The sequence below is a fragment of the Hypomesus nipponensis genome, chromosome 28, assembly GCF_054491055.1.
Source record: "Hypomesus nipponensis isolate SF chromosome 28, ASM5449105v1, whole genome shotgun sequence".
NCBI classification, from domain to species: domain Eukaryota; kingdom Metazoa; phylum Chordata; class Actinopteri; order Osmeriformes; family Osmeridae; genus Hypomesus; species Hypomesus nipponensis.
The window spans coordinates 13,096,157-13,360,000 of NC_140388.1; the positions used below are offsets into that span (position 1 = coordinate 13,096,157).

Sequence of the window (263,844 nt, forward strand, 5' to 3'; positions counted from 1 at the left end):
AGTTTAACATTGAGTTTTGGCCCGAGAATGATCACTGCAATTAGCAGAAGTGCTAACCTGTATAGCTTTTAGTAAATACCAGGACTTCTCAAAAGTGTTACGACACAGGTGACATTCCTAGAATACCCCTGCTGATGCCATCTTTTCTTACTGCAATCCAATAGTTAAGAATGCTGGAACGATCAATAACTGATTTCTGCACATGCACGAAATTCCACATTCCTGGTTGTCTCAAATTCAGACACTTGCAGTGGTTACATGATGGAGTTTGTTTGACCTTCCGATGCTTGGTTCTTCTATGTGAAGCAGCCCTCAGTCAGACCACACAGAAGCACGGCTGATCCCTTCAAGATGTGCTTTTCATACGTCCAAACCAGGTTTGGGAATTGTTCACTTTGTTTCAAACACTCTTGTCACATACCAGTAGCTCTGAATGTAGATATTCATGAGTGCTGGACTACAACCAGAGCTGTACTAAATTAATCAGAGCTGTACACAAGCAGAACTGTACTGTACTGGAGGTGGAGATAATCAGAGTGGGGCAGATTGTTTTAAGAGCACCACAGCAGGTGACAGTTTTACTGTCTGTCATTAACACTAAAAAGTGTGTACTTACAACTATGAGGAGACCAGTTGTAAAATATTGACGACATTCGCATTGTTGGTATTGTATCTTTCAAATCCATCTCCATTCTATGTTGCCATGGCAAACCATACAAGTTTATTCTATGTTGCCATGGCAAACCATACAAGTTCATTCATGATTAGTCTTAACTACTTACTAACCGAAAGTGAGGTCATGCCGGGAAATATCAAACTGAGGCTGGAACGGCAAAGCCAAGGTGGTTTATTATTTGGAATTTTTAGCTTCTTTTCATTTTTTTTAACGAAAATAAATGGTACCTCTAGGCTAATTGTAGCTAGCTCTCAAGTCTTCTCACGGTGTGTTTCATGTGTTGCCTAGCAACTCATTACTTTTGATAGAAAGCGGACAACATTCTGCTAAAATTGCTTTAATTTCAACACAAAGTAACGACACAAGTGATTCAAAGAGTCTAGTCTTCATCCTCACTTTCGATGACAAATCTTTTCAGCATCATCTGGATAGTAAAACTCAGCAGCTGACACGTCGATATCGCTTATTTTGAAGATGACGTAGAGGGCAATAAGAATACTTATCAGACCGCGGTCAATAGCCTACGTGGCTGGCATGACTACCCATTAGCCAATCAGAAATCTTGTACCGTCGTTGCCATATAATAATTATTTGTTATCGGTGGCCTGGATGGAAATGGTTATCAGTCTTCGCACACACCTCACACCTGAGGTACCTGAGGAGGAATACCCTGCAGGAACAGCCTCCCCTTTGACCTTTGACTCTCTCTCAGGTGTGAACCTAACCCTTTAGACAGCAACGCTACACCCAAACACAGTCACAGTCCACACTCACCAGCACACCATTTTGTAAGTTTTCTTTTGAGATATCTTTGATATTTTTCATGATGTATTGGTTTGTAAGTGAAGTGTGACAGGAAAGGCAGGGGAAGAGTGAGGGGAAGACATGCAGCAAAGCGCCCAGGCTGGATTCAAACCCAGGCCGCTGTGGTAAGGCTTCAGGTGCCGACAGGGTATGCACACCCATTCTGTGAGCTACTGTACCAGGGCAAAGCACGCCCTCTTTTGAATGCAGACGCTAAGAACGTAACCTTGAGCCTGCGAACGAGCCAGCAAGACAGACACGATAACTGGAGCAGCTGCACTGTATTTCATTAACCCCACCCAGTCTGTCTGTCGCCCACACCTTGAAAATATTCACCCCTGACTTCCCCTCATGCAATGGAATTAGCGCTGCATTTCGCTATTGGAAGCAGAAGTGGGACATTTTCCCTGTGTGTGATTCCAGTTGAGTCCCAACAGCAGACTGTAAGCCGGCTGATCACAGGAATGCCTGCGTCGAGGTCTGCTCCTCGCAGGCCCACACACGTCTGCCCAGGGGAGCGAGGTGTGCCCCACATACTGGCCAGGACCAATCTTTCTGCGAGACCGTGGCTAGAGTTACCACTATCAGAGTGCGGGTCGGCAGCAAGCTCTCTTTCTTGCTTCCTGAATTCTGAGATCTCACTTTTGATATGAGGGGATTTGACTGTTCCGTGCATACCATGATGAAAAGGCAGGAAACATCTGGCACACACATCTCGGTGTAAATTAGACAGGCAGACAGGTTTTTCCTTGGAAAATGCACCTGCTCTGGTTCAGACGGAATTCCTACTCCAGACTAATATGCTAGAGTTGAGCCCGGCGTTAAAGAGGGACGTTTAATACTGTTCTTTCTTTGTGAGGACACAAAGAGAGCTGCTCTACCGTCAGAGACACGATCACGCGGGGTGCTTTGGGAGAAAGGGCAGTGCTACTGAGCCCTACGCTGGTGACGGTGCCTGTGGGTGTGTGTGAAGCTTGTTTGCTCTCTGCTTGCTCACCTAAGGTCCATCCATCCATCCAGGGTTCAGGCTTGCTGAACAGCATCCATCCCAAACTGTGCTGCTCAACTCAACTACTTTAAAAACGTTTGTCATTCCCCAGCAGTCCAAACGACCTGTTTGAATCCAGCGTGTTTGACTTCATATCCGCCCATCAAAGCTTTGTTAGTCTTCTGTGTTTAAAGGTGACAGAATGTCCTACATACCTGACTGATATCTGAACGTCTGCATGAAGATCAAAGCTGTGGAAGCTTTTCTCTTTAAGGATTTGGACCATTGACTCTGAGACATTTGGAAGCTGGATATTTCCTTTCCCTGTGAACTAGGTGTGGCTGCCTTCAACTTAAATATCCTGGTTTCCAAGATCAGTGTTTTTTTTATTTTTGTTTAATTTCTGGCCCTTTGAAATGTAATTGAATGAAAGTTTAACACATGTAGGTTCTACCATGGGGCTTGTGCTTTAAAAGAACATGTCAAAATATGAAACTGGCAAAGCACACAAGCAGACACTAAAAGTAAGAAATGGGGAGGAAGGGTCTTATGACAAAACAAAGCTAATAACCTCCCCTCCCAAAGCCTCAGCCCATATTTATGACATTTAACTTGAATTGGGATTGCACGCGAAGAAGGTCTGTGAGTATGTTATTGTACGAGCCGATGGTTAGACCCAGACATTCCCCGTTCAGCAGCGCAGTGTGAATCAAAACCACATTGGTTCTTTTGCGATTCACACATACTGTCCATATACACATGAATCCATACACACTTAACTGGCTGCAAATGTTCAGCCTGATATGGCTGCTTCTGCTAAACCCTTACCTCACAGGGTTCATTCAGACTGGCTGGTAGCGTTCGAAAATAGGTTAAGGATCTCACGGAATGGAACCTCCCTTTGGCATTCTCCTACCGGGCTGGGAAGCGTGTCTCTTTCATATTGGTACAAAAGCCATTATTGACTAACGCCCGATTGAGAGGATGACAGTTGGTATGAGCACGCATGTGCGTGTGAATATTCTCTGAGTCTTACTGAACACAATGGTGTCTTTAGGGCACATCTGTCCATGAGACACAATAATATGTGCATCTGAGACACTTCTGACAAGGGTAGGAATGAGTAATTGAAGTAAACGAATCCAAGAAAATATAAAATAAACCGTTTAGTTCACAAACTGAAACCTCATGAAAGGGCTGGCTGCCACACGAAATGGAAACACGGATTTTGAACAGCGTGCACCGTCAGCGGGCAGGGAATGGAAACAAAACAAAGTAGAATCATTATTTTGTGAAAAGAGGTACATGCACCACCACACTACCTGTCCCCAGCCACACAAAAAGTTGTATACAATTGTTCCAGTATTTCGTTTCCTACTGCAGGATGTGGCCATTTGGGTGGAGAGGTAAACACTGGTCTCCTGTTTATGTTTAAGCCTTTTCAGATTTTTTTTCATCTACATTAGTCAAAAAGCCTGAAAGTAAATCAAAGTTTGCATGAGACAATTATTGTATTGTTTTAACTGCAGCTAGTGTCTCTATTTCTTTTAATGTTCATTTGTTACTTAAGCTTTTAAATAATTGATGCACTAAACATTTAAGAAACTCAATCCAGAGTTTCAAGTAATCTGTTATTTACAATGCAAACTAGTATTCAGCTGCCCAGGTGAGAAGGTGTTCAATTAGATTATTTCAAAGTTCAGAAATAGTTTGGTGTGTCTGTAAAGTTGCATGTTGCACTTTTCACTGGAATTGATTAACATGCCACACTACATTAACATGAACTTTGACAAAAAATGTAACCTTTGATAACCTTTGTTGTCTGTTGTTAAGAAACTGATTATTAAACAGGCTAATGAAGCACATATCTCCAACATAAGGAGAGCAGCAGGCAAAACTCCACTTAAATGTGAAAAATGCCATAAATGTTTAAACAAAGGACATTTAAATACTACCACAAAATCTTTCCGACGGAGATGCACGTCATACAGAAATAAACTCAGATTGTTTTGATTTAATTGTTGGTTAGAATAGCCTGCGACCAAGGACACAGAAGGTTCTAACAGTCTGATCTGTTGCCACAGATGGCGGCAGGATTAGCCAAATGAATTGGTATAGAGGGGAAGACATTCAAAATGTCACATTGCTATTATATACTGTGTAATTAAAGATTATTGTTGACTTTGACCAAGGACTCCTTTCTGAGTACAAAGAGCAAACATGGCATCAATACAGCCAACACCATTACCCAATTACAAATGAAAAATATGGAGTTAGTCAAATATGTCTTACAGTGATGCTTTGACAAACCACATTTTACAAAGCAACAGTATACAATACCTATAGCAGCTATGACTGTTTATATGGACGTACAGTTGACATTTATTGTGGTGACCAGATGATGAATGCCTCACTAGAATCATGCACAGACCTGCTTTCATCTGTCTGGACTTTAATATTTGATCATCTACATAAATGACATTGATGAAATCCAGTCAGCTATAATCACAGCACAGCCATTCCTGAGGTGATTCACCACTCTGGAGCATTAGTCTCTTTTAACTCTTCATCATCTACAACTCACATTAAATGTATTGTTGGGTGTGATGAATGTATAATTTGCTTACTTTAGCCACAATTAACACATTAACACTTAGGGTTCCAAACTAAATGAGGTTGTGATTTATTTTAACCAGTTCTAAAAGTGAAGTTTTGAAAGTATACGGACTGGAATACAAAGGCAACATGAGGTTTGACTGAGTGTAGGCAGAATGAAAGAAGATCACAAGGGTAAATAAAAGTGATTAAACTGATCTGAAAAGAAATAAATCAAGGTCTTGTTAGTAGTTTTTTTATTTTTATTTTTTTACTTTGGACCTCTGCTAGTTTGCATGCTATTAACAGCGGGCCATTGCTGAGGTAACATTCTATCCTGCTATAAATATTAATAATTGAGAACACTGAAGGGTCCTGACTCCGCATGCAGTTTTAATAAAATCCAAACCACGGTCATGATGGGAATGCATCAGGTAAACCTTCCACACTGACTTCAGACCTCAAAACTTCAATCTACAAAATACAGACTGGCTATAAAACAGGGTGGATCATTCACAGTCATATAGCCAGAGTGCTTTTGAAGATTAACATCCAATAACACAGTTTTTAAGTCACGTTATTTGGTTTAGATATTAAAGTAAGGTTTGTCCCTGCAGGCTGTCCTTTAAGAGCTCTCATGGATGAAAGGCATGCCCTCTCAAAAGACCTGAGCACAATACAGTCTGACGCTGAAGTGGTTGTACCTACTCCAGAATCAGGATCATAATACGGAGAAAGTTTAGAGTTCAAACACAGCCTGAAAGCAGTGGACATGCTGGTCTCTTCAAAACATGAAAACATGAATCCAATCATCATCCAACAATATATGATGTTTTCCCTTGCTTGTCAAAAGTTCTCTATCTTTGAAAAGCCATCACAGATGTCACATCATGTGAAAACAGATTAATGCTACAATACTTATTAATGAACAAGTTCTGTATCAGACAGTAATTATAAAGGTGAAAAACTAGCAGGATTATTTTCAGTTTTCAGCATTCATATGAATCAAGATAGAAAAATGAATCTTGCTAAAACATCTCTTCATGTGAAGGAAAACACCAGGATGAACCACCTTCTCAACCATGACTTAAGATGATGGTGATGCTCCAGAGACCGATGAAACATCACATATATGCTGCAAACCTCGAGTCATCTTTTTAAAAAATAAATCCTTCCCAATCTTGTGGCTTTGAAGGATCAGGTTTTCCTTCGAAGGATCATTCACTACAAACAAGTCTCTTGTGGCTCTTCCTTCTCAAAGCATCTCCAGTTCCTGGTTCTGAGCTGGACTGACTTCAGGAATGGAACCTCTGTGGTTTGACAGACATCCAGATCCTCTCAGTCTTCCTAACGCAAAGCCAAATTGAAGTACAACTGTTTCCTTTACTAATGTACCGAGGGGTTTGGGTTTTTATATGTTTTATTTTCAGGGGAGCAGAGCCCCAAACTCAGAATGTGTATTCATCCATGGTGTATTAAGGAGTTATTAATGTAAACACAATCACAAACTGCCATTTTGATTTATTTGCACAAGCTGGGGACTTCTGATGTACTTTCACGCTACCTGCGGTACAATGTTGTAAAATGACACTGTGTAAACGTTTAAATTGAGTTTTTTTCTTATTTTCCGTATAGGAGTGGAAACAGACCTAGTCATTTCAACCTGCTTGCTATTGTTTACTGTACTTGCCAGAAACAAATACACTGTAAACCCTGCATCTTACACAGATTGTTTTGCTAAACTAGATGTTTGGGGCAACCATGTCTGTGCAGAGGAATGAAAGCCAAGAACTCAGTTACAGGTTCCTGTCCTGAAAGGGGCCATTTAATGAGTTCAATCACCTCAAATTATTAGCTACTGTAACTATAAAACACATTTTTAATTGCAATGTCATCCAACAGTGGTCGTATTGTCCAATGCTAACACGGAGTCCAGATATATGGATCTCCCTGGAAGGGGACTAATGAGGTGGAAGTTTGAGAGCAGGAAGGATGGATGCCTGAGAAGGAGCAGTTGGCTCGGGTTTGGAGGGTGAGAATTATGACTGATAAAGGATCTCTGACGTCACACAGAGGGAAGAAACCCCGGCCACACATGCTGTGGTCAGTACACTGTGCTGTGAAGACATTTGGAGAGGATAAGGGTAATGTCTGACTTTGTTGAGACTAAAGCTGATTGGCTGCTTCTGGGATGTTTGGAACAACACTGATGCCAATCGGATGGATGTCTGTTTACCTCACATCACATGCAACTGCATAATAAGTCAAAAGGAATTCTTCTGTTTTATTTTTCTCTGTGAAGGACTGGAAACAAAGCAAAACTGCACTGATTCATTTAAAGTCCCTGAAATAGTTTTCAGGGGAAAATGTATAAGGAATCAGTACTTTGTCCAATGTTGGCTGCAGTCGTCCTTTCTTGCAGTGTTATAGATTTGACAAAGACTGTGTGTCCTGATGTGAGGCTGTGCTGTCCTCCCCTCAGTGGGCTGTGCTGTCGTCCCCTCAGTGGGCTGTGCTGTCCTCCCTCAGTGGGCTGTGCTGTCCTCCCTCAGTGGGCTGTGCTGTCCTCCCTCAGTGAGCTGTGCTGTCCTCCCCTCAGTGGGCTGTGCTGTCCTCCCTCAGTGGGCTGTGCTGTCCTCCCTCAGTGGGCTGTGCTGTCCTCCCTCAGTGGGCTGTGCTGTCCTCCCTCAGTGGGCTGTGCTGTCGTCCCCTCAGTGGGCTGTGCTGTCCTCCCTCAGTGGGCTGTGCTGTCCTCCCTCAGTGGGCTGTGCTGTCCTCCCCTCAGTGGGCTGTGCTGTCCTCCCTCAGTGGGCTGTGCTGTCCTCCCTCAGTGGGCTGTGCTGTCCTCCCTCAGTGGGCTGTGCTGTCCTCCCCTCAGTGGGCTGTGCTGTCCTCCCTCAGTGGGCTGTGCTGTCCTCCCCTCAGTGGGCTGTGCTGTCCTCCCTCAGTGGGCTGTGCTGTCCTCCCTCAGTGGGCTGTGCTGTCCTCCCTCAGTGGGCTGTGCTGTCCTCCCTCAGTGGGCTGTGCTGTCCTCCCCTCAGTGGGCTGTGCTGTCCTCCCTCAGTGGGCTGTGCTGTCCTCCCTCAGTGGGCTGTGCTGTCCTCCCTCAGTGGGCTGTGCTGTCCTCCCCTCAGTGGGCTGTGCTGTCCTCCCTCAGTGGGCTGTGCTGTCCTCCCTCAGTGGGCTGTGCTGTCCTCCCTCAGTGGGCTGTGCTGTCCTCCCCTCAGTGGGCTGTGCTGTCCTCCCCTCAGTGGGCTGTGCTGTCCTCCCTCAGTGGGCTGTGCTGTCCTCCCTTAGTGGGCTGTGCTGTCCTCCCTCAGTGGGCTGTGCTGTCCTCCCCTCAGTGGGCTGTGCTGTCCTCCCTCAGTGGGCTGTGCTGTCCTCCCCTCAGTGAGCTGTGCTGTCCTCCCCTCAGTGGAAGTTCTTGCAGTCTTTTTTTGAAAGGTTCTTGTAGTCCCTGTAGTTTGGCACTGCAACACAACATTGCACCTATAGTTACCAAAATGTGACTTTTGGCTGTAGACCAAGGTAAACAACATTTTAAACACACTATATAGTACTCCTAAAAACGCTAGAGTCAAGAAATATGTTTAATACAGCTTTCCAGTAAAAGTCTAGAGCACTTAACTCATCTAGATAGTAATGCGATATATGTAGCAACTATGTTTTAAATTCCTTTCTCCTTCGTTTATTTTCAGAGAGGGGCAAAGTTTGCAATCTACCCCTCAATGTTATTTTACAAGGATATGTAACAAAAGAGAACGATTGGCATTAGGGAAGATGGAATTTCAAACAATACCTTTATCACTTTTCAAATTACTTGTTTATTTTAGGTCCTCAGAGATTCACCACTTTCAGACGTGAAATTGTATTTCCTCACATGGAGAGAAGTGATACGCCCATTGGGGTTCTAAGAAAAGGAACCTATTGAAGATCTCATCAAATTCTGTGAGGGAGGCCAACCTGACTTAAAGTACAATAATATATATATATGTTTATATTTGGTTTTATATTTGGTTTTATATATATATATATATATATATATATATATATATATACACACATATACATATGTATATGTATATATATATATGTATAGGCCTAATGGTTTGCACATCTAAGTAACAGATTATTTTTTAGTTGAAAATACATCCAAGTACCAGGCAGAAAGCATGGGTTCAATCAACTGGTATTGTCATCTTCATCAATAGCACATGCACAGTGCACATGCACAGTGCAATAACATATTAACTGTTAAGTCAACAGTTGAGTCAAGTATTTGATGTTGTTACTGTATCGTGTGTTTCTTTTAAAGAAATGCCAAGGCTGTAAAGTGGACATTCACTCACAAACTCGTAAAACAGTCTACTAGAAAGTACAATAATGTCTCCTGTTGAAAGACACACAATGCAATGTTGGGCCAAGAATGTAAAACAGGTCAGGTCAGTGGCCAGCCAGCTTGCTGTTCCCCTTAAGGGTTAGCCTAACCCTTCCCAGGCTTTAAGCAGGGCTGCTCACAGGCTGAATCCAGCTCGCAGGTTGTACCTCATAGCTTTGCAGCCCTTTAATTAAAAAGAATCTGAGGAATTTTTCCACTGGGGTTTCCATTGCCAGATGTGAAATAGAAGGCAGTGATTCTGAATTGCCTTTGTTTTTTATAGGTCTTGGAATTCCCATTGATCTGACTTTTGGACACAGCAATTTCGACTGTGATTTGTAGTTATCTGCTTTAAAGGTTAGTCAGGTACGACATATGAAAGGACACAGGAGTTGCAACATCTTATAAGTCTATAGAGCAGACGTAGTTATATTATGTATTAGTCACAGGTTAATGATTACAATTGGAGGGGTTGAGGTCCAGTCATATGATACTTCTACTTTGTGCAAAGCCTTTTTCAATGAATTATGTGACGCACTTTCAAGTGTCCCCGCAACACTTTCACAACTCAGTTTTACGCAACACAAGATGAGCTTGGCTCATATGGATTCTGTAAAAGACCACATGCAAAAGAGAAACAGTCATTCCAAAAACCTCCTTAATTTTCTAAAAATACCCCAAAACGTTTTTTTTTTCAAAATAGTAGAATTAGGCTAAATATTTCAAATAACGTGTTTTGTACTTTGTTATAATAGGTTATTGAGTGTAGATTAATCGTTAATCAAGATTAATAGATCAATAAAAGATTTATCTCTATTTTGATACTTATCTATAAGTAAGTACGTTTTTGAAAGTGTGCAGCATTTGCGCGAGTCACTAAATGATGCCATCGAATAGAAGAAGAAATACCAGTGTGCTGGACTACAATACTGTTTATCGCATTCATCTAGTATCATGTGGCTGTTTGTTTTATTCCAATGTCAAGGAAAAGGTATTTAGTTCAGCTCCCAGTGACTAAGACGTATTTACTGTGGTGGACAGAGCAGTGAGTCATGGTTTGTGTTGGCAGAGAGGGTAGTGTTCACACAGCAACCTCGCCTTTCAGAGCTGTTTACCCTCGGACTCTCAGGGGTCCATGAGGAATTTAAGCTGTTTGTTGGCCCTCCCTTTTCAGCACAGACAGATCACCTAAATATATTTGAGAGGACAAGATTAGGGGGGGGAAAAGCATTTGGTAAACTAAATGAGTTACATGTCTTGAAAATGTATCAAGTAATAAATGTTTGTAAAAGGCAGATATTTCCAAAGAATATGTACTTCCAATAATACAGTATATTACAGCACAAGGGGTTGGATGAACACTCTAATTTTACATTTCCACAAAATGGTATCAATAAATAACATCACATTATATGCAAATAATTGTAAGTGCAGTTACATAAGCACCTTTTAACCCTATCACTAGATCCATTGAGATTTTCTAATCATACAAACTGATCATGTGAAAATGTGGTCTTGTATCACGAGTGGTTAAAGGTTGAGATACCAGCAAAAAAGAAGCCTTATTCTCATATATATGCCAGCAATACTATGAACTTGCACATGCATTTTTTGCAAAAACATTTTTGCCCACAACAAATTGAGATCGCAGAACATTATTAAGGGAACATGTGCTGCTTGAGAGTAGCAAAAGACAACATGAGATACGTTTTTGACCCAAGCAATGCTTTTCAAACTGGCATGTAGGCAGGCTGATGTATGTGGGCCACAGAGACAGTGCAGTGTGCCTCTGCTTCCCCAGCTTCTCTCTACAGACAAGTAACATCCACCACTCCCATGCCAGACCCCTCTGAAGACATTGTGATGAGGATACGAGTCTCTGTGTTGAACACAGACCCTACCAGGTTACTGAGCCAGGAACACCAGCAAGCTTTTAAACCATTTTTGTTCCCCAACTGACAACATTAACAAAAGGTATTTCTCATCGTATGCGATCGCTAGTGTCGTGAAACATACGCAGGAAATGTCCAAGTGAGATAAATAATAATAATACCGTAAAAAGATAAACCTGGAATAACAAACATGGTTAAATCAATCCAGAAAGTTTACTTTCCATAAAAATGTTCTTACCACTTCATTTTTCTTTCAATGCCAAAATAAGTTAATAAAAGCATTGAACGCTTTATTCTTGTTTGTGTCAAGATCTTAGATCCAAATTTCAGATATGACACTATCTTAGATCCATATTTCAGATATGAATGCACTACAATTGACAAGTAATGTTTAAGGGGAGACAAGCAGGTTATGCATTTCAAATGAATTCATCACACATTGTTGTTGCTTAGAAACCAGGGAGACTAGTGGAGAGTTATGCAAGGGCAGACTCAAAACAGAGTTTAAGAAATTGAAAAACAATTCAACGTATCTACAGCGTGTTATAATGAGATACTGCTGTGTTTTAGCCCAAATGGGCCTCAACACAATGGAGGAGTGTTACATATTACAGGTTTAAACAAACATTTGCCTCTAATACTGTACTGTTAGTAGGTAAGCGGTTCTCCATCAACTATGTACAAAATAATTATCCTTTATTGTACTAAAATACATAAATATAACTCTAATTTACACATACTAGGTGGATTCCTCCACAGTATTCTATAGTGTCCCTACATTGAACTTTGTCAAATTACTAAGAGCACTGAAAAACTCTTGGTGAGATATATAGAGAGTTCTTTGTCCAAGACTGCTTTGTGTCTAAGTGCACAAAGTGAAAATGTCCTGTATATCCTGTGCGTATTTACATTGTAGAGAGAATGCGTGATTTTACTTAGAAATCTGTCATTATAATTAGTAATCAGGTGCAAATCTTCAGAACTTCCTTGACAACTCTTTGATTAAACAGCTTTGTGGTGAAGCGGCAAGCGTGTGCTCACGTACGTCGTTTAAACACCGGAATACTTTGAAGCTACTGTGAGCACCAGCTGTGATAAACAGTGAAGTGTTCAGGTTTGGTTATTTTGGTTTTGTATTCTTGCACTTCTGAGTTCAGCAGGGTTAAAGTGCAGCGTGCACACTATCTTTATTAAACGGGGGTTTTTTCTGAAAAATTGGATCAATCATTTATGGCATTTTAGGGAACAGAAAATCCTTGGATGGTTCAGCATTATGTACAACGTTATCCTCAAACTGCTTATTCTCCGCAGAGATCTGTGAACCAGTCTGTGAACCAGATCTGTATTGTGAGGCTTTAGCTTGTGACTGAGCAAACACAATTCTCGTTCACTTCATAATCCCTCCTTTTTCTGCCACATAATCGATAACAAGGAAAAGAGTTCCAGCAGCGGCCAAGTGTGCCTGAACTCTGTCTCCCGTGTGTTTCCCAGCTAAGATGGTGTGCTTTGAGTAGTGAGGATATCCTGTTCTCCTTACTTTGCTCATTCCATCACCCACTTCATCTGTCTCGTGTCCACAGCTCTTATGATCTGGTCTCTATGTTCCTTGTTTTATTTCTGTAGTTTATGTTGTTAATGATTCTCAGTAGTAGGTTTGTTCTGTTGCATTCTGCTTCCAGACGAGTATTTCTGATCTGTTTGGCTGTTCCCAGACTTTTTTTCACAACGGACAACATTGGTTGGCCATTGGCTAACATAGTGTTACGAGGTCTAGCGAGTTCTTTTCCACTGTTGAGCTCACCGGTACTGTTCTCTCGTTAATGATAAACCAAACAGTTTTTTTGGCTTGCCCAGCAATGTCACTGATTAATTTAGTGTTTCATTTTGGGCCTAGTGATGGTCAGGTTGATTTGCATCGACACTGCTGTCTCTCTCATATTTTTGAACTCCAAAGACAAAAGTGAAAGCTACAATGAAGACGTGATTATGACCTAACAACACAAACACCTGGAACAGATGATTAGCCCTAAAATGAAGGGATTATGTCTAAAAAGTGCTGTTCATCGGATGATCTGGATGATTAAACCCTTTAGCATATTAGGCTCATAGCGATTTTTACACGATTAATCTGAAGTGCTGGGAAACAGAACTATAATGCAAACAAGTGACTGTGTCCAGGCCCCGTAGTGTCACTGCAACAGACCGTGTGAAGCCAGGACTGCAGGATTGAGTCATGCTGAGGTTACAAACCTGCTGAAGGCTGTTCAAAAGATCCTTATTTAAACTGCATGTCATGCGTGCTCTAGTACTGTGGCTCAAGCAGATCACGGGGTTCTCAATCAAGGAACATTAGTTGTAACTTTGAGTGCAATTCTTTGTCTGTCTGACAAACTGCCTTTAGAGAACGCCTAGCAACTAACTGAACCAATAAATTGTACGAACCAAACCTTTAAACACCTCATACACAGGTCAAATACTCATTATACATTTATCTCTGAACCAGAATATTGCGAGGTTGTGACTTTTAGGAAGGTAACACACACCTTTGACTTTTAACAGAGATTAAATGCAATCCAAAGTGGTGCTGTGTGACTGATACAACTTTCCTGAGTTTATGAAAGTCAACAAAAATACAAAATAAAACAAAGATCTTCAGAAAAAAATAAACAAAAAAATAAAACATTAAAACTATGGTATCTTTTAAATACAAGGACTCCTTTTGACAGCCTCTAAATAGTCTTTGGTGACATTCCTACACGTGCTTCGCTAGAGCGAAGGTGAGGAGCAAATGGTGGTCTACGCTGCAGAGAAATTTGATCTGATGGAGTCTTCTCGTAGCTGACGGTGCTTGCCGATGTCACACTCCTCCCTGCGCGCCCGGCGCTCAATGGTTATCCTGTAGTTCTTCCTGCACATCAACAAAAGGGTGCGGGGGAGATGTTCAGGTGGTTCCATACAATATACATTTTAGGGGGCATTTTTCATGCTTTTATTGGACAGATTTTTCGTGAAGTGTGACAGAGAGAGAGGGATACGAACCCCGGTCACGATTGCTCACCTGAAGAAGTAGTATGCCAGGAGCAGGGCGGTTCCGAGCAGGGCTCCCACAATGATCCCAGCCACGGCCGACACCCCCAGTCCGCCTGCTTGGGGAGAACAGCAGGCCATCACACACTGTCATGGATGTTACTGCTACTGGAGCGTGTGACTGCATGTCAGGAGATGGCAGGTTCAAATCCCCCTCGTTTGTCACTTTGAATAGGAGCTAAATAATTATGTTATTATTATTATTGATGTTGCATCATATTGAGAAATCGGTAGGTTTGCATTCCAGAGAAAAGATCATTTGAAATAATTTACATGATTGGTCTGGAAGGTCTGTGTGGGGGGTTTGGTGACGTCCCTTCAGGGTGAAATGTTCGCTGTTGAATGCAGGCATCATCTGGAAGCTCCCGTTTATGCCAAGGAAGTTACACACCACCTGAAAACCAGGATTTTCCAAATACTCTGATATACTGTAGGTCTTTTAATTTCTCAACATCTTTATTTTCCCTATCCTTATTAAGGATGCGTGTTAAGCTGCATTTGCAGAATAACCCCAGATAAAACAGGTTCCATGATTATGGTCTCATTGTGTTACTTCCTGAGCACCTTCTAGCTTCCCACAGAGACGCCGTCCAGCCTGTGCTCACCTCGTACGTGCCTGTCTCCCTGTTGGTCATGGTCATCACTGAGAAGTCTCCATCACGGTCCCCGTTGGCATCAATGGACACCTGGCCTGCGATTCCTGCAGGACACACATACCGGAAAGGACCAAATCAATAAGGAGTAGGCTACCTAACCATCACACGGGGACGAGACAAACCTACCTAACCATCACCCTCATATGGGGATGAGACAAAGAAAACTAAAGAGTGAGAGAGACAGAGATGAGAGACGGAGAGTTGGCGACAGAAGGAGAAAGGGAGACAGAGACAGAGAGACAGTGAGAGACAGATACAGACACAGAGACAGAAAGAGAGAGACACAGAGACCGTAAGAGAGAGAGACAGAGAGAAAAAAAAGCAGGAATTCCAGCCACTATAACAGGAAATCTCATTCCCCTCCCGCCGTTATTGTTGGCAAGCTCTCCAAGAATTGTAATTTCATCCTCGCGCCTGAGTTTCCAAATTCTTCGCATTTTTAAAATATTATTTCTTTTAACAAGAAAATATGACCCTGTTCTTCACGACTCCTGCTGAACAAAACATTGTTATTTCACGTTGAGTGCTGGCAGTGTGCAGATCTGGCCTTTTAACTGGCTTCAGCAGTGAGCATCCGCTTTGGAACTAGATTCTAGTGACTGAAACCTTTTGGTTGTCTTCAAATTCACTGCACAGGTTAATGCCGTTTGCTAATTCACTGCACAGGTTAATGCAGTTTGCTAATTCACTGCACAGGTTAATGCCGTTTGCTAATTCACTGCACAGGTTAATGCAGTTTGCTAATTCACTGCACAGGTTAATGCAGTTTGCTCATTCTCTTTTGTCAGGACAAGATGTAGTAAGTTGACCAGAAGACAGCAATCTGACTTGTTTTACGGTCCGAAAAAGAGTGTTTCTGGACGAGGAGGGGGTGGAAAGGGGGCGACAGGAGAGGAGGTCGTACCTTCGAACTTCCGGTTCCACATGCGGGTGGTGATCTCCGCCCCTTCCTTCTTACTGGAGCCGTTCCTCATGGCCTCGTGCAGCGCCAGGGCGTACAGCAGCAGGGCGTCATGGAAACCCTCCACAAACATGTTGATCTAGAGGAGCCGGAGGACGAGAGAGGAGAGATGAGAGGAAAGATGAGAGGAGAGATGAGAGGAGAGATGAGAGGAGAGATGAGAGGAGAGATGAGAGGAGAGATGAGAGGAGAGATGAGAGGACAGATGAGAGGAGAGATGAGAGAAGAGATGAGAGGAGAGACATTAGAGGAGAGATGAGAGGACAGATGAGAGGAGAGATGAGAGGAAAGATGAGAGGAGAGATGAGAGATGAGAGGAGAGATGAGAGAAGAGATGAGAGGAGAGATGAGAGGAAAGATGAGAGGAGAGATGAGAGGAAAGATGAGAGGAGAGATGAGAGGAGAGATGAAAGGAGAGATGAGAGGAGAGATGAGAGGAGAGATGAGAGAAGAGATGAGAGGAGAGATGAGAGGAAAGATGAGAGGAGAGATGAGAGGAGAGATGAGAGGAGAGATGAAAGGAGAGATGAGAGGAGTGTCATCCCTTCTGCTTCAACTGCTTCTACCCAACCTGACCACTCAGCTCGCACATCAGTGAATACTAGACTGTTTCAACACTGTAGAATAGGAAACACACAAGACATTGTTGTATAGATTTTGAACTATTCCTTGAAGCCACACATTTGTATAAAGGCACAATGACTAGGCTGCTGCTGGTGGTAATCCCACATGGGCTATGAATACCAAAAGGTTAAGACTAATATGGTACATGCAAATGTTATGGTTGGGATGGCTGTTCCAGTCCTCCTGAGCATACAGCCCCTGAGCACAGCCCAATCTAAACATGACAGAATCCCCACGCAACGCAGCACTGCTGCTCACGGGGAACTCAATAACGAAGGAGGTGATGTCTGTATATTTACATTCACCTTCAACAGCCTATTAACAAGCAGGAACCAGGAAAGGCCGATAGCTGTGTCACTGTATTTTTTATTTTATTTTTTTAAATATATATTTTCTTATTTAGAACCTGAGCTGAAGCCCGTTCTTGGGGATTAAAAAAATATTTTTGAAAACATGAGCGTGCGGATAGCACAAACCCTGCTGTGGTTTCATATCTTACTTCGTTTACTTGCTCAACCCTATCAACACAATCTGTGGACATACCTTTGCTCTCTCCAAACAAATGGTTCAAATGGTTTAAATAAAGGTAAGGGGGGATTGCAGGTTTCTAAAAATAACCTTATATAGAATAAAGATGATTATAGAACAGCGCAAATGCTGACCTGAACAAACCACTGCAGTCAGTTTGTGTGTGTGCTTTCCGATACCATTTACAAGATCTACTTTGTAATGTTTACTATGGTGTTGGTTTGTTGCTTGTCTCCTAGGCTTGTCTCCTAGGCTTGTCTCCTAGGCTTGTCCCCTAGGCTTGTCTCCTAGGTTTGTCTCTTAAGCTTGTCTCCTAGGCTTGTCTCCTAGGCTTGTCTCCTAGGCTTGTCTCCTAGGTTTGTCTCTTAAGCTTGTCTCCTAGGTTTGTCTCCTAGGCTTGTCTCCTAGGCTTGTCCCCTAGGCTTGTCTCCTAGGCTTGTCTCCTAGGTTTGTCTCCCAGGCTTGTCTCCTAGGTTTGTCTCCTAGGCTTGTCTCCTAGGCTTGTCTCCTAGGCTTGTCTCCTAGGTTTGTCTCCTAGGCTTGTCTCCTAGGTTTGTCTCCTAGGCTTGTCTCCTAGGTTTGTCTCCTAGGCTTGTCTCCTAGGCTTGTCTCCTAGGTTTGTCTCCTAGGCTTGTCTCCTAGGTTTGTCTCCTAGGCTTGTCTCCTAGGTTTGTCTCCTAGGCTTGTCTCCTAGGTTTGTCTCCTAGGTTTGTCTCCTAGGCTTGTCTCCTAGGCTTGTCTCCTAGGTTTGTCTCCTAGGCTTGTCTCCTAGGTTTGTCTCCTAGGCTTGTCTCCTAGGTTTGTCTCCTAGGTTTGTCTCCTAGGCTTGTCTCCTAGGCTTGTCTCCTAGGTTTGTCTCCTAGGCTTGTCTCCTAGGCTTGTCTCCTAGGTTTGTCTCCTAGGCTTGTCTCCTAGGTTTGTCTCCTAGGTTTGTCTCCTAGGCTTGTCTCCTAGGTTTGTCTCCTAGGTTTGTCTCCTAGGTTTGTCTCCTAGGCTTGTCTCCTAGGCTTGTCTCCTAGGCTTGTCTCCTAGGTTTGTCTCCTAGGCTTGTCTCCTAGGCTTGTCTCCTAGGCTTGTCTCCTAGGTTTGTCTCCTAGGCTTGTCTCCTAGGCTTGTCTCCAATCACACGAACATTCTGCATCTGTCTGTCAGAGTGTTGCTGAGAGATCTAATATGTAGTTTGGATCAAGAATGCATTCTGCTGATAGTCAAAAATATATTATATTTGTATAATATACAAGGTAGCGATTCTACTGCAACTTCACACAACACAATAGACCCTTTTACATGATTAACTGCTTCTTGCCACTTTGGTGCAATATGTTCCCACACAATGTGTGCCTGTGGGTCTAGCGACCACACAGTGATTCAACCGAAGCCTTTATTTACGACTCAATAGAAGAAAAGACGTATTCAGACACACTAATTACACCCTTTATACCCCTACACAGGCACACACAAACACACACAAATCGCGTTTCGTGACAAATAGCACAAAGGTTGCCAGTAGTAAGACGAATCGTCTTTATGGTAGTCATGTCAGACAGGAAAGATTGCTGTCTGTAGGATTGCTTTTTCTTCCACTGCTAGTCCAAGAGCACACACGCTCATCACAGAAGGACGGGGATTGATGTTAACTTTAAGCTTAGTTTGACATTAAACTGTAAATTGTTTTACTGATATTGCATTACAACCATGGACACCAACTGAATGGTGTGTTGAACCGCTACTCATACTGGACAGGAACGATACACAGACTCCTACTGAACAGGAACGTTACACACAGACTCATACTGTACAAGAACGATACACAGACTCATACTGGACAGGAACGATACACACAGACTCATACTCGACAAGAACAATACACAGACTCATACTGTACAGGAACGATAAACAGATTTATACTAGACAGGAACGATCAACAGACTCATACTGGACAGGAACGATACACAATAATGACTCGTGTCAACTACATTGGGATTCTCAGTAAGAGTCTGCTGTGACAGGTGACTTGAGTGTGACAGAGGGGAGGTGAAGTGTGGTGTTACTTAGAACCCAGCGTTGTGAAGTCAGTGGGATAAAGAGGGGAGTCTTAAAAAGAGGTTTCACATTTACATCATGATTCATCTTATTCACCAACTAGTCATCTATATTATATATATACAGTATGGATGGTACATTTGTACACACAGCATTAAATCGCACTGCATAAATCACAGCAGTTTGCAACAGTTATAATCTCTTTTCATTGTCAATACTCTGGAACTGGCAACCAGAATTTCAATGGCACTTTTACACAAGAGCCTTACATAAAAGTATGAATAAATAAAGCACTCGATGAAGAGCCCCTTCAGTGCGTAATTATTCATACTTAACTTAAAATATAGATCTATATGTGTTTGTGTTGTGGGCGACTGTTTCCCGATAGGAGATGCTGACAGAAGCTCACATAAGAGTCAACTCACGATGGCACCGCATAGAAGTCATTATTAATGTTTAAGAACAATGTCGTAGTTACACTTTGAGGTTGCATTAACTACCATGTAACTACATAGCAAGCCTATGGTAACAGCACTGTGGTACATAGGAACTGCTATGTACTTACACGTCATGATGGTTTACCAGTAACGTTGTTACGCAAGTTAAACTTGGTATGGGGGAGGTTGGGCTTTCAGGAGTGGTTGGATGTTAACATTGATCTTGTTTTGGTTTCACAACCTTCAACTGCTCCTTTACAACATCCCCTCACCCCCCACACCGCTCATTCTCTGGTACCAGATGGTCTCTGGATGTGTACTGATAGTGTCCAGTGTGGGGAGGGGGATAGAGGGGGTTAACTCTGCCCGACAGAGCATCACGGTCCTGGACAGCAGTCATCCAGTCTGGCCCCTGACACCCACTATCTGAGAGGACAGACACAGAGCTCTCTGTCCCAACGCTGGTGAATGATGATGAGAATGATGTGTGATTATACAGAGTCTTTTTTAGGCTGCATTTTGTCATCTCTCTCTCTCTCTCTCTCTCTCTCTCTCTCTCTCTCTCTCTTTCTCTCTTTTCCACTCTTTTCCACAAACACATGTTTGCACACACACTCACAAACGCACACACACTCTAAACTAAGCAGCTTCCCATCCCACTCACACAGTGTGAAGCAACTGGTGCAATACCCCCAGCAGACACACACAGCAGCCGTCCGGGCTTGGCCGGTGGAGACTGTGACCAGGGAGCTGCAGAGATCTGTTCTGCTACTGGTGCTCTATCCTGGGTGCCATCTCTGTCAAGTCTGTGTATTTCTGTCTTTCACAGACCTTCTTTCGCAAATAAATAAGAGAATAAGAATACGAAACAGTGAAATTAATCAGCTCCTATCTGGAAAGCGTTTATTTTAAGCTGGTCGAGTGTGCTCCATCACTTGTTGAAGTCTCTGGCTTGGAGGAGCTTGGTGTTGCACTCACACCACTGTGCTCCCAGACTCAGTCCTCCAGCTCAAAGCTCTGAGATAAAAGCCTGGTTGAATAATCAGGCTGTCAAGAACGACTACGTTTGTGATAATAAGTCTAATTACTTGAGATGAATTTGTCCTCTGAGCGATTGTGTGTCCCTGGATGACGCAGGAGGACCCTGGCCTTCTCAGCCCAGCGCCGCTGCAGCACAAACTCTGCCTCCAATGAACAAGACAGGACTTTGCAGTGTCTCATTAACACAATCACTGTCCTGTATGAGTAATGAGGGTAAAACCACAACTGTTGTAACTTGACGATCTAGACAATCTAGAGATGAATCTTGACAGTTGGTATGACATATCGAATTACACTTGTCATGTCAAACGATCATGTATGTTACTTTCTGCTACTACACAGCTTACAGGTTGTATTTCAGTCGTTAAAATGTTCTTTCGTAATCTTTCCATGAGTGTTTACAGACGTCTTGAGGAGGAATTGCTCAAAGTGAAATGAATCCTTGTTTTTCTGGGAAAGTGTCCATTTACGGAACCGCTTCACAGTTGGAGTTTTGAGTCCTGACTGAAATCAAGTGATTTCAATCTTGTTCCACTTTTATCATGTAAATCGTGTTCCGATGCTAACAAACGTGCTGTAATCCAACACACCCACCTACTGGTTGGGGTTGAATATAAATATTTGGGATATGGAAAGACAGTAAGATGTGCCTCCTGGAGAGAGGTCAAGCCTCCCGCAGAGGACCTGCCCGATCAGGTGGCTGTTGGATGCATATGGTTTCTTGCGTGGGCCGAACGGGAGTTAATGGGAGGCAGAATCCAAGAGGCTTTATGGCTCTGCGCTCCACAGTCTCTCACAGCTTAGAAGAGGCCTGACTTGGCTGAATGACACTTCATTCTTTTTTTAAGATTTATTTTGGGGGCATTTTTCATGTTTTATTGAACAGTTTTAAGTCACGTGTGACAAGATAGGCAGAGAGAGAGACGCAGAGAGAGAGAAAGAGATAGAGATAGAGAGAGAGGCATGCCGCAAAGGGCCTAGGCCGGATTTGAACCCCAACCATATTTTATGTAACTTTCGAGTATTCAGTAGAAAGGAATTCTATTTGACACTGACATATTTGCTGTTTTCTGTATTCCCATGTCATAAATCCAGTAAAAGACTTGATCAATTAATATTCCCTCAAGCACATGACACAAACAGGTACCCATGCCCATGTTGACAATGATGCCTCCTATTATGTTTGTGGCTGCTGTTTGGGACGTCCCATTTCCATACTTGAACAGCAGACTGGGAACTAGCCGTCTCAGAATGTTGGCACGGTCCGTGTGTGGCGGGAAAACCAGGTTCCACTTTCCCATGAGAACATTCCAGTCTGTCTGTCAAAGACCCTGAAATGTTCCACCTTCTTTAACGAACAACATACCTGCTTACCTCTACATACTCAGACGCTGAGTGGGAATCAACTAGACAAGCTGGAACTACTCAATCTTTCTCAATGAAACAATGTTGATTTCTTTTTTTTAAATGCTGTGTATTCTACAGGGCTTAAGGCTGGTTGTGTGTTTGTGAAAAAGTATTAAATGAAAGCGCTAACTCATGTGATTGATCATTTTAACTTGTGTCCTGAACAAAGTGAATTCCTTGGTTTCAGGAGTGGAGCTGCTGTTAATGGAGCACGGTCCACATGCTGCTGCTCACCTCAGGAGGAGTTACCCATTAACATCTCAGATGAGATTCTCCTGGTTTCTGGTTTCTGTTGGTGGTTACATGAGCACACAGATTGTCATTTCTGACAACACTTTTCTAATCTGTGGTTCCTAAACTGTGGTTCCTAAACTGTGGTTCCTAAGAAGTGGTTTTAAACTCTGTTTACTGGTTCTAAGCTCTAGTTCTAAGAATCGCTTCCCTCCTGGTGAAGCCCTGCCTCTTTCTGGTCTCTGAGCTTGTTTTTAGTCGGGCTCTGAGCCGGTCACCCTCGGTCAGCCAGACCCCCCGCGGGGCCTTATTAACCCGGCCTGGTCGACTTGTCAACAAGCAATTGTTGGCCCATCACATCTCCTGCTGCTTTCCTTTACTCAAGCTCTGACGGCCGTTCACCAGCAGCTGAGGTGGGGTGTGGACAGAACAAGCAGCCCTGTGTCACCTGGAGCCACAGGTGTCCTGAACGCTGTTAGGCTGCACAGATTGCTTCTTACAGCACATCGTGCAGGAGAGGATGCTGGAGGGGGATTTCAGGGCCAAATGAGGCGACGCCTGAAACAAATCAGTTAGCCTGGTGAATCAGCCACCAGGGAAGCTCTGACAGGTTTCCAGTCAGCATCTTGACAGGGTAAGACACAGGGAAATGGCTCCCACTTTGTGGCCTGGGACTGAGGTGAGATGCGAGTCCAGTCTGTGTGTGTCTGTGTGTGTACATGCCAGTGTGTGTGCAGTGACATCCTATACGGAGGTCAACTCGTCAGGATGAGAGACTTCTGAGATGAGCTTTTCTGGATTCCACTCAACAGGATTTGGCAGCAGCCATGTTTTCCATCTGTTACTAGGAAGAGTCTCCCTTCAACGTTATCAGTGGAGGCTGAGGTCACGTCCAAGAGGGTTATGGAACTGTTTACCCCGGCCCAGAAGGCTAGGTTCACTGGCTCACTGCAGGATTCCCAGAGTTACAGTGCAGTGACTGCATGTGAGTACACTGCATGTGAGTACAGTGCAGTGACTGCATGTGAGTAAATTGCAGTGACTGCATGTGAGTACAGTGCTGTGACTGCATGTGAGTACAGTGCAGTGACTGCATGTGAGTACAGTGCTGTGACTGCATGTGAGTACAGTGCAGTGACTGCATGTGAGTACAGTGCTGTGACTGCATGTGAGTACAGTGCTGTGACTGCATGTGAGTACAGTGCAGTGACTGCACGTGAGTACAGTGCAGTGACTGCATGTGAGTACAGTGCTGTGACTGCATGTGAGTACACTGCATGTGAGTACAGTGCTGTGACTGCATGTGAGTACAGTGCTGTGACTGCATGTGAGTACACTGCATGTGAGTACAGTGCTGTGACTGCATGTGAGTACAGTGCTAACACTTATAGACAAAAAAACTGTAATCCCCTAAAAGATATTCACTTGATACAGCTAACATCCACAGATCCAGCATTGTGGGAAGTTAAAGAGAAGAAAGTGGGAAGAAACTGTAACAGCCAGGATGACCTCCAGCTGCTACAATGCAGGAGACGACTGCAGATCAAGAGGCCAAGGATGCAGTTTCCCCAACTTACTGTACGTACATCGTCACAGTCCTTGCAGTCGTGGAAGCCGGCTTTCTGGATGGACCTCTTGACTTCCACGGAGAAGTTCTCAAACTCTGGCTTGACGCTGCGCAGCAGGGTGACGGTGTTCAGAGCTCCGTACGCCTGCAGAGCCTCCTTATCATTCTTGTCTCCGCGCTTCCAGGACCCGTTGCCTGGGAAACATGATGCAATACAATAAAAAATAATGTTGTTTTGTTTTATGAAACTTTTGTATGCGTCATATTGACCAAATATTAAAAACATCACTAGGGCTAAAAGGCTAGTTCCTGAATCTCTGTTGAGGTAATCCCTGGAAACAGAAAGCTGTCAACCTGACATCTGTGCCCACACTCCTGTGTCATACTGGAGGTTGACACAAAACATCAGGGAGCGAAACTCTCCCAAATTCATTCATATAAAAACAAAAACACTAAATATGGTTGAATCTTCGCTTCAACCATTTGAGTAAAACCAGACATACTTTTGAAAAGTCTCTTACCATACGATGTAGAGTTGAAGAGCTCAATGTTGAAGAAGATGTAACTCCCGTTGGTTAGCCTCCGTCGATGGGCAGCCAGCATAATGTCTCTGACCTGGTCTGCTCCAGCACACAGGATCACAACTGCAAAACAGCACAGAAACCAGTCACACAACACCCAGAAACCAGTCACACAACACCCAGAAACCAGTCACACAACAGTTTTCTGATGTCCACTACGCAGTAACGGAATGCAGAAGATTCAGTGGGTAAATAAAATGGACCTTGTAGTGAATCAGAAGTCATTACACTGGGCACTGGGGGTTCAGAGAACACAGTACATTTCCATGATGAGTGACAGGATTGAAAGTAGCAGAACAGCGCTAACATGCTAATATCAGACTAGCGCCTCTGTGGTGTATTTCACCTGGTTCCTAGTGAGACTTAACTGACGTTAACCCCAACACTGTCGGCACCAAACATGACAACTGACTACGTTTGTGTCATATTATTGATCCTGAGGCTTCAGTATCAGACCTCTGTATTAATCTTGACTTTTTCAACCAGTTTTTCTCGTCCAATCCAAGTCTGAGCCAGTTCATATAAAAACAGACATGTACATTACATTATACATTTAGCAGACGCTCTTATCCAGAACAACTTACAGTAAGTACAGGGACAATACTCCCCGAGGCCGGTAGAGTGAAGTGCCTTGCCCAAGGACACAACGTCATTTGCGCGGCCGGGAATCGAACCGGCAACCTTGTGATTAATAGCCCGACTACCTAACTGCTCAGCCATCTGACCCCCACAGACTAAACAGAAGGGGTCAAATTCAGTCCCACCCCTGCTTGTCCAACTGTTTATGCTGACGAGAGACTGTATAGAGAACAGTGAGACACACATCATTAAGGAATAGAGATGAAAGGACAGTGTGCCTTTCCTGTTTTAGACGTGCCCTCTCAATGAAATTCCTCCCTCCTCCCTGAACAGGATCCAAAGTACTGGCCAGTTACCCCTAAAAGGTTGTCCAGAGTCGATGTAATACAATGACTACTATGCTACTGGCAACAGTCACTAGTCCAGCCAGGAGATGCCTTTCCCTTAATAGGGGTGCCAGCCATCACTGTACAGTAGGACCATTTCACAGCACTGGGAACAGAGTCCCAAGCAAGGACATCCTACTCCCAAATATCAGCAGCTAAACCGTCCTGAACTGGAGCGGTAAAGCGCTTTTCCCAGGGTGCACCTTAGGGAGGGGGGGGGGTTAAAAAAAATATTTAAAAAAAAAACAAGCCAACAAACAACTTCTGGGGCATTTGGAAATAAACCAGTGTGTCTCGTTAATAGGGCAGATTCAGAGTCTTGCTGGAACATTCCCCACATCTCACACAGGTCACTCCAGAATGCCTCCTGAAATATCCCCCCCCAGTCAGCAGGACACTTCACCTCAGTCCTGCCAGCTGTATAGCAGCCTTTACTCCCAGTGAGCCCCACACACTGCCAGCTGTATAGCAGCCTTTACTCCCAGTGAGCCCCACACACTGCCAGCTGTATAGCAGCCTTTACTCCCAGTGAGCCCCACACACTGCCAGCTGTATAGCAGCCTTTACTCCCAGTGAGCCCCACACACTGCCAGCTGTATAGCAGCCTTTACTCCCAGTGAGCCCCACACACTGCCAGCTGTATAGCAGCCTTTACTCCCAGTGAGCCCCACACACTGCCAGCTGTATAGCAGCCTTTACTCCCAGTGAGCCCCACACACTGCCAGCTGTATAGCAGCCTTTACTCCCAGTGAGCCCCACACACTGCCAGCTGTATAGCAGCCTTTACTCCCAGTGAGCCCCACACACTGCCAGCTGTATAGCAGCCTTTACTCCCAGTGAGCCCCACACACTGCCAGCTGTATAGCAGCCTTTACTCCCAGTGAGCCCCACACACTGCCAGCTGTATAGCAGCCTTTACTCCCAGTGAGCCCCACACACTGCCAGCTGTATAGCAGCCTTTACTCCCAGTGAGCCCGACATACACTGCCAGCTGTATAGCAGCCTTTACTCCCAGTGAGCCCCACACACTGCCAGCTGTATAGCAGCCTTTACTCCCAGTGAGCCCGACATACACTGCCAGCTGTATAGCAGCCTTTACTCCCAGTGAGCCCGACATACACTGCCAGCTGTATAGCAGCCTTTACTCCCAGTGAGCCCGACATACACTGCCAGCTGTATAGCAGCCTTTACTCCCAGTGAGCCCCACACACTGCCAGCTGTATAGCAGCCTTTACTCCCAGTGAGCCCCACACACTGCCAGCTGTATAGCAGCCTTTACTCCCAGTGAGCCCGACATACACTGCCAGCTGTATAGCAGCCTTTACTCCCAGTGAGCCCCACACACTGCCAGCTGTATAGCAGCCTTTACTCCCAGTGAGCCCCACACACTGCCAGCTGTATAGCAGCCTTTACTCCCAGTGAGCCCCACACACTGCCAGCTGTATAGCAGCCTTTACTCCCAGTGAGCCCGACATACACTGCCAGCTGTATAGCAGCCTTTACTCCCAGTGAGCCCCACACACTGCCAGCTGTATAGCAGCCTTTACTCCCAGTGAGCCCGACATACACTGCCAGCTGTATAGCAGCCTTTACTCCCAGTGAGCCCCACACACTGCCAGCTGTATAGCAGCCTTTACTCCCAGTGAGCCCGACATACACTGCCAGCTGTATAGCAGCCTTTACTCCCAGTGAGCCCCACACACTGCCAGCTGTATAGCAGCCTTTACTCCCAGTGAGCCCCACACACTGCCAGCTGTATAGCAGCCTTTACTCCCAGTGAGCCCCACACACTGCCAGCTGTATAGCAGCCTTTACTCCCAGTGAGCCCCACACACTGCCAGCTGTATAGCAGCCTTTACTCCCAGTGAGCCCCACACACTGCCAGCTGTATAGCAGCCTTTACTCCCAGTGAGCCCCACACACTGCCAGCTGTATAGCAGCCTTTACTCCCAGTGAGCCCCACACACTGCCAGCTGTATAGCAGCCTTTACTCCCAGTGAGCCCCACACACTGCCAGCTGTATAGCAGCCTTTACTCCCAGTGAGCCCCACACACTGCCAGCTGTATAGCAGCCTTTACTCCCAGTGAGCCCCACACACTGCCAGCTGTATAGCAGCCTTTACTCCCAGTGAGCCCCACACACTGCCAGCTGTATAGCAGCCTTTACTCCCAGTGAGCCCCACACACTGCCAGCTGTATAGCAGCCTTTACTCCCAGTGAGCCCCACACACTGCCAGCTGTATAGCAGCCTTTACTCCCAGTGAGCCCCACACACTGCCAGCTGTATAGCAGCCTTTACTCCCAGTGAGCCCCACACACTGCCAGCTGTATAGCAGCCTTTACTCCCAGTGAGCCCCACACACTGCCAGCTGTATAGCAGCCTTTACTCCCAGTGAGCCCCACACACTGCCAGCTGTATAGCAGCCTTTACTCCCAGTGAGCCCGACATACACTGCCAGCTGTATAGCAGCCTTTACTCCCAGTGAGCCCCACAGACTGCCAGCTGTATAGCAGCCTTTACTCCCAGTGAGCCCCACACACTGCCAGCTGTATAGCAGCCTTTACTCCCAGTGAGCCCCACACACTGCCAGCTGTATAGCAGCCTTTACTCCCAGTGAGCCCCACACACACTGCCAGCCCTGTGCCTCCTCAGCCCTTCCACGGGACACTTCTAGCAGCCAGCAATATTTCAAAAATCATGGATTTTCCCTCTTGCCAGAGCGCCGACACCAGTTACAAATGAGCTGAGGAATGAAGCGAGGGGGCAGCACTCGTGTCTGTGGCGCACAGAGCGTGTGTGTGCCCTGGGCCTGCTGTGGCGCGGTGCTGGGGGTCAATATGCTAAATAGGAGGGCTGTTTGTGCCAACCTGTACTGCTGACGCTCATGAAATGAGGATTTCTGGACTTTCTCTGGCTGTGCACGGTGGGAAGGGAGAGGAGGGGGGGTTGCAGTACAGCGGGGGCTGTTGCAGGGAAAGATTCCCCATTCTTTACATCCATGTTTGCGAGAAGAACCAGCACCCCCATGGACAACCTCTATGATGTATATGCATAATAAACATTCATTGAAAACTCGCGTTTGTAATATGAAAGCAATTGGATCGAAAACTTTGTTCATTGATGCACTTCAAAGTAGTGTGTGCACATGGTTGGAGAAGCCTGTTCCGGTGAGAGGGTGCATGTGCACGCCGTGGTGCCCAGCTGGGACTTGGCACGTCTCCCTCACAGAGAAGTCAAATCAGGTCATTGTGTTTCCCTTCCAATAAAAGAGGCATTTCAGCATTTTTTGGTTTATTTTGCATAGTGGTCATTTCAAATGTATATTTTTGCATAGTGATGAATTCGCTTTTGTATAATTGATGTATGGGATGCAGGCTGATGTTTGTGATACCTCGGAAGTTAGGCTCACTAAGAAATTTCACCGTCAATTCCAGATCAGATTTTCCTGTCCCAGACCAGTTTGAAAGGCGTCAGCCAAGAGCAAAATCTGTGCTCCTTCCTGTCACCAACACTCGTTTAGTTTGAGTGGTTTTAGAGACGAGTCCTGAGCCCACGTGCGAGCTGGCCCACACAGCTGCATAGAGGCCGCTTGTTGCGTTGGTCGTTGTGACCACAGAGCTCTGGGGACCGTAGTAGCTCTGCAGGGAGCAGACCCTGCTCTGTGCACGCCTGGGAAGCGGCAACAAGGCTACCATGACTAAACGCCTCAACGATTCTGCTCGTTTCAAAGTTGTGTTGTGTGCAGTGGACATTCCTGTCAACTTATATGATCAAATCTGAATCATCAGGGAGATTTGCTTCAAGGCCTAAGGCAGATCCATCAATGACATGGGAGGGATTTTCATGCACGGGCCCCTAAGATCATCTCCTGATTAAGCTTAGGGTGGTTTGCAGCATTCAAGTGTTGAGTGGGTTCAGTGCCTGTGAGACTGTACACGCTGCTGTTTGTATTTTAATTCCAAGACTGCTGTCTGTGCTGGGTGATTCGCCACGGGCGTGCAACATGTTTGAAATGGAAAGATAACACAATGCTCTGATAATAACAGACGGGGAATCAGAAAGACGTCAGTGTTTGCTGGAAAAAGTCCCAATGACGTCTCTTGCAGAAGAGCCTTCCCAAAGGTGACCCCAGGCTACAAGAAACCTCCTTTTCAGCCGGGCGATAACGCGACCCTTTCATGCTGGAACAGCACCGTGAACATGTCATAGATTCCCTTTCTAAAGAGTATACCTGTAAAACGTTGAGCTGATTTTCCAAAACAAGAACGAGAAGGATCACCTTTTCCCTGAAATGTGATCAGATTTTGGTGTCTTTATGCTTGAGTTTCTCACATATGGTCTTGGTTCCGCTTTTGAAATACCACAACATGCCTCAATACAACAGCTAGCTATCCACTCTAACGTATAACCTGACATGATGATAATTATGAATATCCTACGGTTGAGTACTCAGGCATTTGTGGGTTTTGTGAGTGACAGAATGATTGATGATATTCAACAATACTTGAACTGCCTTGATAACCACAGGGCTAAGAAGGCTGGATTCAACGACATATGAGGGATCTTCTGTGTTTTCATGACTAAAAAAACATTGGTGATTTATTGGTTAAATAACCAAGTGTAAAATGTAAAGATAATTTTAAAAAGCTATAGTTAATCTTAAGTAAAAGACTATGACACTGGCCAACAGAGAGATATTTAGCACCCCAGTAACTGCAAAACCATCAGATTGAGTTGTGGGAAGCGATGCAGTGTAATGGCTAATTAAGAGGCAGGATTATCGCTTGTCCTTGAATGACACGTGTCAGCAGAAAAGACCCATCAGATAAGCGCTGATGTCAGCAAATACTTTCCCCTCTCCGCCTTTAAGTTGCTCAAGTTCCTCATAGTAGAAAACCCTGTAATAACCGCTCACCATAGCCCTGAAAACCCCACAAACCTCACATTGAAGTGCCTCACATGCTTGGAATACTAATTCCAATGCCATTTCGTGGCACTGCACCATTTAGCATGAATAATTTATGCTAGTTTATTCAACAAGTTTGTATGATATAAGGCAAACAGAAACGAGTATAACCTCAGTATTGTACACAACAACATGGTCATCAGTCTCGATGGCCCACTGCAAAATGACTTAGTTTTCTGCTCTTTTTTAGCGTGGGTGAGGTGTATTTTCCCTGCCTGAGTTAAAAAAATAAAATAAAAATAAAAGCACATCAAAGGTTATTAAGATGCTTGTGAGTCCAGGCTGCAAATGAATGAAAACTGTGAACTGAAAATACACCTTTTGATATTTTTATCTTCTCAATAGAGTGTACAAGAGTAGTACAAAGTATTAATTTTGTGAAGTAATAGTGTCGGTCAAAACACAATGATGTTTGACAGTGTCAAATAAAGGGCTGTAGATTGTATATTGATTATATGAGAGTAACAAGGGATGATGATGTTTATATGCAGTTTTATAATGACTAGACAGACGTACAGTCCTTTATACAAACGTATTTATCCCATCAAACTAATTACTTGCTGAAGTGTTTGTTGGATCTTAATAAGATGTCGCTTATTTCCCAGAAGGTATATAATGTTTCTCAGTGGTAAGTAGAGAAGGAAGTCAACCAGGAACTAAACATGCCCACTTCAAATATAAAATGTCCAGTTAATCCTATCTGTAACTACATCCCCGAGGGTGGTGTTGTGCCCTGAGGATGGTGTTGAGGTGGTGTGTGTGTTATGTAACCACGTCTCTGAAAAGAGGGGCTGTAGACTAAAAGAGGGGGGTTGCCCTGGGCATCCTTCCTCTGGTGTCCCAAGGGAAAATCGACTTTCTATGTTGTATATTTCTGTGTGAATGGAATGCTGTGAATTTGTCTCCCTACAGGTTCAGGAGATAAAGGATAGTTTGAACAGCCGGCAGATCTGTTGACACCTTGGCAGCGCCAACAGCAACAGTGGCAAAGATGAGAGTGACCCCCCGCCCCCCGCCCCGCAAAGAGCAAGCGCATTCTTTAGCAAGATGACTGTGCCAGGGGCAGGGTCTGGTCACAGTTGGAAAAGGGATCGGCGTGTGAAAGACAGGGGTGCTTGTTGTTGTTTGTGTGGGGGTGCTTGTTGTTGTTTGTGTGGGGGTGCTTGTTGTTGTTTGTGTGGGTCGGTTTGTGTCCCTGGGAGACATGAAGTGCCGCTGAAAGACTTGAAATCAGCCCTGAAGCCCTGACAAGGAGAGGAGGGAGGAATGGATGACCCACGTAGGAGATGAGGGAAGGACGTTCACCAGCCCAGAGCCCACACTGGGGAGTGTCTGCTGAGGGAGCCTGGTCTAGGACAAGGGAGACACATCTCCCCAATATCAGAGTACTGGGAAAACATCCCTACATTTCAAACCACTTCACCTGGGTTACACATGCGTTTTGAGACGATTGTTTGCAGGTTCTACAAAACAGCCTTGGAGAAGTGCGTACTGTAGATTTAGAACAGTTTGTAACATTGATAAATGTGCTGTTGAATGCTACGCATATTATCAGTGAAGGCAGCTTCGACTATAATTGACCAATTATCACTTGTCAAGATAAGTAGTTATCCATAAGTAACTATGGCAACTGGCTAGTTGCACCTGTTTCTGCACCACATGCATATTTGTTTGTCTCTGTTACTTAAATATACAGATTTTCAGGGTGTATGCACCTGTTGTTTGTGCAGTTATGATCCACAACTGCTTTAAAACGACTAGACAGGAGCTGGGCTGGTGTCGTAATTCGTGTTTTGTCTGTCAGAGCAAAAAAAGAAAAAATGATCCGCAGACTAACTTCAGCTGGGTAGACACAGGGTGGGTTAACTGACCTCAAATTCCATAAAGATTCCTCACATGCCAAAAAGTTTTGGGCTGGATTATGACATACCTGTTATTATTTGGGCGAAAATATTTCCGCTTGAATTACGCGCGTGCAACAAGTGGATAAAGCAACCTTATCTACAATGCAAGGATAAAACTTATACACTTGGTTCTAACAAAATACATTTTTAAATGTGATTTTCTGAATGTCATTGCTCACCTTCGCTCTCGTAGATTAATTTGATGATCTCGTCTGTGTATAAGCGCTCTTCTTTAGAGAAAAGGAAGGTATTTATGTTGTACCCCTCCATCATCAGGATACTGTGCACCCCTTCCATGGTGAAGTAACAATTTCGCTCCATTTGATCTTCCTCATATATTAGAAGGGCGTCTTTCCAGTTGAAGTGGTGGAACATTGCGGAGAACGTTTCTGCCATTTTCAGGTACGAAGGGGAAACTCGGGTCAAGTGTGAGTATTCTTTGGTCTTATTGCTGAAGCCGGTGGCTAGCGCGCCTGCTGTAATCACGGGAATGTTCCAATGAGATGCCATCCTTATCACCGGCGCGGCGGCATACTCGCACACCGGACCGAGAATCAAATCCGGTTTTTTCTCGCACGACCGATCCACGAGCGTAAATATAGCCTCATTGCCACAATCAGAGTTTTCATAGTGAATATTAAAATTAAGTCCAGAATACTGCCCTCCGGCGACTTTCAGTCTCTGCCTTGCATATTCAATTGCTGGAGTTACTCTTGGAATAGAGAAAATGTGGGAATTATTTTTGGGCAACATTACCAATACTTCTATGTCCTCAGTTATGATTTTTGTCCAAACAGGTAGAAAGACAAGCCAAAGGAACAAACAGTATGACATGAAACATTGCATGATGCAATTTGAAAAGTTTCTGTTACAGGAGTATGAACAGTAATGCAATATTGGATATGCAATTCGTTTTCTCTTTCCAAATTAACTGCTCCCTGGAGTTCACAGGTAAATGGAAAAATGTAAAAGGTTCCGTTGTAAAAATCTAAATGTTATGTCTGTTTCTTTCTGTATGAATGAAAATTGCAAAGTATATGCTGAGTTCTCCTGCATGTAGAGTCCACAGCAGCCTTCTCCACTTGTTCAAAATCCCCCTCTATTTTCCCCACTAATTCTCCTGTTTCCCCGGTAATTCCTCTTGTTTAAATATGGTAAGTACCCAGCCAGCTACCACACACGCTGGCTCCAGGGTGGAATTTTGAAGCATCTTTTCATTATTATTCCTGCGTCATCTGACTGCAGCCCACCTCCTTCTTAAAGCGACATGTCTGTTTTAAAGACAAAGTCAGGATTTGTGCTTCGCCCACTGCACTGCAATAAGGCTTTTCAGTTAGACAACGGCAGTCCATCTATAGGCTGCCTCATATAAAACGCGAGTGGGTTTTTGCAATACTTCATAGATTTTCTTTTACAAACTAATCACAGTCTAGCATTCACAATAAAGAACAATCACTGTCTTTCATACTTAAGAAGTTTCAGACATATCGAGTTGGACTAGGCTACCTGAAATGAGCAAAGTTGATGTCAGCCCAATACCACAGAAAACTGTGTGCATTGATTGCATACTTTTTCCTGATAAATAGCATATTTAAGGTTATGCCATTTAAAGTGGTGTATTTACTGAGTTCCGAAATGAACTGAATTAATAAATCCAGTGCCGCACAAGGCTATACTGCGTTCAGAACAGACTTAGCGGAGCGCCATCTGGCGGAGGTGAACGGTGCAGACACAAATACACCGTATGGTTACGTAGAGTCACACACAATAGACTGTCTACAAGTTGTCTTTAGATATTTTAAAACATACGTTGTTATTGCTGGGTCGCATCTGCATGAAAGATCAATTGTACCTCCAAACGGAGGTACTTAAACTGCATTGAACTGGCAGCAGACACCCAGAGTATGCTATTTGAAGTTATTTGACCCGGAACAAATAATAATTCGCACTTAATAACCCGAAATCAATTAAGCCTGAGTGACGCATTTGGAATATGTGTCAGATTGGTCGAGAGAAATTGTTGAAGGAACTCAGATCTGATTAGTCGTGCTGGAAGAACGGGAAACTTACAGAAAGTTATTTATAACGGCAACGCCTGCTTAAACAAGCCTCACTTAAATGTCTCCAGTTGAATAACAACTTATCATCCACGTCACTTTGAAATTGGCCACTTGCTTTTCTGCCACTTCTATTCATTGATAAACAGGCTAACATTCTCTAGCAGTCTCAGATTGCACCTGGAACCATTACATTATTAAAAACCATGAATAAGGGCCGTTGATGTACTGCTCTGCACTTAGCACTCCAAAATTACAAAAACTGGTGCAATTTGAAGATATTTCTCAATCCGGGTCATTCAGCTTAATTTACCCTCTTGTTTTTACGTGTGGCGTAGTTAAGTGTGTGACTCTCGGGGACTGTGTTTAAACGCCAACGTCAGATCACTTTCACAGCAACAAATCCACCCAAAGGTGACATGCCTGGGTCTAGTTCAGGACTAGTCTCCTGGCTGCTGGCCTGCTGAGACAGTATGTGCTGTATAATTCAGTTTGTTAATTTAATATTGGCTCTGGGTTTATGACAGCCGCTCCTGTAATTGAGGCCATCTGTCAGGAGCGCCAGGGGTGTGTGTTTTGTATTAATGCTTTGTGTACTCGCTTAATGTCCTCACGGCTTCTAGCTCCTGGCACAGGCTTCCACACAGCCGTCACAGGGACCCAGTGGAGTTGGTCCCTGACGAGACCAGGTCTAAAGACCAGGCCTAAAGACCATGCCTAAAGACCATGCCTAAAGACCAGGCCTAAAGACCATGCCTAAAGACCAGGCCTAAAGACCATGCCTAAAGACCATGCCTAAAGACCAGGCCTAAAGACCAGGCCTAAAGACCATGCCTAAAGACCATGCCTAAAGACCATGCCTAAAGACCATGCCTAAAGACCAGGCCTAAAAACCAGGTCTCAAGACCAGGCCTAAAGACCATGCCTAAAGACCATGCCTAAAGACCATGCCTAAAGATCAGGTCTAAAGACCAGGCCTAAAGACAAGGCCAGGCCTAAAAACCAGGTCTCAAGACCAGGCCTAAAGACCAGGCCTAAAGACCAGGCCTAAAGACCAGGCCTAAAGACCAGGTCTAAAGACCAGGTCTAAAGACAAGGCCTAAAGACAAGGTCTAAAGACCAGGCCTAAAGACCAGGCCTAAAGACCAGGCCTAAAGACCAGGCCTAAAGACAAAGCCTAAAGACAAGGTCCAAAGACAAGGCCTAAAGATAAGGTCTAAAGACAAGGCCTAAAAACAAGGCCTAAAGACAAGGCTTAATGATTTTAATCAGCAGCACTTACAAGGAAGAGGATGGTGGCTCTCTATCTAGGATCCAGCTCATACAGGCACTTACCTATAGAACCCCATCCTACATACCCTGCTTCCTGGCTGTGTGACCTATAGAGGGATCTGGGCCAATCTTACACAGTCCAGAAAGACTGCTTACATACAGATTACCCAATCATCCCCCTGATAGACTTGGTGGAATTGATCTGACACAATGTTGACCTCACGGGTGACTACAAACAGTTCATACAGTATCACATCCTAATCATATTTGGAAACCTTGTTATACCATGCACGCAAAAGAGAGAAAGGCCAGGAAACTTACAAACAGCAGTCAAGATATAACTCCTCTCTCCATTCTCGCAAATCTGGATAACGAAATCAGTGGGTGTCATTTGTAAGAAGTTATGTAAACGTTCTGTCACTTAGGCCATTTCCACTGAGCAACCTCCCTGTGCCTCAGTGGGACCAAGCATGATGTGAGGTGGGTGCTACAATAACTACTACTGTCCTTTCAGACCAACGCAAACATGTTAGCAAACCTTTTTGTAGGGTTTATGTTTCAATCCTTTAAGACGTAGCAAAATCTAATTAGGGTTAGTCAAGTTCTCACTGGCAGGAATTTTACAAGAGGCTAATACCTTACACATCAGTTTAAAATCCAATACAAAACATATCAAACTAAAAAGTAATACTTTCTTAAAATATATATTGGTTGGGGTGCATGTCCATGCTATAGTCTGTATAGCATGACTCACGCAGCACCTACATGGTGATTACAGTATGTGATTTACATTAAGCGACCATGAATTGCGTTGAATGCAGGCTTCAACATGAGCTGTTCCAGACTCAAGTGTGAGATCACAGCTGAAAGATTATCAGGATTTCCATGGACAGGGTGTGTGCTGAAAGACTATGACTGAGCAGCACTCTCAATGATTAATGAGGAGAACAGAAAGCCAATTACAAAGTGTCCATTACCCTTAAAAAACTGCAGATAAATGACAAGGCTGGTCACAGCCTATCACAGGCCCATTACCTAATTAGTGTGGCCCAGATGCATTGTGGGAATGCGCTCGGACTAACAAGGACTACGTCTTGTTGCCAAGTTGATTTGATAGAGCTCATTACTGGCTGTTGGAGGGTGAGATGGAGAGAACGTGAGTCACTGTCTGATGGATGTGGACAGTGGAGGGAGGGAGGGAGGGAGACACTGCAGGATGTCCAGTTTCATTTCCCTTCAAATGACAACGTATGAGGGAATCATCTCTCTGGGAATGAAACACCCATGTCAAACAGTGGAAGCATTGTATTAGTAAATCCTCAGATTAGGTCAAATTCAGTGGAGAGGTATAATGTGCATAATTCATCAATGATTGTATTAATAAGAATTATGATTAATGTGTAGCCTGAGTATCATCAACGATTAGACTTAAATATGTTTTTTCAGATAATAAAACAAAGTGAAAAGGCATTTATATTCCTCTACTGCCACCTGTTGGTAATCGGTTATAATAACATCCAGCAGCAGGTCGATTTTTTCACAAAACTCTTGTGCAAATAACAGTAATCTGTGTGACATTCTGGTATAGTTATTTCTGTAGTGTAATAATGTCACAGGTACCTCAAATTAGCAATAATCCATGTGGTACAAAATGATAGCACAAGACTAAAGAATAAAGAAATGTAAAATACAAATACACATAAATAACCAGACCTTTTCATTATCTATTCACATTCTCATACTCACAAGGTAACATGCAGCACATAAACAGCAAGACAGGATCTACAGTTGAAAGGCAGGGTAGACAGTGAGACAGTGCTGTATGACATGACAAGTGCAGAGGTCAGTCCGAATGGATTCCTCCAAGAAATGAAATAACCATGACAAAATGTATTAAATTACACAATATGCTTCTCAACAAAGAATAGACCTGAATGTATTATGGAAGAGATGACCCCTCTCAACTAATTAGTTTGTCATCATTAGCAGAGGAAGTGGTCAGCGTGTGACAGTAGTGTGAGAATTGATTCTGCACGGGGTCCCTGGAGGTTAACCATGGATGCTGCTGTGGGTTAAACTGCACTGATGTTGTGTCCGAAGTCAATATTCCCTCAACTGAAACACGCTGGGTGGGCTTCTGTCCACATAGTGGCCACTCTGTTATACGCCGCTAACGAGCTTATTTAAGGTTTATCATTGTGTTGTATCAGGGGGATCAACCCAAAGGAATGCATGTTTGTTGTAAAAAAAAAAAAAAAAAACGATGAGAAAATGAACAGGAAGCTTGTTCATTACTTGATTTATTTGACCATGTATTTTCACAACAGTTTACCTGATTTGGGTTTAGTGGCTATTTTGGTAGATTATGAACAGGCAAATAAAAACTTAGTCCACCGTTTTGTTTTGAAAATTAGGGAATGAAGAGATATGGACATCCAGATAATGCCCTTCACATTCCAAGATCTAATTAGACTTCAGGGCTTTGATGGTCATGTCAAGATTATTCTGGAAAACAAACGTGAGCAGACACAGATACCGTAGCTGTTGTGCGTCATCTTACACAGAGCAACATGCACACACAACCACCAAAGCTGTACAAAGTCACCTTGTGATAGATCCATGGTATATTTTGGACACACACACACACACACACACACACACACACACGCAAAACACACACACACTATGAAAACACCGTGGAAACACTGTGAAAACACCATGACTGTGTCACTCAAAAGCGATAAGTCTGTTGGACAATCTATTTGACATGTTACCATTTCTATGTGGGTGATCAATATTGCTGCTCCTGATTGGCTGACCCATCTGCTGCTCCTGATTGGCTGACGGTCCCATCTGCTGCTCCTGATTGGCTGACAGTCCCATCTGCTGCTCCCGATTGGTTGACGGTCCCATCTGCTGCTCCTGATGCCTCTATGTTCACATTCAATAAATCCATTCACCTAAACGAACGGCTAATATGCACGAGTATCAAATAAAGATAATGAGAACTGGACCTATTGTCATATTTGTAGAATCCCATCGATCACTTAAAGTAAAAAAAAAGAAATCTAATTAAACACGATGGAATCCAGATTTTCACTGGATCATAACAGATGTCTTGTGCTTTGCCTTGTGCTTTGCCTTGACATGTTGTATGATTCATTTTTTAACTTTCTAATTGCCTTTCAACAACATGATCCTTCTGTCTGTGTAAGCAAAGTTGAGTTATAATGCGTACAAATCACAGCCGGATATAAAGACCTACAGTTGACTCAATGCTCGAGGCCTTGGCCTGTTTACAGAAGTGGAGCTGCTGTGTGTCACGATTACCAACACGTTCCACGATGTGCCGTTATACAAATAACTTGTCCTGAATTTGAAAGATATGAACATAGCCATGTCTGGAAACAAAAGCACCCCACGTCCTATTCATACATTCATACATACTCATTATTGATGAAAAAGTGCGATGGTTGCAGTTTACTATTAATGAATACTGTCATTAATAGTTATAGAATGTTCCAGTGTGGTTTGCGGGTTGTGCTCAACACAAAATGGACATTTCCAAATGGGGTTGTTGTGTTTGTGAAACTTCAGTATTTTCTTCATCCCTCAAAGGAGAAAAGAAAAAACTTTTTCAGCAGTTTCTAATTGCTGGTGTGAGGAACAATTCTTTTTTGTAAAAGTTACCTATCATTTATTTTAATTGAGCTGAAACGCAGTTGTTACTCTTCAAAGAGCCTCACAATCCCAAATCTGATGAAGTGGTCCAAACTGACCAGTAAGTCGCGCTGTTTCACTATAAACCCCACGGCTGTAGATCCCTCAACAGACGACGTGTAAGCCATTAGCGAACTCCCAAAGCGGAGGACCACACATGCGAGATACATCTGGAAGGTTCTGGGATGAATCTGGGCGACAACGATTGTGTAAATAAAAAGCTTGTCACTTGTCAGTTATGTGTGTGTTCATAAAATCTAAATGCAAATGTTTGTTTCACACATTTGTGCAGATACAAACAAATAGGCCTACCACCACTCATTGGACACAAATGAAAAGAGTATGTATACAAAATGATTTACTTAAAAACTATTTCTCTGGATTTGCTATACAGGCTTCCTAATTGTAGTCGTACCTCAAAGATTCCTCATGAACAGAAATTACTAAGGTCCAGTTCAGCATCATATATATCTGTTATGATCTCTACGGCTGTATAAACCCATAACCCTGTATGTATGTATGTATGTATGTATGTATGTATGTATGTATGTATGTATGTATGTATGTATGTATGTATGTATGTATGTATGTATGTATGTATGTATGTATGTATGTATGTATGTATGTATGTATGTATGTATGTATGTATGTATATGTAGAGCAGCCCGGTCAAGGCTTCAACCCGCTGTGTTTCTAACCAGGGTCTCTGGAGGGAGAGCCATCCAGCCTGTGGCTCTCATGATCAACACCTGATACTGCTTATAAAAACTACCAAGTACAACATTGTGCAGTTCATCAGAAATCAGAAGTTCATACAGCGCTTCCAGAAGAAGCACACAGCTGCACGTACACATGTGGAGACATCAATCAGACATAAGTTAAAACCTTTATAATAAAAAAAGCACAATTTTTCCTTCAGTGGTAGTCCTACTAGCACTTTGTTGAACGTGATTATGAATTGAGACTAGTAATACAGGTCGACTTTAGGGCGTAGCTTCAAAATAGCAGCGAGAATGTCATGGGTCAGGTCATGATCCAGTATCAGGGAGATTACAGCTTCTGTCTCTGGGCCACGTGAGCTGGCTACAGACATCATATTTACGACAGACCGCTCGACGAGCTTCACTGGATACTAATAACTTAATGGAATTGCTTGCCCTAACACATGACACAAAGGTGAATACTCCTTAAATTGTGTGTGTTTGGGGGGGAGTAACCATGGCTCAAAACATGGCATTGCATGGTATTTATAGCTGTTGTTTTTCTCAATTATAAATTAGTCACAGAATAGGTTTGAGCTGTGTGCAAAATCCTGTAATGGTCACCAGACTGACAGCTTATGGTTATTCAGGTTTCACAACTAAATCACAATGCTCATTAAGACTGTTCTCACTGGCATAATCTGGCCTTGTGATTCATTTCAAAACTCAAGCCCTTTAGTTACAAAACTGTAATATTCCCATGATTTATGGACCGTACATTGAAAGATATCTTGTTCTAGCCATTGGCTGTTTTATCACACTTTGTAGAGTTATTTCCCTGATCGGTGCAAAGGCCCTGCCAGAGTTAAGATTACATGGTTTAGTACAGAGCTGGGTAGAGGCAGAGAAAAGATTTTAACTGGAAGTTCATTTTCTAACTTCTAATTACACACACCGTCCGCAGTGATTGTGCTGTATCTCACATTGGATAAAAGGGTCTGCTAAATGTAAAACATGTCAACGCTTTGTGACGTAATTCTGCCTCCAGCTCTCTTTAGTGTCCCCCAGTCAAAACAGCAACTAACAACACAAAACGTTTTCAAAAAAACAACCCGAGCTCCAGAACAACCAAGATATCTTTCCCCTCTTGAGCAGAGGCTGCTTACCAAACCCCTTTTTTGATGATTATCAATTTGTTCCCAAATCATATAAGGATTGTAGCTTTAATTGTGGAGTCATTATGGTAAATACGGGTAATTGCAGGGTTTATATACATTATACACCCCACAGATGTCTAGATATATATCTACAACTCATCATGTCATCCCATCCACTAAGGGGGTCATTTTATAAGTTAAAAGGCTATTTTGTTGGAGTCTCTGGTGGTTTTTTAAAGTAAATTGAAAGGATTTGGAAACTAAATGTACTGTACATTTAAAAAATGACATCTTTCTGAAAGCTGAATTTATAAATGCACAGTACAGTTTGCTCCTTCAACACTAGGAGAAGTTTTCAATTCATTAATTTACATTGATTATGGTCTAATATTGCAAAAGAGACAAAGATAAGTACCCAAGTGTAAATGTATAAAAAGAACAACACAATTCATAGCTTGGTTCATTTTCATGTTGTCCCTGAAGGGCCTGAGTTTAAGAACCATTATTACAATGTCACACAATTTATCTTTTAAAAGGTGAGGACATAAGTTTACCAAGGGATCTGTATACACTGCACTTTATGAGTTCATCACAAGCTAGCCTTGGATTCACTTCATGTTTGACCCTTTGGTTTATACTTAAATGGTTGGTTATTTACAAGAAATTTCTGCTCTTAATTTTTCTTTTGTTGCCATACGGCAAGTTTCTGCCTTAAGAAATACACCTACAACATCAGTATGATAACAAAAATGTTGTGTCTTTGTGCATCGCTTCGGCACAAAGAAAGCATCTCTCTTTTGTGTCCAGCATGCACCTTACTAACAAGATGTCTCAGGTTTCTCTGTCAGATGAGGTCACAATGGGACTAATGAATATAAATGTACCAGTGCCCATGAAGAATTAAATAGAGTAACTGAAACAGGCATCATCATCTCAGCTACATTTACAACACATTCTTCTTTTTATATGACACAGTCAGAATTATTAAATGCCATAGCGTTAAACCTCAAGATCATAGTGCCAGGCCTCTTACTGCATGCAGATGTACACATGATTAACTTAGACTGTTTTAATCTGGCTAGCTAATTTCAAGGACTACCAGTTTTGTCTGTAAAGTGATCATGAAAGTAAGGGCGGCAACGCTTAAAATACAATTTCCTTCTGAGCTGGAACTTGAATTAATGAAGCTATCCGATATTAACAAGAGATCTGAACAGAAAGCGCTTTTTACATCCATTTACTTATAATTGACTATATTATACAATTGTCGTTACAGTTTTTTGTAACTTAATATTAACACATAGGATATGTTTCCTAGGCTCGATTTACGGCCGAAGACCCGAAGGCGCAATTTGTTAATTTAACATAACAAGTGCCTAGCTATTCAATAATCTTCATAATCATTAACATTAAGCTTATGTTTAAACCTATTGTCAATTAACCTAGACTAGCGTGTATCAACTAGCTTTCTATGCAGCAGTCACAGGAGCAATTTTAGCATCACCTGGAGGGATTTAGCTTGGCTATAAAACAATTCGGTAAACATTAACTGCAATAAATGTAATTATACAATTTGATAAATAGACCCATAATGTTTTAGAAATTGTGGCAACGGAAACCTTGGATGTCGGATTCCTTCGTTCTCTCTGAATGTTAAACTTTATTTTCTTGGCTGTCAGTCGACCCTGCCCTCCATATTTACCATTCCATTGACGTGTTGTTAGCAAATGGTAGCACAAGGGCTGATCTCTCGCCTAAAGAGGTCATTCTGTCTACAGTTGCCACTTGTTGCCAAAAGCTTCGGGGCTTGAAGACTCGCAGCGAATACATTTTCAACGGGTTATTTCTTTTAAATCGAGACGCACACCTCGATGTTGAATCAGGAATTCTCCCTGACATAAAGAGGACATAGTTTTGAACTGTTTTGATATTTAGATTCATCTGACAGGAAAAGCATGGTTGATAACAGTATAGCTACTAAATCTGCTTTGGTAAGTATATTATGTTTTGTGGTCGTGTCGATTGCCATTATGATTCTATATGCTTGCATAATGTTTTTGGTCACTTTGGCTCATTTTGTAAAATTACCGCAACGCTATTTACCTACCTTTCACATGTTCTAACGTTTTAAGTGTAAGATAATATTGTGCTTTAGCGCACGGAATAAATTGGAAAACGTGGCGCTCTATTACACCACCTTTGCGATATTGTTACGGTAATTCACGTTCAGTTAGAGTTCTTCTATCCTGAGCACTTTTGACCTGACTTCTAAGGGATAAAAGCTACGTTTTTGCTCACAATCTGACGGACTAAATGTTGGTGCTGACAATAACCACGTCAGTCTTGACCATGTGTTTCGCTCTTACATTAGCAACAAGTTTGTAAAAGTTTGTAAAATGTGGTTTTAACAGTTTTATGCTTTTCTTGCACCCCACTCCATCTCTACTTTATAGCAAGCTGCGTTCTCCGCGAGCAACATTCCGCTCCTCGTCTCCTCTGCCTCAACACACAGTCCCTTCTCCGGATCCCAGGCCCATCAGACCAGCGGCGGCATGAAGCTCGAGGCGGTCATGGAAAACCTCCAGCGACAACAGGCGGCACGGCTGGCGCTGGAAGAGAAGCTTCGACAAGCAGAGAAGGAGAAAGATATCCGTTCCATGGTCGAGTCGCAGATACACCAACAAGCCCTCGCCTTCCGCCACTACCAGGCAGCAGTTCGTGGCGCGTTCGTCGCGAACTCTTCTTCGGGGATGAGCACCACCGAGCGGCAGCTCGCTCTCCCGCACCTGGACTCCCGCAGGCATTCTGAACGGGCTGAAGACTCAGACATGGACGATGAAGAAGGCACCAGAGGCATCGACGATAACCACCGGGACATCGAGGGAGATGACATGGAAAACGAGGGGGTCCTAGATGATGAGGACGAGGATGAGGACATGGAGGGCGCTTTGAGCCACTATCAGCCCCGCCACCCAATGCATCCCGGCGCGGGACACTCTCCGAAGAGCACCGCTGCGCATCTGCTGCCCCGACCCCCGCCGTCCTGCCCGGTGCCCCGGCAGTCCGGGTCACCTGGTGGGTTGGCATCGCAAGCACAATCTCAGCACCACGAGTGGACGTACGAGGAGCAATTCAAACAAGTAAGGTGGCATTTGTTTGTATCTGATAGATGTATCTGTTGTACTAGCCCTACTAAAACGACTTATTTCGCGATAACAACCTATACGCCGCTTTTTAGATGTGAAATTAAAACCCCCAATATTTTATTTTTAAAGCAAAGTATTAGAAACACACTGAATAGTGAGTATCTTACAGTTGAATTGATCACTGTGCTATAATTTACACATTAGACTGCAGGATGGGAGATCACATACATTGCCCACATGTTTTAGTCTTTTAGGAAAGTTCTTAGTTTTCACATTGCACTACTAATCCATGGATAACACCAAGTTTGTAGCTTCCGTATATATCTTTTACCGGTTTAATTAAGGCTTTCTAACATTAAATATCTATAGTAACAATTTAAGATTTCTGTAACTTAAAACAAAAACAGACGAGGCCATAAATAATGAACATGTTGTATTCAAATGGAGGTTCTCAGTTAAAGTGTATTAGAGTCCATCCAGGTCTGATGCGTTGCCTCTACAGATGAGGCTGTGTTCTTGGAGCAGGATAGTTCAGACGTGTCTGCACTGAGTTGTGTCATGGTTGTGTCATTGGTATTAACCAATATGGTTGAAAACAGGATTTGAGACTTTAATCTTACACCTTCAGATTGTTTCAACCAAGTTTGTCAATCAGTTACATAAAACAGTTGAAGAGACAGATAATCAAGAACAATATTTTTGTGAAATATATTAGATTGTGTATTGTAATCAAGAAGTTGTGTATTGTGTAGACCGTAATATTAAATGCTAGCATTACCTTCAATAGCCTATCCATATCACTACTGCCATCAAAATATTCATACACACAATTTTATGCAGTATTGGATTATTGTAATAGACTAGAGACAGATTCCAAAGTGAAGGCAGATCTATACCTCCTGAGTGTTTGTGTGTATACATGGGTGGAGATGTCATCCTTTATTTATGACAGATCGTTTAGAGACATCCCCAGATGTGATGCGTACATTAGGGATTGCATTAGTGCATGCATTTAAGTAGCCCAATGCATGTAAATGCATTTGAGGCAGGCAGAACAGAAATAATCTTCATAGAGGGATAAGCAGGGGATCAGGTTGTGGAAAACCAAAGTTGAAACAAGTTTGGTATATTTGCATGCGTGTTTCTTTTTTGACGGATTTATGGACATCGTATCGCACAGTAAAATTATGATTTTACTGTTGATGTACACTACAATCTATATGTTTTGTGTTATTTCACACGGAGAGAACTCCCATGTTTTATTATATATGTTACAAGATGTTTTATAACAGTCACACTGAAAGGCCTTTCATTTGGAGACAAACATTCTCCTCAATTTACCTTCTGTGTAAAATCTCGTTTTTAGCTCTGTGCACAGTTGCAAAAATTCCTCTGAATGGTTCCTGACTGAGGGGTCGTTTGTGTGTAGTTAGAGTGTAGTGGTCAAAGGACAGTAAAAGGATGCTTATGGCTGCTGGGCAGACAGTCTGGAGCCGGCAGAGCCGGCCATGTTCAGAGCCGCACAACAGAAGCACATTTAAAGGCAGTAAGTGCATCGTTGGGAGGGTCAGGATAATCTGGGGTGACGAGGATGAGGATGAGGTCTTGATGTGAACAAACAATAATATATATACAGCCAAACATAAACAGTTTGTTCAACAAGTCCCTCTGGTGTGTGTGTTATCCTGCTGCAGGCAGGCAGACCTGAGGCAGGCAGACCTGAGGCAGGCAGACCTGAGGCAGGCAGACCTGAGGCAGGCAGACCTGAGGCAGTGCAGACCTGAGGCAGGCAGACCTGAGGCAGGCAGACCTGAGGCAGGCAGACCTGAGGCAGGCAGACCTGAGGCAGGCAGACCTGAGGCAGGCAGACCTGAGGCAGTGCAGACCTGAGGCAGGCAGACCTGAGGCAGGCAGACCTGAGGCAGTGCAGACCTGAGGCAGGCAGACCTGAGGCAGGCAGACCTGAGGCAGGCAGACCTGAGGCAGTGCAGACCTGAGGCAGGCAGACCTGAGGCAGTGCAGACCTGAGGCAGGCAGACCTGAGGCAGTGCAGACCTGAGGCAGGCAGACCTGAGGCAGGCAGACCTGAGGCAGGCAGACCTGAGGCAGGCAGACCTGAGGCAGGCAGACCTGAGGCAGTGCAGACCTGAGGCAGGCAGACCTGAGGCAGGCAGACCTGAGGCAGGCAGACCTGAGGCAGTGCAGACCTGAGGCAGGCAGACCTGAGGCAGACAGACCTGAGGCAGTGCAGACCTGAGGCAGGCAGACCTGAGGCAGGCAGACCTGAGGCAGTGCTGACCTGAGGCAGTGCTGACCTGAGGCAGTGCAGACATGAGGCAGTACAGACCTGAGGCAGTGCAGACCTGAGGCAGTACAGACCTGAGGCAGTGCAGACCTGAGGCAGTACAGACCTGAGGCAGTGCTGACATGACGGGGAGAGTGGAGAAAAAAAAAATGCAAAGTTGCGTGGAGTTTTGGCCGCAGCTCAGGAATGGCAGGATACAAGATCTGGTGGAGTTCCAGTCTGGCTCGCTGGGATCTCCCTCTCTGGCAGGGAGTCTGTGAGTGTGTAAGTGTGTGTGTGTGTGTGTAAGTGTGTGTGTGTGTGTGAGTTTGTCGGCTCGCAGCCAAACAATTACGAAACGGAAACATAATCGCGTGCTCTTACCGCCCAGCCGTTTTCTCTCTCCCAAAAAAATAAAACACAGTCACACACACGCTGTCACCCACACACACATGCAGTCACACACACGCTGTTACCCACACACACACACACACACACACACACTGACAGATACACAACAGCTGGAGAATGAGTCAGGTCACAAAGCACTTCTTTTATGCTATGTATCTGGTATTGGTTCAGACTTGCTGATGTTCTCTTTGAAGGCCACTGCATGTTGTTGACCCAGTGTTGATAAAGGACAGCTGTACAATATACACTGAATTTTCTAACCAAATAACCACATTTCAATAAGGGGGAATATGGAGAAAGACACAATAAGGGAATTATGAGCATCATTGAGGACATTCAACACAAAATGAACATTAGTGGTTAACATGATTAGCTGTACAGTAACTATGCTCTGGAGTTTTAACTGGCAAAAGCCCAGTTAAGCACCCTGCTGTCTGCCTAAACCTTGTTTTTCCAACTACTGTATAAAAAGCAAAACTCACAGGGTGTCTTTTTACTGCGGCCTTTCCTTTACTGGGCAACTGGAAAGAGTGGGGGAGGGGAGGAGAGAGGAAGAGACAGAGAGAGGAGTGGGGGTTACAGCTACTGGTGTATGTTTTCACTCTCAAAGACTCGGGTCCTGTTGCTCCACTCCTCTTTTCCAAAACACGAGTATCTGTCACAGAAAAAGAGAGCAGGAGGGAATATCCTGGAGATAGTGTCTGCTGTAGAAACATCCCACCACCAGAGATACAGGCAGTGGTAGGGGTCGGACTCGAAGTTAACACAAGTGACCTAATTTAATCTGGAGGGGCCCGAGAGACCAAGGAAAACACAACAGTGAAAAGGAGGAAATGAGGCAATTGTGAAATCACAGAAAGGAAGACAGACGCTACAGATTACCTACAGGAAGGCCAAACAGAGTAGTAGTAGTCAGAGCTCAAATAAACACAGCATGGTAGCCAAGCCTACATTCACAGACCTCACACACCCTCACACACCCTCACACCCACCCTCACACACCCTCACCCACCCTCACACACCCTCACCCACCCTCACACACCCTCACCCACCCTCACACCCACCCTCACACACCCTCACACACCCTCACACACCCTCACACACACCCTCACACACCCTCACGCACCCTCACACACCCTCACACACCCTCACTCACCCTCACACACCCACCCTCACACACCCACCCTCACACACCCTCACTCACCCTCACACACCCACCCTCACACACCCTCACACACACACCCTCACTCACCCACCCTCACCCTCACTCACCCTCACACACCCTCACACACACCCTCACACACCCTCACACCCACCCTCACTCACACACACACCCACCCACCCTCACTCACACACACATCTTATCAGGTTCTAGTTCCTTACATTAAGGAGACTCCCAACAGAAACTTTTATTAATAGCAGCTGAGAAGAGATTCGTTTTAGACACACAGAAACATCAGTTACAAATTGTTTGGGACTGAAGAGAACTGCTGTTTCCACCTATCCAACCATCTCTGTCTCAAATAACACTCACCCTTTCTACACACCCACACACACCCCCCCCCGATGTGCACATAAAACCGGGGGAAGCTTTGAAAGAGACACATGCTAACGCTGGAACTCCTATGTCAACAACAGGAATACCTTTTCTCTTTTCCTCCCCCTCTCCCTCTCTCCCTCTCTCCCTCTCTCCCTCTCTCCCTCCCTCCCTCCCTCCCTCCCTCCCTCCCTCCCTCCCTCCCTCCCTCCCTCCCTCCCTCCCTCCCTCCCTCCCTCTCTCTCTCTCTCTCTCTCTCTCTCTCTCTCTCTCCCTCCCTCCCTCTCTCCCTCTCTCCCTCTCTCCCTCTCTCCCTCTCTCCCTCCCACCTCCCTCCCACCTCCCTCCCTCCCCCGGTGACGCAGGCAGTGCTGGACACAGAGAGGCTGGAAATCCAATAAGGCCTCAGCATGCCCTGTCCCCTGTGAAGTTCAAACATATGCATGCGAGTGAAATTCTCCATCTGGCAAAGAGCTTGATTTCTCCATGCACCAACCCCCCCCCCCACCCACCCACCCCTTACCTCTGTTACTCCCCCCCCCCACCTCTGTAACTCCCTTTCCTACTTCCTTGTGGGGTCTCTGTCACCGCCGCCCCCTGGAGACAGGATTCCCACCATGTCAGTATCTGACAGCTGCGCTTCTCATATAAAGGGGCTCCGTCGCTGGGGGAGTCGGAGGGAAGAGCTTCAGGATGGAGAAGTAGAAGGGTGTGTGTGTGAGGGGGGTGGAAGTGTGTGTGTGAGGGGGGGGGGAGTGTGTGTGTGGACTAACATTAAAGGTGCCCATACTCATCCTTCACCTCAGCGGCAGTGCTAGTGAAGACATGCAGGGAATTCTCTCTCCGCTCACAACACACGTTAGCAAAAAATAAAGCACAAACTAAACCCACTGTGAGTCTGAAGTGTGGTTGTGTTGTCTGCAAATGGCCTCTCTCCCTCTCTCCCTCTCTCTCTCCCTCTCTCTCTCTCTCTCTCTCTCTCTCTCTCTCTTTTCATTAAAACAGAAGAGCAGGCCCAACTTGTTTAAACACCCCCCCCCCCCTGCTCAATGTGGGTGTTACAATTTAATCACACAAGCCTGGAATTTCTGCAGCTGCTTGCAAAAGCCCCGCATTGTTTACGAGATCCGAGCGCTCTGCAAACAGAGGCTCAAAATGACACTTCTCCTGCTGCCCTCCCAGTGCTGGTTCACCAGCGGCTGCAGCAGAGAGGCAAGACCACTAAGACCAGAGCCAGTAGAGACACTCACCCTCTGTATGTATGCACCCGCGGTGGAGCTGTTATGGTGAATCGTGTGTTTTGGGGGGGGGGGGGGGGGGTGGCGGAGTGAAATGTTTCAGGTCGTTACCCTGGGGCTCCTAGTGGGCCCTCAGGGGCGGGGAGCAGGTTGCTAGCTAGATTAGTGTAGCTAGCTAGATTAGCGTAGCTAGCTCGGCAGCTAGATAGATTAGCGTAGCTAGCTAGATTAGCGTAGCTATCTAGATTAGCGTAGCTATCTAGATTAGCGTAGCTATCTAGATTAGCGTAGCTAGCGCTGGTTGGTGTGACCTGGGTCTGTCCTCTCCCCTGCGTAGATGCAGCAGTCAGGGTCGGTAGGTCTGAAGGGTAAATCCGACGTCACGGGAGGGTTCCACAAATGCAGTTATGTGACAGAGATAGAAATACACTACTGAGAACTCGTCTGCGTTGCTAGGCATGCAGGCCTTGTTCCAGAGAGATCAGTCACAATACTGAGCCTGTCTCACCTGGGAGAACGTCCTGTGTGACGATCACCTTCTGTTCACAGACAAACAGCCTGTGTTAGAATCCAGGCCCTTTAATACATGTGTTCCCCCAATCAGGGGGGTCAACTTCTTCTCCAGGGCGTAAAGTCATTTATACGATTACAGGTAAGAACAATATTTAAATGTATCGACCCCCCCAACTTGTTGTTTTGACCTCTTTTGGGGCAGGCCCAAGTCTTAATTAGGGGGGTCAACCCCCCCCCTGTAATTCGAACCCTGCCCCTCCCCCTCCCCAATGTAGTCTAAACTGTTCAGGCGGCACATGGGACATTTCCATGTGCCGCCTGGGTGCTCTAACGATATTGAGTAATGATTGACAGGAATTGCAGTGTCTGTGAGGGTCTCTCGTGTATTGGAGTGTTAAAGTGACACAAATAAAATCACTATTCCTCCAAGCCACATCCAGTACTGCACAAACCTGTCAGCATCAAAACACACAACCCAGCGGCTCACACATCCACTAAAGGTTTATTTGGTCGACCCCCAAACTCAAGTTTCAGTCACACTTTGCATTCTCCAGCCTAAGAGTAAAAACAGGATCTGTCTTCACCCTGTAGTGTGTGAACACCCTTCAGAGCTGTGAGGCAGCAGAGCTGTGAGGCAGCAGAGCTGTGGGGCAGCAGAGCTGTGAGGCAGCAGAGCTGTGGGGCAGCAGAGCTGTGAGGCAGCAGAGCTGTGAGGCAGCAGAGCTGTGAGGCAGCAGAGCTGTGAGGCAGCAGAGCTGTGGGGCAGCAGAGCTGTGAGGCAGCAGAGCTGTGAGGCAGCAGAGCTGTGAGGCAGCAGGACTGTGAGGCAGCAGAGCTGTGGGGCAGCAGAGCTGTGGGGCAGCAGAGCTGTGAGGCAGCAGAGCTGTGAGGCAGCAGGCACATGTCAGGCTGGTAGCAGATGGCTCCACGTGTCAACATTCATTAGGGGGGAGGAGCAGCCGGGCGCTACGCTGGCGCTGAGGCGCCGTGGGCCGTCACCACGCCGTCTTAGAGCACATCGGCTCAGCGCTAGATGTTCCTGTTCTAGGATTAACCCAGGTTGCATAGTCTGTCAATAAACCAGGTAATCTCCCCCACCCTGCCATGCTGATAGTGTTTTGCAATCAACCCTCCCCTCCCCCAATCCCTGTCTGTGATTGGTGGGCTCTGTGTGGGTAGCTGTCTACAGGGGCAGCTAGGATAGCTATGCTTGTTGCTCCCCAGCAACCGAGGTGGTGGGTGGTGTATGGGCGGGGGTATTTCAGGCCCGGCAGGCGTCCTGGTTAATGAATATCTCATTTGGAGGATGGAAAGGTGCAGGGGGGGCTGGGGTCAGTGTTCACTGGAAACCTGAGCGGTCTTGAAACTTGACCTGAGAGGGGTAGGGAGGGCTATGGTAACAGGGTGAACTGGTGAAGGGCTGACACACTATGGTGACAGGGTGAACTGGTGAAGGGCTGACACACTATGGTGACAGGGTGAACTGGTGAAGGGCTGACAGACTCATGAATGAATGCAATGGGTGTGTGTGTGTGGCCGTTCGTGCGTGTGTGGAGACAGTCTTCAGTGATCTGACAGTGTCTCAATAGCAGCTTACAGACATTCAAATCAAGCGTGATCAGAAGAACATGAACTACAGACATTCTTCTGTATGTGTGTGTACCTCATGTACTTGTGTGTTTGTGTCTATTGTACCAGTCATACACCATTATCCCCTCCCCCTTCCCCCTCTCTTAACCCACTTGATGTGAGATTGAGGGTATTCTGAGCCGGCTGTATCTGATCTGGGATGAAGTGTGGCGGAGAGAGCGCAGCAGAGGGACAGAGCTACAAGCTGGAGGGAGAGACAGAGAGAGAGATAGAGAGGAGATGTGAGGATGGAGGGCAGAAGATATTCAGGAAGTTGAGAGATACTATATACAGGACTAGAGAGGTGGGGACAGATACAGACAGAGAGACAGTGAGACAGAGAGAGACAGTGAGACAGACAGAGAGACAGACAGAGAGACGGTGAGACAGACATAGAGACAGTGAGACAGACAGAGCAAATCTTTTGGCGTTGTGATGCAAATTCCTTGTAGCTCATCGGATGCAGAGCACTCACACCCCTTGCCTGTTATAATCTTTCTTTATGTGAAGCCAACTAGCATGATCACCTTTTGCATGTCATTTGCATGAAATAGCCCATGTTCTCTTTACTTTGACTTTGCATGTTCAGCTCCCTATAGGGGGGCACTGTGGTGTGTGATGCACATGTATGGTTTGACTTTCTAGTCCCACCTGTGACAGTAGTGTCATGTTGAAGGATGATGTTGTGTTTGTTATTCTCATCTCCCTCCCCACCCTGTGCATCACACTGAGACACCTTCCCCCCACAGAATAATCAACTTTTAACTTTTCTTTTGTCCAGTTAAGTCAGCTGTCGTAACTGAAACAAATGTCTATAATATTTGCTTGAACTGTGGGCTGCCATGTTGAGGGTTTCCTGTGTTGCCCCAGAAGAGATTGTCACCTGTGTCCTCTGACATGTGTTCAGTCAGGAAGAGGCAGCGCCACAGACAGGAAGCTGGGAGTCTCAAGTGCCGGCATCGCTGGTGGCTCTTCATCTCTGATCCAGGAGGTCAGTAATCCCGCCCCTTATCTAGCTTGACCTTTAACCCCTCCCCTCCCACCCAATCGTCTCCTGCTGCCTGACGCCCCGCCCCCTTTAGATGGGGTGACCGGGGGGACTAATCATAGCTAACTGGCGGGTCATGTTTCCATGGAGAGGCTTGTGTGTTGGCTAGTGGGGCCTGAGAAAGGCTGTCCGCTCCTGGCTGATGGGCTGGAGAGAGCCTGAAAGGAGAGCTATCCCAATCCTGTCCAATCTAATCATTAAGTGCCAATCCATGATAGAGTTCAGTGTAAGTGTGTTTCCATGAGGATGGCACAAATTGAAAAGCGTTAATTTAGGTTGTTTGTGTTCTTTACCGAATGTTGACACTGTAAAATAAATATAGTGGCATTGTAATAGAGTTAGCAAATGCTTCTTAATTATTTTGCTATCCTTCTTTTTGCGTGGAAGATTGATAATTTTTGTCCACTAACTCAGTCAAAATAGTTCAGACTCTTATTTGGTCCATCTAAGGATACAACCTGTTAATGTATTAATATGTATTTGGGTTTTAAATGCAAAGCATAGTATTATATATATACATATACATATGTTATATGCTGTTCACATATATACTGTCATTATTAACAGAACGGCTGTTTCTTTTTGCTGTAAAACCTGCCTTACAGTACATTACAAACTGCGTTTAACATAGAAGCCTCCTTCTGGATTCACAATAATTCATTCCTTTCTCATTCCTCATGTGACATGAAACATACACATTTGAAATGATCATTGACATCAGTGTGCATGATAAATATGACACTAAACATCGAAATGGTATCAAAATGATCCCCGGTCTCCACACAACAGTGTGAAACCAGACGGCTTCTTCTAATGGTCAGCAGACTAATCAGAGTCCCACTTTCTATCAGTCCCAGAATTCCATCACCCTGTGAAGGGACATTCCTCACCTTTCCACCAAAAACCTCACCTGGAGAGAAGAACAAAACCAACCCCCTACCCCTCCACCTCTCTAACCCCTATCCCACCCCTCTAACCCCTACCCCTCCACCCCTACCCCCCTTACCCCTACCCCTACACCCATACCCCTCCACCCCTACCCCTCTAACCCCTACCCCTCCACCCCTCTAACCCCTACCCCTCCACCCCTACACCTCTAACCCCTACCCCTCCACCCCTACACCTCTAACCCCTACCCCTCCACCCCTCTAACCCCTACCCCTCCACCCCTACCCCTCTAACCCCTACCCCTCCACCCCTCTAACCCCTACCCCTCTAACCCCTACCCCTCCACCCCTCTAACCCCTACCCCTCCACCCCTCTAACCCCTACCCCTCCACCCCTACCCCTCTAACCCCTACCCCTCCACCCCTCTAACCCCTACCCCTCCACCCCTACCCCTTAGCTGCCTTACATGTGAGGATCTGCTTGTGGATGAGCATCCTGGTAATGAATAGGTAAAACAGTGGTGTGTTGGTTTCCAGAGCGAGGTCTTTGACTTAGCACTTCCTGTGTACCCTCTGTCCTCCCACGACAGTCAGGATGACTTATACAGTCAGATGGGAAATACGAGGTATTCCAAATGAAAACACCATAAGTTCACTTTTTTTCTTTTTTTTTGCAGCTGGTGTTGTCATTGTTTGGTTGTATGGCTCGATGGCAAGTTTTAATTTTATTTTATGGTAGGCATACACACAAACAGGCAACATAGATTATTATACCTTGTCATGATTCAATGCTCTAACGTGTTGGATTTGTTTTCGCTCATAGTTGAACGTGATTATTTTGCGACCCCCTTCAGGCACACACACACACACACACACACGAGTGATCAAACTAAGACAGTCCGAGGCATCATGCTTTGCTACATCTATCTTGTTATCACGTCAGCGTGATCCACAAGAGTGTTTGAGAAGGGCCTTGTTCCCCCTCAGACTGGTCTGACGACTTCTATCAACTCTTGAAAAAAAGTCTGATCAGTAGATCAGCACATACAGGAATCATGAGGTTGGAGACAAAAAAATGACTCATATGCTGACTGACAGTGATGGAATTGCTTGGTAATTTATCTATACTGTTCTCAAGATGGGGAGATTGAGAGAGATTAGGAGTGCATCACGGTGGCCTCGCTCCACAAGACACACACTCCCAGCACACGTTTTCACTGCCATATTTGTTATGCTGTACTGGATAGTATTGAAGTTTAGTGTGACAGGAAAGGCAGGGAGAGAGAGAGAGGAAGACATGCAGCAAAGTGCCCAGGCCAGATTCAAACCCTGCTGTGACAAAGCCTCAGTCTACACTTCTGCAGTGAGCCACCAGGGCGGCCCTATACTTCTGATAGTAAGAGCGATCAGGCATTGTATAGGCCTATAGCATTTCCTCTCTAGATTAGAAAACAAGTTGGACATTTCTTCTTCTGTGGTAGGTTTAAGTTCCTGCATTGCCATCAATTATAGAAGGGATAGATCACAATTGTGCACTCCACAGGATTATCCACTTCAAATATCTCACTTTCTGTGACAAGTACAGTAGATGGATGTCACACAACTCTGATAGAAATGTCGGAATAAGAAGCTAAGACATTTCCTGTGTCATTATATTCCAACTATCACAACAATGGTGGTCACTGACCTTCATAGAGCAATGATTTCAAATAATACTTTGGTTCATGTGGGCTGAAGGAAAAAATAGCACCACAATATGTCTGTTGGTACACACAAACATAGTAGCCAATAATTGGAAAAGTTCAATTGTTTTATTGTATTTGTCAACCCTGTTCACCTTTAGAGATAGAATCAATCATATTCCATGGAGAGGTCACTAATGCATCAATCTGAAACGTAGCAAAAGGACTAAAACCTTTTTCAGATCTTCAGAAAGGATTCTAAAAGAACATCCCAGGAAGGTCAGCCTTCCTCACCAAACAGCAGGGCTTTGTGTTGCTTTAGCACAATACCAACACAATACCAACACAATACCAACACAATACCAACTTCCCCCGGTGTTGCTCAAGGCATTTCCTGCCTCCTTTTTGGGTTTTTTATTCCATTGGATAGCGATCCATCCCTGTGAACACCACAGCCTTCCTGCACATGATATGATGCATCAGTATGTCCTTTTGTTTATGACAAGATCCCACTGGAATTCCAAACCTTATTTGCAGACGGAAATTGTCTGCCTTCAGTGGGCCCAGCTCCTTTGTCTGGACATGCTGCGAACACCTACATACAAGTACTGTCTGTTTGAAGAGAGAGAGGGGGGAGACAGGGAGGACCCTGGTTGATTAAGATCATTAAAACTCATATCCGTGTTCATTTCAACTGTAATAAATAGAAATCCTCTCAAAGCTCAGCGCTCTTCCCTTGTCCGTCGGTGTAGCGATGAGTAAATGTACTTAGAAGTGTAGTGGAAATCAACACAAATGAGATCTAACTCCTAATGCGCTATATGGATCCCGTGGTGGTAAAAAGGAAACTGTAGGATTTCCTTTCTTTCTTTTTCACTGTGAGAATGCTTGGAAAACACACTGCACAAATAAAGGGAGGTTTTCTACTGTGAGAAGGTTTAATGTATGAGCAACTCAGGGGGCACCTTCGGGAAATAACTATCCTGATTTGAACCACATCAGAGAGGGAATCTGGAACAAAATGTTACTTGTTCATGTTTTTTTCCCAGATGCAACACAACCACACTTGATTTACTCTTCTCTGTCTGTCCCCTTTACATCTTAAGGCTGAACTAGATCTGGACAATCATCATTTATTGTGCCTCTTAGATGAAGCCAATCTCCCATCAGTGGATGGAATTATCCCCTTATCCCCTTGAATAAGAAGTAATGATGTTAAATACAACTTTGACAAGGTAATGGATATGTTTTCTTTACCAATTTCATCCATGGCCCATCAACGGCTCTGACAAATGTCTCAATATAGAATGTTGTGCTGAGGGGAAGGGGGATTTAGACTCACTCACATGGTGGGATGAAAAATCAATATTGACCTCTTTGGAAAGAAGCCAGAAGAGGCCTATATCATTTGTGAGGGAGTCAGCAACATGGCCTCAAACAGGAGCTGGAGGTGAGACTGAGCCTTGTTCCCACCAGCTAAATGATAAAGGGATGTTTCCGTATCAGAATTCACGTGTTAACTAACTGGACATGATTTAGAAAGACAGCCATAGCAAAAACCAAGCTTAGGGAACAAAGTCTGAAACGATCTTTGTTGACCTCAAGGAAAGACTTGTGTTGATGCACAGATCTATGCAAGATTATAAAACATTTCTTAAGCGTATGAAATAGGAGGATAATGGTCTCCATCATTGTGAAGTTCAGACCGACACACATCCTCTCTCCATAGAGCCGTTCTGACAAACTCAGTAACCAGGGAAGAGGAACCTTGGTCTGAGAGACAAACAATAATTCAATACAAAGCTACACTTCTGCTCTGCAGATGACAGAGGCTTCCAGAAGGACAACCTTCTCTGCATCCAAGCATATGAGAGAAGCTTCCAGAAAGACATCCTTCTCTGCATCAATCAGAACGATAGTGGCCTGACAGAAACCCCTCCTGAATCCCTGTGAGATCCCTGTGAGATCACAGTGTGCTGCGGCCGGCCAATCAGCACTGAGGATCTGAAACGGGGTTAGGTCACTTTCTGAAAACTGCAAATCTGTGTGTCCCTCCCCCCACACACACTGTGTATTACGAAAATCATATATAACAGCCACATTCTTAGTTGTTAAAAAACTTTGTCCCACCCACATTTGAAAACAAACCTACGCTTGCTGGAACTCTATGAATAACATGTAAGAATGTAAATAAGGGCTAAAAATTGTAGAAATGTAACTGGCTGGTTCAAACGGCAGGAGCTCAGTCCAGAGAACACCTGGCCAGCCGTGAGGGATGATGAATGGAACCACATACAGAGATCCTCAAAGGAACCCTGCTCTCCCCCTCCGACAGGGGCGAAGATTCACCTTTCACAAATAACTCAGAGCACACAGCCAAAACAACGCAAGCAAGGCTGGAGAACACGTTTGTGAACGTACTTGTGTGGCTCGGCTGAAACCTAAACTTGAACCCCATCGAACATCAGATGAAAGGCTTGCTAAAGATTGCAGATCATCCCTCAGTTTCCTGTTTGAATTTCATAGAATCTGTAGGGAAGATAAGAGACACGCCCACATTAAGGTGAGCAAAGCTGGTGAACACCTCAAAACTAAGGTGTATCAGCTTCTGCAAAGTACTGAACTCAAAGCAAGGAAGCTAGATCTTTTTTCTAAAGATTTTGCTGATATATTGAAAGGTTTTCAATTCAAGAATCCTGAAACATTTATAATTATACAAAATGAATTAATTGTACAGGAAGTACTCTACAGGCTAAAATGTACATGGTCTTTGGATAAAGATGTTTGTTTCTGACTGTAAGTTTTTAAAAGTTGTAAGCAACTCTTGCAGCCTCCAAAAATGTGGTGGCCATTCCTCATTCTAACAATACGTTTTACAACACATTTTCTGTTAAGTCTCCCCCCTATATATATATATATATACACACACACACACAATCTCTTTAAACGGCACACTGCAGCTTTAAGAATGTGGTCGTATGTAATGTGATCCTGTTTGATCCACGCCCACTTCTGTGAAATCTAACATAGGTTTGCTGACACTTTGTTTCTGTTTGGCATGAGCACAAGCCAGCCACCTTTGACCTACTTACGGCCCCTGCCCAATAGCGTGGTGCCGACACATCCTGGCTTCCGTACTTGGTCAGAGATCACTGGGGGATCAAGGCGTTAAAACAGCAGATTAGATTAGTGATCATATGAGGTCTCCGGATTACTATGCAGGGATGGTGGCTTGCATTTCCACCCCCCCACAATCCCGTAGTGTCCTGAACATGAGTGTGGATGACTCCATTAAGTACCCCTATGTTAGGAAATTAGAGGCAAGTAAGGATAAGAGCTGAGGCGTCTTGTGGTGTGGTTTGATACTAGACCTAGCTGTTGTCCATATGCTGATGGCAGCTTATCAGCTTGCCCGCAGCGTTGGGGTGCTGTGCTAATCCTAGTCCACACTGACACTGCTGTTGCTCTGGTGGATGGCCTCACCTTGAGACAGCGATACGACAGTTTTCCTGTTCAATAATTCAATGGTTTGAGCCGTTGATGAGCAAATATCTTTCCTTTTATTTGAGGCACTAAGAATTTCAGTTTGATTTGTCATGGTATTGTAGTGGACATTACTGTATCAATCACCTTCTTTAATCACGTTCCTAAACGCAAAGCTTGATGTAACTTGATGCAAAGATATTTTTTGGTTGCATTTTTCATGCTTTATTGGACAGTTTTTAAGTGAAGTGTGCCAGGAAAGGAAGACGTGCAGCAAAGGGCCCAGGCCAGATTCAGACCCAGGTCACTACTGTTTCTTCATAAAAGTATGAGGTATTTTACGTTTTCTAGGTCTAGGGTCAACACTGCTAAGTGGGTGTTCTCTTAGTGCATCCAGACGGTTTCATCCGAAGCCAAACAACAGGGTTGAAAGCAGGTTGAAACAAGCAAGCCCTGACAGATCCACGCTTAAAGATGTTGAAAATGCAGCTGATCTATGACTTCATACAGGAGCGCTGAAGTGCAGCCAGGAACGCAGCAGTCTTGTGTGCATACATGCAATGTTGTTGTTGGATACGTGTCTGACATGTTTGCAAAGGGAGGAAATCTGGAAGCAGCTGTGTTAGTGAGAGTGACTGGAGCAGCCATAGTGCTTTTCTCCTGTCTGAAGACACTTAAAGGAGACTTCTCTTCAGAAGATATGGTACCCACAACAATCTGTGGTTTCTGGAAATCACAATCCCCACTCAGTTCAACTCTTTTTAAACACTCAGGGGGTGTATTTTAATGTACAAAGTGAGTGTCAACTTGAGTTGTGATTCTTATTTAGTGCATGCTAAAAGTACTGTAACCACTTGAGTAACAGTTACTCAAAACCACCGTTGAGATCTTCTAGCATGCACAGTATCACATTGAAATGGACAGTGTGGAAAAGCTGTGGGTTTGCATGTTTGGTTTGAGCATATTCTGTTACTTGTGGTAAGCACTTAGATTATGCCTCCTATTGAGTCACCAACAGATAAAACAGAGAAACACATTTCATAACATTAGAGTTGAAAGATGTTTGGTTCTACTTTTGATAAGAACTGATAACTAAACGTACAGATATGCTGTATGTATGGGTTCCATATCATTTTGGAAGTAGAGCCATACTTGTGGTTATTTCTTCTCCATCTGCTACACAATGCTGGCTTGCCCTGTCTGCTGGGAGCCTGTCTGGAAATCCCATCCTTCTGTGATGATGTGGCAGTGAGTCATAAATGACCCTCCCCCTTCTGACCAGTTACTCCCCCCTCCCCCTCTCTGGTCCTCCACCAGTTACATACCATACATTGGGGCCCTTTAGAATAAAATAAAAAAATGTGTATATATATACACCTCTACAATATGTCTCGTATAGGGGTTGGATTTTTTATGTGTTTTCATGTATGATGTGCTCACACTCCCCCCTACATTAATGTGATTTAGTTTTGGGTTTAATTGTTGCGTCTGCGACACAGAGAATGTGTCTCCAAACAAATGGCCCAGGTCAGTGATTTCCTGCCATTTAGGCCCTGTTCCATATGTCACTTGATTTATGGCCTGATTCACATCCATCTATTATATAAATTAGGTTATGGTAATCTAATTCAAATCTATGTCGGCAGAGTAACCAAGCTGTAGAAGTGCTGGTGCTGGATTGGTAGATGGAGGGACTGAAATAAGACATATGCTCAAACAGTTTTGGTTCTGGTTATTTCATGGTGTTACTGTTAAGACACGTTCAAACTATATTTGATTAAAATTAAACTTGAGTTTCTCTCCTAGCAACGTTAAAAGTGTTTGATATAGGATTATAACTTGTATTAGAAAACCATGATAACACATAAGCAAATGTTTTCATTTTTACCAGAGATTTTTGTTGTTGTCAATGTGCAGTTTACAGCACACATAACTAAATCTTAAACACACTTTCAGTCACTGTACTGTCATCCACCTTATATATCTATGTATACCCTATATGTAACTGTTTCACCATTATGTAATGTATTTAAATTGACACACAATTCATAAAAACCCAAACCAGCAGCATGAACACAAACTGGCTGACTGTTAACAGGGTCTAACCTCCATGGAGCACTGGGGTGTGTGTGTGCTGATATTGGGGTGTGTGTGTGCTGATATTGGGGTGTGTGTGTGCTGATATTGGGGTGTGTGTGTGCTGATATTTGTTGGCTACTCTATAAAAACAAAGGTATCATGGGAATGGCCGCCATTTGGAGTCTGCCTGTCAGGCCCCATGAAAGGCGAGTGCGCTGAGGGTCGGCTTGTTGACTCTGTGAAGCTCCAGGCCCAGCTGGGGAGGTTAATGAGGCCCCTCTCCTGTCTCCTGCGCTGACTCAGTCCACATCCTCCTGTCGGGGGTGGAGAGAGATCCCTCCCTTTCACTCTTCTGGTTTGTTTGTGGGCTGAGACACTGTCTTCTGTGGGTCTCGTCCTCCTGTGCTTGCTGCTGGGTGGGTCTGGCCAGGTCTTGTGGTGGGCTGGGCAGTGAGAGTTTGGAACGGTAGATAGGAGTCCACTGTGGGCCGTGTCTTAGGAAGTATGCAATGTCTCTCAGGGGGGGTCCTGGAGCGTAGGAAGCATCTGTTGCAGGTTGTAAGCTCTACCTTGAGTTGTCTCCTGGTCATTTGCATTATCTATTTGCTTAAGATGTTTTATAGCCAAATACACTAATTTTATGGCGTCTTAGGGACAAGCCGTTTAAATACACAATGAAGAACAGGATATACAATTATGTCAACGCATGACCGAACACTAAGAGCACATTTACAATGTGAAGGCATTTTTATTCAGTGTCTCATGTGTTTAACCATTGTTAAATCTTGTTGAGATAAGCCATTGTACCTCGTGTCGAGACTGAACCAAACAAAACCAGTCCATGTCAAACAATTGGGTGGATTCTAAAAGAACATGTATTATACGTTGTTGTGGGGATTTTCCATGACGAGTAGCTACACATTGTCAAACATTCCCCCCCACCCCAGCCCAGATACGGCCAGAGCTATGTCGAGTATGCTAATGTCTCGTCTCTTTGGAGCTGGTTTACACACACTGCTGCCACATGCTTTCACCTCTGAAACAGCCCGCTCAGAATGAACTCTAAAACTGTTTTACAACCACAAGAGGCTTCCGAAAAAGTTTAAGATTTGTCCATTGCTCAGCCTAAATGTATTGATAAGTGAATGTATTTCACAACTTGTCAAATGTCAAAGAATAATACTTGTAAGTAACTATGATTTTTGTAAGCTTATAGCATGTACTTTGTCAATGCAGTTAGAACTCCATTTAGATTAGAATTGTGTGTTGAACTTCTGCAAACAAAACTGTGAGAGCAGGAGTCAAATCTTTGCTTTTTGGATCACGTTTTCCCCTCTGTCCTGCCTCTATCTGTCTTCGTGCTGTGTACATTCATGTAACCAGTAATCCTCAGTGTTTCTGGACATACGAGTGGAGGATAATTCTGTCTGTGTGTGTGTGTGCACATACTGTAAGTGTGATAATTTCCCAGGACTCTACTAGGTCAAATCCCATCCAATATGTGCTTTTTTCCCACAATTTGTCACCTCGGAGGGTTTCCAGGGGTATGAGGTCGATCCACAGTCTCACTGGGGTAAAAGATTAGAAGTCTGGGGAAGCTGTGATGGCAAGATGGACCCCCCCCCACCCCCCCACATCCCCTAAACGTACATTCCTAACCCTGTCTGTGTGTCTGCCACGGGCTGAGTCACGCCACACTCTCTTTGACCCTCCGCGTAGCGCTCTTTCACTTGGAGCCTGCTGACCGACCTGCCAGAGCTTGTCTTGGCCGGGGTCCAGCTGGCTTTAACAAAGATCCACAACCTAGGCCAGACAAGACAGATTACTCACTTTTCATCAAGAAGAACACTGTTCCCTGTTTGAGAGTGTGTGTGCGTACAGTGTGTGTGAGTGTGTGTGTGTGTGTGTGTGTGTGAGTGTGTGTGTGTGTGGGGGAAGGCACACATGTGCGTAGATCCCCATGTGCACGTTCAGTGAGTGTGTGTGTGTGTGAGAGAAGAGCATGTTTTCACCCACGTGTGCGAGCCAAACGCACAGCTGATACTGTGCTCCCGTTGGCACAGGGCCTGTTGTTCTCACTGGGGCAGAGAGAGGAGGAGGTGACGTCTGGTTCTGGAGGAACATGTACACACACGCTGCCTCTCCTCCGGTGGAGGACATCCCTGTATTACGCTCCACGTGGGGACATTTTTGGAGGGAATTCCACATATCTTTTCCTCTATTCTTCCTGGTTACTAGAAGTTCTGTATAAACTGAAAAAGTTCTTTCAGTCTGTCTGCCTCTCCTCTCTGTTGAGATGAAGGAGGGTGGCGCCACCCTGGTGGTTCACTGGGTAGGGAGTGCTCCATACGGTCTCCTCTGACTTCCTGCTTCTGAATTCCTCCTCTGACTTCCTGCCTCTGCCTCTAACTTCCTGCCTCGGACTTCCTGCCTCAGGTTTACTGCCTCAGACTTCCTGCCTCAGACTTCCTGCCTCAGACTTCCTGCCTCTAACTTCCTGCCTCTAACTTCCTGCCTCTAACTTCCTGCCTCTAACTTCCTGCCTCTAACTTCCTGCCTCTAACTTCCTGCCTCTGCTTGGCTGGACCAGTTGGGGCAAGGGGAGGGTCCTGCTGCCAGATTGGAGGGTAACCCAGGGAGGGTCAGAGGGGTTAAATTGAACAAATCTCCCATTGACTTTCTGTCTTTACACCTTCCAGTAATATCATGATTGGGGAGACGGTGTGTCAAGGGTCAGGGAACGCTGTCGTGGTAACAGAGTACATCAGAAGGGGGGGGGATGGGTTTTTAGCAAATAAACTCTGAATCCCACAATTCTTTGCAGATAATCGAAATAACCACAAGACATGGAAACACTACAGAATTCGTAAGCGTTTTAATCTGACAAATCTAAAGTGTTCAGCTCCTAATTGGCAGTTGTTTAATTAGAAGTAAATGTGGCCACTATGTTTGTATTTCCCAAAAGTGTTGGTGAGAAGGAAGAGTGACCTAAGCACTTTTATTTATTTATTATGAAAGTAAACATTTACTGGACCTTCACACATGGTTTATTAAGAGGCCTTAATAGGGCTAGGGACCACAGACACAAGGAGACAGGTTTATGGGACTGTGGAGGGTTAAAATTCCTTCTTTCGACTTCCTTTTTGTAACGTAAAACTTTCTGGAGGGAGGCAAGGAGGGAATTCCATTTTTTCGAAATTGGAACAGAACTGAATGTATGTTATTCTATACAAGAAGGACATGTCCTTGTCTGTATGTTTTTGATCACAGAACCATAAGCTTTCTTATGGAGAAACTGTGAGGTTGTACTTATGTGATGCCTAAACATTTTATACCTGTTGGTGTACATGTCCTTTTTCATGATTTTTCATGTTGCTTGCTTTCCCCTCACCTACCCAAACACTGTGTACCCATATGCATGTATATTGTACCCCAGTGTGTAGTGATAAATGAAACCTCACTCATCCTCCACAGGCAATTTGCCGATTGCTCTTGGCCTCCATAGTCATAGAATTTATTTAAGCCACTAATTGCATTTACATTTTCAAACAAAGGGATTTCCTTTGGTCTGCTGGGCCTCTCCACCCCCCGTCCTGCCTGAGGGACCATTCCCTAAGCTGTAAATGCAGGCATTCTCCACGACCGGAATACGGCTTTAAACCTCTCCACTCATTTATTTAGCAGAGGCTCACTCTTTCGAAGATAGAGATTTTTATTCGAGTGAGCTCTGTTTAATGCACAGTATTGCGATTGACGGTTACTGCCTAAAAAATAACACAAAGAGAGGAACTCAAGGACATTTTCAGAGAGTTTAAATATTTATACAATCCCAGAGAATTTGATATAAGTGTCAATTTTGTCGCCAGCAGTCACTCTCCTGTGTTTGACAGAGCTAGCAGTAGAGTCCACACAAAACCTCACAAACATTTCAAATCGTTCGTGTGCGGACTTCTGTAACCAAACACGCTGGCTGTCGTCTTTGTCAGAGACAAGACTGTTCGAAAGACAAGACTGTTCGAAAGACAAGACTGTTCGAAAGACAAGACTGTTCGAAAGACAAGACTGTTCGAAAGACAAGACTGTTCGAAAGACAAGACTGTTCGAAAGACAAGACTGTTCGAAAGACAAGACTGTTCGAAAGACAAGACTGTTCGAAAGACAAGACTGTTCGAAAGACAAGACTGTTCGAAAGACAAGACTGTTCGAAAGACAAGACTGTTCGAAAGACAAGACTGTTCGAAAGACAAGACTGTTCGAAAGACAAGACTGTTCGAAAGACAAGACTGTTCGAAAGACAAGACTGTTCTAAACCATCTGTTTACTGCCTGCTCATCCCCCTGGGCTCTTAGACACCCCCTCAACATTTTATAAAGACGCGTCCCTCTCAGGTCTGGCCTCATTTGTGGAGCATCAAAGAGCAGGCCCCTCATTATCTGGCCTCCATCTTGGGAGGGGAGGTGGATGTTTGCTTCAGTTGTGAAGGGGCTGCTTCCATCCAAATGCCTTAATGTGCTTTAATGTGACGTAGGGGAGACGTGTTCAGACACGTTTTGTCAACTTTGGGAGCCGTTGCAAAAAGGTGTGAGGATGAGGGAAAGAGTTCCACATTTGTGGAGTCCTGTTCACAAACTTTAACAGGGTTGTTAAATAGAACTGAAACATTTTCATGTGGGTCCTACTGCTTGCAATTACTTTTTCAAAAGTATGGTTTTACATACTTAAAATATTTTCTACCTAAACAATATAAATGTGTATCTTCATTTTAATAATGCTTTAACTTGATATCTGGAAAATCAGGCTCAGTTGTACTTGAGGTGTTTCTGTCCTATTAGCCTGTGACTTCCACATTTCCACTAATTCATTAACCAGCACAAACATTTAACTTTAACCATTATGAGAGTGATCAAATCCACCGTCCATTTTACAAAACCCCTGTTAGGAACCCAAACCATCCACTACATGACGCTTTGATAGAGCCAAAATGGAGGGCAGCATCTGTATTAAAAGCCCGGGTGATTGGAAGCCTGCTTGTTGACTTGTCTGTTATCATTGTCTCAAGTCACCATTGAGGGGCAGCCAGGCATGCGGGGCAAGTCAGTGCACCTCATACCCCAGACGGGGGATATGAGCGCGCTCAGAAGGGTGTGTTTGCTTGTCTCAATTGGTAGGTGTGGTTACTGGTGGTGATGTTGACAGTGGGGGTTGTGGTGGAGGCACTGGTCTGAGAAGGCCCCAGACTCCAGGACACACCACCCATATTTTATGGCTCTGCTGTCCTGTAGCTTTGAGGAACTCTATTAGGCCAGTGAAGGCCATGCCAGACGTGACTGGTAAAGCACTTCTCTTTCTCCTTCCACCCTTCAGACTTAAGTCCTTATCTGAGACTTAGAATGTTCCCCTGCTTCTGCATGTTCCCAGAAAGAAATATCTGGGGAGATTCCATCACAAAGGGTTAAAGATGATTCTTGTCAATTAAGTCAATAAACGTCTACGCATGTGGAAGTGATTGACAGGCTGGATAACTGTTCAATGTTTTCTGCTCAAGCTTTAAGACCACTCCGACCACTCACAATTCAATGCCTACACAGTCATGTCTGCTGGCAAAAGACTATTTCAACCTGTTTAGTAAAAAAAAAAGAAGATTTGAAGATATGTTTGTATCTACTGAATTAAGATAAAGTATTTACTGTTGAGAGAATCAGTTTTTAATTTGTCCTCCTGTATCTTGCTTTAAAAGATTTAACAACGTTCATAAAATACAAACATTTGTTATTTGTCTTACTGGACAAAATGAGGACGGTATGAAAGTCCATTTGTTTTACTCAACCTTTGGAGCAAGTTCTGGATCATGTTAAACATTCTATAAACACTAATCGACATAATCTGTGTCCAAAGATATATTACTGGACTAGGACATAGTCAGTGATACCATTGTATGATTAGCAGAAAGATTAGTTGAGGAAACAGTTTGGTGTTATTGCTTTGCCCTGGTTAATTAATAAGCTTCATGTGTAGGATTTATTTAGAATGTAAGTGATTTGTATTGGTGGTTGTTATATATTTTTTGTTGTTGCTACAAAGTAAGATAGAACATAGACAAGATGCAAGAACTAACTTCCCCAACTGAAACAATCTGGAAAAGGGGGGGGGGGGTGTTGTTGTGGAAGGGGGGGTAATCTACCTTCTGCAGATGTCCACAGTAGCATTCCCAGCACTCCACACCCACTGGAAGTGAATACGTCCCAGTCCCAGACAGGGAGCAGTGAGTATGGCCCAGTCCCAGACAGGGAGCAGAGTAAGGGGACTGGCATTCTGGCTTTTACAGAGGCCTTTTGACTGGGTTCCAGGGCCTGCAGAAGATATCATCTGGGCTCTAATAAGGGATTTGTTTGTTCTGGGTATTCCTGTATAAACAGAAGTGGTAAACAGTTTCAGAGCAATGTGCGCAATGTGCTGAACGTTCGTCCACCAACCCTGGACTCTGCACAAGCTGCCTCTAGTTAGTGTCGCTCTAACCCTGTCTCATTATATACTATTTTAATTGGGTGTTATAATTATTATGTAACCGCACCATGTGTTTGGAAAATATTTCTTGCTCAAGAGTGTTTAAGAGGCAAACACGAGTGCCTGTATATACCCCCTCATATATACAGCTGGTAATATATTGTTTGTAGACTTGAAGTGTCGGTAATGTGTGTTGTTTGATCAGACTGTGGAGTGTTTTCATTATGTTGTGGCCATTGTATATGGTATATAGAAGATATATTGTCAAAATATACCTTTTGTGTACAGTACATTAGCAAAACACTTGCATACCAGGAGAAAGAGCAGAATTTATAATCTGAATCTGGTGGTTGTGCTTTGTATCTGCCCTCAGAATATCATAGCAATTTCATTTCCTCGCTATGATAATTTGTACCTCAAATACACAATGATGTGCAATAAAAATACAACTGTCACAACTTACTTGTAATCACAATGCAACCAAACACATAATTTACAATAATACATGTATATTTATTGCACTATACTTTCTCAAATGTGTTTTGGTGTATTGAATTGTAAAGTTATTTTTGCTCACTTTTTGGAATTGTCTTGTTGGGGAATCTGGTGTGGCAGACCGTGTTCACCAGATGTATAGGAGCTGCTGTAGGAGCTGCTGCAGTATGTAGATGCCTGAGTGTTTATCATGGGGAACTGAAGTGTGGTGTTAAGGTCTGGCTGTGTCTTGGCCATGTGTTGACTCAGTGATGTTCCCCCAGTGTGAAGGCCTGGGAAACAGCCAACTGGACCAAGCACTTCTACCGCTGTTTACACACTCTGACACACACGCACTCCCACACTCTGACACACACGCGCTCACACACACACACACATCAAAGTCTTGCCAAGTCTGAGAGGTTTTTCACCCCAACTTTCTCTACCTCTCTCTCCCTCTCCCTCCATCTGTCTCTCCCTCGCTCTCTCTCTCTCTCTATTCTTCTCTCTGTCTCTGTCTCTCTTCGTCTCTCTCTGTCTTTCTCTGTCTCTACCTCTCTCTGCCTATCCTTCTCTACCTCTCTGTCTCTCACTCTCTCCATCTCTCCCTCCATCTGTCTCTCCCTCGCTCTGTCTCTCTCTCTATTCCTCTCTCTCTGTCTCTCCTTCTATTCCTCTCTCTGTCTCTCTTCGTCTCTCTCTGTCTCTGTATCTACCTCTCTCTGCCTATCCTTCTCTACCTCTCTGTCTCTCTCTTCACTTAAATTTTTCTCTCTCTCTCCCTCCCTCTCTTCCCTTTCCTTGTGATTACCTTGACTTTCACAACGTTATGTAATATGTGATGTTATGTAACAGGCCATGACAAACATTGCTTCCCTGGTAGTTTGATTCTGTGCCAAGAAAGGATTTCTGTCTTATCACATATGTAAAATAGAACAGGTGAAAGAACATCATGTTCTATTATTGCTATTTTAAAAGGGGAGGGGATGTTTCTTAGTCTTCTGTATAGGTGAGCACATGCTACACACCTACTCAATTAACTTATACAACAACACTAGTACATGGCTGACATTAAAAAACACACTTGAACCAAACGGTCATTGGTCTGGGAGGCTGAATGACTGTGTTGCATCAACAAACACGTTCACACCCCACCCACTCCCCCTTGCATGAGCTTACTCCATCTGCCATCATGTGGTTGAAAGATTTCTTCAGTGATCAGTTTGGTCTTAACCTGACTTGTAAACACTTAATGGAATTAACAGAATTTTACACAAAGCCAGAGGAAATGGGAGAGGGGGACCGATCACAGCCACAAATCAGACTCCATTCCAAACAGTTTGCATTAACCAACTAATAAACAAACGGTGCCTTACATTTGCCATTCAGGAACACTTGGTTGCTATGCGAGGTGATTAAATTCAGGCCCTGTTTACTACGGTCCAGATGGCCGACCCTTTGACCTATCTAACCAAACCCTGGCCATGGCTACGCTTTAACCAATCCAGACCACTGGCCTGGCACTGTCTCAATCCCCTCAGTGTCTCTATCATTAAAACTCAAGTTAATGTTTGAATCTGAGTCAGGGTGACATTGAGTCGGCTATGACAGTATGTGCAGACAGATTTCAGTATGAAGTCAGTCAAGGGTGCATTCTGGGTGCAGTAGTCCACAGACATCTATTAGAGCACAGAAATGAATGCCTTTATCACTTTACATTAAACCACCTCTCGGATGGAATGGTTAACCATTACACCAGTAATAGCTGTGAGCCGGAGAGGGGGACTGTGCTCGTACAAAGCTATGCAGGCACTTGAGCACTTCTATATCATGGAAAACTTTGGGTCATTAAAAGGAAGAAGAAAAAAAAAGAAAAAAGGTTAGGCCCTTTGTGAGTTATAGGCGCCCAATGACAGCCCCCTGTATATTTAACATTCCAGCCAATTGACAGAATACAAGAGGAGGATTTGGACTGGATAAAGGATCCCGGGCAGGGACAGACTCTCGTCTGCAGTTGAGGTTGTTTTTTTTGTTCCATTTGGTGTCCATGGGTTAGAAGGGGACCCTCATGAACAAATATGTACAGCATTAGCAGACCTTTGATGTTGCTCTATCAGACAGAGTCAATGAGGTTATGCTACAATGAGTAACTACCAGGGTCTCTCGCTTCTGAGTTACATTTTAATCATCAACAATCAAGAGGTATAGAGGCCTCTGTTGAAGGGTTCTCGATGGTTGGTGATCCTTAAGCACACTGGAGACGGCTGATAGTTGCCTGTGATGGGAGTTGGAGGACACAGCGGATCAGTGTAACTATTAGTCTTCTAATTCTTCATTCTTTAAAAAGTGAACGATACACTAAATATGACGTCACGTTGAAAAGGACTGTATTTCAATAAGTAAATGAAGTAGTACCATGCCTTTCTCATACACCAGGCTAAACATCAGTAAGCAAATAGGTAATAGCTATTTTATTGGATTGTGAAGAAGTAGTAGGCATCTCACTGTTGTATCAGTGAGATTTCACAATGTACATTTAAGGTTCCAGAAAAGTCACATAATGTGATCTTTGACTTGCTTTGATAGCCAAACACCGTCTCCCAAGCATTAAGGAATGTGTTGTAGAGGGTGTAGGCGGAGGGCTTGCCAGAGGCCTGTGGCATACTGGAACTGTGTTCATCCTCAGGTGACAACGACACACCACACGCAGGAGTTCAACATTTGTGACCTTTTGTGAAACTATTCAGAGGAGCACCCTTGGAGCAGGATCAGTGAGTTTTCAGTGACAAAATCACTTTTATAATGAGTCATCACCTGACCTTTTGGAGAGGACAAGCAAGCTCTTAATGGGGTTATTTAATTTTTTTCATAATAGGGATTTACATCAATTAAAGATAAAGGTATTTGTTCACCTGGGGGTTTCTTCCTAAGTGCTCGATATTCAGCAAGCTGTCTTACATTATCTTTACTGCCAAGTCTTTTCATCAGTGCTTCATGTACGGTTTCCATAAGACCTGGATGGTTTGTTAAAATTACAGATGGTTTCTTGTAAATGATTTCCTGTTTTGTAAATGATAAGGTAATCTTACCCTTAATTTTAATGTGAAACTCTGGCCCAGTCTTTGTCCTTGTAAGGGTGTATAATGGTGTGAGTAGTTGGCTCATGCATTGCACACTTAACCTCAGGAAATTACACAAATGGTTGAGCAGCTTGTTTGCCACTATTTGCTTGAGTTTAAATTAGAGGGCTTTATCGTAACCTTTGAAAATCTTACCCAACCTGTCTGCTACACAAAGACTGCTTGTCGGATTTGTTGATCCAATGCACTAAATAATGGAGTTTTACATAGCAGCAGCAAGACAACCGCAAAGACAAGTTGATGAAGGCATGTGGGCTTTAGTGGACATTATATTCTCAGAGTTTGGTGTGAGTTTAAAGGTGCCAAGTGAACATTCATGAAGTCTTAAACTGCTGTTGTCAGTCACACTCACAGAAAAGGTTGAAAGGTTTAATGAATGGTTCCAGTGTGGCTTCTTTAATCTGCCAGCCTTGCACTCACCAAACCCACTTCTTTATTTTCCAACTGTTGTTCTTGATAAACAACTATAAAAGATGCTGCCAGTTTGCTGAGGGCCGTCGATGGTGGTGAACTGTGTCATCTCACTTGCTGTAAAGGGACACCAAGGAGAAGTGACAGCTGACACAAGAATAGTAAAGATAAAATGCCAACCCCTGAACTTTTGTCCTAATAGTCAATTCCCTTAAACACATCTTACCCTGTTAGAGCCCATAAATAGTGTCCATGTTGTTGTTTTTATTGTACTTTAAATTCATGAATCTTACTCAAGTACATTGAGGGTCAAATTATGTACAGTGCCTTCCACATAGCACATAACTAATAGAGCATCCTGTAAAATAGTCAAGATTAAACAAACATTTGTTTGTGTTGTTCTGTGATTCTTATTTCGACGTTTTTTTTCTCCTTTCTCCCTCCTGCCCTGCCTCCCTCCTGCCCTGCCTCCCTCCTGCCCTGCCTCTCTCCTGCCCTGCCTCCCTCCTGCCCTGCCTCCCTCCTGCCCTGCCTCCCTCCTGCTGGGTCGTTTCTCCTGCCAGGTAAGCCAACACACTTCTGCCCTTACAGCCCCCAATCTACTGTATCTCAGAATTAAAGGCACTAGATCTTCTTCTGAATACCATTTAAACACAGTAAACTCTTTCCAGACTACAGGCAGGTCAGACAACGACGGTGATCCTCAGTGCGTGGATCAGTCAGTTGTATTGTTCCCTCTAACCAGCCTGCCGTTTACAACCGCCTTGGCATCACACAGGGCACTGGGAATGTACGTTAAGGTTATATAAACTAGCATGTAGCTACATAGAAATACCTGTAGCAAAAACAGTGTACTTACATTTTACATTAAGGTTGCATTAACTACCATAAAACTACTATTTACAGTAACAAGCCTATAGTAACAGTATTATAGGTACATAGGAACTGCTATGTAGTTACAAGTCCTGATGGTTTACCAGTAAAGTTGTTACTCAAGTTAAACTTGGTATGGGGGAGGTTGGGCTTTCAGGAGTGGGTGGATGTTAACATTGATCTTGTTTTGGTTTCACAACCTTCAACTGCTCTTTTACAACATCCCCTCACCCACCGCCCCCATACAGTGAAGAAATAAATTAGTATTAAAGAATGAGAATTAATTTATGATATTGTTTAAAGTTCTTTGCATCAGTTCAGCTCTTTTGGCATTTATTTAATTACCATAAATGAAATGGCATTTGGTCAACTTTGTGGCTTAACCATTTAAATGACCCTTGCCCCAGAGTTAGCCCGCTGTCACATGCTTCTCGTTTGACTTTAAAGGCAGACATTTGAAAAGGACATTAATTAGATCCTGTGTGGGGCGGAGGCCAGCCTCGTTCCAACATCCAGTGGAGAAGAATTCTTGAATGAGTGTTGAACGGATGAAATAATAAAACGCTTGTCAAAGTCAGAGCCCCATTCTGAGATGAAGTATTCGATTCTAGGAAGTAGGTAGTGGTGGGGGAGGAGGTGTTGAGTCAAGTCTATTATTGCCTAAATTGTTGCTCAAACGGTTAGAAACCAGAGGTTGGTGGGATGTTGTGAGGACCCATCTGTTTTGGGATCGTTGCGTGTCAAAAGTTGCCAAAACATTTTGTGTTTCATGTTGTAGGGTTGAACTTGAAGCTGTAGTCTAATGAGCTTTGATAGGTTGATAGGATTTGACTAATTTTTTTGTGGTACATTAACCAGAAACATGAGATTTTGTATAAACGTTTGTAGTAAAGTAAATAAAAACACAGTATCTGTACCGGTTAAAAAAAAAAGTAACACTTCTTTACTTTAACGTGAGCAAAAAAGTGTAATCAGTACTTCAACTTTAACCAGAGTCTCTTTAAACATGAGTATCTGTACTTCTACTTGAGTGAAGGATGTGTGTACTTTTTCCATCTCTGCTTGGAGGGTACTGTGAAATTAGTGACATTTTCATCCCGCCACATTATTCCTCTATGGTCCTGATATGGAACATAAACACTGCCCCGCCTTGTGGGCATAGCGGTGAGGCGCTCAAGAAGGTACAGCCCACTACAGAGACATCAGAAAGACACAGAAGGGACCAGGCCAGGACAACGCTAGCTTAGACTGCCTCATCTGCTTGCCCTCATCTCTGCTCCATCCTCAATACATCCATCTTGACAAGGACTCCATCCTAATAGTTCCCTTGCGAGAAGGATGTGTTGGGGTGGATTTCTGTGCGGGTCCAATCCCTGAGAGAGGGTGGAATCCCCTGACTAGAGGCGAAGCTACTGTGAGTTTAGCCTGACCTCTGTGTGTCAGCGGAAAACCTAGCAGTTTCCACGTAAACTGCGTCCCAAACGGCCGTGCGTGGCTTTGTTGTGATGACCAACGTGTTCAGAGAGAGATCCTGCTGAGTCTGCAGTCACTCTGTCCCCTGGGGGTGCCCTGCAGGGCAGCAGGACACAGGCACTTTTAGTCTTTATTGCCATAATCTTTACTTATTTAATGCGGTTAGGGTTACGGTTATATATTTATATATTAAGGTTGAGAGACCAGGAGGGGGTGAGGAAGGGGTGGGAGGAAGACCGTGAGGAGGGTGGGGGAGGGGTGTTGGGGGAGGAAGACCGTGAGGAGGGTGGGGGAGGGGTGTTGGGGGAGGAAGACCGGGAGGAGGGTGGGGGAAGGAGTGGAAGGACGTTGTGCCCACTAATGAACACAACACACCTGTTTTGGTGCTCCAAGCAGGCCTCAGTATTAACTCTATTTTTAATGACAGTGCAGGGCATTCCTGTTTTCATGTGGGGATAATTAGGAGTGCAGCCTTGGGGCTCCAAGGATAAATTTCACGCAATTACAGCAGGACAGGACCCGGCCGGACACAAGAAAGGAAAATCTTAATGACTGGGATGGTAGTGGGAACCTGGAGACTGGACCATAGTTATACTGAACCCTGCCTTCACACAACCAGAGCACCTTTGCCTCTGTTCCACACACACAAAAAACACACACACACGTATATAAGGCTGTCCCCGACAAAGATTTTCTTTGGTCGACCAAGACTCGACTAAGCATTTCTGAAAATTGATTAATGGAAATTTGACACGTTTTTTTTCTTCTATAAATGTCACAATGTTTTTCATCAAACCATTTTGTGTGATGTTTTCCCTCACTGTTTTAAGAAATAATATGAAAGAAATACATACGTAAGAAGGGAGATTGACAACTAGACAAACATAAATGTACAAACATTCTCCCGATCTGACTCAATGTAGCTACTGGACATTCCAGATTCAGCTGCTATAAAATAAGCTATTCCTAATAATAAGCCTCATGTCACCAGTCCTGTTGTTACCGAATGCCGATATAATACAAAATGCCTGATTGTAATAGATAATTAATAACCAATGTACTACAAATTAAAAATAAAGTTTGTTTAACATGCAAACCAGCGCGCTATTCACTGCCTGAAAAAGTGCAGCATGCAAACTTACGTAGAAGCCGAGTGGGGAACGGTGCAACAGAGAAAGATTGTGTTGTCTTGGCCGGAGAAGATAATGTCATTGGATTTGGGTGTGATTCTTATAATAGGCATATTCATTTTTCAACCCAGCGCGTGTTAGCATGAGCGAAGTCAGCCAACTTATGGTTTTCAGGTGGTAGGCTAAATCATTATTCAACGTCAAACTACGAAAAATTGTTGTTGGCAGAGTTTGCATTAAAGGTTTTTTTTGAGTCACCCGGTACTTTGTAAATGTAAATGTACTGTAAATGAAATGCTGCCATACCACAGATTTCACCATTTTGCCTAATAACACCGAAAAAGTAGGCTATGGCAGAGTTTGTAGATCGGCAGCCAATTGTGCTCGTGCTGTGTGCAAAAAACAAACAAAACAAAGCACAGATTAATGAAAAAAACACTAATTTTAAATATATATTTTTTAAGTTGCTTTGTTTGTCTTAAATAATATAATCTACAATTTCTGTAGAACATTTCTTTAATTCAGCAATGGTGACACAAGCGGCAATCAGATCTCACACTGCCATACGACAGCTCGACTAAAAAATATTAGTCGACCAAGAGCATATCGACCGGGGACAGCTCTAGTGGACTGAGTGGGGACAGCCCTAGTGGACTGAGTGGGGACAGCCCTAGTGGACTGAGTGGGGACAGCCGTAGTGGACTGAGTGGGGACAGCCGTAGTGGACTGAGTGGGGACAGCCCTAGTGGACTGAGTGGGGACAGCCGTAGTGGACTGAGTGGGGACAGCCCTAGTGGACTGAGTGGGGACAGCCCTAGTGGACTGAGTGGGGACAGCCCTAGTGGACTGAGTGGGGACAGCCCTAGTGGACTGAGTGGGGACAGCCGTAGTGGACTGAGTGGGGACAGCCCTAGTGGACTGAGTGGGGACAGCCCTAGTGGACTGAGTGGGGACAGCCCTAGTGGACTGAGTGGGGACAGCCGTAGTGGACTGAGTGGGGACAGCCCTAGTGGACTGAGTGGGGACAGCCCTAGTGGACTGAGTGGGGACAGCCCTAGTGGACTGAGTGGGGACAGCCGTAGTGGACTGAGTGGGGACAGCCCTAGTGGACTGAGTGGGGACAGCCCTAGTGGACTGAGTGGGGACAGCTCTAGTGGACTGAGTGGGGACAGCCGTAGTGGACTGAGTGGGGACAGCCCTAGTGGACTGAGTGGGGACAGCTCTAGTGGACTGAGTGGGGACAGCCCTAGTGGACTGAGTGGGGACAGCTCTAGTGGACTGAGTGGGGACAGCCCTAGTGGACTGAGTGGGGACAGCCCTAGTGGACTGAGTGGGGACAGCCCTAGTGGACTGAGTGGGGACAGCCCTAGTGGACTGAGTGGGGACAGCCCTAGTGGACTGAGTGGGGACAGCCCTAGTGGACTGAGTGGGGACAGCCCTAGTAGACTGAGTGGGGACAGCCCTAGTGGACTGAGTGGGGACAGCCCTAGTGGACTGAGTGGGGACAGCCGTAGTGGACTGAGTGGGGACAGCCCTAGTGGACTGAGTGGGGACAGCCCTAGTGGACTGAGTGGGGACAGCCCTAGTGGACTGAGTGGGGACAGCCCTAGTGGACTGAGTGGGGACAGCCGTAGTGGACTGAGTGGGGACAGCCGTAGTGGACTGAGTGGGGACAGCCGTAGTGGACTGAGTGGGGACAGCCCTAGTGGACTGAGTGGGGACAGCCGTAGTGGACTGAGTGGGGACAGCCCTAGTGGACTGAGTGGGGACAGCCCTAGTGGACTGAGTGGGGACAGCCGTAGTGGACTGAGTGGGGACAGCCCTACACGTAAATCACACGCAGACTTTTGGTTAAAATGTGGTTTCTGTGTTTTGGAATATCCACCATTGCAAAGCCCTTTTTTCATTTTTGTTCAAATGAGAAACAGAAACATATGAATTGTAGTTTACTAGAGAAGGTTAGATAAATATCTTGTGAGGTGTTTTTGTGTGTGTCGGATTGTATGGTGACTTAATTTCAACTAAGCCAAATTATTCCGTAAGAGTTTGTAAAAACAAGTTTTGGATGGTGAATGATGATTGTGAAATTCTTTGCATTTCATTCCAGTCTAGTCATCAGTCTGGTGAGGCCATATTTACTCTGAGGTTTTATGTCTACTGACTTTAGTTTGTACTTTTACTGCAATTTGTGTCCTATTTACAGGTACTTGATCATTTAAGGAAATATTACATCTGTAAAAAAACTTAATACAAAAGATCAACCATTAAAAAAATAAGGATAAATGTTGAAGTTAACTGTGGTTTCCATTTGATGCATTGACTTTGAATTCAGAATTTCAAGACGCAGATGGAATTATAGAGCTGCCATCAAAATGCTCAACAATCCGTCTGACTTGTTCAACATCTATTGTGTATTGAAATGGGAACATCATTGCATGTGCAGTATTGCACAAGATTTAGAAGGTGGGTCTCAAGCATTCACTTTTATAGCATGCCAACTGTCATTATGTAAAAACCGTTGTTCCAGGGAATGTCATTCAGCTTCAATACAATACAAACGTGTCATCACGTTTAAAACATTTCTTTCTACGGTGATTATTGTGAAACACTTGCGTAGAACAATCTGGGTATAATGTTCATACGCCGCCCAGAAGAATACCCACGGGACTGGGCCCTTGAAGGTCAACTGAATGATTTGTTGTGTTTGAGATTCAAACAACACTCGTTACAACACTAGCTGTTGGGTCCCACGGTCCAGCTGTTGCATAAGGACAAACCGTATGTCAACATTTCATTTCAGAAGTTAGCATTTATTGGTTGAAGGTTATCGTAAAAAGTTTAAATTGTGAAAACCATGTTATGTAACCCTAAGATTTAGACTCTAATGTATTCTACTGTGGGAACGGTGAATGCTAAACAGGACAGAAGTGTGCTAGCTCTTTAAATGTCCCATCACATGGTTTCTACTGTGGCTCTCCAGAAAACTGCTGCACAGATTGAATACAAATTTTGAGTAAGAAAACATGTTAGGGAATATCTGAATGCTGGATTGACTTGACGTTGATAAACATATCCTGTCAACAAGTCTCACTTTCGATGGCCCTAAAGGGTACATTCAAATGTAACAACCCAGAATTCAAAAATGTGAGATTTACCTACGATTTCCTTAAACAAACATTTTTCTTGTCATCACGTTGTTTATACAACCACACGTATGTCAAAATGACATCATCAAAAAAAAAGTCCTAAAAGTCAGCTTTATGTCTTAAGATGTATTGTAAGGAAAAAAAGTCTTCACTCAGTTTCCATTTCTTTCCGCTGCTCTCGGATCAGTATTTGAACCATTTCATTACTAATCTGTGTTGGAGACCTGTAGCTTAAGCAAGCCTTAGTGAGTACACACTAGTCATCAACACACACCCAACACAAGAGTCACGTTAATCATTGGAGTTTGTGAGGCATGTGGATCTGGCTCTTTTGAAATGTGTGTCCTGTCTGACAGTTGGCTGTTGAATCGTATTAAGGCTCAGTCCTATTGTCCTACACATCCCACACAGATTAAATGTCTAGGCCTCGCTTATCTATCAAGATTAGATATCTTGATCAAAGATAATAACAAAGACAGGGGAATTACATGTTGTAAAGCAGGTTTCACAACCTCCTGTACCACCATGAGAGCTGTCTGTGATGGGAACCCCCCCACACACCCAACAACACAAGAACTCCCAGACGTCAGTTGCAGGAACTGAATCCTCACGTTCAAGTTTTTAATGGCATTAAGGTGCATCAGACAGGTTGGTTCTAGTGATGAAAGGAGTTGGGGGGAGGGGGGGGGGAGCAGGGGAGAACGACAATGAGGCGTTCTGGTGGTTGAAATGATTTATTGGACGTTGTATCTGTCTCATAGCCGAAGGGTATATGGAGAGCTTTGAAGTGGCACAGATAAAGGGGACCAGTCTCTACACTGAGACATTGGAAAGCTTGTAATAATAGGCCCGGTCATTGTATTACAGTACCGGGGGAGAGAGGGGGAGAGGAGGAGAGAGGGGAAGAAAGGCATATAACAACGTACGTTTTACAGAACCTGCCATCTCCATACACACACACATTTACTAAAGCTCTCTGTTTGACATTAAGAGTTAAACTGGATCCATACCAAGTACACATGCTTATGTGCCTTGATTTGATCCAACACTGGACTGGACTACTACAGCAGCAGTACAGAATAATGGAGATGGATTTCTTAATGCCACTGATATTGGTTAAGACTAGAAGTACCAAATTGTGCCACCAAACGTGTAAACATCAAGTTTGTTACTGCTGTTTCCATTTGATATGACATTTGTTTTACGATTCCTAGTTAACAAACAACCAGTCAGCAGCCTCTACCCTCCCAATCCCAGTCCAGTATCCCAGTGGCTCCCTAGATCATCACTGATAAGGCTTAGAGGAAGATATCCTCTTCACCCACCATAAACTTGGTCTGGACAGAATGAGGCTCGCCAGTTCAAAAGGTCTCCACCCATCTGGAGCCGTTTGTGTTAAAACAGGAGAGGAGGCCTGGATTTCTTACAGCAGGACTTGTGTCTGCTGAGCTTCTGAACACCATGAACCCTCAGCCTTCAATACTGGGTTGGAACAGAACATGTTTTATGTTACTTTACGATCTGAATGGGAGAGATTCTTCTGTAGTCAGTGTGTGTAAGTTGTGTGCGGTTATTTCATTGTTTTGATGGCAGGGACACTTTGTAGTATAATAACTGCAGTTTTTGCCGAACTACAACAGAACTAGTTACCTTGAGATCAGCTTTACAAAGCTGTTAAAATCCACCTTTACCTCATCATAGCCCTTGTTGGACACAGCAGGAAAATAAGGATACAAGCGATATCAATGAATAATTGATAGAAAACAGACATAGAAAATGGCCCCTCTTCACAATCTATAATTCATAGGGCTCTCCTTCAGCAGTGCTTGCAGCTCTGCCGGGTTGTAACCTCTGCCATAATTAAAAAGGGGGGAAAGGGAGCAGGGCGTATTTCTCGAGAAAATCCTTAAATTACTTTATGAGGGCATGTCATTAAAGACACGCTCTTTCATGGAATGAACCAGGTCAAAGTGGAACCCTAACCCGGAGGGAGAATTTGATTCACAACAATCTTCAATGTATCTAAAAATACGAGTAATTTTGTTTATCAGGACCAGATGTGTGGAGAGCGAGAGGAGGGGAGGGAGGAGATCAATTGAAAATGAGCCTCTTTCATTTGGGCCTTTGGTTAGTGTACACACTCATACTGACCCTGACATTTGAGGCTTACTAAATGACAAGTATAAATAAGCTAATGAGAGAATGGTTTCAGGGAGAAGGGGATTTGTTTATGTCTTACATAGTAGCTGTCCCTCTCCATAGGTCCTCACATAGCATAGCATAGTGTAGCCTAGCCTAACCTAGCGTGGATTAGCGTACCATGCAAGTGGGTTGTTAATAACTGACGAATCTGTATGTCTGTAAGGCAACACATTAAAAAAAAATTACTCAGACAAGTTATCATGTAAACGTAAATGCTCGTCAACATGATGTTTCACTGCATGTAAGAACAGAGCTGTCGAGATGTCCTGTCTTTCAAAGATAGACACCCCTTTCATTTATTTTCATAAAAACGTTGAAAAGAATGATGTACTGTATATATTGAACAAAACACCCGTTTTGTCTAGAACGTTTTCTTGACCAACTGACAGCTCCATGGATAAGAGACAAGAACGACAAACATAGAACCCATGCTTGTATCAAAGATATCAGTGAGTGAAAAAGAACATTATGCCAAACATTACACACGTGTGTTCACAACCAACCATGACCTAGTTCAAGAGAGAGATTAGAAAGCTAGTTTAACCAGTCTGATACAGACTGAACCAAGGACTACCTTTCTGAAGTGGTTGAGTCAACACTTTGTAATTGCAAGTACGTCTGCAACATCAAATGTTGTCTGCCTGTCATTATTTTCTGGTGATCTGATGTTCCTGTTGAGTGTTTAGGTTTTTTGTTATTTCACACCTCGGGCCTCGACAAACCTTCGAACCGTTCCTTATAAAAAATAAACTGCTTGCTACTAACAGTAACATGATGGAAACGATTGTTTGACATCTTCAACAGTGTCAAAAAATTAGGCATTTCTTATCAAAGACGGGATATGTCTTCCCTTGGGGTCCTTCTATTGCCCATGTGAACTGTAAACCTCTGTCCATTTATTTAGGTAAAATGTGTTATGCTTTATTAGACAGTTGGTAAGTGAAGTGTGACAGAAAAGACAGGGAGAGCGAGACACGCAGCAAAGGGTCCGGGCCAGATTCAAACCCAGGCTGCTGTGGTAAGTCTGCTCCGCCTACAGCGTACGTACAGTTCTCCAGTGAGATAACACCTCTCCTGCAGGAGCAAACCAACAGGCCTCAGGCATCTTGTTCATATCAAGGTGGGATTTACAAGATGGAGGATGGGGGGCTGACAGTCGTCTTGTAGGGATCAGGCTGGTCTCTCTCCTGGAATAATTTATGTTGGGGAATAAAAGGAGATCATCTGTATTCCTCTCAGAGGGAATCAGGATACTTTGGCCACTAAATCCCCCTGCACTTAATCTTCTGTCTATCTCTGTCATTTACTTGACTAGGATCAGTAGTTTAATGAGATACTGCAGCCTGAGACAGGAAGTGGTAAAGGTCTGAGACATGGCTGCGCTTGCCTGCATGATTTACTGGACCTCTGTTGGAGCCATGTAGGATTGGACAGTATGATATAGGACCCTTTATGATGAGGGTGTTTGTTTCTCAGTTTATTATCTCTGATTATGAGCATCATCTGAATGGAACAACTAGATACTCAATTTGACACTGGAGCAAAGTTGATGTAATTTCCTGTTAAGTCATACTCATGTTCAAGACTCAATATTAACTTTATTATCTTACAAAGTGGAACATTTGGTTTGGGCTTAAGCCATACAAGACAAACATTCCACATGTATGTTACATAGAAGAATATTAGGAAACTAAGATTTGACACTTGCTGTCTGACTGGGTAGCCCTGCCTCTCTGAAGCCAGCCAGCATGAGGTGAACTGGCAGCCCCTTAATCCAGGCCGTAGACTCCAGAGGCTGGCAGATCCCATTAGGATCCGGCCCACCAGGACCAGTCAGCTCCCAGCGTGTTACATCAGCACACCAGGGCTCCCGTACGCTCACTGGAACTGTCTGTGTGTGTTAGCGTGTACTTGTGTCAAGTGTGTGTGTGTCAGTGTGCGTTAGTCTGTGTGTACGCTCGTGTGTGTGTGTATCAGTGTGTGAGCGGAGGCTGAGCGTACTTGGGGAATGTGAGCTGGAGGAGTGCTGATAGCGCTGGCACGGTGCCAGCTGGAGGACAGCCAGCATGACCAGGCAGCAGCACCGCTCTCTCATTAACTCTCTGTCCCCTTGCGCCTGGCACTGAGTAGTCTGTCACTCGCCCAGCCCTCTCACACACACACACACACACACAAGCTCTCATTCACTCAAACACCCACCCAGACACGCGCTCACACAGACCTACACATGCGCAAGAGAGCTTACATACAATGACACACACAAAAACACACACACACACACACTAGTAGTGGATTCCTAGGAGCTGAAGGGAGACACTTGGCTCGCTGTACAGTATTTTGAAAGTATTCACACACACTCTTATGTCTTGTGCCGATGTGATATGTGCGTGTCAACTGGATGTCATGCCAGCTTGGCAGGTCACACATCCACGTGTGAATTCAGCATGTATACACAGATGGATGTAAATGTATTTATTTATGGAGCCATGCCTGTAAAGTTTAAGCAGAAACCAAAGCTAAACCAGTTATAACATTCTAAGAATGTTCCAAACAGTGAACTTTTCCAGACAATTTGAAAAGTCGGCCAAGTATGTGACAAGATTCGTAAGAATGTGACCAGTTCCTCCTTGATGAAAAACATGCTGTGTTTTTTCACTATGCTCGATCCGTTGGTAGAGCCTTTAAAGTGCTGTTTCATGCTATCGGCTGGATAGGCAGGGCTGTAACCTAACCTTCAGTGTAGCAGGCAGCCGAGGAGTCTGGGGGAAAAGAAGTCACATTTACAGCTGAAAGGTTCGTATGCCCAGCCAGACTAGTGTGACAGCAAGACGACAGATTTTCACGAGAAATGTCGACAGCACATTCCCTCTGGGTGAAAACTGTGGAAGATGTGAGACGAGGCTAAGCGAGATGCCGTGAGGTTCAGCTGAACCCTGAGTCCTCACAGCGATGCCTTTAGATGACTTCTGACACCGTTTAACCCTTGTGCTGCCTTCGGGTCACATGACCAAAAGGTTCATAACGAACCATCGTTGTGTTTACCCAATTTTACCCAATACAAAAGCAAATAAAAATAATTTTATTTTCACCTTCGCAATGTGGGGGGTCTGAGACAGCCCAACGATTAAAAGAAAATGCTTCATTTTGTTTTTGTATGCGGTAAAGTTGTTGCAAACAACGGTGGGTCACAATGACTGATGGGTCACAATGACCCGAGGAGAACACAAGGGTTAAAGGGGTGGGGCACTGTTAAAACTGCCGTCGCTCATGATTTTTCTTGTACAGTTATTCTGTGTGTAGCAACCTTCTCTCTATCATGGCTGGGATCATCTATTTACAAAACACAACTTTCACGCATCATTTATACAACTAAAAGACAAGCTAGCATCAAGAGCTAACGGACACCAATACAAACCATAAACAATCAAAACAAATAAAGGGACACCGAGTTGAAGAAGTCTGTTTTGACTTAAATGTCAAGAAGGCCATAAAGTTAATATTTAGACATGTAGTCTTTAGAAATAGTAAATAGGGTTGGGTGTTATGTTGGGGTATAGATGTTAAAAGGAAAGCGTTAAAATAAAGGTGGACATTACTGGACTGCAACCCACAGTGGATTAAATCTGTTAATGGCTCATTCTAATTATTGTGAACAGCTCCCTCTGCTGTAAACCATGAATGTGCTTGTTTTGAAAGCAGCTCGCATGTGCGGCGGCGCGTCTTACTCGGCATCATGAAGATGCTGTTGCTCTCAAGGTGTACAGTACATTTAGCTAAGTGCAGCAAAGTGTTAAATTCTGATATTTTTGATGAAGTTTTGATACGAATGGATCCATCCACACGTGTGTGTGTGTGTGTGTGTGTGTGTGTGTGTGTGGTAGAGAACTGATTGTTACAAGACGGGCCCAAGCACACACTCTGACCAGAGTCGTGTTCAGCAGCCTAGCCTAGCACAAACACAACCACAACACAACAGGCTGGTGAAGGAATCAGATACCGGTTACAAATTATTTTTGCAATAGGCTACATCATGTAAAGTATTATGTTTATTTATAAAACAGAACTCACTACAATGCTTCTAAATGTAAAAATACAAAATACAGAAACATGGAATAATTCTTTTTTTGTTGATTCGAGTGGGTCACAAAAAAAAAAGAATTCTATATTATTTTTGGACACATTGACACGGTTTGCGATCCATGAGAAGAAGTACACATGGTGTTTGTAATGTGTATATTATTACCCTTTACTGAGCGTGTGTACCAGACTCACTGGTGCCCAACCTTTGCTCTCCACCTAAAGCAATCAATGTCACATCCTCAGTCCTGCACTTAACCTTGTTCTGCATGTCCTTTCTTTATGACCATTTCAATAATATTTTCACCGGTGAATGCCTGTAGGGAGTTCTCCCGCCCACCCCCCGGCCCCCTGGCATCCCCCTCAGAGCGCTGACCTGCATTGGTTCTCTAATATTGGTGACAGCTAATACACTCCTAAATGATCAGTTATTATCTCCGGACCTCGTTCAGGGTTTCCTGCTGATTCCTAAAGGTCACTCTTCTGTCTTCCTGCATCGATCCGGCTCGTCTGCTAACGTGGCCCTGGCCCTGCTGAGGCTGTGTGTGTGTGTGTGTGTGTGTGAGTGTTACGTGGCACTGGCCCTTATTGAAAGTGAACGTTCAGAGGAACACATGGCCATCAAGCAGAAGTGGCTGCACTGAAAGCATGGTGGGAAAGCAAGTGAATAGAACAGGATGAGGAGAATAATGGATCTGCCAATAAGGAGTATAAAACTCCTAAAATACACCCCAAGGAATTCTTGTGGCAAATATATGAATATCTCTATGCATTGTGTCAATTGGCGTTGAATGCATTTGCCTTTTTATTTCTACGGTTTTCATATAGTACATTTACTGTAGCCGTGGATGGCAGTGAAGCAAACCTTACTTTGCATTTTTGGATTGTTTTTGTATTCATTTGAGTTTGAATCTAAAATGAACATTCAATAATAGAAAACTGAAATAAAAAACTGGGTAAACAACAGAGTGTTTCCAGGAACAAGTTTGAGAGCCCTGGTCTGTTCTGAGTGTGTTCAAAGTCTCGTCAGAGCTGCAAGACAGCTCTTTGTGTATGATGGATGAATGAATTTTACTCAAATGTTTCCATCATTCTTTTGCATTTCTTTTTGTAGAAAATATGTATTACGTTCCATGTAATATGTTGCACTGTGATGCTACGTTTCTGCTTACAAAGCCCCAAGGACACTCAGAACATTCTCCCGGAGCAAAATTGTCATTGCTGCTTATTTGCTGCAGAAATAAATGTTTGATTTTCTCAAGAGATATTGTATAACCTTTCAGTTAATTTGCTAAGTTTCTTAAGACTTGGGGTTGTGTATATCAAAAGTAAGCAGACACTCTGTGACTGGAATGAGTTATGTTATGTTATTATATTGTTATCAATATGTAATTAATATGTTATGATATTAATAATTATTTGTCTTTTTCCAGTTGTATGAGCTGGATGATGACGACAAGAGGAAAGAGTTTTTGGATGACCTCTTCAGTTTCATGCAGAAGAGAGGTGAGTTGTGGTTATTTTGGTCAAAAGTGACAGAACTGAACACTTTATTAGCATAGATCTGTTTAAGAGATGTAAAAAAATACATATATATTAGGGTTGTCCCCGACTAAGATTTTCTTTGGTCGACCAAGACTCGACGAGCACTTCTGAAAATCGACTAATGGAAATTTGACCAAGTTTTTTTTCTTCTATAAATGTCACAATGTTTTTCATCAAACCATTTTGTATGATGTTTTCCCTCACTGTTTTAAGAAATAATATGAAAGAAATACATACGTAAGAAGGGAGATTGACAACTAGACAAACATAAATGTACAAACATTTTCCCGATCTGACTCAATGTAGCTGCTGGACATTCCAGATTCAGCCATAAAATAAGCTATTCCTAATAATAAGCCTCATGTCACCAGTCCTGTTGTTACCAAATGCCGATATAATACAAGATGCCTGATTGGTTATTAATTATTATCTATTACAATGTACTACAAATAAAAAATATTGTTTGTTTAACATGCAAATCAGTGCGCTATTCATGCCTGAAAAACTGCAGCATACAAACTTACACAGGAGCCGAGTGGGGAACGGTGCAACAGAAAGATTGTGTTGTCTTGGCCGGAGAAGATAATGTCATTTAATTTGGATGTGATTCTTATAATAAGCATATTCATTTTTCAACCCAGCACGTGTTAGCATGAGCGAAGTAGGCCAACTTATGGTTTTCAGGTGGTAGGCTACATCATTATTCAACATCGAACTATGAAAAATAAACCGTTGTTGGCAGAGTTTGCATTAAAGGTTTTTTTTTGAGTCACCCGGTATTTTGTAAATGTAAATGTACTGTAAATGAAATGCTGCCATACCACAGATTTCTTTGCCATTTTGCCTAATAACACCGACAAAGTAGGCTATGGCAGAGTTTGTAGTTCGGCAGCCAATTGTGCTCGTGCTGTGTGCAAAAAACAAACAAAACAAAGCACAGATTAACGAAAGGGAAAACAATAACACCTTTTCTTTTAAATTTATATTTTTTAATTGCTTTATTTGTCTTAAATAATATAATACGGCAGCTCGACTAAAGAAATCTTAATCAAGAGCACATCGACCAGAAAGTATGATATAAAACATCAGATTACATGTTTCTAAAACTAAAATGTTAAATGTTTTAATTATTAGACTATATTAAATACCCCTTATATAAACATTTGATTATATCTTGGTTAATCACGTACATTTCTGTTTATAAACATTTGATCTTTCTTGTCCCACATCATTACCTATCTGTCTTTGTGTTCCTCACACTTTCAGCCTTGTGAAAACACAGATGTTGCAAACGTTTGATTCCTCTAACAATAGGAGAATGTGGCTCCTTGTTTCTAAAGGGCTTGTTGTAGTCCTGGTTGCGTTTCCTGAGCGGAGGGGAGGAGTGGGTTTCTCTACACGAGGAGGGAGCAGGGTTTTTATATCAGTGGCACAACGCCCTCATCATCACAACAGTGGGGTCTGTGTGATTTATAATTACCCCCCAGCTGATGTTAAAACAGGACAGACAGGAAGTCCGTGCCACTGCAGGGAGGGCAGCATCCTGGTATTCACTCGCTCCGCCAGCGTAAGGAATTCCCCAGATTTATTGGGCTGGTGGCCAAATCGCCCCTGAGTTTTCCCACAATCAGGAATCTGCTGGTGCCAGAGACGGCACGTTATTGGTGGAGGGAGGGGGTGGGCAGGAGAAGGAGGGGAGGAGGGCATTTTGGCATTGAAGGTCTTGCATAATATGAGGAAGTTGGCTACCCCATGAGAGAGTAAAGGTACAATGATTGGACACAATGACAGCACTATTTTGAGCAGAGGACTTGCGTGTTTGTGTTAGTGTGTGGTTGGTTCTCTTCATGTAGTGCAGACTGGAAGCAGATTACTGTGCCTCTGGCCTTGCCACCTTGTTTTTGTTATCCACTGGTACATTATTACAAATACATACTTAGATTATAATAGATAATAATTTTTTTAAAATTTTTTGTTACATGTTTTGTGTAGATAACGTCCCATTCCTGCCTTTTTTTTTAACCAACATTACAAAGTATTAGATATTTTCAGTATAATATGTTAGTACAATCTTGCAGATCAAAAAGCAAGAAGCTTGATTTTCATGTGATGTTTAGAAACCACCACTACCAGCATAGTTTTCACATCCCATGAAGGAGTTGTAAATAAAAAACACCTCAGTAAACGTGGTTGTGAGTTAGGTAACAATGGTTTTCCTGTTCTCCCAAAGAACAAAAAGAGGCCATGTCCAAAAGCTGTATAAAATGTTTATTTTTACTATAGAAAACCAAAGGGCACCTGAACAATGTAACAGCTGGATTCCCGATCAATGCCCTCGGAGACGGTAAATCAATTTCAACTTTCTGACAGACGCTGTAAAATGTGTTAACGATAATGTGCGTTACTTTAGACATATTTGGTAGTCACACTGGTTGTTGCTCGTCTCTGGTAGAAGTTCCTCAGGGTGGAGATGATTAAGTCACTGGCCTCTCAAACAAAACAACTGCAAATACCTTCCATCACAGGATTTGGGGGAGGGAGAAATGTTGTTCTAAATCCATTAATGGATGCCTTGGAGAATTTAAGGTGTGACCAGCAGTTACCTTAAGGCTAAGATCACTCATTGTCAGTTAGATGAACCATACTATCCCCATACTATTTGTGAATTATCTTAAACTATATGTTTGGCAGATGCAGGTCTACCTGTTTTTGTGTTGATGATCTAGTTGGTGGAGTTGGTCACTGGGATTTAGATGTGATATGGATTGTTGTTGGGAGATGTTCAATTAGTAATTGATTTTGGAGTTCAGGAGACGTTGTCAGTGCATAGCAGATCACCAACACCCGTATCTGCACTCTGTCGTTTTCGACAAACTTAATCACAGCAGACTAGCGAATTGTCCCAGTTAACGTCTCTTGAAAACGTCACCTGACATCTTGCAGTCCCATCCCCAGTTAAGAGACGGTTAAAAATTATTCATTCTACAACGGAATGTTGACGGGGTAAAAGTCTCAAGTTCCAGTTTACATTTAGTGGGTTTTTAATATCAGTTTAGAACCTGTGTCGCCCCTGATTGGTGAGCATGTGTCTCTGGAATGTCTGGCAAGTCCGTCACATCTTGTGAAATTATTGATGACAGGAATGCAGACCTGCTTTATCACGCAGATGTTGTTGCATTCCTATTGGCCAAGTTAACTTAGACCGCCATCCGGCAACTAAGGGCTGTCTTTTGTGTCATAACACCCATTTGTCAAATTTGGTCTTATCAAGACAAAATACTGCTTTTTCATTAAAAATATCTACCTTTGACTTACTCTGCTAGAAATATATACTGTGTATTTGTAATACTGAGATTTAATTTAGTCTCCCTCATGTCTTGATACTGAATAACACTGAGGCAGTAATGGTTGTATTTGTGTTTAACACAATAAATTGCATCGGTTCTAAAACATCAGTACTTCTTTCAAACATCCATATTTGTTTTTGGTTGCCTTGTGCTCATTTTTATTTTATTATGTTGTTGATGGCTAGTAGAAAGAGCTTTGGTGTCGACATGGGAATGTAAGGGTCTGGGTTTGAATCTGCCTTAGGCCCTTTCTTGCACGTCTTCTCCCTCTCTCTCTCACTGCTTTCCTGTCTCCAACTGTCTTATCAATGATAAAAGCTGTTCAAGGCCAGAACATCTTGAAGATACATGTGGGCTGTTTAGTGGCAAAAGACTTGCCTGACATTATTTGAATTCCATCAGACAATACTTGTACCAGCGTGAAGCCCTAGCCCCTGGCCCTTCACTATATTTGTGCCTTTCAAGGATAGTGGCCCATGAAAAACACTACAAACACACTTAACACAAATCAATGGCTTCTTGAATTTCCTTCGGGATTCATAAAGTGAAGTGAATTAAATGTATTTTGTTGGTTCAGCATCGCTTTTCTATTGGGGCATTAATATGCGTTAATATGCCATACAGCACAATTTTAATTTATAAATGAAAACATAGGATATATTCTATTGGTCTTCAAAATATATTTGTTGATTTAAACATCCCCAATGTTGTCTCAATGCTACAGTAGCTACCTAAAAATCTGAGAGAGACAGAGGATGTTTTAGGTGTAAACTAAATCCTCTCCTGTGTTTGATTGATAGTGTGGATCCATTCTCAGTTCAGAGCTGAACACAAATCCTATCAGCCACCCACTCCCATCCACATGAATTAAACCTTTTGTGCCCAAAGATGGCAGCTGCAGATCCCCAATTTGAACCATCTCCTTCACATGAGGCTCCATGAACAGGAACATTCAGAGTATGAACATGCGTGGACCGTACCAAGAGGTCATCTGTAGGGGGGGGGGGGCGATGATTCCCCTGATTCATATTACAGCTGACCCCAGGGGTACGGTAAGGGACAGTGACAGGTGATGGGATCTGGTCTGATCGTGTCCCTGATGTTGCGTCGTCCGCCCTGGAGGGAAACTAAAGTCTGTCGGAAAATGTGGCGTTAGCTTGTCCGTTAGCATGTTGGCTCCTGGTGTTTGGTACTCTCACATTCTGAACAGAGAGTTGTGTGTCAGATTCAGCCATCCTGTCTCCATCTCAACAGTCCGTTTCACTCAGCTTGACCACGGCAACAAGGTGAAATGGTTAGCAACCAGGGTTGAAATAGTATTAAACTGTAGGTTGACACATGACAGGAAGGGTTTACACACACTGGGCAGTGGGTCTAATTACTACCACCCACTCACATAACAGGTTTGTGTCCATTAACTGGGAACCTGTGTGAGTCTGAACTGTGCAAAACAGTCAGCCTCTATGCTTTCTCCATACGCCAAACCATGGGCGGATGGATACAGATTAAGCAAAGGTTGTGAAGTGTCCAGCTGCAGTTATGCCGGTGGTCTAAATTTGACTGACCGTTGGGTCATGTTTAGTGTGGTCTAAATTCAGCCGTAAGCTGACAGATGAAAGGTCATTGATCAACGATACTGGCCACCATTTTATTTATAACTCTTAACCCAGTGTGGGTTACAGTGGAATCTGAATCTGCAACCCCAAAAAAAACATCTAGAGGTGAAATTAAAAGATATACTATGTGTGTGTTGCGTAGGGGGAATATTTGGATATAGTATATTTAGACTTTCCTGATGGGTTGCTGTCACAGGTTGTCCTAAATCTGATGTGAAGAGCAGTGTGGATAATTTAAGTTTGCATTGACCTTAAATGCTGAGATACTGTCTGTTTAAGACTCTTTGACTTTTGGAAGGATATTTTCAACTGCTGTTTGGTCTCAGTTAGTGAGCTATTTCCTGTCATAGATAGTCATACCAGAAAACACAGAAATGAACCAAATGAGGAATGGATTAGAAATATTCTGGTCAATTATCTACACAGTAGGCTATTTCACAGTGCTTTAGTCCCTTTCACTTGGGTGACAAGATACAAATTCCCCCCCTACCAAACAGTAGTTTGTGTAGTTATTGCTTCCTTGCAGCTGATGTCTAATAATCTCTTCTTAAACAGGATGAAAATAACCCTCTTTCCCACCAGTCAAGCTGTTGAGTTACAGCCTCTAACTTACTGGCTGTAGCGGGAGGCAGCCTCTAACTTATTGGCCGTAGACAGACAGCAAGAATGAAGATAAAGGGTCAATGAAACATCTACTATAGCCAAAACCATGCATCTCTCTCTCCCCCTCTCTCCCCCTCTCTCCCCCTCTCTCCCCCTCTCTCAAACACACACACACACTCACACAGTCTGTTTCCCCTTTGTTGATTCCCCCTGAGGGACGCAGTACTAAGTTCCCAAGGACAGACATTGACGCCTCCTTCCATCACAAAATAAGCTTCCCTAAGCCTGTGTTATTGTTTGACAGAATAGCCTCGGGTGGGAATATTTATTGCTAAATTGTTATAAACAATCAGACCATGTTGGTCAGGATGCTGAAAGTTGATACTGTTGAAAAGATTCAATTTCTTAGTTTTTAGTTTGAATTAATCATTGCACATGGACATTAAGAATTTGTTTGAGAAAATGATAAGTGTTAAATTTCTGGGGTGAGAACAGATGTTTGAAGAAACTTAAGTCACTTTAACTTAATAAAAAATATCTTAATGGACAAATATTTTTTCAATCATATTTGACTTCTATTAATGTTTCACAATATGTTTTTCATTTATCACCTAGAGCCTGATGTATGTAAATGAAACGCCGACACTAAAGAGGGGGGGGGGGGGTGCATGGGCTATTTACGTGAGAACTTTGGAGTATCAGGATAGAGTTCCAGAGTTCTGAACGTCTTCTTAGCACACCGGGAACCACATGAGAACAGACTGTAAAGTGAGGTGACATCCACACATTATCATGTAAGCAGCTGCATGTCTCGTTATGGATTCAGTCCATTGTATGTGGTCATTGATTCACTGCAGCACAGGTCATTTCCAGACATGCAGGGAAGCCTATAATAAACTAAATCATATTCATTTGTGATGTCCAAATGGCCTGTTAGAAAATAACTACCATTTGACAGCAGTATTTAACCTATAATCAGAGAGATTTTTTGACCTACCCAGCAGTCTGAAATATTACATTAGCCTTCACACACCATTAGGTGCTAGTTTAAATAACTGAATCTTGAAAGTCCCTGTTCTATTGACTCTACATTGTATTTCTGACTGCAGAAAAAAAATCTAACAATTGTTGAGCTGTTGTATATATTTATATTTATTATAAAAATTGAAATAAAGTTTTTAGATCTCTTGTGTTACTCTGCAGTATATCTGAACATATATTTTATATTTGGTTTTCACCACAGTAATCATATCATTAAATCTTGATTTAATTACTTATAATAACTCAAATTCCAAATGAACAAGAAGCTGTCAACCATCAAAGCAGACTGTAACACATGGCATTTCATATTCAGCCACAAGAGTCAATACTAGGCCTCAAAACATCTTTAGACTTTTTTGGAAAACATTTCCTGTCTCCTAGTGTGATCAAAATAGGACCAAAATATTTTTAGATAAATATATATAAAAATAAATTCCTGTGATTGGTTCTTGATGCCTGGCTGCTGCTGGGTCTGGGTCTCGGCCCATGAGGGTATGGGTTTGGATCCCAGGGTCGTGACCTGTGGGTTGTGCCCTGGTCTTACCATCGTTAATCATGATCTGCCTAGCGACAGCCACAGATCACAGGCTCCTCTGAGAACAGAAGAGGTGGGATCCCCTTTAATAAATACATTAAAAAGTCTAGTTGATCATCTTGCCAGTCAAAGCTCAAAATCCAAGCTAATATTGGTGTACCAGCAATATAACCGTGTGCGTTAATATACGTATTTTAATGGTGCTTTATTGAGGGTTTGTCAAAGCAGAAAGGATTTCTGGCAAGAAGAATTCAGCTGATGTTTATCACCCCTGTCTTGTAAGAGAACAACTACAACATGCCTCTTCATAAATGAACCCCACCGTTCAACCTTAGTTAAGTACAGATCATATTATAAATCTCTCGTAATACACTGAAACTAGATAGGGTTGTCTCTGACAAATATGTGTATTCATCCTTTAGCCAGAGAAACAGCCGTGTTTCTGAACCTCCGGAGCAGCTGGAGAGTGATGGACGTGCTTTGATCGCCTTCTCCTACACAATGAGTGTCAGCCTCTTTTGTGTACTGATAAATATCCTGTTTGATTTATTGTTTCCTTAAGACTCTGGGTATTAATTGATTATTGCCTCAGAACTACCATCAGCACTTTCTTACAAATAAGTCAACTTTTGTCTCCTGATGTAATTACCTGGAATAGAAAGGAGCTGCTTTCCTAAAAGAATGACAACGTATTCGATTTTTGCAACACTAAACATCCAGAGAAGACTGGCATTCCTAATGTTTCCTTTCCTCCTTTAAATAATCTTGTTGGAGGCAAGACCAAGGTGTATTGTTAACAAAAGATAGTGGGCAGTGTCGGTTTGCTCTTATAGTACTTGAATGACGGAGATTTATTATAGTTACACCACTTATAATATGCACACTGATGGTCTTTTAGATTTGAGTTTCATAAAGACATGCTTTGTTTATTTTCCCTTGTTGTTTATTAGCCTTGGGGAATAAGGGACATCTAAATCATAAGTATAATATGTATTTTAGTGTGAAAAAAGTAAACAAAAGCATGTAACTTCAACACACTGTTGAATGCTCTGTATTTCAACTTCTGATATCAGTCAAATCAGGACAGATGTTTTTGTCTGAACCAATGTTTCGGTTTCAAAGCTAGTTCCCTTTAATGTTTGATCCTAGCTGTCGTCACAAGGTACACATGTGCCTGAAGGACAGTGTAAATCCTTTATTAAAAAATCTTTAGCACAATAGTGGTAATTCAAACTGTAAGTTCGCTACTGGCCCTTTTAGGTACATATTAGTAGCATTAGTAGGTAAACATTTGTTTTTCCCCCCAAGTCGCTGCTTTAAATCATTCATTTCATGGGTTAAAAGAGCAAGCCAAAGAGGAGGAGTAATTCCCATCCCATTATCGGATGTAGGTGTGAAGTGAACACATCAGCGATGAAGCCAAGCACGAAGATGATTACTCGGCTACCGGGCCCGATTCCCCTCACAGCTTCAATTAAGCCCCCCATTTTTTCAGCAAGTGAGCGATTAAGCAGAAGCCTGGTGTTAGACTCAGTACAGGGTGTCTCTCCTGCAGTCCACCATTGCTCATTGTCATAATGATCCATGGCCTGATCAGATTGTTTCTGCTGACAAAAGGCGGTCCTCGTCGGCCTTCTCTTTTATTCTGTATATCTCTTTCACAGAATCAGGGACACATATACATCACCCCCAGTATCGAAAGAGCATAAATCAAGTTTTAAGAGGCTTGTCTTGGTTCAGATTCTGCCAGACAAAGGCTTTCAGCCCAAGTCTGTTATTTATTGCTCCAGTGTTCGTTTGGTTAGCTTTTGTACATTCCCAGAAATAATTGTTTTATAGATCAATCCCCGTATTCTGCATTATAACCCGGTGCTGTGACAATGAGACAGGAGCTTTCTTTGTCTTTTGTTTTTCATTCTGTAGGTCTCTGTCACATTCTTATAAGTGCATCTGACCTGACTGATCTGAAGGCTACAAAGCGCTAAGCAACTCCAGACTGACTGTTTGAGGAGAGAGGGTATCAATGATCTCAATCTTCATTTGACTGCTTTCTAAATATGTCCATTAACCTTTCTGAGATCACCCCACTCCTAAGACCACAATGTGCCATGATATATAGACAGTTTAGTTGGAAGTTGTAGATAGTAATGTGTTTCTTCTGGGTGGCGCTGCTTGAGATTTTTTTTTTTTTTACGTCATTGTCCTCAAGCAGAGAGAAGATCAATCTTTTGTTTTAATAGTGTCTCTCCGTTTACATGCTACTGCAGCAAAATGAAGCCATAATTACCTGACTTAATTGATGAGTTTTGACCAGGTCGGAGGTTACTTCAGACCCACCCAACCCCTCCCATTGCTGTTGTTTGCAACATATTTCTGCAGCTATTGATTGCTATTATGGTAAATCCGATGTGCACGATGGAACTCTATCAGCAAAATGCAGGTTAATTATGTCAGGGTCAGCCTCTCCAGAATCACTACAAAGGGTTGGCTTTCACACTTTATGGCTTTAAATTAAATTGCAAGTACAAATTATTATCTAGGTCCCTTCATTCTGCTAATTAAGGACCAGGCTGGAAAGAATACAACTTAAATGAGATCACCTCTTCATTTGCCAGAGTTCTAAAAGTTTTTTAAATGCGTCTTTTACTTTTCTTGGTCTTGATGGTGTCCTCAAAAATAAATGTTAAAAAAACATATCACATGTTTGTGAAGGTTATATAAGAGCTACAATCTTTTACCCGTCAAGACGTTAGAGACCATAGACAGAAATGTGGATTTCATTTGTCAGAGCGGACCAATAAAACAAAAAGAACACGGAGTTGCGAGAGTTTTTCTAGAGTAATACTCCCTCTTAACGAACTGTCAGGCCTCTGACATGCTTCAGATAAACCAGCCCCATAAGAACCCTGAGAAGCCCTGTCAATGAGGTCTAAAGTTAATGGCATTGATTGTGGATATTGTGTTTCTCTATCTGCAGGGACTCCAGTGAATCGGATTCCTATCATGGCCAAGCAGGTGTTGGATCTCTACACACTTTACAAGCTTGTCACCGAAAAAGGAGGCTTAGTGGAGGTCATCAATAAGAAAATATGGCGCGAGATCACCAAAGGCCTCAACCTCCCTACCTCTATCACCAGTGCAGCTTTCACTCTCCGAACACAGTGAGTATAAAACATTGAACAACGGAAGTGGCGTTTTTGTTGTTTTTGCCTGTGAAGCACTTTCTGGTTACTGTACGCCAGAGCCCTTGTTATGGCAGACTATACAGTATATTTACGTCTATCAGATCAGCATAGCTGGACTTGCCTAGACTTTTAATAGACTAAATAACCTTTCATTTTCTTCCAAAATAGATGCATGTGAATCTTATAGTACTGATCACACCAGTATGTGGCAGGATAATTATAGGCGTGTGGTAGTTAAAGGATTTAACCTGAACCACAATGGTAAGCGCAACTTGTTTGTGCATGATATAAAAGACTGTTATTGAAAGCAATGAAATCATTCTGGCCCTACTTAACAGTGGGTGCTTGTGACAGTTCTCCTTTATTAAGCAGATGTTGTCGCCTGGTCAGCACTTCCACCCAGCATCAAAACATCCAGTCCCAAACACATTATAAAAATATGCTGAGTAGTTTGAAATCACACATCCGTTTAAATATTGAATGGGGTTGCTTAAATCTTTGCACATGACTACAGCCAAGACAACAGGCCACAGGCAAACCGTGTTGCCCCTCTCACCCCCCAGGTATATGAAGTACCTCTACCCATACGAATGTGAAAAGAGGGGACTGAGTTCCCCTGGGGAGCTCCAGGCCGCCATCGACAGCAACCGGCGGGAAGGCCGCCGGCAGAGCTACGGATCGGCCATCTTTAACTACTCCCCCGTGGGCACCCCAACCCTCCTGTCCTCCCCCAAGATGCAGATGTCCCACCTGAGCATGGCCAACGGCAGCCACCTCTCCCAGTCCCCAGTCATCAAGAAAGGTGAGGGGGTCAGTTCTGGTGATCCATCGGCCTGCTACGGCTGAATGGGTAGAACAGGGGACCTACCTGGATATTTACCAGAATTGACCAACAACCAGGCTGACACGTCACTGTGTGACCATGGTGTGATGAGAAGGCTCATCTAAGGATATTATAAGCACACAGCTCCAGCGTAGTCCCTCATGCTTTTTGCTAGGCACGGTCAGATCCTCATCACAGTGAGACGAAATGTTCATTTAACACCAGGAGGGTTTATATAGGTACATCTCATGAGACTGGACTTATATAAACACTCAACGAGTAAAATATCCACTCCTGGTGTTAAATTAACACTTTGAAATGGCTGACTAGTGCAGCTCAATTGTTAACATGTTTTAACAAAGTTTTTACTAGATATTAACCCCCAAAACTCCACATCTTTTCAGTCAAGTTTCCAAGCAATCAAGTTCTCAAGGTTGACCGAGACGCTGCACAGACATATTTGATCATGAAAAGCTTTTGGTTATTCAAATGTCCAAACCACCAGGCCTCTGCAATCTGTGCAGCTTTGACTCTTATTTATATGTTTGTCCGCTCACAAACCAGCAGTAGGAAAAGTCTTCTCCTGTCTGAAAGTATATAGCAACAGCCCCTGTGCCATGCCTTACATGTTTATGTAAGCTGTGGGTGGTATGCTCTTCACTCCAAAGAGGAAACGTCTGGCAGGACTTCCTTGTCCCAGCACTGCCAACGTCCACCTCAGATCAGAGAGTGGAATGTGGAGCAAAGCAGAATAGTTTTTTTTAATAATGGACCCACAAGGAATAAGGGGAGGGGAAAATACGAAACAGCAGACTGTTTTTTCATGTGGAACGCAACACGATGTAAAATCATGAGATGAATCAGTATTTTACAGCTCCTGCTTCACACAGTTGAGTTCTGATTAGGGTCAATTTCCTGGACGATACTCAAATATTAAACAGACACAGGAATTCTCTGTCAAAGACTAGCTGTAGAAAAAACTACTTGAACTTTATAGATTTTACTGAGTAAAACCATCAACCAATCAGTCAAACCAGGAGGGAACCAAACAGGGTCCCTTAAAAACATTACGTGCGCATTACTAATAGGCCACGTTGCACAACGACGATACGAAATCTGACCTCTGTCCTCTCCGCTCCGTCCTGCAGAGGAGCCCATGATGGGAGGCTGCCTGGCCAGCCGGCTGCCCCTGTCCCTGGGAGGGCACCACGCCGCGGCCCAGGCTGTAGCGGCCCAGGCGGCCGTCCAGGCTGCGGCCCTGGAGCAGCTCAGGGAGAAGCTGGAGAGCGGAGAGCCACCAGAGAAGAAGATGATGAGGATGGCGGAGGAGCAGCAGAGGCTGATGCAGAACGCGCTGCAGCAGAACCTGCTAGCGATGGCCACTCAGCTGCCCATGAACATCAAGCTCAACAACAGAGGTGAGGAAGGGGTTGTTGGGGTGGGTTTAAGCACACAACACGTTGGATCCTTTTCAAGAGGGTGAAGCCAGAAGCATTGTGGGAGAGTGGAAGTAATTCACCAAGATCTGAAGCCATTGGACCATATAAAGTGAAATGCAAATCATGCTATCATTGCTATTATGAGAGAGGCGGTCACATGTTCATTTTGTTGGTTGAGATCTTGGGTTAGCAATTTTTGGTGCCCTTTTTTTTGCTTTATTTATTGATAGGCAAACTGTAGAGACAGGAATGCAGGGAGAGATAGGGGAGCCAAATTCAAACCCAAGCCCCTGTGTTAATGGGATGCACTCTTACCCAGTTATGCTAGAAGTTAACATGGTTGCTACAGCAGATATTTTTAATGAGAAGGGATGTTCAATGGTCAGCTAAAGTACTTAAGCCCTTCCTGGTTGTCTTAGTTGGTTGTTGATTGGCCAATCAATGACACTGATTTTCTGAAGTTCTCACACACAGACACTCAGTCTGTACTGTTTAATCTCAACCTTTACCAAAATAAAACTTTCAAATAATGGAACTTTATTTTCTAGCTTTATGCAACAAAGAGTAAATACAAAGCTATACATATACAGTACCAGTCAAAAGTTTGGACACATTTTCCCATTCAATTTGGATCTATCCTCATTGTGATGGCTCTAGAAAGGTTGGTGTTGGACAAGCAATAAGTCATTACTTAATGATTGAGGCTCAAAGTAAGAAGGAGAGGCCTATTTGCTCATGTGTGATAACTTTTCTTTTCGCATGACCGCCTCTCTCGTAATAGCAATAATAGTGGGCTTTGCACCTCACTTTTGATGGCTCGATGAGTACCAATCTTAATTCCACTCACCATGGACACTACAATTTAAAGATTACATTTAAAACACTATAATTTGCAAGTGACCAGAAAGTGTCTGCAGACACTTCTGTCCATGTGATGTTTGAGAACACGTAGATTTAAAGAAATGTTTATCTGGATTTATCTACCATTTACCAAGCCTTTGTCGATGAATACTGATATCATAACTTAAAACATAAATAATTGTGGGTATTTCTGGATGTGTTGTGCATGTGTGAGAGAGAAAATGTGTTTTCATGTATTTTCTCCACATTTTATATCATATTGATAGCATCAAAGTTTTTGAGCACTCGTCTAATGTGTCACAATACTGCTTTGACCTACGACCAACATATCAAATAGCTGCAGCATCTTTTGACATTTCTTGCTCCCTCAGAACTCTTTAATAAACTGCTTCTTATCCTGTCACTCTTTGAGATATCGCCAATACTGCTTCGGAGCCCTAGTTCTTGCTTCTTGTGTTCCTTTTTTAAATGCTCATATTGAGTTTTTCTTTCTCGCTCTTTGCCTCCTCTCCTGACAGATGATAGACAAGAGACCGCATTGAACCTGTCTACCAACGGCATTAGCAGCATCAACATGTCAATAGAAATAAATGGAGTTGTCTACACAGGTAAATAGAGCGCCCGTTTGCTGATGTAATTGCAGGCAGGAAATTCAATAAGTTATAGCAGCACCCTGTGCCTAGTCCTCCACGCAATTTGATGTCTTTGCTATAAAATCCATTGTAATGAAGTGGCAGTCCAATAGTGTTAAAAAAGTTAAATATCTTAAAATGGGGCCTGTGGATTTGAGGTCGATGGGGCTTATTGTCTTACGTGCCTGGGATAGAAGGCCTCCCAGTTTAGCCCCAAGAACCACCGCTTGTGCCTTCGAGCGGAGGAGCGGTAATTACCTAAAGATAGGCAATACATGTCATGCCATAAGCCTGGTGGAAACTTCCATTGGACCTGAAGTGGCTATCATATTTAGTCGAGAGTTTTTTCTCTAAAGCCGGTGTTCAGTGAGGTGAAGCTTGATCCAGTTGATCTAGCCCCCCACTTAACTTCTACTTTAATTAGGCTGACTGTAATCTTGGGGAGGGCCCTGTAGACTTGGAATGTGAAGGAGAGGAAACCGATTGAAAGACTTTGGGTTGATTTTGGACAGAATCTTTAGTCGACTGTTATTTTACCTATCTATAGGTTCAGTTTAGTCCCTATCATGTACTGACATAAGCCTCCGATGTGCATGAGTTTTTATAAAAATAATACCAGTTTTTTTTATTTCAACGCAATTTTGATTTGTTTTTGACTATCCAGGTGTCCTGTTTGCTCGGAGACCAACCATTCCAGGAATGCCAGGCAGTCACCAAGGCAACCACACCAGCTCTCAGGAAAAGACCAGTCCAGGATTGCCCTCACAGATCCAGCCACCCTGCTCCTCTGCATCCTCAACCTCCTCCTCATCCTCGATCCATGGACTTGGAAACTCCTCTCCCTGAGTTCCCTGCCTCCTCCCCTGCCCGCCCAGCCCCCCTCCCCATCCTTCCCCAAGACAACAAGCAGTCTGAGATATTTTGAGAGACTTTTTTGTTTTCGAAGCTGGCTTTTTACCCTGTCCCTCCCTTCCTTTTCACAAGCTCCCTTATTCCAAATCGAAAGAATTTATAGGAAAACAACAGTTTTATTTATAGGGAAGAAGAAAAGAAAAAAAAATCTGTAGAAAGAAATAAACGTTCTCGTTCGTACTCTGCGCCTCATCCGAGCTCTGAATAATGATGTATTTAGAGGACCTTTCACCTTTGTGTGTGTATGCGAATGAAATCGCTGTTATTCGGTTTCCTGAGACCAGCTGCTCGATTTGGAGCAGTTTCATTGAACGTGGAGTGACTCGTCGATGCGGTGACACCTCGGCCACCAAAAACAGCGGGACTTTGGCACCGAGGCAAGAGGACGCTGACTCTCTGCTGCAATGCCTACAGACAACCAGGCAGCTTGCCCTTTGACCTCAAGCTAAACAGAAACTGGTTGATCTACTGGGTATGTTACCCCTTGGCTTTGGGAGTATGTCTTGCCATTCGATATCACAGACCTCTGATTAATACCTGTGTTATTTTCCAAATCAGTAAATGTTGCTGCTTTGAGCTTATACCAAAGACGAAGCTTATATGTTGAGCTTAAGAGAAGCGCATAGCATAAAAAGAGAGCGATAATACAAAATGATCAAACTAGAGTAATATCATTAATATTTCATACAAAGCATATCCCACAGAATCAAGGAATTGTAGTTTTTTCTAATATAGAGAAGATATCACCATGATGATGTTATCTATTGAAGATGTGGGTTTAAACACAATATCGAAGTTGATATGGATATAATGTTTGAAACTGTGGAACAAGACACTGAGGGCCTCATTTACTAACATTGCGACCGCAGCTTAATCTGTGCCTCGCCCAACCGCTAATACCGCACGGTGTATTTACGCATTTTGCGTGGTATTTATCAAATCAGACCCTCGTCAGGCAATCAGCGCCTTAGTCTGCCCTTTAGTGTTAATTAGCGTGCCGTTAAAAGACGGGAGAAATCGTCTGCATGTTACATGCCACCATGGGTGATTCAAGGAAAAGAAGGTTCAGCGAACAGGAGATAGAAATATTGGTTCACTAAGTTACAGATAACATTAACATGTTACAAGGAAGAAACACACCTCTCCTCCCATCTCTTTGCGGCACACACCCACTTTCCCTTATACCCTCCCAGCAGCGGTAATCTGTGTTTTTACTCAAGTGCGCTGCCTTTGTAAATACGGTTTTATGTCTTTACCCGCTATTTTACACCTGAAATGGGCGCAATCCTGTTAGTAAATGAGGCCCTGAGGCAGAAGTGGCACTGATATTTAAGATAAGTGAGTGGCTGTTTAATTTAAATGCCTTTCTCATTTATTGGTTGTACTAAATAGCAAGACTACAAAATGCTCAACTAGTGGTTATTGTCAAAGCTTTTTGCAAAACCTATACTCAAAAGGAGTAGATATGCTGTATAGATTGCATGGCTCTTTTTAACAAACGTTTTTCAAACACATTTCCATCAGCATCCAAAACCCATACCAGGATCAATCAACCAGTTAAGTTTAGGGAAGTTTTTTTTTACGATCAGCTATAAGCACAAATCCGGACTGGTATCAACTGGTATGAGGTGGGAGAAGTCTTTTGCAAAACAATGCCAATCTGACGGTGGTAGGAATGATGAGCAGTTTACCACGTGTTGAGTTGAGATGGCCCATGCAGCCAGAGACCAGTGTTGGAGTGATTATCAAACCACCAATCACACAGTGGCTTCATATCATTACTATACAGCTCTTTTCTCTCTCTTTTTGTAATGCACTCGTGTCTAACGATAGAAAGTTAAACCCTCTCTTTCTCTCATTCTTTTTTCTCTTGCTCTCAAATTCTCTGGGTTGTTTCATAAAGATTTAAGATACATTCTCTATTATGAAGGGAAACGGGAAACAGTTTTTAAATATATATCTTTTTATTAAGTCTTTAAAAACATAATTTCAAATTGTATTTATTTTGTTTTGATGTTTGACCTCGGGCTTCAAACTTGCATTCATCTACACCACTTTATTTGAATCCATTTAAGGAGTTGTTTTCTATCACAGACAGATACCTCAAAAATCTAACTGTATATATACATAATAGAATATAAATACAAAATATACCTCATATATTTCATTTATATTATTTTATTGTAAAGCCACTTGAAAATCAATGTGTTTCAACAATTCACTGGATTTTTTCATATTTTGTATAGTTATACCAAAGAAGGGAATATTTTATGAACACACATCTACCTCATTCGTTATAGACTGTGCCAACACACGACCACATACTTAATTGCCAGTTTCTAAGTGTAGCCTTCACAGTCAATACACATGTATTTGCTTGAACACAAAAACCAAACAAATGTATTGAAGCAAAGTAGGTGGACCATTTAAGGAGTGAAGCAACACTGCTTTTTTGTTTTTGTTTTGATTTATTCACAATATACACCGATGCAGGCATTCTACTGTTGCTATGACACATGTAACTAAATGTAACAAAAGTTTGGTCCAACTTTTAAATCAAACAAATCGCAATAGAGGACGAGCACCAAACTGGAAATAATTGAAAATGTCAGGTGTCAGTGCTGGTATTGAAGGTGGTTGTATTCGTTAATTCCAGTGTTTACTTGAAATGTGTTCTTCATAAATCAGGTCATTATGTGGGCTTTTTCTGAGAGTCATGTTGTGGTAATTTTTTGTTGTATATGTGACTTTCTATGAAGCTTGGTGCTAGAAAGCACTCCCCCCACTCCCCCACAAAAATACAGTCTGGCTACATGTGTCAGTCACCTTTTTCAAAGAGTATCTTTTAATATCATAAAGGGTCTTTTACCTACACTTGGCCTAATATTAGACAAACCAAAAACGTTCAATTCAGGTCATTCAGGTCTTGCTCCAGGCCTACATCTCAAACCTTGCATGTTAATCATGCGTAAATGTTCCTAAACAACTCCACCAATGGATGAGCTCCTCCTCCACCCCAGGATTTGTTTTTAGCATCATATTAAGACTGCAAAAATGTATACATGTTACTCATGAATGTAAAATCTTTTAATCCATCCTTATCATAGCAAAACTACGCAACATCACAATATCCAACTATCCATAATTGTTTGTGAAGATGCATTTTACTGAAGGACAGACTCATAGCACAACTATGTATGTGCAAAGTACATAGTACATAGGGCACAAATGATGCGCACATCTCTTTACTTTTTATTTTTACTCTTACAATAAAGTTTTATTTTGCTTGTGATAGACATATCAGAGTTATTTGTTTTGAAGACAGCACTGGCACAGTTTCTCATGACTGTGTTTTCTTCATCCCTTCCTACACAATTAAGGCAAATACAATTGAAAATGTTGCTAATTGTTGGACAGTGAAACAGTTTGCTGACTGTGAAACAAGAACATGCAATCACTATCATTCTTACAACCAAAGATCCTTAGAAACAGGAACCAAGCTCACTTTGTAAAATAATATAACCAAATACAGAAGAGAGATGAATCAGCATAGGCTTTAGTAAAAAATAAAAAATAAAAAATAAAGAACTTTCACTTATGGACTTACTTAAATAACATGTGGTTTACTTACTGTATTTTATGCTATGCTGGTAGAATTTAGATACTATAATAGTTTATTCGCTGTGTATAAAGCTTTATATATAATATTTCTTTTATTTACCTTTTGGATGAATCCAGTGCGTAGTGGGACTGCTGGATTGTGGTGCTCAGGGGTTAAAAACATACAAAAAAACTGGTGAAAGAGATGTTTTGTTTTGCCATTTTGATTTGTAGCATATTTAGAAATAAAATACTGCTTTTAACTTCATTGTGATTGCTTTTTCTTTTTTCTATTTGTTCTTTGTTTAGGTCAAGGAGTTTCACCTTTAAAAATAGATTTACTGTAGATAATTTGGAGATGCAACATACTTATTCAAGTGTAAATAAAGTAGGATCAATGAGGATTGTTTTGCAACTACCTTTATAATATAAAAATTATGTTATTGTAAGATGGCTGATATAATAAAAAACAGAGGGCTTCCTGAGGAAAAAAAAGATTATTCATGCAACACTTTCAGATATTGGAAAAACTACAGGAACATGAGCTTTTCATTTGCCCAATAAGGCACCCTGAAGTAATCAAATCCATACCAAGTTCACCTTGTGCAAGTAAAATGTAAAAAGCTGTTTAAGCCACAGAATGCATAGCAAGTCCAAAAGATAACTAATGTCACATGATACTTTTAGTAGCATTACAGTACAATTCCCATGTTGGCATATACTAAGATTGCATAAAAAGAGTGGATGGTCATATTTTCCAGATGCAGACGTCAGAATTTAACAACAAATAGCCAATTAGTGTTCTCAGTGTGCTGGGGCAAGAGGCAGAACTTGTCTACTATGCAGGACAAAGGTCAAAGTACAATTTGGCAAATGTAGGCAATTAAACTAATGATGTCTCAATGTGTGCAGAATTAAGCGGCTAAAATGGAGTAAAGATTGGTTAATTAAGGCTGAGAACCCTGATGTAATTAGTGCCAGCAAAGATTAGTGGCCGTTGATGGGCTTGCAGGGATTTGCAGGTAATTGAGTTATTATCAGGGCTCGTTCGGTGTTACTTTATACTTCTGAATAAACAAAAACAAATTAGGGGTGGTTGTCCAATAATGGGCTATCTTGTCAGAGATTGACAGAAATCCATGCTCCTATAACACAGTGTTAATTTTATGCACCACTGACAATGGTGTTGCTGATCAATAGCGCTACTATAAAGTAAGGCGAACCATCAATCTGGGTTGAAGGGGGTAGACAAGATCTGCAGAGGGAGACAGAACATGTCACTGCTTTCCTAAATTGTTTGGGTCTGACTACATTACATGCGTAATGCCTGCTGGAGCTGAGGAGGAAGATGACTGAGCTGGTTCCTGCTGATGCTGCTCTCCTGCTGGAGGAGGGTGCTGCTGACTGACCCGCTGCAGGAGGTCAGCAGCAACTACTGGTGTGGGACTGGTAACAGCTACTGGTGTGGGACTGGTAACAGCTACTGGTGTGGGACTGGTAACAGCTACTGGTGTGGGACTGGTAACAGCTACTGGTGTGGGACTGGTAACAGCTACTGGTGTGGGACTGGTAACAGCTACTGATGTGGGACTGGTAACAGCTACTGGTGTGGGACTGGTAACAGCTACTGGTGTGAGACTGGTAACAGCTACTGGTGTGGGACTGGTAACAGCTACTGGTGTGGGACTGGTAACAGCTACTGGTGTGGGACTGGTAACAGCTACTGATGTGGTACTTATATTCTAATCTTAAAAAATAAAACCTGCTATTCCAGGGTCTAGTAGCTCTCAGGTATTTTCTTATGCTTACAAGCTTCTTATTTCTGTGTGATGACCCATCAATAAGACACACAGAGATGCTGTCTCCCCCATGTGCTATTTTAGTGGCCATTGATTTCTAAGGTGACCTCTCACCTCTGTAGTGGAATTCCACACACCAAACTCACCTCCTAGCTGTCAGGGCAGATTTGCACCACTGATCTGAGACTGGCTCCTGTTCTGTCAATATCAATTAGCAACTTCAGCACATACCTGCACAACTGAAGGACTGGAATATTAATTAATTTACTTAATTTTTCTTCCCTTGTCAATTTCTACCCCCATGAGCAATTATTTCCAAAAAGTCTTTGATCTCTGTCTTATATCAACTCAACTTTGATAAAAATAGATGTGAACGTAACCAAAAGAAAATATGTTGTGACGGTCTGTGATGTGTCCATGTGCAAACATTTATAATAGTGTGTGTGGTTTCAAAGTCAACAGATAAAAGGATATGTTAAGCGCTATTGTTTAGCACATGCAGGCTTTGATTTGGCAACCTGAATTGTATTTTCTCCCTTAGCCAGTTCAAGGACGTATTGGGACTTAAGAGCATAGGAACCTAATGAAAAATACATGTTTTCTTATTGAATATCTATACAGATGAAAAAAGGAATGTCATTGATTCAATGCAGTTTGAAGGCCAAATCACAGGCAACTGCAGACTCAATAACGAATATTGTCATCTAATAAAATGGCCATTGTGGCTGTTTGAAAATATGTTTGATCCCCTATAACTAAGTTTTGTGTTTTGTGATTGATTGTGTTGCTTGGGTGTTCAGCTTTGACAGCCAGGTGTGCTGAATGCACAATGTATTCATGTTTCCATAGGGTTTTAAGATAAAGATTTGTACTGAGTGCACAAAGTTATGTTACATTGACGAGAGAGGTGGGGCTTTATATAGCGCTTTGAGGTTGGGTATTCCAAGGCCAAAAGCATGTTATCCATTAATAGGGATAAAAAAGGCTTTTGAAAGCCCTCTGTTCTCATGACACCTTCTGACTCGTCCATAAGCTACAGCAGCAAACACACCTTCAGAGACATGAAACATGTCTAAAGACCAGCGGATGCATTTTTGCCTGCTGCATGGAAGAAGTTGCATTGGTAAGATTTTCTCTAAATGTCACTGGCACTGACAGAACATGTCACAATGTAAGAGCATCTGTTTGTCAAACAGCATTCAACTGCAGTCTATTGTTCTGTTGGTCACAATCAAATACCTTGGCCCAAGTAGGTATTATTGAGGAATTCACACAGGTTACCGGTACTATTCAGCTGAATCATTTGTTCAGTCACTGAACACCCACAACATTCCATTGACTGAAAATTCTTTGGCACATTAGATAACCTGGCGCTTTCCTGGTTAAGGGATCAAGTTTCTTTTCTCTCATGTCAAGTCTAACCCCTGGGCGTGGTGTCGAGTGCAGAACTGGGAGGATACTTATTGGGCTAGCCCAAATGTACAGGGCTGGGGGTTAGGAGCGGCTTCAAAGGTAACCTGACAAGCTCATTCTTCATGCTACAACACTAGTTAGATAAGTCCATGCTGCCCCCACCTTTAATGATGAGGTAGGTCTGGCGTCTGAGGTCACACACACAACCCCCCCCACCTCCACACACACACACAGATTTGTAATGCAATACTAGTATGAGACATCACCAACTATCACCCACTCCCCAGAGTGATCATATGCACCATGAAGTATGTTTCAATGAACCAATATGCTGAATAAGTCTCTTTCTTGGGCTTCACCTTGTAAATATAACTTCATAAAGTCAGTGTGAACTTCAGACACTGGAAGTCAGACAGTGAGTCAGGCAATGAGTAAATGCTTCTTTTAATACCAGCACAAATAACCCGTGATGAAAGGACTGATGAAGGCATTTTCTGAGTAATACTGAGATAAATCAGGACAAATTCTCAAAAGGTGGAGGTGGAGTGGGCTACCTTCCAGTTCTTAACGAGGGTTTAGGAGTGGGACCTAATATATAGTGATGGGATTATGTTTCGCCAACGGATATCTAGGTCATGGTCCAAGGCCTGTCGTCTAAAATAAGTGCTTTCATACTCTACTGGTGGGTGATGCATTATTAGTTTGACACCAGGGGTAGCTGGTTGACAAAAGATGCTTTAAGCGTTAAGGCATCAATTCAATGTGTGGATATACTCTTTAGTTTCCCTATTGTCGTCATTTCTGTGCCAAGCACCTGGTTGAGCTTAAGGTTTTGGTTGTGTGTACAATAATCTCCAACTGTAGAACAATGATTTACATACAACCATCAAGTGTAAAACAGCAGAATTTGTTTTGAAACCTGTGCCGCATGTGCTGATGGTTGTGGTAAAGATGTCAGCAATATTGTTCTAGTTTCCGTGGCACCAAACACTGGTGTCAAGATGGCATCTTAAGGTTGCTATGGTTACCCTTAGCAACTCGCATGTGATCAATATTTACAAATAAATTATTGGCAGTGTTAAGATCTACCATGCTCTGTGTCAACAGGGTTGATTTTATTTGGCAACTTTGAATCAATTTGATCCTTAGCTAATAAGATGATCAGAATTTGGAAGAAAATAAATATTTGTTAAAAAAACAGTGGGGTAAAAAATATTCTTTACAAAATATTGTTTTAGGTTTGTAAGTATTGTTGGTGTTTCTCTGTTTGTTTGTTTTTCAAACATTTTGTTTTGTAAAAAAATATAAATAATCATATCCAGAATTGGGTGATCCATTACACTGTAATCCAAGATCATGCACAATATCAAAGCTACTTAGGAATTTTGTAATACATTACAAAAAAGTTACAGAAGTTATACAACTCAATTATTTCAAGACATTATTCGGTTATGCTCCGAACACTCAGTCACGAACAGTCACAGGTACTGCCTGCTACTGACCAGGCATGCAGAGTGTGATTCAGAGTCTAGCTTCGGGTCGAGAGGATATGAAGCATTTAATATGCAAATATGCTTAAAACCACACACAGATCCACAAAGTGGCATCTCCAGATGAATGTGTGACCACCAACATGCTGACAGTCCCACTCACAGCAGCTGCACACCTCCCACAGCTCCCACTCACTGCCTGTTTCACCTCACAAACGGAGGAGGGGGGGGGTGAGGGTTACAAGAAGGACAGCGAGCATGTTCAGGGTCGCTGCTGACAAAAAGATATGAAGATCTTGCTCTACTACCCCCACCCACACACACACACAACCCCCTCCTTTTATGTTACCAGCTACTGAATTGGTTGAAACTAAAACAATACTAGTCGGCAATCTGATAATGTCCCAAGACATTTTGGTTTGCGAGACGGATACAGAAACGAAAGTGCAGAAAAAAGTCCCCTCTGCTGTCAGGATCAGCTCTCAGCCACTGCCCCCATAATACTCTTAACGACACAACTTCCAGACAGACCCTGACTTAATCACAACAAATACAATCGCATTTCACACAAGTGTTTGCCCAAGCCCTCAGGCCAGGTGTGTACACTCCAAACATTCTCACAGATTTATCACAAACTATTAGAGCATTTAGAGCTTCACACAAACATGCTTAACTTTATCATGGAAATATGAATAAAGGTATGTCTTGCTGTACCAAAACGTCCAATAGGAAACAGGTGGTGACCTTGAGAAAGCAACAAAATCCTCCTGGTAGAGGGGCGCTCCCACGAGGGAGACAAGCTAGCTGGTGGAAAGCTAACTCCTGAAGAATGCATCCACTCACTAAGCCAGATAGGAGATACATTTGAGCATCTACCCAGATACTGCCATGAGCTAATTCAAGCATTACAGAGCTAAAGAGCTGCCATTTTCTGCTAAAGAGATGCTAGATGGTCTGGAACTATGACTGCCTCCACTGCCACTCATATGCAGTTTTTATGTAATTGAATGTACTCCTCTTCCTGTTTCTGTGAAAGTTGATTAGTTACACTTCTATCTGATAAGATTGTCGTTGTCTGAGGAAGTTGTCATTTTCTTCAAGCTATTACCTGAATGAATACATATTATCTTACTGCTTCAGTCTTTGTGCTTTCATTTATATTTGAGTAATGGGGCACACCAGAGATTTCTGTTAGCCTACTTTATTAAATTCAAAATACAAAATAATTACCTTATGAAACGTACGCGTTATGACATTGTTTTCACAAACAGAACTAATGTTGCATAATATAGATGCTAACATCTTGATCTACCATGTAACATAACCTTCCAACAGGCCCCTTGATTAAACACTGCTGTACCTAACAACCCCAGGTTACTGGAATCAGGAGGCCAACAAATGTCTGTTTTATGATGCCGTTTCCTGGGGTTGGCATGGCAGCAACAACATCCATGGCCTTCGATTGGCTTCTTGCTAAGGACAAGTATAGCAACGCTCACAGACTGATCTGAAAAGGCAGGTCCCAGAGGAGGCCTCGCTTAGCAGCCTAACAAGGCTTCTGCTGCCCCACACAGCAGCTCACATCACCTGCTTTAGGAGGAAACTAGCTGGGGTTGATTTCAGCAATAATTGGGGGTCTTGCCTCTGTCTGGCCTCCTGTCAATAAAGGCCTTGCTGAGGTTAATAAAGCCAGTGCTCTCAGGTGGCTTGGTGGTGTGTGTGTGTATACTGTACTGTACTGTATGCAAGAATGTGTGTGTGTGTGTGTGTGTGTGTGTGTGTGTGTGTGTGTGTGTGTGTGTGTGTGTGTGTGTGTTGTGTGTGTGTGTGTGTGTGTGTGTGTTTGTGTGTGTGCGTGGGAGAGTCAGAGAGAGAGAGGAAAGGGCAGCTAATGAAAAGCCAGGGGCGGTTGCCCTGGTCACCGATGCTGAAGCACAGGCACACAACAAATCTTCATCAATCACTCGTATGTGCCCAGCACTCTGACGGTTATAAACAGGATCATTTACAGTAAACAGCACAGAGAGGCCAGTTCATTCCAAACAGACAGAAGCTGGAAGAGTAGCATCCTTCCATCACAGATACAGAACACACTGTCTCCTTAATGTGTAGTCGCTTTAGAGGAAAATCACACGATTTAGTGTTGTAGTGTTATTAGATGTTCAATCATCACTTGCCGTTGACACATTAGGGCGCATAAAAAATCATCTAATTATCAAAATCGGGTCAAGATGTTAACTATTTTACCTAGTTCACTCTACTGACGTTGCATCTGGAGAATTTAATCTTTAAACTGTTACCCTGAGAGACATCTCACTATCAAAATAAACTTGGCGTAACATCAGAACAGAGAGTTATCATGATTGTTGAAATGACAGAACCAGATGGAATCACAGGCAGGAACAAGGCTGCCAACATTTAGTTCAAAATTATTCTGCCAAAAAAAGGTTTGTATGTTTTTTTTCCTTTTAGATATGGTAATGGATGCTATGACAACACAGAGTAGGGTTGGATGTAGTCGGTTTATCTGGAAAATTTAAACAGCCTTTCTGGGTCAGTGCTACAGCTTCACTTTTAAATTCCATAGTAACTGCCGAGAGCAGATGTTGATTACCTTGAGACTGAAAGCTGACAGTTGAATGTGGGACTATAGAGACTGTTTGGGAAATGACCTCCATTCTACCAGTCTAGACCAGCCGTGTTTACAGGACTGCTGAAGTTCTCCCTATACCCCTCCCTACCCATGTATACCAACACTTATGCTTTGTGAAAAGACCCAGACTGGATGCCGATTGAAAGAACCAGCCTGGTTGGAGTGAGAGAGAGTATGAGATGATGGGAACATTTGAAAGTATTTAATCATTTGAACATGTGGATATTTATGGACTTGGGTTATAACAAACCTCCATTCTACTCCATGTCAGTTTTAAATGTCAAAACTTTAAAAGATGCAAATACTGTATACAGCGCAGTGAAAGAAAATTGACCCTTGGTTTTTGTGTTTGTTTCAATCAATTTCGTAATTTGTTTCAATCAATTATGCAATCTTCATATGTCTCGTGTTGCTGTACAAAGAGCCTGTGAGATAAAGTAATCCTACCTACAACTGGACAGACAGCAGCTTTTCATAGCCTCCATTAAGCCAGCAACACGATGGAGCAAGAAGCCTAGGAAAATGTGTTGTTAAGATAATGTGTGCCTTTTGAGGAGCGCTATTGAAGAGATGCACAATACTGACTGAATTATAATCAAATAATTAAGTTGTTTAAATAAAAGTATTTTCTATTATTCTATGAAATGCAGTGCATAGTCGCATTTTAAATATATGGACTAAATATGAGTATACTGTCAGTACTGACAAATAATAAATAAATAGTAATGTTTTAAACATAGGCCTACCTTTCCATTCTATTTTGTTGAGTTTAGTCATCCAGCAGATGGTGTTGGGTTGAGTTTCTTGTAATGACGTCAACATGTCTGTTGATTCGGAATTAGTGCTCGAGCTAGCTTTTTTCAAGCGTTTTTTGGCGACGGTAAAAGCTGTAATTCACTAACATGTACATCAAATTCCTGTAATATAAAGTCCTAAACTGTTGTGAGTTGTTGTAGTCTAGAGCAGAAACGTCACAGAATTAGGCCAACAAGCTAGAGCTAGCTAGCTACTCCTCTCACTTTTGCTAATTTGTTTGGGTGTAAAGACCGGTGGCTTGTTGTACTTTTCGATTGCGGCAACGTTTCGCAGAGTCCGTCGTCAGGGCTATTTTTGGGGGCGAACGCGAAGAGCATTTCAACTTTAACACACCGTCACCTGATAGTTTGGAAGTTGGTTTATGAAAACATTCGCATGCGCATGAATGTTGCCGCCTTTTCTATCGTCATCGCCAGGTGAGACTAGGAGGATGCTGATTGGGTTACCAGTTCGCCAGATCCAGCAATAGGCTAGCTAGCTAGCAACAAATACATTGGCTTATAAATAATGTCTACGGAGGTGGTCAATTTATTTTTAGAACAATCACATATTTGTGACGCTACTCATAACAGGTTAAAAAATTTCCGCCACGAATGTATACACTTTTTTATTTTTACCATGGCAAAAAAAACGTTTTTTCCTCTGGCTACGCCCCTGCCTACAGCCACAAATATAATCACATTCTGTGGGAAACACTGGACAGACATTCTTGGCATTTTAGTAAGAGGATGATGATGATGGATGCTATTAGGTTGCACATGGCAGCCTACCTGGATCTATGACTGCCCTGTAAAATACTTCCCTCTTGTGGTGATATGAAAGTAGGCCTACTTGGATTTTGATTTGTAAAATAATACTTGACTAATAAATATGCCTACTGTAATAACAACCTCTTAACAATTGGGTTGATTGTTAGTAAATGGAATGGAATTAACATTGCTGTTTGGTTTTAAATGTCCTTGACTAATTTTAAATGCATGTCATCTGACTTCTTTCATGAACCTGTCTTTAATTTCCTGTAAGCCTATATAGGCCTACACCTTTGGAGTAATTTATTTTTGAGAGAGAACTGCCACTTTGCTAGCGTTTTAAGCGAATGACAATTATATAGGATAGACTAGGTCTCTATGTTTTTTCCCCAACTTTTAACGTAAACTAAAGATCTTCTAAAACACTAACAATCAAAATATAGATAATACTGCAAGCATGGTATGTACATGATTGTACATAGTTTTTGCATGATTACAGAACATTCCTTGAAATTGAAGTGAAGTTGGTTTAAATACGAGGTCAACCGGAAATATATCTGGTGGTGGGAATCCCCAGGTCCACTTGTTTTGATAAGACTGGTTTATGGTGTCTCATGTTGGTCAGCCAAATGGATAAGGAGTTAAGGGAAGAAGTATAACCTATAGCCATAAATGTATGTATTTTTATTGGAAATATTGTCAAATTACCACAATACAAAATTAGGAAGATAAATCAGTAGGAAAACCACATGCTTGTCTTGTCCATGTTTTCAGCGGATTGAATCCGGATAAGCCGCCAATGCTGCCCGTGTAACTGAAACGAATTAACAAATAACCAGCATAATATAGGGGAAAATGGCGGATTTTGAAGAGCTCCGGGTAGGCTAAAAAACAAAGACAGGGAGATAGCAATATGGCTTCTATGCCTTTGTCGCCGTGCATTTATTAACTATAGTGATGATTAATGGTTGAAGCACTACAGTCACATACATGTGTTGTATTTGGACTAGCGTAAATACCTTGCATGTCGTGTCCCCACTGTAAGTATTAACTAGACCATCAGCTAACGTGAGATAGCTAGCCATTGCAAACAACTTGATAGCTAACTAGCTAGGCTAGCTAGTTTTTACATTAGTTATAGCAATAATGACAGTTGCAATTAAACAATTAGGCTATATTTTGCGAAATGAATTTGCTCGATAGTTAACCTGCACCAGCAGTAAATATAATAACCGCAACAAGTTTATAACCATGTAGCTGGTTAGTACCCCAGTCCAACACTACTACAGTACAGTTACACAGCTGCAAGGCTAGCTGCGATTGTTCAGCTGCAAGGCTAGCTACGATTGTTGTTGTTTGTTCATGCGATTAGGACTACCTGACGTTATCTAGTTAGGAAACTGCTTTAGGTACCTTTCAGTAAGTGAAGTTAGTTGTGGGGTATTCTAAGTTGATAGCTCTCTACAGTACCTAGGAAACTTAGTTGTGGGGTATTTGAAGTTAGCTATCTACAGTACCTAGGAAACTTCCTATAGGTAGCACTTGAGATATTTGTCTTAGTCCTTGGCTCATGGAACTCGTTAGTAGTAGCTAGCTAACTGTACAGTTTATCCCAGCCACATCCTGGAAGTGGATGATCCACTGTACCATACTTTCAATTGCTTCCGAAGCATTTATTTGTGTATTTTTTTCCCCTTCTGAAGTCCAGTTTCAGCCCTCACTGCTCACCATTCTTTCTTTCCTGCTATGGCATTTCATGTATTATCTAATTGGTTTTGGATTGTGTTTATTTTTTACCATTTTAGATGCGTAGCGGTCACATTTGTTAAGGATATGTATGAAAAGGAAATACACATATGAACAATGCAGCATGGACCGTAGAGTGAAGGGTCAGTTGGGGTTTTCTTCTCTTGTGGGATTGTGTTTGATTGGGAGGGTGATGATCACACGGGAAATATAAAAGCCAATTTGAATAATTAGTGTATCCGTTTCTTAGGTTTTAACGCCAATGTTACATTGTAAAGATAAAACGTTAGTTTTTATTTCATGTTAAATGGCTTGAGAGTTTCTAGGCTCTCCCAGGGTTTATAATATTTCCAACTTTAGTTATTGGCACGTTACTCTTAGTAACATGTTGCCTAGATCTAGTTTTAATATTACCTGATCTAAATTTACTAACTTGAAACCTGGCTCGATGCTGGCTTTATCGTGTGTTTAAGTGGTACAGTTGCAATACAGTAGGTTTGTGAACATTAACAATAGGCTACCAACTTTTAAGCCCTACATATGTTTACTGTACAGTACATAGTGGCTTCATGTCTTGTGTACTTTGTCTCTCCTTGTTTTCCAGAGCATGATATCAAGTTTCCGAGTGTCAGAACTACAAGTGTTATTAGGCTTTGCTGGACGAAACAGAAGTGGTCGCAAGCATGAACTCCTTCTGAGGACTTTGCATCTGCTGAAAAACGGCTGCAGTCGAGCCGTGCAGGTCAAAATCAAAGATCTTTATCGACAACGCTTCCCCAAAACAATAGACGCGAGTCTGCCGGATTTGGCCAGTATCAAAACCTCGTTCTTTTCTACGGAAGGGAGTGTTTGTGTTGTGAACTCTGACCTATCACTCAGTCTGAGCCATTGGAGTGACTCTGAGTTGTCGAGCAGAGATTGGGTTGTGGCGTCTGGGACCGAGCCCAGGATGACTCTGCAGCAGCAGCAGCAGCAGGCCCCCCTCATCCCTCCCGTCCACCCTGACGTGTTGATGAAGTCTCTGCCCTTCTACGATGTGCTGGACGTCCTCATCAAGCCGTCTAGCCTCGGTTAGAACCTGACTTTAGAAGTGTCGTTCTTTTAGAAGTGTCTCCTTCTAAAATCATCCTGATAAAGGGCATGTTTGTTTTTTAGGAGCCAGCACTGTTCAAAGATACCACCAAGAGAAGACCTTCATCTTCGCCCTGACCCCCCAGCAAGTCAGGGAAGTTTGCATTTCAAGGTACTTACTGTGTTCTCAACACACTACACTGTCCCATTCTGCCGTAGTCTGGGTTTGAAGTCTCATGGTTCAGTGTGTTTGAAGGGACTTCCTGCCGGGTGGACGGAGGGACTACATGGTTCAAATTCAACTGAGGTGAGAATGTTCACTGAATGGATTCAAACTTGTGAACATTTTACAACTATATCTTTTTCTAAATCATTTTTGAATGATGTTTTTCTGTCCATGTAGGTTTTGCCTGTCAGAGACAAGTTGTTTGCAGGAGGATAACTACCCCAACAGTCTCTGCATCAAAGTCAACGGGAAGCTGTTTCCCTTGCCTGTATGTACACTCGGTATTCTCTTTATTCAGCTGACATGATTAACTAGTGTCTGGTTTTGATGGTTTAACAGGCGCTTGCCGTAGTCTCAAGATTTCACAGTCACACCTATACAATCTTCACAAACTGACAATATCCCACTTCCATGCTCAATAGACTGTTCAGAAACATGGACCGAGGCTGGCGACATAACTTTAAACAACACCTGGTCAGTTGGTTTGACCAGGGTTCGTGACTTATCAGGTTGGGTCCTGATAAGCTTTCTGTTTGGTCAATGGCTGCTGTCCTGTCACGCGTCGTGTTCCTCCACCAGGACAAAAAAGGGTGGGACTGGATGGGACTGTTGTCAACTTCAGGGCTATGTCATTTTCTTTCCCCTCTCCAGGGTTATGCACCCCCACCAAAAAATGGAGTTGAACAGAAGAGACCTGGAAGACCTCTTAACATCACCTCATTGGTCAGATTGTCCTCGGCGGTACCCAATCAGATAACAGTCACATGGGCTCCTGAAATTGGAAAGGTATGTTTGTTAGCAGCCAAGCATCCACAAAGTATCACTTTTAGGAGTGTCATTATAAACAAGTATATTTTGGCTGAATCACGTGAAGTGCTTTATTTATAAATAGACAGAGAGAGAGCTGGAAGATATTTCAGAAAAATCACATTTAATTTGCGGAGCCCCTTTTACAAGCAATGCCACAGAAGGCTTCCCAGAAGCCCGCAGTTCAGCAGCTCCCCCAAACCCTCAGCGGAGGTGTGACATCATGTCTGTTCTCCCAGACCTACTCCATGTCGGTGTACCTGGTCCGTCAGCTCACCTCCCCCCTGCTGCTGCAGAGACTACGCATGAAGGGCATCAGGAACCCCGACCACTCCAGAGCCCTCAGTAAGAAGTGACCTCACCCAGAACCAGCCCCACGGCCCGCTGCAGCACCACACACACACACGTCTACGCTCTAGCGTAGCTCTGAGAGCTTGGCCTCTGGGGAAACTCTCAAAACAGAAATTGTCTCACAAACGTGAATAGGATCCACCATAAGCCACTAGAGGGCAGTGTTCTCCCTGCTCCTCTGCCTGAGTGGCCATAACTGTAGGTCTTCCTGGGTTCTTAACACTTCACTCTGATCTGTAGCCTTTTCTGCGTCTGTATTGCAGTAAAGGAGAAGCTGACTGCTGACCCTGACAGTGAGATTGCTACAACCAGCCTGAGAGTGTCTCTCATGTGTCCTGTAAGTCAGACCTGTGTGAATAACAACTTCAGGATTACACCATGAGATTATTGATGCATCTCTCTCTGTGTCTCTGGGTGTCTCTCTCCCTCCTCCCAGCTGGGTAAGATGCGTCTGACGGTGCCGTGCAGGGCTGTCACCTGCTCCCACCTGCAGTGTTTCGACGCGGCCCTCTACCTGCAGATGAATGAGAAGAAGCCCACCTGGATCTGCCCCGTGTGCGACCAGAAGGCAGCCTACGAGAGCCTCATCATCGACGGGTGAGATCCTCACCACAGCGGCCTGGACTCAAGGCCCGTGTAGTTCAGTCTAGTTTGGAAAACACCCCGAAAAGTCCCTCCAGGATTTACCGATTGCCAGATTTGTCTGAGACGTGTTAATATAAAGTTGTGTGTTGGGTTTCCTAATGCTCGCCAGGTTGTTCATGGAGATCCTGAACGACTGCTCTGACGTGGACGAGATCAAGTTCCAGGAGGATGGAACCTGGTGTCCCATGAGGCCGAAGAAGGAGGCGGTGAAGCTGTCCTCCCAGTGCCTCCCCAAGATGGAGAGTGAGTACTGACAAGTGCCACCTGTGGATGGAGGAAGTCTGACTGTGTGTTATCCTGTGAAGTCTGAATGTGTGTTATCCTGTGAGGTCTGAATGTGTGTTATCCTGTGAGGTCTGAATGTGTGTTATCCTGTGAAGTCTGAATGTGTGTTATCCTGTGAGGTCTGAATGTGTGTTATCCTGTGAGGTCTGAATGTGTGTTATCCTGTGAGGTCTGAATGTGTGTTATCCTGTGAGGTCTGAATGTGTGTTATCCTGTGAGGTCTGAATGTGTGTTATCCTGTGAGGTCTGAATGTGTGTTATCCTGTGAGGTCTGAATGTGTGTTATCCTGTGAAGGGGGTTGTAGCAGCTTCAGTGCCTCTCATGTCTGTGTGTGTGCAGCTTCTCTGTGTGTGTATGTGGCTCTAAGTCAGTGCCCCCCCTCCCCCAGCCGCCCCGGTTCGTCAGTGTGCCGTGGTCCCCCACAGCGAGCCCCCCTCCTCCAGGAAGGCCGACGTGATCGACCTGACGCTGGACAGCTCGTCGGAGGAGGACGAGGATGACGACGAGGACCCGCCGCTGAAGAAGCGCTGTGTGTACCTGTCCAAGAACGAGGAGGTGCACGGCAAGGGGTAGGAAACACTTTCTCACACACACAGGAAACACTCTCTCACACACACAGGAAACACTCTCTCACACACACAGAAAACACTCTCACACACACAGGAAACACTCTCATACACACAGGAAACACTCATACACACAGGAAACACTCATACACACAGGAAACACTCATACACACAGGAAACACTCTCTCATACACACACAGGAAACACTCTCACATACACACAGGAAACACTCTCACACACACAGGAAACACTCTCACACACACAGAAAACACTCTCTCACACACACAGGAAACACTCTCTCATACACACAGGAAACACTCTCATACACACAGGAAACACTCATACACACAGGAAACACTCATACACACAGGAAACACTCTCACATACACACAGGAAACACTCTCACATACACACAGGAAACACTCTCACATACACACAGGAAACACTCTCACACACACAGGAAACACTCTCACACACACAGAAAACACTCTCTCACACACACAGGAAACACTCTCTCATACACACAGGAAACACTCTCACACATACACAGGAAACACTCTCACACACACAGGAAACACTCTCACATACACAGGAAACACTCTCACACACACACAGGAAACACTCTCACATACACACACACAGGAACACCACTGACTCGGCCTGTTAAAACACCATCTTTACTTTAGAAGCTTTGTGTGTGTGTGTGTGTGTCTGTGTGTGTGTCTGTGTCTGTGTGTGTCTTCCCACCTGGCAGAGTGTTGACGTACCAGCCAGCGTCAGTGCGCATGCCCACCGTGCAGACTCTGGACGCACCCTACCTGGCCTCCTCGCTGGCGGACTACGCTGTCCCCTTCCACCACTCCTCCCTCTCCACCATCCCCACAGACATGCAGAGTATGCTGCCACATGGGCTCTAATATATTCTGTAGAATACTTGTATAACCTTTACCATGGCGATGTAATCAAGTGTCTTAACAAACGTTTTGTATTTTTAGATCTCGATTTGTTTTCCTTAATCCAAGGAGACACACAGGTAACTGTTTTTCCTTGATTGTTTCTTCAGCAACAGCTATTGGTTTTAGTCCTAGTTATTATTATGAAACAGAAAATGACCATTCAGAATGGTATACCTAGAAATCACAGGTAAAAAACGTTCCCATGTTGCCAAATCCGTACAATAACCCCCTTTTTGTTGTTCTTTCAGCATTACCGAGCCCCCATGTTCCTGGACAACTTGTCCAGCAGCCTGCAGAGTGCAGCCTCAGCCAGCACCAGCCTGGTGTCGTCCTCCAGCCTCCACTACGACGGCCTCCACTCCGCCCCGGCCCACGAGACGGCCGTCATCACCAGCGGGGGCCTGGGGGGCGGAGGGGGCCCCAGCAGCATATCAGACATCATCTCTCTCGACTGACCTCCTCCCCCACCTCCTCCTCCAGCCTCCTGCGCTGCCCACGCTCCCTTCTGAGACGCAGCTCCTGTAGGCCTCAGGCCAGGTCACGCTGCCCCAACAAACACCAACAAACACCAGCAGCTGTTGGGTTGTGTTGGTTTGGTGTGATGTGCCTGTTGGTGTTTGTTGGGGCAGCGTGAAAATGACAGTTATGTTTTCAAACATTCTAAACCCAGCAGCTAACAGCAGAATGTTTGGTGATTGTTGGACGTTGGACAGGAAGCTGGATGCGGGTGAACAGGAAGAAGGCAGCCTTGGTGCTAGGCTTGGACACTGCATCCTCACTCCTGACTTAGTGCCCAGACGAGACGCAGCACACCCAAACAGGGCTCGGCTTGTGTTTTTACTGGAACCATCTCCATTCTTTTGTCAGTTCCACATTGCTCTTGTATTGGGTCATTTATCAAAGAAAACCCACAGGAATGAGTACAAGCTACAATTACAACAACAAAAAAACACCATTGTGATTTCTGAATTGGCAGAGCAGCATTTTTGTAACGTGAGGAATGGAGAAAAACATCAAATGAAATCTTATACTGTAATTTTTTTAACTTAGTTAAGTGGCATTGTTTTAGCAGATATAAAGAGCACCCAACTTGTTTTTAATGTGAATCTTCATCTGTATAAGGGATCATTCTTGAAGCCATTACCATTGTAAGCAAACCAACACAAAATATGGTGCTTATTTTTTATTGGATGTGATTCAACAGATGTCAAGGATTTAATTTACCCTATCCTATATTTACTGTAAACCTTTCCCCATGTTTTAATTTTGTTTTTATACGTCGCGCAGTTCTATTGTCATTATTTTTGTTTTTATTTAGTTTTGACAGTTAAGTGCTATAATGACCAATTTCTCTGGAGGAGGTCAAACAAGACCATTATAGTTTGTCCAGGAAGTTGTCGAGTGCAGGAATGCCCTCTTTGAGGCCTTTGCGTTTGCGGGTCTCTGCCACCACCTGGCATGGCCGACTGTTCTCTTCAAAGGGGTCTCCAGGCAGGATCTGCCAGTGGTTGAACACGCACTGAGGGAAGGCCTGTCCACCCGTGTTGGACCGTAGGTCAGCTGTGAAGCCTGTTGGGGCGGGGGAAGAAAAACTATTATTTATACATGTCATTTTCTGAAGGTATGTTTCCCTGGCAGATTGAGGAATGTTGAGCTACTTCAGCCCTCACACACAGGAAACCAGAAATACATTTTGTGTTAGTATTTCATGCTCCCAGTCCGAACGGCTGAACTGGCATCCCATTGTTAATAAAATGACAGAAAATAAAAAGAGACAACTTGGTGATAATGTTCTTACCGAATGATTCATTGACAGGAAGATACGCCTTCACAATAAATATAGGTGTTCCAGCCACTTGGCACTCCTCAAACACATGGCCTCTCTTCCTGTTCAACACACCGTAGATTCCTCCAACCACCTGCTCAGGACACTGAAGGGAAACAAGAGAAACAAAAACGTTCAAGTTGACCATGAATTCATCAGTGGTTTCAAATCCTTTTCTGTAACAGCTTTGCCTGGAAGCTTCTGCTACACCGATGTTGTTAACCAGTCGGCGTGATGGCCAACTGGTCTTCCACAGAGAAGTGACTGACTGGTCAGGGCTCTGCTGGCCTCACCTGGATCTCCACCAGGTAGATGGGCTCCATGAGGCGTGGCTGAGCGGTGAGCACGGAGGCGTAGAGGACGCGGCGAGCCGTGGGGATGATCTGTCCACCGCCACGGTGGATGGCGTCTGCGTGAAGGGTGACGTCCTGGATGTCGAAACGAACGGCCCTCATGTTCTCCTCACACAGGGCTCCCTGGTTCAAGGCAACGTTTTTATCTGACTGGTACACAGCAGGACAGAGTCATCTGGACAAGGACATGATCGAGACCAGGAACTAGCAGCAATTTATAACAGAGCTGTCTAAGATAAATCATCTATCTTCCTTCCCTCAGCCCCACTCACCCTAGCCTCCCCCCTCTGGCCCCACCCCCACCTCCCTCTGTCCCCACCCTTTCTGTCCCCACCCCCCTCTCCTCACCTCCTTGGTGGCCCACTGAAACCCTGCCACCACACTGTCCTTGATCTCGTTCAGGTACTGCACCCCCTTGGTGACGTCCACCAGGATGTTGGGTCCCGTCCCATCTGGGCCGAAGCACCAGATCTTGCGGGCCTCGGTCACCTCCCACTCGTACTTCTCGGAGAGGTAGCGAGCCCTCAGCTTGAGCTCCTGCCTGGCCGACACTTCGCCCTTGTCCACGTCCTCCGCCAGGCCGTCCGACAGCGGGCGAGCCTTCATGTACAGCCTGTTGTGCTTGTTGGGGGACTTGGACAGACACATCTGGTCTGAGTCCTCTTGGACGGTCTCACGGTACGACACCACCGGATCGGATTTCTGGAGGGATCACACGGGGTGGAAGAGAGGATTGTGTTACAGTAGATGTGCTGTTGAAATACATGTCTTTGACTATGAGAAAAAGGTAGCAGGTGTGAAAAGGCGTGGTTGCTGTGTTGCCGGTCACCTTTAAGGGGATGCCGGCGTGGTCTTCCTCCAGGTCCTTGAGGCAGATCTCCAGGTGAAGCTCTCCTGCTCCTGCCACAATGTGTTCTCCTGACTCCTCAATGATGCACTGCACACGACACAGCACAGTCAGCACAGCTAGACGGCACAACACAGCAGTCAGGAGAGCTTCCCAGGTAGCACATTAGACTGCAGATCAAGAGGTTTCAGGTTTGAAATCCCCCATACATAGTCCCGTGAATCCCTATGTGTTCTGCCTTTTGTGTTTACCTGCACCATGGGGTCGGACTTGGCCAGGCGCTTCAGGCCCTCCACCAGCTTGGGCAGGTCGGCCGGGTTCTTGGCCTCCACCGCCACCCGGACCACGGGGCTCACGCTGAACTTCATCACCCTCATGTTGTGGGCATGCTCGAAGGTGCTGATGGTTCCGGTCTTCACCAGGAACTGGTCCACGCCCACCAGACCCACGATGTTCCCACAGGGGACGTCCTCGATGGGCTCCACGTAGCGGCCCATCATCAGGATGGTTCTGGGGGAGGGGGGGAGGCGGAGAGTGTTTGTAGGGAAGAGAGGTAGGAGAATTGTTCTTACATTTGAAAAAAGTAGTAATCTTTTTAAAAGCTTTTGAAGTTGATGCTTTTTTGTACAGATTGTTTTAACCCTTGTGTTCTCCTCGGGTCATTGTGACCCATCAGTCATTGTGACCCACCGTTGTTTGCAACAACTTTACCGCATACAAAAACAAAATGAAGCATTTTCTTTTAATCGTTGGGCTGTCTCAGACCCCCCACATTGCGAAGGTGAAAATAAAATTATTTTTATTTGCTTTTGTATAGGGTAAAATTGGGTAAACACAACGATGGTTCGTTATGAACCTTTTGGTCATGTGACCCGAAGGCCGCACAAGGGTTAAATCCCAAAAGCACATGTGGTTCGTGCTCTCCACAGACCTCTGGATGGGCTTGATATACAGGTCCTCCTTCTTCCCAGGGGTGTAGTTTGGACCCATGATGCGCACCTTCTGCCCCGTGGAAACCACGCCGGAGAAAACACGGCCGAAGGCGTAGAAGCGGCCCTTGTCCGTGGTCGGAACCATCTTGGAGATGTACATCATCAGCGGTGCTTTAGGGTCACAGTTCTTGACCCCTGCGAAACATAGAACTGACCTCAGGACTGTCTTTTGGAAAGTGTGGCTTCAATAACTCAACACATATTTTGACCTCCAGATTTTCCAGTTTGAGGGCCAACACTCTAGTATAAGGAATTGGATCATTTGTTCAGTTATTGTGCGCTTAAAATCCACTTCCATGTTAGCGTCTCGTGGTCCTAATCAAGGGTCGTCTGATGTGTACTGACCCATCGCTGCCTCGTCATCCATGGGGCCCTCGTACAGGAGCTCACAGCGGTACCTCTGGGCGGTGACGGGCGACGGCAGGTGGATGGTGATCATCTGGAGCAGAGCTTCGCCTGCAGGTAACCAGCGCCGCATCACTGCCTGTGGGGACACACACACCTTAGACTGTGTAGACTGTGTATTCAAATATAAACATGCTTCTTTTTACTTTAGGTTTGTTTAGGTTACATATGATGCCTGTTTTTTGTCAGGGGAGACAGACGTTAAGAACGTCCATATTGACCTTCAGCAGAGGTTTGCCTTCCTTCTCTTTGTCATCGGCGTCAAGCTTCACATCCAGCTTCTCGATCAGTTTCTGTGTCTCTTCTTTTTTGAAGTTCATGATGACGTCAAAAACCTGAAACAAAAGGTTTTGACATGTTATTTTGTTGCTGTGCTGTAATACTGTGATGAATGATTCAACGATTGAGGTTCAAACAGCAGTGTCCCTATTGGACGAAATAAAAACTACTGCTGTTGTAACATATTTTTACAGATGTATTTACTGTAAAACTGTTAATACTCATTCCACTCTTTCATAAGCAAACCTTAAAGATGGGATCCAGGACAAGTTGGCAGAAAGTGCGAGGTAGCTTCTTGCCTTCTGCATTTGTGGCTGTTTTGCTGAATTTTCCAACGGCTGGATCAAAGTACCTGGAAAATTGTGTTTTCTAGTACTTAACTGCTTAGAGACTTACTGGTAGGCGTGGTAGAAAACTAATTCTCATTTGAAACTCATTCACAATTAAAGAAGCCGGAATGTCCACTTAAAGTGTATATTAATTTATGGTGTAGATGAAATAGGCCCAATTATGTTAATATATGTAGCTATGGAGCCCAGTGACCACTGTATTTGGAATCAGTCCAGTCTGGGCTGAATGTTTGAGCCCCACTCACTTATCTCCCCACAGCTTCTTCATCATGTCCTCCACCTTCTTGCAGTGATCCGCTGGTGGGATCTCTGCCTTCTTGTCGCCCTTGGCTGCAAACTTGGCCACGTACATCTCAGCAAACTGCTTGAGGGTGAAGGCCCAACCGTGTAGCCCAGAGCCAAACCCAACTGTCCCGATCACCGGGTCAATCTACCACCCAACCACCACAAGACAAGAAGCCAAATATTAGATTTGACCACAAAATCAATATTATGTTATACAGGTTAAATTACCAAATGTTCTTAGCATTATTTGACTGAGCTTGACTTATCTATCTTGATCGGCTGGGTGCATGACAGTGTTAAATGCTTCTCCCTTAAGATCAACCGTGCTTCGTTAGCTGTGCTTTGACTATCTGCTAAAGGGACATTCAGTCCCATCCTGCAGGGTGCCGCACCAGGATGTTCCCCATGGGCCCGTTTTCTGTCTCTCCGTAGGTGCAGATGATGACGTTGACGTTCTCCACGATGCGCTGGAACGTCTGGAACAGCTCGTCGGGCTGCAGCTGCAGCTCCAGCAGGGCGCGGTCCATCTTGTTCATCATCAGGACAGGTTTGATGCGCTCTGCGATGGCCTGGCGGAGCACAGTCTCTGTCTGGACACACACGCCTGCACAGGAAGCTCGTTTCAGTGTTGGCAGGATGCTGTGGTGTGATGTGAGCAGTACACAACATGTTGTCCCCATATGTTTCACTAGTGGGGCATATCATATATGAAGGCTTATGTAAAATAGTAATAATAATAAATACAGATGTCCCATCTGACATGCCTGCATTTATCCTAGAATTAGTCCAGTAACAGTAAAAACCACAAACACAGAAAACACAGATTTGTAATACTAAGCATGCACGTATAATTGCCAAACTTTTTGGTTGCACATGTAGACTAGGGCTTGGACTATATATGTAAAGGTGTACCTGTGCCAGAAAGATCACCTGTATCACTCAGACTGCCAGGTGCATGCAATGATGATATGCTTTGTGCTCAAGCAACTTTCTCTAGTCACTTGTTTGGAAAAGAAAATTTGACTTGTTCTAGGAAAACGATTAGGTTAACAGTATCTGTGGTATATGTCCCAGACTTTGTTGTTGCAGCTGGTAGCATGTTTCAGTAAGTTATCCATATCAAACTGTCATTTCAGACCTGTAATTGTAAAGGGTTCGACTATTTCCAAAAGATGGACTGTAGCATGTTTCGTTAAGCCAAGATCAGTTCAAATCTTGTCAAGCCTTGTGAAGCCAAGCACTAGCAGCAGGACAACGCTGTGAGGCTTGAGGCCAGAGGCTCATCCTACCTGAGACACAGTCTACCACTACAAGTGCTCCGTCTGTCACCCTCAGAGCTGCAGTCACCTCTGAGGAGAAATCCACGTGCCCCGGGGAGTCGATCAGGTTGATGAGGAAGCCCAGACCGTCCTTGCTCTGCTTGATGAAGAACAAGTCGCTCTCCTTAAGCTCATAGTACAGAGAGATGGCTCTGCAGGAAGGGCAACAAGTTACAGCCTCACCATAGGAAGAAGACAAATTACAATAATTTCTACGTTGTTACTTAACGCCACTGGACATTAAGCCAAAGGGTGACCCCCTGCGGGGCCTGTAAGAGCACTGTGATGGTATGCACCAGCAGGAAGATGATATCTCATGTCCATTAAAATCAAGCTATTCATGTATATGACAAATTGATCACAACATGAAATATTAATATCAATAGATTTAGGCTGCATAAAGTGTACTGTGTTTAACCAATGGCATCCACTTAAGCAGCTTCCCGATGCCTGTGTGGGAACACCTACGTTGATTTGATGGTGATGCAGCGTTCCTGCTCGTCCTTCCTGGTGTCTGTAAAGCGGGTCTCCCCGGCCCGGCCCGATGCGATGATCCCTGCCTTGGACACCAGCGAGTCTGTCAGGGTGGACTTCCCGTGGTCCACGTGGGCGATCACAGACATGTTCCTGATGTTGGCCTTCTTGTCCATGATCTCACGGATCTGATCTACTGTAAAGTTCACCTGAGGATGAAGGTCAGGATGTCTTTGATTATGAGAGATGTTACTGTGACAAATACAGGTAAGCAGGGCCGGATCGAGACATGTTCACCTGGAGTGGCAGGGGAGGGGGGGGGGGGGGGGGGGGCAAGTGCTAGTTTTATGCCACCATAAATTATTCTAACTTTGTAGTTTAAATAATGCCAATAATATTAATATTATTGGATGAAATGTACTATAATGTAAACAGTTAGCATGGGAGGGGGAAGTGTTTCTTGCTGGGGGGTCAGCTGCCACCCTTGCCCCCCTTGGATCTGCCCAAGCAAGCATCCCCTCTCGAAGGGGGCGTGATAAGGATTATCAATAGGAGGATGCATCAAGGGAAGTTGTACAGAGAGAAGTAATACAGTGACATACACTTTAAACCAGTCTGTTTCACATCTTCAAACCACAATGTATTTGCGTTTCTAGGGTGAGTATTGACAGAGCAAATATTTCTAAAATTTTTCTGAAGTGTTTCTAAATTGGACAGAACAAAGTGTTAGATGTAGACTGGTGATCTTAAAGCGATCAAGATGTGTGCATACTCGCTTAGTTGTTATAACTTGAGATAGTGAGAAATGCTTTAGATCCAGTCGCCTGGCCTTTGCCGCAGTGTGCCTATGACGCACCAAGTGGAAGCACCAAGCAAAATATGCCAAGACTGGGGCACGAACACCTGCTCATATTGTTGCAGGTGTATAATGTTGTTTACCGAGACAACACCGTCTCGTGTTTCTACGATACGATGTCTACAACGATAAGCTACTGTAGAAGCGCTTGCACAATATCTGAACATGTAACTTTAATACGGCCATCTCCGGGAACAGTGGGCGTGCACATGCTATTTATAACGGGGTAACGGTATTCCAAAATCCATACCCCAGAACTTGCACGCACCGAAATGACGGTCGTCGTATCCAGATAGTTTTAAATGTGTATCGACTGCAACGTAATGCTAAATGAATTCTAAAATACCAGTTTATAAGTATGTTACGCAAAGTAAGCTCCTAGGATTTTAGGATATAGGCCTACTCTTAATAAACCCCAAAAAGCGTATACTCCTTTGGGCCCTGTAGCCTATATCAAGTAGCTATGTTGATGGAAACGATGTGCTTGAGCTCACCACTTTATCATAATCGTAATATCAATATTTCGGCGTCCTGTCGTTCAGCAGGTCCGAAACATTATCTTCGAATAAATTATAACGTAAAATATACATACCATGATTGCTGTCAGATGTCGACACCAGCCTAGCTGTACCGGCACCTCACAGTCGGAGGTGGAAAAGAGCGAAGATGACGCGCAGTCTTCTTTAAGTGCAGGAGGGACACAGTTGAGGTCAGGTGGGGGATGTCATATGGACCGAACTGACCTAAATAGACCTACCCGATCATTAAAGAGAAATGAACCAGCTGTGCGTTAAAGCGCGTGTCCAGTCGAGGCTTCAGCTCCCTGTTGCTATCCACCAGAGACACAGCGCGCGCCAATACCAGTGGTTTTGGCATAAAGACTAACTTAAATGCTTAGTTTGAATGTATTTAGATACCCAGTTCATGCAGATGTCTATCAAAGTAGGCCAACTGTTTGTAAAGGTACAACAACTCTTCAACTCAATGAGCATATTATTATAGGCCTACGTATAAATGATTTAAAATAATTTCTTATGATCTATGACCCCGTTTACACGGGGCCTAAGCATACATGCGGTTAGGCCTTTTATTTACACGAAAACGGATGTTTTATCACGGAAAACGATCATTAAAAAAAAAACTCCGGCCAAAGTGGAGATTTCTGAAAACTCTGTTTTTGTGTTTGCGTGTGCACTACAAGGTCAAACGGAGTTTTAGCAGAGAATGTCTGGTTTTAGGTTCTCAAACGTCACAGTGTGCGACTAAAAATGCATCACGTCATGTGAGCGTCCTGTTTACAGCTAGTTTGCTTACTAATTAAGTGTGGGTTCCTGTAAACAGATTATTATTTTTTTTTACGATCTTGTGTGTACGACGTTATTTTTGAAAACGGAGGGGCAGAAATAGTCGTTTCTGTAAATATCCGGCTATGTGTAAACGTGGCCTTAGGCTAGACTTAGACCTAGGCTGACTGGTTGTAGTGCAGCAGTTCATAGACTTGACTACAGAGAAACGTGTTCAGTTTAGGTAAACACCGAAACATGGCATTTTTTGCAACTCTGGCAGGCTTTACAAGTTTAAACCTAGAAATTATGATTCTAGAATCTAGATGTTGCGCACATCTCTTTATCATGACTGTGGCAGTGTGTGTCCAGCAGAGAGCGCTCATCTTCGGCTATTGATTTTCTACAGACATTCGGAACCAAGTTCTGGATGTTTTTTGTTGATTTTGGTCATGTTCTCTACATCGGGTTTAACAGGTAGACTGTCGGCTTTAATGTATGCCAAAATTATTAGTCCAAACATATTCCAAACACCACTTTTCACCACTGATTTCACTAAGACCACTGGTGTCACTAAGATTACTGACAGTCTTTAAGTTAGCAAAGTTCCATCAAACCACCATGCTGTTCCTCACAACATCACACAGGTATGGGTACTTTGGGCAATTGGTTCTCCAAACAAATGTTAGTTTCTGGGAAAATCGTGCCAAAGTTGGAGAAGTTTTATCTCAGGGTTCAAACCTGTCCAACGCTGCTTTTGAGAAAAGCATGTTGTAAATGAACACACATCCCACCCCCGTCTGCCAGCTCTATCCGGCCCTGGTCTGAGACTGCTTTGCTGCTTCAGATTGTGGCACATGTGCTGACCATGGGGAAACGTGGACGAAGGTGAGTTCTGAGAATCCATAGAGGGCAGCACCATATGGCTTTGACCAACTCCAGGCAGGGTTGTTGCGTTTGGCTGGGGAAGGCTTCTCCCTGGGTGGGTCTGGCTGTACTCCCTGCTGTCGTTCTGTGGGGGATCCCAGATGTTGCTCCACGAGCGGCTGTGGAAACAGGCTCTTCTGGGGGATTGAAAAGTCAGTACTTCTTTTCGCTGTTCACACAGAGTCAGCTGTTTCATGGAAAAAAGTTCAATGGGTTCCCTGGTAACCACTTGAAATGATACTATCCTTAAAAGAATTACTGTGAGTGTGTAGTTCTATTGGGTCAATAAAGATTGACATTTGCAACTATAAATTCCACCCATGGAAAGAGTTTTAAAGTACATTTGACCACAGAGGTAAATTAGACTTTTTTTAGACACAAGACTTTGTGGTAAATGATCTGTGGATGGAGGGGTATGTCCTTGCAAAGTACATCATGGTACAGGTTGATCAAAAAACACAACAATCACTCGCATGCAGGCTGTGAAAGATGTGAACTGTCACATTCAATATGTACATGTGGGATGTGTTGAGTTATTACACACACAAGACAAACTAAGTCATTTCTTATTTGTTGATAAAACTCATTTAATTTCAATAAATAAACATAGCCTACAGATGGGTTACAGATTTTTTTTTTGTAGTGGCACAGAACTGCATTTGAAAAAGAAAAAATAACTTTCCAGATGTAAAAAAAAAAGACTCCTCCTACTTCGCAAAATGAACTCAGAAAATACGCATCAGTATTTTATTTAAGTTCGTCTTGCAGTTAGTCTTCAGTGAAACCCTGAGCTATTGGTAAGAAAGCGATCCTATGATGGTAGCCATTTGGATATCCTTTGGATTTTCTTTCCACAAATCCTTTTGTGTGCATTTTTTATAGTAAAATGAAGAGCTAGATTTGTCAGTGTCCCATCATGACTACATGGCGCTCTTCCCTCCTGCAGCCGGCAGAAACCTGACACCCGGGTTATTCAATATTCATGCCACCTCAGGTGGGGTTTGCGTTGCCTAGTGTTCGACACGGAGCAGGTGGTGAGGTGTCAGGAAACGTGTCGTAAGCGCACTGCTGTTCTATAATGTCCAGATGATCCCATTTTTGGTCAGCTATACCTCTTTTTTTATTAAGAGGTTATCAGATCTGATATCATCTTAATAAAAAAACTATGGTATGAAGGAAGTTTGTTGTTCATTCCGGCCGCAAGGAAGGACAATAGTCAAGCCTTTTGCTTTCCATATTGTGCATGACATGAAAAAATGCAGTTCACCGGAAAAACACGCACAGGCTTGTTTTATTGAGCAAAATCATGATTAAACAGGCAAATGACGCACCTTTCCCAAGACATTCAGTTATTTAACCGTCACACGATTGATTGACACAGTCCCACTGACGTCAGCAAAATAGAAACTTGTGTCCAATATGCCAGTATAATTTATTTTGTGGCAGTAGCGTTTACACAGTACCTTATTGTTACTGCTTTTCCTGAACTTTCATCACACCGTTGTGTGTGGCCTGATATCTTCTCTGATGTGTGTCAAGACCTCTGGGCTCCATTTTTCCAGTGACTCATAAAGGGCATTCAAAGGTTTAGCCTAATCTATTTATGAAGGAATCAGATCAGATGACTCATACATAAGAAAGGTACTACAGTAGGAGAATGGATGAAGGGGGTTTGGGTATGTGTGTGTAAGTACTAAGGAGTTTGGTAAACAATAAGGAAACAAGTTTGCAGCTCTGAGCTCCTCCCAGCGCTATAGTTTTGCATGTATGTGTTTCTCTGTATGTATGGAATGCACACGTGGGTGGGGACTAGCTGGGCGTGTGTGGGAACTTAGGTACACGTGTGAGCATGTTTACTTATTAGTGTGTTTAACTGCTGTGTGGCAATCCGCCAAGCCACACACACCCTGAATCCTATAGGTTGATTCCTTGTCAGCACTCTGCGAACACACCCCTGCCCAGTCAGACTCACAGCAGCATTCTGCTGTCTGCCCCAGGAGACAGAGACAGCTTTTCACAGTGACTCCAGATAGAACCTCCTTTTGACTGGGGGGATCCATGGAAACTGGCAGCGACCACAGGCCCCTGGTTCTGGGTATCCTGGTGCCTGGAATCATGTCCAGGGAGTCGGGGGTATGTCTGGAAGAAGCTGGGAGAGATGTTGGTGTCCAGAGAATCAGGCCACTTTCTCAGGGGGCCTGATGGATGTGTGAGAAACAGAGCAGCTATTCTTGTTGCTAGTGTCGGATTGGGGGTGTCGGGGTGTAGGGGTGAGGGGAGTGGGGAGTGGGGGAGTGGGGGTGTAGGGGTGAGGGGAGTGGGGGTGAAAGGGGTGTGGGGGGAGAGTTTGAGGGGAGGTGGGGTGGAGCGAGGGGCGATGGTGGGTTGAGTGAGAGAGGGGGATGGTGAGGTGGGGGAAGGGGGGGTGAGATGACCCAGAGAAGGTTTATTTGTATTTTTAAACGGTCTCAAGCCAGGGAGATTCTATACGGTTCCATAATTATGAGAAATGTTTAACTGTGTTCAGTGGAAGAGTGTGTGTATGTAGTATAAGTGGAGGTGTGTTATGCGTGCACAACCGTGTGGGTGTTTGGTTTTGTGAGTGTGTGTGTGTGTGTGTGTGTGTGTGTGTGTGTGTGTGTGTGAGTTCAGGGGGGTCAGGAATACGTCCCAGCCGTGGTGTCTTTATTTAATCCTCGCCCTCCGAGGCAGAGTGAAGCCTGAGAGTCGGCTTACAGTGCGTCAGTCCTCGTTCCAGCCTGAGACACACCTCCTTCCACTGGAACTATCACAGAAAGTACATACACTTATGATGTCTCAACCAACAACCGTAGAAATATTTTACAATTAGAAAGTGTTCATGAGACTTCACTTTTCCAAACTGTTAAACCCAAACCCCTCCAGGGAAAAACCCTCCAGCACAGGAAGTGTGTTTCTCAACAGGGGAAAAGGGGATGGATTTGTGGATTATTTCAACTTCAGTCTTCAGCGATCTGCGTAATTCTTCCAGACTTTTCTACAGGACATGCCTGTTCTAGACTCTTCTCAGAGAGTCACTTAGCTTCCCAGCATGTGCCTATCTCATGTATCTGAGGACATTTTCCCTATAATGAAGTGCAGGCTGTATTTCTCTGGTCAGAGTGTATGTACTGGCCACAAAGTAACAGGTTGTACAAGCTACACCCGCAACGTACCCACGTCAGCAGACAAGTGCGGTGAACAAGCAGAGGTGATCTTCCAGTGCTACAATCACCTAAACCAACCCCCACACGTCTAGACCCTTACTTATCACCATGACTACGGATGTAGCAGGAAGTGACAGCATGAGGACTTATCACCATGACTACGGATGCAGCAGGAAGTGACAGCATAAGGAGAGTGGAACAAGTTCCTCCTCCAGTGGCTCAGAGTCTTCCTGCCTTCATCCACACTGTTATACCCCAACCATGGAAAACTGAGAAGAAAGATCTAGAACATTACATTTTTTATCGAATCAACCGCGTGCGGACTTATTGGCACATCATGCTCAGGTGTAATAATGTTATTACTCAGACGTTTACAGTACATTCCTGTGGGCGTGGCCAACGAATGATAACAACCCCCACTTTGCACAACATTGCACAATCACAACAATGAGAAAACAGTAAGTCCAGGCAGGTCCTTGACACTTAGGTTTTTCAAGGGTCTTGCAGTAAACTCAGGCAAGTTCAAACAGTGTCACTGAACATTCCTTAAATCTCTCCTTCGTTGAGTCACTCTCTTCAGTTTTGCCTTGCGAAACCCTAAGGTTTCTGTCAGCCTGTCATCTTCTATGATGTGAAAGGATGTAGGTTGACTAATAAAATACCAGACAAAAATGCAGTTATTCCTCTGCTTACCCAGATACAGTACAGGTATGATACACAGCCCAGGGGAGTTAGACTGCATGAACCAGACAGACTGTCGTTTTGCTGCAGTCTTCATCCTAGCTCTCATAAAGGATCTCCCAAATCCTGATCTTGGGGGGGGGGAGAGAGACATGCACCCATGCAGGGCCCGGGCTGAATTCGAACCCAGGCCATGGCCTACCTGGTACACAGTTATCTGGTGAGCTACCTGGATGACCCCTGAAGGTGGAGAAGGTTACATGGCTGTTTGATCAGAGTCTGGAGACACACTTCCACTTCCTGTCTCTCTCCAACTGTCCTGCCAATAATAAAACCTGATAAAGGTTCAAATATTATATATCTGTAAAAAAGTACATCTGGAACCAAGATGGATCACGTGTTGTAAGGTTGCCCAGCCTTCGAACCCATCAAGGTTGCCATGGGTAAAATAGACAATAGTTTCACACCAGGGAACATCCTGTAGCTGTTAAAACCGAACCGAGGAGAATCTGCCAGCTATGAACTTCTTCAAGAGCTCAAGCAGAGAAAGGAAGTGAGAAGGTGTTCCAGTGTCTCTATAATCATGTTTATGGTCATCTTTAAACAGTACCGTAGCTCTGCTGAGTAAAGTAGGATGGTGTACTGGTGGCAAAACAGGTCTTAAGAAAGGGTATCATGTTAATTTCCTAACAACATTCTTGGCGCATCAGAAATGGTGCCTCTTGGAGGAAGAAGGTCACAAAATACTAGGAAGCAAGTCGCTGAATCAACTGTCCAGTTGTCCACCTCTCTCACCTACAGAATTTTACTGTTTAATTATGTACATCTTTTTATCTATATGCAATCGTTTTAATCATCGAAAAACTGCTGGAGGAAATCCCCTCCCCTCAGAAAATAAAGAATACAAAGCAAGTACTGTCAACAGTAAAGCTGGAAAAATAGGCCAGATCTGAAAATAAATCTTGGTATTAATAATATCATGATATTACTGTGTCTATGAGGGGACAAGGAAAGAGCCTTTCTCTCTCTCAAGTCCCTGATGAAAAGTTGGCACCCCTGATATAACTTGTGTAACCACCTATGTGTAACTGTTATGTAACATACTTGCAGGTCAGTGGACAGGACAGCCTATGCACCTCCCTGCAGTCGTAGTCCTGTAACTGGAGACCTCATGACACAAACCCAGCAGTGATGGCGTGACGGGTGTGTGTGACTGCGCATGTGCGAGAGAGAGAGAGTGTGTGTGTTGGGAGTAGGGGAGCATGTGCTGTTGATGGTTGAGGTGGGTTTTGGAGTTAAGCGTGTGCAATTAAATAGCCTTATGTACACGTGAAATAGGGAGGGATTATGCATAAGAGACAAGCATGTGAGTGAGTGAGAGTATTTACATGAGTTTTTTCCATACGTGGCAGGTGCTGGTATTTTCCAGGTCATATGTCATGAAATGGATTGAATTTAATGAAAGTGTAGGTTGTAAGCTTTCAAATGAAATACATTACTAAAAGGTTTTGAAAGAAGTTTATGAAAACATTTTTTGAAAAAAAAAGTTTTGAAAGGTTGAAAAAATATTTTCGAAAAAAAGAACTTGCATCATTGATGAGTACATGATGAGGATAATTAATACAAGAGGTGTTAATCTACTGTTTAGGTGATCACACTACTGTTGGTGCGTCTGTGTTTGTGTGTTTTATCAGAGGGTCATGAGGGAGGGCAGTGCAGACAGAAGCTGCCACAGCGTGCCTTATCAGTCTTCCAGATGAATGCACATGAACTGTGACAACCCTTATCGCTCAGGTCAGGAGATGTTCTGAAAACCAAACTTTTGTTGCAAGCACAAAGGTTCCAAACACACAAGCTAACACCTCCCGGTTCAGATCTGCAGTCCTCAGATCCAGTCTGCTGTTGCTGCCAGGCTACATTTCTGGATTACCTAAGGACACTTACACAGGAATTCAGAGTGAGTTCAAAATGCTACTGTTCAGTCAGTTATCCGGACGGGTGACATTTGTGCGTCCCGACCACGTCCCCAGGCGGGCTGAAGAAGTTCACCTACATGAAGTCATCCTCCAGGGGCTGATGCCCAAGCAGGTTTGAAAGCTGAAACTCACCTTGGTTTTGCCCCTCCTGACCAAATGTAGGAAGTTAGAAGAAGGTTCTAGCTTGTCTCTGAGAGGGTTGTGTAAACAGCTCAGACCTGGAGTTTACGTAGAGGCCCAGATCCCCCCTCAGTCCACCCTTCTCTGCCATGGTCCACAGGCCTCCAGGAATGAAAGATTCACAGACTCATGTAAACGTTTGAAATCTTTGTTATATTTGTTTTGTCATCTTCCATTTCTTGCATTGGGTGTGTGTATATGCTGTGTGTGCATGAGGGAGCGAGCGAGGGAGAGAGAGAGAGAGAGAGAGAGAGAGAGAGAGAGAGAGAGAGAGAGAGAGAGAGAGAGAGAGAGAGAGAGAGAGGGGGAGGGGGAGGGGGAGGGGGAGGGGGAGGGGGAGGGGGAGGGGGAGGGGGAGGGGGAGGGGGAGGGGGAGGGGGAGGGGGAGGGGGAGGGGGAGGGGGAGGGGGAGGGAGGGAGGGAGGGAGGGAGTGTATTGTGTTGTTTCAGAGGTGAACACGCTGGGCTCTTTGTGAACTCAGGTGGTACTCAGCTGTGCTGGAACAGATGTGCAGTGAATCCAGACACCCAACCATCTCCTGCTACTCCTCATCTCAGCCGGCAAGGTTGGGGATATGTGTTTGTGTGTGAGGATGTTTGTGTGTGAGGATGTTTGTGTGTGAGGATGTTTGTGCGTGAGGATGTTTGTGTGTACGTCACAAGGAGTAAGAGGGAGCTAAGTGTCTTGTGTTTGTGTCATTTTGTTTGTGTTTATTTAGTCCTCCATACCCTGTAATCAGCCCAGAACACCAAGGTCAAGCTGATTCTGATGTGCACAAGCTGTGTCCTCCAAAAGTAATTTCAAAGTTTCAAGGCTCAATATGGTAACTCTGTGAACACTGTCTCTCTTTTGCTTTCTCTCTCTCTGTCTCTCTCTGTCTCTCTCTGTCTCTCTCTCTGTCTCTCTCTGTGTCTCTCTGTGTCTCTCTCTCTGTGTCTCTCTCTGTCTCTCTGTCTCTCTCTCTGTCTCTCTCTGTGTCTCTCTCTCTATGTCTCTCTCTCTGTCTCTCTCTCTGTCTCTCTCTGTCTCTCTCTCTGTCTCTCTCTGTGTCTCTCTCTGTGTCTCCCTCTGTCTCTCTGTCTCTCTCTCTGTCTCTCTCTGTGTCTCTCTCTCTGTGTCTCTCTCTCTGTGTCTCTCTCTCTGTCTCTCTCTGTCTCTCTCTCTGTCTCTCTCTGTGTCTCTCTGTGTCTCTCTCTCTGTCTCTCTGTGTCTCTCTCTCTGTCTCTCTCTCTGTCTCTCTCTGTCTCTCTCTCTCTCTCTCTCTCTCTCTCTCTCTCTCTCTCTCTCTCTGTGTCTCTCTGTGTCTCTCTCTCTCTGTGTGTCTCTCTGTGTCTCTCTCTGTCTCTCTCTGTGTCTCTCTGTGTCTCTCTCTCTGTGTCTCTCTTTCTCCATCTGATATCCAGTTTCATCCGAGGAACCCAAAGCCTGAGAGGCGGAAAATAAGTTAACGAAGAGTTTCGCTAACATATGAATTTATTTACAGTAAAACAAGTTGGTAGTCAAAGAAGTTAAATATATAAACATGAAAAATGACGAAGTACGGAACTGGATCAGGTTTTAAGAGCAACCAAACTGGGTTTGCTAAAAGTCCCTTTTGTTTAGCCAATCATCACACATTCAATTTGCCCAAAGGTCTGGGTCGAGGTCTGCAGATTAGGGTCGGCTGTATTGTTGCGGGGTCGTGGGGTCAGGTTGGCATGGGGTGAGCATCTAACTGTCAGGCTGCGAGGAGGATGAAAGCTCCGGCAAAACCGTTTTGTTCCACAGGAAGTGCAACATCATCACTACTAGCAACTAACTTTCGCCTCCACTGTAGTGTCCATCCTCCACTGTAGTGTCCATCCTTGCCCCTTTGTATCCAAAGCCCTGGTTTTAGCTCAGTGGGCTAACGCGGTGGTTCTCACGACATCACAGTTCAATTCCAAGTTATTGCAACAGGGTTTTCTGGTGAAAAAACGATAATAGCAAGGGACTGGACAGTTTGTGTGTGTCTGGTAGACTTCTAAATATGTGGAAATCTAAATACTGTTTAGCAACCTAAGGGGTGATGTGATTAAGCATGCATGAAAGGGGGTGTAATCTCTCTGGTGTGGCACTACTGCCACCGGTGACAGGAGACACGTGTTTTCACAAAGGAAACACACCCACAACCCACAATGAATACAGACACAGCCAAAAGAATGTCAATGAACTCAAGTAGCCCTCTTCCAAGGTGAGGCCATCCCTCTCATCCAATCAGAAAGCTCCTAGAATCAGGCATCACTCCCTGAGCCAATCAACCTTTTTGTGTCTCTCTCTCTGTCTCTCTCTGTGTGTCTCTCTCTGTGTGTCTCTCTCTGTGTCTCTCTCTCTGTGTCTCTCTCTCTCCATCTGATATTCAGTTTCATCCGAGGAACCCAAAGCCCTAGAGGCGGAAACCAAGCAGAGCATCTGTCAGTGTTCACAGGGTTTGTCTGATGTAATTCATCAGTTTCTTTGGCTTGAATGTGGTGGCATTGTTTTGTAAGTCACTCATTCATTCACTACAACACATAACAGGACAGCCTATTAACCTAGAAGACTCTATTTCTACTTAAATAGAGGTGAGTTCAGTCCTGGCTCATTGTCACAGTCAGACTAAGAGTTTGAGACAGACATGTATATATATGCAGGGAGGACACATTTTCCCCGAGGCGTTGCATTACTGTGTTGTGCTACTTTTAAAGACTCCTAAATCAACTGACAATTCCAACAGTTCCATAACACAACCACGCTTCTTCCAAGAACCCTCCCCCACCCCGGAGTTCCTGTCATATCAGCGTGCTTTCAGGAAAATCCTTTGTTGTTGAAAAGACACCACCTCTTGATGATTCCCTGTTTCCTTAACGTCTGTGTTGAAGGTTGCCGTTGGCTTCCGCACCTCTCCCAGTAGGCGTAGCAGCATCTTCTGATGGTTCCCACGCTCCTGCCTGAATGACTCATGCCAGAACAGAAATGAAAAGCATGCTAAGGACGGTTGGAACTTGGTATGTGCTTGGTGCCTGAGATGAGACCTAAATGTTCTTCACTTGTGAAGAAGAGAGAAGCAGGAGGAGCCTGCTGATCGGTGTTCCTGTTGAACCTGCTATCCTTTAAGTCAAAGACTGTCATTGCAGGCCTACACTTTGAGGAGGATAAGCAGGTCATACAGAGCAGTGTGAGATATGCCAACAGAAACATCTCATATAATCACACCAAACTAGGGTACGACTTCAGTTTGAAGAAGTTGAAACATTGGAAGCATTCAATTTGAGAAAGGAGATGGAGCCTGTTTGCAGATTTGCCCCTCACTTCTCTGCAGAAACATGCTTCTGGAAATGTCATAGGGTTGTCATAGAGATTACTGTCATAGTCGTAATTAAGAGATTAACAGTAAATCCAAAAACCAAATGCCACAACACCAAGTCATTTTGATTTAAAAGTTCTCTTTGAGGCACCATCCAACTATTGAGAAGGGGGGCGGGGGGCTTGTTTGATCTATGTGGGTGATTTCCAAGAATTCACAGTCTACATATCGTAAGAGTCATATCAATCAAACATGTGACTTTCAAGAGCCAAACAAACTGAGCATCATTGGATATGAAGTGGAGGTAATCTGGACTGTGCAGCCCTGGGCTGCTCATGGAAAACCCAGCAGCAATCCTGTGGGTCTATGTAGGTCATGAAGATATGCTTACATAAGTGCGTCATAAGACACAGGTTTTTGGTCATCTTGATGGCTCCTGCATTTATCACATCAAGAAACCAGAAATGTTGTGATGTGGTGAGATGTGTGGAGCTTGACTTCAAACTGTAAAATACAGATATCCTACTCTTCCTGAAAACTAGACACTTCTACAAGAACCACACACTGGCACCCGCACATCTCAACACCACCGGACCCCAAACAGGCTGAACCCAACTCCTAACATGCCCCTTCACACGTTGCTTGGGCTGGGCTCTGTGTTGAAGCTGGCTCGAACCACAACAGTTTTCCAAAGTATCTGACCTGCTTTCTGCCAGACACAACTGGAAAAGTAATCTGATTTAAGCAGGTAGCGATGGAAATAATCCATACGAGTGGGGCCTTTTAATCCAAGCCCTTGCTAAATAGGACCTACAAGGAGATTTTATGACGTGTGATAATTACATAAATCCTCTGCCGACAGATTAGACATTTTTTCTTCTTTTCAGCCAACAGAGGGTTTTTTCTTCACATTCCTCACGATTCTCCAGTCCTTTCCCATGAGAAAGTTTGACACAGTCATGAACATAGAATGAGGAACCCATGGCCTGGGTCAACACGTGAAGCTCTGTAGTGTGAGGAGTTAATGGAAAGAGGTTTTGAATGTGATATTGTTCAGTCCAACAGTGATTTCCTCTGTGGTGGTGACCGTACGGTAGAGCATGACCGGGTCAGGGCAGCTGTGGAGGTGGGGCCCTCGCTGGTCAGCCCATACTGGTCAGCGTGTGACAGGAAGTAGTCAGCGTGTGACAGGAAGTAGTCAGCGTGTGACAGGAAGTAGTTTGTGTAAATAATATGCATACGTGTTTAATGCCCATGGAGTGTCTTGTGTTTTACAGGACAGGGTGCTACTCCCCCTCTCAAACCTCACACCTGGAATTAAGTTCCAGAGAAAGTAATGGAAACGAAAGCTATGCTACGTATATGATTTACAGAAGGGACTCTGTTTTTCTCTGTGTGGTGGTAGCTGGATGTAATAACTGTGAACAATTGGGCCTGTTACAATGTAATGACGCTGTTATGATGTAGTTACAATGTTACAGTGTAATTACAATGCTACAATACCATAATGTAATTACAGTGTTACAATGCATTTACAATGGTACAAGTTAATTACAAATGGTATTGTTACAGTGTAATTACAGTATTACTACGTAATTATAATGTTACTGTGTAATTAAACTGTTATTACTCTGTGGGCCCCTGCTCACATCACATTGGTGTTTAATGATATTCTGTGATCGGAGGTTTTAGAGAGAGAGTCTTCCTTCGGACACCTCGCGACCCAGACAGGAGGAGACCAGACGCTACACACTGATTGGGTCGAGGGGATGGCCAGCTCTTTAATGATTGGCTCACCCCTGTCTCAAGTTGTGCTTTCCATAAAGGGGTATGGCATGTGTCAACCAAAACAACTGAGGGAAGGCGTGACAGGGGAAAGTGGGGGTGTGGGAGGGAGTGGTCTGGGGAGGACGTGAGGTCCAGCCAGCACGCTCAGTGGAACACGGACCCTCTCTCACCGGCTCTGTTGAGATGAAGCAGTTTGTTATTCTATGAAAGTCATCTCCTCTGTGTGTGATAATCCACTGTGATGCAGCGCTGTTCACCTGCTGCACAATGTGAGCACTCACTGCCTGGAGGGTACTCTTGTGAACGCTTTGTGTTATAACACCTTTGCCGTGATGGATGGACTGTGGGCAGAAGACTAGAAGTTCCTTTGTGAAACACTGTGCATGTTGTCATTTTATAAATCACTGACAAACTGATGTATCAAAGTACATGTCCACAAACTCTGTCTAAAGTTGAGCACCTTCTGGAACAGTCCTGCTATCACAACATATCAAAATAAATATTGTCACTATAACCAAATCGCAAGACAAAGGGAGAGCTTGAGGAATATGTTACAAGCTGCTAAATGTCAAGCTATGATTGTTGGACTATCTCAGTTCATTAAGAACAATGGAACACTTGTTCCATGTGGTATTTATGGGAAACAGCCCACACCAGTGAATCCACTGCAAGATGGCGCATTACAGAAACAGAAACCTCAGTTCTCCTCTCCATCATCTGTGGGCAGAGCTCTTTTCACATCCTGCCGTTTATGAGAGAGAGCGAGAAGAGAGGGGACATTTCTGACAAGCTCATTGAATTCTTCCTTCCTCATGGTTCTTCCTGTTCCTCATCTCCTAGACTGAGATCAGGGTTGTCAAGGTTACGTTGATTGATTGCAGCCCAGGCTGTATCAGCTTCTTTTATTATGGGCTGTTTCAGACCACTTGCTTGAAACTGGAAACAGAAAAAAGCTTGGTCTTGGAAACTTTTGATAATCTGAAAACCACACTAACTGGTAGGCCAGCTACCTCATACTACATCACATGTAATGTCGTCTGAATCTTTGATTGTGCCCATTTACCCTCTGAATGGCATACGAAACACAATACTTTCTTTTATTATGTGTAAAACCCTTTATCCTCTGTCCTCCCCTTCGCTGACATTGACTGAAGTGAATTTAACTAGTCACACTAATAAACTGTCCCGGTTTTCACCTGGAGTAACCTCGCCAGTCTGGAGAGAGCCAGTGTTCCTGGTTTGGTCTTCAGGTTAATATCTGTGTAAAAGCTTCTAAAATATCTTCTCTGTTCTTCTGTCAAAATAAAACTCATCTGTTTGAGTGTAAAACATGATGCGGGAAATTACTACCACTTTATATTATACACAAAATATTCCAGATTTTTTATTGCTTTGGTAGACTTTGGTTTACAAGTGCCTGATTACATGGGCATGCTGAGCTTTAGACAACCTGAGGCTCAATGCTGCTTGCAGTTTTAATCACTAAACCAATTTCAGGATTGCAAGGAACATACACATGCTACAGGGCAGCGTCTGTGATAGTGGTACCATGCTATTGTCTAGTTAGAGATATAAAGTCACAGATAAGTTGGAAATGATTGAGTAGTTTACTCTGTGGTGTGTAGACAGCAGATAGGGGGTGTACACACACCAGAGAAGTTCAGTGTTTGGGAAAGAGAGCATGTGAAACACATTGAATCTCCAAAGTAAGAGTTTCCATTTGTATTTGTCCCTGCAGGCTGCCATACTTGTGATGATGAACAACACTTTAGTTTGGTTTCGTTTACTTTGGACCACCTAGAAAATGTGCAGCAGATGGAACTGTAAGAATAGTGTTGCAGTTGAACAAGAATGTTAAGGCACCTTCAAAGCACCTTCTTTCTGGGGGTAAACTAAAGATCTAAACACAGTCACAAGACCAGGATTACCCAGAAGGTGGATAGGGCTTTTGTCTTGTGTAAGAACAGAACTAGAGTAAGCTCCTTGAACACCATGTTGGTGGTGCTCCCTCAGACAGAAGAAGTAAACCTCAGGTAACAGGTAAAGGATTAACAGTTCAAAACAAGTTTTGAGCAGAACCATTACAAACAAGTTTATTTTATTCATTTTCCAAAGGTTATTTACATTATGTACATCACACACCCACAAAAATAACACTGGGACATACAGTCATCAGCAATAACACTGTTTGCACATCACATCCACAGTGAAAGATTGAGTTCTGTGCGCACAATCTCTTTCAGTAATAGTGTTTTCCAATCTCACACAGTTGAAAGGCACGTCTGTTAGGTACAAATATGCACACACACACACACACACACACACACACACACACACACACACACACACACACACACACACACACACACACACACACACACACACACACACACACACACACACACACACACACACACACACACACACACACACACACACACACACACACACACACACACACACACACACACACACACACACACACAGTGGGTGTGCTTCAGATAGATAAATAAGCTTGGTCTTGCAGTGCTTTTCATTCATAAATAAAAAATACACAGTAAATAATACACAGTAAATATACCGTTGACTGGGCATGTGTACTGACAGCTTCACCCGCTAACTCTCTCTCTAGCCTTAGTCTAAACAAATCCACACCGAGGAGACGACCTGTGCGTCCTCTTCCAGAACTCCTCCAGCCCTTCGACAGAAAGCCTGCATGCAGTCTTCACACATCTCACTGGACACAGCCCAGAGTCATATAGCCAGTGAAATCTTCTTGGTGCATTCTGAAGCGTCCACAACCTTCTCTTGGAGTGCTTCTCCCCCTTCTCTCTTCAAAGTGCTCAGGTGAACCGAAGCCGTCGCTTTCCATCTTGGGTCCCGTGGTTAGTTGCCCTTGTGAGTTCTTATGATAGCAGCCTGTCAATCAAACAGAGAAACTTAGTCGATACCTGCGCCTGGACACTGGAATATTATGAAAATACATAAATACTGAGACGACGCAAAACAAGTCATTTATTTCCTGCATTCCACCTGGATATGTAAGAGAGACGGTGGACGTTACCTCTTCCTGGGTTTGACCTCCCAGCCGTCACGACACTTCACGTAGGTGAGGCCCTCTCCCGGGGAGATTTCTGTTTTGGACGGTTCTTGGGCACAGAAAGTAAACCTGCAAAGTGATTACGAAAAAAAACTATTACAGAACAGCCATGAAAATCAACAATACACACAAAAAAGGTCCGTAACGGCTGCAGCAGATAATGATGAATGAAATGGACCAATGAGATTCATTCTGCCCACGTGGACAAGATGGCCGCCGCCTCACTCACTTCCTCTGCGTTTCTCCACACTTGACTCTGATCCTGCGCACCTCCAGGACAGGGTTGACGGGGTTACTGTTCCAGCTCCAGAAGCTCTTCTTCAGGCTCTTAAACATGGAGCTGAACGACTCGCTGGCCCCTTCCCAGCTTAGACGGATCTTCAGCAGGTCTCCGATGTCCTCCTCGGTGAACACCAGGAAGGTGTTGGTCAGGTTCAGGCCCACCTTTTCAGGCCTGGCATCAGGAGGGAGATCGACAGGAAGTCAGGCAGGAAGTGTTTTGGCGCAGGCAGGAAGGGGAGTGTGGGGAGGGCAGGTACTCACACGTCTACTGAGAGGTTGTTGGTGTCGTTGTGGGCTCCGTACAGCTTGACGTGGAAGGTGGGGTCTGCATCTTCGCCCTTCCTGTTGAACACGTGCATCTTCATCTGGTAGTGGTAGCCTTGGGAGATGGGAGAGCTGTTAACACTTCACCACAGGGCAGGGGTTATGCTTACATTCACGCTAGTTTGGACTGCTGGGATGGAAAAATAATAAGTCTCAGACGACACGCTTCGACCGTAGATGGAACTCCCATCTCATCAGCCGTGTTTGTCAACAAGAGCAGAACGTTTCCTCAACACGCTGCGTGGTCGCTAAAGTGACGTGGAGCTGTGGCGCTCACCTCCAAATGGCGTGACGGCGCGAGTCTTCAGGTACATCTTGCTGTTGCGTCTCTTGCGCATCTTCTTGGTGTTGTAGCCGATGTTGTTGCAGCGGTTCTTGCGGCAGCTCAGACACACACCCTTCTTGAAGCGCTCGGGGCCGGTGCACTGGTAGGCAAAGCTCATGTGCTCCTTGTTCATCAGGGAGTCCACAAACAGGTGGACAGCCCTCTCGTGTTCACACTTCATCACCTCCATGAAGTCTGGGGGAGGACAGCGTGAAGGATGTGTAAATACACAGTCTACTACAGTTATCTGTACCATCGCTAACAATAACTTCCTTTATTAGAAACGAAAAAGAAAAAAAATCCCTTTCTTTAACATTTTGCAAATTACCACCTCAAACCTACATGCCACAGTTCCAGATTTAGAGATCAAAATCTACCCAGTCTGCATGGTAAACAGGAAACAAAACAGGTGGGTAGGCACTTCCTGTGTGCCAGCACTTACTTCCTGCCATGCTGAGCACATCGCTGAGTCCGCAGCCTGGCTGCACGTCTCCTCCGTTGGGGTAGATGTCCACGTCCCCAATGGGCTGCTGGATGCCGATGCTGACCCCCAGGGCCTCCCGGGTGTAGGTGTGGAGGACGTCCACAAAGTCAGCGTCTCCTGGGGACAGGCGTCGGTGCTCATCCACCCCCTCGAACATGGGTCCTGCCGGGTCAAGACCTGCAGCAGACACCGTGTTCTAATTAGCTGCTGCTAAGATCAACAGTATACGTGTCCATCTGTGCTCCTACATAACTAGGAGGTACTTGTAGCTTTGCCTTGGCGTATTAGTCTTGTCCTCCTACCTGTGATCCTGCCAACAGACCCGTGTACGAATGTTCCAGCGTAGCCCGCAACATGAGCTCCCAGGCTGTAGCCAATCAGGTGCACGTCTTCCAGGTCAAGGCTCTGCTCCTCCTATCAGAGACCAGAACAACAAACACAAACATCAGCAGCCGCCACCAAGCATGGAAGTACCAAGTCACCTCGACCATCTGTTCCTATGCTCATCTGCGCCTCTGTCCAGGAAACAGGCCTCTGTCCAAGAAACAGGCCTCTGTCCTCGTCTTTGTTCTTGGATAATAATCTCCTACCCCGAACAAGCAGTGATCCTGTCCTACCCTGAACAAGCAGTGATCCTGTCCTACCCTGAACAAGCAGTGATCCGAAAGACTTAAAACGAGAATATCATCTTTTCACACATCTGATCAAACTCTAAATAAATGTGATGTGGAAGTTCTACATCTGAAAGCCCTGGCCTAGATGTAGCTGTAAACAAGAGCATGTGCACCGCAGTACAGGTCAGTATTTCCACTGGTCATAACAAAGGTGTTCATGGAAACCTCTTGGATTGCTGACCTTCTCACTGAAATGCCTGCCTCATTCACGTACACCCACGAGACTGCTCTGCTGTTTGCCAGCTGATCTAAAAGTAGCATGGAAAGTGTTCCTGAGCAGGGTTCAGAGAGCAGAGCAGAGGAGAGGTGTACCTGGAGCCAGTTGAGCATGGTGGCGATGCTGAGACCCACGCGGTGGGTGTGGTTCACAGCGTCCGGGTACAGCTGGTGAGCCAGGCTCAGCCAATCCACGATCACCACGTTCGCTTCGCTCTCTCGCAGCATCACCGCGGAAACCAGCTTGTGCATCCAGCTCTCGAACATGCCACTCATCTGTGACAGGGAGGGAGGGGTGGTGGTGGAGGGGGGTTAGGACCTGAACATGCTGCTAGTCACACCATCATCTGCTCTACACCACAGGCTGCCCCACCTCAGCTAGACTACAACCAAGGCTGGTGAACCTTGTGACCTCACATGATCCCCACCTCCCCTCCTGTGTGCGCGTGAGTGAGCAGAGCTAAATGTGTGCCTCTAGCTTAAAGGATTTGACTGCAAATCAAAAGGGTCACAGGTTAAAATCCCCCCCTACTGTAAGTCACTTTGGATAAAAGCCTCGGCAAAATGACGACGTTGTTGTTGTTTACCGTCCAGCCGTGGATGATAAGGATGGTCTTGGCTGTGGCGTTGAAGCCACACTCCAGCAGAGCCTCCGCGTTTCCGGGCTGCAAGAGGCAGCCATCCTGCTCCAGGTCCAGACTCTTCCGCATGTTGTACTTGATCCGATCATGGAGAGCCTCGTCATCAATTAATACACCATCTCCCCCATCTGGAGACAATATTACAGTAGTTGTGATCAGTCACAGAATACTTCTCAGACGTTGGTAAAATCTCCCTCATCCTTTCTTTTCTTTTAATTCCGACACGCGTCTTGCAATTCTTTCATTCTTATATTTTAAGTGTTTAAGGCAATATTTTACAAGTTTGTTCGTGACATGAGACCTTGGTCAGACTCGCCGGAATGTGTGAAAATATAAATATTTTGCTAAGCCAAAGTAGTAGGGTCAACATTGATGTTAGATGAATGAATATCGGGTAGCCTAACTGCGTAAAACAGAATATTGGCCTGCATCCAGATCTCGTCGATCTCAGCCGCGGCTCCTCGTTTTCTTTCCAGCTGCGGTTTTAAATACCCACACATTTCAACAGACAATAGGTGTAAATATGAATCACTGAAAAGTTACAACCCCCCCATAAAAATCGTATAATGGAAGAAATTGAAGTGAAAAAGACGCACTATTCCTGATTTACGGGCTTTAAAAGAAGATAAGAATATTGGGGCAGAACATATTAGCCTACATTTAATTGATTAATTGGCTTATGTAAACGAAACGCCAATGCAGTTAGATAGGTGATGTAAAACATTACCAAATTAAATTTAGAAAAAAAAAGCTGTAGGCTATCTGAACCTGAAAGGCAGTACAGGGTTCAGTGACGTCTCAACCGGTTTTGGCTTCAACCTTCACCAAAGACACGTAGTATAACCTCGGTTTCAAAGTGAAGTCGTTCCCGCTTTTTACTCTTAAAATGTCACACTTGATTATGTTAACTCTCAGCAACTCACATTAACACATGTGAATAATTAGACAGAGCTGATAGATCAACCCTTCACAGCAAGCATGCAACGTGGGAACGGATTCTCCGGTTAACAGCAGAGATGGTGTAGAATTGCGTTACGTGGGTTTCCTTTTTATAGATACAAAAGTTCATTTACATGGTTCTTTAAAAGTTAAATAGTCGTTGGTTATAATTCTTCTTACCTTTCTGGACTGCGATCTCTTTTAGACTCGACGCAAAGACTCCGACTGCACAATGAAAGATCATCCACAATGAAAATATAGTATTTTTCATTTCTGTCCCAAAACAATGTATAAACCCACTGTTTTGTATTGTAGCCTATGGGGAACTTTCACTGTTGAAATGGGGTGTTATACGCTTAGATCCTGTTTCAATGAGAAAGGCTTGAACTGGCTGTGTCTGTACTCTTGGAAGCTGTAGGATACCAAGGAAACGTTTGAGCTCGCATCAAGTGTCTTATTTGAGTTTTAAATAGTTTTCCCTACAGTCATCTGACATCGCCCGATCACTACCTGGCTTCTAATTGGTCAAGCCCCCATTTGTTTACGTTGAAGGCGTGGCAAAAAAAGTTGAATGGGTTGTAGACTTCTCACGTTAAGCGTTTTAACCCATTCATAAGCCCGTCGTCGACAAAACAATGCAGCGCGTGATGCTCGCGCCCTGCATGGCTCGGAACATGAACAGGACACCGTTTCTGACGCCCCGAAGAAGTTGTTGCCATCACAGCCACATGCTATTGTATGTAAATCATTCAGAAGAGACGATCTGTTGTCCCTTCTTATTTTTAACCAGCACCTGACACGGCAGTAAAGGCGCACGCCAACATAAAAGTTATGGACCCACTCTTTCTAATGACAGCAAATAGTTTAGTTTATGGGACATGGTCTTTTGAGATCCAGTGCATTCATTCATATAGGCAACTTGATACAAACGCTCCGTGCTTTATGTCGGTGGGCTATGTGTAATAAAATTCAGCTCATTACCATACGTGGGAAAGCCGCAACTCTGTGGAATGTTTAAAAAGCTGGTAGGGGGGTTCCCTCTCACTGTCCTGTGGCTGGCTCTCTGCCAACCGCGGATTAGCTCACGGATGGGTTGTTAGGGGAAGAATAAGCTCACGCGGGCAAGGTCTTGGCAGTACGATAACGATTTTGTTTGTGTACATACATACGCACGCACTAGTGTCACCGAGGAGAGCTGAAGGTTGTAGGGTCTCATACAGGACGGTCACATCTCACGTTTTACAGAGGTGTTTTATTCCCACTGTATTTGGCGGAAGAGGTGTGCATTGATGTAGGTCCCATGTTGCCTATAGTATAATTATGTCATTGTAAGAGCATGTCAACGATTTTTATCTTCCCAAATGACTAGCTTGTAAGTTTCCACTGTACTGGAAAGAAGGTCGTACAGTCCTCCAGACTTCACAAGCCTAGTACCTACTACACTACATGGTTACTTTGGTCCACAGATCTGTTGCGTGCTCCACGACAGAAACGCGAGGTCGATCAGCATTACGGTCAGCATTACACCTAAAGTCACATTTTACCTTCAAGGACCATCAGCTGCAGGGGGTCCGCATCACTTTCCTGTCTGCAATAGATAAAACCAGAGTTTGGTTATTCGCTTGTCACGGTCGGTAAATAACTCGGTAAATAGCTCCTGGGTGCCAGGGCTGCATGCTTTGAGCCAACTTGTCCTGGTTTTCCAAACAAGGTCCCTTTGGCATGGCAACAACATGCCGTTGTTGAATAGAGAAATAGCTCAGAGACCTCAATTAAGCCATTCAGCTCACATCACTTATGGAGTAACTCCTGGTAGCCAGGATTCGTTTGACAAGGCAAAATTCCTCTCCAGCTGAACTTGGTTGCAGATTAATGTACAAATTGTCAGCGATAAATATGTGTGCAGACAAAAAGTTACCCCAAGACAAAGCCTTATAGGTTTAAATATTTAACTGACGTTTAGTTTGTATGGATCGTTTATAAACACACATTGAAATATGTACATGTTTTTGTCACCAAGGATCTCTACTTTTCTGGATTCACAGCTGGACGCTGAACAGAGACGGCTCTTTTGGAGTCCCACAGGAGTCACTGCTGGTGACTCCTGTGTGCACTCTGTGCCCTTACACAACATCACCCTGTCTCCCCCTGCACCACGACACTCAGCTTGGTTATCAAGTCCCATGGCTTCTATTACCACAGCTACTCTGACAACAATCAGATGTTTCTCTCCTACCTTCAAGCCTCAGATTGGTGACAGAATGTTGGCATGTCTGGTGGACAGCATCTCCCCATGAACCTAAAGTTAAACCTCAACAAGAGCTCTTTATCCCTCCCCAGAACAAGAGCCCTCAATCCTCCCTGACGTAGCATCCTCCCTGACGTAGCATCCTCCCTGACGTAGCATCCTCCCACTCTACAGGAAACTTAGGCTGGACTCCAGAAGCACTCTGAGAACTTCCGCGGATCTGTCGATATCTCCTGTACAACCCGAGGAAGATCCTTCTGTTCCCGAGGCTGCGTTCCACCCAGCTGTTCATCCAGGCTTCAGTCCCTCCTCTCACAGGTTTACCAGCCGTCATCACACAGCTTCTGCTGCTCATGGTAGACAGTTCTCCCCTGCTGAGGCCTCTTCTCTGCCTGTCACTTGCTGCCAGTATCAGGTACCAAACCCCGACCTTTGCCTTCACCAGATGGCCCCTCTACCTCCAGGACATCATTTAGTCCCGCTCCTAGACTCGGACACTTGGTTCTGTGACATAAGGACGTCTCCTCCACCCTGAGATCTCCTTCCAGTCTCCCCAGCCCTGGACCCTCCTCCACCCTGAGATCTCCTTCCAGTCTCCCCAGTCCTGGACCCTCCTCCCTCGGCCCTGCTCCTCTCAGTCCCTGCTGTCGGCGCTATGGATTCCCCGTCCAGACACGTCCAGGGTGTTTGGTGCCCATGTTAGGACATCATATTCAGCACTTAGCTTTATGTTACTTCTCGTGGTGCCTGTGAAATTGCCTTCTGATACTGTTGTATTAGAGATATGATCTTGCTGTTGGGCTGTGTCAGTGTAACAGATTGATCCTTGATTGTGTTCAGCCTCTGGTCTGCTCCTCTGAGTGACACACCGTGTCTGGAGGAGGGAGCCCTTGCTGAACTGCTCCTCCCAAGGTTTCTACCATTTTTCCTCACTGAACATTTGACTGCAGATCAAGAGGTTGCAGGTTTGAATCCTAACTGCATATCACTCTGGAAAAATGTGCTTGCTAAATTGAATACTTGAAATGCTTTGAGTTTCTCGAGTAACAGAGTGTCTGGTTTTCCGGGTCAAAGCGGAGTAAATTATGTGTTTTCATGTTCGAGAAACAAAGAATCTTGTAATTCTAGTGAGCTTTTCTTTGTCTTCCTTGAGGGTTTAGGTTAAGGGGCAGTTCTATGGGCGTATGTGAAGCCCTCTGTGACATTGCTTGTAAAAAGGGCTATACAAATACATTTTGATTGGATTTATAATTAATTCTCTTGCAGTGATTGCTTCCCATCAATTAAAGATGTAGAAGGACCGTAGAACATATTCTTGAAGTCACTCCTTGTCTTCTCAAGCCAGGAGCAGATCTTGGCCTAGTGTATTTGGAGCATTGACGTAATTGCCACAAAGAGACAATCAAAATGTGATTCTGGACATTTCCATCAGACTGGCGAATGGAAACTTCACCTAAAGGTTGACCAACTGATTTGAAAGCAGTTTTCCAGGGCCGAAGAGATACATGACGGCCCGACCTCTGATAACCAGAGAGCCTCTACTCTTCATAGGACGAGTATATCAAGTGTCATGCCTGGAAGTGCATGTCACATATCATTTTCACTGCTTCACAGTCACGTACCCAACTCAAACGTGATCCGATGAGACAAAAAAGACACGATCTCCCCCTGGCGGTGAAGTAGCGTCATCGGAGGGGCCAATGACAACAGGGGGCGGAGGATGCGGTGTGCCCAACCGGATCCTTCATGAGGGAAGCGGCCAGGGACTGGCAGGCCCGGCTTCTCCTCTTCGGTGTTGTATATCAGCTAATTGCGTTGTTGAAGACAAGTAGCCCAAGTAGGGGGGCTGTTTCAGTGTTCATAGGATGTCCCGTCATGAAGGTAAAGATGACCCATTAGCAATAGATTGGTATGTAAGGCTGGCTTCCCTCGTCAGATTTGGTGGGGGTTTTGTAGCTAGAAAACGACTAGCTACGTTAGCAGGCTAGCTAACGACGATTTGCTAGCATGCTGGTAGTGATATGCATTTACATGGATGCATGATGGCGGCAGACACCAATTGTGCCCCCGTGTGTAGCTGGGTCTCTATATAGTGGGCTGACAACGCAATGGACGCGTGGCTTCTCCGGCGGTTCACGAAGGGAATCTGAACAGATAATGTGTTAGTTTGCTAGCCAGCTAGCTAGAGCTAACTAGACTAGCAAAATCAACATGTGAGGTATGTAGCTACTAGCTACTTTGCTAGCTGACAGGTAGCTAGCTTAAAGACTAAGCTATCATGTAGTGTCAGTCAGTGGATGAATGGGTGTATGATGGCTTGTGTTTGTTAGGCTGATCATTTATCCTGCCTGGTCACGGTATGTAGAGTTGGCCGGTCTGGGTTGTTGATCATGGTAAAGTGGTGACTGTACCCTAGAGGCTAACGGTAGCCACTACTAGCGCACACACCCCAGTTAACCTTGCTACTGTGTAGGGTTGCTATGACCATGTAGCACCACATAGCTAGTAACTAAAGTAAACTTCTGCTTGTGTTTGAATGCGTTGTCATCAGCGTTTCGCACTAGCTAATATAGCTAGCCTAGCACTGATGTACTAGCTAGAGCTAAGAACGAACTAGCTCGCTAGTTAGCTAGCTACAGTACTAGGCTAGTAGTGTTGGCTATGGTGGTTGTAACCGTACAAATGTTAACTATCTATTGAAGTACTTAAAGTAGTGTGGTCAGATCATTTTTGCACGGCCTACAGTTTAGAGTCCTGTGTTACGTCTGTGTTCATTGAAACTATTAAACCTAGTTTTTGACTAGCTATGAAACAGTAGATTCATTTACAAGGTGTTCATAGAATTGACTGTCATGCGGCTATAAGTTAATAGACCCATTGTATGGCGAAGGCCTCTTGAGCAAAGGAGCGCTAGTTCCAGCTGTAACAAGTAACTAACTATACCAAGACAAGTGGTTTGTTGCGTTGAAGTAGGCCTATTGGCTCAATGGTTGAAGACGTTGTAAACGAAACATTTCAGTTGTAAATGAAAATGGATATGAATGAATCCCGGATGGTTTACGATCTGCCATGGTCGACTTCGCAACATGCACGGTCTTCATATTACTTAGCAGTGGATATTGGTGTCATCTCTAGATGTGTCTTGATTTATAGATATGACAAGTATGTGCAGCATATACATGGACGATGTCTGACCATCTAAACATAGCCACTGCTTTATATAGCATTATGAGTTGGTGAGTCTCTGTTGTAGTCAGGAGATTGAAAGTAAAAGCTTTTGTTTGGATAAATTACCAACTTTGTGATGTCACGATCTGACTATTAATAGCCCCATTAAATATAGATTCTAGAGTTTCTGTATATTGCTCATCCTGTGAGACGTGAAACTGAAATGTGATATGGTTGTACACAAAGTCCATAGATGTGTAGCATTGAAGTATACACACATCTGATATTTGTCATGTCACTCACTTTGCAGTCTGTAGGCTAACATATTGTTGTGATATTTCACATCACACTCTCCAACAATCTTGACATTATTCATAATTCTCTCTCGCTCTCTCCCTGTCACTCTTTCAAAACGTTGTGATAAAGCACCCTCCCCAGGCCTAAGAGCATCTGTCTGTGTGTTCTCTGCAGGTGTAAGCTGCGACGCATGTTTGAAAGGCAACTTCAGAGGGCGGAGATACAAGTGTTTAATCTGCTACGACTACGACCTGTGTGCGTCTTGCTACGAGGGCGGAGCCACCACCACCAGACACACAACAGAGCACCCCATGCAGTGCATACTGACCAGGGTCGACTTTGGTAGGTCATCCTGGCTCTGTGTGGCATCCTGAGCCTGTTTGAACATAGTCTGAGCTGTGAGCTGCCAGGTAGATGCAGCCTTGCTGGCTCCACTGTGTCATGTTCAGGTCACTCTTCTTTGTCTTGGTCTTTTCTTCCTTTTTGTTGTCTTCATCCTCGTCTTTGAGACATGAGAAGAATCTGATGTGCCTCCCTCTCTTCCCCTCCATCTTCCCTCTCCACCCCCCCCTTACCTCCACCCCCTCTTCCCCTCTCCCTCCATCCCCCCTACCTCCACCCACTCTTCCCCTCCCCCCCTCCTCTCCCCCTCCTCCAGACCTGTACTATGGAGGGGAGGCCCTGTCAGTGGAACAGCCCCAGGCTTACACCTGCCCGTACTGTGGCAGGATGGGCCACACAGAGAGTTCCCTGCAGGAGCACGTAGCAGGGGAGCATGCAGACACCTCCACTGAGGTGGTGAGTACACCATCACATCTCATACTGAACCCCACAGAGCAGCAGTACACCATCACATCTCATACTGAACCCCACAGAGCAGCAGTACACCATCACATCTCATACTGAACCCCACAGAGCAGCAGTACACCATCACATCTCATACTGAACCCCACAGAGCAGCAGTACACCATCACATCTCATACTGAACCCCACAGAGCAGCAGTACACCATCACATCTCATACTGAACCCCACAGAGCAGCAGTACACCATCACATCTCATACTGAACCCCACAGAGCAGCAGCACACCATCACATCTCATACTGAACCCCACAGAGCAGCAGTACACCATCACATCTCATACTGAACCCCACAGAGCAGCGTGCACCATCACATCTCATACTGAACCCCACAGAGCAGCGTACACCATCACATCTCATACTGAACCCCACAGAGCAGCAGTACACCATCACATCTCATACTGAACCCCACAGTCTCATACTGAACCCCACAGAGCAGCAGTACACCATCACATCTCATACTGAACCCCAGACACTCAGAAGAACTGCACAGCTGGAAGAGGTTGTGTTGGAAGCGTCAGGACAGGTTACCCAGAGTCTGGCAACTCCCTGTGCCCAGCACCCACTACCCTCACATACAGAACATGGCACGCACACTGGAATACACCTTGAGTTCAGTAAGAATACATCCACACTGGTTGTTAAAGAGCGTATTGCCCCAGCCCAGTCAGTGTTGTGTAATCAAGTGTGCCTGGTTCTGTCTCCAGATATGCCCCATCTGTGCAGCACTGCCTGGCGGAGACCCCAACCATGTGACAGACGACTTTGCTGCTCATCTCACACTGGAACACAGAGCTCCAAGAGACCTGATATCCTTTACCCTGCTGCCCCCCTGCTGCCCCCCCTGCTGCCCCCCTGCTGCCCCCCTGCTGCCCCCCTTGCTGCCCCCCTGCTGCCCCCCCTGCTGGAGCCCTGCAGGGCAGCAAGAGTCTGTGTTTTAAAGGGACATTCCACCACAAACTCTACAAGCTGATTTCATGATTTGGGTGCATGAAGATTTCTCTATTTGTGGGAAGAAATGAGAGAGAGAAAATGAGTTGGTTGTATCTGATCTTAATCCTTGTTTTGTAGAAGGACTTGCATCACAAAGCAAGCTCGGCATGTCAGATCATGTTCTTTAAGCTTGTTTACAGTAAACACAGGAAGGGGAGGAGATGCAGTACCAGAGTCTTGTGAATGAGATGTTCTTCAGAGAGGCAGGAGAGATGTGACTCATCCTGGGTGTATATTCCTTGACCGTCTTGCCCACGATGAGTCCAGCGGGGTGCGTCACGTGAGGAGGATGTTCCACCCGGGGAGGGGGCTGGGGGGGCAGAGGGCTCGCAGGTCCAACATGCACTTCACCAGCTCCACCACCGGGGGGCTCTCCAACACCCAGAACTCCTCACAGAGCTCCAACTACAACAGAGAGGCCATGGACCCCATAGCAGGTCAGAAACACTCACACTCTCATATAACAGGTCAGAAACACTCACACTCTCCTATAGCAGGTCAGAAACACTCATACTCTCCGATAGCAGGTCAGAAACACACTCTCTCATAGCAGGTCAGAAACACACTCTCATAGCAGGTCAGAAACACTCACACTCTCCCATAGCAGGTCAGAAACACTCACACTCTCCCATAGCAGGTCAGAAACACTCACACTCCCATAGCAGGTCAGAAACACTCACACTCTCCCATAGCAGGTCAGAAACACTGATACTCTCCCATAGCAGGTCAGAAACACTCTCATAGCAGGTCAGAAACACACTCTCTCATAGCAGGTCAGAAACACTCGTACTCTCTCATAGCAGGTCAGAAACACTCACACGCTCTCATAGTAGGTCAGAAACACTCACACTCTCCCATAGCAGGTCAGAAACACTCACACTCTCCCATAGCAGGTCAGAAACACTGACACTCTCCCATAGCAGGTCAGAAACACTCTCATAGCAGGTCAGAAACACTCGTACTCTACCATAGCAGGTCAGAACCACACTCTCCCATAGCAGGTCAGAACCACACTCTCCCATAGCAGGTCAGAAACACACTCTCCCATAGCAGGTCAGAAACACTCTCATAGCAGGTCAGAAACACACTCTCTCATAGCAGGTCAGAAACACTCGTACTCTCCCATAGCAGGTCAGAAACACTCGTACTCTCCCATAGCAGGTCAGAAACACACTCTCTCATAGCAGGTCAGAAACACTCGTACTCTCCCATAGCAGGTCAGAAACACACTCCCATAGCAGGTCAGAAACACACTCCCATAGCAGGTCAGAAACACACTCCCATAGCAGGTCAGAAACACTCCCATAGCAGGTCAGAAACACACACTCTCATAGCAGGTCAGAAACACACCCTCTCCTATAGTGGGTGACAAGGACCATTGCTCAGTGCAAGCTCTGTGCTGGTTGCCATGGCAGAATGCGTGAGATGTAACCAGGGTGCAGAGTTAGAACCCGGGGGCGCCTGTCGGTTGCCGTGGCATCGTGTCTGGGCCCAGTTCCACAGGGCCTCGTTGTCATGGTTCAGGCTTCCTCGTCTCCGGCCGCCTGGTGCTGTGTAAAGGCAGGACTGCATAGAGATATGGGGAGGTGACTGAGTGTAGAGGCAGGACTGCATAGAGATATGGGGAGGTGACTGAGTGTAGAGGCAGGAGAGGCAGGACTGAGTGTAGAGGCAGGACTGCATAGAGATATGGGGAGGTGACTGAGTGTAGAGGCAGGAGAGGCAGGACTGAGTGTAGAGGCAGGACTGCATAGAGATATGGGGAGGTAACTGAGTGTAGAGGCAGGAGAGGCAGGACTGAGTGTAGAGGCAGGACTGCATAGAGATATGTGGAGGTGACTGAGTGTAGAGGCAGGACTGCATAGAGATATGGGGAGGTGACTGAGTGTAGAGGCAGGAGAGGCAGGACTGAGTGTAGAGGCAGGACTGCATAGAGATATGGGGAGGTAACTGAGTGTAGAGGCAGGAGAGGCAGGACTGAGTGTAGAGGCAGGACTGCATAGAGATATGGGGAGGTGACTGTGTACTAATGTAACCCCTCCTCCTCCAGAGCTCCTGTCCCAGTTGTCGGGGGTGCGGCGCTCCGCGGGGGGCCAGGTGAACTCGGGGCCGTCGGCCTCCCAGCTGCAGCAGCTTCAGATGCAGCTCCAGCTGGAGCGGCAGCAGGCCCAGGCGGCCCGGCAGCAGCTGGACACGCCCCGAGGAGCCCCTCGCAGCGCCCCCGCCCGTGCCGCCCTCGGCAACGCCAACAGCAACGCCAGCCCCTGCCCCCCCCCGGCCCCCACCCCGGCCCCCACCCCGGCACGCACGAGCACAGCACCCACGCCGGGCACAACTTCCTGCTCAACAGGTGGGGGGTGGAAACGCACGCTTCACTCCTCTAGCAGAATCTCCCTTTCCTCCTCCTGTGTTCCAGCAGCAGGGTTGTTTACTTATTCAATGACGATGAAAGAAGAAAGATTCCGATATTATTGTTATTATTATAATATGCGTCTTTGTTCAGACCTTGCATGTTCTAATTTCCTCTCTGACTCCTACCTGTTCCTTCCATCTATCATTCACAATTCCACCTCTCCATCTATGAATTGGCTCTTGAATCTCTCTCTTCCTCTCGCTCTCTCTCTCGCTCTCTCTCTCGCTCTCGCTCTCTCGCTCTCTCTCTCGCTCTCTCTCTCGCTCTCTCTCTCGCTCTCTCGCTCTCTCTCTCTCTCTCTCTCTCTCTCTCTCTCTCCATCCATGCTCTTCCCTCCCACCCTCAGGCTGAGTGAACCCAGGCTGTCGGAGGTGGACCTGCAGGAGAGTGAGTCTGGCTGGGCGGACCGCGGTCTGTTTGTGACGGAGTTGCTGCTGTCCACGCTGCTGCTGGACCACAACGCCCCAGCAGCCCCACACCATGCCGGCCCCCTTGGGGGCTTCGCTGACTTCGGGGCCATGGGCTGCATGGATGTCATGACCCTGGAGGTGGCGCTGGAGAACCTCAACCTCAGAGAAGCAACGGCGAGCGTCGTGAAGAAGCAGCCCCCCCCGCCGCCCCCGCGCTGACGCCCTGCCCCACATCAGCCACGGTGGCCAACTGCCAAGGGAGGACGCGTTTAGAAAACAGACTTCTCTGCTTCGGTTCTTTCCTTATGTCCTATTTTGATGCCATTTCAGCCCTCCCCTCCCTATCGACACGTTGTGTACATTAAATACAGGAGTGAGAATCTGAAAGCGAGAGAGCATGTGACAGACCACAGAGAAAGAAAAAAAACTATATATATCTATATATATATATATAGATATATATCAGATAAATATATATGAACACTGGTAATCAATCATAACCCAATGTTTCCTTTAGCTGCAGGTGGGCAGCATGTGGTTTAGCTGTCAGATAAACCTCCACTCTAACACACTGAGGACTTCTCAACAAACAAGATGCTGCTTGTGTTTATGGTTCTTCTTCATGTTTAAAGTGCTTGTGTGGTTGACCATAACCTTTGGCATGAGCTCCTTCCCTTGTGCCCAGTGGGACTGCACCGTCACTGCAGACCAGCAGGGATGCTTCCTGAGGGGAACCTGGTAACATGGTTTTATTTTTGGAGGTTAAGCGATGTCAAATGTCACAAAATTTTTGATGGTCCCGATACAGACTGCTAATAAACTGTTTGTTGTTTAAATTTAGCTCCGCCCCCATTCAGTCTGGTATCACTTATGATTGGCTTGTGTAACTCAGGTCCAGTTGAGCCGCGGGGGGCTGGATGTTTTGCGTTGCCGAGCTTGATCACGATTCTGCAGACACGACACATACCTCGCACACAGATATGACAAGGCCAAGGACAAAAAATGTCATAAATGGAGCAGTTGCATAACTTGCTGTTTTAGAACTGACATTGGAAAAGTGTTTTTGGATATCGTTCTGTTCTCTACCTTCCTTTGATTCTTTCAAGATGATCCTCAGCGTTTCTCTAATTCAGAGGTGTTGCATGTCAACGTGAGAGAATCACAAATGGTCAACCTCATTATTCATTTGGTCCATGTTTGAACACCGTGGTATTCCTCCACTGCTACCTGAATAAATGCCATGTGTTTCTTGGGGTGTTTGGAAAGGCAACCACACAGCCATTCAACTTGGAGGACAATAAAATGATTTGGGATGGTATTGATCTAACCCAGTTCTGCAGTCTGGTTTGTGTGTTTGTGTTTGAAAAACTGCCGTAATGGGCCAAGCTTGTGAAAAGAAAACCTTAAACACATGAAGCCTGCGTAGCGCCCTGATAACTCATGGATTAACAGTGGACCATGTCGGTTTAGGTCTTGGGTTCAAGTTCTACTGCAGTCTATATGACCGTCCCAGTCTGTCCTCACTGGACTGTCCCAAGCAGAGATGGCAACATTACACACATCCTTCACTCAAGTAAAAGTACAGACACTCGTTACATGTTATCGTTACAACATAATAACATAATACTTACATCTCTGTCCCCAAATAAAGCAGAATCATCTGCAACATAAAAGTGTATCTTTAAAAGAGCCCACTTAAATGGAACTTTCCCATAAATCAATGAAAAGCTAACTTTGGGGTGCCCTGCATTAGGGCCCCAGCCTCCACGGTCCTCACTTACCCAGGGGGTTCCTGGGCCTCCCCTCTATTTAGTCTGTGCCAAGTGTTTGTGGCACATGTTCTTGTGGCCAACATTCTCTCCTGTCTCCTGGGAGACACAAACTAAAACCTCCATTAGAAGTCGTGGATGTAGCCTTCAGAGAGCGTACTGGGAAATGGCCCTCTGCTAATGAACCAAGGTGAAGCATCATCAGGGGTGTGAGACCACTGATGCCAAGTCTTAGTTACATTCAAGTCCAAGCCATCCTGTTTGGAAGGTTAGGCATGACTTTATCTTGAGAGCTATTAGATTAGCTAATGTATAGATTATATTGGCTAGTATTTAAATTTTGTGCTGTTGAGTTTTTGAGTACATGTGTTATTTGTTATTCGGGGGTCTTCAACCCTGGTCCTCAGTTATGAAGCGAAGCATCCAGTAGTTTGCTCTTAGGACCAGGGTTGAAGACCACTGTTGGAAATAACACCAGATACGCGATCACATTTATAAAGGCACTTTACAATAACAAAGTAATACTTTGGTTAAAATAAATATTGTTGGAAACAAACATACCAGCCAAACCACACCTCCACAACAACAAAAAACACAACACATTATATTTGATATTCTTTGTAATTTTAATTCCCATAATTTAATTTTTTTAATTGCTGACAATTTCTCACAAATGTTAATAAAAGCAACATTACAGTACGTTATATGCAAATCAGACAAGCTTAGTTAGATCTTATAAGAGCCCAGGCTAGGTTTCCGAGGAACAGTTAAATAGCAAATAGTAAAAAGACACAGCAACACAGAAGAGCGCCAATCAGGATCGCATCCTGTTACAGAGCGAGACATCCTGTTACAGAGCGACACATCCTGTTACAGAGCGAGACATCCTGTTACAGAGCGAGACATCCTGTTACAGAGCGAGACATCCTGTTACAGAGTGAGACATCCTGTGACAGAGTGAGACAAGACGGCATGCTGCTGACACCCCAGGAGAATATTATAAATGATGCCATTTCACTAGAAGTCAAAGTGCATCCTGGGAAGGAGACACTAACAGCTTTTATTGCACATTCAGAGAAAAGAAAACGGCACATTCTGGTTCTGCGACTGAGAAAGAGTGGATCTTCACAGTGTTAGACAAGTCACTTCCTCATTGGCAACTACACCCCTCGATGACTTACACACAGATGATTATTAATGTTGATTGGTCAAAATGATGTCCCTCTCTGCCTAGTGCGACACATCCCTTTCAACCTATCAGAACTGGAACAGCGTGGGAATAGAAAGCATTAGGGTTTTGCTTCAATCCAAGGGATTAAGGCTTTCTTCACGCCAGAAGATATCAACCTCATCAAGCTTCCTTCTCCAGTAACTAGCCTTCCTCACAAACACAAGTCTTGAACCAACAAAACTCAAGACTTTCACCAAAGACCCTCCTCTAACATGTATACATTTCGTTGTGGGTATAGTCTCAATAATCCAACAAGAGCCACATGATCTTACTTGCTCTCCACTGTCTTGAGTTAGGGTAACACCAGTACCCTGCGGCCCATCAGTCGCTTTAAAGGGTTGGTGAGCTGAAGGCTAGTTTGGATCCAGACCACTAGGTCCTAGTTTCATGAAGCTGCTGGTCTCAGCCCTGTTCTTGGTGTTACTAACGGAAAACAGGCCTTTGCTGATGTCAGTGGCTGCTCTGACGCAACACAAATAAACAACATGGATGTCACACTTTCAACAAGCCACCCCCAGTTGGGCAGAAAATTAGAAATAAGGACAATTTTTCATAGGGAAACAAAATTACAAAGTGATTTATATCTAAAATTCAAAAATAAACATGGCAGTTGGAAAGTCTGACCTGTTGTCCAACAGCGCTGTCTGTGAGGCAGGACAGCCAGGTGACTCTCAGCAGAACCTCGTGTGTTGGAGAGCATGCTCACATCCATGTAAAACACAAGTACTTCCTGGTTTTGTGATGACATAACCAGGATGATGTCATGACCCCATATGGTCTCTCTGTGTCAGGCGCTCATGTTAAAAATCAGATATGGTAGAAAAATATATAGTCTTGATGAAATTTCTCTATTTATTTGCTTCACAATTGAATTGCACCCATACATGTAGTGTTACTGTGTGTATTAGCATTGTAAAGTGACTCTGGGATCATGATTAGCACTATGATAAAACACAAAGAAACAGTATCACACTCTTTCTAGACACTTCTGGTATATATATATTTTTTTCTTGCACTTGATAATTCACGGTTAATAGTTTTGTCTTTCATTGGCATCATTTGGCAAAAAATGTTTTAGTTACCCTACAACATGGTTACAATGTAAACACCACAGTACTTCTATATGGTTGTATCAGTCACACAGTAAACAACTTTATTGGCAAACGTCTTCTTTTAAGCATAGATTTGTTCATGAGAAGAAAAAAATGAACAAATTAAAAGAAAGATCAGCCACACCTTGCACTGGATTTGTTGAAAATTAAAAGCCATTTGTTTTTAATTTACAATTCAGATGACGTGGAAACGCTGGTGATCATCGGTAGTAGGCCTATCCCTCTAATTAGCTAGTTTACCAAACAATAAAACCATAATCCCCGTGCTCTAATAAGAATATGTATAAGAACATCGTACTTGAGTGATGAGAAACTGCCTGGCCTGAGTCAGCCCACATGCAGGGGCTTCGTTAGAGGGGAGGTAACCAGGAACTGGGAGGTAACCAGGAACTGGGAGGTAACCAGGAACTGACAGTACGAGAGAGATTATCTGACCCACTGAATATTTTAGTGAGGGGTTCCCCGAAGAAGTTTAGCATTAACTTGTGACATTGTCAGGGAGCCTCAATGTACTGCTGTTATTTGAAGACTTCACCCTCCAGCCCGGTCACATGACTGGCTGGTTGGGTCTCCTAGTAACGGATATGTGTTTTTGTAAAGCCTGATGAAGGCCTGTGTTGTATCATTCTGGCTGCTACTGCACTGTGACCACAGACATCTGGATCTTATTGGGATGTTGATATGACGATTAGTTTCTTATTTTAGCATGGTAAGGTACCGCAACAAATCCACCCATTTTGATATTGAGTAGAGCCGTCCTGCATTCAGCCACAAACATAGATATACGTTTCTAATATGCTGATCAAAAGGAGAATAATTTGGTTCTCAAGAGCAGTTTTGACTAATTCCTGTCAGCACAGTTGAGCTCAATTGATGTTTTCCTCAGTATACAGTTTGTGTCAAATTACTGAAACATGTACTTGAAACATTAATACTTTCATTTGCATGTTTTAACATGATCAGATAAGAGAATATCACTTTTTGATGAGTTTTTGGTCCACTAGACTGAATAAACGTACATTTGGTTCTTTCTTAATTGAAGGTGAAATGAGACTGTTCTGGGTCTGTTTGGGTATCACTCGAGCTATGGATGTCCAGGAGGACTAACATGTCACTTCCTGCTGTCCAGGACGACTCCAACGTGTCACTTCTTGTTGAGGGCCCCCGTGACAAGTACGTATAAAAATAAAAAAAACACAAAAATGAAATGACCCAAAAGCAATGAGGATAGTATTTACAGTAGACATTATAGTATATTTAAAATGATGAAATCCTCTTTAAAACTTTTCGGCGCAGACTGTTTGATATGTTATTTTAAATAAAAAAGGAAAATGTGCTCTTTTCCGCATGCCTCTGAGGCTTATCAGAGTCCCCGATGTCTGGGCAGAGCAGCTGAGGTTGTCAAAGGGAAGGGTCAACTGATCACTTTAATTGTTTTCTTAAAGCAAGCTGCAGCACATCAAATCACTGTCAAATAATACAATATTTACAATTTTCGGCGTTAAGAACTATTTCACCGATTACACCACCACAGTTATGCAATGACGGATTTACTGGTAGATTAGGTGGCATGTCGCATAATGTAGATTGATCTATTAATATGGTTTTTACTGGACGTATTGCCATGTCTGCTGTTTTAGAGTTCAAGTTTTACTAATGAGGAAACAACTTTGTTTGTCCTCTCCATGCACCGTGGTAACTATCACAGAACGGCTCCTAGTGTTTGTATATACAGTAGTTTGATCATTACGATTGACGACGTTGGTTACACACAATATTTTTGCCCAAAAAATTAAGAAAACAAAACAATAAATAATTGACGGATATGAAGTCAGATCTCTCTGGACTGTAACCCAGGCAGCTGTGATCCTTCCCTCCTCAGGTCAACCCCTCTCTCTCTCCCCTCACCCTTCCTCTCCTCCCTATGCTCCACCTTCCCTCCTCTGCTCCCCCTGCCTGAGGCCCTCTATCTCTCTCTCTCTCTCTCTCTCTCTCTCTCTCCCTCCCTCTCTCCCTCTCCCTCTCCCTCTCTCCCTCTCCCTCTCCCTCCCTCTCTCCCTCTCCCTCTCCCTCTCTCTCTCAGACGAAGGGCAAGATGCCGTACACAAACAGGGCCATGACAGCAGCGCTGAACAGGCCGGCCAGTGGCACGGTGACGAACCAGGCCAGGAAGATGTTCCTGAACAGCCTCCAGTCCACCGCCCTCTGGGAACGGATCCATCCCACAGCCACCACGGAGCCCACCTGGAGGGGAGGAGGGGAGGGAGGGAGGAGGGGAGGGAGGAGGAGGAGGGGAGGGAGGGAGGAGGGGGAGGAGGGAGGGAGGGAGGGAGGAAGGAGGAGGGGAGGGAGGGGGAGGGAGGAAGGAAGGAGGGGGAGGAGTGAGGAGGAGGAGGGGAGGGAGGAGGAGGGGAGGAGGGGGAGGGGACGGAGGAGGAGGGGAGGAGGAGGAGGGGACGGAGGAGGAGGGGAGGGGGAGGAGGGAGGAGGAGAGGAGGGAGGAGGAGGAGGGGAGGGAGGAGGAGGAGAGGAGGGAGGACGAGGGGAGGGAGGAGGGGAGGAGGAGGAGGGAGGAGAGGAGGGGGAGGAGTGAGGAGGAGGAGGGGAGGGAGGAGGATTGAGGGGTGGGGAGGAGGAGGGGAGCAGAACACAAATCAACAGTAGCATGCAACAGCATTATCAGCTTAACTGCGTGGTCCTGACATGCCCCAGGCTGCTCTGGCCCAACAAGAATAGCATCAGCTCCTTCATCTGACAAACACAGGTCAGACCTGCTCTCCTCACACGGTGTGGTGAGGATCTCAGTCCTGTTGTCAGAGAGATGTTGCTGGGCCAGAATCAGCTGTATGAGCAGCTCTGTCTCGACCAGGCCTGGTGTGCCCATAGCACTGAACACCTCAGTCACTAGTCGAGCTGACTGGAGCAGATATGGTAAAATCACTACATCACCTTGAGGAAGTCTGAAATATGCATTCTTAATTTGCTATGGAAAGAAAGTGTGTTGAGCATCCACACAGTTCAGACTTCTACAACAGACTCACCTTTGTAACATTGAATAGAAATAGATCTCCCATTCTGACACTAGCATGTGTGTGTGTGTGATGGCACGATAGTGTAAGGTCACATGACTGACACGTGCAATGATGCATAACAGCATATTTTTGGCTTGTGTCAGCGTGTGTGTGAGAGTATGTGAGAGTGTGTGCGGGTAAAGTCAGTTCCTCCTCTAGGGGTCAGTGTAACCTGAGCTCCAGTACCTGAGGAGCTGCATGGCTAATTCTGGACCTCTGGTTCCAGAGACCCAGTGTGGTGACTGCTCTCTCAGTCTGGATCTCTGGTTCCAGAGACCCAGTGTGGTGACTGGTCTCTCAGTCTGGATCTCTGGTTCCAGAGACCCACTGTGGTGACTGCTCTCTCAGTCTGGACCTCCTGGAAGGAGAACTAATGGTTTGTTTCAATCCACTCCTATTTGCTTGTACTTTCTACTGTGTTTCAGTGGGTGTATCAGAGGAATGAGTGTGGGCTGGAGGTTGAGGAATGCTGGAGGTGGATGCACATGACCACTGCCCATCCCAGACAGAGAGACTCCATCCAGCTCTCACACAGACTAAACACAACATCAAACGTTCAGATCCCGAGGAGTTGGACATTGTCTGTTTTGATCTTTTTGTCTAACGGTGAGTTTTTGACTAACGTCAAGGATCAAACTGAATGGAATCCCGCTCTCACACACGACTTGAAAGAGGACGACCTTCATACTACAGTAAATCTGAAATATACCCAACAACCCCATAGGCTATATCTATAGTATAGATATACCATTTAAACAATCTGCACTTTCACAGAGCTGTTCCAGTCGTGTTCTAGTCATGACCGACTGAACACGACTACTTTCAGTCTGATTATATTTATTTTTGGTAATATAGAAGGTGTAATTGTCTGGCTCCTCAGTGTGTATGTAGGTCAGCCTCTGACAAGTCTTCATATTAAAAAGACAAGATCACTTCAGGAAACATGTCATAGGCGTGAGCATGTGGTGGTTATGAGGGTGTTAGATGAGCTGGAATGAGAGGGATCAGGTCATTGGGGGAAGAAAGTCACAGAGAAATGGTTTGCACGTTGATCTTAAGGAATTGAGCATCAAAAATTAAAATAAATTTCACTTCAGTTTTGGTACTTGTGCCTTTTCCTCCAGCTCAGATAGAGACTATTTGTCTCTCTATCACATTAAATATATTTAATTACTTTCGACTTAAAATATATCCTACAATGTATGGCTGGTAAAAAATGTTTTAAAACCAAAGCAGACCTCTTCTAAGCTAGACACGTCCACTGAAGACGACATGAGTCAGTTGTGCTGTAGCCTGAGGTCTGCCATTGTCTCAACATAGCAGGTCTTTTATTCTAAATGAAACCACCTGTCGCCTGGCAACCACAGTCTCCTTAAATATGTGTTGGTCTTGTTAAACTGAGACAAAGCTGGCCAATCGATAAGGATTTACATTTTCCAGGGTTACTAAGGTCCTGATCCACGACCCTGTCTCGTGTGAGTATAGATGGTCTAAATGGCTTTAGCAGAGTTTCCATGTGCCTGCTGGCCTGCCATGCCTAGTAAACCACCCTGTGTGGAAAGGCTGGGTGTTGCACATTTCTATCATGACGTCCTTCAGAAAGTATATCAAAACCACACAGCTAATCTCAATTTAAAAAAAACGAATAAATAAATAAAATGAAAATGAACAAAACGCCTCTCTGAGGAAAAGGGCACAAGGGGCTCAAAGCTGCAGCAGCAGGAGTTGTGCTGTTCTAGTCATGACTGATTGGAGCTAGGTGAAGCAGAGCAGAGCGGCTCGACAGCCTGGACCTCCACCCTCCAGTACCTTGCAGTGGGTGGAGCTGATGGGGATGCCTACATTAGAGGCAACAAGCACTGATAGAGCACTCATAACTTCAATGCAAAACCCACTGTGGAGACAGATGAAACAGGTGGGGGGGGGGGAGAAAGAGAGAGAGGGAAAGGGAGAGAGAGGGGGAAAGGGAGAGAGAGGGGGAGAGAAGCAGAAGAAATGGAGAAGGGGGGGGGGGGCACAAAAAAAACAAAATAAACAGTAAGACAAAGGGAGAGGACATGGGAAGCCCGCATGCCAGGACATGCTGTGTGTGTGGGTGAGGGTGTGTCGTTGGTTCCCTCAGTCTGGACTCCTGTGTGTGTTGAGGGATGGAGAGGGGTGGGAGCCCACGGCCCAACAGGGACAGCTTTGGTCTGAAAGCTCTGGTCTGACAGGAGAGTCAGAGGCTTAGGACACATCGCTGATGTCATTGTGTGACGACTGCAGATGATTACATCCAACAGACACTTATATACTGATCGATCACCAGAATAATTCCATATAAACATCTTATATCTTCATTCAGCCCTGTGCTGGCACTAGCAGTTCCCCCTGCTCCCTAGGGGGCAGTGTGAGCTCCCATCCCCCTTGAGACGCAGCGAGGCTGCGGGTCCAGAGCGAGGCCAGAGGGGGTGGCCCCGGGCGTACCTTGCAGTGGGTGGTACTGACGGGAATTCCCACATTGGAAGCGAGTACCACAGTGAGAGCAGAGGCCAGCTCTATAGTGAACCCACTGCAGGAGGGGAGCAAAAACACTTCAACTTCACTTTATGTTACAACACTCACCACCACACAGCGTACCCCACAACACACACGCTATCCACACTCCCAGACACACTTTCATCCCTGACACACACACACACACACACTCCCCCTCCCCCCCCCCCCCCAGAACATAGTCCTGTTTTGAATTGTTCTCATTAATTTCCTGCAATAAATTAAACATCTGTTGATCTGTTCAACCGAAAAGATCAACAGATATCCAAGCAGGAGAAGGATATGACTGAGTTTCACTGGTTCAACACACCCCTCACCTAACAGTAACCTACTCTACATGAACCCCCTCACTGTGTTGAAGGAAGGACACCTTTTTTCACATCATTCTGAATTTGTTGTCAATTATGATTAGCAGCCTGTTTGATTTTTTTCATTGTGGTTGGTTCACCTGACAGAACAGCCCTGTGGCACAGTGTCCCAGCAGTGCATCATCTCCCACACACTGACCAACCCTCTGGGCTTCTGCAAGGTTTTCCTGGACGTCATTAAGTTGCCTCACTAAAGGGAGCAGCCTTGAGGCCTGGAGGATTTAGCTGGTGACTCATAACATGTGATGTGTCTTCATCACCACTCGCTGTGAGACAGGCCTACTGCTTCCTGTCAATGAGGAGTTTTTGATAGAAATCATGGGTTATTGTGTTTACAAAGAGAGGATTATAACTAACAATTCTCAGAAATGATTGAATGATTCCGCTCTTGAGAAAGGCAGGCCCGCCGGCCCACAGACCAGCTGCAGCACTGGAACAGCAACCACACATAGCTGGCCTGGACCACCTGCCTCCTGAGTCTGCATGAGGACGTGGCTGTGGTGCTAACATGGCTAACAGTCTGTGGTGCTAACATGGCTAACAGTCTGTGGTGCTAACATGGCTAACAGCCTGTTGTGCTAACAGCCTGTTGTGCTAACATGGCTAACAGCCTGTTGTGCTAACATGGTTAACAGTCTGTCTTACAGCTTCACACCATCTCATATCCAGCTTCTCTGAGAGCTGGAACTTGCTAGCGCCCGTAGCAGCAAACATAAAGGAGACAAAGAGACTGAGGATAACAGCATAACCTCTTCTCTCAAGTCCCTTCTTCTCTATCCCCTAGCCTCCCCTCACACACACACACACACTAGGAAACAGTACCTCACACACACACACACACACTCTAGGAAACAGTACCTCACACACTCCAGGAAACAAACCCTGGGTACCAGAATGATGGATTGAAACAGACAGCAGAAGAAGGGCAAGCTTCAGAACAAGGAACCAAAGCTAATTGCTGTCTGAATGAGGAGAGGGGCTGAGACAGACGGGAAATAGAAGACAAGGAGTAATGAGAGAATGAGAGGGGAGAGGTAGAGAGAGGAGAGAAGGGGGCTTGGTGTAAGCGTGAGAAAGAAACGTGGTTTTGAGAGAGAGAGAGAGAGAGAGAGAGAGAGAGAGAGAGAGAGAGAGAGAGAGAGAGAGACATGAACTGGGAGAGAATGAAGGAAAATCTAAAAGAGGGAGATGACTTAAAAACAAACTAATAACAGAAAGGAAAAGCAGGGTCAGCTGAAAGGACCACAGGGCTAAGAGAAACAGGACCAAAGGAGAGAAGGAAAGAGAGAGAAAAGGAGAGTGAGGAGGGCAGTTAGACAGGGCCGGAGAGGACAAGGGGGGAAGGAGAAAGGAGGGTGAGACTGAATAAGGGAGGGGAAACAGACAGACAGAAAGAGAGACAGAGGAGAGAGACAGAAGAGAGAGAGACAGAAGAGAGAGAGAGAGAGACAGAAGAGAGAAAGAGAGAGAGAGAGAGAGAAAGAGAGAGACAGAGGAGAGAAAGAGAGAGACAGAAGAGAGAGAGAGACAGGAGAGAGAGAGAGAGAGAGAGAGACAGAGAGAGAGAGACAGAGAGAGAGAGAGACAGAAGAGAGAGAGAGACAGGAGAGAGAGAGAGAGAGAGAGAGAGAGAGAGAGAGAGAGAGAGAGAGAGAGAGAGAGAGAGAGAGAGAGACAGAGAGACAGGGTCTAGCTGGTGTCCAGTCATGCAGCCTGGTTCCTACTGAGAGACTTCCTTCTCACCCTGCTTCACTTCCTGACGGCCTGCAGGGAGCCTGCCAGCCAACCCCCACCCTGCCTGACAAACACTACACACACCACACACACTACACTACACACCACACACACTACACACACCACACACTCTACACTACACACCACATAAACAGTCGGCTTGGCAGTAAGGCAGATACACAGTTGGGCCACATAACCAAGCACACAGGCACCCACTACAGACACACACACACACACACACACACACACCCTCCAGTACACACACACACCCTCCCTCCTACTGCAGCTCCGTGCTGGTGGTGGGCTCACCTGGAGGGGGTGATGGGGGTGAGGTCCTTGCCCATGGTCTGGATGACGCGGCGGCCCCACACCCAGAGCCCCGCACAGATCCCCACGCCTCCATAGAACAGCAGCCAGATGGGCGTAGCCGCGTCCTGCATCACGCCCCCCTGGTCGTAGATCATCCACAGCGCCACTAGGGGGCCAATGGCGTTACTGCAGGAGGGGAGGGAGTGTTGAGTCTCAACTCAAGGATGATTCACTAGACAACAGCACCTAATATACAATATTTATCTTGAGATACCACAAAGACTGCGCCTTTGTCTGTTTTGGATTACTGCAAAGACTGCGGCTTGTGTGTTTTGGATTACCGCAAAGACTACAGCCTGTTTTCTTTATTACTTTTATTGCTTGTATTATTAATTTTATGTAAAAGCACCATGAACTGCAATTCTTGAATGAAATGTGCTACATAAGTTTTATAAGTGCTATAAGTCGTATATTATATTCTACTAGTTCCACTGTGCCTGGTAGATGAGATGTTACTTTACACAGACCGTTCCTTGACTCTGACCACTGAAATACTGTCCACTTCTGATCTCCCACCATTCTTTGCACTACATGGAGGAGTGTCATGCATGTGGCTTCATAACAGCCTGTGCTGGAACAGGGGAGTGTGAGTGGCAGCGGGAAGCAGCACCTGACGTCGTTTCCTCCGTGAGCGAAGGAGCCGAAGCAGGCTGTGAGGATCTGCAGGAAGTGGAAGAGGAGGAACACCTCTGCCTTATCCTTCTCCTCTTTCTCCTCCTCCACACATACGTCCAGGGTCCCCGGGGCCGCCCCCTCTTCGCCTCCCTCCTCCCCGGCCAGCTTGACCTCCACGCCGCCCTCCTCCGCCTCGATCTCCGCCTCTGCCACCGCGTTGCAGTAGGATGAGTAGCTGTCGTAGCGCACGCGCTTCTTGGTGTACGACACGCTGCTGCCCCTCTCGCGCCCCCCCTCCCCCACCAGCTTCTCACTGTCCTCCCGCGCCTCCCGAGACTCCGAGCGGACCAGCGGCTGCACCGGCATGCCGCAGATGGCGGCGGTGTAGCAGGTGTAGCTGTTGTTGCGGCGCAGTACGCGGTAGTTGTTGTCGGGGGCGGGGGTGGAGCGATCATCGTCTAGGCGCCCCAGGTGGATCTTGTGCAGCAGGTCCTTGTAGAGGCCAGAGTCCTTGTGCACTGTGTGGTACACCTGGCCGTCGCTCCTCATGTGGCCGTCGAAGGTGAAGCTGCCGTTGGCGACCGGAGACTTCAGACAGCCGTTAGTCATGGAGTGGGTCCGACCTGGAGGATGAAATGAAAGTTTGAAAATCTGATGTCAACTGTCCACACATCAATAGCTGTACCCTCCCCCCTGGGGTTTCCTCCCATGGTTACAGAGGTGTTTACAGGATGACGGTGGTCTTGTTTCCTCCGCGGCTGTCCCCTTGCCCACCACCTCACGCTGTGTTAGCTCTCCTAGATAACTAGCTTCTGGCTCCTGGACAGAGGCTGACACTGGAATTGCTGTTTAATCCTAACCCTGATAATTATACTGCATTTATACTGTCCACATTCTCTGTGGTACACCACACTACATAACTCCCAAAGCACATTTTGATGTACTTTATTTTTAAAAACTACAGTAACTTAGATAAAATATTGACTAGGGTCTCGTATTCAAACCCAATACAAGAAGTAGAGTTAATAATTGTCTGATAGTTGCAGACATTTACGTTAGTTAGACTACATTTAAAGATCCGCAGTGTTTCCACTATGTTGATTTTGCCGTGTCGGCCTGGCCTGACGGTATCAGAAATAGGGCTGTACTAAATTTTAGGCCGTCTATCAGCAGTGATTGTTAGAGTGCATATCGGACAATAGCAGAGATGCACTTCACAGCGCAGTTGTGTGTGTGCGTCCTTAAGTCGTATAAAGTATGTTGTCAGTTCATTTAAGCCTGTTGTTGTATCAGTCTATAGTTCTTGCAAATATAAATTCAATTAACTGGTGATTTTCGTTGTTTGTATCCTTCCCTTGCTAGCGAAATTGCACATGTCGATTCAATAGCGATTTCTGCCCTTGATCACGTTTGTATTTTAGGTGCATTATTATGCTCAAGTATTTTTAATGAATAAATAGTGGGTATATTGTTAATTTTTGCTACAGAATGCTTAGCCTATCAAGATCAAATGGAGCAGACTTTCCTCAGGACGTCCTGTTTCTATGTCTGTAGCTTTAAATAATATGAGGAAGAAAGAGGCGGGGCTAACTGCCATGCTTAGGTTGTTTGCAAGCCATGATGTCTCGAGGAAAAACCAATGTCGCGCTCACATTTTCAAAGCTTATTTTTTCCTTGGTGGGCCAAATTCTCTGTGCGGGCAAAGCAGAGAAAGGGGAGGTAACTTTCCCTTTGTGACATCACAATAGGGGGATTTTCAAAACCGAGCGTTTGAGCTCTCATTTTCTCAAAGGCAGAGAAGAATACCCAGGGCTTGGTTTACACCTATTTATAGCCACTGGGGGACCAAAGGCAGGCTAGGGGAACGCTTAAAAATCAATATTAATGTTAAATAACCTCCTAAAGACGACACATGACGATGTCATGGGAGCTTTAAAATAGCTTTTAAATGTGTTTGGGTTCAAGCGCAGATTAGGAGTGGCTGCCTGCTCTCCATGCTTGAGCAAAAATCCAATTTTCTTGGAAACAAGATTGTGGTTCTGTGTTATTCTGCAGAAATGTGACAAAAGTTGAAAGTTGACTAACAGTCCCAAATTCCTAATATCATCCTGCTAGTAACCCTAGCTACCTACTAGTAACCCCAGCAGCTTGCTAACAACCCTAGCAACCTGCTAGTAACCACAGCAACCTGCTAGTAACCCCAGCAAGCTGCTAGTAACCCCAGCAAGCTGCTAGTAACCCTAGCAACCTGCTAGTAACCCCAGCAAACTGCTAGTAACCCCAGCAACCTGCTAATAACCCCAGCAAGCTGCTAGTAACCCCAGCAAGCTGCTAGTAACCCCAGCAACCTGCTAGTAACCCCAGCAACCTGCTAGTAACCCCAGCAACCTGCTAGTAACCCCAGCAAGCTGCTAGTAACCCCAGCAAGCTGCTAGTAACCCCAGCAAGCTGCTAGTAACCCCAGCAAGCTGCTAGTAACCCCAGCAAGCTGCTAGTAACCCCAGCAACCTGCTAGTAACCCCAGCAAGCTGCTAGTAACCCCAGCAACCTGCTAGTAACCCCAGCAACCTGCTAGTAACCCCAGCAAGCTGCTAGTAACCCCAGCAACCTGCTAGTAACCCCAGCAACCTGCTAGTAACCCCAGCAAGCTGCTAGTAACCCCAGCAACCTGCTAGTAACCCCAGCAAGCTGCTAGTAACCCCAGCAAGCTGCTAGTAACCCCAGCAAGCTGCTAGTAACCCCAGCAATCTGCTAGTAACCCCAGCAATCTGCTAGTAACCCCAGCAAGCTGCTAGTAACCCCAGCAAGCTGCTAGTAACCCCAGCAACCTGCTAGTAACCCCAGCAACCTGCTAGTAACCCCAGCAAGCTGCTAGTAACCCCAGCAACCTGCTAGTAACCCCAGCAAGCTGCTAGTAACCCCAGCAAGCTGCTAGTAACCCCAGCAAGCTGCTAGTAACCCCAGCAATCTGCTAGTAACCCCAGCAAGCTGCTAGTAACCCCAGCAAGCTGCTAGTAACCCCAGCAATCTGCTAGTAACCCCAGCAATCTGCTAGTAACCCCAGCAACCTGCTAGTAACCCCAGCAAGCTGCTAGTAACCCCAGCAGGGCTTCTCAGAAGAGACTCACCGTAGAACCTGCCGTTGGGCAGGACGCTGGCTCCGTTAGCCTGGCTGCTCAGCTCCCCGCTGGAGTCTGGGGAGGCCCGGCAGGTGAGGGGGACCACCGCCTCGTCTGGGCCCCCAGCCCCCGGAAGCTCCTTGAAGACGGGAGACTCCTCTTCCTCCTCTGGGATCTTGTCCAAGCTCTCGTCTGAGATCCTGGACAGGGCCTGCTCCTTCTTCAGACGACCTGGTGGAAGGCTGCTGTTAGGAACACAGAAGCACCTAACCCCAACCACAATCCACACACACAGAGGGTGTTGTGTGATCACCATTTCATTGTTCTTCTCTCAGCTTAGATGGCACATGCTACCACAAACCAAATGGCAATTTTGTTTTACAAAAATAAATAAAATGACAGTTGCAGAGCCAAGTTATTAGTGGTAACCGAGCAAAACGCACGCACGAAAACCAGATGTGTACCATGCCCACATCTTGGGCATGAACACAAGGTAGCACACTGATTTAATGCTTGTAGCACATCAGGATAATATGTTCTACACTACAATTAAAAAGAGATGTCCTCCAAAACCCACAAACAGATGAACATTCTGCAGGGGGACGTCACGACACACATCAAACAGGCGGCAACACTAACTTGCTATCTTGCGTCTCATCCAGGGACAGACCAGGAACCAGACGACCGCGGCGCACACCAGCGCTCCCGCCAGGGTGATCAGGAAGATGGCCCAGATAGGCAGCATTTCCAAGCCCAGAACTGAAAACAAACACATCTTCACATGAATAATCATCATGTCACACTTGATGTCCATCCCAGCACAGGTTAGAAAAAGTCTTACAAAATATATATATATTTAATACAGTTTTGTGAAATGAAAAACAATATATTTTTTCATTTTAATAATTTAACAAACGTCAGACAAAAAAATATCTCTGTCTTTCTCTGTCTTTCTCTGTCCCTCTGTGGTAACCTGCAGGATGGATGATTGAAGTAAACAACAACATCATCTTCTCCCTCTCTGTTACAAGGTGTATGTGTGTGCGTGCCAGCTGCTTACGTGGTGCCCCGGTGTAGAGGATGGAGAAGGCGTTGATGCCGATGGTGGTGGCGTAGAAGAGTGGCAGCGCTCGCAGACCGTTAGGGACTGGGTCCTCCTGAACACGCAAGCACACACACCATCACCCTCCTGAACACGAAAGCACACACCCCATCACCCTCCTCAACACGCCTCACACACACACACACACACACACACGAGGACAGCTTCATGGCATGGATCACCAGATGCCAGTGTGGGCATGTCTGACCTGTGCTTGTGAGTCACCAGCATCACACTAGCGTGTGTGTGTGTGTGTGTGTGTGTGTGTGTGTGTGTGTGTGTGTGTGAGAGAGGGAGATCCCACCTTGCTGAGGATAAAGTGTCTGATGAGGAAGAACAGCAGGCCAGACATCAGGCCAGACAGCAGGGGGGAGATGAACCACGATGCAACTATGGGACAGAGAGACAACCGGTCACCGACACCCCCAGTACTGAGACACTAACAGTGTTGAGGGGAGTGCCACCCTCTCCACACACAGTCTGTCTACATGCAGCCCGTACCAATCTTCACCAGCTGCATCCAATGAACCCCCTTGGTGCCTATAGCCACCAAGGAGAAGCCAATGGTGGACCCCACGATGCAGTGCGTTCCAGAGATTGGCAGCTTGAGGAACGAGGCGATAAGCTGCCATGCGGCTGACCCTGACGACGAGAGGACAAGAAACAAAATCACCTTTCTGGAGTTACTGGCAGGAAGCTCTCATCCCTCTCACGCTCGACACAGAGCAGAGAGAGAGGAGGTGTCCGCTCACAGAAAACAGGAGAGAAGAACTCTTCTGCCTCTGGCTGGAATCATACATTCAAAAAAATAAAAGAAGTTATCGTTGTTCATTTACCTGCACACTTACCAGATGCATGTTTTAAACTGAGTCCATAAAAGATAAGAACTTAGATAAGAATAGAAATGGACGATTGTTCTACATCTTAAGGATGTTTCATAGCTACAAGAGAAAACTAAAGAATCACCAATCTGAGGACCAAACGTAACCCCCCAAAAGGACAAAGCAGCAGCAGCTGTGAGGAGCCTCCTGCAGCAGGGCCAGACAGAGCTGGAACTCACCCACCATGGCGCTGACCTCCCCGGCCATGAGCACAGGCACCGTCTCGTTGTACAGATGGACGTCGATGATGCCCGTCCTGATGGTCTCGCCCACCTTGGCCCCCAGCAGCATGGAGCCCAGCGTCTCAAAGATGGAGGCCAGGACGCAGGCCTGACGCAGGGTGACTACCCCCGAGCCCACCGCCGTCCCAAACGAGTTGGCCACATCGTTGGCGCCCACGGAGAAGGCCAGGATGAAGGCGATGATGAAGCCAAGGATCACCATCCACAAGTAGGGCTCCAGGTCCATCTTGGTGGTTTGGTTGATCGACAACGTCCGGAGAAAAGAGAAAAAGAGACCGGGGAGAAAACGGAGCGGGGGGAAATTGAGGAGGAGCTTCCTGGTTGGGTGGCTCCCTGCTCTGCTGGTGTCCTCTGGGTGTTTAAGAGTTCAAGAGGAGAAGCAAAGTGCTAACTGAGCAGCAGGAGCTGAGCGTGAAGACAGGAGCCCGGGGGAGGGGGGCAGAGACGTGCTTCCATAACGCAGCACTGAGACGGTTCCTCCACACAGAAACTCTCACCTGCAAACAAACACAAACACAGTTTAATTCAAAATCCATGTCTGACCCTTTGCTGCATGTGTTCCCCTCTCTCCCCCCCCCCCCCCCGCCTTTCCTGTCACTCATCACTTAAAACTATCCAAGCATCCAAAAGTATATTTATAAAAATAAAAATTCTAAAAAAGAATCTCCATGCAACTAAACACAAACACGTCCCATCACCCTGTGACACCACAGACGAGAGCAGGGACAAACTGAGCACACAAGGGAGGGAGGGAGGGAGGGAGGGAGGGAGGGAGGGGGAGAGGGAGGGAGGGGGAGAGGGAGGGAGGGGGGGGGAGAGGGAGGGAGGGAGGGAGGGAGGGAGGGAGGGAGGGAGGGAGGGAGGGAGGGAGGGAGGGAGGGAGGGAGGGAGGGAGGGAGGGAGGGAGGGAGGGAGGGAGGGAGGGAGGGAGGGAGGGAGGGAGGGAGGGAGGGAGGGAGGGAGGGAAATGAGAGCTTGAGAGACAGGAGATGAAGGGAGCTGATGCGCCAAAAAAAGAAAACTTTCTTCCGGCTGGGGACAGCACAGTGTCTGCACCACAGAGGAATCCAGTCAGGCTTCAACAGACACTTCTGACTGGGAAACGGATACAGTTGTGTGAGATGTGAGCATTGCTAGCTAACGTCTGTGGTAGCATCTAAACACCAGACAAAGCCTTGTTCTCAAAAGCTCTGTGGAATTACAATACTCTTATCCTATGGTTCAGACCCATGTTGTTGTTTTCACCCCGAAAGAACTAGCTGCAGCTCAGATAAGCATAATTCTAAATGCCACCCTTAGCATTAGCACCCTTAGCATTAGAACAAACATTTACCCTGTTTTAACACCACCTCCTCCAACCAGGTTGGATGTGTAAATCCTCCAGTCAAACTGCTTCCTCCTCCACTAGCTCCATGACTATAAGGTCCAGAGCACAAACTGGAAGTCCAATGGAACTCAAACCAGGGGCTTTTCTCAGCTAACAAAAACGTGTTTATGGATTTCATTTAAGACTGCAGTGCTGTACGGATCAGCATGTTTACATAGCGCTTAGACCCACAGAATCACAAAGGAAGTCAACAACTCCAGCTGATCTGGTGATGGTCAGCACAGGGAGGGGGGGCCAAGGAAGTGAGGTCATAAATGCCAAGTATGTCACATCCTATAACGTTCTGGAATATTTGTAGCGGTCTAAAGCTTCTTTGTGGTTTGTCTGTGCTTCAGTTCCACATAGCTCAGTGTATAATGCAGGAAGACTGTTCAGAGAGCTGTGTTTAGGAGGGACCGCTGGAAATCTGATCAACAAGGAAACAAAGGCTACAAAATCTGACACAAACTTTTTTAACGACAGGGTTGGAAAGTTCCAGACCACGCTGTTTACTCCAGTGGAGTCGGCCACAATAACAGGGTTTCGATGTGAACGTTGAAAACAGTGTGACACACAGCACACCACCAGCATTTCTGCAGGGTTTTAAACCCAACCTCAAACATCTACAACCAAGAGATGCAAACCCCTCCCCACTCCCTTTACGAGGCACAATTATCAAAGTCAGTTTATAGAGATTAATGTTGTACATTTTTTTCAGAGCCCACTAAGCCTATTAATGTAGGGCATTAATGTAAACAGCTTGGAAGCCAGACTAACACATTCTCCAGGCATTAACCTGTTGTGTACTCCCCAGTCACATGGGCGAAACTGTTTTACACCTCAAACCATGATCTAAACTATGGTACAAATGTTGCTACAAATACTCTAGGTCAGCCATTCCTGACCTTTTCCACTTGCGAGGCAAAAATATTTTTGCAGTCTCCCAACACATCAGTTCACTTAATTTGCGCTTATCACACGTTTAACAACACCTGGAGCCAAACAGTTTGCTTTCACGGCAACATTTCTTTGAGCGATCAAATAAGACAAAGTGTCCATCAGTGCCACAGTAAGCACACATTGTAAAGAGAGGTAACCTGCGTAACTACCATGACCAGGCCTAGAACTTCCGGTGAAGTTAGAAACTTGACTTTTAATAACCAGAACAGGTTATGTTAACCTAACTGCTGCCCTCTTATCCCTAAACTCAGACTACACGGCTTCTCGCTTTTTTTCCATCGACCGAGGTCGTCCTCACAGAGATCTCTGCCGTTTCCAGATGTTTGTTACAAACAGAGAAAGGCATGTTACACTACATTATCCATAGGGGACAAATATGACAGACCAATTATTTATGTGAGATAACATTAACGACTAGCAAACAAGCTGACAGATAATTGAGTACATTATAATGTAGCTAAAAACTAACTAGCCTAGTTAACGTTACTGCCCAAATCCTACATAGCTAGAGCTAGCCTAGCTAGCTACTTTTACTTGAGTTAAAGAAACCTTACTTTCGTAATTGTCGATGTAGCCCGATACCTACAACCTGAACCAATTTAGCTTGAAAGGCAGCAACATAGAATCCTTTGTACATCTTGATTCTCATTTTGGGAAGACAACCCGAACTAATCGTGCAAAAATGCATTTGAAAACTAACATAATTGCTTGCTACCGGAAGTTGTTGACATGGGTTTCGCTACATGCGGAAGTGATGCGTGCATAGTGGATTGAAGTGGGTGTATAGAAGTTATGTCGGACATGTCAGTTGGTCTTTCGTCAACCTGCCAAGTGTAACTATTGGAGTTTCAGTCATGCTGAATTAGAGGCTAAATGTAATTTTAGAATTTGTAAAGATTTGAATAATTATTTACCAAATTTAGATATATTATATTATTTTTTCATACTTTAGTTTTCATTGGTTTGGCAGCCCACCTGTATATGTCCACAGGTTGGAAATCCCTGCTGTAGGTCTTCTGTGCTGGGGGGCTTTCCAAACACCTTCATCACCCAGCCAAGAGATTCCAGGAAAAAAACATGCACTAAAGGGCCATGGTCGGATTTGAACCCGGGCTACGTTTAAACGCTCTAAAAATAGAGGCAGCAGTATTGAAGCCACTCACAATCCTCCAGTACCACACATTCACAACATACTGCAGGAAGACACTCCAGACGCTCGCCTTCTGAAGACACACAGGACAGGATTGATGCTCCACACTGACCACAGCAGACAAGAGACAGCTACAGCTCACACTGACCAACACAACACACCACTTCCTGTGGATCCAGGCTGACCCAGCAGCATCCCCTGACAGACAGGAGAGAGAGAGATCCTGTCATCCAATCAGCTACACTCACCTTCATCCCATGCATGCAGTACCTACTCAAATTAGAGGAAGTGAAAAGCAGGAGGGAGGGAGAGAGAGACAAGGACAGACACAGAGAGAGAGAGAGAGAGAGAGAGAGAGAGAGAGAGAGAGAGAGAGAGAGAGAGAGAGAGAGAGATGGATAGACAGATAAAGAAAGACAGTTAAAGAGATAGAGAACCAGAAAAAGAGAGAGATAGAGAACTAGAGAGAGCCATCAGAATCCGCAGGTTGTATAGCAGGCAGGAGGCATCACCAGCCGCCACGTCTAGACAGATTCTTAAAGGACGACATCTGCATCCCAACCGCTCCCAACCTATCACAAGCCAGGGAGGGGGAGGGGACTTTCCTGACTGGCTGACGGCAGCCAGGGGACAGAAGAGGGAGCCAATAGCACACAAAGACGCGTGGTGGAAGGGGGGATTGACAGAGAGGAGGGGGCGCGAGGGCTCACACACAGGAAACGATGTGCAGTCAGACCAAGGGCATCTGAAACACAATACTGAATAAAGCTACATAGCCCTTCCTGGATGAGGACTGCTGTTCAGTAACACGGAGATGACAGAGATGGGATGAGACAGAGAGATGGGATGAGACAGAGAGATGGGATGAGACAGAGAGATGGGATGAGACAGAGAGATGGGATGAGACAGAGAGATGGGATGAGACAGAGAGATGGGATGAGACAAAGAGATGGGATGAGACAGAGAGATGGGATGAGACAAAGACAGTCCTAGAAGGGGCATGTCTTGAGGATGTCTTTCCAGACCTGTGTCAGTGATTCTGTTTTATTCATTATTTTATTTAAGCATGATATTTTAATCATGCGCACTCACTCAATCGCCAACCTTGACAACGTCACGATTCAGAGACACCTCTCTCTCTCTCTCTTTTTTTGTCTCTTTCTCTCTGGCACAATTGCTCCTTTCAAAGTGTGGCAGAACAGTCTTTTTCATAGAAAACCAGGAGACAGAGGCTCTTAACAGAAGAAAGGATAAAAGCATGTCTAAGTAGATCTGACTGGACAGATTGAAACCAATCACTGTCTACGGTCAACAGAAAGCAGGAAAACCTTTTGAGGTCACAACACAAACAGTAAAAACGCACTTGAGAATCTGGTTCTTTACGTTTGGTAAACTCCAGCAGGGTTTCTGAAGAGAGCTGGGAAAGTGGCTCAGGCTTGGGGGTCTCTAATGCACGTCACTCTCCCCTCTCCCTCTCTCCTGTGCTGCTGGGGGGGGGGGACGAGGGCAGGGCAGAGGGCTGGAGTGTGGCTGCATGTGATCAGGTTTCTGTGGCGTTTTCTGTTCCGTGATGCTTTGTGATTCCAGAAGACAGCTGATTGAGACCTTAGATAGGGGCTGGTGAGCGGTGGACCAGCCAGGCTGCCCTGCTTCTCCTCCACCACCTGACTCTGGCACAGCCAATCACACTGCCAGCTCAACGACAGCAGGGCTGTCAGTGGCTTGGAGGAGTTGGTTGGATACGTGACAGTTTACAATTTGAATTCATAGTGTGTATAGGCGATTCTGAATGTTATTTCCTGGTTAGATCCTGTTTAGACGTGATGTAACGGGCAGATCGGTGGACAAGTAAGAGTGTGAGGGAATCATCACAAAGCTTTAAATCTTTTGAATGATATGCGCTTGTCACCTTGTGCCAAGCTGAGTGGAATTTAAATTCATTAAAACCGTCTCTCTCGAACACACACAACAAAAGCAGAGTCGTAACTACAACAAACATCCTCCCCCCTCTGGCAGTGTTGGGTCCCATGTCTAAATGCTCCTCTTAAGGTCAACTCTCTCCAGTTTCAAGGCCTTGTGAGACTTGCTCCCCCATAAGTTGGTAGTGACTCACGTAACCTAAAACGGGTATTGAGTAAAGTATTTTCAGTAAAGTGATCCAATTTATACATTCATGAGTAACAACAAATACTATACTGGTACAGATCAATGGCCATACCATCATCAATGCAGATTTTTCCAATGGGTTCAAATCCGGCCTGGGCCATTTCCTCCTCCCCTCCTCCTCTCTCTCTCTCTCTCTCTCTCTCTCTTTCCTGTCACACTTCACTTGTAATCACTTGAAAGCATGAAAAACGTCCCCAAAAATATATCTTTAAAACAGTGAAACGTCCTCATTCTGGCCCAACCACAGTGAAACGTCCTCAGTCTGGCCCAACCACAGTGATACCCTTCCTGGTCATGCTTCTCCTTCTACCATCGTCAGGACCAGCCAATCATCTCTCAGCTGCTCAGATGAAACCCAACTCAGGGCCAGACGACGCCACCTCAACAACACCGCTCAAAATAACCTGCAACAAGAAAAGAGAACTTTCCTCACCTCCGAGAACGGACCTTAAAAAGAGAGTCTGACCCATCTGATTGGCCCTTTTTGGGAGTGAGTGTGTGTGAGGGGACAGCCCCCATCAGTGATAACTACCCTCAGATCAGCAGGAAACATTGTAGACAAGTGAAGTCAACAAACACACAAGAGTCACTTTCTGGGATGGGGGGAGGGGGGCTCCCGCATCGGACCCCACGCTCCGTCCTCTTACTGTTGACCCTCCTAGCCTCCTCTCTGCCCTCCTAGCCTCCTCTCTGCCCTCCTAGCCTCCTCTCCCCTCTGCCCTCCTAGCCTCCTCTCTGCCCTCCTAGCCTCCTCTCTGCCCTCCTAGCCTCCTCTCCCCTCTGCCCTCCTAGCCTCCTCTCTGCCCTCCTAGCCTCCCCTCCCCTCTGCCCTCCTAGCCTCCTCTCTGCCCTCCTAGCCTCCCCTCTGCCCTCCTAGCCTCCTCTCTGCCCTCCTAGCCTCCTCTCTGCCCTCCTAGCCTCCCCTCTGCCCTCCTAGCCTCCTCTCTGCCCTCGTAGCCTCCTCTCTGCCCTCGTAGTCTCCTCTCTGCCCTCGTAGTCTCCTCTCTGCCCTCGTAGCCTCCCCTCCTCTTTGGACTCTCTCTACATCCTCACTACTGCTGCCCTCTCAAAAACACAGCTTGACTGTCATGGCAAAATGTCTCCATTTCATGTTTTTGAATATAAACATGTGTGGATAAAGCTAAGGGGTCTGAATGCAGTCTGTACATTCCAACAGGCTGCAAACTAAGTGCTTCATGTTTCATTCTGATGACTGTCGATGGAAAAAGTATGAGAGGAAAACCATGTGTCAGCCAAACAGTGTTGTGTGTTTGTAAGATGCCTGTCTAAACGTTCTTATGTCAATTCAATGTTGATTTGTGAGTGAGTGAGTGTGTGTGTGTTTGTATGTGGGTGTGTGTGTGTGTGTGTGTGTGTGTGCACCCGGGCTACCCTAAGCCGGATCCTAGAGCTCCAAATCCTGGCTTTCAGCACATGACCCGTCTAACAGCATTAGTAGCTGCAGCCCAGCGCAGGAAGGCAACGCAGGGACACTTGCCGCCCAGTGCGCTCTCCTGGTCAGGAGGCCCGCGCCCACGCCTCTCGCAGGGGGTTCAGGACCCAGAGGATTAGGCCAGCGAGTCAGAGGATTACCTCAGGACTGTTATTGTAGGTGAAAACGCTATTTAATACTCCAATGCGTGTCCGAGCTAATGGCCCATGCTGAGCAGAGGAGGAATGCTGGGCCGGGGCTGTCACAATAAGGAGAGGAATCTCACATGACGACTCCACCACACTGAAACCTCATTGTGACTTTTGTCGTCCTGTTTTAGAGGCGAGGGGCGTCGCGAGGTTGCGACACTTACGGGAACCGACCTCGGTCACACTCTGCTTCCAAGATCTCATCCAGAGGTCTGGGGCAGCTCTGGGTCTGACAGCCAGTCTCCTGGACATCCAATCAGAAGAGACTGTTATCACAGTCTCGTAGACATCCACTCAGAAGAGACTTATCACAGGTTTGTGTCAGTGGGGGGAGAGCATTCCTCAATGTGATTTCCTCGGAGATGACACACATTTTCGAAACGTTTACGAATTCATGATTTCTTCCGTGACTTGAGTGTGGCTTTGGAATCCCCAAAGCCAGATAGCATACCAGTTTTCCAAAAGATGCCTCTGAAGAACACAATCAAGTAAAGCAAACAAGAAACGACATTCATAGAGCCTCCTCAAGTATCCTGAAGAGCTTCTCCTTCTCTCAGACAGACAGCTACCCCCTGTGGAGCAGTCAACTCCCCACACCAGCCTGCCCCACCAGACCCCTGACCACAGTCAGAACCATGCTGTGGTGTTCACATCCAACATGTACAGTATGACAGGCATGTGGAGGCTGGAGATTGTTGCGGCTGTTTCAACCCATGTATGTATATGTAGTATATGTTTATTTTAATGCAGCATGAATTGGACTTTGAGTCCAATACATTTTCTTGAGGATCAGAACATCTTATCTTTAAGAGGGGGTTTGGCAATTGTACATAACAAGCCTTGCCCGGGGACAGCTGATGGAAGGACAGTCCTATAAACCTCTGCTCTCTGACAACAGGAAACATCTCTGCTTCTGATGATGCGTAGTACTGGAGATCACGTCTGTTAAAACAGGACATCTTAGCTGTACACAAAGACTGATCTGTGACCACAGTGCTAGACAGGAAACTCAAAGCGAAAAACAAAACAAATTCCCACAACAAGAAAATAAGGTTATTGCCTTGGTCTGTGGAGAATGTGGTCTCATTTACTAAAATAAAGCATCAATCACTGTGGCTTTATTTTCACATTTCTCCAACAGTTTCACAGTTTGCCTTTGTGATATTTGAAGCAAACATCACAGTGCATGTTGCTCTGCCAGCTGAGCCGGTGTGCGTGTTTGTGAGAGTGTGTGTTGTCACTGTAAGTGTGTTGTTACTGTGTGCGAGTGTGTGTGTTTTGTCGCAGTGGGTTCTCTCTGCAGTGGGTTCTCTCTGCAGTGGGTTCTCTCTGCAGTGGGTTCTCTCTGCAGTGGGTTCTCTCTGCAGTGGGTTCTCTCTGCAGTGGGTTCTCTCTGCAGTGGGTTCTCTCTGCAGTGGGTTCTCTCTGCAGTGGGTTCCCTCTGCAGTGGGTTCTCTCTGCAGTGGGTTCTCTCTGCAGTGGGTTCTCTCTGCAGTGGGTTCTCTCTGCAGTGGGTTCTCTCTGCAGTGGGTTCCCTTTGCATTGGGTTCTCTCTGAGGACAAGTCTTTGTGACAGGTGGTCTGCTTGTGTTCCGGCGACACACAGCGGAGAACAGGGCTGGGGTGAGCTGTTATTAACCCTGGAGGCCCCACCCTGCCCCACCAGCAGAGCCCCACTCTGCCCCACCAGCAGGGGGAACCACTGGGCCAGACCCGCCTTCATCCTTGCCCCAGAAAGTCTTTGTTCTGAGGCTAAAATTGTCTTGGGTACAAAAAGACTTTAGATTGGATTTTGTAAATCACACATTGTTGGCGGTTTTATCATCAAACCAAGAGCTGGCTTGCTGTGTATAATGTGAGTACAAACTGCTGTACTCACAAGTGGGCTGGATACTATCTAAACCTGGCATCAAAGTACTAGTGAGCTGGTAGATTTGACAGTTATTTGAATGAAGAGTTTTCTCAAATCCTTACTCAACATATGCAAATTTGTTTTTAGCTTTTACTTTCCCTGGCTTGACTAACACAACCCCCCCCCCCCCAAGCTTGGTAATAACACCTCCAGCGCTTCCCTGTTCAGCCCCAACAGAGTTGCAGCACCACTCATGAAAGAACACAGATGTTGATTCATGTACGAAGTGACTCATCCAAGCCACATCCGAACACTAGTAAAGTGAAGTCCTATACAAAGTCACCAGGCTGCACTGGAATAAAGCATGTCTGAACAGTCACAACTGCTGATGACATCATTCAGACCAGTTTTACTGAGTGAAACCTCCAGAAGATGAGTAAGGAAGCCGTCAGAAGGATGACAACAGCCGTCAGAAGGATGACAACAGCCGTCAGAAGTATGGCGACTGAAGACGTGAGGAAGGCATAGTCAAGAGGACAAGGACAGCGCAGAAATCCAGCAGTATCAAAATCTGTTGTTTTGTCAACTTGATATGTGTTTTTGTGTATAGCTGTGTCAACTATTTCTGTGGATTTGAAGATAGATATTGGACAGCCCTCTGGTAAATACATATTTTTAAATGTGCTTTATAAATAAACGTGATTGATTGATTGGATGGCAGGGGCCTGCAGTGTCTAGACTAGCACTCTAGGGGTCTCTTGTTGTCAAAGGAAGTGATGTCATATGTGAAACTATAAATATGTCTTCCTTGAGTGACAGCTTCACACAGTTCTAATGAAACACCGTAATCTCCCATATTGAATTAAATCCTAAATTGCGGCACATGCAAGACTCCTCAGGGCACAGGAGGGGAAACTTTGCACCGGAATCTTGTTGTTTTATTCAGAGACCCTAACCAAGAGGCTGGATTGAGGCCAGAGCATTCTTAACTGGCCCTAGGCTTCTGAGAATCGTGTTAGAAAGTGGACGGCAGGTAGGCATCTAACTCTCGATTTGGCTTTCCCCTGGGCCACCATTACACCATACAGAATCTCCCTCCAGAGGTGTCAGATATCCTGCTGGTGTTAAAGGCAGAGGACGAGGAGGAACGACGGGCTACAAATAGCCGTGTCACACGAGGCTGTGCAGAGACCAGCCCTCCAGCCGGCATCCTTACATGGAGTCTAACCCTCTACAGAACCACACACACACACATGCATTCATCAAGTCTTACTTTAACAAGAAAGTTCTTTGACAAATCCTTAATTTGTCAAACACACAGTACACTTTCTCTTAAAGCCATCATGGCCTGTGAAACTAAGCCAGTGCAGCGACCTAGATATATTTGTTAGTTTCCATAATTATATTTACATTGAAATAAGATGGAATATATTTAAGGAAAGATATTGTGTTTCTAATGTGTTTTGGTTTAGTTAATATCCTTGGTACGGTTCTGACTGATGTGGGTGTCTAGAGGTTGGGGTTCTGGGTTGATGTCATCAGCGAGCATTTGCACCAGTTTGGTATTGTAATGCTTTGTGAAAACTCGACGACCAACTTCGAGAATAAAGTTGCCAAAAGAAAGATGAACCTGTCTGTTTAAGGGTGCAACACCAGGCTTGCACATTCCCACCCACCACGCAAGAACGTGCACACACACACACACACACACCTGTTCAAACAGCCCAAACTGTTGGACAAAACCAAGTTCTCACCCTTAACCCACTCACAAGAGCTCCGACATCTTGCTTGTTTGAGAGTCAGTCTGACTGAGGCAGATTAGCACATTTTTACTTAATAAGCTACCATTTATTCAGAAAGTATTACAATTCCTCCACATTTTGTTACAGCTTACATTTTAAATTGGAAAAACTTCTGAACAATCGACACATAATACCCCACAGCAAATGTACAAACGTTTATTTTTTTAACACAAACATCCAGACCCTTCACTGTGACAAGCTGGGATCCTGTTTACCTTGTAAATGTTTCTCACAACAACAACAAAGTGAAAAAACAGGACATGATTTATAAAGATACAAATACTACTAATGTCTGACAGTTCACAGTGCAAGTCAGACCGAACCCTCTCAGTAATAAAGTCAGACCGAACCCTCTCAGTAATAAAGTCAGACCGAACCCTCTCAGTAATAAAGTCAGACCGAACCCTCTCAGTAATAAAGTCAGACCGAACCCTCTCAGTAATAAAGTCAGACCGAACCCTCTCAGTAATAAAGTCAGACCGAACCCTCTCAGTAATAAAGTCAGACCGAACCCTCTCAGTAATAAAGTCAGACCGAACCCTCTCAGTAATAAAGTCAGACCGAACCCTCTCAGTAATAAAGTCAGACCGAACCCTCTCAGTAATAAAGTCAGACCGAACCCTCTCAGTAATAAAGTCAGACCGAACCCTCTCAGTAATAAAGTCAGACCGAACCCTCTCAGTAATAAAGTCAGACCGAACCCTCTCAGTAATAAAGTCAGACCGAACCCTCTCAGTAATAAAGTCAGACCGAACCCTCTCAGTAATAAAGTCAGACCGAACCCTCTCAGTAATAAAGTCAGACCGAACCCTCTCAGTAATAAAGTCAGACCGAACCCTCTCAGTAATAAAGTCAGACCGAACCCTCTCAGTAATAAAGTCAGACCGAACCCTCTCAGTAATAAAGTCAGACCGAACCCTCTCAGTAATAAAGTCAGACCGAACCCTCTCAGTAATAAAGTCAGACCGAACCCTCTCAGTAATAAAGTCAGACCGAACCCTCTCAGTAATAAAGTCAGACCGAACCCTCTCAGTAATAAAGTCAGACCGAACCCTCTCAGTAATAAAGTCAGACCGAACCCTCTCAGTAATAAAGTCAGACCGAACCCTCTCAGTAATAAAGTCAGACCGAACCCTCTCAGTAATAAAGTCAGACCGAACCCTCTCAGTAATAAAGTCAGACCGAACCCTCTCAGTAATAAAGTCAGACCGAACCCTCTCAGTAATAAAGTCAGACCGAACCCTCTCAGTAATAAAGTCAGACCGAACCCTCTCAGTAATAAAGTCAGACCGAACCCTCTCAGTAATAAAGTCAGACCGAACCCTCTCAGTAATAAAGTCAGACCGAACCCTCTCAGTAATAAAGTCAGACCGAACCCTCTCAGTAATAAAGTCAGACCGAACCCTCTCAGTAATAAAGTCAGACCGAACCCTCTCAGTAATAAAGTCAGACCGAACCCTCTCAGTAATAAAGTCAGACCGAACCCTCTCAGTAATAAAGTCAGACCGAACCCTCTCAGTAATAAAGTCAGACCGAACCCTCTCAGTAATAAAGTCAGACCGAACCCTCTCAGTAATAAAGTCAGACCGAACCCTCTCAGTAATAAAGTCAGACCGAACCCTCTCAGTAATAAAGTCAGACCGAACCCTCTCAGTAATAAAGTCAGACCGAACCCTCTCAGTAATAAAGTCAGACCGAACCCTCTCAGTAATAAAGTCAGACCGAACCCTCTCAGTAATAAAGTCAGACCGAACCCTCTCAGTAATAAAGTCAGACCGAACCCTCTCAGTAATAAAGTCAGACCGAACCCTCTCAGTAATAAAGTCAGACCGAACCCTCTCAGTAATAAAGTCAGACCGAACCCTCTCAGTAATAAAGTCGAAGGTCTGAGGACCTTCACAGACCTGGAGACGGTTGTAAAATGTTGCTACGGCGACGGAACTTCCCTGGAGAACAGCGGGCTCAATCATTGTGAAACAGAAGATTGGTGAAGGAACGTCCAGCTATGGGGAGCAGCCAGACTGGTAGAACTGAGAATGATTAACAGACCCAAACACAGACGACCACATTTAGAGATCTTGAGGTGGAAACCTAGCTCCAGAGGTGAGGATTCGGCGTGAGGATCACCCGAGGAACTCAGGTTTGAGGGGTTGACAGCCTTGACCCTCTAGAGGAGGTGAGGAGAAACCAGGAGACGCCTATTTACAAACGCCCCCCATCCAGTACAAGAGCTTGAAACAATCTGCTAGGAATACTGAGAGCAACTTCTGGCCGGACAAGAAAACATGATTTACTTTGTTCTTGGCACCACTTGACCACAGTAGGGATTATGAGATTCTAGCATTAGTTCAGATTGATCACTAGAAACATTCATGTGTGTACAAAGCTTATCAAATCACAATTTTCTGTCACATGTAGGACTTTTCTGATAAGAACTGTGATTGCAGTTAAAAATGCTTCTCCAAAATGACTACAGGGTCTGAATCCTCTTCATTAGAATATTATTTATTTGTTTTTTACATTTTTTTGAATCTTTTTTAGAATGTAGATTTTTGTATTCATTTTAATGTCATGCAAAATATTTTTAACATTCATAATCTGAATCCTTTCAAACACGATATTTACACGAACACTTGGGAGGTGATTGACAGGCGTTGCCCAGGGTCGCTCAGACCCAGAAGAGTTCCTGTGAGCATACAGAGCCACTGCACATGCCTACGCTCCCCTCCTGCACCTCGTCCACCTCCCACACACCAACCTTCAGCTCAACCCTCACCCCCCACAGGGCTTTGCTGTTATTTTCAAGCCCCAAAATGACCCCACACCTGCAGGCCAACAGCTCAATAGTCTCCCTGACAGCCCAGCCACAGCTGTCGCCTGACCAACCGGGTCACTTCCATCCCACTGTCCCCAAAATAAGATGGGCATGCCTCCCATGTCAGGCCTGTAAGCCCGTCGTTAGCCGAGCTTACACCATCGCAGCAGAGCACAAGAGGAGCTGACGTTTCTCTCACACTTCACTTACAGGTTGTAAGTTAAGCCCAATAAAGCATGGAAAACGCCCCAAAATATATCTTAAAGACTAACTGGAACTGCTCTGTGATACAAGGTGAAACACATACCAGGACACTAACAAATCTAATGAGATTAGTGCTAGCTGAACAACAACAAGGTCCACTGTTTGGACCCTAGACAACGTCAATGTAAACGATCATATTGCTATCGGCTTTGTCTGCTCACTGACACACGGCCAATATTGAAGTTGGTGCAGTCAGGACAAACAGAACTGCACCACAAACAGCAAGAACAGACTGGAGAACTTTCTACTGCTGCAGAGGAAAGAACTATGGAACACTAGAAAGCATTGACTCTGCCATTTTGACTAAACAGGTTGTGCAAGCATGCAGACAGCAGCATGGATGTGTTGAATGGTGTTGTCAGAAGCCTGGTGCAAAGGTCACATTGAGTCACATTCAAAACCATCATTTCATTTGACCGATGAAATTATTTGAAAATAAACCAAAGCAGGAGAGATGAAAGCTAGCAGTTTTCACAGTGTTTTTCACAGACAGTGAGACTGCTTTAACTAGCTCTCCAGCCTGTGACATGTGTTCCCTTCCTGTCTTGCCATTCTCCCTTTTTCTTCTCTTTGGGCCCCAGCCTCATCCCCAGCCCCCAGCCTCATCCCCAGCCTCAGCCCCCAGCCTCATATAAGCAGAGCTTCCTCCCTCCTTGCTGTCTGACTTGATGAGCGACAGATAACTGCTGTGTGACATGATCTCTATTGGGGACAATAAAGATTAAAAAGTCCAGACAAACAGACACACACACATGAAAGAGTCGAGAAAAATCGCTCTGTGGCTTTTAATGTTGCCATGGTGAAGAAGGGCTCAAACATAAGAGTGATTGTGTTTGATGGTCGAGGTGGGACGCTTAGGCACGGCTTTCTCTGACTCCCCCCTCCCCACTGACACACCCACAGCCTTCTGACTCCTCCCCCTCCCCCCTCCCCACTGACACACCCACAGCCTTCTGACTCCTCCCCCTCCCCCCTCCCCACTGACACACCCACAGCCTTCTGACTCCTCCCCCCTCCCCACTGACACACCCACAGCCTTCTGACTCCTCCCCCTCCCCACTGACACACCCACAGCCTTCTGACTCCTCCCCCCTCCCCACTGACACACCCACAGCCTTCTGACTCCTCCCCCTTCCCACTGACACACCCACAGCCTTCTGACTCCTCCCCCTCCCCCCTCCCCACTGACACACCCACAGCCTTCTGACTCCTCCCCCCTCCCCACTGACACACCCACAGCCTTCTGACTCCTCCCCCCTCCCCACTGACACACCCACAGCCTTCTGACTCCTCCCCCTCCCCACTGACACACCCACAGCCTTCTGACTCCCCCCCTCCCCACTGACACACCCACAGCCTTCTGACTCCTCCCCCTCCCCACTGACACACCCACAGCCTTCTGACTCCTCCCCCCTTCCCACTGACACACCCACAGCCTTCTGACTCCTCCCCCCTCCCCACTGACACACCCACAGCCTTCTGACTCCTCCCCCTCCCCCCTCCCCACTGACACACCCACAGCCTTCTGACTCCCCCCCTCCCCACTGACACACCCACAGCCTTCTGACTCCCCCCCTCCCCACTGACACACCCACAGCCTTCTGACTCCTCCCCCCTCCCCACTGACACACCCACAGCCTTCTGACTCCTCCCCCTCCCCACTGACACACCCACAGCCTTCTGACTCCTCCCCCTCCCCACTGACACACCCACAGCCTTCTGACTCCCCCCCCCCCCTCCAGGCTTGACTGCATGGGGCATAGTTATCGTCATGGAAAAGCTCTTCATTATAATTCCAGAAGTTGCTATGTGGGTGATCTAAGATGACCCACATTTCCATTCAGACAACGTGATGCTCTGTTTCCAGGACACCAGGGTGACAAGGAGTCCTGAAGGATCTGAAGAGCTGCTGAAGTTCACCTGAACCCCACAGGTGTGGACAACATCAGGTCTCCTGCAGTAAACACAGCTTCATGGACCAACATCTAGAGTGATAGTAGTGGTACAGGTAGTATCAAACACTCCTGGGAGGGATGGCAGGGATGGCACTACAGGAGTGCTGACAGCAGGACTGTGTGTGGGAACTGTAAACTGTTGCGAGATGTATAGATTACAATACTGTTAGAACACAGGCGTCCACAGCTAGTCAAGTTCTGCTTTCGCTGTTTTTGCTAAACAACACACACACACACACAAAACACACACACACAAAACCACTCAAAGTGTGTGAACATGGTACCACTCCAGACATGTCCTTCATACACCCTTCAGCAGAGTGAAGAGGCGGAGCACCACTGGTTATCCATCTCTTTTGTCCTATGAAAACAAGAGAAAGTCAACCACGCTGCCTGTTCACTAACCCCACCCTACCCCAACACAACCTGCTGCATGAATCACTCCCTGTACACTACGCCCAGGAAAACAACCAGCCAGCTGTAAAGAGCAGAGCAAGGCATAGTCATCATTTAAACGTGTCTACCAACACAAATGTGGAGCTTCTCAATGGGCCAGGCATTGAGCGATTCACAACAACAAATGCAGTTCTTTCACATGGGGATTCGATCTACTCTTCACAATGAGAACTGTCTTGGATAACATGGAACAGGAAATGATGTGTGCTGTACATACTATCCTCTGTATCAATAGATATCATGAGTGAGCACTTGTTTCAATGGCATACAGTCTCCTACAGAAACAAAGGACATGAATGTCAAGTCATTTCTATATGTGGGGGGAAGAGAGAGAGATATGTGGGGGGAAGAGAGAGAGATATGTGGGGGGAAGAGAGAGAGAGAGAGAGAGAGAGAGAGAGAGAGAGAGAGAGAGAGAGAGAGAGAGAGAGAGAGAGAGATCCCACAATCAGTTATAGAGGGCTGCTACTTTGCTAAGGTACAGAATCTATATGCAGGTACAAAGGGTGACATAACATATTACAATATCATGTTATTTGTACATAATGTTTATGTTTCATATGTTATATGAAATTGATTCTGTATTCTTTGGATAAATAAAAATCGTGAAGCGCACGTAAAACGGTTGGGAGATATCTAATCTATCTATTATCCTACAGATACTCATATCTTCTTTATGGTAATGATAGAGCCATCATCAGCCTGCACTACGCTTGTAAGATTGGAGTCCTACATAAGTTAACTTGCAAATGTACCGCCCGCATAATAGATGTCAATCAGCTAAGCCAAGTTGTTGCCTGTGTGGAACAATTTATTTCCCGTGACGTTTCTCTAAATCCTCGCCATGCAGTGTCTCAATACAACGCTGTGAAATTCACACAACACCACTGAAAATTCCGTGACATTGTTTTGGCTTGAATTGGCAACAGCAAACGGGCTCTGGGGCATTCACGCAGGGTACGCACGGATGCATCTACCACATTTGGAGATGATCGTCGAGAATGCAGTTCTATGCGCATGCTCAGTTGAGTAGCTCCAAATACCATCGCCACATGAAAGATCATTGACTAAGCCGACATAGCAGAAAGACACATGCGCTAAACTCCGGTCCACATCCACTGTTGTCCGGTCAAACCGCGACTCCCGCCCAAGTACACTTTAAATGGCTGAAGGTGTACCGATTGTCAACTCTATCGTTTATCGAGCTGATTCATAATGGTAGACAATGCCCCGAGGGACAATTACAATGTTAAAACTTAATGGCGACGCACGTGCAGTACCCTCTCACAGTGGACCCCAGTGATAGTGGCTACTTGGGACATTGTTTCTATTGTCTCCAATTTAGCTACAGTTCCAAACAACGCAGGCTGAGAACAAAAACGAATATCCTGCTCCTCGTGCCGTTGGCTGTGTAAGATATAACGAGTAATTGTCATAAGCGCTGCTGTGATGTGCGTTATGTTGAAATGACTGAAAACAACATTTGTGAATGAAGACTTACTGGGCCTGTTTCTCAAGACTGTTGGTTTATGGGCAGTTTACTCAACCCGTAATAAGCTATGATTTCGAAATCACAACAAAAAATTCAACAGATAGTCATCGAGGTCATGGCAGAAATCCTACTACTGAAATCTACTTACCAGCGGTGAATGCGACACCAAAATACGTGTCGTTCCCTTTTCTCAATGTAAAATATCTTTCCCCGAACGTCTGTTGTGCTGGTCGCCGCGTGGGTTCTCGTGGGTTAGTGGAGACAAGGAGATTCCGACACTCAGTCCCGAATGTTGCTCCGCATCCGAATCAAACAACCATGTTGCTGTGAATGTCTCTCGCGTGCATCCGGGCGTTTGGGGGATCAGCGTCGGTGGCTCAGGACAGCTTTGGATGAGGAAGGGAAAACGCGTTTGCGTGCGTGAGATTGAGAAATTTGCGTGTGTGAGAGAGCGCTGTGGTCTTGTAGGTTAGGGCGTAGTGTTGGTTTGGTGAGACAGACAGACCCCTCTCAGAATTGTCTGGTTTCGTCAAGGCCACTGCGGGCTAAGCTACTGCATGCCGTCTTTACCAGATATATAATTATATGTACACTATCTCACGTGGTGAACGTTATGGTCTCGTGTCGGTGCACACTCGACCTGTAGGCTAGACTATCAATGGTCGACACGAGACATGCTTTGTAAATACAAAAATATTCCCTTTGAACAAACGTTCAGTTGTTCAAATCATTTCCCAGGACAAGTTGTAAGCGATTGTCTAACAATAAGACGAATGACTTGGGTTCTCACCATTAAAAAATCACTCAGTCACGAAAAAGACGCCGAAATGATCCGAATACCTTTTAATATGGTGAATATAATATGGCATTTCCTTTAATGGTCGTACGGCCACGTGCGACCGTGGTATAGACACAGAATGTTACGTAACTGCAGTGAACAGCAACGCGCGAGAGGGAGGGGGAGATCGCACTGTGTTCAGCTGGATACTATGTCCCCTGAATGTATAGTGCAAAAAAAAAAAAAACTCTCTTTTTATGTAAAAAATAAAGAAATGCCTCATTTTGTTCAGTCACCAACACTTCACAACACAGTCTACATATAGCCTATGACTAATTAATTTGATCTCCACCTATTTACCAGACTATAGCAAAGCTAGTTTCCAAATGGTCTGTAAATAAACGTCTAGCCAGGGGCCGTAATATGCTCCATCTCTCATGAATAAACCGTATGGCCTACCAAGCCGTGGAAAACATGATGCTACCTTGGTGTAACTTTCAATGAATGGATAGAGTATGCAATAAACCTGGAGTCAATTAAAATAACTTGTAATATATTTTTTCTAAATGTTTTTCTATTGGCTACTGAAAAGAAAACATCCATGCGATTACCACAGGCGCACGTGCGGAGGGTGCGCTGTGCATCGTAAAGCGACCTGACGAACATATTACAAATATCACAGTCCTCTTACAGTTACAGGAAATTGAGTTCTTGGTCTTGTCACGTTTATACTAGACTAAGTAAGAATTGTTTAGTCTATCTTTAGTTTTTCTAGGCTGTGTACCTTCTGGGTCTCACGTTTACAGCTTAAGGCATGATCATTTTGACTGACAGATTCAATTTTTTGATTTGTAATTTGATAATATAAATTAATATGCATTATTTGGCAGCATTTTACAGCGCATTGAATAATAATCGTAGTTGTACTGTGCAAGGCAAGTTTTAGTCATAACTATGTTATTATTTAAATCATTAACCAGTTTTGAGGGGTAAATTACTATTATCACTACTGGCTTGTACACTTTTAAAATTGCACAATAAAGATAACTTTTTGATTCTATGTTTACTGTGGTGCCTCTGTCACGAGCCCCTTGTGTGATCCTCCCACTCAATCATGTTCAGTCTCGTCCGCCGTGGTTTCGCTGCTCTGAATTAAAGACTACATTACCCACAACGTTACCTCAAACGCGATCGAACAGTGATGCATGACTTCCCTGACCGCTTTACCCCTGTGTGTTTCCCTAACTCGTGATGATTTAATTTATTTTATATAATTTCTATTGAGCAGTCTCATTAACCATTGCCGAATTGATTCACTCAGTCATTGATTAAGTACATTACCCCCATTTATGTAATTATTTTAATCAAATTAATGTGTTTATAAAGCCATTTGTTGAGCAACGTTTGTTGATTAATACTTATAGTTTTTAGTGTGAAACATTTTGGAGATCCTTCTTGGTCCTGGTGGCTATATAGTACAGTGCAGTACTCATCATATGACTTGAATTAGCCTGTTCCATGTTCAATAAAAAGTTTGCAATTCTTTTTCTGTCCAGATGGAGGCCATCCGGAGCCAATCTCTGTTCGGAGAGAGGGAGACACACTGTTCAGAACTACACTGAACAAGTACAGTCACTGCCATGGGGACAGAACATCCCAGAATAGTGTTGACTTGTCTTAGCAGACAGTGATAGATGTTTACCGGTGGGGTGGATGATAGGCCCAGTACCAGATCTGTATCTTTGATGACAACAGACTCACAGGAGGAGGTAGTCTTAAAGAGGTAGTTTTAAACACTAAGCCCCTATCATCCACAAGGAACCAGACAAGCACACAACGCAATGGAAAAGCACTATTAGTCACTATTTGTGACTAATCACTATTTGTGACGAATCTTTCTAACACAGCAGTTCTTGACAACGGTTGAAAGCAACAGTCACCACTAGAGGGCAGCAGTGCTTCAAGCAGCAGCATCGCAGGGAGCGGAGCTGTGGGACCAGTTTAATGAAACCTGCGGGGTATGTCGCCCCTTGCCTCACATCATTAGCTTGTGGAAGAAATGACATTTCATATGTGCTTATGTTATCACAATCAGTACATCTGCTATTATCTTATCATCTGTTCATCTATTCTGATTTATTATCTATTCATGTGTTTCTACGTTAACCTGCTGTGTTCTGATGACACAGTTAGATTATGTAGCCTAATATACCAGCCTATAATAACAAACCCTTTTGTAAAAACTTATTTTGTTTTAATCTCATTTGTTTTTGTTTGCTAGGTAACATATATAACAGCCAAAATGTAACAAGCTCACAAACGTAATACAATTTAAAAACAACTCCACCCCGAAATATTGTAAAATATTAATTTTGTTACAAATAAATAGCCTTTAAGATGTATTTGAAATTTAAGAAAATTATATAACATTATTGAAATGGTTTCATCATGGTTTTGTATTCACATTCACTACTAGAAAATTATTTAAAAGTGATTGTACTTGAACTTCGATTTATTTTTTCATAATGTAATGCAATTTTAACCCTTTCAGTCCACACCGACGCGGCCACCATAATCTATGGGACACATCCTGTAGCCCTCCCTGCCCCCGCTGCTGTCACCGTCACCCACGCTCAACATGGCGGCCTCTGTTTCACCGCTACTACGCTACTCCTTCCGTATCCGTTATGGTTCATCACTAAACCATCCATGCTGTCGTGTCAGATTGCAAATGCACAGAAAATGCGAATGCCAGCGAAGACATTTTCATCCGTCGGGAAGCAGGTAAGAGGACCGCGTCTGAGGGATGTGGTGGGGTGAAGGGTAAACCGTCACGTGTGTGATGATGTGAGAGCCAGCTAACTGCGTTGCAGGAGGCAGGTGCAGGTTTGGGTATATCACGAGTTCTGATTTTAAGCCTGATAGGACTTATGTTGTAAACAAACGCGTTGAGGTTGTATAATAACAATCTGTACTGCCAGCTGAAATAGCTTGCAGCTCGGTAATATGAGTCAAGGTTGACAAGGTTAGCCTACAATTATAGTGGGATGGCTTGACCATGCGCAGGTTGCCAAATATAATGCCTGTTGTTAGCGCCTCCTAGCCTATTCTCAGTGGATAAAGGTTTTGCCCTTTTGCCTTTTATCAAATTATAACTCCCTGTAAAAAGAAATGTCACAAGATATAATTCACAGTTAAATTATCAATTTAATGTCTGCCCAGTGTATTAGCATTGTTTTCTTTTTTGGGGGGGAACGCTGCGCGCGCGTGTACAGACATGCAGCTGTGGTGCTCTCGGGGACAGATCTTGCTCGGCAGATCCACAGAGAGATCCAACGAGAGGTGGAGGAGCTGGTCGCCCAGGGCAACATGAGGCCTCACCTGGGGGTGGTGTTGGTGGGGGATGACCCCGCCAGCCGCACCTACGTCCGGAACAAGACCAGAGCCGCCAGCATTCTGGGTCTGTATATCAGGAATTCACAGCTGGTTATAATTGGACAGTTTATCATGTTTAAACCTAGAGCTGCTGTGTTTTTTGTATTGTTTTCCATACCAGTGGTATCAATGCTAATGAACCAGTAACAAGCCGCTTAGCCAACATTGGTACACTGCCCTCTGCTGGCAGGCTGTCTTATGGCGACAGCAGCATTTAAAACCGGGACCGTTTTGGTGGTTGACAGTAGATCCTGAACACATGTTGATTTACGAACAACAGCCGGCCAGCATAAACGTTTGTTCATGGCAGACAGCTAACGTCTTGGTTACTAGGGCTTGCTTTCTGTTGCTATGGATATTAATATCTGTGTGGTATATGTGTGTGTGTGTGTGTGTTCTCCAGGTATCTCCAGTGACACGGTGCTGAGGCCCAGCTCTGTCTCTCAGGAGGAGCTGCTGGAGCTGATTGACAAAATGAACCGAGACTGGAAGATCAGCGGCCTGCTGGTGCAGCTGCCCCTGCCAGGTGAACCCTAACCCTGCCAGGTTAACCCTAACCCTGCCAGGTGAACCCTAACCCTGCCAGGTGAACCCTAACCCTGCCAGGTGAACCCTAACCCTGCCAGGTTAACCCTAACCCTGCCAGGTGAACCCTAACCCTGCCAGGTTAACCCTAACCCTGCCAGGTGAACCCTAACCCTGCCAGGTGAACCTTTAACCCTAACCCTGCCAGGTGAACCCTAACCCTGCCAGGTTAACCCTAGCCCTGCCAGGTGAACCCTTAACTCTAACCCTGCCAGGTGAACCCTTAACTCTAACCCTGCCAGGTGAACCCTTAACCCTAACCCTGCCAGGTGAACCCTAACCCTGCCAGGTGAACCCTTAACCCTAACCCTGCCAGGTGAACCCTTAACCCTAACCCTGCCAGGTGAACCCTAACCCTGCCAGGTGAACCCTAACCCTTAACCCTAACCCTGCCAGGTGAACCCTAACCCTGTCATGTGAACCCTAACCCTTAACCCTAACCCTGCCAGGTGAACCCTAACCCTTAACCCTAACCCTGCCGGGTGAACCCTAACCCTTAACCCTAACCCTGCCGGGTGAACCCTAACCCTTAACCCTATGTTAAGTAGAGCAGCTGTTTGGGAATCTACGTGAACGTCCGTGCCTCCCCAGGTCACATCAACGAGAGGGCGGTGTGCAACGCCATCGCCCCAGAGAAGGACGTGGACGGCTTCCACATCGTGAACATCGGGAAGCTGTGCCTGGACCAGAGGGCCATGGTGCCAGCCACCCCAGCAGCTGTGTGGGAGATCCTCCACAGAGCCGGTCAGCCCAGCGCCTCCTCAACACGCTGGGATCTCACAGCTCAGAGGGCCAGGGGGGGATGGAAAACAACATGAAACACTATAAATAAATACAAAAGCGTAATTTTCACTTGAAGTAATGCCATCTGCCAAATGATGGTTAGTTAAGGTAAAAAAAAAAAAAACTCACTCCATGGTTCATCTGTTATATGGAGGACCAAAGTACTCAAAATGTCACTTGTTAATGTTAAAGTGCTTCCATGATAAGAATGCAAGGTAAGGTTGGACATAATGGAATATGTTTTATTATATACAGTACACTGTTATGTACATGTTTAGGGAAATGATACATGGCTCTGTAATATCATACGCTGTTCTGATAAGGGGCCTGGCAAACCTCGTCCACTAGGTGGCAGTAACAGACTATATTTCAAAACTTAAAGTTTTACCCTGAGAAATTAAGTGATCTGAATGACGTACCCTGGGAGACAGTGAACAAAAAAATTATTTCTGGGAAATTGTACATGAAATGAATAGGTGCTCGCCACTTTTCCCCAAGAAGCATTGATGTGTAGATGATGTGTGTGATGTGTACTTGATGTGTGTGTGATGGTGTGTGATGTGTAGATGATGTGTGTGTGATGGTGTGTGATGTGTACATGATGTGTGTGTGATGGTGTGCTCCCTGTGATTGGCTCAGGCATCGAGACCGTGGGGAAGAATGTGCTGGTGGCAGGCCGCTCCAAGAATGTGGGGATGCCCATCGCTATGCTGCTGCACTCGGACCGGACGCACGAGAGACCTGGAGGTGAGGGCTTTGTGTCAGATTGTGTGTGTGTTTGATGGTATGCGTGTGTGTGTGTGTGTGACTTGAAGCTAATGTTGGTTAGATTGCACAAGAAACTATCTGGAATACGTATGAGCAATATCAAAACATTCCTACATGCGTACCAAGAATGTGGTATTTATTTGCCTCAATTTCCTTCTCACAGAAGCATTTGTCTGGGGGCAGTAAGGAGGTTAGGAGAGTTATGACAAGATGCTGGAACAATTGGCTGTGTTGCAACACCTTGTAGAGGGAGGGGAGAGGGAGAGGGAGAGAAAGTGGAAGAAGAAGTAAGGAGAGGGAGAGCTTAGAGAGATTAATGGACTGCTGATGATTCTTCCATAAATGGTCACATGACCTTGGGAGGCAAATCTTATATTATGTTATATTAGTCTGATACTAACATACCCTAAAAGTGTGTATGTTCTGTATATGGAACACTGCAGTTCCTTACTAGATTAACATAGATATCTCACTAATGGATTCAAATAACCTCACAGATACATGTAGTTCTGTTGATGACATCATCCTAGTTGGTAGTTTGTCTGTTCCGGTTGAATGCCAAGCAGGTAACAAGGACATCGAGACTGGAACAGCCAGTCACAAACATGCACAAACACATGGTCACACACACATACCTATTTTAAAAAGGACAGGTGTGTGTGTGAAAGATAAAACAAAGTATTTTTTGGGGGGGGGGGGTTCCACTGATGAACTTAAGGAACACCGTTTTTTCATGAAATAAAATCTACTTGAGGAGGTACATAAAATAAGTGTTTATTAGAACTATACGCTACATGGAACCAAACTAAGAGTACAGAATGCTCAGATCAAGTATGTGGATATCAGGAGGTTTTGCTGTGCTATGACTTGTCTTCATTCCTGTTCTCCAAAATCTTAATTCACTCGCACACACACACACACGCACGCACGCACGCACACACACACACACACACGCACGCACACACACACGCACGCACGCACGCACACACACACACACACCTAGCAGCCAGCATTGTGTTATTTGACCCACCCAGTCTTTGGAAACCTTTCCTGGGTCAGGGAGTCTACACAAAGCCCTTCCATGGGACTCTATTTATTTAAGAAGAAGTCATTGAATGACTATAATATAAACAATATGCAAGGTCTGAAGTATTCTCCGGCATTGGCTATCAGCCTGGTAAGTGAGTTGTAGCCAGGGAGAGAGCCGGCACTCAGCCAGCCTGGGCGCCGGCTGGCCCAGGAGGACTCACACTTCCTCTGCAGTTTCGTAGAACCGTGTCAGTTACTCCATTATAATTATCAGTCATTTTAGACTCATCCCTCAACACGAAGAAGGCAAATCTTGAACAAAAATTCCTTAAAACATGCCCCAGGAGTGAAATACCTGAATCTTATTTACGTGTGCCTTGGAGGGACACAGAAAGTAATAATTTTTGATAATTCATGCTTCACCTGGTACAGTACCCTACATGTCCCCACAGTATAACGCCATGGTAACCATAATCAGTGAACACCACGGCAACCATACACAGTAAATGCCATGGTAACCATGTAAACTATAAACCCTTCAGGTGACACCACAGTAACCATGGTTACATGTCCCCTCAGGTGACGCCACGGTAACCATGGCTCACAGGTGCACTCCCAGAGAGAGGCTGAGAGAACTGGCCAGCCTGGCGGACATCCTGATCGCAGCCGCAGGTACCGTCACCTTGACAACCGTAAACTAGGCAGTGCATTCAGGATGTGACGTGACCCTCGTGTGTTGCAGGAGTCCCAGGGTTGATCACAGCAGACATGGTGAAGGAGGGAGCGGCCGTTATAGACGTGGGGATTAACCGTGTCCGGGACGCTGCCACCGGGAAGCTACGCCTGGTGGGGGACGTGGACTTTGAGGGTAATCAATACAAATACATTCAAATACAAGTGATCCATCAATAGAAATGAATTGAAAATGTAGTTTAACCAGCATGTGTGTGTGTGTGTCTCCGGCAGGTGTGAAGGAGAAGGCGGGGTTCATCACCCCTGTTCCTGGAGGGGTGGGGCCTGTGACAGTGGCTATGCTAATGAGGAATACTGTGACTGCTGCCAGAAATGCCCTGACACACTGAGATGTCTCCTACACAGGTTCATACATACAGTACTAGTGGGCCGTGTACTGTGTTGACATGCAGAGGAGTTTGTGCAGTGAGTTGGGCATCAGATTCAGCTATAATGCAGTCAACACACATCCACTGGGGACTTTGTATTCTTTGATGTCTGATTTGGATGAACTTGTCCTGTTGCAAAACTCTGAATTCATCCGTGGATGCTGACATTTTGTTGATGATTATTTATTTTGGTATTTATTTATTTGTTGTAGTTTTTTTCTTTACTAATTTTATTGAAGGTTTTTGTGATTTGTATTTTTTCTACTGAAACTTGTGCTCTGCTCAGAATGTTAGAGATATGACATTTTAAGATTGTTTGACAACAAAAGGGACCGAATATAAGCTTTATGCGTGAATTAATAGCCTACTGTGTCATTTAATCTTTTCTAAGCTGTCAGGATTTCCCAAACAAGTACTTCAATGTCATCAGACTACTTTCATGAGATCATTCTCAGTATGGGCCTAGTTGTTGTACAATCATGTGTAACCAGACAAAAACCTTGTTGAACATTCTCACTTTATGATGAAAAAAGTCAGTTAAGTGAGACATGTCTGCCTTCATAGAAACTGAACCTGTCAAAAACTTCCTGGTTTGACTGTATACATCCGACCCTCAGAGCCCATATTGTGAGAACAGCTGCCATGCAGACAACCGCATTATCATTGATGCAACAACCGGAGGTGAACAGACAAGCTCCATCAAAACCCATTTTCTGTGAAAGCTTGCACTTATTCACCCCTTAGAGCCACGTCCCACACACACACACACACCTGACACACCTCAAACACGCACATGTCTTACACACACCACACACACACACACACCCTCTTGATGAGCAGTCTCTGTCCCTGCATGCAGTAACGAGGGGGCGGGTGAGGGAGAGAACAGGATGCATACGTAAACCTTTTGATCTTGAAAAAAGAAGCGCTTTCAGAAACATTCCAGTGCTCCTATTGGGTGTTTGAGTTATCTCTGAGATGCTTCTAAAGAGTATAAAAGCCCCGAGCTGGACCATCCCCTCACGCTGCATCGGAGGACCAGGCAAACAGACCAAACCGCCAGGCGTTGAAGGACTACCAGACTACTATAACAGAAACATGCAGAAAGGTATGTTTCATCAAACTGAGCTCTTCTGAGTAGCATGGAGGAGGCAGAGAAATCCCCTCCACTGCCCTGTTCATGCAACTAACCAATCAGACGTCTTGGTATTGATTCATTGTAATATTTGAAGTTTTTGGTGTTTACTGTGATTTCACACAATGTTAAAGATGTTATAGAAGAAGAAAAAATACCCATTATTATTCAACAATACCATGCAAATTAGGACAATGATTTGTACTATGTAGGACAGAGCTAGGTTTACGCAAGATTGTAATACCTTTAACACCAGCTTGTTCATTGTGTTGTTGGGTGGAGCACACATGAGATTAGGAGGCTCCATGGCTTTAGTGGAAATAAATACATTTATCAAATCATTCTCACATAGACAAAAACTCGTTGGGCACCGGTGCTTTAAAGCCATATAATCTGCTTCCTCTAAGAATGTAGGCTACAATGCTACACGACAACAAGTTGGGTGTTTTTCAAAGTGGAAAATCAGTTTCCAAACTCTGAAATGTTTCAAATCCAGAGCCACCGGGCAGAAAGTGTGTAAAGAATGTTGTTTTACAAAGGAATTATTGTACATGTTCCATTTATATATGATGTGTTAAACAGAGAGACGAGACGAGACAAGAGACGAGTGTTAAACAGATAGTAAGGTTGTCCATTTATCAATGAAAACGTGAAATTAAATGTTATTTAAGGTCTTTGGGGATTGCAAATGACTGTCAAGCTTCAGAGCATGAAAGTCATTTTGACACTGTGGTTCAAAACGTCAGATGAATACGACTAGTTCCAAGTAACCAAGCCATTTCTGTCCTCCCTTCTCCGTCCGTGTCACAGCCATGTCCTGGTTGACGGCCATACTGATCCTCGCAGCCACAGCAGTCCGATCATCTGAACCCTCCAGCAACCTCACGCAGCAGACACCACACCCGCACGTCTCCGCACCCACGCACACAGTCAATGGTACGCAACACTACAGTTTCAGTACAAAAAAACAAGCATTCTTTTCTTCTGTTAATGGGTTTCACATTTCAGCTGAACGGTGCATGTAACGTCTTGTTCGATTTCAGCATTCTCTGTAGTTCATCTGACATGTACCGTGCAGGTCCTGCTGAGGCAGAGTTGTGCTATTGTGTTTCTCTCAGTCTTCTTTATACACATGTGTTTGTTTTCAGGGAGCTTGGAGGAGCCACGAGTTCTGAGAATGTCCAGGCCGTGCCGGGAGGAACACACAGGGTACTGTAAGAATGGACAGTGCATGTACCCACAAGACAGCGACGAGCCGTCCTGCATGTAAGTCATGAGCTTGTTGAGTCAGTGAGCGAAATATTGAATGACAGAAACTCAGGTTCCTGATGATTTCTAACGTGGTGTTTGGTTTGTTCGCAGGTGTGAGCCCCCCTACGTGGGAGACCGCTGCATGTTTGTTTACATCGTGAATCCCTCCCAGTCTGACTCCAGCATGGAGGGGCTGATTGGAATCCTTCTTGGCATGGCTTTCCTCCTGTGCTTCCTGGGGATCGCCGTCTACTGCTGCCTCAGGAAACGGTACGATCACATGATCACATTCTCATCTGGATCAAAGCGTCTGTTAGTTGAACACATCGGCCTGGCTGGGCCAGAGCGTCCCCAGGTCCCTTCTTCACACCCTGCCTCGTGTGTGAGGCAGACGCCAAGTCCAATCTGTAGTTGAACTCAGGAGACACTGAGATCTTTTGATGAGGGAGTGATGATCTTGTGGTCTACTTAAACTTTATTTACTACTAATCTGGTTTATTTTCTTATTTCTCCGGTAAATAATGATGTATGATATCTGTTTTTTCAGGTGTAAAACACCCTCTCCACCCTATAAACCCTACGGCTCAGAGAATTCAGTTTGAAGGTCGTGGGTTCTTCATCATCATCATCATCCTCATTGCTCTTAATGTATTGCTCTTCGTACTTTTCCATGCTTGGGCTTGAAAAATACGGGCTATTTATTGTCTAAATTAAATCATTGTGTGATAACATGTATTTAATGTTTTTTTAAATAAACCTTTTCTCCTAAATACTCTTTGTATTTGGTCACAATTTGAACAGGATCACTGAGCATGTATCCAGGTGCATTACATGCAGGGGTGGAGGGTTATCAAGTGGTTTAACACATTTAGAAAAACAAATAATGGTCCAGCAGGGGGCAGTATAGCAGTACGTATCCATGGGCACGCCGGGTGGATTATTAGTGGACTTCTCATGTTGTTGATGAAAGTGTTTCAGGATTACCTGACAACTGACCTGTTTTAGTTCCTCACCCCTAAACACCTAATTGCCATTAGGTGGATCAACATGATCTAAACCACTAGTGCACAAACACAAATCCCTACATGGTTCTGAAGATGCTCTGGGACATTATTCATAAGTGTAAAAACTACAATAGCTCTCAAATTATGAATCAATTATAAGTAAGAGTGATGAGTGAGAGTAGCCTGACTTGAGGTAAAAACTGACAGGCCACACACACACACACACACACACACACACATGCGGATGCACAAACCCTGAGCATGAATTCAAATTGTGTTCTTTTACTTCACGCAGTTAAACACACTGTGCATGCTAACCTGGTCATTTCACTTCCTCTGCCATTTAAAGGGGAACAATAGTTAACGACCCGTGTCTTAACATCCAACTAAGTACCTTTTAAGGAATTATCCATGTTAATAATTGAACAAACACTCACATAAACATTAGGACAGTCTTTTTTCAACAACATATGATATTCCTGGACACATACTGGATCCCACACGGGGGCTTTGTCCAGGGTTCAGGTGGGCGCCCACTCAGCATGGATAACATGTCTGTATCCACAGGAACACTCATCCATGCACGGGCACACTACTTAGAGGGCTATTTAAACAGCCTTGCAGCAAAACAATCCTCTGAAGTACTAATGAGATAAAGGCTTATTTCCACTTTAACAGGTCTGATTTGACAGAGAATTTGGACAAGTGTCCATGTGTGTGTATATAAGCACTGACATGCAGACATAAAATACATGCGCGCGTGTGAAAAAGCATGAACATGCCCCAAAATATGTCTTAAAAAAGCGTTAAAATATATAAATAAACTATAACTGCCATTCAGTGTCATGTGTTAGTAACCCTCTTCCTGTTTGTGAACATGCTCCCACCCTGGACACCTGTTGATTGGTTCTGTTCTGATCTGTTGTGGTCACAGGCTCATGTCAGACTTTCCACATCTCTCCGACCGTGACGCCCCCCCCCAACAAAATCCAAAACATTTCAAACATTGACCTTGTGATGGCTGTTGAATTCCCCCCATCAGGCCTCCTGTATAAACAGCACAGGAGCAGGAGCATCTCTTCTGCAGCAGGAATTCCAGAGATGCTCAAGGAGTTCTCCGGGGATTCCATTCATGGAGACAGCCTGAAGCAGACACAACAACTTGACCCTCTCACTGGAGACATATCTCATCACCCAGACCTCAGCAACCTCACCATCTCACTGGAGACAGATCTAGTGTTAAGGGTTAGAATTAGCCACAAAATATATTTGATTTGTTTTAAAATAGTTATAGTGATAAGTATGTTATTTATATAGAAGTATGTACTATGTAATGCAAGCAATATAAAATCTGTCATTGTCAAAAGAATGTTATCTGGTACAAAAACAGCAGCACATTCCTGAGTGTTCAGTGCATTCTCAGTCAAGACAACGTTCCCAAACCAACAATGTAATAACTGCACTTCAAAAATATTTTTAATTTTTTACTTTTTTAATCTCTAAAACAAAACCCTTCCAATCAAGACAGAGGTCTGATAGTGAACCACCTCTGTGTAACTGCACACATCTCTCATATGAGGCTGTGTGTGTGTGTGTGTGTGTGTGAGGGTGTGTGTTAAAGTGTGTATCATAAGGGTGGGCCGTTGATACAGCTGTTGCTGAATCATGTTCAACAGTCCCATTCACAGACTTGACCTGAGCATTGATACAGCAAATATATAGAGACCGGAGGTGATAACAATAGCTGGACTAGGAAGAGTTGTTGCAGCGTGTTACTGAGGCGTGGTGGCTGCTCAGGGAGAGGACGTCAGCTACTCCTGGATGACTTCAGACAAGAACCAGACCCAGCCGCAGAGATCTCAAACAACACAGCATGTAAACACATCCCTAAGGCCAGTCAAATTAGTGATTACTCCCTTACATGCACCAACAGTGTTTGAGAGACACACACACACACATTAAATATACAGAGTTCTCTGATACTGTCTGTTGCACTCTCAGACACACACACACACACACACACACACACACCCTTCTAAGAGGCGGGCGTTATAAAAGCTTCACCCCACCCAGAGGTGTGAGAGCAAGCAGTGAACACACACACTCGCCCACAGGTTGGAACCGAGCTCACAGTCAAACAGCAACTCTCCCTGGATATGAACACCCTCATCCTAATCTCTGTGCTGTGTTTGGGTAAGTCTGGATTTGTATATCTGTGTGTTTAAGGAGTGCCTTTCATGTCCAGTGAATTCAACTTAATCTTATATGTAATTGATTATTTAGAAGGAGCTGTGTATGTCAGAAGAGAGAGAGATAAAGAGACACTCGTATCCTCTAAGAATGTCTACTATGTCGAGTTGTTTACAGTGTACAAAAGCAGGTTGAGTGTATAACCAGTGCTGTTTCATTATATGCTCTGCTGTTGAAATGTGACTATTGTCATAATTGGTTTCGTATGACGGTTGTCTAGCATTTCTACATTGTGTTCGTACTTAGACTACATTTGGAATGTTCTACATGCGATTGGTTTGGTCTGGTTGTAGTTTGTTGAGATATTCTTTTTGATAGCAGTCTTTTTGTATTTTGATTGTGTTGCTCTGTGTTTGATTGGAGTTCATTTCGTCAGCGCTGTGTTTGATTGGAGCAGTGTTGTAGTGTTGCGAGTGCCGTGTCTGATTGCTGTGTGTGTATGTGTGTGTGTGTAGTCTGCAGTCCTCCGGGTTCCCTGGGGTCTGCCGTCACCTTCTCCCCTGGCCTGGGCCGGGCCTCTGGGGTGGTGACCTCAGGAGAGGTGCTGAGGATGGCAGGTGAGGAGGCTGACCTGGAAGAGGATCTCTCAGGAACACAAGCAGAAGAGTCCACGCACGACTCAGGTGACTACAGCCATCCTCTTTCTTTCTGAATCTCAATCATCAGTCTTCAACCAATCCAAGTTAACTTGTTTCAGGATGACTTCCCAGAGTGTTTCAAAAGCGGTGATGGGAGAGGGTTGAAAGAAAACGATGTAAACTGACTTCTACACCGGTGATCAACTTGAGATGTTTTCCCGCAGCGCTGCAGATCAACGAAGGGGAGAAGAGGTTAAAGAGGAAAGGAAAGGGCAAGAAGAGGAACAAACACAGAAACAAACACACCACTGCCTTCCAGCCAGACACGTCCCTCCCCAGCAGGCTCAACAGCACGTCAGCACACCCAGTGCTCATCTCAGCCAGCGTCACCGCTGACCCCTGCAGCTCCTCCCATCTCAACTTCTGCATCCATGGGATGTGCAAATACCTGGAGGACCTGAAGGAGGCTGTGTGTGTGTGAGTAGCAGACAGGTCGACTCACTGTGTGTGTGTGTGTGAGTAGCAGACAGGTCGACTCACTGTGTGTGTGTGTGAGTGAGTGTGAGATAAAGAGAGAGAGAGAGAGAGAGAGAGAATGAAAGTGATGGAGAAAGCAGGAATGAATGTATATGAAACAAACACTAAAATCTATTCTATTTGTTTCCATATTTGAGATACAGTTTTGGATTCAAAAACGTTCCTGATGTCTTTGTGCGTTGATGTAACTTCCCGACTCTCCTCCCCAGGTGTATGAAGGGCTTCGACGGCGAGCGCTGCGGTATCCAGCTGCTGGGCAGCAGGAATGAGGAGGAGGAGGAGGGCAGCAGGGGGGAGTTGGTTCAGACTGTGCTGGTCATCATCGCTGTGGTGCTGTCACTCATGAGCTGCATCGCCATCCTGCTCATGACCTGTGCTCAGTAAGAGTTCCACACACACCTACCCAACACACACACACACACCTACCCAACACACACACACCTGCCCAACACACACACCTACCCAACACACACACACACACCTACCCAACACACACACACACCTACCCAACACACACACACACACCTACCCAACACACACACACCTACCCAACACACACACACACACCTACCCAACACACACACACACCTACCCAACACACACACACCTACCCAACACACACACACCTGCCCAACACACACACCTACCCAACACACACACACCTACCCAACACACACACCTACCCAACACACACACACCTACCCAACACACACACACCTGCCCAACACACACACCTACCCAACACACACACACCTACCCAACACACACACCTACCCAACACACACACACACACCTACCCAACACAAACACACCTACCCAACACACACACACCTACCCAACACACACACACCAACCTAATACACATCAGAACGCCCAAACACCCTTTTTATGTGAAAATAAGATTTATTTCAAAAAGAAATCTACCCTTCTATCCATGTGCTGCAGACAGACATATTAACACACCCAAACACACCTAAACACAGACCAACACACCCTAACACTTTATTGCTCATAACGTTCTGGGAATCAATTAAACACACACCTGAGTTTCCCAAACTAAAGACTATCTGAATAAAAGAGGAGAATTTGACATGAATAACTTAGAAGCTTAATTCTACTGTCAACAACATGTAAACGCACACATTTGTATTCTTGAATATTTCACTGTATTATTGGTTAATTTTAATTTGACTTGACAGTACATTCCTGGTGCAAAGTACTGACTTAACACTCCAGTAACACCAGCACTGACCAAATACTGGCAAACACCACACCCTGTACGTGGGTTTCCTGTTAGTCAGTAACTGGATTATATAGTCCACATATATCATCAGAATATGGGACAAAGATGATAGTCCAAAGGTGAGCAGGTCTTAACCTGCTGAGGAGTGTTTCACCCTAGGAGTCTCCACAATATGGAGTAGTTTACCACCATACACACACATGGAGTAGTTTACCACCATACACACACACGGAGTAGCTTACCACCATACACACACACACACATCCCATCTCGAATGCTTGAGAGGCTGTAGTCTCCTTGTGTGAGTTTACAGTATCAGGTCCTGATGCAGTTGTCACTGAATGCAAAACAACACTAGATGTTCTGGTCCAGACACCTGCATCTGGGATTCACTTCAATGATGCAGAAACAACTATATATGATTTAGTTCTAATGTTGCTCCAACATGGCTGTATCAGTGTCAGAGGTTATGACTCATAGTCGACGTTATGACATGTTAATGACGGTCATCATGGGTTTCCTCAGCTACAGGACACAGAAGAACTTCCTGTCTGCTTACCTGGGCTCGGCCAGTGAGAAGCATCAACTGCAGACACCTCCTGCTGACGGGACTGTGTGATCGCCTGCAGGTCTGTCCCTGCTCTCTCTCACACACACACACACACACACACACACACACAGGCACACACGGACACACACGTCCAGATTAAGCGGGGCCTTGCGTCAGGTGAGGAGCTCCTCTAGATCTCTCTTTGAACCAGGAGTTTGGCATGTACACATTCAGGTTCACATGCACCCACACACACACACACACACACACACACACACGCGCACTCCTTGTCCTCCTAGCCCTAAACTCTAATCCCCCCCCCCACGCACAGGTATACAGTGAGAAGCCGGTTCTCCTAACTATGATGAGACGTTCTCATACAAGTGTGCACCTTGTGCACCTTGTCTGGGCAGAGTCTTGTTTTGTACAAAATGATCAAATGTCGTACTACAAGTAATTTTTTAATGTAGCTCTTTATTAGCTAGCGACAACTTGCATGTTCACATATCTCCCACCATGATCAACTGACCATGACCCAACCATCTGGGTGGTCTTAACCAATCATAGCACAGTATGATACAGCGGTAAAATGCATCCAATTATAATTCAGTATGTTTACACATAATGTATATTACAGAGAGAAACATCAAGACCAATGGAAACAGGAGTCACAAGAGGACAAGTTTAGAGCATCACAGACAATTGGTCTGACTACTGATTCATTCAAATACTTGCTTTGTCATTATGGGTTATGGACAGTGTAGGTAGATGAGGGAGAAAATATGTTTTAAAATTAGGCTGTAAAACTCTTAGAATGCACTGTATGTTACGACCTTTACAATCCTAAAGAGCAGGAGAAGACAATCTTCTACAGTTTTGTATGTGTCAGATCTGCTGCAGGGTTAGAGTGAGGGAACCACTCACATGAATGGGAGTTTAAAAACACACAATGCTGCCACACAGCATTGTGATCCTACTCGTTTCTCAGCTAATATCCCTGCCCTTTTCTGGAATGCCTGCCCAACTCATAAACAGTTACAACACCTGAGGATTTAATCTTATAATGGTCCTTCAAGCCTTGCAGCAAAACTACTGTTGTGAAAGGAAAGTAGTTGGGGAAGACAGGAAATGAACCAAGGTTGATGATCCTGTCAGTGGAAACGATAATCCTACAGATCCTGTATGAGATCGCTTTTGTTTTCAATGTGAAGGGCTGTTATCTGTAGCAGATTCAGCACATGAAAACTAACTTTGGCCTCCTCTCTTTCTCTCTCCCTCTCTCTCTCTCTCTCTCTCTCTCTCTCTCTCTCTCTCTCTCTCTCTCTCTCTCTCTCTCTCTCTCTCTCTCTCTCTCTCTCTCCCTCTCTCTCCCTCTCTCTCCCTCTCTCTCCCTCCCTCTCCCTCCCTCTCTCTCCCTCTCTCTCCCTCTCTCTCTCTCTCTCTCTCTCTGTCTCTCTCTCTCTCTCCCTCTCTCTCTCTCTCTCTCTCTCTCTCTCTCTCTCTCTCTCTCTCTCTCTCTGCTACCATAGAACCTCAGCACTGTTGAATTACGTCAGGAAGACAAAGGGCCAAGCAGTGGCACATGGACCCGTCCACAGAACACAGAACACTGTAGAACTGCTGCACAATGTTATTTATTTGATTGTTTTTATTTATTGAGAAATTCCCTTGCTCCTTCATTTGATAATATTATTGTTAGACGGCGATGTTTACCGTCTTGGACTGTAGCTAATGTAAGTTATTTATTGCACTAGTCATTAGTCACTTAGGTCAGAGTGATGTTCTAACCCTTGAAAAGGGAATATATTTTAAGTCACCAATAAAGTCTCTCAGTGTTAAGTTAAAGCTTGTGCACTGACTGTGTGTGTGTGTGTGTGCACAGTATATATTTATGTGTGTGTGTGTGTGCGGGCGCCCGTGAGAGAGAGAGATCTATTTGCATGGTTGTATGTTTACATTCCCCTCTGTGAACGCATTCTCCTGTGACTGGCCTCCACTTCAGCAGCCGCAGAACAGAGGGGAGGAACAGGATGAGAATAATTAAGAGGCCATCAACTCTTGACATCACAAAGGTAAACCTTGTAACATCATCGATAACACAGACGTGGCGGAAGGTAATGGTCCCGTCTGCACTACTGTAGCATGCTAATTTACCCAAACTATTCTCCAGGTCACAACTGATCTAAAGCCCTTTGGCACATCAAGCCACATTTTAAATACCCCGCCACTGGCAAAATATTTTACACATCTGCCCGGTCGATTTCAACACATCCCATTAAATATTTAGGTAACACTTTAGATGAGCTCACCAAATTCATAATTTATTAACCAATTTGTTACCTATTAGTTAACGGTTTGTTCAACATTAGTTATTTATTGTTTATACAAAATGTATCATTAGTAAAGTGTTTGTTCACACAGTTAGGGTTAGTGTTCGGGTTTAGGGCTAGGGTTTAGGGTTTAGGGTTTAAGTTTTGGTTAGGGTTTAGCTTTACTAATGCTTTACTAATGATACATTTTGTATGAACAACAAATAACTAATGGTGAACGAACCATTAACTAATAAGTAACAAATTGGTTAATAAATTATGAATTTGGTGAGCTCATCTAAAGTGTTACCAATATTTTTCCTTTAGGCTATCTCTATTTTTGCACCTGCTATCTCTATTGTTGCACAGGAGAACCGAATTATGACCAAATTGACTCAGCTTGACTCAATTTAATACTGTTAGCATAAACTATGTGGTTATGGGGTCTAAGAATTTAAAGACATGGCTCATGGCGACACAGAGACTGGGAGAAAGAGCAGGGAATCGGCTCTGTCTGAGGCTGGATGAGTGAGGACACCACCCTTTACTTACCTTTGTTCGGGACTTCTCCCATTGACTCCAAAACCTCTGTTGCCATGGTGTCGGGCTGTTTAGAAAAGCGCAGTGACGTCAGTGGCCGAGTAACTGTGTTTGGACTGGCAGAATCGCTGGGGAGTGCCCGGGCTATTATTAGAACACAATGACCAGGTAACCCCCCCGCCCCCCCCTGCTCCACTCCACCCACACCAACACACCAACACACCAACACACCAACACACCAACACACCAACACACCAAAACTCACTAACCAGACTTGGCTCCAGAACACATTAGATGGGGGGGCATGTTTTTCACAAGGGGGGGGGGGGGGGGCACGCATTTACAAAGCATGTATGAGAGTCAAAATAAGAGCACACCTGCATATTCTGCAGGAAAGTGTAACCATCTTCTATTTAATTTATAGCCAGTATTTCTGATTTATACTTTAACAAAATTATTTTTTGAGGGGGCATAGCATTCCATTTGTGTGGGCAATGCCCGTCAATGCCAGTCACTAACACACCTGCTGGTGTATACTAACACACACACACACACACACAAACACACATTGAAAGAGAAACAATGCTGTGTAAGCACGGAGGAATTTGCAGAGTATAGGTCAACAGAACTTAGAATAGACTCCATACAAAGGAATCTCGTCCACACTTAGATCAGATTGCTCACCACTCTCACCCCTCACCGCAAAGAGACTCTTAACATCAGGGTGGAGTGAGATGAAAGCATCTCAAGTCTGGGACAGATTTAGCCTCGGCCATTGATGTTACAAGCTTGTACTTGCCATTACAACACATTAGCAAAACTTTAATACCCTCTTCAAATGTTACATCCTTGACAGCTCATATCTGTAGATGTCAGGGGAGTGGGGAGGCTGTGGCTGAAGTATGTGAAACGTTTACAAGCGACAGTTCACATTTTTGGACCGTGACTTAAGGAGTTGAGCGCTGGTGAATACCCTGCAGCATTCAGTCAGCTCTGGAAACGTCACTTCTTAGAACCGTCAGGTCCATCGTGAAGGCTGAAAGTCTGCATACGTGTGTGTGTGTGTGTGTGTCTGTGTGTGAGAGGTCTGAGCAGTGAGCGGTTCACAAGAACACAGATGTTGCGTCATGAGGGGGAACAAAATCTAAACTGATAAGTTTGACAACTGTGGTCTGAGATATGAACTGGGAGGTTCCACAGCACCACCCGTCTGATGACTGAGTGAGGGGAGGGAGGGATGTCATTCAGTGGAAAACAGCCTCTGTCACCCCCCTTGTCTCACATCTGACTCAACAAAACCCTGAGTCAGGCCCTTCCAACAGCTTCCTCAGAAGCCCCCCGAGGCACCAGCTGCCAGTAATATGCCCCAGGGCTTCCTCTCCCCTCAGAGTGACAAAGCCACAGTTTGCTCTTCGTATTTCTTACGAGGCTGCGGTTAAAGCGGTCAGTTTCATCATGTCAGCTTCTCTGCAAACCAGTTGTTCCTGTTCTAAAGATGCAGGTACACAGACAGAGGGGAAGGCTGAATGTTAATGTTAAGGCAGAATGTTCCCATACTTTGTGTCGGCCTTAAATGGCTCACTGCACACATGTCCTATCAAATTGCAATATTATCAAGTGCAATGTTATTTATCAGCTTTCTTATGCTTAAAATAAGGTAAATGTTGCTGCCATTGCAGTTAGTGAATTTCACTTGATAAGATTTATTAAAATAACGTGTCATTTACTTAAATTAAGTCAATAGATGAGCCATTTATACTCAAAACAAGTCCAACTGGATTTGAAATCTGAAACACAATAACCTCAGAGAACACAGCCAGAGGAAGAGGAAAAGCCCTGAGGAAGAGCCCTGAGGAAGAGGAAGAGCCCTGAGGAAGAGGAAGAGCCCTGAGGAAGAGGAAGAGCCCTAAGGAAGAGGAAGAGCCCTAAGGAAGAGCCCTGAGGAAGAGGAAGAGCCCTAAGGAAGAGCCCTGAGGAAGAGGAAGAGCCCTAAGGAAGAGCCCTAAGGAAGAGCCCTGAGGAAGAGCCCTGAGGAAGAGGAAGAGCCCTGAGGAAGAGCCCTGAGGAAGAGGAAGAGCCCTGAGGAAGAGCCCTGAGGAAGAGGAAGAGCCCTGAGGAAGAGCCCTGAGGAAGAGGAAGAGCCCTGAGGAAGAGCCCTGAGGAAGAGGAAGAGCCCTAAGGAAGAGCCCTGAGGAAGAGGAAGAGCCCTGAGGAAGAGCCCTGAGGAAGAGCCCTGAGGAAGAGCCCTGAGGAAGAGGAAGAGCCCTGAGGAAGAGGAAGAGCCCTAAGGAAGAGGAAGAGCCCTAAGGAAGAGCCCTGAGGAAGAGGAAGAGCACTGAGGAAGAGGAAAAGCCCTGAGGAAGAGCCCTTAGGAAGAGGAAGAGCCCTGAGGAAGAGCTTTGGTATTAGTTAGAAGCCTGGCCGTTTGTAGCCTGTTATGTAACTGAAGAGCAGTTTGAACTGCAACTGTCAGACGTCTGAGGTCCAGGAAGTGGTGAATGCAGTGGTCTCTCAGATGACAGATGATCTGAGATGATCTTCTTTCATCTGAGAAGCGAAACCTTTCCAGTTCACATAAACATACCTTTTGTTCTTTTGGGTGTTCATCAGAAAACATGTATGTCAAATAACTGTTTAGAATCATTTATTTTGTGCATTTTGTGCAAGCACTTTTATTACACTTTTTCATTTAATAAGACTCCATCATATCAATCAAAACATTTGGTGTCTTTATTTTTCACGTAAGCTCAAATACCAGTCACTTTATAGTCTTTTTGATCCAGTTTAAGTATTTTTCTGAAAGAAATGTGTAAACTCCAGGTTTGGTTTTGATCCCACATTTAACACCAAAGGATGCGACCCCCCCAAACCTCCCTCCACACACCAGAGGTCCTCCAGAATCACCCTGAAACACATCAAGCACAGCATCATTTCCTTTTTCTCTCTCACACACAGAATCTGTATTTGAGTATACGAATGTTATATTCACAAGTAGTTGACTTGCACAATGTAATTAGATGTTTTTAGTTACCTGACAGGAATCTGCAGTGTCTTTGCCCACCCAACCAGCACACACCATGCTGTTGGTGATGACAGGTCTGAAGTTGTAGAAGTCTGGCGAGTTACACTTCTTTCTGTCGATGATGGTAACGTTTACCGATCTCAGAACGTCAGACATGCGTCCCTTGTTCTTGGTCGCTCCCCATCCTGCTACCAGGCAAGTTGTGCCAGTAGGAAAATCTGACACAAGACTTGGCAATGGCAGGGATTTCACAAACAAGGTCTCCTTCACTGGCCTATCCAGCTGAGAAAAACAAGTCAGATAAGTTGATTTTCCCTTTCTTCATGAAACATGATCAGACATGACACTGTTTTTCAACTAAGGTTGGACTTTCTAAAACAGAATAATTCCTTTGCAGTAAAGAAGAGGGATGTTCATTCCTATCTTCGGGTGAAAAACACTAGATATCACATATTCTGCTGTTCTTACCCTCAGAAGCATGATGTCGTTGACCTTTTCAGTGCTGTCATAGCACGGATGAACAACTCGCTTGGTGACCTTCAGGACCTGCCGGGAATTCTTCTCCTCCTTGTTCACAGAATGAACCCCAAGAATCACCTTCTTAACGCTGGAGGATGGACAGACAACCAACTCTTAATGACATCCACTTAGAATGTGAAGGTAATTATTGACAAAATTATAACACATGCTCCTGTATTTAATCTGCTACAGTCAAACCGTGCATTTTCAATAACGGCAAAACAGTCAGATGTGATCTGAGTCACGCTTATTTTGCTTTCAATATTTCTTTCCAGCGTGCTACGAGAGGAAGCCCTTGGCTCCAGCCGGGTTGGGACGTACTCTGAGCAGTGGGCTGCAGTCACGACCCACTTCTGATGGTTGAGATGGATGAGAGTTCCTCCACAGACAGGCTGTCCCTTGCTGTTCTCCAGGAGAGCCATGTGGGGCAGGGAGTGAGGCTTGACCTCCTGCCCTCCTATGATCTCTGCACAGTCACCTGCAGCAGAACAACAGGCTGGTGAACAAACACAGCACCCAGGGGTGGAGGGTCGCGCTGTCTTGTACAGACACACACTCACCGAATCGCAGACAGAGAAGAGCAGAAAAGACCCCAAAACCAAAAGTTTTGTAGTGGAGCATGTTATTTATCTTTGATGTCATGCAATGTAGTATATCTAGGCTAAGTTACACTGATCTTGTCAATGATGCTGCTAATATCTTAACACTGATGCTAATTCTAACTATATCGTACTGTAATACGTCTACTATATAGTACCATCACTAAGGAGCTTGTCACAAAGGAGCTTGTCTCTCTGATCTGGTTTTTATGCTCTGAAGGGAGGATGTGATGTCGTCTGACCACATGACATAACCAGGGAGAAACCACTGATCTGAGTCGTCTTGTGAGTGAAGGAAACCTTCCTGCGTGTTTTAGAAGCATGCTTTCCTATGTACCCAACAAACCTGAGACTAAAAATGATGGAATAACGTTTTGAAAAAAGGTTGAAGTCTGATTTTCTTTTTTTACAAAGTCTGGTTTTCTTTTTTTACAAAGTCTGGTTTTCTTTTTTTTACAAAGTCTGGTTTTCTTCTTTTTTTTTTTAGATCTTGTTGTTATTATCAGTGACCTATGCACTTCTGAAAGCTCTCTCTTGGAAGTCGCTTTGGAGAAAAGCGTCTGCTAAATGAATAAATGTGAATGTAGAGCACGTTCTCTGTTCTAGGCTTCTCTTTCCCCCCCCCTTTCCTCCTCTCTCCTCTCCTTTTCACTTCATGTGTGGGAAGTTTAGAAAGGTTGAAAAATATATATGTTTTTAAATATTAAAAAAAAAATTTTTTTTTAAAGGTTTATTGACTCATAGACTCATTGACATCATTGAGTACTGTAGTACTCTATTATACTCTGCTCTGCTTCACTCTGTTAGACGATTCTCTGATCTCACCCCCACTCCTCATCTCTCCGTTCACTGTGTACGTGGAAGAAAAAAAATTCTGTCGTGTTGCGTGTGAAAATATATTTTGTAATTGAGTTGATCTGGACGACCGTGTTAGCTTATGTGGTTTCCCCTAACGGTTGACAATGAGAACCACACCTGTGATTCTCACATTGAACCACTAGATGGCGGCATTGAAGCGCAGCCCAATGGAGCTGTCGAAACAGAACTAATTTAAAAACAGTTTTCATTGCGGGAAATGTGTGAGGTCAAGAAAACATGTTTCCCCTCAAATGACAGTTAACGTAATCACTGTGTCAATGATAATGGAAAGGAGCTCATTGAGGAATACTAATAAATGTATTTCAGAATACTGACAAAAGTACACTGTATTTGTCAGAGCAATTTCTGGCATCCAACTTCAAAAGAGAAAATATGCTTTTTTACTTCGTCATTTTTAGTATTACATAAATTGATTTCCTGAAACATTCTTTGAATATAGGCAGGACAGTTTTAGAGCATGACAGTAAAACTCAGTCTGAACAGTGTACAGATAATAACTAAACAGACTTGTTGTAGAAGTTCAAATGGGCCTTAAAAGCTTTGAAAAAGCTCTCTTCAGGTAGATGGGCTCTTTACAGGAGGAGCGTCCATCTGATGCTGCAGCAGACGGAGGCTTCAGCTGAAGAGCTCCTGTTCAATTAGAGACACTTTTCCCCCCGAGTACTTGAACGGTTCCGTCAGTAAAAACATCCACTCATGGAGGATTTTTTTGTGACAAAATCTGAAGCGTCCACTTTCCCTCCCTGACCAGTGGTCCACTCATAACAACAGCTATCTCCTCTTCACATCGACCTGAGAGCTCTCCTGGCTCTCTCGCTATCATAACAAGCTGATAAAACAGAGACAAAACCAGAGTGATATAGTTTTACCTACAGCCTGAGAGGGAATGGTGAAATGGGCAGATGGATTAAAGTGGTAGAGAGAGAATAAGCGAGGAGACTAAGAGAGATAACAAGGTAAACAGGCAGATGGACAGATGTACAGAAACACACCCATATAAACAGAAACACACCCATACAAACAGAAACACTCATTAGACTTGCTCATAGGCTACTCTGGTATTTCACTTCTCATTTGCTGTTTATTTATTTATCTGAGAAGAGAAATGTTTCATTCTGCTTCCCAGTGCAGCAGAGGACAGTGGGCACTCTCTGAGGAAAAGGAACGTAGCTGCATAGATGGACACAAAAATTCCTTTTAGTTCTGAAGTCATTGTTGCATACATAGTTCAGATAGAAAGATCCTTTCCTCACTGATTGTACTTCCACTTGCATTTAAATCTGACACACTGATTAAACTAACAAACATATGACCCATCTTACGTAATATACTGCACTTTTGTCTGACATCTAAACAAAAATGACACAAAAGTCTCACCAAAAAACTTTAGATTTGATATTCTTTATATATAGCCTCTCACTGTTTTCAGAACTATATAGCCTCAACCAGCTTCATGATAAGTCAGCTGTGAGGCATTTCCAACCAGCCTGAAGGAGGTCTGGATTCTGAGCACTTTGCTTTTCCCTCACTCTGCCAAACCATCTCAATTTGGGTGGTGGTTGGAAGGTCAGGTGATTGTGTAGGCCAGGTCATCTGGTGCAGCCCCCCCCCCCCCCCCCCTCTCTGGTCTCACAGCTCCCCCCCCCGCCCCCTCTCTGGTCTCACAGCTCCCCCCTCTCTGGTCTAACAGCTCTCCCCCACCCCCCCTCTGGTCTAACAGCTCTCCCCCCTCCCTCTCCTCCCTCCTCCAGCACTGTACATGTGGGATGTCGTGTTTTCCATAATTCTGATTCTAACGCCACCTGAGAGCCTGCCTGACATAAGAGCCTGTGTTCTAAAGTGGCTCCTGAGGCAGATCCTGCATCACTGTTCCAAAATGTGTGGGAACCTTCCCAGAAGAGTCCACACAGAGAAGCACTTTGGAGAGGAACTCTGCATTAATGCTCATGATTCTGGAATGAGGAGCAGGTGTCTGTATAGCGTACTGAGCAGGAGTCCAAAGGGTTCTTTTCATCAATACGCATACATATATATTTACTTATTAATCAAAAATAAACAATTAGCGATTGTGTTTGTCATTACACAACAGGGCTTTCAGTGATGTTTTAAATATGTTCTTGAAAAGTATTTATAAACTAATCCTTTACAAATGCTTTAGTGTGTTTCTGATACCCACTTGTCATCCTAATCTTCTTTAAAGGAGTTTGGCCTGAAAACAACAACATTCTGGAAAGAAACAGACAAACATGACGTCACGTCACAGAACATTTTATTAAGCCAGACACTCAGGAGAGATCAATGCATTTTGTCATTTAGAAATAAGAGAAATTATCAACGTATTTTCAATCTTACATGTGACATTTCTATGTACAGTGGTGTACAGTTATATGAATCATTTCAGTTTTTTACAATCAACGTTCACATTTATAATCTAAACTTAATATCTAGGATGAGAGACAAAAGAGATAAAATGATCACTGTGTATTAACTTCTCTTACTTCACAACTCCCTAAATCTCATTCTGCATTATTTTTGCATTTTGGTGGAAGATAACATATTTGATTTGCTTTGATTGGCATGGTGAAAACAAGTTTCTTTTTATAACCAAACACATTTCAAAAACCGGTAATGAAGGTTTACATGTTCAGATTTAGCCTGTTGCAGGCCAATTCTGATAAAAATACGCCAAACACTTTGACAAAAGAAGTTATGACAAGAAAATGTACAGAGGGCCGACTTACTATATTTAAACACTTGATCAGCTACTGTGCCCTATTGCTCGTGGTGAGCAATAACTTTGTACATTGACATTTTGTATGCACCAGAGGTGTCCGTCCATATATACACCACTCACTACCCAGTCAAACAGCTCCTCTTCAAACCACACAAAGTGACAATAAGGATCCCCGCTCTTCTTTGCCTGTTTTCTCTGTGTCACCAGACTGCACAGTTATAGAAATGCGGAACCATAACTACTGTAGTAGGAGAGACTCAAATATGAAATATGACCCATGTCGTGGTAACAGCAGAAAGGCACCTTCCTGGCCTCCTACTGTAGTAGGAGAGACTAGGTGAAATATGACCCATGTCGTGGTAACAGCAGAAAGGGTTAGGGTTAGGGTTAGGGTTAACCCTTCCTGGACATTTACAGATGTGAGCTGGAAAACAGCTGTACAGCTGTACAGGTTGTGAGGAGGTTGTTCAGGCCGGACTAGCAGAGCACAGCTTGTTCTGTACATCAGGCCTGACAAGCAGAGCACAGCTTGTTCTGTACATCAGGCCTGACAAGCAGAGCACAGCTTGTTCTGTACATCAGGCCTGACAAGCAGAGCACAGCTTGTTCTGTACATCAGGCCTGACTAGCAGAGCACAGCTTGTTCTGTACATCAGGCCTGACAAGCAGAGCACAGCTTGTTCAGTACATCAGGCCTGACTAGCAGAGCACAGCTTGTTCTGTACATCAGGCCTGACAAGCAGAGCAGAGCTTGTACAGTACATCAGGCCTGACTAGCAGAGCACAGCTTGTTCTGTACATCAGGCCTGACTAACAGAGCAGAGCTTGTTCTGTACATCAGGCCTGACTAACAGAGCAGAGCTTGTTCTGTACATCAGGCCTGACTAGCAGAGCAGAGCTTGTTTTGTACATCAGGCCTAAATAGCAGAGCAGAGCTTGTTCAGTACATCAGGCCTGACTAGCAGAGCAGTGAGCTTAACGGAGGATCAAGGATCCTGTTTGTAAACCAATGTAAGTGTACACACTCCTCAGTCCACCCTGCTCACACACAACCCTGCTCACACACAACCTCCCTCAGCTGGGTGATTTGATCAATCTGTGAAGCTGTGGTCCAACTGGAGAACAGGAAAACTGTGGTAAAAAGAATAAAAAAGGTTGAAATGATAAAGCAGTGTTCTGCTTATTGTTGACTGTCCTAAATGTACAGATCTTAGAGCAGCATTGATCTCTGGATGAACCTACCTCTAATATCATTAATAAATTCATTGGTTTCCATGGAAACACAAAAGTCATTGGTTTTATAAAAAATACAACAACAAAAAAGTTCACCCTGGTTTGTGTCATTCTCACGATTTCACAACCAGTCAGGAAGTGAGAAGGTCCGGGTATTGAGTTCAGGAGACTGTTCCTTCATGCCTCTCATCAGAAGTACTTGTTCCTGCTGTGCTTGCTGTAGTTCTTCAGTAGATCACCTCGTACACAGTGGCCTTCTTGTCGCCGGAGCCCGTCACTATGTACTTATCATCCACCGAGATGTCACAGCTCAGCACAGAAGAAGACTCTTTTGACTGGGAGACAGAACGGAAGCAAATCAGACTTGAAACGCAGAGAGAGAGAGAGAGAGAGAGAGAGAGAGAGAGAGAGAGAGAGAGAGAGAGAGAGAGAGAGAGAGAGAGAATAACTGGAGGTGAGATTAGCATGCCCCCCCCCTCTCTCTTTCTCTCACCCTCCCCAAAACAATCCAATGAAGCATGAAAATTGCTAACAAAAAACTCCTCCTGGTGCACATGGCTGTTCCAGTGAGCTGTGATGCACATGGTTGTTCCAGTGAGCTGCTTTTACCTGGAAGATGCTGGCTCCATAGGGGGTCCTCCACGCGTTCAGCAGGTTGTCCTTACCCGTGCTCACAAACCACTTCCCTGGAGACACCAACACACAGCCTCACCACGACGCCACACATCCAACAGGCCACACTCTCAAACACTACAGCATTTAGAATATTCTGTCTTTATTTTATATTTTCACATTGTGAAATGTTTGAATGTGCCCATCCCTAAAGCCGTAGCGTTTCTCTGGGTTAGCTGCAGACAAGTGTCTTGATACAGTATTAAAACAACATGGCTCAAAGTCTCCCTCAGATCTTACTGCAGCCGCATGAAATAAAGAGCCCTTATTGGACGAGCAGGATGGTTGGAACACGTCGCAGATCCCTACCACAGTGGGCCAACTTGAGGGAGAGCACGCAGCTCTCATGGAGATGCAGCTGGTACTTATCAGGCTTGGTGACGTGAAGGACCTCCACGTTGCTGTTCTCCATGCCCACCACCAGCCAGTCCCCTGTGGGGCAGGAGCCCAGGGAGAAGATCTGGAGGAGCACACACACACACACACACACACAGACAGAGGACCTGGCGCTCACTATGTGGAGGGGACCCTCTCTCTCCCTGGGACGCAGTAACCTGCTACCCAGTTTCCTGTCGGTGTGTGTGGGCCCAGTGAGTGTGTGTACCTGGGAGGTGAAGTCATGTTGCTGCAGCTGCCTCCCCTCTCGCAGGTCCCAGGAGCGGACTGTGTTGTCCAGCCCCCCCGTCCACAGCTTGTGGCCGTCGTCTGAGATGTCGATGCAGCTGGCCCCGTCTGTGTGGCCCTGGAACTGCCTGAGGAACACACACAGGAAGTGTTGTGTTGCTATACACACACACACACACACACTGTCTCCCCTACACACACACACACACATCTCCATACCTGACCAGGGTCTGGTTGTGCAGGTCCCAGACGGCGATGTTGCCGTCGGAGCAGCAGGAGAAGCAGACCTTGGAGTCGGGGCTGATGGCCAGGGCGTAGCAGGCGGGGGCAGACGACGTCAGCTCCGCCTTGATGCGCGGCGTGGGCGTGGCCAGGTCCCAGATGGACAGCGTGCTGGCCTCGCCCCCCACGATCAGAGTCCTGCCATCTGGGAGGAGCCGGCAGGAACGGATGTAGTTCTCTCTGTTCTGGAACACACACACACACACAAATCAGCTGCAGTCCTCGCTTCATACAGACAGACACACACACGACACACAGAAACACACACACAGTCCAGGCTGTGAACCGTATCCAGGAAGTGGTTAATAAACACAGAGACTGACCAGGCAGTCCAGCTGGGACACAGGGGTCTTGTTGCCAGGGTGACTGATGTCCCACACCTTCACACAGCCCTTGCCCCCCGTGTACACATGGCGCGTGGGGTTGCTAAGGGTGACGGCACACACCACCTCGCCGTGTCCCAGCGTGTTGATCTGGCGGGCGTGGCGAGGGATGCCCGGGCCAATCAGAGCGTCTGGAGGGAAGGGTACCGGCTGCATCTGGCCGTCAGCGCTCACGTGGAACGAGTACGCCCTGAGAGGACAGGACAGGAGAGGACAGGAGAGGAGAGGAGGGGAAGGGAGGGGACAGGAGTGGAGAGGAGAGGAGAGGAGAGGAGAGGAGAGGAGGGGAGGGGAGGGGAGGGGAGTGGAGAGGAGAGGAGAGGAGAGGAGGGGAGGGGAGGGGAGGGGAGGGGAGGGGAGGGGAGGGGAGGGGAGGGGAGGGGAGGGGAGGACAGGAGAGGACAGGCATTATTTACTTCTTGATTAGATATCTTTCTCCATGTCTCTGAGGTGATTCTTGTCTACTTGAGTGTGAGTTTCAGAGATACCTACGGTTTCCCCCCAGGGATGGCAGACAGGCTGGGGGGCAGGCCAGGGGGCAGGCCAGGGACACGCATCTGATGGTGTGGGTCAAACCCCACCTGGAGGGAAATAAAGTGTTTATGATCTGTTCCGAATACGGAAGCAAGTAGAGCGTGTTTGTGTGTGTGGCATCTGTCTCGTGTGTGTATGAGTGTGTGTCCCCTCTGTGTGTGTGTGTGTCCCCTGTGTGTGTGTGTGTCCCCTGTGTGTATGAGTGTGTGTGTCGTCTGTCCCCTGTGTGTGTGTGTGTGTGTGTCCTGTGTGTGTGTGTGTCCCCTGTCCCCTGTGTGTGTGGGTGTGTGTGTGTGTGTCCTGTGTGTGTTTGTGTGTGTCCTGTGTGTGTGTGTGTGTGTCCCCTGTGTGTGTGTGTGTCCTGTGTGTGTGTGTGTGTCCTGTGTGTGTGTGTGTGTGTCCTGTGTGTGTGTGTGTGTGTCCTGTGTGTGTGTGTGTCCGTACCACGTGGGAGCGTCCGTACGCAGTGATGGCGGCGGCGACACTCATCTGAGGGCTGATGATGTTGTGGAGGCTGGCGTAGGCCGCCACGCCCCCCAGCTCCCCCGCCGCCCCGGGGTGGGGCACCAGGCCGAACGGCCCCGGGTAGGGGCATGACATGGCCAGTGGGGGGCGCACACCCGCAACTGAAATGTGAAAACATGCTTCAAAAAATGTTGTAAGTCTATTCAGCTCTACTCAAAGATGAAGGCAGAGAACAATGTCAACAGTATTAGTAGTAGTGAGAGTTGAAGAGCTTTGAATTTCCTCAAGCCAGAGTTTCCTACTTGGCTGGAACTCCTAGCCAGAGTTTCTTACTTCCGTGTCTGGAACATAACATTGTGAGTGGTGTCTCACCCAGGGGGTCCATGCCGGGCGGCTTGCCCAGCATTGGCCTCAGTCCTGGGATAGAGGAGCTGCCGGGGGGGGGGGCGTCACACCGGGGGGCGGGGCTGCTGGTCTTGGACACAGGAGTGCTGGACTTCTCATTCTGGAAGATAACAGAAGTAGCATCAACAAGGGCAGAGGTGGGGCTGAGAGGTGGAGAGGCGGGGCTGAGAGGAGGAGAGGCGGGGCTGAAAGGGGGAGAGGCGGGGCTGAGAGGTGGAGAGGCAGGGCTGAGAGGTGGAGAGGCGGGGCTGAGAGGAGGAGAGGCGGGGCTGAGAGGGGGAGAGGCGGGGCTGAGAGGGGGAGAGGCGGGGCTGAGAGGGGGAGAGGCGGGGCTGAGAGGTGGAGAGGCGGGGCTGAGAGGGGGAGAGGCAGGGCTGAGAGGAGGAGAGGCGTGGCTAAGAGGAGGAGAGGCGGGGCTGAGAGGTGGAGGGGCAGGGCTGAGAGGTGGGGCTGACCGTGGCCAGGTGTTTGGTCTTGGAGGAGGGAGTGCTGCTGGAGGAGGCTACAGAGGCAGGGCTGAGGGGGGCGTCCTTCTTCTGGGGGTGACCACTGTCCAGGTGAGAGTCCAGGTGAGAGTCCAGGCCGTTCTCTCGGGGGGAGGGGGGTGGGCTGGTTCTGGGGGACGCAGGATCCTGCAGCAACAGGGACATGACAGGTGGAGCTCAGAGGGGGAGCAGCTTGACTGCAGATCAAAAAGGCTAGAGGTTCATTGCTTCTCTGTCTGTTGCTGCTGAATGAACACGTTACAATTAGAGAAGGTGAAAATAGAGATACACATGTGAAGTCGCTTTGGATAAAAGCGTCTGTTAAATGCATAAATGTAAATGTAATGTAAATGGACGGGTTTCCCAGACTCGTTAAGAAGCTTTTAACGCTAAAAGCTTCTTAGGAGCGTTCTAAGAGCGTTCTGGAGCGTTCTAGAGCGTTCTTAGAACGCTCCTGAGAAGCTCTTAGCGTTAAGAGCCTCTTAACAAATCTGGGAAACCCGACCAATGCGAGGACGACACATCTCCGAGCTCCTCACAGATCAGTCCGGAAGGTTGTGGAGTCTCACCTCAGAGACGTCCACCACCAGGTTCTCCTCACTCTTCCCCCCGTCACTTTCCTGGGGTGAAAACAACACAGTCAGTCTTCAACGCTCTCTTCTGCAGTACTAAACCAGCAGGCTGGGCAGCAGTCTTACATAGTGTGTGGAGGCCACCTCTTTATCCTCCATCTTCTGCTTCTTTCTGTCAGAGCAGAAACTTCCGGAACTCCTGTGCTTCTCTGACGAACGTAAACTGACCGATGGAGAGAGGGATGAACTCTGAGGGAGAGAAAGACAGAGAGAGAGAGAGAGAGAGAGAGAGAGAGAGAGAGAGAGAGAGAGAGAGAGAGAAAGTGCCAGAATTTTACTTCACACCCTTGTTCCTTGTACTCAGAACTTCCTGTACAAAACTGACAAAAGCAAGTTACATCAAACAAACTAGTTTAGCAGTCATGCTAATGAAATATGGTTGTGTGATCATTGATGATTTTACATCATCAAGAAACAAGATAAAATAGCTGTGTGACACTCCCTCCTCATTTAAAAGGATGAAATGTGCTCTCTGCTCTAACATCCTCAGCCTCCTCCGTGATGGACAGGGAGGAGCAGAGGAAAATGGGACCTTTAGCCTGACCTTTCACTAACTCCCTCCATGACCTTTCACTGGCCTTTACCATGCTTCAGTGTTGATGACTTGGAAGGTGTGTGTGAGTGTGTGTGTGAGTGTGTGTGTGCGTGAGAGGATAGAAGAGAGAGTGTGTGTTTGTATGTGTGTATGTGCATAGTGGGTTGTGAATATAGAATCTAATGCTGTTTCACCATGCAGTTACACTAGGCACATTATCATTGCTCCTCCTCCTCCTCCCTCATATTCTATTCTGTTTCCTTCTTCCAGCATCAGCACTCACTTCCACCTCCCGCCTTCCACCTCCCCCCTTCCACCTCCCCCCTTACACCTTCCACCTCCCCCCTTCCACCTCCCCCCTTCCACCTCCCCCCTTCCACCTTCCACCTCCCCCCTTCCACCGCCCCCTTTCCCCCCATCACCTGCCTCTCCTCTCTCTTCCCAGGACGCCTGGCAGTTACCAGCTTTTGCCTAAGTGACCCCAAGGACAGGCAATCAGATCTACGTCAGTGGAAGCAACTACAGGAAGAGACGCAGGAAGAGAGAGGAGAAAGATACACTCTCTCTCACATACACTCGTGTGCTGGCTGACTGCTGTACCAGTCTGAGTGGTGGTTGTGGGATGAAAGCTCTTACGGAAGTGTCTCGACTTGTTTGTCCCAGCTAGCTGAGGACCTGCTACAGACCCTGCCACAGACCCTACTACAGACCTCTGCTACAGGCCCTGCTACAGACCCTGCTACAGACCTCTGCTACAGGCCCTGCTACAGACCCTGCTACAGACCCTGCTACAGACCTCTGCTACAGACCTCTGCTACAGGCCCTGCTACAGGCCCTGCTACAGGCCCTGCTACAGACCCTGCTACAGACCTCTGCTACAGGCCCTGCTACAGACCCTGCTACAGACCTCTGCTACAGGCCCTGCTACAGACCCTGCTACAGACCTCTGCTACAGAGCCTGCTACAGACCTCTGCTACAGGCCCTGCTACAGACCTCTGCTACAGACCTCTGCTACAGACCTCTGCTACAGGCCCTGCTACAGACCTCTGCTACAGACCCTGCTACAGACCTCTGCTACAGACCTCTGCTACAGGCCCTGCTACAGACCTCTGCTACAGACTTCTGCTACAGACCTCTGCTACAGGCCCTGCTACAGACCCTGCTACAGACCTCTGCTACAGACTGTGCTACAGACCCTGCTACAGACCCTGCTACAGACCTCTGCTACAGACCTCTGCTACAGGCCCTGCTACAGACCCTGCTACAGACCTCTGCTACAGGCCCTGCTACAGACCCTGCTACAGACCTCTGCTACAGACCTCTACTACAGACCTCTGCTACAGGCCCTGCTACAGACCTCTGCTACAGGCCCTGCTACAGACCCTGCTACAGGCCCTGCTACAGGCCCTGCTACAGACCTCTGCTACAGGCCCTGCTACAGACCTCTGCTACAGGCCCTGCTACAGACCCTGCTACAGACCTCTGCAACAGACCTCTGCTACAGGCCCTGCTACAGACCCTGCTACAGGCCCTGCTACAGACCTCTGCTACAGACCTCTGCTACAGACCTCTGCTACAGACCTCTGCTACAGAACCTGCTACAGACCCTGCTACAGACCCTGCTACAGGCCCTGCTACAGACCCTGCTACACACCTCTGCTACAGACCTCTGCTACAGACCTCTGCTACAGACCTCTGCTACAGACCCTGCTACAGACCCTGCTACAGACCTCTGCTACAGACCTCTGCTACAGACCTCTGCTACAGACCCTGCTACAGACCCTGCTACAGGCCCCTGCTACAGACCTCTGCTACAGAACCCTGCCCCCAGCCACCAGCTACAGACCTCTGCTACAGGCCCCTGCTACAGACCCCTGCCCCCAGCCCCCAGCTACAGACCTTTACTACAGGCCTCTGCTACAGACCCCTGCCCCCAGCCCCCAGCTACAGACCTCTGCTACAGGCACATTAACACCATATCTTGGGCTAGTTATGAACAGACACAAGGCAACAACACTGTATGTTAGTGATGTTAACATCGCAGCAACAATAAACTCATTAACAGATATCCATACCAGCAGATATGAATACCCTCACCTTGACACGGGCAATAAGTGATAATAACACAGTAAGATTTCCATAATGAACATGTTGTCAGTTTTAAAACAACCCTTTCCAGGGATGCGTCCAAAACAAGGACACACGCCTGGATCAGGTAACAGCTGGAAGCTTAACAGACAGCTACATTGTCTTACTGAAAACCTGGGAGAGGAACAACTGCAAACACACATACAGGAGCAGTCACCCACACACACATACAGGAGCAGTCACCCACACACACATACAGGAGCAGTCACCCACACACACATACAGGAGCAGTCACCCACACACACATACAGGAGCAGTCACTCGCACACACACACAAACACACAAAGCCTTATTACCAGTCAGGTTTGTCTTGTGAGTTTCAAACACAGAAGACTCCCCTTCTGTACCCTATGGAGTGTTGCCTGGGCAACTGGAGACCACCGACAAAGGGATTATTGGCTTTATGAAGAGAGACTGCCGGCCGTGGTGTCAAAGAGCGGTTCAGCGTGTGTGTGTGTAGTATGTGGGTGTGTTTTATGTGTCTTCATGCGGTTTTCTAATGAAAGACATTTGTCATCTTGTCTCTTTCCTTGCGGTCACAAAACAGATTTCAGAATACTGCAGACTCAAATACACACACACAGATTAGCAGCATGTGTGTACTGTGTGTAGTACAGCGCTGTGGAGATGTGGGACGAGGACGGAGGAGGAATGTTGAAGAATGTCACCTCCTCCTCACCCCTCAAGCTGTGTATGTGCGTGTGTGTGCGTGTGTGTGTGTGCATGTGCATCAACAAACTTGGTAGCACAGCTGTGATTTCCACCTTGCATTTTCATCAAAACAAAAAGACTGCTTAAGAGACTTATTAGCCAAAACACCAAACAGTAAGTCTTTTTCTAATTTCACCATTTCTTACCCCTTACATTTCTTACCCCTTACATTTCTTACATTTCTTTCTTTCACCACAACCCTCCCTCCTTCCTTCTGCATTATTTTTGTTGAGACGCTAACACTGTTCATTATAACTAACAACGTCATTTGGAACTGATAATTTACTTAATCATTTTCTTATAAAAATTACAGAAATTCTTACCTTGACAGAGTCTCTGTCTGAATATTCAGAGGAAGAGAGATAGAGTGATAGAGAGATAAAGTGAGAGAAAACACCTATTAGACAAGGTATCCCGTTTAAATGTTCACCTAAATTCGCATTAGAATACACATCATTATAGAGAGACCAGAGAGAGACCAGAGAGAGACCAGAGCGAGACCAGAGAGACTGGAGAGAGACCAGAGAGAGACCAGAGAGACCAGAGAGACCGGAGACCAGAGAGAGATCAGAGAGAGACCAGAGAGAGACCAGAGAGACCAGAGAGAGACCGGAGAGACCAGAGAGACCGGAGACCAGAGAGAGACCAGAGAGAGACCAGAGAGAGACCGGAGAGAGACCAGACAGAGACCAGACAGAGACCAGAGAGACCAGAGAGAGATCAGAGAGACCAGAGAGAGATCAGAGAGACCAGAGAGAGACCGGAGACCAGAGAGACCAGAGCAAGACCAGAGAGACCAGAGAGAGACCAGAGAGACCAGAGAGAGACCAGAAAGAGACCAGAGAGACCAGAGAGAGACCAGAAAGAGACCAGAGAGACCAGAGAGAGACCAGAGAGAGACCATGGAGACCAGAGAGACCATAGAGAGACCAGAGAGACCAGAAAGAGACCATAGAGAGACCAGAGAGAGACCAGAGGGTAGCGTCTCTCCTCAGACAGGCAGTGTACCTTGGAGCTCGTCGTGGAGCTTCTTGTCCTCTTTGGAGGGCAGCTGAGCCAGGCTGGGAGCTGAGGAGAGGGCCAGCAGGCTGGGGGCTGAGGAGAGGGCCAGCAGGCTGGGGGCGGGGGCCCCGGGGGCCCCGGGGGGCTGCAGGCCCGAGGGGTGGGGGGTGAGGGGGACGGGGAGAGCGTGACCGTGAGAGAGGTGCTGGGACTGGAGCTGCTGCTGCTGGGCACACACACACACACGCACACACACACACACACACACATATACAGATACACACACAAAAACAGATACACACAGACACTTGTACAGAATTGCAAATACGCACATTTAAACACACATTTATACTGCAAGTCTATTTTTAAAGACAAGCTATATGTATATACAGAGTGAGTGGGATCTCCATGACAACTGACTGACCCCAATGACAGCGTTGAGTTCGGCCATGGTGACCTGCTTGGCCCTCTCTACTGCCTGGACCACCTGCTGCTGGTGCTGCTTCAGAACAGGGGAGGAGGAGAGGAGAGGGGGAGGAGGAGGAGAGGAGAGGGGGAGGAGGAGGAGAGGAGAGGAGAGGAGAGGGGGAGGAGGAGAGGAGAGGGGGAGGAGGAGGAGAGGAGAGGAGAGGAGAGGAGAGGAGAGGAGAGGAGAGGGGGAGGAGGAGGAGAGAGGGGGAGGAGGAGGAGAGGAGAGGGGGAGGAGGAGGAGAGGAGAGGGGGAGGAGGAGGAGAGGAGAGGAAAGGAGAGGTGGGGGAGGAGGAGGAGAGGAGAGGAGAGGGGGAGGAGGAGGAGAGGAGAGGGGGAGGAGGAGAGGGGGAGGAGGAGGAGGAGGAGGAGAGGAGAGGGGGAGGAGGAGAGGAGAGGGGGAGGAGGAGAGGTGGAGGAGGAGGAGGAGGAGGAGAGGAGAGGGGGAGGAGGAGGAGGAGGAGAGGAGAGGGGGAGGAGGAGGAGAGGAGAGGGGGAGGAGAGAGGAGAGGAGAGGGGGAGGAGGAGAGGAGAGGAGAGGGGGAGGAGGAGGAGGAGAGGGGGAGGAGGAGAGGAGAGGGGGAGGAGGAGGAGGAGGAGGAGGAGGAGAGGAGAGGGGGAGGAGGAGGAGAGGAGAGGGGGAGGAGGAGGAGAGGAGAGGGGGAGGAGAGGAGAGGAGAGGGGGAGGAGGAGGAGAGGAGAGGGGGAGGAGGAGAGGAGAGGGGGAGGAGGAGAGGAGAGGGGGAGGAGGAGAGGGGGAGGAGGAGGAGAGGAGAGGGGGAGGAAGAGGAGAGGAGAGGGGGAGGAGAGGAGAGGAGAGGGGGAGGAGGAGGAGAGGAGAGGGGGAGGAGGAGAGGAGAGGGGGAGGAGGAGAGGAGAGGGGGAGGAGGAGGAGAGGGGGAGGAGGAGGAGAGGAGAGGGGGAGGAGGAGGAGGAGAGGAGAGGGGGAGGAGGAGGAGAGGAGAGGGGGAGGAGGAGGAGAGGAGAGGGGGAGGAGGAGGAGGAGAGGAGAGGGGGAGGAGGAGAGGAGAGGTGGAGGAGGAGGAGAGGAGAGGGGGAGGAGGAGGAGAGGAGAGGAAAGGAGAGGTGGGGGAGGAGGAGGAGAGGAGAGGAGAGGGGGAGGAGGAGAGGAGAGGAGAGGAGAGGTGGGGGAGGAGGAGGAGAGGAGAGGAGAGGGGGAGGAGGAGAGGGGGAGGAGGAGGAGAGGAGAGGAAAGGAGAGGTGGGGGAGGAGGAGGAGAGGAGAGGGGGAGGAGGAGAGGGGGAGGAGGAGGAGGAGGAGGAGAGGAGAGGGGGAGGAGGAGAGGTGGAGGAGGAGGAGGAGGAGGAGAGGAGAGGGGGAGGAGGAGAGGGGGAGGAGGAGGATAGGAGAGGGGGAGGAGGAGGGGGAAAGGAAAGGAGAGGGGGAGGAGGAGAGGAGAGGGGGAGGAGAGAGGAGAGGGGGAGGAGAGGTGGAAGAGGAGGAGGAGGAGAGGAGAGGGGGAGGAGAGGTGGAGGAGGAGGAGGAGAGGAGAGGAAAGGAGAGGGGGAGGAGGAGAGGAGAGGAAAGGAGAGGGGGAGGAGGAGAAGGGGAGGAGGAGGAAGAGAGGAAAGCAGGAGGGATGAGATAGGGTATACACAGTGAAGATGGACAGATGAACATATGGAGGTATAGTGGAAACAGAATTTGTAAAGAGGAGTGGAGAGAGAGATGCCTGCAGAAAGACTGAGAGAAGGATGGAGCAAGATTTAGGGAAGGTAGAACGAGGACGAGACAAACATCCAGCAAGAGAGTGAGAGAGATTTGAAATGTCAACAGTGTGAACCATGCAGCCATGTCTGGAGTGAGGATCTCTAGGGACAGGACTAAGCAGGGTCAGCAGGGGTCAGGGGTCAGCGTACCTCTTGTGACAGGAAGGGGATGACCTGGGCGCAGATGGCGTTCAGGCGCTTTACAATCTCCGCCTGCAGGAGAGACAGAAACACACCTATATTAGGAACACTGCAGGCCCCCAGAACACAGTACTGCAGGGGAACATGGGATCAGGTTATAAAGGCATGTGTGTGATGTGATCAGAGCTGCAGAAAGCTTTTTGATTGGTTGGTAAAAAGGACCCATCCTGTTCTCATGACTCACAGTCACCTTTCACTGTATGATCACATGCCTTCAGTGTACAGCCTGACAATGCAAGCTTTCCAACCCCGCCCCCTGGAGGATGCTGCATGTCAGAGCTGAGCTCCTCTCTAGATCCTCTGACAGAAAGGCCAGGAAGCATCACATTGATGTGTGAACTCTGACAGTCCAGCCAGTAATGCTAGGTGTGAGTTGTTACTGTTGTTGTGAGTAATAAGAATATATATTATTTACACAGAAAATCTCGGACAAGAGACCACTGGCATATATATAATTGTGTTGAAGGAGGTGACTACAGGAAGTGATGACAGACATCAGCATGTGACTACAGGAAGTGATGACAGACATCAGCATGTGACTACAGGAAGTGATGACAGACATCAACATGTGACTACAGGAAGTGATGACAGACATCAGCATGTGACTACAGGAAGTGATGACAGACATCAGCATGTGAAGTTTGTCCCTAAGAGGAGACACACAGAACAGGCTCGAAAAACCAACTAAATACAAATATACAAATATAAATACAGTCATTAGATCATTGGATAAAACACTGAAAACACAAACTCTACAACACAGTGCAGTTTTCTTTTAATTTGTCAGATGTTTATAGAAGCCAGAGACTTCTGCCGACAGAGAGCCTCTCTCTATACTTACAAACTATTTTATTATTATGATTCTGGGGGGATACCTTTTTTTAGGGGTTTCTGATTTGTAAAACACGTCCCTGTCTGTATATGTGCTTTAAAACCCTCCACTTCTAGCCCACCCCTCTGACTGCACTCCCTTCTCCATGGTCATGACATACATCTGCCGTATGGTGATAGGATGAGAGAGGAATAACATTAGGACAGAGTCCAGGTCTCATGGTTCATTAAGCCCATAGGGAGCACCTATAGGGAGCACCAATCAGAGAGACAGACAATGGAGAAGGAGGATGGGAATAGATCTGAAAAACATCAATAGTAATAGAGACATCTCCCCTGCTAAACAACTCATTATCACAATCAATTCATGCTGGCCTGCTGTTTTCTGTTCCTCATCACCTCTGCTCACTCGCTCTCTCTCTGTCCCTCACCCCATCTCTCTCTCTCTCTCTCTCTCTCTCTCTCTCTCTCTCTCTCTCTCTCTCTCTCTCTCTCTGTCCCTCACCCCATTTCTCTCTCTCTCTCTCTCTCTCTCTCTCTCTCTGTCCCTCACCCCATCTCTCTCTCTCTCTCTCTCTCTCTCTCTCTCTCTCTCTCTCTCTCTCTCTCTCTGTCCCTCCCTCTCTCTCTCTCTCTCTCTCTCTCTCTCTCTCTCTCTCTCTCTCTCTCTCTCTCTCTCTCTCTCACTGTCCCTCCCTCTCTCACTTTCTCCCCCTCTCTCTCTCTTTCTCTCCCTCCCTCTCTCTCTTTCTCTCCTCTGTTTCTACTCACTAATAGCTAATTCATTCCTCTATATCATAACTCAAATCATCTTCATCTCTTTTTATCACTGGTCCCACACATACACACCCACCAACGACACACCCACCCACACACAACACACACTTGTGTACGCACACTGTTGGCTAGTACATGTCTCTTTAAAGAGTGCATTTTGCTCCCCAGTAACAGAGCCCTTTAGTGTAAATACAACAGAGCAGCAACCAAAATCAATCAGCTTGCTGATGTCTAAAACTGCTAAACCAGCAGTACCGACAAACCTCTTGATACTGGAGGCAGCTCTACTTACTTAGCCCACACACACACACACACACACACACACACACACTCTCTATCTCTCTTTAGCTCTCTCTGTCTCTCTATCTCTCTCACACACACACACTCTCTCTCTCTATCTCTCTTTAGCTCTCTCTGTCTCTCTCTCTCTCTCACACACACACACACACACACACTCTCTCTCTCTCTATCTCTCTTTAGCTCTCTCTGTCTCTCTCTCTCTCACACACACACACACACACACACACACTCTCTCTCTATCTCTCTTTAGCTCTCTCTGTCTCTCTCTCTCACACACACACACACTCTCTCTCTCTATCTCTCTTTAGCTCTCTCTGTCTCTCTCTCACACACACACACACACTCTATCTCTCTATAGCTCTCTCTGTCTCTCTCTCTCTCACATATACACACACACGCTCTCTCTATCTCTCTCTGTTTCTCTCTCTCTCTCTCACACACACACACTCTCTATCTCTATCTCTCTTTAGCTCTCTCTGTCTCTCTCTCTCTCACACACACACACACACACACTCTCTCTATCTCTCTCTGTTTCTCTCTCTGTCACACACACAACCATATGCATTCACAGACACATGTCAGACCAGGTAACACTACATGTAACATTAGGCCTGGTGTAGTGTTACATGTAGTGTTACCTAGTGTAGTGTTACATATGCACACTACTCACAACTTAAACTGTTTTATTCACAAACATGAATCAACATTGTTCATGTAATTATTATAAGAACTCAACACTGCCTACAATACCTGCTTATGCATCTCGATGTTGAGTCCATAGGACATCTCATAATACTGTAAAGAAAAGACAGAATCGTGTTTTACTTTTTACATATTTATAAAAAAGCATACACACATATACACAAACACAAAGACACACACGCACACACTTAGATACAAACACACACACACACCTACATACATACATACTTACATGCACACAAACATTCTTATGTACACAATAATATATAGTTACACACACGCATACAGTCCATCCATCATTGCACAGCATGGTTAGTCACAGCTGTTCCACGGTTGCTTCCGCTCACCATCACGTAGTGTCTCTGCATCTCTGTCTTCTCATTGGCCAGTTTGTCACACTCCATTTTCAGACTGGGGACAAACATCCAAACAAGACAGACCAGACTGAATACACACTGCAATCACTGCATCCCACTGTAAACTCTCATCTCACTGCATCCCACTGTAAACTCTCATCTCACTGCATCCCACTGTAAACTCTCATCTCACTGCATCCCACTGTAAACTCTCATCTCACTGCATCCCACTGTAAACTCTCATCTCACTGCATCCCACTGTAAACTCTCATCTCGGCCAGCCCTGACAGGCGTTTCCATCTTACATTTATGCATAAATGTATCTAGTTGAATGCATTTATTCAAATGAATAAAACACCTTTCACACATCTCACATTCAAAGAGGAGAGAGTGTGTGTTTAAGAGAGAGAGGGTTGGGAATATGGCAAAATATACAGGCAAAGTTTACCCATTGTTTTTGTTCACCAGAAGTGTATAAAGTAAATCATGAATCCATGCAGTTATTTGAGGAACAATGTGAAATAAATTCATTGTTTACTAAATGTTTCACTCTAAATAAGAGCTCAATGTATGCTCCTACTCAGATTTTAATTCAATTCGGACAACATAAATCTTTTTACAGATTGGTTTTGCAGATGTCTCCTAGTTTAACATATCAGAGTTGAATGTTAGCCGTGATGCAGGAGTTGATTTGAACATGTTACCTGTGATACTGCGCCTGGATAAATTGGAACTCGTCCTTTATGCGGTCGCAGGACTCCGTGATGGTAAATTTGAACTGCTGGCCCGGCTGGTGTGGAACCTGAGGATCAGACAAAGCACACACAGTTGAGTACGACATTGATGTTTTAAGGAACCTTGTGTACCTAATCAATATGATAGACAACATTTTGAGTCCTAATCAAACACAAGTGGCCTTGAGATAGAGGTTTTGCCAGGTAGGTTAACGGTCATATGAGCTGTTCTTTTAATTTCACCCCTCAAGACTCCAATGTCTTATGAACAAATTTTTATGAACGGCACAAACAAAAAGCTCACACCGATTCAAACACGCGCTCAGACCCACGCTGGTGAACACACGTTTGCCAATAAACGCGATTGTCCGAGCGCGCGACCGCACAAAACCAGACCCAAACTGATTACGCGTGTGGGCGTTATGTACATGCATGCCGGGCTTCACTGTTTTGACTCGAGCCTAAACTACTCACCGGATGCCGGGCCGGGGGGTACATCTTGCTCAAATCTCGAATCATTATAAATGTATTGCAAAGTTCATCCACCCAAACACGAAAAAAGAAAAAGCACGAATCTGTCCAGTGCGCATAAATCTGTCAACGACAGGATAAAAGGTTTATTTGTGGTTTTCACAGATTATGAAAATTCCCCAAACCTCCATGTTTTAATATTTTATATTACTGAGTCCAATACAAAATACCTTGTTTTCGCACTCTAAATCTTCAAAGCATAGGATAAACAGTATGTTGTCCTTAGAATCCTGTATGGTGGCCTGTAGTTTGCAGTCTGTGATGAAGTGCTGTCTGTATTAATATATCCGTCTTCTTTTTAACCTTCCCGAAGTAATCTTAAACAGTCACAAAAAAAAGAAAAAAAAAGAATGTCATCTTTCGGTCCATCTTGAGTTCAGCAAATGTGTTTTAGTAGCAGTGCGTCTGGGCAGGTTTGTGTTAAAACGGGTTCAGGAATATTATTTTCTCTGGTTTCAAAAACCGTACGACTCGTGTCTTGTGCGGGCAAGCACCTTACTGTAGTTCTTGTGAGATCACATTTAGAGGAATCCAGACGTAAGAATATCATTACATATTCATAAAAAATAACGGCGGTTGCACATGTCACTGGAAAATGTAGTCTGACTTAACATGAATCAATGACGATAAGTAAGAAACAGCATTTGAAAAAAACTACAATTTCCTGATTTCCTGGCGCACATGAGACGAAGGTGGGTGGTAAAGGAGGAGCAAAAATAACCAATCGCAAAGCTAACTCGTGTACTGTGCGTCTAATTTAGTTGTCAATCATCAACATTCTATCCAATAAACTCTAGCGAGATCAGATTTACGCAGATACCCCACGTGGGTTTGGTTGTCTATCAACTGACACCAGTAATTACTCACTGAATTAAAGTTGGTTATATTATCAGGACGGCACATTAAGGTATGATGATTGAGGTTAGAAACAGTAATAAATCACCCATTGGCTGACGAGAGAGAGTACAGTATTTTGGAATTTGAGAAATTTTAAAGTATTTGTGCAGATCAGATATTTACCTCTACCGCACATTGCATAAAAATAAGGTGTTTCTTGTTGTGTCTTCTTAGTTTAGTAGCCTACTTAAATATTAAGATATTCCGTTCAAATGCACAACAATCTAAACCTTGTGACCAACTCGTTGAATCTGATAACAGCATTGATTAAAAAAAACTGCTGGTTTTAAAATCCAATTTTTGACCATGGGACATTCTCCCTAAGCAGCCGTCATCTCATGTTACACAAATACATCAGGTTTACTAACTATACATACGTAGGTAAATACTTTTTTGTGCCAAACTGGTCCTGCATGCTCTGAAAACAGGTCTGTAACATCTGTCTAAGTCCAGACCTGGCTCAGATGGGCTCAGTTTTGCAGTTCTCATTTTCTCTAGGTTTCTTAAAAGTTCTCTTTCCAAACTCTTTGTTTCAGTTAGCTGTGCCTCTGTCTGTCTCTCTCCCCCTCTAGAGCAGATGTAGACTGGGGTCTGTGTCTCTACAAAGCCTCTCTCCCCCTCTAGAGCAGATGTAGACTGGGGTCTGTGTCTCTACAAAGCCTCTCTCCCCCTCTAGAGCAGATGTAGACTGGGGTCTGTGTCTCTACAAAGCCTCTCTCCCCCTCTAGAGCAGATGTAGACTGGGGTCTGTGTCTCTTGCACTCCATGTTTAGCACAGGGTCAGCAGTCTCAGCAGAGACCCAGATCACAGTCCAGAATGATTCATGATTAGTATCACAGTCTTGTGTTTCAGTCTTAACCCTTGTCCAAAGTCATTGGAGCATCATACTTCTCATTTAGTTGGAGCTGTTTCTTGGCTTCTATCTGGTTGAGGAACATATTAAATTGTATAATATGCATTGTATTCACTTATTATTACTTGGGACTACTCACATGCTCGCTCACTCACTCTCATCTAGCACATGATATGTTCCTTTACAAACACGTGGCTCATATATTTCTACATTCTCAATATGTCCATCTTGTACACAGAGACAAACTCTACCTCCTTAAATGTCACAGGACAGCACACAGCCGCAGCCACGCTCTGAACACCGGGCTGCTGCGGCGACGTGCTCCAGGCAGGGAGGGAGAGGTAATATCACCCTGGTCCCCGAGGCCTGGGGCTTTGACGTGGCCACTGGAGGAGGAGGAGGAGGGGAGGAGGAGGAGAGGAAGAGGAGGGGGGAATAAACAGATTTATTTGCCTGCTCCACAGTCTGATTATTTCGTCCCTTTTTCCTTTGTTCCAGACCTTATGAAACCCAAATGTCAAGTGAGGCAAGTGCTTCATATCAGTCCCTGTCAATCACAGCCCCCCCCTCTCTCCTCCAGCCCCCCCTCTCTCCCCCAGCCCCCCCTCTCTCCTCCAGCCCCCCCTCTCTCCTCCAGCCCCCCCTCTCCTCCAGCCCCCCCTCTCTCCTCCAGTCCCCCCCCTCTCCTTCAGCCCCCCCTCTCTCCTCCAGCCCCCCCTCTCCTCCAGCCCCCCTCTCTCCTCCAGCCCCCCTCTCTCCTCCAGCCCCCCCTCTCTCCTCCAGCCCCCCTTCTCTCCTCCAGCCCCCCTCTCTCCTCCAGCCCCCCTCTCTCCTCCTGCTGCTGGATTATTGGCTTCTCCACGAGGAGTGCCTCAGACGCCCAGGCTCACTCCAGCGCCACGCCGCCAAGCCCTCGCTGCTCCAACATAGGAACTTCATTTGGAGGTTGATGCGACGGAGATAGCAGAAGAGCTGCTTTCTGGAGGCGGACGGTGTGGGGGGGGGGGTTAGAGGGAATTATCTGGGGGAGGGATTAGGGGTACAAGGTGGGGAGGCTGGGCAGGATGGTATGTCCTTAATGCAGCACTCATCGCTGGCCTGATCCCCACAGGACTTTCTGACAGCCTATCACCAGCCCCGACATGTCTTCTAATCTAAACTATGCCCCCCCCCCCCCACACACACACACATAGACTCTTCACTGGCTTCATTAATAATAAAACATCATATCTGAATCTGATCCATCTGGACTGTGCATCACACATATGTGCATTCAAATATGTAGCTGAGCGATGTGATGTTCTAGTGTCTTCCTGACACAATCACACGTTTGTGTGTTTCTCTGTTCTGCACCATCTGAGTTGACATCTTCATTTTTCTCTCTCTTTTCCTATATAAATGAGCTCTGACCTTAAAGCCTCAGAGAAACTTTGCAAATCTGCCGACTGGTTTGGTCATTTCTCTTAACTCTCATTCTCATTCCTGTCAGCGAAGATGACTAGTATTTAAATTCAATAGAACCGGAACTGATGCTAGACTAATGGTGGGAAAACAAGCTGTTCAACTCTGGTGAGCCTTTGCCCACACCACTGGCCTGAGTAGGTGTTTAAATCTCTCCTCATTACCATGCCTCAAGTCTTAATCTTCCTCTGCAGCCCCTTAAACACGGAGCTAATCCCTGCCTGCAGCCCTGACAGGGGGGCTGGGAGGAGGATCCAGGAGGAAGCAGAGGTCCAGCACTGCTGGCTTGACTCCACAACAGACAGGGTAATCCTAGATCTCCTCACTCACACACAGATAAACACAAGAGATCGGGGTGTCTGAAAACTGGGAAATGTTTGGTGTGTGTGTGTGTGGGAGGGGTTGATGTAAGAAAAATAAATAAAACACAAGGAAGATAAAAAGGAAGTAAAGGTTTTGAACATGATAACTGTTACCTTTGTAATAAAGGCGTAAAAATAAACATTATTTATAAGTAATAAAATATATATTATATTTGTAAATGATGCATTCTGCTAACCCAGCTTGTTCCACAGTTCCCTGCTGTACAGAGATGTGTCTCACGAGGCTGCTGTGTGGGAGCAGGGAGGATGCTGGGAAGGCAGAGTGACTGAGGACACATGTCAGTGTGCCAGTTCCTGAGAGTATGGAAGGGTCTGAAGGGTCTAAATGGATCTCCGACTGGAGTTGTTGAAGCCGCTCTCTGCCCAGATTGGAAGCCATTATGGTACATTTAAAAGAATTACTTCCAGGATGCAATCACAAACTTGGATAGGTCATCAATAGCAACAAGATCAAAGCACAAAGACAGCGGTCTGTCTCAATCAGCCACCATACGGCAGGACAGAGTCTTTTACCAGATCACACACACACACGGACAAATACACAATACACACTGATACACGCTCACACAGGGTTACAGTAAAACGAGATCAGAACTGTTAGTCTCTGTGATAAAATATAAAAAATAACAAAATGAAAGAAAGAGGTTTCAGACAGAACACAGGTGCACACGTCAGACTAACCCTTGTATCTTGTATCTCTTCCTTTCCTGTCACGCTCACTCCCAGAAGCACAGGGTTAGGATCAGGAGTAGGCAGAGTCTGTGGTGAAACTGATTTAGTGAGTCCTTTAGTTCTGTCTGAATGTGTCTCCCCAGTCCAGCACAGGCCTGGCTGGCTGGAGGACAGGCACAGGGAACTGTGGGACATGGAATGTTGAGCCTGCAAATGAGGTCAATATGATTGGTTCATAAACAGAGCAGAACCCAAACAGCTTGGGGCAATGAGGGGGAAAATAGGCCTCACACACACACACACACACACACACACACACACACACACACACACACACACACACACACACACCCAGAACTCCCAACACACACACACACACACACACACCCAGAACCACCAACACACACACACACACACACATACCCAGAACCACCAACACACACACACACACACACACACCCAGAACCCCCAACACACACACACACACACACACCCAGAACTCCCAACACACACACACCCAGAACTCCCAACACACACAAACTAAAACTAAGCATGTGAAATGCAATCTCTTCCTGACACAAACATAAAAATGACAGTCGATGTGACACTTCCACTTTCAATAAAAAAAAAACATTAATAATAACAGTGACAGAATACCTTAAAGAAGGGGATATAGAAAACACAATTCTTACGCGCAGCAAAATAAGATTTTAACCCCACACCCATCCACTCCTTCTGTCTGTTTGCCAAAGGGAGTCTCCAGTATAATAAAATCAGATTACAAGACAATCACATTTATTTCCCATATATATTTTTATATATCTATATGAGGGGCTTGGGCAGCTGTGGCCTGGTGCTCTGAGCAGGAAGGTGTGTACTGTGTGTTCAGCTCATCCAGGACCACAACAGCCACCTAGCGCTGACACAGTCCTGATATCCAGCTGATCCCGCCCTGCCTTCCCTCTGCAGGAGTCTGGCTCCAGATCCCGCCCTGCCTTCCCTCTGCAGGAGTGGTTAGGGTTAGGGCTCATGGGCAAGGAGGGATACACATGCTTCCGGGGGCTAGGCCCTATTACAGCTTTATCATGTTTCATTGCACTTGATATGATCTAGAACGCCACTTCTGAATAACAGTAGAGGTGGGGAATGCGTGAATGGATATATCTGGACATGTCTTGCTTCTCTCATTTCTTTCTCGTCCTTGCCGCCCTGTTCCCCCCGCCGTGTCGAAGCTCTCGTTCCTCGTCCCTCCCGCAGCGTAGGAGCAGTCACAGCCCTCGTGTGCCTCATCCGTCCCTCCTTCGCCCCAAACTCTCATCCCTTCATTCTGAAGACAGACTGCCTGGACCTATTCTACTGGTGGTTTGTGTGAACGTGTGTGTATGTGTGTGTGTGAGTATGTGTGTTTGTATGTTTGTGTGTAAATGGATAAGTCATCTTGTTTACCCGCCACGGCATTGGGCAGCCATCGCCCGCCCACCTAAATGCCATGCAAATGCCGTGGCAGCCGTGAAGCTGCCAGTCAGGGCCTGTGGCATTCACAGCACACAGCACGCCGTTTAGAGCCGCAGCAGTCTTTACTAAATGAGAAATAAACCCTGGCTGTCCAGCAGCCATGTTTACACAACGACGACTCCCGAGGTGCAAGGAGCAGCAGAGGTGAAGAGAGAGAGAGAGACAGAGAGAGAGAGAGAGAGAGAGAGAGAGAGAGAGAGAGAGAGAGAGAGAGAGAGAGAGAGAGAGAAAGAGAGAAAGAGAGAAAGAGAGAAAGAGAGAAAGAGAGAAAGAGAGAAAGAGAGAGAGAGAATCAAGGTGTCTCCCTCCTCTACTACAGCCCCATTATGATGATGTGATTCAGGGGAGCGTTGATGGTTCTAATACCAGCTCCCAGGGCGGCGCGCCACCACGTTATTAAAGGCTGAGCCGTTCAGTGTACGAGGCCGCTGGGAGAGAACATGAGCCACGACAAAAGACATTTGATGAAAGAGAACAAAGTTAGACCACCATGGTACTTTTGGACTTTTACAGTCTCTTTTCCTGAATGCAAATATGAGACACATTATGTCTTTGATATATTTTTGGCGTCAACGTTTAAGCTTTGGGTCAGAGACAGAGAACAACGGCTCTACTAAAGTCTTGGCTTTCATGAGGTACTGTGTTTGAAGTACTATGTCAAATGCCAATTGACAAACGAAGGCCAACACTTAATGTTGGAAACCAGTAAGCAAGCCTATTACAGATCAGAAATGTATGTAGGATATTAATTCAGTGTGCCTGCCTGAAGTGAGATCGTTTTTCAGAGAAAATACGTAAACTTAGGACAGTTGTAATGAAAGTGCACACCACATAATGTGGTGTAGAGCAGTGGGTCTTCAACCCTGGTCCTCAGATGGGCCTGTCCTGTGTGGTCCCTGCTCCAACACACCTGATGAACCTCCAGTCATCCACACGTCTCCTGGTCTGTGATCTCTCCTGGACTGTGATCTCTCCTGGTCTGTCAGCTCTCCTGGTCTGTCAGCTCTCCTGGTCTGTCAGCTCTGCCCTCCTGGTCTGTCAGCTCTCCTGGACTGTGAGCTCTCCTGGTCTGTCAGCTCTCCTGGTCTGTCAGCTCTGCCCTCCTCACCAGTGTGTCGCCAGGCGCAGCTGCAACTGTAGCACGTCTGCTGAGGAACCTGTATGCTGCCAGGGGGAGTGGGAGCCGTGGGTCGAATCCCCCTGGGTTCCTGGGGAGCAAATATAAAACTGAGTTCACATGTTTGGTCAGAGCCTGGTGGTCTGACACCCAGCAGTCCTAAAACATCAGTCACATTGTGGAGATGCATTTACACAAACAAACCTGACCCTATAGCCTGAGCTCATGGCTGACCATCAGGGTCAAGAACACACAGACTGACCTCTGATGCTCCGGGTTACACACACACACACACACACACACACACACACACACACACACTCAGAAGCATCTGAAGTGTGAAGAAGCTCTTCAGTGAATAGTCGTGAGCTTCTGAATGACCAGTCCACAGGGCAGTGTGACGGGCTGCAGGGAGGCTCTCTGGGTTGGATAAACACTCATCTGGGTGGAGAGCTGTAATTACCTACTTATTGTGGCCTTGTTGGGACGATGACAGAAGCAGGGGTTCTCAGTATACCAGACAAGCTCATTAAGAATGATTTCCCCACTCGCTAGTTATTATTAACTCAACCGCAATTAAGTCTTAGAGGAGCACACACACTCCAAACGAACACGATTAGCCTTTTGGAGAAACTGCATTTAACGTTGATTGAGAGGGAGAAAGAGAGAGCAGGAGAGCGAGATGAGAGACAGAGAGTGGAAATGTATGTAGGGTACAAATACAGCCTGCAGCAGGCAAATCAGTTTCTTTGTGGTAGAATTTGCATAGACAGCAGTGAACTTGTTTGTTTAAACTTGTTTTGGCAGTGATGTAGACCCTGACTGACTTCTGATTGAGCACTGTCAGCATTATAAGTGGTGAGATGCTGAGAAGAACAGCATTTTCATCAAGTCACTAAGATAATAAGTTTGTGGATTTTTGTGTGGTTGTGTGACGTTTGGAAGTCAGTGTATGTTTGTGTACATTGTGTGTGTGTGTGTATGTGAGCATGATCACCCTTGATGACCCTGGCTGGAGAGTATTAAGGAATGTAGTTGTGACTCACCAGGAAGTGAAGGACTCCTCCTTCCTCGTCCATTGATCCCTGCTGCACTGTCCCACCCCTCAGTCCAGATGAATCACCACGTGCTCCTGCCGTGAGAGTCTGGAAACCACCTCACATGTCAAACAGGGATGTGTGTTGAACAAATGTCATAAAGCAACGCATCCGTTATCACTTTGGGTTGTGAGTACACACGCTCTCAGGAGACAGAATTAAATTGTGTGTTTGGCCGAGGAGAAGATGAGGAGGTCTCACGCTGACCTTTAAGATTCCCAGAGCTAAACTCCTGATTGGTCCCCAGTGACATGCAGACCTCTATCTGAACAAAGACAGAGTGTCCCAGAGCCACACCTCGGGGACAAGCAGTAATAAACTTCACACAAGTACACATTCCGTCCTTCTCACACACACACACACACCTCATCATCATCATCATCACCATCATCGTAGCTTAACTGAACACAGTGTAGACCACATGCTCTATGCTGAGGGCTGGTGCTGCTTCTTCCAGCCCGTGAGCCTGCCTCTACAGGAGTCAGTAATAACATGTTAGTACAACATGGAAAATGTGTGACTTTTCATTTTCATGATCAGCATTCATGTTCCCTGTGCTCTACTGTCATTTTGAATATGATTTGTGTTTTGTTTGTTTATTTGGTCTGTAAGAAATTGATAATGGACAATAACTATGTCTGTGCTTGAGGTGTCCCAGTGCTCCAGCTTTCATCACAACACTGAAACAGTGTGCCGCCTGAACGAGACCTGGGTGGCTTCTGTCTACGTCTGCCTGGACAAGCTGGAAGTTTGTGTGGACTGGAATCTAATATGAACCAACACAACTATTTCAAAGTTGGAGAATGAAAACAAACAATCTCAGATGTGAAATCCCCAAAGTAAATGTTGAAAATAATAAAGAATGATGCAGACCTGGTAGCTCGGGCATTTCCCTCCCTGGGGGAGTCTGGCTGTTCTTGTGGACACACACGAACAGAACTCACACGTTTACTGAAAGTGAGAAACACTCTTTCTCACACATCGACACACGCACACGCCACCACGAGAGGCCAAACTCCCACTCTAAGGTCCCACTCACCTCCTCCACAGGGAAGAAGAGAACGCATAAACTGCCAAACATCAACGATCTCATGACGTCATGACAACTCCACCCTAATCAGACAGGACAACACAGATCCTCACACACACTCCCTCACCCTCTCTCCCTCACCCACTCTCACTCACCCTCTCTCCCTCACCCTCTATCCCTCACCCTCTCTCCCTCACCCTCTCTCACTCACCCTCTCTCCCTCACCCTCTCTCCCTCACACTCTCTCCCTCACCATTCTCTCCTCACCCTGTAGAGAGCGTAGCCTCCCCTGTCTGAAGCAGACTCCATCCTAATGGACGTCACTAACTTTTCCTGCCGGTGCAGAGCTCTCGACAAGAGCTTCAATCAGCAGCCTCTAGAGCCCCTGCCCCCCTCCATCCTGCCCGCCACCGCCACCGCCACCGCCCCCTCTATCCTGCCCCCCCGCCCCTTCCATCCTGCCCCCCCGCCTCCTCCACCCTGCTCCCCCCCGCTGGAACACCCGCTAATCTCTACTCCGCCATGTGGAGGAGGCCTTTCATATTGTCTCCCCTATAGTTTTTTTTTTGATTCTTCTATCTTCCCCGGGCCCACCGCAAGTATTACCGTTACATTAACAGGTTGGCAGGGTGAGGATCAGGGCTCAATCTCTAGCCCAACCCCAGCCGCGGCAGCATAACCCCTCGGATGCTGTCTTCAAAGCCCGGCTCTCCTATTTCTGTTCGTCGACATATTTCCTCGGCAGAAGAGGGTGAAGGGAGATCTGCCGCATGCCTCTGGCTATCATTTTTGGATTAGAAGGCAATGTTTTTCGGGAGTGTAATTTTGCTGCATAATGAACCCGTGTCACAAGAGTAGTGAAGAGGTGGCACACAACACATGAAGTGGACTAGCTGACAAAAATATGGAAAAACTTTGCGTAAATATTAATAATCGTACGCAGCAGCTGAGAGTGTGTCTGCACATTTGTGTTTAAATATGACGATAATAATATATAGAATATAATATAATATAAATATAATAATCTTATCACAGCCAACAATTACCTTACCCTGATTAATAGAGACTCATTTTGATAGATTGTCCCACTTGGGAAATTGATATTCGGCAGTCCCATTTCACCACCCAGTATGGGCGTTGTGATAGGGAGAAGTAGGCCAGTCTGCAGACTAAATTGCAAATGTAGAAATCACAATGCTAAGGTGCTAATAACAACAGACATGCCATAAATGTTCATCATTTCTGGTAAACATGTTTGAAATTCACTGTCGAAAATGTTCCCTCACACGCCATAGCCAGCATAGTTTAATGAAAAAAAGGTACAAATCCTAAACAGATGCTATCCTATTATTTAAAAGATCCTTTATTGCCATTTCATATGCTAAACAGGTACGGAAGGAAAGAAAAAGCTTAACAGGAAGGGTATTATCCACCTGCTTGTCTTTTCTGAACCACCTGCTAAGGAATCACATCGGCCTTCGTTTCCTTTAGACGACCATTTGTCAAATCTTAAAATAAATTCTATCTGAGAAAGAAAAAGAGAGGACATTCAGATGCGATTTTAAAATGATTTTAACATGATGATTTTAACAGCCTCCCAAAATGATCGTGGGAATATATTTGTATTTCATAGGATTGTAACTCATGATGACACCATCAATAGTTTATTCTCTGCATATAGAAGAGTTGCTAATTCAAATTTTAAAAAGCTATTTAGATTAAATCGACATCAACTATTCATTTAACAGACAATATAAGCAGTTTGGAAAACCAAACCATTTTAATATATCTTCTAGAGAAAATAGTCTGGAGATGCAGTATTGTAGGTGTCATTATTATCGTGTGAACAAAGTCAACGAGTACTTTTATTCAAGGTGTTCTTACATTTAAAATGTCTTCCCATTAAGAAGCGGAATGTTTCACATTTGTAGATCATTGCAATATCCAGAAAGATGCATTAAAGTTGACAACCATTTCTAGTGTTAAATGTTAATGGCATGGCAGGCATGTGTACAGGTCGTCCTCTGGTACTAAGGAAATGTCTCCATCTGGTGGTCATTTTCTATAAGAGGCCAACATGCTGATGCAAAGGTACTTTTCAAATCCTAATGAGCTTTTGATGGTTAAAGTAAACTGATGTAGATATACTGATATAGATATACTGACTGATATAGATTTTCAGATTCCTTATGTTTGAATGCTTACGGTCTACGTTGAGACTCCAGGGCAGGAAGTTGTATTTATGTAATCTACATTTTTGTGTGAGGTTCTGCACAGACTGTGGCAACAAACCGATCAATTAATGTTTCATGGCAAAGTCAAAAAGTAAACTCTTTAACTCAAGTTAACGTTGTTAACCCTTGTGTGGTGTTCGGGTCTGTGGGACCCGTTTTCAGTTTTTATCAAAAGAAAAATGATATGATTAATTATTTTTTCAAACTGAGACTCATTGGCCTTGGCTCATTTTCTGTGAAGAACATATATCAGAACACATTTTCAATGACCACACACTGTACACCCCCCCTACACATTTATATTACATACGGGATGTTCGGGTCCACTGGACCCAGGGCTGATAAGTGTGTGTGTGAAAGAGAGAGAGAGTTTTGTAGTTCTGCTCCTGCCGTTCCCGCATAATGTTGCAAAGTTGTTGACAGATTCAAGCACCGACACCTGTCTGCTCTCACATTTTACTGTCTTGCGAAACCAATCTTTATTTCCTCATACTCTATCCCAGAGGTCTTCAACCCTGGTCCTCAGGGACCCCTGTCCTGCACGTTTTAGATGTTTTCCTGCTCCAACACACCTGATTCAAATGAATGGTCGTTAACAGACTTCTGCATAACTAGATAACGACACATTCATTTGAATCAGGTGTGTTGGAGCAGGGAAACATCTAAAACATGCAGGAGAGGGGGTCCTTGAGGACCTGGGTTGAAGACCTCTGCTCTATCCCATCTGCAAATTGGGGGTGGGACAATATAAATATAGCTTTGCCAGTGTGATTAGTCATCACAACTGATCAAGATGGCCAAAAGATTCTCTGCTCAGAGGGCCATGCAATTGATTTTGGAAGAGAGAGAAGCTTTTGATGATGATGTAGAGTTATTTCTGCAAATTCAGAGTCGGACAGTGACTTTGAAGAAGATATGAGATTGAGCATAAGCTAGTTCCAAAACGAAGACGAGCCCCAGGACCAACCGGTCATTAGTCAGCTCAAGGACCACCCCATCAGCAGCCAGCCCCACGACCAGAACAAGCCCGTTAGATAGCAAGTGAAGAAATATGGATGTCAAAATATGATGAAATTGAATGGCCTTCTAGCCCATGAAATGAGCCACAACGCATGGCTGCCAATGTGATAAGGATGCATCCAGGGCTAACACATGAGTAACAACACATGGTGCCTACTCATGTGCAGGACATCAAGTCTTCTTTTGAGCTTTTCATCCTAGATTCCATCCAGAAAATGATTCTGGATTGCACTCATTTAGAAAGAGGGCATGTTTTTGGAGAAAGGTAGAAAGAGATGGACCAACCCCATTGACATGTCTACTTTGGGGTTCTTATCCTTGCTGGACTTTTCAGATCCAAATGGGAATCCACTGAATCCCTGTGGGATGCAAAAACTGGCAGATAACTTTTCCGTGCAACAACGTCTCAGGAAAACTTCCACATAATTTCCAGGATTATCCGATTTGATAACCGAAACGACAGACCAGCTCGATGGCAGAGAGACAAGCTAGCTGCCATCAAGACAGTGTGAGACAAGTGGGTCACTGCCTCCCCCTGTTTTACGACCATGGGCCTAATGTCACAATTGATGTGTAGCTGATGCCATATAGGGGCCGCTGCCCCTTTAGGCAGTATATCTAAACCTGCAAATTATGGTATAAAGATCTCTGCTACCTGTGATGCCACTTCCTCATATGCTTGAAACTTACAAGTCTACACAGGGAAGCCTGATGGAGGAAAAAATCAAGGAATGAGAGTTCGGCTTGTGTTGTGTAAACTGACCTGAATGGGTTACATTTCTAAGGAAATTCAAATTGCCTAAATACAAATCTATAGTTATGAAAAACCTCCTTCATTTGTAGATTTGTTGACTGTTTTTCCATTCTGAATTTGATTATAACTGATTTCTTTCTTTTTTTACATGTTACAAACAAAAAACGAGTAGCACTTTAATTCATTCATGTAATCTAACAAAAGTAAAGGGCAATTATTAACAATATATGCTGTTTATATTGCTTGTAATTGGGATGAAGTAAACATCTGTTGAGTATTTTAACTTAAAATATTTGATTGTGAGGAATTAAAACCCCCAAAATGCAGCGGGTCCACCAGACCCACGAACACTGGCTGAGTTACTAAAATGTGAACACCACACAAGGGTTAAAGGCATTGTTCACTGTTATGTTGGCATGCTTGAAAGATGAGACTGGAAATGAAATAAGCCTATCTGGAAACATCCCGTTTATATGCCATGTCTGACCTCTAGTGGCCACAGCCCACCACTGCATATTCGAACTTCAATGTCACGGTAAATTTCAAGGTAATCAATACAAATGATCAGAAATGCAAAGGTTAAAAAAACCTGACAAAAATTAAATTGCCTACTTAAATAGTGACATGAAACGAACAAAAGGACAAGATAACAATAATGTCGTTATCACACAACCTTGGGGGTTAATGCCCAGCGTTATAGGTTACCAAACTTCATTATTATTATGCCATTATTGCAACTGAATATTAACACATTCCGTATAGTAACTGACATTATAGGATACGCGTGTAGCAGCAAATGTAGTCGCTAGACGGTGCTTCAGCGCCTCTGTAGAAGCAGGCCTGCAGCCCCATCCTCCCACTGCCCGACCCAGCTGACGTAACAGCTCGCTCCAGCCCCTGTACAAGTCACTGCGTTCCCCGATGCAGGCTGCATCGCTTCACCCGGACAGAAAAACACATTCCCAGTGGTAAGGATTATTTGCATAATGCAGCTAGAACTCGACATAGGTGGATACTTCTGAAGTGACGTTTGTCAGCTGAATCAACGTGAGTTCAACGTTTTATTTGGGTATTTAATATAAAAAGGGCTTTAGAAGGAGAAATTAGAGAATTGCTGAGTTGCGTTACCAGCATCGCATCGGGTGTGGAGAAATGATGCTGACATTACCGCTAGTAACGGTTTAGATGCAACAATGCTAAATAACGTAGGCTTCCAAATGTTTTCACTGACAATGCAGTTGATTGAACACATTCTCTGATATATAGAATACACTGATAAAGACTGGTAGTTTGTGTTTATTGGCGACGAAAACAGTGTCTGTGCACCCGTTAAAAACAATAGGGTATTTGTATCTTATCTTCACGTGTGCCAAATATAACACATCGTGGCTGTTGTATAACTGTCCTACAAATAGCCTAATATATGGATTAATTACTGATGAATTATGTCCTTCGAAATGACAAATAGGTTATGGGGTAGCATGTCGCACTTCGCGTAGAACAAAGGCCGTAGCGAACGCTGAAGGTAACTGTCATCTTGACATCCTCCTTGTGTGTGTTGTGTTGCCAAGTCTGAACATATGAATGTTAGGATAGGTCCATTTACCTGAATGTTTACAGTCCTGAAACGGTCAGGGAATCACCCGTTTGGTGTTGCCACACACGGTATCTGTGTGTATGACATCGATGCCACCACATCGATCTCGGGCCGCTTTCAGGCTGTAGGCTGTAGGGCAGCGGTGTTGTGTTGCACAAGCTCATACACCAAGCCTTAAATTCTAATTCACGTTATTCGATGTAAGAAACAGATTTAGGCCAGGGTTTATCGGCGTCAACCATATACGCACTTCAAATTATAAAAAAGCGGACATCAACTGTCATGAGTGACAAGTCTATAGACGTTTTACTATCTGTTATCGGCCTGCAGTAGTCTTGTCAATGTGCCTCGCCTGATGCTATGCTAACTGCTTGAGCCAGTTTCGGGCTGAGAAGCAGCCGGGAGCAGTCACTGGAGATGTGTCGCTTGTTTTCTCGTTACGTAAGCATCTTTCCCCACAGACTGTCACTGCTAAGGAACATTCTAGCCAGACTGTTGCATAGCCTGTAGCCAGCCAATACAATTACGTTAATCACAAAAAAGGTCAATGGTTAAGAAGATTGTAGGCTATCTACGATCGGTAGTTGGTAGTAGGTTGATACTCTACAGTGAATCTCAATTTCAGCTCTCCAGGATATTTAGGTAGAGTAAAGAGTTTACGAGTGCCTAAGAGTGGCCTCTTGGAAACAAAATCAAGAGCTTTGTTTTCTGCAAACACGCTAATTAAAACAAAATCAAATTATTTATAGACAATCAAATAATTTTATATAAACTTGACTTGATATCACAGGACAATATTAAGGCCTTCAGGAAGGGTGTGTGTACGTGCGAGCACGTGTGCTCTTTAAGTTAAGCTCTTACCTGATCATCCACAGGTCTGAGAGGTAAAGCTCTTCAGCTGAGAGGAAGACACGCACACACACCTGACAGTCCTGTCTGCTTCTCTTCTCACTCTGACCTGACAAGGGAACACGACAAGGGAACACGACTGTGTGTGTGTGTGTGTGTGTGTGGGTGGGTTATCAGGGGAGGAAGAACAAGGCTGATCTGTTATTGTTAAACAATTATATGGACGCCCATAAATAGTGCCTCTAAACTGACTGTCTGAGAGAGATACCCGAGAGACAAGGTCTGTAAGTTGCAGTTGTGTGTGATGATACTGCAGCTACATTGCTTCACGAGGCAGCCCACAATAATGTGTGAAATAGAATATGAAGCGTGTGTGTGTAGAGAGAGAGTGTGTGTGTAGAGAGAGAGTGTGTGTGTAGAGAGAGAGTGACCATCCGAGTCTGCTAGCAGGTTGTGTAGCGGTGCTCTGGCCCGCTACTCAGAGCACACAGCAGCTGCAGGGGCACATCTGGGGATGTGCCTCCTCTTACATCACTTCCTGTCTGCAGAGTGAGCACACTCACTGATGCGTTTCCGATCTCACATCGTTGTGATCCAGTGTTAGCGATTGGGTGAATCTGTTGCGTTTGCCTCTCAAAACAAGTCACAGAAGTGAATTCTTGCTGGATTAATTTTCCTGGAGTTAGTTTCGACATGGTCTGCTCTTAATAATCTTACATATGCCTCACGGCTGGTTCCCTGTCTGGCTGTTCAACCCTTAAATAACCGTATCCATGCACAGGACTTTACTGTGAGGGTAGAAAGACTTATTTACACGGGTATTTCTGTTTGTGTACAGATGGCTGTCTGGGACAGTTCTGGTCAACCTGTGGTGTGTGTTTGAAGGAGCAGATTTAGAAGGAGGCTGTGGAGTCTGACGTTACTGACCGACCCCGTCCACACCCAGCTCAGACTGCTGGACACTGTGTCTGTGTCTGACTCAGCCAGACTGTGGTTTACTGGCCTGCTCTGAACTTGTTCTATTACCTGACGACATGAGCTATTATCATCTCTACTGTCTGGGTCAGGCACATAGTCCCAAGTTAGCATCTACAGTAGTTTTGACTTTTTAATGAAACCTTTCTTTTCCCATGGTTGTTTCCTGCTTGACTTGAATCCATGAAGAGAGTGAGACCAACTCGAGGAGACGTAGAAAAAGGAGATGATCAGGAGTAGATGAGAACTTGTCTAGTGATAGTGATACTAGTGATAGTATCCTGCACTCAAGCGTAATGTAAATTGTATGATATCTGTTGGGTGGTACATCTCTGGTTCGACACTGCTCCCCTCCCATCCTTCCTTCCTCTTAGAATGTGGTCATGATGATGTAAGAGTGAGGAGGCGGGGCCTAGCAGGATGTCCTTTGTTACATTTTACATTTATGTATTTAGCAGACACTTTTATCCAAAGCGACTTCCAAGAGAGAGTTTTACAAAAGTGCATAAGTCACTGATCATAACAACAAGATAGCCCCAAACATAGCAGGTAGCCAAACATGAAGCATACATTGTGAAACCAAATAAGTCCCAAAGGGAAGAACAGTAATAGCATGTAGTTAGACAAGTTACAATTAAACAGCAAGAACCTCAAAAGTGCACGCGTGGAAAAAGCAAGCAACAATAATACATATTTCACAGCGAGTACAATCATTTTAAGACAGTTACAAAAAAACAACAAGAGCAACAAGTCTCTTAATAAGAGTCATTGTGATCCTGGAGGAAACTAACATCAGGTCCAGCCAAGCATTCCTAAGTGCCGTTGTACTCCCGGAACAAGTGCGTCTTGATTCTTTTCTTGAAGGTGGGGTTGTTTCCCCCCACCCTGGTGGGCGCTGCTTTCCCTTTCCTAACATTCTGTCTGTCTGTCTGTCTGTCTGTCTGTCTGTCTGTCTGTCTGTCTGTCTGTCTGTCTGTCTGTCTGTCTGTCTGTCTGTCTGTCTGTCTGTCTGTCTGTCTGTCTGTCTGTCTGTCTGTCTGTCTGTCTGTCTGTCTGTCTGTCTGTCTGTCTGTCTGTCTGTCTGTCTGTCTGTCTGTCTGACTGTCTGACTGTCTGTCTGTCTGTCTGTCTGCCTGCCTGTCTGCCTGTCTGTCTGTCTGTCTGTCTGCCTGTCTGTCTGTCTGTCTGTCTGTCTGTCTGTGTGATATGACCCCCTTCTTTCTTTTTCTCTGGATCTTCCAGCAGGGTTTCCGGTAGAGAGACTCTCTTTCTCTCTTTATTCTCTCTCTTTCTGTCCCTCCCTCCCTCAGAGAGCAGTAGACAGGGTGAGGGGACTTCTAGAGAGAGACTAGTGAGTCATGGGAAATACAGGACCAACCCAGAAGCCTGGATGTGTTTGTCTGGAAACAGATTTAGGAAACTATACAAGTAATTTATGATTTTAGAAGACTGAATCCCAGATATTCCCTGTCTGTGTTTGTCATCACCATAGGTTCTGCTGGGCAGCCTAGTGAGACTAGAACGCTATCCCTTCTCAGTTCCTCACTCCCTGGAGCTATTTTAGCCTCCATCATTTAATATCATTACGGTATCCATGGTTACCGTATGAGTTCCTTGTGAGTTTCCCAGCCGTTGGATCAGCATAATCTGCTGCTTCTAAACTTTAATCTAAAGTGTTGATGAGAGAGCCGTGATGTATCCAGTTCATTTACCACATCACTTTGCTGTCGTATTTCTGTCACCTTGTGCTTGTGTTTAGACAACTAGCTTAACTATCTTAAAAAGGCTTAAAACATCTGCCTGAGCTGGTTCTAATGTTACATAAATACACTGTGCAATTGAATGGGAAATGTTGACTGGTACTGTACGATCAGAAATATTACATATTTGTGGTCGTACAGCCACTGTGTTCTATTGGTGTTTGTTGCTTCAAATTTCAACTTCATACAATGCCACATACACCCCCCCCCACACACACACACCGAGACAGATTCCTGCCTTTATAGTTAGATGATGATCTCATAGGCCTGTTTTGCAGTCAGTAGTGTGTCTGGCTGCAGTAGTTAACAGACCTCACCTCACCTCTATCTCCTCCACACTCACTGCTGCATGGTGCCTCTCGCTGTTTAACAACAAATGATGGATGTTTTTTTTCCATGGATACTTTTGACTCCGTACATTTACTCATTTAGCAGACACTCTTATCCAGAGATCCGTAGGTGTGGAGATACTGGTGTGTGCGTGTCTGTGTGTGTCTGGTGTGTGTGCGTGAGCAAACGTGTGAGGGATGCATAGTTGTGTGTTAATATCCTCTCCCTCTCTCCCTCCAGATGTTCCTCTCTGACCCCAGGCTGGACTCGCCCATCCTCTCCTCCCACATCCCGGGCTCTGCAGCCCTGGGCCTGGCCTCCGTCTGATCCTACAACCTCAACACCTCCTGGCCCTGCGCTACACCTCTCTCTCCTCCCAGCCTCCCCTCACCTCTCCCCCAGCCTCCCCTCACCTCTCCCCCAGTCCCCAGCCTCAGGCCCCTAGCCTCCCCCACCCCACCCCCAGTAGCCCACCAACAGCTTGCCAACCAAGACCCCAGGGAGGACCATGGACAGCCCCTCCAAGCTGTCCGGGGAGACCCTTATTGTGCATCACATCCCCCTGGTCCACTGCCAGGTGTCAGGGGGACGGCAAGGGGGCTGCGGGGGGTCGCTGCGGAGGAGCAACCCCTTCAGCCCCCCGGAGAACCTGGGCCTCAGCCGCACCACCTCCCTGCCCGAGAGAGACGTGCTGCAGAGGGAGGCGCTGCTCTACAGCAGCCTGGTCCACGCCTCCTGCCCGCCTGGAGGAGGAGGAGGAGGAGGGGGAGGGGGGAGGGGAGGGAGCACGGCCAGCGACGACTCATCCTACACATCGTCCAACTCGGGGGATCAGCCAATCACGGCTCACACGCTGCCCAGGACAAAGCCCAGGAACCACAGCAACCGTCTCCGTCACAACCCCTTCCTGCTGAACACCGAGAACGAGGAGGAGGAGGAGGAGGACGACGGAGACAACCTCAACGGTTACCTGGAGGACTCCTCTTTCCATCTCCACGGCAATGCAAACTCCACCCTCGACGACGGGGTGGCACCCTTCCACCTCCACGACCTGGGGTTCCCCCCCGAGCCCTTCCTGCTGCACGGCACTCTGGGAAAGCCCTGGGGGTCCAGCAGCCGGGAGTCTCTCAGCGGCACGACCTCCGACCTCTCTGCTCACCTGGAGACCCTGGACCTGCTGGGATTGGACAGCCAGCGTCGCCACGGCAGCAGCGGCTCCAACATGTCGATGGACTGCGGGGAGCAGGAGTGGGGCGAGGATGAGGAAGAGGAAGAGGAGGACCATCCCAAGACAGGCTCCTGCTCCTCCAGCTGCTCTGCGCCTCGCTGCTCCTGCAGACCATCCCGGACGTGCCCCCAACATCCCGACTTCTCAGAGCCCTACTCAGACTGCCAGCTGGGCTACGGCAGCGACTCGTCCTGCAACAGCTCTGACGGCGTGCTGGTTAATTTCAGCGCCATCTTCAACAAAATGAACAACAGCGTCCCCACCAAAGTAGCGCCTGGACCCTCTCCCAACCTCAACAGCTCCGCTCAGCACTCCTGTATCTCAGAGCCGGGTGGGAGGCAGGGCAGCTGCCATGGGGGTGGGGCCTTCTACCTGGACCTCCACACCTCCCCCACCGATCCCCCCAAGCCCCTGCATGCCCCCTCCAACACCCTGCCCGTCTATCTCCAGGAGACCCCCCCTTCCACCACATCCCCCTGCACCTGCTCCGCGCAGCACCAGGGGCTGCTGGACCTGGACGACAACTGCAACTCCTACCAGAAGCTGGGGGAGGCAGGGTCCTGCCTGCAGAGCCAGGCCAGGCTGGTGGTGGCCACCCAGAACTACTACAAGCTGGTGACCTGTGACCTCTCGTCCCAGTCCTCGCCCAGCCCTGTGGCCTCGTCCGTCACCAGCTGCTCTGACGAGCACAGCAAGGAGAGCCCCACCCCCACAGAGTACTTCCTGTTCAGACACCAATCCGAGGAGGGGAGCGGGGCCAGGGAGGAAGACCAGGAAGACGAGGACCGACAGTCACCGAAGGTAGGAGGAGACCAAGGGAGGTTCTAGGTGATTCTAAGCAGTGCACGGACAATCTCTTATGCCATATCAGGAGTAGGGTATTCTGTTTCAGATGTAATATTTCTATCTTGGCCTCAAATATTCTTTCCACAAAGGAGAAAGAGAAGAAGTGAGGTGGGTGTGAGGAGATTTGGAATGTTCTATTGTCGTCTGAGGCGGGGGGGTGTATGCGTGGAGTTTCTGTTTAGTATGCGTGGCTCAGCTGCTTGTGATGAGCCGGTGTGTGTTGACCCAGTACTCTGAAACAGTACAGTAAATATACACAGTAGCTATGCAGTATGTTGTGTGATGCCTCATCCCATACCTGTTCTGTGTTTCTGTTCTCAGCGTGATGAAGAGGAGGAGGAGGAGGAAGTGAGCAGGGCAAAGCGAGACCTGGCCGGTAGTGCTCCAGCCCCAGGTGTGATCGAGGGTCAGGTGTACGTCAACATCTCCCCTCCCATTGGCTGCCGTGCCGACATCGGGGGCGGGGTTTCCGGGGGGCATACCCGTTCCCGTAGCTACGACCGCAGCCTGGCCCATGCCCCGCCCCCCGGGCTGGGCCCTCTGGAGCGCATGCTGAGCTGCCCCATGCGTCTGAGCGAGGGCGCCGGCCACGCCCTCGGCCAGGCCACGCCCCTCAGGGTCACCTCCTTTGCTGAGATGGCCCGCTGCAAGCGCCGGACCGGGGCCTTGCCCTTGCTGAGGACGGGGACAGACACCCTGTCCTCCGGTCCCCCCGCCCCCTCCTCGGCTGAGCCCTCCCCCCCGGCGGAGCAGCTGGACCCGGGCTCCTCCCCACCCCCCTGTCCCCTCACACGCTGCTACAGCCAGGGGAGCACCGAGGCCCGGGAGACACGCTCCAGGACTGGAGGTAGGGAGGCAGACTGAAGGCAGGAGTACTGACTGGAGGAAGGAAGGTAGACTGGAGGCAGGAGTACTGACTGGAGGCAGGAAGGTAGACTGGAGGCAGGAGTACAGACTGGAGGCAGGAAGGTAGACTGGAGGCAGGAGTACTGACTGGAGGCAGGAAGGTAGACTGGAGGCAGGAGTACAGACTGGAGGCAGGAAGGTAGACTGGAGGCAGGAAGGTAGACTGGAGGCAGGAGTACAGACTGGAGGCAGGAGGGTAGACTGGAGGCAGGAGTACAGACTGGAGGCAGGAAGGTAGACTGGAGGCAGGAGGGTAGACTGGAGGTAGGAGTACAGACTGGAGGCAGGAAGGTAGACTGGAGGCAGGAAGGTAGACTGGAGGCAGGAGTACAGACTGGAGGCAGGAAGGTAGACTGGAGGCAGGAGTACAGACTGGAGGCAGGAGTACAGACTGGAGGCAGGAGGGTAGACTGGAGGCAGGAGTACAGACTGGAGGCAGGAGGGTAGACTGGAGGCAGGAGTACAGACTGGAGGCAGGAGGGTAGACTGGAGGCAGGAGTACAGACTGGAGGCAGGAAGGTAGACTGGAGGCAGGAAGGTAGACTGGAGGCAGGAAGGTAGACTGGAGGCAGGAGTACAGACTGGAGGCAGGAAGGTAGACTGGAGGCAGGAAGGTAGACTGGAGGCAGGAAGGCAAAACGTGTCTCGTATTGAGTTCCGCATTTACTGTTTCTAGTTAAATGGTATTAAGACAGATAGGGATGATTTAATATTGAAGTACAATGTACAACGCACAGTAGTAATACTCCCTTCTAAGTTAAACAGAAATGACTGAGCTGGTATTCGTTTATACTGATTAAGAAGTATTTCCTTCCTGTGTCATGGGAGGGTCAAAGGTGGCTGTAGGTGGTTGATCATTAATAGCTTCTCGCTCCATGTTAAACTCATACTGTGTATGTGCACCTCACAGATACACACACACGCACACACACACACAGCTAAGACCAGAACCAGGTGAGGACACCATAACAGGTGAACGAACCGCGTGTGTGAAAGTTTGTGTGTGTGTGTGTGTGTGAGGCGGATGGAGGGATGAAGGGGGGAAGTTTCAGAGCTCTGAGGAAGAGGATAGTCTAAAGAGCTAGCCAGGTTCATCCATCCAACTCTGATTTAAACACTTTGTAATCTAAGGACTTAATTTCTAAATTGAGTCAATTCCTGCGTGTGAGTTATTCATTAATCCTGGAATACAGTGTAGGATACAAGATGTTGGCTGTTTTGAGAAGTTAGGTAGGCAACTGTATACTGCAGGAATTGTTATTGCTCATTTTGCATTCCTGCATTGAAAGGCACATTGGTCTGGAGAGAAGCACTTGCTGGCTAATGATGTGGGTTGGTGTTCGGGGTGAGCAGCCCTGAGGGGGCTAATCGATTCACCCATGAAATAGGAGAGGAGGGGGAGGGAGGGAGGGAGGGAGGGAGGGAGGGAGGGAGGGAGGGAGGGAGGGAGGGAGGGAGGGAGGGAGGGAGGGAGGGAGGGAGGGAGGGAGGGAGGGAGGGAGGGAGGGAGGGAGGGAGGGAGGGAGGGAGGGAGGGAGGGAGAGAGAGAGAGGTAGAGGGGGTGGGAACATGGGTGTGAGTGTGTGGTGTACTTGGGCGAGAGACATTCAGTCTGTGAGACAGAGGTCTCTCTGAGAACAGTCCAGGGTGTGTTGGCTATGATTCTATCATGCAGCTCAGCGCTGCCCCTGGAGGCTGACAGGGTCCCTGCACCCAGCTCAGCGCTGCCCCTGGTGGCAGACAGGGTCCCTGCACCCAGCTCAGCGCTGCCCCTGGTGGCAGACAGGGTCCCTGCACCCAGCTCCAGTGACACTCATGAGCTGGCCAGGGGAGACAAACAGCTTGCGCAATGTCTCCAACGTCACACAGAAAAACACACTGAACACACACGTTAACACATGCGTACACACACTGACAGACTGAAACAGGCTAACACACACATAAAGGAGAAGCTCTAGAAGTGAGGCTGTTTCTGCAGTAGGACAGTGACGCAGTACTGCAGGTGTATTCTCTGTGTGTGTCTGTCTGTGTGTGTGTCTGCCTGTGTGTGTGTCTGCCTGTCACAACACACCTTGTGTCTTACAGCGACTGTTTGTGATAATAACTGTTGAATCATGATGACGCATTTTCTGTTTGTTTTTTATGGACACAACTCCCCCTTGGTGTTACCAATCTGCTTCTTTTAGAATGTTCATAATTCTGTCTGATTTGAAGATGTAGCCTTTAAGAGGAGAATACTGTATGTGAACATATAGAGAGCTGGAGGATTGTTGAGAAGGGAGCTGTAAGAAAATGAAAAAACCTATTCTGACCTTGTGTGTCTTATTTTCTGTCTTCTGCTCTAATTCTCTGTCCTCTTCTCTCTTCCTTCCTCCATCCCTCTCTCCATCTGCCCCTTCATCTGTCATTGTCCTTTCAATTCTCCATTCCTCTTTCCTTTCTCTCTTTCATTATGTCCCTCTCTCTCCTCTCCTCACTCTATCTCTTGTTCTCTCCCTCTCTCTCTCTCCCATTACTTCCTCCCTCCCTGTCTCCCTCCAGGCTCTCTGTCCTGTTCTCCAGACTGCTGCCCGGCCGTGGTGCGCTACAGCAAGGACCAGCGTCCCACCTCCCTCCCCATCCAGCCCTTCACCTTCCACCACCAGTTCTCCAGGCCCCAGCCCAAGCCCCTGCTGCCCCTGCTCACAGGCTACATGTCTGGGATGCAGGCCCGCTCCAGCTCCGGGGGCTCTGGAGGTCCGGAGGGGGATGAGGAAGCCGACGAGCCCCAGGACAGGCCTGGCTGCTCGGGTGCGGCGGCGTTGGCCCCCCCTGGCTCGGTCCGGCCTTCTCCTCTGGGGAGCTACTCCCCCGTCCGC

The 263,844-nt window shown here is 45.4% G+C and overlaps 12 protein-coding genes, 1 long non-coding RNA gene and 2 pseudogenes across 20 annotated transcripts in view; 8 read left to right on the plus strand and 7 right to left on the minus strand.

Annotated features, from left to right (window-relative positions):
• Positions 1-13,807: 13,807 nt before the first annotated feature.
• Positions 13,808-33,477, minus strand: npr3 (natriuretic peptide receptor 3). Of its 2 annotated transcripts, none has more exons than XM_084694718.1 (8): positions 32,512-33,477; positions 24,437-24,559; positions 23,935-24,110; positions 15,981-16,116; positions 15,026-15,120; positions 14,694-14,814; positions 14,392-14,476; positions 13,808-14,241 (listed from the first exon to the last, which is right to left on the minus strand). In XM_084694718.1, exons 1-8 carry the CDS (start codon positions 33,176-33,178, stop codon positions 14,130-14,132), a joined length of 1,515 nt encoding a protein of 504 aa, XP_084550844.1. In that variant the 5' UTR covers positions 33,179-33,477; the 3' UTR covers positions 13,808-14,129. The 2 variants fall into 2 exon arrangements, with proteins under 2 accessions (XP_084550844.1, XP_084550843.1); XM_084694717.1 differs by having other exon boundaries at positions 14,392-14,479.
• Positions 33,478-43,010: 9,533 nt separating this feature from the next.
• arid3c (AT rich interactive domain 3C (BRIGHT-like)) lies at positions 43,011-105,008 on the plus strand. The gene is made up of 9 exons (XM_084694716.1): positions 43,011-43,230; positions 43,693-44,379; positions 52,905-52,988; positions 86,040-86,112; positions 96,271-96,454; positions 97,042-97,280; positions 98,450-98,719; positions 100,120-100,209; positions 100,898-105,008. Exons 1-9 carry the CDS (start codon positions 43,195-43,197, stop codon positions 101,077-101,079), a joined length of 1,845 nt encoding a protein of 614 aa, XP_084550842.1. The 5' UTR covers positions 43,011-43,194; the 3' UTR covers positions 101,080-105,008.
• On the minus strand, positions 55,754-68,396 carry LOC146220134 (uncharacterized). The gene is made up of 3 exons (XR_014751029.1): positions 68,258-68,396; positions 67,358-67,580; positions 55,754-56,226 (listed from the first exon to the last, which is right to left on the minus strand). It is a non-coding gene; the product is annotated as an uncharacterized LOC146220134 (long non-coding RNA).
• Positions 105,009-112,961: 7,953 nt separating the features above from the next.
• On the plus strand, positions 112,962-121,349 carry pias2 (protein inhibitor of activated STAT, 2). Of its 4 annotated transcripts, none has more exons than XM_084694714.1 (15): positions 112,962-113,332; positions 115,471-115,554; positions 116,016-116,481; positions 116,567-116,654; positions 116,739-116,789; positions 116,886-116,976; positions 117,360-117,494; positions 117,755-117,860; positions 118,130-118,203; positions 118,303-118,463; positions 118,621-118,754; positions 119,186-119,366; positions 120,118-120,257; positions 120,359-120,396; positions 120,568-121,349. In XM_084694714.1, the coding sequence occupies exons 3-15, from the start codon at positions 116,019-116,021 to the stop codon at positions 120,772-120,774; spliced, it is 1,869 nt and encodes a 622-aa protein (XP_084550840.1). In that variant the 5' UTR covers positions 112,962-113,332; positions 115,471-115,554; positions 116,016-116,018; the 3' UTR covers positions 120,775-121,349. The 4 variants fall into 4 exon arrangements, with proteins under 4 accessions (XP_084550840.1, XP_084550841.1, XP_084550838.1 ...); XM_084694715.1 differs by lacking the exon at positions 112,962-113,332 and adding an exon at positions 114,321-114,339; XM_084694712.1 differs by lacking the exon at positions 112,962-113,332 and adding an exon at positions 114,486-114,705.
• Positions 121,350-121,459: 110 nt separating this feature from the next.
• Positions 121,460-129,052, minus strand: eef2l2 (eukaryotic translation elongation factor 2, like 2). The gene is made up of 15 exons (XM_084694711.1): positions 128,897-129,052; positions 127,443-127,657; positions 126,945-127,126; positions 126,048-126,259; positions 125,616-125,800; positions 125,267-125,372; positions 124,963-125,076; positions 124,682-124,820; positions 124,276-124,471; positions 123,596-123,854; positions 123,327-123,434; positions 122,846-123,199; positions 122,438-122,620; positions 122,118-122,250; positions 121,460-121,888 (listed from the first exon to the last, which is right to left on the minus strand). The coding sequence occupies exons 1-15, from the start codon at positions 128,897-128,899 to the stop codon at positions 121,695-121,697; spliced, it is 2,583 nt and encodes an 860-aa protein (XP_084550837.1). The 5' UTR covers positions 128,900-129,052; the 3' UTR covers positions 121,460-121,694.
• Positions 129,053-143,710: 14,658 nt separating this feature from the next.
• lipg (lipase, endothelial) lies at positions 143,711-149,104 on the minus strand. The gene is made up of 10 exons (XM_084694943.1): positions 148,795-149,104; positions 147,622-147,803; positions 147,131-147,310; positions 146,447-146,558; positions 146,103-146,321; positions 145,613-145,855; positions 145,273-145,390; positions 144,959-145,183; positions 144,694-144,798; positions 143,711-144,548 (listed from the first exon to the last, which is right to left on the minus strand). Exons 1-10 carry the CDS (start codon positions 148,883-148,885, stop codon positions 144,536-144,538), a joined length of 1,488 nt encoding a protein of 495 aa, XP_084551069.1. The 5' UTR covers positions 148,886-149,104; the 3' UTR covers positions 143,711-144,535.
• A 3,474-nt stretch (positions 149,105-152,578) lies between these two features.
• On the plus strand, positions 152,579-160,329 carry LOC146220138 (E3 ubiquitin-protein ligase KCMF1-like; annotated as a pseudogene). Its single transcript, XR_014751042.1, has 7 exons — positions 152,579-152,743; positions 154,502-154,669; positions 154,986-155,125; positions 155,894-155,995; positions 156,436-156,616; positions 158,230-158,529; positions 158,939-160,329. The product of XR_014751042.1 is annotated as an E3 ubiquitin-protein ligase KCMF1-like (transcript).
• A 2,511-nt stretch (positions 160,330-162,840) lies between these two features.
• On the minus strand, positions 162,841-195,563 carry slc20a2 (solute carrier family 20 member 2). The gene is made up of 11 exons (XM_084694942.1): positions 195,218-195,563; positions 177,088-177,647; positions 176,529-176,669; positions 176,332-176,417; positions 175,986-176,082; positions 175,565-175,684; positions 174,935-175,156; positions 171,802-172,429; positions 171,132-171,317; positions 168,652-168,736; positions 162,841-165,358 (listed from the first exon to the last, which is right to left on the minus strand). The coding sequence occupies exons 2-11, from the start codon at positions 177,374-177,376 to the stop codon at positions 165,194-165,196; spliced, it is 2,019 nt and encodes a 672-aa protein (XP_084551068.1). The 5' UTR covers positions 177,377-177,647; positions 195,218-195,563; the 3' UTR covers positions 162,841-165,193.
• A 1,923-nt stretch (positions 195,564-197,486) lies between these two features.
• Positions 197,487-203,928, plus strand: LOC146220140 (bifunctional methylenetetrahydrofolate dehydrogenase/cyclohydrolase 2, mitochondrial-like). 2 transcript variants are annotated; one of them, XM_084694994.1, is made up of 10 exons: positions 197,487-197,630; positions 197,755-197,865; positions 198,399-198,631; positions 199,123-199,307; positions 199,686-199,808; positions 200,459-200,611; positions 201,290-201,397; positions 203,027-203,119; positions 203,190-203,315; positions 203,414-203,928. In XM_084694994.1, exons 3-10 carry the CDS (start codon positions 198,486-198,488, stop codon positions 203,527-203,529), a joined length of 1,050 nt encoding a protein of 349 aa, XP_084551120.1. In that variant the 5' UTR covers positions 197,487-197,630; positions 197,755-197,865; positions 198,399-198,485; the 3' UTR covers positions 203,530-203,928. The 2 variants fall into 2 exon arrangements, with proteins under 2 accessions (XP_084551120.1, XP_084551119.1); XM_084694993.1 differs by having other exon boundaries at positions 197,605-197,865.
• Positions 203,929-204,535: 607 nt separating this feature from the next.
• On the plus strand, positions 204,536-206,724 carry epgn (epithelial mitogen homolog (mouse)). The gene is made up of 5 exons (XM_084694995.1): positions 204,536-204,676; positions 205,514-205,639; positions 205,852-205,969; positions 206,066-206,224; positions 206,502-206,724. Exons 1-5 carry the CDS (start codon positions 204,547-204,549, stop codon positions 206,554-206,556), a joined length of 588 nt encoding a protein of 195 aa, XP_084551121.1. The 5' UTR covers positions 204,536-204,546; the 3' UTR covers positions 206,557-206,724.
• A 2,335-nt stretch (positions 206,725-209,059) lies between these two features.
• areg (amphiregulin) lies at positions 209,060-213,881 on the plus strand. The gene is made up of 6 exons (XM_084695112.1): positions 209,060-209,151; positions 209,664-209,831; positions 210,011-210,263; positions 210,533-210,703; positions 212,092-212,195; positions 213,646-213,881. Exons 1-5 carry the CDS (start codon positions 209,115-209,117, stop codon positions 212,183-212,185), a joined length of 723 nt encoding a protein of 240 aa, XP_084551238.1. The 5' UTR covers positions 209,060-209,114; the 3' UTR covers positions 212,186-212,195; positions 213,646-213,881.
• Positions 213,882-217,723: 3,842 nt separating this feature from the next.
• LOC146220143 (granzyme A-like) lies at positions 217,724-219,127 on the minus strand. Its single transcript, XM_084694376.1, has 5 exons — positions 219,067-219,127; positions 218,828-218,984; positions 218,456-218,594; positions 217,997-218,269; positions 217,724-217,870 (listed from the first exon to the last, which is right to left on the minus strand). Exons 1-5 carry the CDS (start codon positions 219,125-219,127, stop codon positions 217,724-217,726), a joined length of 777 nt encoding a protein of 258 aa, XP_084550502.1.
• A 4,511-nt stretch (positions 219,128-223,638) lies between these two features.
• LOC146220144 (transducin-like enhancer protein 4) lies at positions 223,639-239,938 on the minus strand. The gene is made up of 21 exons (XM_084694755.1): positions 239,405-239,938; positions 238,901-238,998; positions 238,188-238,251; positions 237,889-237,933; positions 235,180-235,242; positions 233,255-233,329; positions 232,837-233,053; positions 232,152-232,168; positions 228,500-228,622; positions 228,371-228,421; positions 227,772-227,948; positions 227,284-227,416; positions 226,891-227,072; positions 226,405-226,493; positions 225,853-226,102; positions 225,467-225,714; positions 225,228-225,375; positions 224,933-225,083; positions 224,561-224,637; positions 224,048-224,286; positions 223,639-223,849 (listed from the first exon to the last, which is right to left on the minus strand). The coding sequence occupies exons 1-20, from the start codon at positions 239,447-239,449 to the stop codon at positions 224,179-224,181; spliced, it is 2,361 nt and encodes a 786-aa protein (XP_084550881.1). The 5' UTR covers positions 239,450-239,938; the 3' UTR covers positions 223,639-223,849; positions 224,048-224,178.
• An 11,687-nt stretch (positions 239,939-251,625) lies between these two features.
• Positions 251,626-258,333, plus strand: LOC146220145 (uncharacterized; annotated as a pseudogene).
• Positions 253,420-263,844, plus strand: part of rusc2 (RUN and SH3 domain containing 2) — a 21,319-nt gene continuing 10,894 nt past the window's right edge. For both annotated transcript variants that reach the window (XM_084694844.1, XM_084694845.1), the window contains exons 1-4: positions 253,420-253,542; positions 258,247-260,035; positions 260,402-260,927; positions 263,528-263,844. The exon at positions 263,528-263,844 is cut by the window's right edge and continues 271 nt beyond it. In XM_084694844.1, the coding sequence (XP_084550970.1) occupies positions 258,515-260,035; positions 260,402-260,927; positions 263,528-263,844 (2,364 nt within the window). In that variant the 5' untranslated portion in view covers positions 253,420-253,542; positions 258,247-258,514. The remainder of the gene's footprint in view (positions 253,543-258,246; positions 260,036-260,401; positions 260,928-263,527) is intronic.

What these genes read in the sequence shown, in the direction of transcription:
- lipg (XM_084694943.1), bottom strand. Translation starts at nt 148,885, where the DNA reads ATGAAAAATACTATATTTTCATTGTGGATGATCTTTCATTGTGCAGTC. An exon ending in GTCTGTTGGCAGGATCACAG is followed by an intron (nt 146,322 to 146,446) that starts GTAGGAGGACAA and finishes TGTCTGCTGCAG; the next exon opens with GTCTTGACCCGGCAGGACCC. An exon ending in AACAACCTCTCAGTAGACGT is followed by an intron (nt 145,184 to 145,272) that starts GTGAGTACCTGC and finishes TCCTGATGCCAG; the next exon opens with GCCTGAAAAGGTGGGCCTGA.
- slc20a2 (XM_084694942.1), bottom strand. Translation starts at nt 177,376, where the DNA reads ATGGACCTGGAGCCCTACTTGTGGATGGTGATCCTTGGCTTCATCATC. An exon ending in GGAGGTCAGCGCCATGGTGG is followed by an intron (nt 176,670 to 177,087) that starts GTGAGTTCCAGC and finishes TCTCGTCGTCAG; the next exon opens with GGTCAGCCGCATGGCAGCTT. An exon ending in GCCCAACGGCAGGTTCTACG is followed by an intron (nt 172,430 to 174,934) that starts GTGAGTCTCTTC and finishes TTCATCCTCCAG; the next exon opens with GTCGGACCCACTCCATGACT.
- epgn (XM_084694995.1), top strand. Translation starts at nt 204,547, where the DNA reads ATGCTTCTAAAGAGTATAAAAGCCCCGAGCTGGACCATCCCCTCACGC. An exon ending in TAACAGAAACATGCAGAAAG is followed by an intron (nt 204,677 to 205,513) that starts GTATGTTTCATC and finishes TCCGTGTCACAG; the next exon opens with CCATGTCCTGGTTGACGGCC. An exon ending in AGCGACGAGCCGTCCTGCAT is followed by an intron (nt 205,970 to 206,065) that starts GTAAGTCATGAG and finishes GTTTGTTCGCAG; the next exon opens with GTGTGAGCCCCCCTACGTGG.
- pias2 (XM_084694714.1), top strand. Translation starts at nt 116,019, where the DNA reads ATGATATCAAGTTTCCGAGTGTCAGAACTACAAGTGTTATTAGGCTTT. An exon ending in CATCAAGCCGTCTAGCCTCG is followed by an intron (nt 116,482 to 116,566) that starts GTTAGAACCTGA and finishes TTTGTTTTTTAG; the next exon opens with GAGCCAGCACTGTTCAAAGA. An exon ending in AGGGAAGTTTGCATTTCAAG is followed by an intron (nt 116,655 to 116,738) that starts GTACTTACTGTG and finishes GTGTGTTTGAAG; the next exon opens with GGACTTCCTGCCGGGTGGAC.
- areg (XM_084695112.1), top strand. Translation starts at nt 209,115, where the DNA reads ATGAACACCCTCATCCTAATCTCTGTGCTGTGTTTGG. An exon ending in AATCTCTGTGCTGTGTTTGG is followed by an intron (nt 209,152 to 209,663) that starts GTAAGTCTGGAT and finishes GTGTGTGTGTAG; the next exon opens with TCTGCAGTCCTCCGGGTTCC. An exon ending in CTGAAGGAGGCTGTGTGTGT is followed by an intron (nt 210,264 to 210,532) that starts GTGAGTAGCAGA and finishes TCTCCTCCCCAG; the next exon opens with GTGTATGAAGGGCTTCGACG.
- eef2l2 (XM_084694711.1), bottom strand. An exon ending in AGTGGTAGACTGTGTCTCAG is followed by an intron (nt 126,260 to 126,944) that starts GTAGGATGAGCC and finishes CTTCCTGTGCAG; the next exon opens with GCGTGTGTGTCCAGACAGAG. An exon ending in GGCCCATGGGGAACATCCTG is followed by an intron (nt 125,801 to 126,047) that starts GTGCGGCACCCT and finishes GTTGGGTGGTAG; the next exon opens with ATTGACCCGGTGATCGGGAC.
- LOC146220143 (XM_084694376.1), bottom strand. Translation starts at nt 219,127, where the DNA reads ATGCTCCACTACAAAACTTTTGGTTTTGGGGTCTTTTCTGCTCTTCTC. An exon ending in TCTTCTCTGTCTGCGATTCG is followed by an intron (nt 218,985 to 219,066) that starts GTGAGTGTGTGT and finishes GTTCTGCTGCAG; the next exon opens with GTGACTGTGCAGAGATCATA. An exon ending in ACTGCAGCCCACTGCTCAGA is followed by an intron (nt 218,595 to 218,827) that starts GTACGTCCCAAC and finishes TCCATCCTCCAG; the next exon opens with CGTTAAGAAGGTGATTCTTG.
- LOC146220140 (XM_084694994.1), top strand. Translation starts at nt 198,486, where the DNA reads ATGGCGGCCTCTGTTTCACCGCTACTACGCTACTCCTTCCGTATCCGT. An exon ending in CAGAGCCGCCAGCATTCTGG is followed by an intron (nt 199,308 to 199,685) that starts GTCTGTATATCA and finishes TGTGTTCTCCAG; the next exon opens with GTATCTCCAGTGACACGGTG. An exon ending in GGGGGACGTGGACTTTGAGG is followed by an intron (nt 203,316 to 203,413) that starts GTAATCAATACA and finishes TGTCTCCGGCAG; the next exon opens with GTGTGAAGGAGAAGGCGGGG.
- LOC146220144 (XM_084694755.1), bottom strand. Translation starts at nt 239,449, where the DNA reads ATGATTCGAGATTTGAGCAAGATGTACCCCCCGGCCCGGCATCCG. An exon ending in AACTCAACGCTGTCATTGGG is followed by an intron (nt 233,054 to 233,254) that starts GTCAGTCAGTTG and finishes TGTGCCCAGCAG; the next exon opens with CAGCAGCTCCAGTCCCAGCA. An exon ending in ATGGAGCCAGCATCTTCCAG is followed by an intron (nt 224,287 to 224,560) that starts GTAAAAGCAGCT and finishes TCTGTCTCCCAG; the next exon opens with TCAAAAGAGTCTTCTTCTGT.
- arid3c (XM_084694716.1), top strand. Translation starts at nt 43,195, where the DNA reads ATGGTTGATAACAGTATAGCTACTAAATCTGCTTTG. An exon ending in CTTCATCTCTGATCCAGGAG is followed by an intron (nt 52,989 to 86,039) that starts GTCAGTAATCCC and finishes GTCTTTTTCCAG; the next exon opens with TTGTATGAGCTGGATGATGA. An exon ending in CAGTTTCATGCAGAAGAGAG is followed by an intron (nt 86,113 to 96,270) that starts GTGAGTTGTGGT and finishes CTCTATCTGCAG; the next exon opens with GGACTCCAGTGAATCGGATT.
- npr3 (XM_084694717.1), bottom strand. Translation starts at nt 33,178, where the DNA reads ATGCAATGTTTCATGTCATACTGTTTGTTCCTTTGGCTTGTCTTTCTA. An exon ending in ATTAATCTACGAGAGCGAAG is followed by an intron (nt 24,560 to 32,511) that starts GTGAGCAATGAC and finishes GCTGTTTTGCAG; the next exon opens with TTGTGATCCTGTGTGCTGGA. An exon ending in CTGGCATACTACTTCTTCAG is followed by an intron (nt 14,242 to 14,391) that starts GTGAGCAATCGT and finishes GTTGATGTGCAG; the next exon opens with GAAGAACTACAGGATAACCA.